This window comes from Pieris rapae, chromosome 5, assembly GCF_905147795.1.
Source record: "Pieris rapae chromosome 5, ilPieRapa1.1, whole genome shotgun sequence".
Lineage (NCBI taxonomy): Eukaryota > Metazoa > Arthropoda > Insecta > Lepidoptera > Pieridae > Pieris > Pieris rapae.
Window position 1 is genome coordinate 6,721,785 of NC_059513.1, and position 288,358 is coordinate 7,010,142.

A 288,358-nucleotide genomic window follows, 5' to 3' on the forward strand; every position below is an offset into this window, starting at 1 on the left:
TAAAACTGTGATTTAATACTGTAATAGCGTATTTATTTTAAAAAACAATTTGCTGCGCACCACCGCTTTGTCAAATGATCTGCCAGTAAAGGTCATTTCTGTACGTCTTAGGGTAAAATATTCATGGACGAGACTTAGTGTTAATTATGAATATGAAGACGCCACCTTCTTCCATCGCTTTGTTGAGAGTCGTGATGGTCCCGAACCCGTAGTGGCAGATTACAGCACCGCTGCTTCCATCTCTGATGATTTCCAAATTTTTTTACAGAATAATATAATAAAATCATGATATATTACATTAGAAAACCGTGGTATTTACCGTGGCTTGTATAAATGTAACCAAAGTTTTGTCTAAGAGTAGTTGTTCAACTTACTTTTCATATTGGTTAACGTAAGGCTATTTAATAACTAACTGGCTACATTTATCAGCCATGGTAGAAGCATACGTTGTTTTGTTTCGATGTACAAAGACGAACTTTCGTTACCTCTCGGGTCTGTAGCTCATGCTCAACTCGTTTTTTTATGTCATCTCGGAAAAGTTAGCTAGCCGAATGGTGTAAGACTTTAGTTTCTTGGTCTTGTGATACTTAGTCGGACAATCGTATAAAGGGTTAACATTATTGTATGTGTCATCAATGAATTCTTGTGCACTTTAAAAATGCTTAGCTTTATGTATTTTCGTAGTGATTGAGAATTTTAGTATATATACCTATTTATACAAAAATAACATACACTATCTGTTTTACTACTAATCCTTCCATTTTGATGTCAATTATATTAACATAATCTTCGCCGCAACGTGGTTTCGCATTTATTACGGTAGGTTTTTGTTAAATAATGAGCAGATTTATACAATTCATCTTGAAATTTTCTTTGTTAAATGTCGATCAATGATTTCTCAACCCAATTTTTGATATCCATTATGTAGATTTAGCGATTCCTTTCAAAGATTTTAGTAAAACAATGGAGCTTTGTCTAAATACAAAAGTTAAAATTTTTAACAAATGTAAATTTTATTGTAATATATGATCCATTATTTATTAATATTTATAGAAAATAATTATAGCGTAACTTGTATATAATAACTACATCAATACTATTAATAGACAAACATAGTCAGGGGATGACCCCTGTTTGTCTATGTCGTACGATGACGTACATCAAGTAAATCACATAATTCATAGATAATTAACGTCACATGACACTTTTTTGACAGCCGACAATTGACCTACATAATTAAATAATATTTCTACTATTTTTTTAATTTACCGAAAAGTCGAGTAAACGAGCTTGTATTAAAATATTTAAGTGTTATTAAAATTTAACTGGTATATAATCCAAGCGATTGTACTGGATGAGTTGTTAATCAATTAAAACCAATTCATTATTTGACGGAAACTGTTAATTAATTTTGAATGTGGCCTTCTCTAGTCAGGATGATATTCAGTTCGATTCTATGTCTTAAAAATTAAAACAGCACAGGTTACCTATGAAGAAAAACAAACAATAAAACCATGCAAAGGCCCGTTAAAATAACGAATTCATTTTACTCCTACTATAAATATATGTGTAAAGCATAAGACTAGGACAACATATAAAATGTGCGTGGTTCGTAAAGTCACGCGCTAAATTTGGGTTCAGAATTTATTCTAATGTAATATTTAACATTAGAATAAATTTTAAATATTACCTTCAAACGGATTTCGGCAAACTAAGGTAAGGAAAGGAAGAAGTCAAGGAAAAAAGATGATTGCCTCATTCTTTGGTCGGAAGGGTCATTTCGCGACAGTTGTGCCAGAAGATAGAAGGACAATTACTGCAGACTGGTATATCAATCGCTGTTTGCCTGTTGTCTTCGAAGCAGGATCCTAGTTCACCATGCTTCAGCGCACTCCGCAAAACGGGCTATTGAATATTTGACTAAGACAGGTGTCGAGATAATGAGTCATCCGCCATACAGTCCTGTCCTGGCACCCCGCGACTTTTATTTATTCTCAAGAACTCTAGATAAAATTTGAGGTATTGGCTTTACGAGCCCTGATGATGCCATGAAAGCGTACGAAAATGCCATAGAAGAACCCCTAAGGAAGAATGAACCCACTGCTTTTCTCAGTAGCTCCAGCGTATGTAGAGAAGAACGGGGATTACTTCGAAAAACAATTAAAGTATTGGCAACTTTCCGTTTACATTTTCTAGTCATTTTCAGTGTTACACTAGGTACACTAATATAATCACATAATTAATTAGGAATGACATCAGAAAACGAATTCCTCAAAATTGACACCTTTTAAAATTGTAATTTTATTATAAATCTAGAAAGGAAAAATTCAGTTTGAGTTTCTTACGATGATTGTTACATTTTTTATATATATAGAACAACATTGAAATTGGTAAAACTATAACTACAATATGTAAGTTGCTTCTATTCAGAGTTACGAGGCATGTAGATGATCACTCTTTCGTGCTTCACACACGTCGTCAACTTTTAAGGCATGCCGGTTTCCTTTCGATGTTTTTCTTCACCCTGTCAAATTAATAGATTTTATGACATTAGGAATGAGAGTCGCACTGGGCACTAAGCCACTGGGCCAACACTTCTACGAGTTATTTCGGAAATGCGAAAGCAAGGACCCACAATAATGTGCACACAAATGAATCGTTCGGCTCAATTCAACTCATTCGTGCGGTTGAGAACACAGCGTCCCGTAAAATTGCCTGTCCGAAGTTTATATGCCTTAGATTTCAACCATTTACGCCAATTTTCCTTTAAGTATTTTTTTTTTCATTCGGTATATAAAATAAGCTGCCATATTTACAATATTAGTTGTTTGTTTTAGAAAATTTGTCACTGGACCCAGTGTTCGAAAACAAGCAAATAAACCTCAAAATATAGGAATTTTCCTGGTCTGCAACGACTAGTGACGCTTCTCTAGAATGAAATTATTATCGTAAATTAAATAATGATTTACACTAAGTTAAATGTTTGACTTTATTTTTAATTATCAAATTAAGATGGGCATCTCAATGTGGTAATTATTTATGTTTTGATAATGACAAGAGGAAGGCACAGGCTACTGAAACAGTTCTCTATAAACAATTGTTATCTGAGTGTGAGAACGAGATGAGCGAAATTCTTAACAAAAAGGAATCGACATCATTAATCGTCGTCATTTAACAGATATAATTTTTTATATATATTTTAATTGATATACTTCCTTTTTTAATACCATAAAAATAAAAATTGTCATGTATATTAATTATTTGATTTTGTTTCACAAACAAAGTTCTTGTTGAAGCGCCACTTTATATTAAATCTACGATTTTCTCAGTTAATTCAGCTTATTAATATGAAAGACGAAAGTTTAATACGACATTGTTAAACATTTGTCAACAAACATTGTCAACAGTTGTCACGAAGAGTATACTAGACGTGACTTAATATCAAAAAGCATATTATAACTAAGCCCTTAGCTTATTACAGATCTAAAAATATACTCAAATAAAAGACTTTTCCTAAAACCTTTCTTTGCGAAAATATATTTCCCTTAGTTATTTTTATGAAAGTACTATTGAAAAGTTTTGATTTGAGGAAGTAATGTTGAGTTTTTAATGGGAAAAACTTCAATGTTAGTTTTGTTATAAACAAGGGTACGTCTTCAGAACTAGGTTAAATATAGTTAAGAAATATTTCCTGTAGATCTGGCTAACAAAATTCCGATGGGAAAACGAGGAAACAAAACATTGCTACAAACCTGGATATTCATTTATTAAACACGTGTAAATAGTCTCTCGTAAGCTACATTCATAACATCGAAAATCAAAGCAACTTCATGCACTAGAAGTCTATTCAGTTTCAAGCTAGAGATTCTCAAATACTTTACTGAAACGAAAATATTTGTATGGCATTTCCAAGTAACTATTGCAGTTGTCGAGTTTGAATTCAACTTTAAAGTCCCGAGAAAATATTTTAAGAGACTACTATAACATTTAACCCGTATTTGTCAAGGTATAAATTTATAGATATGAAACTTCTGTTAAAGTAATTAAGCAGGAATGAAGTTAAGTAAAAAGTACTTTTTCGACTCCAGCTGATTTACTTTAGGTGTACAATGCAATACAAACTCGATGGTGTGGAGTTCGGTTTTCAGACTGATCCAACCAACAATCAACCTTTTTACCTTAATAAGTAAATCTAATTGTGTATCGCGGCGTAATTGTGACAAATTGTTTTGACCATTGACAAACATTGATCATTGTTTTGTGGAAAATAATTTTGTTTAAACTTCAGATGTATTGTAATAAATTATTTGACTAAAATAAATCCTAAATTATGTATGTTCATTGTTCAACCAAGCAAAAAAATTTTCAACTTAATAATATAAGTATAGATAGTCGATTTTTGTCAAAATAAATCCGTTAGTATAGAGATAATACGCTTAACACTTCTCTAGTTAGGTAAGTTTGTATTATTTGACATTTCATGTATCTCATTATGGATACAATAGATTTAATCCCCGTTACTACTCATCTAATCTCCTTTATAATGAAATGTTATATGGAATAATGAAAACGTAACCAAAACGTATATATTGTTATACACATTATTAACGCAACCCCGTTCATATATTTCAATATATTGCACTTAATTAAAATGTTTGTTTATTAAAGCAAACGACCTATTCCACATAAAATGGTTTGGTTATGAAACACAGCTTCTAATATCTACAATTATCAAACTAAATATTATTATAAATTTTCTACAGCATTCGTACAAAGAAGCTGTATTTTACACAAGGTATAATTAGGTAATATGGTTTGAACGTTAAGTTCCTAACTTCCTTCGTAATTACGAAATTAGTGAATATTTTTGTTATGAAATATGATTATTAACGAATGCTACTTCAATACTTCAACAATTATTCATACTTCGTAGATGGATATATCATATAGGTGTCAAACGATAAATGATGGCGCGTTTCGTTTTATGATGATGTAGTAAAATCGTTCAATCATCTACTATTAAACGGTCTGTCTTCCCGTTTGACCAATCATAATTTCTAAAAAGTCTTTTGTTTTACATTCTTTTTTATAAATATGCTAGAAGACGACTTAATTGTTACACGATCACTTTAAAAAATCAAACAGATTATAAATAATACAAACTCTATAAACACTGCCTACAAATAATCCAAAGAAATGCAATTTACAATAAAAAAGACCTTCCATATTTAATCAGTCAGTTCACATCTCAGATACAATATTTTCGTTTAAATAGTTCAGCTGATATTAAAATTCTAACTCTGCCATCACGTGGCGCCCATAAAACTGTGTGATATTAATTTAACATATAAAATGCCATTGGAATAATTCATTTCAAAATATTTGGATTCATTGAAAAATTTAAATTAATCTAGTTACTGGCGTCAGCAAGTGTTAGCGTTTTTAGTATTTAGTAAAAGTAACAAATTACAAGTATCTAATTTTGGCACTTTCTTTAATCAAACAAAAAGTAAAGTAATCAAACAGCTGGAAAAAACAATATCGTTCTTAAACATTTAGGAAACACAAAGAAATCTGGAATGTTCCGAATCAGTGGATCGCCTGAATTCCTTTTTGGATGAATATAGTAGGCACTTGAATAAAGGTACATTTGTAAACATGCCTCTGGCTACGACGCACGCAACTACAAAATCTGTAGACCAGTGTAATTATAGGATACAGGATAGGATGTCGATACATTTCAAAATGTATATAGTACGAGTACACAGAGATATATTTACACTTATTAACTAATATTTTACATATCCAATGTTTTAACCAACCCGTAATATAACCCGTAACCCGTGCTATACATCGTTTCAGAAAAGAGCATTTATTAAATCTATAGGAAAATTAGTACCGATTACCGTGCCTTTTCAATGTTATTATACTTTAATTGATAGATGATTATATTACTTATTGTTAGTGTCTTTCATAACATTAGTGGAATCCATCTTTCTAATAGGGAATTCATAAAAAAATAAGTCAGTTCAAGTTAAGAGTCAGAGTTGGCAAGAGAGCAGTAGGCTGGAGTCCCCGAAGGCAGGTGGGCCAATTTCCGCCAAATCTGGCTATGTGCTCCGAATTTGCCTTAACGTTTTCTGGACCTGGAGTTGTTGAATGCTTTTTTAAGTTCGCCGATAGTCGTATCACAGATCGCCGCTTCTACATATAATATCGTATTAACCAAGCCTGAGAATGGACCAAAAACTTTTACAGGACTATCTCGGTGACTGGGTCAGCGACGGATTCAAGAGTACCCGACGGAAAACGTGTGAACGGCACAATGGTTCGAACGACGCAATGCTGCCATCCAAAGCCAATGGTGTGTAAACAGAGACTAGAGGATGCGAATTCAGCAGAAGATGAAATAAAGAGGGTTTATGACCATTCGCGTAATCGCAGGGTCCATTTACGTCGTCATGAAAGGATCTTCCCCCGTGATCGGTGGTTTTAGAGTCAAGATAATCGGCATGGTGGGCATTAAAAGTACCAAGTATCACGAGTACAGCGTTTGGACCGTCTTGGGCAGAGATTCTGTAGCCGTTGCTGTAGCTGGATGTGCCAGAAGAATCCTACAATTCCGTCATTTCTACTTTGGGACCTATACCTAGGCACACGTAGAAGGGTTTAATTGATAGGGGTGGTGAAAACCTCTGTCACAGGTTATTTCATTGGGCGATGGGTTCGTCATCACGTCCCGGCGCCGGAAGAAATGCATATATATTTTAAAAAATTAAATGATTGTGAGTATGTGTATCTCTGGTTGTAATATTCTGGAATAAAATAAAACTCTTCTGCACTTTTTACGCAAAAAAATGAAATTCTGAATTAACTTTAGATATGACTTATATTTTCTAAAAAGGCAATCGTTAAAAAAAGATTTCTTTAACAAATGGATCTTCGTTTCTATAGATTGACGTATGTTCCTTCAATCCAAATCCGCAGAGACAGAAGCACAGTTTTTCGTATAAAACGAATTTGGATTAGGGATTTTATTTCTGATGTGAGGGATTTATAATAATACCCAATTGTAACAATTGCTACTGAATTAGCATTCACGTCGGTATTGTCTGATACTTTAATTTTGGCGTGGTTTGGCATAGAAATATCTTTCATTATTGAGTTTGTATTAAAAAGTTTAAGAGAAGAGAGAAATGTTTGATTTTCTTCAAATTCTGATTTTTACAGAACACAGTTTAAACAGTTTTACAGATTGACTGGCCTGAATAATCTTCAGCCGTTTCGCTAGTGACTCGTACCGGACTGAAAGCGCAATACCAATACCAAGATCAAGACCAGGTGTATTGACCAATACTGTTCTAAGTCACTACTATACCAATACTGGTCTACGATACCAAGACTGGTCTTGGTCTTGCATTTGGGCAACACTACTCGTACGTAAACTTTACTAACCTTTGTATATTCGACTTATTTATTTAATTGTTATAATTACCCAGAAACACAGACTGGATAACCAGTAAAGCAATTAAGAAGTTCATGTTAATTTTCTTAACGTTAAGCGTTCATTGAAACAATTATAATTCATAACTTATTAAACTTGACCATTAACCTCTTAACTCGGGCCAAATTCTCTCCCGGAAGCGGAAACGCTCCTGTCAACTCATATTATTCAACCTTTTCGGATTAAATATTCAAATGTTTCTGTTAGACCACTAAGCTGTTACAGTAGGGTAAGTATTGGTAATAATAAAATATTTAAAAAATGTTTTTAAACTACTTTCAGGGTTTGATGCTTAAATTTAAAACCGAAATTTTAGACGGAGAATTAAAAAGTTGCAGTGGGATATGTTAAGGATTATAACTATGAAGACATTTATAATTTATTTATTTATAATAACAAAGAGATTACAACGGTATTTATTTACAAATAATATTAAGGTTTTAATGTACGCCAAAAACACAGGGTTGCAGGAGTGAGATGGTTTGCATTTCAAAGTAAAAGTATTATTGTAGTAACTATGTTTTTATTACATAATATTACAGTTACTGGCTATTGATATGAACGACGACTTATTATTTAGAACAATACAAGTACATTTATAAAAAATAGTATCTGAATTGCGTCATATTTTACATGTATATTTATATACAAATGGAAAACAATATTGAATTTAATAATGAGCACGGAAAGTTAAACATACAACAAATAACTTAACTACATTTTTACTTATAATGGGCAAATATTTTGAGTTTCTTTAGCTCAATCAAACATAATAAGTAAGGTGTTAATTACAGTAGTTTTTAATATAGAAACAGGAAATAAGTAAACGAATACCTGAATATGATTCGTTCATGTTAGTCTGGTTTTGGCGTCAATTTCGTGGGAATTTTGATAGGACGCCTCAGGGAATTCTTATGGGGAAAATGAAACAAGAACAGGCCTTTTTTATGGATAGATTTTATATTCTCAATGTTATTCTGGCGAATTTTTTCATTAACTCATGGTACGCTTAAAATAGATGTCACAAAACATTTTGATAGTCAATTGAGATTATTCTTTGAAAAATTTTGAAAATGATTTCATTTTTGAAGTTTCATAAAGAAATATTTTTGAAGAATGTCTTATCGTATATATGTTGGATTAGGTGAATAAGCCTAAAAAAACATAAACACTTAATAGTAAATAGCACATTGTCCTCTTGACATAATATTATATGTGAATAACTAAATGTTATTCTCCCTGTTTACTATTATTCTAATTATTCGAAAATAAGCAATATAAAACATTAAGTGAATGCGGTGAATCCCAAAAAAAAAGAAAATGTATTTAAATACTTTAATAAAATTTTTAAAATAATTAATATTATGTCGGCCCGATATTCGGTGCACGACAATTATCTATATTATACTTAATACTACTTGACCGGTCTGGTTAGTAACGATTTCATCACAATTATTTATGGACCACTCTTAATTAATTAAAGGGTTGACGTAGGCGCCATGACAGTTTAGACCCTTTCAAACAATTTGAAAGTTTCTCAGTTTCAAACACATAGGAATCGACCAGTATTTAAGGTATAAATATTGATCGAGTTTCTGTATATTTGTACAATACAACTTCGATCCAATCACGCAAGAGATTGTAAAAATATCAAGCGTAGTTTTTTGAAGTGAAACTTCTTTACACACGCTTGACTTGGAGAGTAGGCTGGCGAACGCGTGACGTAAGCGTTACGAAAAGTGTGATCGGGCAAGGCGAACGGAAGTTGAGTACGGGATATAATCAAGAGACGGCAGTACGCGCACACATTTTCTTTATCTCTTCCTCTCAAAACACACACATATATATATAAATAAATAAATGGAGCGAAAGAAGTTTCACTTCAGTCTTGTAGTCATAAGCACACTCGTTTTTTTTTATATTTGTCGTAGTATGATCCTTCCTGGAACTATCCTGTGATGAAGTCCTAACTTATTACGAAACTTGCATCTACTTACTGTTTGTTATTGTGATATCTGCAAACTGGTACGAAGTCCACTATAATGTTCATAGCATATGGGCGATTCCGCTATAGACGATTTTTGACATGAATTTCTAAATCACGCTATTTGTTACTTTTTTTTATATCGGTACAAAGAAAAAGGTATAAATTTATTAAAACATTTTTTATTTTTTATTTTACTTCATATTTAAATTTTTGGCGCGCTTGGAAACATTATCATTCGAAGAATTGGCTGAATCTGCAAAATCACAACGTGGCAACACTGGCACGAAAGAGCTGTTACCGACAGTTTCAGTTTATGTTCTACCGGCTAAATGTGTAGTGAAAATATTGTTTTATTCTTATGTGCAAAAAAATGTAAGTACTTGTTGTTATTTTTTAAGCATTATTGAATATAAAAAGTCACTGTTAGCTTGTTGCACCCGCGATACAAAAGATATAAAAGTTTGTGTTTTTCACAGAAATGAAATCCTATAGTTTTCAAACTTTGTAAAAGTAAAAAAAAATCAAAGGCAAACGTATTTAAATCGTTTTTAGGAGTATAATGTTAGTTGGATTGAAATTTACTTAAACTTAAATTGGTTGCACCCGCGATCGTGATGTTAGGATCGCGGGTGCAACTCTTTGACAAGTAACCGTATTGCCTGATTTATCACATATTTTATTTTTTTGTTATGCTTTAAATAATAATAATATGGTGTGCATGATTGGTGACAAATATGTAATGTGTGGTTATATTATATTCAGTATTTTTTTACAGATTTGGCACGCAGTCTGTCTAAAAACATTTTCTTTATATTCGTAGCAAAAGAAGAAGTTAAAGAAAAGATGGCCATGTTGGATGCTAAATGAGAAGCACTGAAAAATATTCCAGGCATTCAATAAAAACATTTCTTCCAACCTGAAGTTGGGAATGATAGTATTTCCGTGGCGCGAACTTCACTGTCTCATCTCATATGCAGACTAGTTTTGAAATCTCCGAAAACCACTACTGAAACAAAAAGTGATTGGGATGACGATGACTTGGAACCTCTTACAAATAAAATACAAGAAGGAAATCTCTGTCCTTCAGTATCAGATCAGAGTAAATCTTTTGTCCCACTTAAAACAAAATTGCGCATTTCAGATGTTTTCAGACGACGAATATCCTCTTCAACCCTCAAAAATACTCGCAGAAGCATGCCCTGAAACTGGTTCTGCCTGTGCTGGTGTCTTACCAAGAGATATTAGCGCTGGTTTTTACGTGCTCGTGTAATTGCTCTGTAAGTCTGGCAAAAAAAGTACTCAATACCGCTATGTAGGGGTGTGTCAGAGCGATATGGACGAAGATGGAGAGGTTAGAGTACAATTCCTGACGACGGTTTATGGCAAGCATTTCACTGAAATTGTTAATGACATAGCAGACGTACGATTTTAAGATATTATCGCGAAGTTGGAAGCGCCAAAGAAAAAGATTGACGGAAAAAATACGTTTGTAGAATATTCGGCGAATATAGACGTATTTGAAATGAAATAATTAATATAAGTGACAAAGAAGTGTTCTGATTAGTAATAAACATTGATTGATATCTTATTTTATTCCTGTAAAGGTTTTATTGATGTTTGTATTCAGTTAAATTAGACGGGTTGCACCCGCGATAATTTGATGTTGCACCCGCGATTGCTTTAAAAGTGAATAATTCTGTGTTTATTTTTGTTTCCTATAAAAAAATATATTTGTTTACTTGGTTAGTTTAACGCCTTACGAAATACGAAGGCATAACATAATAAAAGTTTCACAATTAACAGACTTTTGTGTTTTTGTTTAATGATCTAGAAAGACTCGGCCAACTTTGTTGCACCCGCGATAGGACTTTGAACCTCATTCCTGACTATATTAATTATTTCAATAAAATTCTTTTTTCGAAATATAAAGTGAACTTGTTGAAACGTAGCACTTACAAGAAGATGTTTATTTAAAATATTTTTGGTTTTATTATTATGAAACTTAACATGCGTCAAAATGTTGCACCCGCGATAATGGAATCACCCATATACTATTGTTTGTTATGTCTTTGTCAAAGCAAATAGTGCATTGTAACTCATATTATTTTGTAATGAAATTAATCATTTTTAAATTCAGTTTAACTTTAGTCAAAAAGATAGTACAATGGGAATTAATTGTCACAGGATTCTTAAATTCAGTTTTCAATACATCAGGACCCGGGAAGGTTATTCCGATATTTTGGTGGCAATAAAATAGTGTTTACTGTAATAAATTTGTTAAGTAATTTTTAACCAAAGTTTTCTTAAGACTTTTAGCTGAAACTTAAATAATATAACAATAGGTCCTTTAATGAGCTAACGAAAGGTATCTTTTCAAAAGGGTAACTTAGGCTTTAAATTAGATAGGTATATTTCAGACGGCTTAAATCTAAAATGGGTTTACCTCACTAAATTACACGAATACAATATTTCTTCCAGCACTTTCGCTCAATCAAATAAGAAATAATTATGGTGCGAGTTCAAAATGATTGTTAAATTATTACCTTTCACTCTAATTTTTACATATTTTTTTACAAGGAAAAATGGGCGGTGATCATGGAAATTTTGGTTAAGTCAAGAACTTGGAATTTACATGGACTGACTTTGTACGTGCGTGGTTGTGATTAGGGGATTTGCGTCATGTTTTATTCATGGTGGAAAAATACACACATTTAACACTGTAGCTGTTCGCAATTCAAAATGTTGTGACGAAATTACAGAAGGATATGGGTGGCTCCTTTAGGTTGGTGAGGTTAAGTAAGATGTATGTTACATACACCTTAACATATTTGGTGTATTATATACAGTACCTGGATGGCCGACCTTTGCTTGGTATTTTAATTTTTTTATAAATTGTATTTTTTGGAAATTATATTTAAGTACGAATTACATACTAATAAAATGATGAAATATGAAAAGTATAGAATATATTATATGCTGAATTGCTTTAGTGTTGTTGTGTCGTTAAAGCAATTTAAACAAAAAATAGTATTATTATTCGCCGATAGATGTCAAGAAGATTCATTTTTCAGTTTAAATTGGGACTACTCAAACACCACCTTTTTGTTATTTTCTATCATTTATTCCTAGCTAGATCGATTTATCGCCCCCGAAACCCCCCGTATACTAAATTTCATGAAAATCGTTGGAGCCGATCCCGAGATTCCAATTATATATACAAGAATTGCTCGTTTAAAGATATAAGATAAGATAAGATACATATTGCATTTAGTACTTAAAGCCATACTGGTTTACCATCTTCATTAAATCATGAAATTTCGTTTTCAAATCCCGGGTGTAACACAGTTAATACAAATCGACACCTTTTCAAATAATAAATATTTCAATGGTTGCTTTAAGAAGGGAGAGAATGGGTGTTTTAATCTTCCTGGGCCTCGTATCACATTAAGCTGTTCAAATATTTTTTATTAAAATCAAAGAGATGATTGATCTATGACTACTTTTTTGTTATTGTGTGTATACATGCCAGGTATAAAAGCGATAAAAGCTTTTTATCATATCTCAGCGGTATATAATTCGATGTACAGTCATGTTGTAAAGTGCTCTTTGGTATAAAAAGATATGTAAAACTTTTTCTATCTTTTCGAGATAAAAAATAATACAGAATTTTTTTTCGACACGTACGTTTTATTTCACATCCCGATGACGTCCTTTTCTAGTTTTTTTTAACTACAAAAGAGTTTCGGATTGATCTTTAATGGCTACTATAAAATATTAATAGAGTAACTAGAACGTGCTGTGCTACTAGAACACTTATTTGGCTATTGATAATAGCCATTTTTTGCCTCCGTGAACAAATATGTATATAAATTAACTGTTTATGCGAAAAAAATTGGGTTTACGGAAAATATTTAGTCATCAGAGATATCCCTAGTGCGTCTGTACGAATAACATCCATGTAATTAAACTTTTTGAAATATGAATATTTTGTTTTTATATGGTTAATGAGTTTTTATGGTAGCTCTTTAACACGAACTATGAAATAAGTTAGTGCTAATCCGGCAACCGAGGAGAAAATTTGACTTGCCGCAAGCTAATGGTGTTTGTTGACTTTCAACGCTTATTTAGCTATCGAATAACTATATCTGAGTATTAGATATAATTATAGTCACGAAGTTCATAAACTAGGAATAAGAATCATACTTTCAGATTGTATCTTATTGTAGGCTTAGAGTACACAGCCTAAAATGCTATGTTAGGGTAGTAAATAAAACAAATATAAGTTCCTAGTATGGGGCATGGAATGAGAGCGTTTCGTAGTTATATGAATCACATATTTTGTAAAGAGGACATCAAAACCTTTAGATAAAATGATTTTTATGATAATAAAAAGTGTATGCACATAATTTTAATATGAGTTTATAACATAACCCTTTTATATTTTCCGATATTAAATATTTATATACGTATATTACAATTGTCTATTTTCTGCAATAAAACCGAGCAATAGTGTCAACAATTTAATAAATTTAAATTTAACCCATTCAACCTCCTTTCTCAAGTCTATGGTACTCGTAATAGTTAACAATTAAACCATAGTACTGATTGGAATAATACTTATTTCAACAATAATTACAAACTCTGTAATGAACACTTGCGACAATATTTGGCTTTTGTACCGTGCGAAATCAAGGTCGACCTACGGATATTAAGACATCTACGATTATATAGAAATTTTATACAAAAGCTGACAAGTACTTAGTTTTGAACCGGTCACATTTAATTTTACACTTTTTTATTGAAAATTACAACTTTTTATTGCAAATACACATTTTGTCAAGTTTTTCTAATTTAAGTGAAGGTGGATCGAAGTTAAATTAAGTACTTATTGAATGAAGGAGTCGGACTCAATTTGAAAACGTATTTGCATATCAAAGAATTTTAGAGAGCTTTCATCGTATTTTGCAGTCAATTCAAATAGTCCTTAGGTTCATTAACAGAGCGTAAAATAGTCGAATACTGACTTGGTTACTAAATAGGTAGGACATCATAAGCAAGGAATATTTCATAAAACTTTTAATACATATTTTGAAAAGCCATGTTTTTCTACAGAAAAAATCCACAACACATTTATTTATTTACTAAGTCTACAACATCATATATATTACGAAATCAACTTATAATTTTAATAATAATAATAATAATAATAATAATTTATTCATTGCACGAATATGGTACAAAATGTCAAGGTGGTACAATTGTCAGTCGTTCGCATATTCTGCCACACACAGTGGCGCGCAAATTTATCTTAGTTTAGATTTTACATTATTAGTCAGATTCATATCAATTAAGTCAATTATCATACATAATTAAATTTATATAAATTACCATGTCTCACACAAATAATCGTTTATTGAGTAGTACGTTTTTTCTAAAAGTAATGCACTAAGTCGCTTTTTAAAGATTCTTGTCGGAAGATCTTTAAGTATTCATATTAGATTGAAGATTTTATATAAAATCTTCAATCTAATATGTAAACATACGTTTTGCAAAAAATACGAATCAACAAAAAAATACAATAGGAATTTTAAAAAAACACATTGTTATTTAGATGTATTCTAATAATAATAAAAGAAATCATTTCCACCCTTTGATTTAAGTTTCCATACGAAGACATTAATCGGTCCTCATTAGCGTACGAAATAATGAAACCAAATTGCATTTTGACTTAGGAGACTCTCGACGCAAGTCTGTTTGAATCTCAACCTTGTGAATATTGGTTATTAATTTAATAATCAATTTTTATAATTTAATAATAAGAATAATAAATATTTAATAAATTATTTTAATCTTATACTAGTCTTTCGTATAGAAATAAGTCTTTTATTAAAGTACTAAAAGAATTTTTATGTAAAACATTACTCATGCTTCCTCGGAATGTTATTTTAGTAAAATAAATGCAGATGCGTCGTTTGCGTCATTTATTATAAAGCAAAATGTTGCAAAAGAAAGATATAATTCAATCTTGCAGCTCAATGGGTTGCCAGGAAATCATACTGCGTCTTCGAAACTCGCCAGGAATGATTTCAAATTAAGAATCGTTGCCAGGCAATTTATTTCTAGGGATTCAGTACAATATACACTTTAAAATAGTACTTTGTCGGGAAAGAAGAATATTACATTATTACAAACTTTCCATATCTTATTTTTGAAGCAGTGTAAATGTAATCCTTTCAAAGAACAATATATTGATGCACTATATTTTATAGAAATGGTAAAAAGTAACCAATTCAGAAAATTGGTCGGCAAAAATGTTTAATATATCTTTACATTCTGATAAACTCCGAAGGTGAATTTCCAATACTATTTTCTCACATCACATTGTATGACATCTCTTTTTCCAAGCTACTGAGTTGTTATTGTCAAATATTGCGTATTTGATTTACATTTCGATTATAAGTTTATAGTTCTACATAATATGAAAATATTAATAGAACGACACTTGCTGGATTACTGACCATTTGCGCTGACAGCATACAAATAAACAAACAAAAATATCATTATTCATATAGGTTAATAAACATATCTTATGCACGTCAAAAAAATTAAATTAATTTTTATTAAATAAGTTAATTAATATTTACTGCCAGTTTTCAAATCAAAGGCGAAGAACGGAAGAGAAGAACAGGCAATAAACTTTCTGCCACTCTTTTTAATCGCCAAGTTATTTCTCTTACACAACTTTGAAAGTTGTATGTTGTATGTTTCTACACGTAAATACGTAGTAGAAACAACTAATATCACCCCGTACACAAATTCAAGTACGACCAGTCACCACAAGTAGCACCCGTTCACGAGTATGACGCATGGCCAGCCATTGGCCCCCACGCCATATTTTTGGGAGAAAGACAACCCGACGCATGGACGCCGGACCTATACCTTATGAATACGAATGCCAATTTGAATAATGAATATTTGGAAGATAAATTGGCTTAATTGACACAATATGGTTACGTTTTAATGAAGATAGGCTTCCGATACGAAGTAGAGAGAGGAAATTCCATAATATGCGAACATTAGCATTATTGTGGTTAAATTTAAACAGTATTACCATACGCGCCATCAAAACTATAAACTATACAAGGTAGATGGTACATAATACAGCTATATATCGCTCATTGAATGCAAAACAGTCACAAACCAGAAACCTCATTTTTTAAAGGAGAGGCGAAACAAAATTTTAAAAATGTTTATTTGAAAAAAAACAAGTTTTTATTTTTAATTGTTATGATGTTAATATATCATTGTTTTCCTTATTTGTTGCTCTATCTTTTTAAATAATTACCTCTGTGATAGCACTCTTCCAACTGGATAAAAACAACAAAAGCCCTTTTTGCATTCAAAATTTGCACCAATGTTAGGGTTATTATCTCAAAAAAATTAAACAAATATTAAAATCAAACATACTTTATTTCATGTTTTACTAGGAAATAACTATAAAAAATAAATTACTCGCTGTAAATCTAAAAAGCTACAAACTATTCAAACGATTATCACAAAATTAGTCCTTTTTAGGTTGCCAAAAGGAGATGTTACAGTCCTCCATAAAAATATATTTTATATGAAACATGTTATGCTTATTTTCTTCTTTGCACTTGATAACGTACAGGCGATGCAAAGCACGGCAATAATGGCTTTCAATTCTAGGGATTGAATTATTATGTGCTTGGACACCATCTTTCAAAGCGGTCTCTAACTTTAACTGGTTCTCCTCCCATGTTTCCCTCGATTTTCTTGCATTAATCCAACTCGTCCAGAATTCTTTTTGACAACAGTTCTTATCGTTTTATCAGAAATAGCAAGTGTATTCATAAAATATACTTTGCATACTCGAATGCGTTTATCGTCTTTAAGGAAATAATATGCGTGATTAAAGTTCTGACGAGTGCTGCCAACACGGACATAGCGATACTTAGGTTCAATTTTTGTCATGTTGTCGCTAATGAAATGCCTCTGATTTGTCAAGTCATCTTCCAATAGTTCTCAAACAAAGCCAACCTTTCTTCCTGTGAAAATTGGTCAGCACATTTTAATTTGCATTTATCGGAACATTCAAGTCAATGCTAGGGGGTTGGGTGTCAATGCTAGGGGGCTGGATGTCAATGCTAGAGGGCAGGGTGACAATGCTAGGAGGCTGGGAGTAAATGCTAGGAGGCTGAGTGTAATGCTAGGATGTTGGCTGTCAATACTAGGGGGATGGATGATAATACTGGGTGATTGTGGTTGTTCCGTCTGTATGGGTTCATTATCTGCCCTAGAAGGTCCCGGTTGCGGTAAGAAAAATTGTTACTTAGTCCGTTTTGTTTTCATGTGTTTCTCAGTTAGAAAATCAGGATCCTTTTCACTATCGTCCGAGGAAAAATCAGTTAAACTAACGTACAACAGTTCGTGTAACTGTCGTCAGAGTCGCTGTCTGATGACTCTGATGATGAGGTGGAACGATTTTAATAGGTTTTTTCCAAGTTCTTAAACTCTCTTCATCATCACTTAACCACGATATATCGTAATCAGGCTGGCTGTCAGGGTAGGAGTCCGTATCAAAACTAAAATTTGCCATTTCTCTTTGTTGTCCAACCTGTGCTGCTATTTCAGTTTCCTGCGTGTTGTCGTGGAACAAGGTTTGATTCTCTTTAGTTCTAGATGGTGCGTAATTTTGAGCATAGCCAATTGCCATTGTTCTAAAATTGTCAAATTTTTAAAACATGCAGTTTAGCTGTACATAAATTATTAATACCTCTGTAAAAATTCAATACAAAAAGTACACATTTGTAAATATGGCATCGCCTTATTTTATTTTGGAATACAAAGTGTACGTTTTCCAAAATATGGCTATGTTGCATTAAAAAATCAGAATGTACTTACTTGTAATTGAAATGCAAAACAGACGTATTTCAAAAAGTGGCTCTTTTGCACAGAACACTGTATTAAATATTGGCTATTTTTCCGAATTGTGGCCGTTTTGTATTGAACTGACATGCGTTCGCTCCGAGTTTTGGGTCGCAACTCACAAAATGGCGGTTTTGTTCTGAAGTTAGCGCGTAAGTCAACCCAATACAAAAAAGGCGGTTGATCAGTTTGGCATTAAAATGATTGAAAATGACGGGTGTCTTCAGCAAAACGTAAAATATTGTAGCTTTAGTCCCTAATTTTGAAATAAAATGATTTTCAATATATTTTGATTTATGGCCGTTTTGTATTCAATGAGCGATATCATCTTATGAGCAAATAACTGGCATCACTCAGACCCAAAAACCAAATAAATAATAGAATGATCAGTGAATACTACAAGTAAATAATGTACGTTATCCAATAACTATTCTTAACTTAATTATAATCAAAAGAAACCGTATAGCGGACAGAAAGACAATCGTTCAACTTAACTTTTGGGATCAAGCTTGTTCGAGCCGTTCTGTTAGGAATTTGTAAAGGTCTTATTAACAATAGCACCTAATTCAAAAGGCGGCCTTGAAATAAATAAATTTTTAACCTCACCTTTCATTTTTATGTAACTTTCATTTCTAAGTGGCATTTCTGAGCTTGAATAAATTGATTGAAAAAATACCGACCGACTCCAAACTTCACTAAAAAGTATTGAATAAGTTTTCGTATTCCAAGAAAACAAAATTTAACTATAATTACCCTTTTAGGAACATTTTGAGATGTCAAATATTTTGAATTATTTGACTTTAATAGACAATCCGAATTTTCATCAAGCCAAATTTTAGAATATCTTTGGCAATGGACGGAGGACGTATGCTTAAATTACATGTCGAATTCCTCACTAAGTTCATATGAAGTCGGTTTATTATAAAATAAAAATAAAATAAAATACGTTTACTATGGAACATAAGATAGACGATAGATAGAGATATCACTTATTCCACGTCATTAAATTTGAACCTGAAATACCAAGGAAAGACGTATATCAAACAAACAATGAAAGTGACAAAAAAAATTTAATCTTTTGAATTATCCTTTATTTATTTTCTTTCATTCCAATCTATCTTAATATATATAAATCTCGTCTTAATATAATATATAAATCTCATGTCACAATGTTTGTCCTCAATGGACTCCTAAACCACTTAACCGATTATAATAAAATTCGCACACCATGTGCAATTCGATCCACCTTGAGAGATAGGATAGTTTAAATCTCAAATTAAAGTCGCAATTTTAATTTATTGCTAATTATATGTTTATTATTTGATACAATTCTAACAGATGGCGCTGTGTTAAAAGTACCACCGTTTCCCTTGAATAGTTTACTAATATGTAATATAACAAAAACTTTGGCCACAGCAACGCTTGGCCGAGTCTGCTAGTATATAATAAATAGCAAACAAAATGACTGAATTCCTATTAAAATTGTTGATGTAGATATGTTTTTTTGAAAGAAAAGTAGCGTGTATGACCCCTTTACCGTTCATAGCATTATCTATGTTTGACCGATTCCAAAGGGTATTTTGTGAATCTTTTATCTTCGAGGTAGATATGCGGTATCGTAAATATTATATGCTTTTAATATAAGTAGTTTTCTATTTAAAGTTTGTACAAGGAAAATACATGCCGGTACAGTTGAAAAGGCGGAAATCTCCCGGATATTACTATATCATTTTCTATAGGACTGAATATTCTATTGGGCTGTTTTACATTTTATTTACATAATAATATTAGTTTTGTTATTCGAATATGAAGAAATGTACGCCGTATGCAAAAATAGGCTTAAGGAACGAATGAAGGCTTCATAATTTAGCAAGTAAAAGCTTTTTAAATTACTTTTAAGCTGGTGGATTTTTTTACTTGAATATATGCTTTTGCAGAATTGGCCGATGGATTTTTCTAGCTGACTCAAAATTATATAGGACTTATATCTTCAATGACATCCGTTGACCTTTTAACTATTACATTATTTCTACAACCCTTACGTTTCGAATGCTTTGCAGCAGTATTAAGTCATCACGACACTGAATGGGATTGATACAATAAAGATTTTAATACCACCTTTATGAGCAATACGTAAGTGTCACGAAATATGTTTGCCTATAGCCTGAATCCAATAGACTATAACACCATAATATTAATAGTGAATTTCGTGAAATTAGGATAAATTTTATAATAATTTTAACAAAATATTTTAATGTATATCTTTAAAACCCTTAGGCAATAATGCTTACCTGCTGTAATGTGTTGCGTCAAAAATAGGCATACATAAATTTATTTCTAATTATAATCTTATTTATTTCAATTAATTAAAATCTAAAATATGGAATAGAAATATTTAAAGCCTTCGGAATTCAGTTTAATTATAATAAATATTCACGATCTATATGTATACAAAATTTGAAAAACTATTACATCCACTTTACTATCAATTTATTGCAATACATTTCAAGAAAGACGTATTTTCTATTAAACTCTATTGAAATGGCTTCGCTACTGCAGTATTACGTATTATGTTAATTTTATAGGAATTGTATTGCAGGCTCTTGAACCGCAATAAAGCTTCTTTGAATTTAAATATTAAGTAACGAGTTCAAAAAAGTACAACAAATAGGATTTTCTTTTGAAGTCCTGTAGCAAACGAGGCTTGAGGTAGGATTGTTATATTTTATTATATTTATTGATATTTTAAAGTAGTTTTCGTACCAACCCGAAATAATGGTTTTCCGGGACAAACTCAGGGACTCCTTGAACTGTTTAACACAAAGAAAATAAATTGACGAATAAATTAAGACTATAGTATCAAACTAAGTATTTCATTGTATAAGAGCCTGTAACCCTCAATGAGCTATGGGGACACTTTACTGCACTAGTTTCGTACAAAGCTTGTTAATTACCTACTGATTCAGAAACAATTCTACTACTATTAGTGAAGTATATTCTGATGTATTCCAAAAGCATCCTACTACCTAAACTTTATAAGATATAACTTTAGAAGAAGTCCAACTGATTAAATTATTAATTAAAATATATACATCTATATTTATCAATTTTGTAGATAGTTACAATCTTCTTAGCCACGGGGAGTCTATATTAATAACAATATTCCTTAATACAATGGCCAGTAATTATGAAGATATACAAAGACTGGCTTACACGTGTATCTGAAACTATTCATATTGTAACGAATTAATAAAATACTTCTACTCATTAGTGGCTAGATTCAAACTTTGCATCAATTTTCGATTCAAAAGCATAGGATTTTGACACGGGCGTCATAGTTAGTGCTAAATAGGTATCTATCCGTCGTATTTTTATGTCCTTGTCTTGACCTTTAAGATACAAAATACTAAATTTGTATAAAGTTATAGTTTATATAAGAGTTATAACAAGTATAGTATTATTAAAGGCTTGAATCTATCATGTTCTAAAATTTTTTTGTGATTGAGCATATTACTAACGTTGTTTAAGTTTGCAAGCTAAAAGATCAATCAAGGCGAAAAAGCGCCTGCCAAGACAGTTTGGGATAAAATCTTTTGGCAGAAATGTACACACTCTGTATGGTAAATATATTTTTATACATGATTTGAATGACTATTACAGAACTAATACGATGCGCATGCTGCGTAAATTATTGCCTACCGTGGATGTTCGCAATGACCTGAAGATAATATCTGAGATCTTCGGATTGCGCATTTTTCTTGTTTTCTGCGCCTGGTGCACATAGCCAATTCTCTAATTAAATTTATTTCTTGTGATTTTCCCTTTACCAAAAGTCTATTTGATTACAAATATATCTATAGTCCGATCTCAAAATAAGAAATAATTACTTAATAAAAAATCACTAAATAAAATGACTTTCTTCAGGAGCTTGTTTCATACGAATAATTTTGTTTTTCAAGATATTATGTAGTTGGTGCAATATTGGCCTAGTGGCTCGGCTGTGCACCAATTCTTCAGACTTTCTTTCTATGTGCGCTTTTCACAATCGCTCGAACAGTGAAGCATCGTAAAGAAACTGGGTTACCTTATACCTAAAAAAGTCGACGGCGTGTGTCAGGCAGAGGAGTTTGATCACCTGCTTTAATATTAGAATGATAAATGACCATGAAGCAGATACAGAAATCTGAGATGCGTAAGAAGGGTGTAGCGTGACTGATTTATTCTTTATATTTTTATGTATTTAGTTAATGTTTTAGACCCCGAAACTCGACCTTTGATCTTCTTGATCTTGAACTCGTTCTTGATCCGAATATACCCAGTATAATCAGCTATAAAACAAAATTTGAAATATAGTTCCGTAATATTACAATCTATTAGTAACAAGTATATTTAGACTTGCAATCGTATGTTACACTAAGAATTTAAAGAAAATACGTTTTCAACGCATATTTTACATAATTTTAAATTTTTCCGAGGTCTTTTTACTACGTAAAATAATTATATATTTGTAATAATACATAGTTTCAGTCTGTCGAAAAAGTATTTTCTTTAAATGTGTAAATGTTATGTTAATAAAAGACAATACTATACACTAAGAATTACAGTTTATACCTGACGTTATCCAGATAAGTTATAGGACCTGGATGACCGAGCTTAGCTCGGTATTTTTTTTTATAAATCGCGTTTTTTGGAAATTTTATTTAAGTACGAATTACATACTAATAAAATTATGAAATATGAATATAATTATCGAATAAAGATAAATTATATTCATATTTAAGTTTTTATTTGACTGACATCTTTAAACGAGCAATTCTATGTTTAAGTTGATAAAACACAAATAAAATGACATTTTCTAGAAATGATTCCTAAAGCTAAATCGATTTATCGCCCCCGAAACCCTATGTATACTAAATTTCATGAAAATCGTTGGAGCCGATTCCGAGATTCCAATTATTTATATATATTTATATACAAGAATTGCTCGTTTAAAGATATAAGATACTAGCGGATCCGACAGACGTTGTCCTATCTACACGTCTTTAATTTCAAAATTTCAATTTAATAAGCCATTTTGATGAAAATTATTATTCAAATGTTATGACAATATCTAACGATCCAGCACATGGTCACACACGATATAACACAATGATAACAAAACTTTTTTTAAATTTCGGGACAGACTAAAATTAAAATTCGAATATTATTAAAATTTGACACTGCGATGGTAGCGCCGTCTGTCGGATCCAATGTAAAACATTCCAAAATCAACAACAACTAATAAATTAAAAATTAATTAAAAAAACATTGTCGAGCGGACAAAATTGTGAATCTAAACCATTCCCAGATCCCCTTGAACACACACAAAAAAATTCGTCTAAATCGGTCCAGTCGTTTAGGAGGAGTTCAGTCACATACACACGCACACAAGAAATATATATATTAAGATATTTATATACATATACCGATATATAGATATAAAGATATATAGATGTCCATTTTACCTTATAAAATTTAAAATTATAAATTTCTTTGAGTCTTCTAAGTGCCCCGTATTGTTTATTTAACAATTTTTTTTACACAATGAGAGGTATAAACTATGACTGAACTACAATATTCATCCACCAAAATATTAACGAGTTACTTGCAAGACAAAAAAGCGTTTCTATACAAAAACAACTTTTTTACAAAAAACTTGTTAAGGTCGCCTGGACTTGAAACGAGAAACAAATGCGGTTACATTATGTCAAGGGAAGCCCCTATTTGGAGATTTAAGTCACACGTGTGGAAGGCTAATGAGATCCTTGATAAGGTAATTAGGCACTTCCTATGACTAACCTATGAATGAGAACGTGTGATTTCGTAATTACCTAACTCAAGCTGTTTCTGCGAGTAGAGCGTATAAAATAAAATTGAATACTTACAGTATAAGAGCGACAAATAAAAATCAAACATTTCTTGTCTTTGTGTAACTTCTCCATCTGTGAACCGACTGTTGCTAGAATTGTCGAACTAATAAAAAATAGTCGTAATACTCAATTGTTGTATGGCAAACTATGGCAACTCTCCATGGTCGTCCATCGTTTGTAGAGAATTCGCATACGATAGGAAAAACGATGCGTGAGAATGTGATCATATTTTAAATTACGATATACTTGGCGAAACTTTCGTAAAGTGCATTCGAAGGCCGACTACACCATTAAGGTGTTTAATGATTAGTCTAGATTTTTAATGCGATAAGAATTTAGAAAATATTTTTATTGATTAATTATACGTTAGCTAGACCATTGACGTGGTGAAACGTGGTCGTTATAATATATTTTAAGCCTACTTGGCATTTAACATATTGAGTGCTCATTTCTCGGATCCGATTGGAGCGGAGCCATAGTACTCTCACACTCGGAACCGTGCAAGAGTCCCGTTCATTTTTTTTAAATGTGTTAGATGAAAACATTTTTTTTTTGTATAGCAAATTCATTTCATTAAGCTTATATATAGTAAATTGTTTCATTTTTTTTATTTAGTCAGCAGTCTATTTAAAATTTCATTCAACTGTCAACCAAAATAATTTATAGTTATAAAAAACAATATAATTCATAAAAAAGGTTTTATATTTATTTAGTACAAGAAGTAAATTTAAACAGAATACATACAAAAGTTTTATACCAGCGATAAGTGTAATTAAATTTTGTTGTGAGAAAATATCTACGCTATTGGCAAAATATGTAACTTATATGCTTGACTGATTTTTATTAAAATTTTCCCAAAAATATATCATGTAACACAGTTAGACTCCCTCGTAATTTCTACGTAGTTTCAACGAGTTGTACATTTTTATAGAACAACATTCGGTGTACTTTCAACTGGATTAGATTTTCTAAGGAAACCAGCATGCCTTTTAATCCATATATTGACGGCTCGTGTCAGGCACAGAAAGCTGAACAACTATATGCCCATAAAGACAAAAATTATTAAAAAGAGGTCACGACCAACGGTTGTAGCGCCACAGATTATTTTAAATACAAATTAACATTACACAAAATCCTTTGGCCACCGATCACCATTCGCCCTACGATACCCCGATAAAAACCGATAATTCCGTCTTTGGTAGCACTCAAAGCCTTTGAAATTGGTTTCGATAAATACATTCGTTAACCTACCTTTGAAATGGACAGCCCAGAAAACAACAAAACAGAAGAATACCTTGGGGAACTCCTATATGGAGGTAAATGAATCCGTAATGTACATTTGGTACTGTAAATCCTGTGTATAATATATACAAAAATATTTTGATTGCGAGTCTCTCAACAGAAGAAAACTAGTAATAAAACTTTACGCAAATCCCAAAGTGAAATAAATAAAAGTGCTTTAAGGTGAGTTTGGCTTAGTTTATGTGAAAGTATATTAAGCGGGCTATTCTGTTTTCGTGGGTGATATAATAGCAGTCATTACTTCAACAAGCATAGGATCAATATAACGCGAGATTATATCACAGGAACTGGGAACACTGATTGATGTGTCAACTGGCGAGTGTGAGAGACCAACATTATATTATAAATGATTTATTTTTACATATATATTTAATTCCTATTAATTTAAAACTCATCGCAAAAAATGTTCAAGTAAAATCATCATGTATTTTACAAAATCAACACCATAATTTTTACCTATGAAACACATGAAAATGCATTACTATTCCATTCATATCGGGATATTGACCTTTTCATTAATGCATAATTGCACTACTTAGGAAACATGAGGATCTTAGTCGTATAATGAGCGCTCAGCTTTCAAATTATCTCCTGAACGTGTACGTACGTTTTTGGCTTACATGCCAAGTTAACATTAGATAAATGATCCAACCGAAGGCTTAAACGAGTGATAAATTAAATTAATAGTCGATTAATTTATAGAGGAAGTAATAGCACGCGATATGCGTTAATAATGAAGCCTGTGGTGTTAATGTATACTGGGATGAAGCTGACTTTACTATTCAAGACACCATAGTGTTAATACTATTTGGTGCGTATAAAAGCAATCGTTTATGATAAAAATAAAAAAAATATATAATAAAATCGTATTTTCAGTTTTTATAAAATGTTTTATTATGCCTTTTTTTGTTTTATTTAACTATCTTTTACTTAAAGAGTGCGAGTTACGTCCACACTATACTAGTGTGGAACATATTTGGATTGTAGGTTGACGCTAGGTACTGCTAGAACGCTGAGTTTATCGTTCGCGTTCTAGCAGTACCTATAGGTTCTGTCCTGTAACTGAAACGTAGGTGTGGCACATACTAATATTTAATTAGCTTATACCTTTCCATTTCACATGTGAAATGTAAGCCTTTCGACCGTAGCGATTGGAACTCCAAATCAGGGTCATCAGAATTTGACCTGGCATTCTCCAATCACACCGTTCTTTGGTTGTCACTTTACAAAAACACAATAAACCAAAATCCCTTTCAAATCGATCGAATGTAGAGCGTAAAATAATTACCAACAAAATCCCAAACCGTCCTTATATTTAATAAAGCCTGTGGCTGTTTAAGAGTTTACTTGTCGGCAGTTGTACCGTTTAATGAGTGCAATCTAGGAACGCCCAATGGAGATCTCGCCGAAAACCTCTCTTTGAAGTTTTCTAAGAAATTTTCGTTGTGAAATTGTATTCACATTTTTAGTTTAATTTCGTAATATTTTACAGGGAATAATATGTAAGTATTAGCATAGGGGCTATTATGATACAAAAGGTGGTTTGTTTAAATCGTGGTTTTCCCTTATCGATGTATTTTTCTATAAAACTAACACAAGAAAACAAAACAGTTGAGAGTAGCTACGCTTAGTGTAAGATATCATGGAACATGTTTCAGTAATTATTCCAATAAATAAACATTAAGAAAACTGATAAATCGGAAGAAAGTTGTTGTGTTACAGGATTAATATACGACAAAGAATACATAAAAGCTACTTATATTATCAAATAGTATATAAACAATATAACAATGAAACCTTGAATGAGAGCCTCGCGGCTATTAACCTTTAATTACAATAAGAATAATCTATATCATAAAAATATATATCAAATACAATAAAAACGTGTATCTTAATTAAATATGATCACGAACTGGGTTCAGAAACTGCTGCGCTCTAAATATTGAATAAACCTATATAAACATACAATGGATAGAATATTATTGTATTGAATAACTCTGTTTCTAAATTAATTTGTATTGTTGCCTTTTCAATTGTGAATGGTCTTTTATTTGTTTTATATTAATTGTGCCATTTGGGAGTCTCTTGTTTTCCTTATAAACCGCTAACGTTGATGTTCATAATATATCTCTTTAACCAATATAATTAATTTATTTATTTAATTATAAGTAATCTAACAGCTTATACTTATACATATTATAATACAAAATAATTAGGCAATACAGAAAGCCAAAACAGATTACATAGATACACAATTTATGTATAAAAAACAGAAAACTAGCAAGAGCATTAAAAGACAAAGATACATTTAAAAAAAACAAAAGAATAAAATTAAAATACTGAAATTTGACATTTAAAAGCAACAAATAATACGAAGAATTTAAAACTACTACTTAAAAAAATCAGAGTCTTCCCGCTTCTAAAAGTACTTCTTGACATCTCTCTTTTTGAGGTGGAGGTGGTGGTTGTTTATCTTCTCATCTTTTACAGATGAGAAGATAAACAAATATAATATAGAAGTTAAAATTTAGGTTACCAAGGAAAATTGAGTATTTATTTCATAAACTATAAATTCATCCCACATTCTTTTATAATATCTTACTTATATCTTTTTTAACATGCAGACCTAGTCAGATTTGTAGACATTAGTACACAGCCGGAGATATGACCTCAGGTTTCAGAATCAGTCCTACAACAAGGCTATCCCTTGGCTGGATAGGAATTACTTTATACAATTTCCTTATTCTATGATAAAAAAATATTTGGCATTTCGAATGACTCTCTGAAGTACTTTAATTACAATTATGGAGTTCCGACTTAAGTTCAACTTTACCGTTAAACCATTTGGCGAATTAAGTTTATTATTGTAAATTCTATTATGTTACGCGACTCAAATTACCAAGTTATAAATAAGTTATTCAATATGGAGATGCTATAAGCACAGAGAAGCAATAGAAGTAGAATTTATAAATATATAGTAGAATTGAGCTTGAATAGGATACACCACTGAACAACAAATTTCAATTTAAGTCATCTTATAAACGTCTATTATCACCATTCCATTTAACCAATAAAAGAAACGCCTCAAACAAAGTTCACTGCATCAAAAGTCAAAGTCAAATCATTTACTTCAATTAAGGCTATTAAAAGGCACTTTTGAAAGCCATAAAAATAGCTAAAACCGAACTTTTATAATACTACTTAACTATTTATTTAGGAACAGGACGTGTATAACCAAAAACCTTGTATAACTAAGAAATTCCTTCCAGCGCTAAGTAAAGCGTCAAATATAAATCAGCGAATACGTACAAAATAGGATAAATTACGACAGCTGTAAACAACAAACTGGCTGATCTCAGGCCTCCAATAAATGTCCCCGAGAGATGGTAGAAGATAATATAATTCCAAATTATCATTTCCCGTTTTATGAATTTACAATCCCTGTATTTGAATGGATTATACTCAAGGTGACAATTAGGGCCCTAGAATGAGAAAAATATGTTTCGTTAGACTCCTACGGAGGGAAAAATATTTTTCAATTATCTGAATAATCGATACTAACTTGTCGTTTAATATATGTGGTATTGGCATTTATGAATGTGTAAAAACTTGTAGGAACAGAATATTAGTACTAGTACTAGATACTTACTTGTTATGTGGACTCCTGATGAAATATTTAATTTTGTGACGGACAGTCTAACTTTATTTATTTATTAATTTACCACTTCGTTGCAATAAAATAATAGAAATTTAACAAAATAAATGAAAAGAAGGGCTACTTTAAGCCTTATCGCTTTCAAGCGATCTCTTCAGGCACCCGCTGTGAAAAAAATATATCTTAAATTGGATAAGGTAAGCAAGAAGTGCAATAATACCTCATATATATAGTTTTTAAAACTAAACAAATAAACGATACATAAAGTATCAAGAAGTTCACATGAATCATGATAATTTTAGATCAGTCTCATGTCCGCTAGTATGAAAGTTAGAGATACGATGTGGACAGATAATGTTTGTACGGTAGAAATTAAAAGGAAGATAGAAAATGATCTAAATGAATAGGGACGCATAGAGTACGTCACAAGAGTATTTTAATGCCTAGTTAAATTTACATAAGTGTTTCATAATCTTTTAACTGAAAATTAATTATATTAAATAAAGGATTAATAAAATGTATCAGTTCCAATCAAGCAAGGCAGCCAGATATTTGAAAAATTGAATTATGCCAGAAAGCATAGACAATTGAAGTGGTCCGAAGCGTAAAGAATAAGTGTTACAATATTGTATTGATTAAATTTTGATATCTTTTTTACAACCTACGTCTATATAAACCGTTTTGACATTCGTAAAACAAAAACGTGGTCTATGTAATAGTTATATACAAGAATTAATGATTTTTTAATTCTAAATAACCTACCTTTAAACAGATTTTTTATTTAATTACTAATTCAGTTGAGTTGGCCTAGTGGCTCCAGCGTGCGACTCTCATACCTGAGGTCGTAGGTTCGATCCCCGGCTGTGCACCAATGGACGAATGAATGAATGTCGACGACGTGTGTCAGGCACTGGAGGCTGATTACCTACTTGCCTATTAGATTTAAAAATTGATCATGAAGCAGATTGAAAAATCTGAGGCCAAGACCTAAACAGGTCCACTGATTTATTCTTATTTTTACTAATTCATTGTATGTTATTTCAGTACAACCCAAGTTTTAAAAAAGACCGCCACTATAAGTCAAACCAATATATCTAGTTCATAACTTTATTTAACTTTTTTACACTATACATTTCTTAAAATACAACAAGTATAATATTCAATATACATTTTGTTCTGTTTACTTCAAAATATTGTTTCACAATGACATACGAAAATGTTTGCTCGCTAGTGTTGAAATAATTAGCATGAAATTATGTCAAACATAAATAGTTATTGCATTTTGTTTCAAAAGATTGAACATGCTATAAATATCATTAAGATACTATGTTGACATTTCACAATTATATTCAATAATTCTATTTACATATATATGTTGTGGCCAAATTAATTCATGATGTGGTCGACAGTAGGAAATGGTTGAATTATTCATTGTATTAAGAGCTACGACATTTACATAACTTTTGAAGATACAATATAGTTAAAAATTGAATTAAGACGTACCGAAACAAATATGCGTCACACGTAAAAATATGTTTGTATGACATACACATTGTTATGGTAATTTTCATTTTCATTTACTTCTTAATATTGCTACGGCATCAACGTTTTCCGTGCGACACTTTTAGTTATTACGTCAAAATTAAATAAAATACAACAACGGGGTAAAAATACAAGATTTAAAAACTATCAAATCTATTCATAGTGATTCGCTTTTATTCAAATTAAATAGGAACTTTTTAAATTAATTTGTTTAAAAAGTTCTGTATTCTTCTACATATTTATACGGTATGGTAGCCATACAATTAGCTACGTAGGTAGCTAGGTACTGATTGCACGATAGAAATCTTAATAATCCCATTATATTTATTTCGTAAAATAAGAAAATTTCATAACTATTTTATAATATATTGACTAGCTTAACGAGACGATAGAGCACTTTTCAACATTTATCAACTAGAGTTTTCATTCTCTTACTGACTCCACACGAATTCGATTTTCGTATAAAAGAAACATTTTATGATTCGTGCAAATAAGTTCTGTGTTTAACCTTTACGAAACAAATTACTTTGTTCTTCACAAATCGTAGTCCAATTTGGCTTTATATTTTGTTATAAAACACTCATATTGTTTTGTCCGTTGGTATATTTGGCTGATGATCTCAACGATCTGATCGTGGTCAGTCTGACAGATGAGGTGAGGTCACCTCGGCGGAATAAAGATGCGTGGTGTCCACCCGATTCCCTGAACAAAATAGATATTAAACACGAGCATTGGAAGGATTCCATGTTGCTTATATAAATTACTAGCGAAACTCATACTAGCATTTCTTACAAATAACTTAAAATGTATCAATGTCGCATAGTCATTAGTGTTTATTATTCTGTTTCTTTGAGAAAAACATAAAAGGGTATATTTTTAGAATGATTAAAAATAAATAAGGCTCGTATAGCATAACAAAGAATTCGCTTTTGGTAAAGTAAAATTGTAAAGAAATAGGTCGATAATAAAATTTTGACTTAAATAATTCACGTTAAAAGTTCTAGATAATAAAACTTACTTATCACTATATCGAGCGCGCTTTCTGGGCCATAAGTGAAAAGCTCCATAAATAACTGGATTCACTAAGCTATTGGACATTCCAAAGAAGAATATCCCTGAGAGAAGCTCCTCACTTAACTGTAAATAAAAATAATTTTTAAATTGAGTACCGCTGGGACTATCTTCTATCACTAAAGGTAAAAAAACATTGTGATATTAGCAGTTAAAAGTAAAGCCCGCTGCTAAAGATAAATAAAAAAAGTTATTTATTAAAAAAATATTATTATATAACTCTCACATTTAATGATATATTACATTATTATATACATTGCCTTAAAGCTCTCTGATACATTGAAGAAACAATGAATGTGTGTATTTTGTGATTAACATGGGTTAATTTGCATAATTGCGGCCTCTATCAGTTGTCAAGCCTCGTTTAATGTTATTATCGTGCACTTCACATTATTCCGGTAAAATTTGATCCCATTAAACGCATTAAGGGTGTAATTTGTGTCTTTGTTTTCGTTCGTTCGTTTCGTTTTACGAGATGTTCATGTTTAAAAATCCGCCCATCAGAGATATAATTTTGGTAAAATGATTTCACACATTAGCTTTGTATTCGTTGGGACAAAATTTTGATGAATGAATGTTTTCTTTCAGAGAAGGTACGAGAAGAATATTCATATATGATAACAATATCAAGTCATATATTGTAATCATATATGAATATTATTAATAACTGATTATGGATATAATATTTAATATGCCCTTTGGCATCGAGAGTGTCCATGGGCGGCGGTATCACTTAACATCAAGTGGCTCACCTGCTACTACTCCTGCCTGTTTGCCTCTTGTTCTATAAAGAAAAGGTTTTTCTAAAATATATATATGTATATAAACTGAAAAATTGTATAATATATATTAAAGAATTTACTATTATTTAATATATATGTGTATTATATATAATATATAGTTGTTTACTTTTATGCAAATTTAACAGATGCACAAATCAAAATGAAAGCCTGAGCCTAGTCATTTGAAAAATTTAAGAATTTAAGAGCAAAAACTCAATAAATCTTATTTAGCCAAGCTAATTCCTAAGAAAGTTTTTTGATGTTTATAATTACTTTTGTGATTGCACGTGCCATTTAATCGGTTCTACTTAATTTTTTATATATAAAAAACAAAAGTCGAATAAAAACTCTATCGTTTTTGCTCCATGTTTTAGTGATTCATACTCAATTACTTTTATGGATTAACTAGTCTCGAGGCTGATAAATCACAAAAAAATAAACAAAAACCTCCTACTTCGGATCTTTAAACTCTAAATTAAGCATAACGTCTTTAACTATTATAGGTTATTTTAGTCTTGCTTAAAAAATCGTATTTGAAAACAAACTATTATTATTATTATTATCTGGTTTTCATTTATAATTATTCGTACTTTTAATTCCATTTTCAAAATCAAGATTTCGTTTGATTCCTTGAAAAAAAATATTTATTTTGAGACTACAAGTGGTATTATTTAAAGATATTAAACCAAGGTTTGTTAAATTAACTGGACGAACTAAGTTATGGTTACGCTGTTATGTCCCTAGGACGATTGTTTAATAAGCGAGTCCCACATACCGCCCAATCACAAATCAGACGCGTGACTCATCACTACATAGTATAAAACAAAGTCGCTTTCTCTGTCCCTATGTCCCTTTGTATGCTGAAATCTTTGAAACTACGCAACGGATTTTGATGCGGTTTTTTTAATAGATTCAAGAGGAAGGTTTATATGTATAATAACATCCATTAAATAGTGGAGAAGTACTGTTATTTTTGAGGTTTCTAATGTGATGTCGTAAATAATTAAATTTTTTCCGCTTACATTGCAAACACAGGCTGAACCCTACGAGTTTTATCAAAATAATGTACACATTGAAAAGGTCTACAGAAAGGTCTGTGATGGTATATGTCTATCTCTTATGGGTAACCCACATTTTTATATACAACGTTCACAGATTTTCTGTAGTGTTGTATTTAGTATCAGCATTGCACCCGCGTGAAGCCGGGGCGGTTCGCTAGATTCCTCATAATTAAAAACCTATATAATATATACTTACACGTTTATTAGGATTGGAGAATGTAAAAATTATCATCATAATATAATATGGTGTCCACCATATCACAAATGCAGCTACTATAACGATAGACATTCGTAGCGACTTCATTTTCGCTCTATCGATAAGTCTTCGTCTATTCATGTCTGGAGTTATATATTTCTCTCGTCTTGTCTCCGGTTGGAATACTTTTTCGCTTTCTGAAAAAAATTTTTTTGTAATGTCACCTAATCCGTGATATATTTAAACAAGTCATACACAATTCCCATCTTAACAAAAACGAACAAAACAGAGAAGCCTCTAAGTGGAGTCACAAATCATTCAATTGATTGACTTAATATTTGTGACAGGCATTTTTATCGTTAATTGAGAACTATAAGAGCCACATATAACTGAAATATTATTTCAGTATTAAATTTTTTTTCGGTATATTGTAGTTATTGATTAAAAAGTGTCGGAGAAGTTCTTAGAACAACTGTAAGTAACATTGTTAACATTAAAAATGTAAGTAACATTTTTAATCCTAGAGACTTACTTGCAATAGTTCTTACAGTAGACACGTATGTGCTGAGTAATATTAACAGTGGTAGAAGAAACATAAAAATAAGTGACAGTGTAGTATACGCCTGCTCCTGCCACCTTTCCGTATAAAAACCATGGGTCACGCACTGGTAGAACTCTTCAAGAAATGGACCTTTTGCTACCCTGAACACCACGATCTGAAACAAATTCAGTTGTCAAGAATATGATTTGTATAATTGAACATGAGAAATACTTTTACCATTACAATCGCATTTAAAAATTTAAACCTTTTTTTTTTAATATTTGAAGGTGAAATATTTGTATCTTAAATAATCAGAAAGATAACGTTATTATTTATGTAAAGACACTTGGAATTTTTGGTTCGACTACCTGCAATTCTCTTACTTTGTTATAAAAAATCGTTACAATAGTTTACCATTTTTAGGTAACGTTTTATGATAAAGCTGTTAAAAAATTTGAATATTAACAAAATATGACATTAATTATATTTGTTTTTTATCTCTTTCGGATGAGGGTATCTATTCTTACTCGTTGAAAGGTTGACTAATGGTTCCCATTTACGACGCTACAATGGCAATTTGATTTCATATTTTCAACCGCACTTTATTTTGCTATTTCATGATTATTAACAAAGGATTAAAGCTATTAAAATATACTTTACAACCATAATACAAGAACCTTTGAGATAGGGTTCTTGTTGAGTCATTGAACTTTATAATAGCTTGTCCAAACACAATATAATGGTATGACAAATGGTTTATTTAAAAAAAAATATTAGCAATTTAGTAAAATAAATAACTTACTTGTGGTAAGCTAAATAAGAAGCTCAAAATCCAAGCAATCAGAACTAATTTGGTGCTTCGGGTAGCAGTAGCCATACTCTTCATAGGATACTTGACAGCTAACCATCTATCAACGCCGATAAGAACAAGAATAAAAGTGCTTAAATACAACGAGAACATTTGTAGGAATTTAAACAGTTTGCATCCTACATTCCCCGCATACCACTGCACTGAAAACGACCACCCCGCTTCCCCCGCTATACAAAATACTGTTACTAACATATCGGCTATGCTTAGTTGAAATATAAGGCTGTATATTGCAGTCCAAGAAGGCCTCGTTCGTCTTCGGCCCCGCTTTCCCCTTTGTACGCTTATCATCGTCGCGAAATTCCCAACGAAAGATAACAAAGCCATCACAGAGAGTATGCTGGCGCGTATTACGGTGCTCTTTGTCAGGATAGGAGCGTGTTCCAAGCACATTATCTGGGTTCCATTGTTGATAAATATTCTATTTGTTAGTTCTTCGTTCGACGTTTCATTAATTATTTTGCGCTCTAAGCATTTGTGTATGGACCATATATCTGTAATCAATGTGTCTCTTTGAAGTAAACTCGTAAGTTCGGTAGACAAAATTTCATATAATGTGGTATTGTTGCCTGCGCTCCCCATGTTTCGACATACGTTATCAAACTGACGAACGGTAATCTGAAACAAATGTTATTATTTAAATTCAGAATGTGAAAACGCGTTTGATGTGCTTGTATTCATTAAGCCCTTTATGAAGTTTGATTTCTTGTTGTGTTAATTCTAAAATAAGTAACGATCAAGTGTCGTACGTGTGGTACGTGTTTACATATAAAACACACATTACAACGCTCTAATAGCTCGCTATTTTTTTACGCGTATAAAAATACTAAACGATATTTCTCCGATTATAGTGCTACCTAAGGACTCAGAAATTCAATAAGCCTAGTCTTGCACGTGTTCAATATCGGAACCTAATTACGGGTAAATATAAAAGAAATTAAGGTAGTATGCTTTTATTACAGTAAGAAATTCTTAGTACTGTAACTGCAAAAGCAGCGACAAACTAGAAAATATTGTTAGTAAAAAGTTTTATTACCATCGCCTCGGATGTCGTCGCACTTAAAATGAAGGCGGAACAATTGGTAAGCGAGTTTAAAAGCACCGTATTTTATGAAATGTGTTTCTGACAAGCAATGACCGTAGATTTGTTCGTAAAAGTTATGATAAAAATTCCTTTGAATGACACGGAATGCGTTAATTAAAACATTCATCGGCTTTTTAAATTTTGATATCGCTTTTTTTGTTTATAGCTTAAACATTTGTAATGAATTAATGATTGCTTATTATTATTTTACAAATTTATTATTTAAATCACGTTTATTTTTAATAAATATTTCTATTCAATTTACAAGCTACTTTATTTGATGATTGTACTTGATTCACGATGTAACGAATTTATGGTGATATGTTATTATTTTACAATTTTATTATAATTATAATTGATATATTTTATAATTTACAGTATCGATTATTTGAAGATTGTATTTGTTTTATATGTTTTACTCGATGTAAGTATTTATTGATTGATTCGATACCGACAGTTACGAACAGAATGACGAGTCGTCTTAATACTTGAATTCGGACCGATCCGCTTGACCAAGACGGACGTTAAATTGTAAGCTGTGTGGTTAAGGATAAAAAGTGTTGGAAAATATATATAATTGTTGTAACAAAACAGGCGTTTTATATTATGCACCAAGAATCGAATTGTGAGAGTTCATCACACATTTGACTTAGCCAATTAAAATTGCAGCTATGACCTAAAAGGAACCATGGCTTGTCTAAAACTGTTTCTAGTGTGTTAAAGCAAATATATTATCAGCCTGATAGTAATGAAATCAACTGACTAATTACGGACATAGAAATAAAAAGCTTTGGCGAAAGTCGTTTTTTAAGATCTTCCAACGTTTGGTAGCCAATGCATATGAAAATAGGTATATTTGATGTTGAATAGTAAGTACCTTTTTAGGCTTGCAATGATTCAACAAAATATAATTTTACTAGCGGATCCGACAGACGTTGTCCTGTCTACACGTCTTTAATTTCAAAATTTCAATTTTTAATAAGCCATTTTGATGAAAATTATTATTCAAATGTTATGACAATATCTAACGATCCAGCACATGGTCACACACGATATAACACAATGATAACAAAACTTTTTTTAAATTTCGGGACAGACTAAAATTAAAATTCGAATATTATTTAAAATTTGACACTGCGATGGTAGCGCCGTCTGTCGGATCCAATGTAAAACATTCCAAAATCAACAACAACTAATAAATTGAAAATTAATTAAAAAAACATTGTCCAGCGGACAAAATTGTGAATCTAAACCATTCCCAGATCCCCTTGAACACACACAAAAAATTTCGTCTAAATCGGTCCAGTCGTTCAGGAGGAGTTCAGTCACATACACACGCACACAAGAAATATATATATTAAGATATTCATAACAAAAATCATTTCAATATCGTAAAAGCAATTAAATTTATGTTCAGCTTCACAATTTGAATTTGGAACCAAAACAGAAAATGAACTGAAAGTTATAATAATTTGAACAATAATCCAAATGTATAATAAAGTAACAATAATATTATTTTTCCATTGTGACAGGAGTTTATACTTTGACTAGACACTTCTTTGTAAATTTGGTAACAGCTGTTAATACAAAACTTGATCAATTGTCTTTGCTTTAACAAGAATAAAATTGTTTCGATAAAGCATTTTCTAATAAAAACAAATGTCATATAAACGATCAAGGTAGAAAATAATTGTGCTGATGACAATTAACCTACGAATCAATTTAGATTGTTGTTGATTTGTTTCTTAGGTGTATTATTATCTTCACCGATCAATCTCCGTCGTGCCTTCTCCATCTACACGATACTGGCGAAGTACCTTGTGCCCAGATGGCACAAATAAAAAAAAATATATCTTAATATATATATTTCTTGTGTGCGTGTGTATGTGACTGAACTCCTCCTAAACGACTGGACCAATTTTGATGAAATTTTTTGTGTGTGTTCGTGGAGATTCGAGAATGGTTTAGATTCACAATTTTGTCCGCTGGACAATGTTTTTTTTAATTAATTAGTAGTTGTTGATTTTGGAATGTTTTACATTGGATCCGACAGACGGCGCTACCATCGCACTGTCAAATTTTAAATAATATTCGAATTTTAATTTTAGTCTGTCCCGACAGTTAGCGCTGCGATCAAATTAAAAAAAAGTTTTGTTATCATTGTGTTATTGTAGACCATGTGCTGGATCGTTAGATATTGTCATAACATTTGAATAATAATTTTCATCAAAATGGTCCAGAATGTTTTAGCTTATTAAAAAAAGTTTGAAATTTTCAAATTAAAGACGTATAGACAGGACAACGTCTGTCGGATCCGCTAGTATATATATAAAATTGTAATTTATACACATTTCATCTCTAATACATAAGTAAAGCGAGGCTTGTGCATTTTATTTAAAATTCAAATAGCATAATATAGCAGGTTTGTAATTTTAATTAGTATTTAAAAAAATGTTATGTTAAAAATGCATTCAGCCCATATCTATTTATTTTCAAAGCCCATTTAAATTCTTTATAAATTGGTATTTAACGCATTATGTAGTCCAGTTACAAATCATATTCCTAAGATATCAACGAGATTAATCAAATTTCATTGAGTTTTATAAGTTTTTATGAATGTCCAATCCATTACTTAATCAAATAAAATAGAGAATTGGATCTCTACAAATTTAAAAAACCTACATAGCCTACATACTTGTACACAAATACATATGACATTAAAACGGAACATACAAAAACATAGAATAAAATAATGTGTTACTTAAATTGCAATCAGAAAACGCAATTCACATTTGACATTTGACATCCACTTAAGTGTCACGTCAAGCGCATAATGCATGTGCATTAAATTAATTGCATATGTCAATAATTCTATTTTTAATTATTAGATAAGATTTATTCATATTATCTTTAATTTATTTTTGAATTCATAATAAGTGATATAGTAATAGTAATGACCCTGACTGCAGATTACATCACACATGAACGGTTAGACCGATTTCGCTAATAAGGCAGGAGGTGAATGAAAAAATGAAAAAAATGAAAGTAAAATAAGAAAATTGCGCAGTACTTAGAAAATTTAAGAATAACACCATACAATTCTAACTTTTTGATTTAACCTTACGGCGTTTGACATAACATTGACAGTATGTAAGAAAATGATAAAATACATATAAAATAATCTTATATATAAAATTATCGTGTCGCGGTGTTTGTGGTTAAAATCCTCCGAAACGGCTTGACCGATTCTCATGAAATTTTGTGTGCATATTGGGTATGTCTGAGAATCGGACTACATCTTTTTTTCATCTTCTTAAATGTTAAGGGTAGTCCACCCCTAAATATATTTTTTTTAATTTTTAGATAAATTTTTATTCTTTTATAAATTGTATCAACAGCATTAAAAAATACATCAACCCTAAATTTTCAACCCTCTACGATCAACCCCTATTTTTTATTATAAATAACATACTTGGCAAAACAACGTTTGCCAGGTCAGTTAGTAATCAATAAATTTATTTGAAAAGCTAATATGCGCTAATATGTAAGTACAACGTAAAGCTGGAGTTTATAATGTAGCTTCCATAGTGACTTTATTAACAATTAGGTGATGCGTCGCAACGACTTCATATGACTACGAAACTAGTTATTTGTAAGTATTTCTATTCTATTTATACTATGTTACAGTATACAGTTCTATGTTATAAACATAGAACTGTTTATATTCTATTGAAATCGCGTTCGATACCTTAAAATATCATACAATTATAATCACTTTATTTATCGACATATTGTGTTTATAGCATATTTTTCCAATCAACTGAATTTTGTTATAATACTATGACGATGACAATTATAAAACAATTAAAAGATTATTATAGTATTCAAATGTTGTAGAAATGTCGAATATTACAAGTCGTAGTAAGAATTATTATTATAAAAACCGTGCGTATCCAATAGTTTAAAACAAAGTGATTAACTACGCGTCTCACAAAACAAAGTACTTGCCCGAATAATGCATACTGCATAAATGAGTTTTAAACTGTGGAAAGTTTACACAATATCGGATATTCCTATCTAGAACAAGATTTACACAACGCGGTACCGTTTATTTAGCCATAAACTGGAGCATCTGGTTTTATGTTTTGGCTAATCAACAGACATCAAAACAGTCTAATTTTAGTTAATGTTCATTGTATTTGTATCCTTCAATTGTTATTATAAAGACAATGCACATACTAAATTTGACACAGTATACTTCAACTTTTTGTTTATGTAGAAACTTGGATGCAAAAGATATCTGATAAAAATAACATAAAATACTAACGGACCTGCCTTTAATACAAAAATTTCACGTTTTTAAATAAACTCTTATCATATTTACCGTTTTGATGATTTTTTTTTATTTTACAGCTTATGTGTTGCCAAATTTTAACTAAAATGTATATAAATATAATATTAAGTTATTGTATACAATTAACAGAAAACCAAAATATACAGAAATTTTACCTGTTCATACCTGTGCATAATAAATTGATAAAGTGGCAACAAATCTAACCTTTACTGTCTGATTCATTTTTACTTACTATATAGAAGAATCTTTTGTCTCTGACATATGTCGTTGGTTACTGCATATTTTTGACCAAGGAAGAGGTTTCCTCACGATGTTTACCTTCGACGTAGAATTATGGATTAATTGCGCATAGAAATTTCTAGTACAAAGCTAGGATTTATACTAACGACCTCTAGAGACCTAATTTGTTCGAGATGCACTCCCAAGCCAAAACTCATAACGTTTGTTATATTTTATATATTTAAGAATTCTTTTTTAACAATGTAAAAGTATAGATGTTATCCGGAATTGAAACTTTCATTCCAAAATTCGGAATTCGGCTGCAAAGTCGTGAAACTTCATATAAAGGAATATGTGCAAAGTGCCGACATGAAATAAACTACATACAAACTACAGTAAAATGATAAAATTGCTTGCGCCAAATTCTTTCATATAGATGTACCAAATACACATCTTATCATAACCCCTTTCTTTATCAATAAAATTATATTAGCTTTAATAACTTCACTTACATAGTACCGTTAATTGAAGTTGCAATTAATTAACACCACATATTATGAAATGCCTATACTTTTCTCTTAAGGATTGGCCAAATCTGTTAGCAATTAAATATACGATAGGACTACAATAGCTCTGGTCAATTTGAAAAGGATTCATTAATTGTTACCCTAACGTTCCGTTCTACACGTGCATTGGTAAGGTCTTTGAAAACTTACTAATGTCCTTTCAGAATATTCGATTAGTAATTAAGGATGATGGATTCAGATGATACAGGTTTGAAATATGGACTAGAAGTTTATGAGTTCACATGAAATAAAACTTTTTAAATAGAAGTAGGTTTTTAATTTCAAAAATACAAAGTATGTTATTTAATAGCTCAATATTAACAGCTAATCACAGATTATCCACCGACTTACGCCAGAGACTAAAATATTTAAAGTTTTTTATTTTTTGCAAAAAAAAACAAAGTAAATAAATTTAACTATTTTTGTCTATACTAAGTTGCATCTATTTCCTAATTACTTTGCAAGAACTAGTTTTAGAAAGCAGTTATTATATCACCTGACATATGCCACATATTAAGAATATATTGTAGCCTGACTTGGTAGTTAGTGTACTTTAGAAAAATGTCAGACCGTTTCTCACAGATAAATAAAACACTTTTTTAGTAACACATCAAATCGTTTTTTATCGTTGTCAATTAATGTCACATTTAAATATCGAATTGTCCCATGAGAATGAAACCTTGATACATGTAAATAAATTAAAATTATCATATTAATCATTAGCAAAAATATTCTCACGGTTATAATAATTCTTATTTTGGCTATATTGTTCAAACTCGTACTCATAAATATTCATACAAGTTTTGTGTAACTATTAATCAAGTTTCGGTGGCAGTTAAGCTTTTCGTCAATTTTACTCAAGGTAAAGAAACAAAGAAGTTAATATTTTTGAAAGAATTTGGTATGGTATACGCTTTCGCTATTGAACTGTACTCACTGTCATAAATCGATTCTTGTAGCTGACGTTTTGCAAAACAGTAATTTTCTCACAAATACTTGATATAGCTTACTACACAAAGTATATTTAACAAATGAAAATGTAAATTGTAATAAAAACTGAAGTATTTCCGAACCAATTTAATTCAATTCTTCAAGAATAGGGTGTACCAATTATTAAAAGGCCGGCAGCGCTCTTGCGAGCCTTCTGGCAGTGGTGGCGATATCAATTAACATCAGATGAGTCTGTAGCCCGTTTGCCTCTTAGAACATTTAATAAAATTGGCAACATTAAACAAAGCATACATAAACATTTTTTTTTATAAAAAGTTGTAAAATAATATTGTAAATTAAAATTATTTCATTCCACAGATAAGAGAATCGAAATATTAAACATGCAATGAAACACATAAATTTAGCTTAGAAGATCTCAGAAAAGAATATCTACTTTTGAAGATAAGAAGTAATTTTAAATTAAAAAATTTAGCCGGCTATAGTATTTTCTAAATAGTATTCTGTACATTTTGTCCCATTAGGTTCGTCTATTAAACTCATACGCATATAAAAAAAACACGTAAAAAAATGCACACATTTCATTTCTTTTTATAAGAAACATATTGTAGTAATATAAACTATAGCCAGCGCGTAGGGATCGCGAATAAATCACTTTTTTTCGGGCTAACTATTACTGATTTGATATTGGATTCTATCGAAGGCATTTTATTACTTTGGTACATGCGAAAATAATACATTCATGTCTAGACTTAGCTTTAGCCCATGTTTAGGCAGTAACTGACATAATATTCACTTGTACTATATATGCATCTGGGCAAATTATTAAGGTATGTCTAGGGTGATATAAAAAAGAGGATGGTGGTTAGGAAAAAAATCTAGTGGCGCTTTAGGTCTCGGCCTCAAGTTTCTTTTGGATTCGTGATTATTTGTTTTTTTGAAAAGCCAAGTAGATGCTCAGTTTTCTATACCCTCCCACGCCAGCGACTTTTTAGGTCTATGGCTGGCTTACTCACGTAGTTTTATTTCTGCGTACGAGCGAGTGTGAAATGCGTACATATGCAGCCAGGGATTGCAACTACACCCTCAAGAGAGTGAGAGAATTAGATGTTGTTGCGACTAGACCAACAATACTCAGATGGTTGAAAAGACAGACCTTATTGTGAGGTGTGTTATCGCGTGTTGAACTCAATATACTGTTGACCACTCACAACCAAACTAAACGCACCATTCTCTCCTCTTTTGTTTGTCATTCGGAACTTCATTCTAAAATATACGACGCTGGCTCTACAATAACGACACTTATGTATTGGCACTTGTCTGAAGGACCAACCATACAAGTCATGGCAGTGACAAGCAAAGGAACTGATGTATTATCTTATACATTCTTTCGTTTGTCCACAAGAAATGAAAGAAATAATTACACCGCCATAGAGCAGAACCAATATATTAGATATTTCATACAATGAAGGCGAAACGGGAATGTAACAGAATACACGATAAGCACGGCGGGGGATTAATAGTGCCATTAATTTGTAACGTCTGAGATGCCAAAATTGAACCAGTAAAAGAGTTTATAACCAATATAGAATTATTTTAGAACGTTGGATTAACATACAGAGCCGTTTAGAAGGTTATTACTTTTTGTTAGTTAGACTTTTCCAGATTCATTAAGCTTTATACAAACATATCTAATGAACTGTGAATCTTAACTGATAAACATGAACAACATTTAAGTTATAAGATATGGTACCACTTACAAAATATTATATTGATAACAGTCGTGAATTAATTAAAATCAAAATGAATAGGAGTCATTTTACTGACCCAGTAATGCCATGAACAGTAATATAAATCATAAAATTGTTATAAATCTAAGTAAAATTGCACTCTCCTTAGTATACTGCTTGCATTTTAATTTACTTAAAAAGTAGCAGTTTTTTTATATTTTTTTTATATAGAATAGGGGGCAAACGGGCAGGAGGTGATACCGCCGCCAATTATTTCTAAGCCTACGTTTATTTTACCCAATTTTGCCTCAAGTCTAAATGACAAAGTAATCCTGTCAAAGTAAATTGCAGGATTTAGTGTCCAAAGTCCAATCTATAAAGTAACATATGAGATGCCTGTTTAGGTTTACTTAGGTCTTACATCAATATTATAATAAGTCCAGATTCCTTGTAATCTCATTATAAGATTAAAATAATAGACAAGTTTTGGACAATGGCAGAAAATAATTATACAAATTTTTAATTATAACAGTAATTTTTTCAAAGTTTTTGTATAACACCTATATAAGGAAAACAGAATGCCAAAATGATCGATCATCATTACAATTATTTAATGCCTGTGATGAGAAGCATGATGCAGGTTGCAAGTGCTTACAAATATTTTGTAAAAAACCAAAAACAAAACCGCTCCTTTCCGGAGAGATTATATAAACATTTTCTCGTCTGCTCACTCTTGATATGATAACTTAACAGTAAATGAAAATAAGAACCACTTCTTTTACTGAAGTACGTACCTGAATAAAAAATATAATTGATTTCATTCGGTTCGTCTTCACTTCGATAAGTCCCTACGCCAATAAACAAAACGCAAAGTTTATAGGAGTTGTGACAATTTTAAGATTACCTTGGATATTTGATTGATCCTTATCATGAGACCATGCAGAAAAAAATCTAACTTCAAAAATTAACTTACTTTTTGAGCATACTCTTATCTTGAAAAAAAATGGGTTTACGCATTAAAAATATGAATAATATGCGTTTAATATAGGTCTAATAATATTGAATAAATACGATTTTAACGAAGTCACTAAAACAAGATTATAGGAAGATTTTTACTACTACATCGTTGAGAGATAAAAATTAGTTGACACCGCATCCTCTTACTAAATAACGTACATCGCGTATAGTCCGGAGGTCGTAGCTTTGATAATCGATAAGCAATAGACGATAGCTTATGTAATACTACTTATTAAAGAATTAAGGACGAAGTAGATGCATTGTATCTATCTCTACAAAGAGAAAAAGGTTTTGTAATTTAAGAGTAAAAACAACAATTTAAATTATATTAAACAATACGTTCAAATCCGTGAAAATATTTGCATGTCAAATGTAATAAAATAAAACATGAAAAATATTACCAAATGCAAATATGTATTTTTTTTAAGGTCCGGAATATAGTGAATATGTTAATATTAATTAAATCACTGAAGGTAGACAAATCAGGATGCATTAAGACTATCCTGTTTTATAGTTTTAAGTGCTTCCTGCTAACGGATGTATTAATTAAAATGAATACATCAGCATAACAAATTCTTGTTTGATTGATTGAAATTCTGTATTCAAATGCCAATGCTTTCATGCAATCAGTGCGGAAATGCGCAAAAAATGATTAGGTATAGAAACCACGTAATAACGTATGAGGCTGTAAGTGTTTTATTAAACTTTTTCGCCTGTGGCCGTGACCAAGCCTTCAGAGGGCTATTACACACTCGTGCCTTTTCTTTGCCATTCCCGCACTCGTGCGTTCTCTTTGCCAACTGTCAAAACAATGACGTGTATTAAAAAGAAAAAAACAACCACGAAGGTTTTATTAAAAAGATTCATAGAAGTTTTTATGATATATGATTTCTAAATATTATAATAATTGGATTCAATAAGTTCGGTTAGGTTTCTTTTCATTTCACATCAATTAAAAAAATATTAAAAAGAATTTTATAATATATGCAAATACGTATTTTTAAAAAGTTTACTAATAATTGGATTCAATAAGTTAGGTTAGGTTTATTTTATTTCATATACCCAATACGCACACAAAATTTCATGAGAATCGGTCGAGCCGTTTCGGAGGAGTTCGGTTACTAACACCGTGATACAAGAATTTTATATATAAGATTATAATTCTACGATGCTGATGAATATATATTTTTATATTGTCATCTTATTTTGAAGGTTACTTACACCATCATGGCTATTGAAATGTTGAATTCTGCGCTTTTGAACAATAATTTGTACCCTTTTTAACTGATCATTGCGCAAAATTATTTAACCAAATAGTATGTTTGCAGCCAGGTCTCCTTCCTGGAGCCATGACATGAATGATACGTATAGGAGCATATGTTTGAATGTATGGTTGATGTGTTATTTGGATCCTCAAAAACGTAAACAACCTGATATTTCAAAAAACGTTATTTTTTTTATTAATGTTTCATTTGAAAAACCAATTTGTCAAAGTATACACAACGCAGAAATTTTATTTATCTTTTATTAACCACACCGACATTATCGATGATCAGATAAGAGATATTCAAAGGTTCATATGCATATATATGAAGCTAAAGGGTACATTTTGAATTTGTCTTCATTTCTTTATTTTAACTGGTGCTTTACTACGATGGCCATATTGCCAAGAGCGAATCGTATAATGTCGACAAACAGGTAGGAAGAAGGGATAGGCAGAAATAGTCGAGGTCGATTTTCAAGAATTTTCTAAGAAATATTTCGAAGAGTATTATACTGTTTACATGTCAAAAGGAAGCCAACAAAACAGTTACTTTATCTAAATACTAGCGACCCGCCCCGGCTTCGCACGGGTGCAATTCTTATACTAAATACACTTCAGAAAATCTGTGAACGTTGTATATAAAATGTGGGTTATCCATAAAAGATAGACATATGGTATATACCATCACGGACTTTTCTGTAGACCTTTTCAATGTGTACAATACTTAGTACATTATTTTTATAAAACTCGTAGGGTTCAGCCTGCGTTTGCAATGTAAGCGGAAAAAATGTAATTATTTACGACATCACATTAGAAACCTCAAAAATAACAGTACTTCTCCACTATTTAATGGATGTTATTATACACATAAACCTTCCTCTTGAATCACTCTATCTATTAAAAAAACCGCATCAAAATCCGTTGCGTAGTTTCAAAGATTTAATCATACAAAGGGACATAGGGACAGAGAAAGCGACTTTGATTTATAATATGTAGTGATTATATAATACTAATACTGTATATTGTGCATAATCTTTCTTTTCCCTCTTGCTTTATTTATTATAGGTTTCACCAACACGAATGTCTTGAGACAAGCCGGGCTTAGAGCACTGTGGAGGCAACAAGTGTAGGGCTTTGAGACAAGCATGAAAGTCATGATAATAAAGACTTAAAAGTAAAAGAATACTTCATTTCGCTATATATACTATTAATGTCTGTCAATCACTCAAATGTCAATATGATAGATGAAATAAGTTTTAATTCAAAGGTTTCAGCTGGGGAATACGTTAGCTAGGCGATATACTATTTTATTCCTTTAATTTTGATAGCCCCTTTCTTATGAACTTAAAACAAAAATTGTATAAGTTTTGATTTCTTTACAAATTAATAACGTAACGACAAAATATTACGATTAGTTGACACATCGTCTAAACTTATGTAAATCACTTACAATGATTAGTTCAATTTATTGTATTTTAATATTCACTTTGTTCGAAAATTCTCCTTTCTTTAATTCAAAACTATTCTTATATTTGCTGCATATAATTTACTTTTGTACAGTAAAGGAAATTTTAGTATGGAAGCAGTAAGGTAATTAAACAATTTGAGGTTGTCTATAATATATATATATATATATATATATATATATATATATATATATTTGAAAAGAATTCTAATTCCAAAAATTCAGCCGGGAGCTTAATCCCTTAGAATTCCCTCGAAGGTTGTAACTGATAAGCCGCAAATCCCTATTGAGTAATGTCCTTTTCTGTCACTAACAAATAAATAAATGTGACAATACATTTCTTCGTCTATTTAAGAGTAGTATTAATGTAAAACCTTTTAGGAATCAATTATCTTCAAGTAAGATCTTAGATTACTCAATGAGATAACACGAGAACCGATGGAATTTTATAATATTTCATTATTCAGGCACACTTTTATCGATATCATATAATATATATCTGTGAAAAAAAAAATACGCCTTTAAACCATTTCGCCGAGAACCTATGGATTTACGCACTGTTTCCAAGGGAATTTTCGCCACTGCTTGCTCCAAAGAATTTTTTTAGAGATTCAATGTCGCCGGGTCGTTTTGAGCGGCTCATGTCCTCTTAAATTGAATCTAAAATTTGAAGTCTAAAGGCTTGAGGTCTGGGCTAGATGAGGGTCAGTCTTCAGCTCTTATACAGTCCGGAACGTCCGTTTTAAGCCAGGCTTGGGTAGTTTGTGCCTTGTGACCAGGTGCAGAATCCTGCTGGATAGTCCAAGGTATACTTTTAACAAGTGTATTGCTGACAGGTTTCGCAATATGATCCAACACAGCATCTTGATTGAATCTTGACACTTTCGCTGATTTTTCACTCCTTTCTTATAAAAATGTACTTTTGTGTCTCCTAGATATGACACGCCCCACAAAACCATCACTGACGCTGGATGACCACGTTGTACCTTTCCGACCACTCGAGCGACTTCTTTAGAACTGTGAGCCTACACGCGGCCGCCTCGATATTTTCTGGTCTACGACCGACGAAGTGATGTTGTATCTGTTGATAGATAGCTGAGACCATACCTATATGAACATACGGCTGATAACAAGCTTTTGAAGTTTCTGGAATATGACCGACGGACCATTTTGGGTATTACGATCACTGCAATCCTATTTTCTTTAACAGCCCATTCCATATTGTAATTAGATAATGAACACGAAAAATAAGTTTTTTAAATAATATACGTGTTCCAAATTCAAAATAATTAAAAAGTGTAAAAAATAAGTTTCTTTTGCGTAACAGTATTTATGGCCAATCTAGTTAGATAAAAAAGAGAAAGAGAGAAAAGAGAAGTCGACGAGGTCACGCAGTCGATTATAGCTTTTTAAAACGATTTTCTTATTAGTAAAAACTCGACTATACAATCAGTTTAAATTAAAAACATTGGGTACTATTCAAGGCATACAAAATTAGATTGTGTAAATAAAGTGTATATGGTGTAATATTTGTAGTTTAAAACGAATACTTAATATTTACATAGAATGAAAACAAATGCCTGTGCTCCAAATTCAAACTGAAATCGATTTTTCAATTGTTTCATTAGAAATATTTTCTGAATTTATATGTTTATAATAACATTATACGTGCTAATTTATTAAAATAAGCACGAATAATTCGTAGTATCAAATCGTTTAAGTAAGAGTGTAATATAACTTTTATGAATAAATAATATTTTACATTAATTAAATACACAATCAATGTAAATGTAATGTGTTCGAGTTTGTACCCTTTACAAATGCTGCGGAGAACTGTCGTAGCGACAAAAAGGAATCCTTGAAGAGTTTGTACTAAAGGTTCATCTTGTTGGAAATAAAATACTGCAATCTTATGCAATACTATGCCAAGCAACCTGACTAACTACCGCTAAACTAAAGGATGTTAGTATAAATAATGCATCTAGAACAATTTACACGCGATACGTTAAAACGTCAAATGCATGTTTAATAATACACGTTCCGAGTGATAATATGCAAACTTTCAATGCCTGGGCTTCAGAATCCTGTATCTGTTTCGAGATCAAGTTTTTCCTCATATACAAGTAGAATGTTTAGGTGTTAGGCATGCCGATATCCTCACTATATTCTCTTTAACCGTATTTAACAGAAAAGTCTATTGGTGCAGGGCCATTGGTTCGAACCTACTACTCATTGAAGGCCGGGTAGCGTTGGCTGACTTACGCTCAAACCCAATAACCTATCTCAATCCATTTTTGAGATAGACATTTTCGTCGAACCAATTCGACTTAGGGCCCTTCAAGAAAAGAGCGTACCAATTCTTAAAAGGCCGGCAACGCAGTCGCGAGCCCTCTGGCATTGAGAGTGTCCATGGGCGGCTTAACATCAGGTGAGCCTCCTGCCCGTTTGCCCCCTGTTCTATAAAAAAAAATGATCATCAAGTCATCCTCTAGTTACAAAAAATAATGTAAACTTTCAACACCTATGCATTTAATAGCAGCGATGGTAACTGATCAAAATTGCTTTAAAAGCTCTTCTAACCGCATATCATCAGTCAATGTCGTAATCTGTGTAGTTTTACAAGTCACGTAACCCAGGGAACCTATTTATGTATACCATTTTTATTGTTAATCTATTTGACTCCTTTAAACGAAAACTCATATGGCACTAACACTATATCTATGCTTCGTTTTTAGGAGAATGAATTTGGCTTAAAAAGATGGTCTGGAGTACTATTATGATTTGCAGTCAAGAATGTAACAGAAACAGAAGATTTTAAATAAATTATGAAATAAAAGTTTAAAATTAAACACAATAAAACATATAGAGACATCATCAGACGGGAGAAATATTATGTCACCACTCCATCGATACGGACGGTGTCATTAGCGGGCTCAGTTGGAGTCAAGTGGGTGAAGTGCGTGTACAAAAGACACGAATACAGTAATTAATTTAGATTGATTCCTTTTACATAGAAAATAACAGTTAGATTGAATTATAATGAGTAGTGATCATAGCCTGCGTTTGCAATGTAAGCGGTAAAAATATAATTATTTAAGACATCACATTAGAAACCTCAAAAATAATAGTACTTCTCCACTATTTAATGGATGATATTAAACATATAAACCTTTCTCTTGAATCACTCTATCTTTTAAAAAAACCGCATCAAAATCCATTGCGTAGTTTGAAAGATTTAAGCATACAAAGGAACATAGGGACAGAGAAAGTGACTTTGTTTTATACTTATGTAGTGATGATGAACCTTGAGGTCCTGCAAGTAAACTCCAGCTCAACTTGCTCCTTCTGTGCACGATGTACTTGTATGGCGAGTGAAAACGTATTAAGAAAAAAATGCGTTTCTGAAGGCTGAAAGTAAAAAGAACCGCCTCGGAAATGTGTCAACCGCAGACAATTGACGCAATATTGAAGGGTAAAAATAATTGAATTGACTTGCATAACCGTGTTACAGGTAACGTAAATAAAATACCACGCTTTAAAAATCACAGAATTAAAATAAAATGCATTGTTATTTCGATCATGCGTCGAATAGATATTTTTAAAAAGCTGTCGAGTTTGTCAACAACATAATTTACTTTTTCTGTAATTTATTTTTAAAAATAAACTACGTTGGATATTAAAGTATTTTTAACCGCAGATAATTTACAAACCATAGTGATTTATAATTTACATTCAAGTTTTATTTAAATTAAAAATATAGTATATTATTTTAATTTTTGCACGGCTTGCACTGTAACATTTTATTTTGTATTACTGTACTAGTTTTTTTCATTCATTATTAAAATGGTTAAATAAATAAAGTTTTGTTAGTACATTGAACTTTCATTTGTTTTGTGAGCAGACATTGAATATTAATAATATGTAAATACAACAGAATTGTATATAATTAAAGCAATTAATATGAGAATTGTTGAGTAGCGTTCCCTATTCTCAAATGTTTGATTCTTTAAAAATATTTTTTTATTGTTAGCAAATCCATGTACAGACCCCCGCCTCAGAGAAACGGACTGCCTTCTTAAAGTGACGCGGGTAGTGTGGGGGTCGGTTCTTAAGGTGCAATGGACCCCGCTCGCTATGGCAAGCAGCAACTGAACCGGAGGCAAGGTAACAATTACCTTGTATGGTGCCCCCTTTAAGAGCGTGTGCTCCTCTACGGCGTGCTCAACTTCCGAAATCCCTAATCCGGTACGAAAGTCACAGTACGTGGCTAAGCCCGTCTCCGTGTCTTAGGCTTAAGTCTACCCTGTGCCTGTTTAGTTAGTTTAATCATAAATATTATAATCGTGCATTGTCGTGAAATTGACATGTTATAGAAACGAACTTTTCGACGTTGTCCGATTCACAGACCTAACCGATATGCAAACATAAATTCTCGAAAATCGGTCGAGCCATTTTGGAGGAGTTTAACAGGAGGAGATGTTTTTTACAAACATCGTGGCAAGATAATATTAAATACGTATTAAATAGATAAAAAAATAGGGAAAGATTCCGTTATTTTCTATTACATAATGGTAATAAAAATTGTGAGAAAAAATTTTACTTTAGGTGTTCAATATAAAACTTTGTAATTTATAAAATTAACAAAATAGTGTATATTTAACAATAACTGGTTTGTTTATGTGCTTATAGAGATTCTAGAATAAAATATGTCCTTGAAATCAAGGACAAAATTCTAGAAATACTAAAAGTATTCTCATATGAGAATACTTTTCGAAGAGAAATAGGTTTATTCAAAGAGCAATGTATCCCTAGTATTTTAGTTCGCGGCGTGAATGCAGATAATATTACCAAATTTCTTACAGTCATATAGTAATAACACTAAACGGAATAATTAATATTTTATATTTGATTGCTAAAAAATCGCGTATAAATCATGTTGGTCGAGACCAATGAAATCGTTATACGGAATATACACATTTCAACATGGACTCCATGGTCTGATAACACTACTTACAGTCTCTATTTAGGAAAGAAGACACTCTGTTCTTGTGTTCTATTTTGGATTAAGAAGAATGAAAAAAGAAATTTTGGATCTAAAGTTTTTTATTTAAAAGAAAATTAATTAAACTGCGAAGATTAGTGTCCATAAAACAGAAGGATGAAGATTCTGATACAAACTTAGGCAAATGTCGAAAATTAACATGTAAAGTAAATCGACAACGTGTCTTGTCTAAAATATCTATTTTAATCCAAAGGTAAAGGTATTTATAAAATCCATTCTCATAATTGCAGAAAATGGTTATAAGGAACATATAACAAAACATTAAAAAAATAATTAATAGATTCGTTTCCGTGTGTAATAGTGTCATGTTTTTGAACAAGTTTTTAAATGCATGAGATAAATGTTGTTTGATTAAAACTAGTTGCTCTCAATTGATTGAATTAATTTGAGAAACTTATAAAATTTTTAATATCATATATGATATATAAGTATATCTAATATATAATAATAGTAGTAATTAAAATTTAACTTAAAAATATGCATTATACCTCAATTTTTAATAATACTAACAATATTTTATACAAGCTATGAAAATATTTAAAATATTTTCCAAAATTACCTCGTTCTTATAATATCCAAAATATGATAAATACAAAATACGATTGAATTAATTTTGGACTTGTATAAAAATATTTAACTAGTCAAAATCAAAATCGAAAAAGACGCAATTTTAATAAGGACCAAAGATTTTTTTTTGTCAATAAAAAACACTTACCCATTAAAAAACTAATTTTAAAATTTCACAAACACACAACACAAACATTTACGTGCAAACCTTACTGATACTTCGTTCACGAAATTATCAAGCACTCACGAAAATCAACACGATTTTGCCGACATCCCGAAGAAGACTGCCGCGTTTGCAAACGAGTTACGATTTGCACTTCGCTACCGATACTAGCTACTATACCATTTTCATTGTTTATCATGCTTTCACAGATGTAAGATGTAAGTAAATAGTAGTAAAATAGAAAACGGTCAATTGAGCTTTATCTAATGTGCGATATTATTTAAACACTGATCTTGGATTATTATCGATATGTCAAATTTCCCATAAACTTTGTAATAATATTTAAGTTATGAGGATTTCATCATAAATTACTTATTACATTTTTTTGGAGCATTTTTAATACATCCGTTTAATTAAATCAAAATGGTTTTTTTAAATGTCTTATTATGTGTCTGGTTAAACATAAATGGATATTTTATATGTATGAAACAAAAGTTTTTATGTTTTTGTTTTTTCAGTGATTCCGAAGATGTTTGTAGCAATAATTTCAATAATCAGAAAAAATATGAGGTAGGTTATAAAATTATAAGTATACTAATCAATTTTCGCAATAATGTCATTTTTCACATAAAGAAACTTACACATATAACTGTACAACTTGTAGTATTTGAAAAAGGTTAAGAACTTGAAGTATTTTGAATAATCATTACATGCATCATACATCATTCATGATTTAACTTTATTTGTATCACGAAATAAAACAAATGAACCTCCTAAGTTCTCGCGTAGTAATTTAATACTGTGTGTTATTTTATTTAGTAAAATTAACAAATTTAAAACAATTAATTAATATTTGAATAACCAATATAAACAACATAAGATTGAGTACTTAATCATGTTAACATTATTTCGTATCAAATGGAAATTTTAATGAAGTGGGTGTGTCATAATACATTTTCAAAAAAAACTTAATTTGTATGACATTTAATTTTAGATAATGACTTTAAGACGAATTTAAAACTTAAAATTGTATACTCTTCATGAGTTTTATACGATTTATATAGCAAATATGCGATGTATTTGGTATATTATACTTTGGAAAAATGAAACTTATAATATTACACAAGAGACAAGATTTTTCATACACAGAATAAAATTAAAACAAACTTAAGTCTGATTCTGACAAAGTCCAGACCAGTCTATCCAGTCTGCCCTTTCCCGCCCTAATCTTGACCAAACCTTTGCCTGTAACTGATCTATTCCATCTTTCTATCTGTTTTACTGTCTGAAGTTTTTTCCTTCATGCAATTTTTTATTATTATTATTATTATATTACGTTAGTTAGCTCTTCAGACTGCATTGCCAACAGCCCTTATTCACGCAAAAAATAATATGATAGTGTGTGGGTACAGACACAGGTAACTAAGATACCTATAATCTTATAATTATCACATTTCGATGGTATGGACGTGTTCAACTCAGGCGCAGGACCTAACATTTCCATACTCACCTAAAGCACTGACACTGTCAACTCTCGAACTTAAAAGTATCTTTGATGATATGTTTTATTTAAAATTCGGCCCTACTCGACATTTGACACTAAGGGCCTGTTTCACAATGTATGGATAAAGTGTCAAATAGCTATGCAACACATAAATTATTCGAAAGATAAAAGTTCCAAATGAGATACTTCGAATTTCATGACGTATAGCGCTATCTGACAGTCGTGAAACGCAAAAATACTATTTATCCTACCAATAAGTAATAAATAGCTTATTTTGAACTTATCCGGACATTGTGAAACAGGCCCTAAGACAAACAATTAGATTGTTTGACTAGCTTTTACTAACTTCTAAAACAGCTTTTTTAGAAAAAATAATTTTACAAATAAAATTTGTCACTTCTACATAAATTTCATCGAAACATTTTCTTCAATTAGGGCAAGAAATAATAGACAAAGTAATTTACTTAGTTTCTGGTTACTCTTGTTCAATTTGTATTAAATATCAAAATCAACATAAAATTCTCTCAGCGGTTAGACCATAATGGAATGGATAAATAACATAATGGAGACCCTGGTCAGCTTAATGTACAATTTTACCAAACCATTTTTCTCCATTTTGCCGGTGGCTGTCACGCGATGCAATTTACACTCGATTATAACAAATCTTTGCACCTTTTTGAAAAATGTTTAGATCTAAGCGAAAAGATGGCAATAAGAGACATAGATACACTAAGCAGGGATTATATTTACTACAAATAGGACAGTAATTCGGCAGTATTTCAGTACCTTAGCTTTAATGTGCCTGATGGGTACGTCAGAAAGCGATATCGTCCGCCGTTACTTCAGTGCTGAATTAGAACTTACCCTCTGAAAACTACACATGATTCGGTGCATTAATTTACTTAACGAAATACATAGCTTTAGGGACCTTTTTCATTGTTGAGTAAGCTGGCAAAAGTTGCAGTTTTTAGTATGTAATTTCATGTTTGTTTTTTTTTTATTATTTATTTTGTTATTTAGGGTCACCTGTTAAGGCAGGAGTATTTTTATAAATAAAAAAATAAAAATAAAATTATAAAGAGATAAAGTTTGCGGTTGCGAGTTGAGATGAAGGCTTAAAACGCTTATAAACACTGCCTTAGCTGAGAGATATGATTGAGTCCTAGAGCTACTGTATAAAACCTGTTCGCGTCTATCTATCTGACTAATTACGGTAAATTCGAAAACTATTTCACAGAAATAGAAGGAAGGTTTATGTAATATAATAAAATTTGATTGAAGGTTGATGCATAATTAAATATTCATATTTCATACATTTTGTGTCATAAAACATTGGTTCAAATAAAAACTTTACGCAAGGCGTTGAATCTTTGCTTATTTATCATATATGTGATATATGTTTAGGTTATTATTGTGAATTCTTTCATATTTGAAATGGAAAATGAAAAAAAATATTATATCTTGGTATCATTGGAATTCATAAACTGTTTTATTATCATTCTAAGTTCTAGTTAATAAACCCAACTGCCATATTTATAACACACTCTATTGCATTAAATATTCTGTTTACCTTTAGTCCCTTATCTTGGTAAGAATTAACACGCCAGAAAGATCCCATTTCTCAGCTTTTTGTTAATATTTTATTATGACAAAGTGTTCTAGCGAAATTATATTATTCTGTTTATTATACTAGCGGTTTCATAAACACTCACAGCTCGGATTCTAGTATAGTGATTCCAAATTGAAGTTATGTCATGGAAATATTCGATTGACTTCGTTTCACGTTTCACATACGTGGACTTGATAAAAATTACATTGCATTAAAACTATAACAAGTGACTAAATTATTAACAATACAAACGATTAATTATAAATTAATTGTATATACTGGTTGGTTCTGTCTGAATGGATATATACCATACACTCAGAACCATACCAACAAAGTAACCTGGTATGATTGTGAGTGTATGGTATAGATATGTTTAAGTGCAATGTTGCTGGTATAGGTTAGGTGAGGTTTAGATTTTTTAGTTCCTCAAGGTTCAAGTTAATGGGTCCTTTTCTACATAAAACTTTTTCAGCACAAAAGCTGGCGTGGCAGAAATAGTAAACGGTTAAAATATATGTCTTTCCTGCAACTTTTGTTGATGTCACTCTTTGCAGAAGAGAATCTTAGGCCGTGGGGTTCAGGCACAGATGCCAAATAATGATTTACGTCGACGTCTAGTAGATAGTACCGGTGACCCAAGAACTGGTGTTTTCATCGCTCAACTAATGAGTACCGAAATACAGCGAGGAAATACTGTCAGAATTAAGGTACACTGCTACGGGACCAACCTTTTAAAAATAGTTTTAGTTTTGTATCTATATGTTTTCAATTGTTATTATTGATACTATTAATGGGAAGAATGTTGTAAATAAAATCTTTGGAACTCAAATTCATGAAAAATAAAAGGCAGATTAGAAAAAACTACTGCTCATATATTCGAAGTTACACTTTCATTAACAATGATCACAAAAATGTTTTGTCTGCACCGCGTGTTACCATTCGCATACAAATATTAAACGAAGTTGTATGAAAACGATTAACTTGATTATCTATATTATTTACATTAAAATTCGCAATTATAACTTTTACATTAATTTTATACATCGTATTAATTTACATAATTTACAAGTTACTTAACAACATTTTGGTCAATGCATTTATTTACTATATTACTTTGGTATTAACAATACTAGCAAAACATTGAAAATAACCTTCCTATAAACTAAACGTTTTAACGATAACAATGACTAGATGATTAATTTATTAATAGACATTTGCGGTTTCATTATGATGGTTATACACACTCTTTGAAAGCGAGAATCTTCCTCATGCCCTTGTGACAGGACAATAGTACACTCATATTACTAATTAAGAACATCAAAATCCTTTTAATCCGCCTTATAATGAAATTTATCGTCGAGGGTGTATAACCGCCATATGTGTGGTTGTTTTACATTAAACTTTACAAAAATTCATATCTCCACGTAACAGAGGCCTAATTTCCATTCTAATAATTACGTTTTAACATCAATTATTTAAAAGAAGCGTTTAACGTAATAAAATAATTAAAAAAACATTGCAGAAAGAAAATCATCTGCATTAACAATATTATATTATGTTTTTCTAACCTACTTGGTGTTTTGAAAATCTAATAGGAATTTAATTAATGTCTATAGTTCAATATAGGAACCTAAGTACTTCTAATTTTTGGGATAGATTTAATTTTACTAATAACAACAGTTTCGTTAAATTAAACAGTTATTTTTGTATGAAATACCACAAAATCCCGTGTTTATAAAATGAAATGCTCGTGAAAAATATTTAAGGATCACAAGATTTGATTCATCTATTTCTTGCACGCTTGTGATATCGCTTGTATAGATAAAAAAAACTTTGTATTTTCCTACAAAAAAACCCATTTTGAACCCAATTCTAAAAATCTCTTGATTATTACCCATTAGATGAATTTAACATAACATAATTTGCTCCGGTGTAGAATTTTAATGCTTTTTAATATAAAAACATGCTTAAAATATTTACCAATTAATTAAACCGGTTTTAAATTAGCAGATTGTGTTGCGCATAAATTACAACAATAAGTATATTTTTCAAACGAAAATATTGTGTGTTATTAGCGTATCTCTGATTGCAGACAAAAAACACATCAAACTTCTAAATGGCGGAAGCAATTTAAAATGATCGTGTTTTTCACAAAAGGAACGTTTAAACTACGATGTAAACAATTTTAATCACAAGATGGTGACCAAATTGGTAAAACCTCCATTTTTCACAGTAACTTTTACTCAGAAGTTATTGCAAGTTTTTAAGTATTTTGGTTTAATACACATGAGTGCCATTTATATTAATATTACAGAGTAATGATGTTTTTAATTCAAACTGAATTAGCTCAAAAACACATCCCTAATTACAAAGCCCGTATTTAGAGTCTCGATAGATTCGTCTATTCGTCGTATAAAGCTTATGAACATTTGATTCATTTAGCAGCCTTTTGGCTAGATATGCGCCGCCCTATTGGCAGTTAGAGTATCAGTTCATATCAATGATAGTTTTATTATGATCTTATAAAAAGCCTTACCAAGGTAAGTGTAAAGTATACAGAGCAACGTCATTCTAACTTAGAATTCTGTGTCTAGTCTTCCGTTATATATAAACACTTCATATACCTATTGCGGTTCTACAAGCAATGCGAATTATAACAATTTTGTTCAAATAATGAAATATTCTCTTTCACCGAATTAGAGGCAATCTGAATCTTGCCCTTTTACTTTTCTTCTTCTTCTTCTTTTTGATCTGGAGTTGAATTATTTAATAAATTGTAATAATACACATTCGTTTTAATTCGGTAAAAGGTTCTGATTTTCGCGCAAACAATGTATATATTATAGCATTCTAAATATTTACTAAGGCCGCATACTTAACTTTATATTAATTATTATGACTAGATATACTAAAAATATATTATATACATTGACCCTTTGGCAAATAAGAGTAAATAACATACTTAAAATAATATTCCGTTATTATTTCCATGACAGACAATAAATGGAAACAATTTTTAAAATATCTACAATATTAGCATCATAAGGTGTGGCTTTATTATTTGCATTAATCGATTGTCTATAGATAATTATCTGTTAAAAACCTCTTTAAGATAACTTTTTCCAACATAATATGATGCTTTAAAATGAGCCTTGGGCGCTCGATTGCTCGCCCGCGGCAGCATGCGCGTTTGTCTCGGCTGAGGCACGTCCACACTAACCGAGCTGCATCGCGCTCGCACTGTGTGGACGCGCCTAATGACTTTAAAGCGATATTCTGTTAATATTAATGAATTGAAAATGATTTAATTTAAATAATCAGTGACACGTAACAATTAAGACTGTGAATTTTGATATTTCCGGTCGCTAGGCGACAACGTTAATTTAGATATATAAACCTGATTAACTTAATAATATACAATAAGTTCTTGTAGATATTAAAGTTCCCACCAATCGATATATACCGACTGCATACATTATTTTAAGAATTTATCCGGTTATAATAAAAGAGGCCTTCTGAGTAGCTTGTGTGCATTTTTACTAATGAACTTATTGTCATTGTATTACAAGACTTGAATAACAAAAATTTTAAATACTTATTCCATATATATATTATACTAATTTATACTAAACGAAAATATATAAATAAATTGTTCCCATGACTCTCCTATTTTATATCCTCAATATATTATATACATTCATAACTTCTAATTAATAAAACTGAATAATCGAAATTTTTGTAGTGTTTTAGGCACTATTTAGACAGCCATCAATATTAATATCTTAAAATCAAGCTTTACTTACGCTATTTTTTATAAAAATTACAAACTATATCGTTTAGTAGGTAACAATTTTGTCTAATCTAAAGGAGTGTATAATTTAAAAGGTTTGTGATAAACAATTTTCAGAATTAGCAGAAATTTATCAAGTGGGTATATTATATTATATAGAAATGATTGTTTTACATACACCTAATTAAATTTAGGTTATAATCGATGGTTTTGTTAAAATCTCGTTATCTATCGTAAAAGTTAAATAAAGTTTCTTCATACGACATACGTTAAATTTTATAATTAATGTAAACAAATGTTACTTGTCATCAATATGTCAATTTGACATGTCCGTCCTTATGGAACATAGACTAAAGCTACATTTTTCTTTCTAGATGGAACATTAAACATGGCAGCAAATACAGGTAATCTTTAATCTACGTTTTATAAGGAAGCACAGGAAGTTTGAAATAACTCAGCCTTTGACACATACGGTATAACATCAATGATACATTGCTTCTAGTCATTATGAACTCATTATAATCACGTCAGAAAACAATTGTAATTAATTTGCATAATTGCGTGTCGTTTTAAGGTCGTACAAGGATCTTTTGGTTTTTATTACAGTCTTATTGCGCAGAATGATCAATCTTCGGTCTTGGAGAATAGGGTTTAATTTAACCACCGTTTTATTTCGAGATCTACATCTTCAAAAGAAACAATCAATCTGATCAAACGGCACAAGCAAGAGTCCTAATGTTGTAAATCTTTATTTTAGCCTTTACAGCTGACAAAATCCCTAAGTAGAAGGCTGGTATGAATTCGTCAAATTTTGAGTTTACACATTCCTCTATCTATGCATTGTAATGAGAAATCCGCTCAGCAAAAAAAATACATAGTAAGAATTTTGTAATATGTGGTAATTTTTTTGCCATTTTGGAATCGGTCACAGATTTTACAGGTATATAAACCATCAGGTTCATAATTTAATATCAAATGTCACCAAGACAAATATTTATTAAGTCTTTCAGTTGTAAATCATAACTTAAAAGTAGCTATGATCATGACGATAGAACACATGCAAGTTACACTAGTAACTATGTCCTACGAGTCTATTATCAGGTCTATTATCTGTGACGTTCACAAAACTGTATTTCAAACATTTATTTTAGCTACATAGATCAGCTAACAGTGCATTAATTAAATAAAATACTGCTTTTCTCAAAGTATGGCTATCATTTTATGTCTAGTTTTGAGTTGTCATTACAGGAGAGTATACGATCTTCAGCATACTTAACCCGTGTGGATTGAGAATAAAATATAAAATTATGCGTTAATAGCAGTGTTTTATTTAATAAATATATATTTAATCGACGTAAATATTACAACTAAAATAGAACCACTAACTAAGTCATACGATATTCATAAGTGATATATTTTTAATTTAATTGGTTCCTTGTAAACATGAACGTTTGTTTAACATATAAACAAATCTAATGTTGGCTAAGCGTCTATAAAGCATCCAGGTCCTTTATTCACTAACACTTCCGAAACTTGGGAACAGCGAACTAAACTGCGGCCTCTCCGCTCATCCGGGGTAAACATTTCACATTTCAGCACTTAACACCAATATAAATTAGTAAAAAACAGTCGGTAAAGTCATCGAAATGTTTTCAGTTTTTGAATCTGTAATACATTTTAATTTGCCATTGTTTTATTGTACAATACATTTTTTATTATAGCGAATGTTTGCGTCCTTGTGAAAAACAAAGAAACAACTATTAGATGTTATATATACTTCTGAAGGCATGATTGCATTTTTATGCTTTCTTGTTACTATTTATTTATATGTGTGTTTAAAATTGTGTATTTAAAACAATTCAAAGCTCAGCAGACGATTCTCAACATGTATTGTTAGCCTTTTGTTGTTATGAATCCGATTATTACACAAATGATTTAAAAAATTAACGAACTAAAATCGCACGAAAGTCTAAAATAACTACTTTCGTCTAAATGAAGAACTAAATCATACTAATGCTGTAATAAGTATGTTGTAATAGTTTTTTTTTATTAGAATTACGTTTGAACAGTATTTTAAAGTGTTAAACGACTTTAAAGATAGTGCTTTGTTGATGCTATCTACCGGTGAAAGAGTTTACCCGTGGTCGGGGTGAGGGGTTGAGGGAGCAGAGTAGCGTCGAGTTCAGCACAGCAGTTCGGAGTTGGGCGGTACTCAGCTGGGCAGGGGCGGGCGGGGTGCGGGGCCCGCGCTCTCAGGGGCGGAGTGCGCTCGCACCGTTGACGGACTCGCTGGCCAACCATGTGTAGGTGGCATAGTTCTGAAATTGTAACGAAACAATATAATATCATTTCATTTGTTTTATTTGCTGTTTGATTTTGTATTTATTATTAAATGCTACTTTAATTTGAATAGTTAATTGAGCTTGCAAAGTTTACCTGGCATATGGGGAAATATTAACTGCAGGGGGCGTTGGCACAGCTGCTGCATCTGGATGGAGAAAGTTCCGCCTTTGCTCAGCTCGCTCCCAGCACTGTTGTATACATCGAGCCATCATATCTGGTAGGCTGTTTACTTGCTCCTGAAATTATTGTAATCATAATTATACGTATACCTAAACCAGGAACCACAATATGTATTGGTGAAAACTGAACACAAATTCGTGGTTTATATCGCATTCCGTTCTACGCCCTTGATTTGAGAACTGGCAGTAAATGTAAAATTAGATTCATTTAATGTATATTTATTTTTTTTGACGTTCATAAGTGTACATTATGTTACCTATATGAATAAATAATTTTTGACTTTTTGGTTCTAAAGCAAGCAGGTATCCTCAGGATGTTTTCCTTTACCATTCAAGCGAATGTTAAATTTGGACATAGGAAGAAAGAAAGCCATTGGTACATGCGGGGCTCGAACCTACGACCTCAGGGATAAGAGACGTACGCTGACGCCACTAGACCAACAGTGCTTATTGTTACCATGGTAACAATATTCTTTCCACGATGACAACAAACAATTTAAATCCACGTTTTATAATGGGGTCATTTATGTAGTATTTAAAGGGAAAGTATGATATTAAAACATATTCGTATTTATTGTTGAAAATGTTATATGGGAGAAAACTAAATAAATTATTATTTATACTGATGAGTTATTTATTAATACTGATTCTTTAATTAAAGTTCTACGTGCATAAATATGGAAGAAATAAAAATGTTTAAGATTTTCAGTTCGCATTTTTGTTCTCAAATCAAACAAAGAACATACCTGCAGTGTAGATAATTTTTCTTCTAAACTAGTCAACCTCTCTTCTATACTATCTTGTCTTGAGCTCATGTCTGATACAATCTCGTAGACGGTATTCTGGGTCTGTAACAGAAAGGGGTCCTACTATCAATCGCATTGCAGCTCCATACCCATCGATATTATAAGTCGTGGTTACTTGTTCAGTGTTACATTTGTGTGCGTGTTTGATAGCCGTCCGACGTCAAAATAAAAGACTCATGAAATAACTATAATATTGAGAGACGGCTCGGAATGATTAAAAGGCAATACTCTGCCCAAAATGTCTTAATGTACTGTTCATTGGTAAACCTAGAATTCTGTTAAATTGGTCAGCGTTTCAAAGACGTGTGTATTTATCGTATGATTATGTCAACATTGTTTTGGTTGTCAGTTTATCTTATAATAATAATAATCTTTAAAATTAAAAAAAAAATATTTAATTTGATAAATTTTTTCACTGAATCAGGTAAGTATTTAAAACGGTTTTTTAACTTATACACCCGGATTTTATATTAATTATTTAGTATTTAAGATAAATATTTGAGATTATAAGTATTTAATAAGTTTGTGAGGCACGAGTCGGCGATAAAATCTACTCTTTATTATATTTGAAATATCAATTTAATATACTCATTTGACCTCTCAACAAAATTATTAAATACTTTTGAGTAAACTGATTCAGATATTGTTACAGTTAATCTATACACGTGATTCATTTCAAGTTAAATAAATCATGTGGAATTATTTTAATAATATAAAACCATGCAGGCTACTTTATCTAATTTCGTCTACTGCAGGGGGCATGCTTTGCGCTATAAATGAGCCTCACTACGATGGCGTGGAATTTAGCGTTATATAGATAGGTGCGAGGTCTTTTTCGTAGATATATTACGGCGTTATGTGCGTTAAAGATATACTTATTGTGTGCTGCCATCTGTATTCGATATGTGTCTAAATAGACATGGCTTAGTATAAGATACGGTTTACAAATCCTAATTTTTCTCTTCTTTGTAGTTTGCGGAACAAAGTGCTTCTAACTGTCTAAATGAAGGTGTATGGAGTAGCATAGCTTTCTAACTGTAGTCAAAAGGTTTTGAATTACCTTAGCCATGTCTGTTATTGTATTTGCGTTGTCCATCAGTTTTCTCTGGTCCATCTTCACTTTCCTTAACCTGAAATACCAGATTCTTTATATTATCATTTATAAGATACTACAGTAGGATTTTTTTGCTCCAATTTTACATACATATTCATACAAACATATTTGATTTGGATACTCAGTGCTAATTCTAAAGACTGATCTACCCTTAGATCTTCTAACCGACGCAATTTTGATTCTAAAAAAGCAGCGAGGGCAACCTAGTAAGCAATCGCAGTATGCGAAAGACGACATCAAATTGATACAACATTGATTAACGTCATCTCTTGCCAGGAATCAGCAAAATTCCTCTGAATCTTCAAACGCCCCCATATCCTTTTAATGAAATGACGAGTACCTATTTGCGTAAACCAAATATAATATGCCAATACACTTACGCGTAAATAGCTAATAAAAATTTTCTTTGATGAGTCCTTACTCGACCTGGGTCCACCCTTTTCACACGCCGAGTATGTTTGTATATTAACCACGTTTCCCGCAGAACATTTGCTGCGGCATTTTTCAGCTGAAATTTCATAATCAGAATGTCGCTATAGTTAGGAAATTGTTGAGTTTTGGACTACCATTATATATTTATGGGTTCACACAGTGCGGTTAGTACCTAAAGCTCACAAAATCCTATGGAATAATCATATACTAATTTCGTGCTACCATTGACTCATAAATTGTTACTCTGTATTTTTTCAATTGGTTTTTTTCATTTTGCAAGTATAATTTAGGTATAAATCCTAGCAAGACTCTAGTGCTAAGCTAAATGTATTTTCTATAATAGCCTAGAAATGTCAAAATTTAGATTTATGTATCTGTGTAACGCTTGGCTTGGCTACTCGTGTATGAAAGACCTAGCCCTTTTTGAATAACTAACGACTTGAGCCTTGAAAATAAGCGGGGTCTACATATTAGTTCTTACCTCACAGGGTACATTGTATTAAATTTACCTTTTTTGTAAGTTGCGTTTCCATCATGAAGTTATGCACATGTTTCTCCGCTCTAGTTAACTCTAACTTTCTTGATGCAACGGTCACTAATAATGCTGTGCATCCTGCCCCCTGTTAATTAGATTACAATGATTGTGATGAGCCGACATCAATAATACTTACTCTTTTAGTAAGTTGTGTATCCATCATGAAGTTATGAACGTGCTTCTCAGCTCTAGTTAATTCTAATTTTCTTGAAACAACCGCGACTAATAACGCAGTGCATCCAGCTCCCTGTTAAGTGAATATCTTAATGTAATGCAAGCGAATGTGTAAGAAGCATTCAAGAGCATCTCTAACACATTCATTGCCGCTATCTTTGATGGAAACGGTCATTGTTATACTCACTCAATCACAAGCTTTATCTTAAAGAAGTTTCACAACTCAACATATATTAGAATTCGTTAGTGTTAAAGCATTGAATGTGTTAAAAGAAAATGCGTTATCGAGGCTAGAAAAAACAAAATTATTTATTCAATAATTTATTTAGTCGCGAGGATAATAGACACAATTTTGTCAGAAGACTAAATAAAACATGCATTAATATGAAGCGTAAAGTAAAATTATTTTTTTATTTTAATTTGCATCGATCACCCTCATCTATAACAATGTCATCAATTAGTTTATGTTAACACTTTTATAATTAGTATTTAAATTAGTGCTATATTAAAATTTTCCTAATGAAGTATGAAAGTCGTTTTCTATGCCAATTTGTCCACGAAAAACGATGTTTCACACTTTTAACATTACACAAGAAGAAAAGTTAGAATTTGTGATTAAAATCCAATCTGTGCAATTATGTCTAATAGTGCGAATTCACTCCAATATTATTCGAACTACCATACCGTCCGACAACCCCATTATTACTATAAGAGGTGCTACACCACACACTTTATAAAGATTTTAGGAAAAGTGAGCCATTTTAAAAATAAATTTATTGTGCATTAGTGAAAGTCATGTGAACAGAGCAAGAGACAGAAGAGAAATGAAGCATTCCATACTACTGAAGACTAAAATTAGCTGGCTTTAACAGGGAAATGGACGTTTGATTACTTTAAAAACGATATTTACGTGTTATTGTGTTTTGCTCAACTCTAAAACAATTTTCACATGTAAGTGTACATCAAATGTGTCACGGTATAAACTTAAACATGATAATGTTTTATATATAGTATTACATAATATAGTTTCGGCATTGTTCTGTGAACATATAGTGAACATTTATTACATCGATATTGGTTAGCGTTTCTTATACAGAGTATTGACTGAAATGAAACAAACATCAAATCAATTCTGTACATACATATAAAATATCTTTTGTCAGTCAACACAACGACTATTTTATTAAACTTACCATAATACCGGTGCTTACGGCTATACCTCGCCCACAATATGTGTTTGGCACAATGTCACCAAAACCAACGGAGAGAAAAGTAATTGCGATAAGCCACATCGCATTGAGCAGATTAGCATGTTCTTCGTCGTGAAACCTTTTGAAAATAAATGTAATTTCTTTACTTTGCGAACAATATATTTTGCAAAATACCAATCCTGAATGTGTCCCTACCTCGTGTACGCAAGCAAGTCAACAGAATCGAAATAAGGAGAAATCGTAGGAAGAAGGAGTAACAACGATCTAGAAGAGTTTGACTTTGATTATAACACTGATTTCAGTATGCATTGGTATATAAAATGGCTCACCTTTGCCGATGTTAGAGACATAGCAAGATCCGATAGCATCTTGCCTTGCCTTAAGTATTTTAAGCTGTCCTTAATATTGCCTACCACATTTCATACATACCACCATACCGCAGGTGAGAGTAATTCCGCGACCGCAGTATGTGTTGGGTACTATATCGCCGTAGCCGACACAAAGGAAGGTAATAGCCGTCAGCCACATAGAGTTTAGCAAATTGGCATGGTCTTCATCGTGGAACCTGAGAGCCAAAACGCCCGACAAGAACCACATGGTAACCGAATGAACAACCAATTTATGTGAAGTATTCAATTATTTTTTTAGTTAATATATCATTTTAATATTGTGAATTAAATTTGGGACATCACAATTTTGGCATGCCTTTCAACAATGAACAGAAATTTATCTACATACTAACACGATTTTGGTTGATACAACGTGCAGTCTAAACACTTTGACATAAACCAATTATATATAGCCATGCTTTGATACCAATTAGAACGGGGCTGCAACAGACAACACGGAAGAAGGAGCCGTAGCAGGAAGAAGGAACGCAAAGAGAATATAAGCCTGCCGAGTCTGATATCCATATAGTGATGACATTAGTGCTATTTAACACTGTAGATTAAGCAAATAATAGAAACTATAATATAGTCAAGTATACTGTGCCGAGCGTTGATAAAGTATCAATCATCACTCGTGAAGCGTAATGTTGATCAAGCATTATTTACAAACGAATGTATCTTGTGTGCGGTAGCTTTAATCAGACGTTTCACAACACCGATTTTTTTATTATACAGTGAATTCTAAATCTAACACATAATATTCTAGAATATACATAAATGTTCTAACACGTTAGCTACATTTGCAAAAATAGTCAAAGTCAAACTCTTGTCTCTCATTGCGTTGAATAACAACTACGTTTCTTGAAAATTCAAATAAAGGTAAAGAAAACACAGACAGGGATAAAAAGCAAAACAAATGTCTCCACACCACAATACATAAGCATCATTCCCGTATAGGCGATACATCATTCGTACACCGGTCGTGAAAATGAAAATGAAAGTAAATGAAAGCCAAAATACTGATGATACATAAGTGCTTTTGTTACATGTATGACTAAATGAAACCATTAATGATATTTTATATCAATTTATTAGCTTATACACTTTATTTCACATTGAGAATTGTCGTATTACTGACCTTTCGCATTGTCGAAGCGTCCAACTCGCTATTATCCATAGCGATACCATGAATACGAGTAACACGGTGCCAGGGCATATGGTCATTAGAGTCTTCAATACAAATCTGGAAATCATTTTCAAAAATCTGTTAATAAATGTCAGTTCAATCAATTGCCACAGATAAATCAATGAGTTGGGCAAATCTCTCAACGGTATAGAAATGAAGTTACTTAATGAGTGAAGCGCAAATTTAGATGTTCGCTGGGAATATCTCAAATTTTCTAATTGACGTATAATAAACGTATGAACTTGAACCGAAGTAATATTGAGGATACTTATACTGAAGTTTTCGTTGAAACATTGCTGCGCCAGCAAATTCTACTTAACGCAAAGTACGTACGACGTATACGTAAATCGCCCTTCTGTCTTTGCTGTGATTCATTTGTTTTGCGATAAATATTAAATATAATAGCGATATTGTACTGGATATATAATAATTACATACTTATTATTACATATAATTACAGACTAATTTCCAGACAAATTAAGCGTACAAAAACACCAAATTATCGGTAAATTATATTTTCACATTTGCAGCTGCAAGTAGGAAGGTAATTATTTATTCAAATTTATAATTTCATAAAATGCCTAGTCAAAACTCGTTTAAAACAGTTTTCTGTTGATGGCAAAGGTGTTTTGGAGAGATTATTAAATTACCTTGTGTTAAAATTAATTCTATTGAGGGCTCCTATACTCCTCGAAGAAGCGTCTGTGAACAGCTTGCTATGAAGTAGCATGACTCTGCATATTAAATAAAGCCGTAGAAACATTGGAAGAGACAGAGTGACGTCATAAGGTACCTGTAACGAGAAAAATTCTTCTTGTAAAAATATTACGTACGTGAACTTAAATAAAGTTCAAAAGTCGAGGTCAAGCAAGATTTGAATAATTATAATAAAATGTTGTAACATATAAAACACAAAAAAATATTCTTAAGAGCGATCAATATTAATATCAATCATTTGCGGTTAGTAATCAGTTTAAAAAGCTACATATAATCAATTTTAGAAGTTGGTTAAACATAACACTTACGAAATTTTTTTCATAAATTTTAAGTAATTTTTCGCTTGTTATTTTAAACAATAAAGAGAAATATTTTATTAAATTGCAGGTCAAATACCGCGCAACTCATGCTTTATTCAGGTGTATAAAAAACAAATGGAACTTTAATTATTTATAAATATTACACCACTCGTAAAATATTTAATAATATTTTACTGAAATTATGAGTCATTATAAACAAAGAAATTCGATATTCAAATGATCGATGAAGAGTGCGATCGTCAACTCTCTCATTCCAACTGTGCTCTAACGACTTATCTTTCTAAGTTGCTCTACAACAAGCACTTTCTCAATGGTGAATATAAAGTAATTTATGAACTAACATACAAATAAACAACGCGTCTCAAGCGCAAAAATTCAGCGATACAGACATCCCAATACAGGGTTTTCATAAAAGTTTTCATCAATGTCATAATAGCTTTAATTTTATAATTACCACAAATATATCATAGCAAAGAATATTTTAAGATACAACAGTACATTGTAGTCATTGATTATTTGGCCTTTTGGACTTTCACATATAATTACGTATTGCAAATTGGGTTATTTACAAAGGATTACAAAATTAAACATTTACCATGCTTGGACACAAACACTCAATCAGTTTGCACACAAATACAGACCTCAATTTGTTTGTATATTGTGCCCTGGGAGAAATAAAATTAATGTTAGGAAATCATAATAAACAAAAAATATATAAATTAAAACTTTGTATGATAAGTTTTATGATATGTATGAAATATTACAATAACCGTTTTTGTTTTATATATATTAAAATATCAAAATTTTACGAGTTTCGCAAAAAATATAATGCGAAATAAAAACGCCATAATATATGAATGCATTATTTATTTTTAATTAGAATATATGAATTATTTTCATTTAATATAACTTTAAAGATAATAAGGAAAATCAATTTTTATTCTATTTTCAGAGACTCGATAATGCATTTAGAAGACTTTAAATAAAATCATTTTACTCGATTGTCCTTTGAATTTATTCGACGGCGGTAGTTGAAATTGAATTGTGTTCTTTTTTTAAATTATTGAATCCATCTTTTGCACTTACAACTTCAACCCCAATGACGCCTCCTTTATTGGCCAGCTTGGTTGTCCACGTGAAGGTATACTGTCCTGGTATGGGGTGAACGGCACAGATGCTTAACTCGAGACCGATTTGTGCTATTCTTTGCCACGTCATGGCTATCCGCCAATCGTCAGCACAGTTGTCTATCATAAATAACTGAAATGTTTTAATTCATAATTTAATATTTATTGTCTTAGTCTTAGGGTATTTTGTAAAGAAAATTATAATTCTTCTCGTATACTATCGTAACTTTCGCTGTAAGCATATTTACGTAGGGTAGTTGAAGAGTTGCGCTGACTATGAGTTTTATATGTCCTTAACGTATTGGATTTAATATACGGGACTACTTACTCTCCACTCTATGCACATGTTTTACGTTAAGATTTTCAAAGCAGTTGGTTTTATATATTCAATTTGATAATCTTAATAATATATTATATAAATCTCCTGTCACGATGTTTGTCTGCGATGGACTCCTAAACTACCGAACCGATACCAAATTAGCACACCGTGTGCAGTCTGGTCCAACTTAAGAGACAGGATAGCTTAGATCTTTAATAATTATAGTCGCAATTTTATTTTATAGCAAATTATTTGTTTATTATTTGATACAATTCTAACAGATGGCGCTGTGTTAAAAGTACCAACGTTTCACATAAGTTCTACCGATTCCCTTGAATAGTTTACTACTATGTAATATAATAAAAACCTTAGCCACAGCAACGCTTGGCCGAGTCTGCTAGTTTTATATGTATAAATCAACCTCTTGAATTATTCTTGTCAAATGTCGATTACGGAAAATGTATCTTTTTTTATAGTATTGTCTTTTATTTACATAACTTTTACACATTTAAAGAAAAACACTTTTTTAACGGATTATAGATATGTATTATTATATTTAAACTTATAATTATTTGTACATAATTTTAAATTTAAACCGACGTTTCGCGTGCTTTACAGCGTGCGTGGTCACGGTGACTGAAGACAAAGGTGTTAAATGTCAAAAAGTATTACAGCTGCAGAAAATGTTGTGTTATCTGTATTTATTTCCCCGGAGTTGGTATCGACTAAAAGATGTATGATGCAAAAACCCTACATCTTTTAGTCGATACCAACTCCGGGGAAATAAATACAGATAACACAACATTTTCTGCAGCTGTAATACTTTTTGACATTTAACACCTTTGTCTTCAGTCACCGTGACCACGCACGCTGTAAAGCACGCGAAACATCGGTTTAAATTTAAAATTATGTACAAATAATTATAAGTTTAAATATAATAATACATATCTATAATCCGTTAAAAAAGTGTTTTTCTTTAAATATCTTTTTTTAATTACCACTGGCCATTGATTAAAAGGGGACTGGCTCTAGTCACATAATGCTTACTTTCTTTTATTAGTGTCATTGTGTTGTAGCTTTAATTTGTTTGCATTACTCGATAACAGATGGCGTTATAAGCAACGAGTGTCGTGCAATGATCGTAAACCATTTAACTCGTGTGTATTTTAAGTAATTTTGTTGAATGCTCACCTTAATAAAACCCAATATAATTACCTGTATTTCTAAAGCATGGTACGCGACGATTAGGCCAAGTAAGATCACAGTTGACATTGATATAAGAGTTTTGAGTGCCTGAGAATATATTGAAGCCTGAAATCATAACAGTTGTTATATTAGTAACAAGTTTGGCTTAAAATGTGACTGAATATATATATTACATATGAATCATTAGAAATTTATTACTTTTTATTTAATTTTGAAACGTTTATCTATATGAGGAGCCATTGATTTTTATTCTTGGAGAATATAAAACATACAAGTGTTTTGAAAAAGTTTTTTTTAATTCAAATTAAATTCCATTGATAAATGATTAATAATTGGTACTGTAGCTAATGGTGAACAAAATTGATTAATAAAACTATTAAATTATTCATTTGTTTAAATTGATTATTTAACGAGACGAATTCGTGTTTATAAACTAGTATTTTAATTAAAAAATTATATATCCTATATATCCTTACCTTACTATACACACCGGCACTAGATAACTCATTTTCTATAACCATAATAATTATACCAAACATTCCCATCACTAACGCGTAATCACTTATTCTTTTTCGCTTTTCAAATAATGCCTTTCTCCTACCTAACCTGAAATTAAAACAATATTAAATCAAAAAATCCTTTCATAATCTGAAATCTGACAATGATAAGTTAAGTAAGCACGTTGTAATAAATATACCAATTTACAACTGACGGTAGATTCTTCAAAAAGTCATTTATTTATATTTTATTAAATATATTATTATTGCAGAAATCTTCTAACATTAAATGAATCTGTTCTATCCTCCTAAAATACATTCGCATGCTGTTTTGCCTATTTTTTAATTTTATTTGTTCATATTACATTTAAGTTTTATGGTAAAAAAACATAACAAAAACGTAATAAATTTGAAACTTATAATTCCAGAAACAAAACTTAATTTCAAAATGAGAATTTTGACGTACATAAACTAAAATTAATGTCGACAGTAACAATTACCGTAAAGGATGCAAACGGTTATCCATCTATAATCTGTCAGAACGCGCGTAAAAATAATGAAATATTTTATTCGAGGTTTGACGAACGTTGATACTAACATCAGATTATCATTTCTATTAAACGTATCTTGCAATAATAGCCTCTCTGTTAGGTTACCTTTTTTGTAAAGTCGAATAATTCGATCAATCTACAGATGGACCAACAATGTACAGTGTGCTATCAATAAAGCTTATCTGTGGATAGTAAGCGATGGCACGAACTCTATTTCGGACTGAATTAATATCTCTGCCACTGGGTATTTACAGTTAGACCCATATTAAATATCCTACAGAAGTAAATCCGATGTTATGGGAGATTAGGTAGTTGCATTTTTACGGCTATTTCGATGAAATTTTGATTAGACTTAGATAAAGTCTTCTTTCAATCATAATCATTTCCCACGTTATTTCAATAATCATAAGACAGTAGTTATGTACTCGTAATGCTAGTAGCTATACTTAATATAGTAATGTATATGCTTATGTATATCAATATGTAAGAAGAAGAAGGCAATTTTGATTTAAATCCGCTGTTGACTGCCACTTTTATACATAACAAACGTTCCTTTGACATAGGAGGAGTACATACTATGAGTAAATATATGCTATAGTCACTAATCTTTAAAACCCAAATGAAGAAAGAAACTTCGAATTAAAGGGAACTATTTGAGTTGATGGGAAATTCTATTTCTTTAACGCTCCAAGCGTTGTCTATTGAAGGATTACCAAACTAATTCAAGTGTCCTTCAAGAATAAATTAGGTCTTATAAGGTCACCGATTTCCGAGGCTTCTGGAAATGTGAGTGTTCATAGGCAGCGAGCACTTATCACCATCTCCTTTGTAGGACGTAATATGTGATTACGTCCTACAAAGGCTGCTAAGCCAAAATTAATAGTTTGATTGCCAATACAATTATATCGATCTTTGGTTTACAAGGTACCATTACATTAATTTTTAATATAAAATTATAGTATGGATAGAGTTGCAACATGTCATCAAGAATGAATTGGCTGAATTATTTAGAGCAGCTAATGCTTGTCTAAAGATGGATAAATCAATACCACACCATTCGCGATAAAATCAGGATAATTATAGTTTGGTATAAAATTCATCTTTAGTTAAACCATACATAGCTATAATATATAAGACACTAATGTTAATGTACTAAATTTTTCTAGAAAATTCTGTGCTTGGGTTTATATTAAATAAATAGTCTTCGTGTGTTTTCCAATTGGAATCAAGGATGGTTTATTTAAGATGTGTGTAGGGGTCAACGCTGGGTCTGCCAGATTAGTTATAATTTTATTTAATAATTATTTATTTACGTTTGAATTTTATAACTGTTTAAAAAAAACATTAACGTGTGCGGTAAGTAATTAAACACGTCAACCTGTCAGTCGTCGAGCGTATGATTTTTAATTTTAATAAATAAAATAGAGTTTATATCCAGTTAACCTTAAAAATGAAATTCTAACTAGTGAACATATTCAAAATGCAAATTTATATATTAACAACTTTTACAGATAATAAGCTTTTTTCCACCTAGTAATGTACATACGTTTTTAAGAAGTTAAAAACACTGGGTCACCATATAAACTAACTACAATATCTAATATGTATTTGTGAACGTGACCTGAGAGAAATGAATCAATTCTCTTATAAAAATATAAATTTCTTTAACCACATCATAGGAATATTGAAGACCATCATTTCAGAATTGATAGGAAGAACGCGGAATTCTAAATCAATAATATATCATTCAACCTTTGTGAATCTCATAAAAGAGCCTGGCTTGTTTCCAATACTTATAAGAAAGAGAATATTAATGTTCTTGTAGAGTTAACATTACCGCCGAAGCGGAATAAAGAAAAGAAGCTAAATTAAGACTCTAACATACGCCGATGACTTTGAGGATTTGACCTCTACTACAAACAATAATTTACTAACGCCATCTAGTCTAACAAAATAGTGCATAGTCTAACAAAACTACGTGAATACGAAACCAATTATTAGCTAAATATAAAAATTTATAAATAAATATTGGTCTAGAAAAAATGGTGGCTGCCAATTATTTAACTAGTACATACATGATTTTTTTACATGTTTAATTCGTTCTGAGGTTAAAACTTTTTAATGTCAGTATTGCTAAAATACCGAAACCGAGTCATCATCATCAGCTGACGATGGACTCTGATGGTTGGTACTGGATCTCGAGGATGGTAAGCAGTAGACATACCGTCATTGAGCTCGTTGTAATCAGCTCAGCGAAACGATACTAGAAATGTGACTATATGAACCTGATGATGGACTCCGAAGGTGAGTAGTGGATCTCGAGGATGGTAAGCAGCAGACATACCGTCATTGAGCTCGTTGTAATCAGCTCAGCGAAACGATACTAGAAATGTGACTATATGAACCTGATGATGGACTCCGAAGGTGAGTAGTGGATCTCGAGGATGGTAAGCAGCAGACATACCGTCATTGAGCTCGTTGTAATCAGCTCAGCGAAACGATACTAGAAATGTGACTATATGAACCTGATGATGGACTCCGAAGGTGAGTAGTGGATCTCGAGGATGGTAAGCAGCAGACATACCGTCATTGAGCTCGTTGTAATCAGCTCAGCGAAACGATACAAGAAATGTGACTATATGAACCTGATGATGGACTCCGAAGGTGAGTAGTGGATCTCGAGGATGGTAAGCAGCAGACATACCGTCATTGAGCTCGTTGTAATCAGCTCAGCGAAACGATACTAGAAATGTGACTATATGAACCTGATGATGGACTCCGAAGGTGAGTAGTGGATCTCGAGGATGGTAAGCAGCAGACATACCGTCATTGAGCTCGTTGTAATCAGCTCAGCGAGACGATACAAGAAATGTGACTATATGAACCTGATGATGGACTCCGAAGGTGAGTAGTGGATCTCGAGGATGGTAAGCAGCAGACATACCGTCATTGAGCTCGTTGTAATCAGCTCAGCGAGACGATACAAGAAATGTGACTATATGAACCTGATGATGGACTCCGAAGGTGGGTACTAGGTCTCGAGGATGGTAAGCAGTAGACATACCGTCATTGAGCTCGTTGTAATCAGCTCAGCGAGACGATACTAGAAATGTGACTATATGAAGCTGATGATAGACTCCGAAGGTGGGTACTGAGTCTCGAGGATGGTAAGCAGCAGACATACCGTCATTGAGCTCGTTGTAATCAGCTTAGCGAGACGATACTAGAAATGTGTTATATGAACCTGATAATGGACTCCGAAGGTGGGTACTGGATCTCGAGGATGGTAAACAGTATACATACCATCATTGAGCTCGTTGTAATCAGCTCAGCGAGACGATACTAGAAATGTGACTATATGAACTTATTAATATTTCATATTAAATAAATATTAGGTAATATTTACTATAATACCACTATATTTCTTTGAGTTTATTGAAAAAATAATCATTTTCAACGATTCGTCTTCCAGTTGAAATTTTAAATATTTTTCTTGGTTCTGAAACCTACGAGTGCAGCATGTTATATCTAAGCCCGAAAATGAAACCAAAGTCAATCAGACCCAGTACCCACCTTCGGAGTCCACCATCAGGTTCATATAACACATTTCTAGTATCGTCTCGCTGAGCTGATTACAACGAGCTCAATGACGGTATGTCTACTGCTTACCATCCTCGAGACTCAGTATCCACCTTCGGAGTCCATCATCGGCTTCATAAAGTCACATTTCTAGTATCGTCTTGCTGAGCTGATTACAACGAGCTCAATGACGGCATGTCTACTGCTTACCATCCTCGAGATCCGGTCCCCACCTTCGGAGACCATTATCAGGTTCATATAGTCACATTTCTTGTATCGTCTCGCTGAGCTGATTACAACGAGCTCAATGACGGTATGTCTACTGTTTACCATCCTCGAGACTCAGTATCCACCTTCGGAGTCCATCATCAGGTTCATATAGTCACATTTCTAGTATCGTTTCGCTAAGCTGATTACAACGAGCTCAATGACGGTATGTCTACTGCTTACCATCCTCGAGATCCAGTACCCCCCTTCGGAGTTCATCATCAGGTTCATATAGTCACATTTCTAGTATCGTCTTGCTGAGCTGATTACAACGAGCTCAATGACGGCATGTCTACTGCTTACCATCCTCGAGATCCGGTCCCCACCTTCGGAGACCATTATCAGGTTCATATAGTCACATTTCTTGTATCGTCTCGCTGAGCTGATTACAACGAGCTCAATGACGGTATGTCTACTGTTTACCATCCTCGAGATCCAGTATCCACCTTCGGAGTCCATCATCAGGTTCATATAGTCACATTTCTAGTATCGTCTCGCTGAGCTGATTACAACGAGCTCAATGACGGTATGTTTACTGCTTGCCATCCTCGAGACCCAGTACCCACCTTCGCAGTCCATCATCAGGTTCATATAGTCACATTTCTAGTATCGTCTCGCTGAGCTGATTACAACGAGCTCAATGACGGTATGTTTACTGCTTGCCATCCTCGAGACCCAGTACCCACCTTCGCAGTCCATCATCAGGTTCATTTAGTCACATTTCTAGTATCGTCTCGCTGAGCTGATTACAACGAGCTCAATGACGGTATGTCTACTGCTTACCATCCTCGAGATCCAGTACCCACTTTCAGATTCCATCAGGTATCAGGTTCAGCAACTTATTTTACTTGGTTGTACAAGTTGCACTTGAAACTTGACAACTCTAAATTTGAGTTTTGTTTGGGTAGGTACTTATATACATATACTTATAACATACAATAATTTCCGAAGTTCATGTCCTCGCCTCACTTGATATTTCTTTTTATATTTTGGCATTTCTAAAAAAATCCGCGGGTAAAAACTAAAATACGCAAATATTTAATTATTATTGGCTTCGACACACAAGCGTAGTCCTCCCGTCGCAAAGCGTTGAGGTGGACTGAAGACAAGTCGCATGCAGGGCTCGCGGGTGTGAAATTGCGGAGGGAAGCCCATTGCGCTTGAGTTTATTTACCTTTTATTACTTTCCATGCCCAGGAAACGAATTAATACAAATTTTTTTTTATCAAAATAATAATATGTGCTATATTTAATAATACGTGTAAGATTAAAATAAATCGCATAAACCGTTTTGGAGCGAATTTGTAATTTATGTCTAATCTACGGATCGATGGTAAATTTTTTTTTGGGAAATTGGTATTGCTTTTATCTTTTTGGATTTTATCAATCGATACAGTAGGCTTCAACCCACAATATATATTTTTTTCAAATGCATATGAGCGACAGTTCTTCCAACAATTTAATTTAAACTAGGGCTAGTTGACCGATTTGAGCACTGTTCAAGCCTTAAGTCTAAAAGCAAGCAATCTGCCACTTGCAATCGGTTATAAAGGACGACGTACCGTTGACGAATTTATAGCCCAAAAAATATATTTAGCGCAAATTAAGCTTTTTAGTAAAGAAGACTGAATCCCTGATCTTTCATAACAGCAATTAATTCATAGAAAAGAGGACCGTTATTTAAAAAAACATTTAAATAAAAATTATTTTTATAAGTATTGTTTGGGTCTTGTGATTAATGTACAAGCTCTCAAGCGGCGTGCCAAGTTTATTATCTATTGGTAACCACTCTGGAGACTGAAAGTAACAACATTATTAAGAGTAATAAACGAATTATTGAGAGCATTTTCCTTTGCGATTTAGGGCAAAATTAGGTTTCATTTGTTTAGGTAAAACAATTATCAATAGGTACACTGTAATATATATATATATATGTACTTGAGAGTCTGATCTTATTCGTAAACACAGCGAAAACAACGAGTTATAATTTTACACATACGTATAATGGGGATAATGGACATATTTTTTATGTATAAAAAAGCTGTCTTGACATGGAAAGAAGTTAGGATTTTGCGGACGAACGATTGCTAAGAAAACTGGTATTATTGTAACATAAAGAATTTATTACATCACTTATAAAGCTTTTAGCAATCTTGGTTCCAGCGAAAAGTCCGAAAGCGACCTCCAGAAACATTTATAAAAATAAAGAAAACAAAACAATGAAACAAGATTCGCTGAAACATTAAGGTGGGTTCTAATGCCATGTTCAATTTTTTGTAAATATATATTTACAAAAAAATAGGTAAAATAATTTCTCCGCTAGGTAATTATTTCTAAAGTGGCTATGCAAAAAGTGATTATCGATGTACCTATTTTATGTCGAAATTATTTAAATTACTGAGAATCTATTAAAAATGTATGTAAACGTAGTTGGGTCATAGAAGTGATTTCCCCAGCCCCAATATTTGATTTGTCCCGACTGTCAATATTTGCAATACTCGAGTCGTGTTCATAATAGTAATATTACTTAATATACCTAGATTGCTTTTAAATTACTTTTAACCTTAGTATCATACGAATAATGATCAAAGAAAACTGAAACCCATTATTACTTTATTAAAATATAAGAATATTTTTTTCTAAAGCTTGTAAAAGTCTATTGAATAACTGCAAGTTACGCAATTCTATAGATTTTCTTAAAATTCGAACCCAGAATTTACAATAAAGCAAAGACAAACAAACCGTATTATTTGAACTCCTAATTGATAGGCGAAACAGGTGTCAAATGTCACCTACAAAAAATTATAGAACAGCCTACACTAACTGAAACTACTAAGACATTATCTTGAACTTACCTATATCCTATATTAGGTTTGTGTTTTGCAGCCCCCCCGCCCTTATAAGTGCCACCGCCGAGAGCCCTCTCTTCGCCGAAGCGAGGGTACTCGCTGTGGACTCCCACCAGGGCGACTCCGGCCTCCTCCGTCGCTTCCCTTCCGGAGTACGCCTTCATCGTGCCAGGGATCGAGAGAGTCGATACCGGCTTTCGCAGCTGGAAATTTACAAGTAAAAAATAAGTGTACAATGTTTTCGTATTTATTTAGTATTAGGAGATAATTTAGTGTGAGCTGTACTTTATCCTTTGACAGATGGATGTATTAATTCGACCATGAAACTGCCTCTGAAGAATTGATGAACTGTTGAAAAGATCACTCATAAAGTAATCTGATGAAAGTGTATGTTTTTGTAACTCACGTCATTTTGCTACATGTATTCGTATATGTAAACGAAATGCAACGTTTCAGATGCAAATTAGGAAAGCTATCTTCAATTGCTTAGAAAAGTGTGTGAAAAATGATTAAAGTGTTCATATTATATATTATAAAAGAGCTGGTTTCAAAAAATATAACCGTGTTTTTAATAAATATAAAAATATTCGTATGTTATGAATAAGTAAAAGGATTTCAAGGAAACCGTAATGGTATTAGGATCTGAGTACAGCACTTCGGTAGCCCAATATAACAGAAATGAGTTTTGGAATCACGTCGGCAATTCAGCTAAGTTTGCCAATCCCATTCGCTTTGAGTATCAGATTAGGCTGAGTAAACCATAATATGTAATAATACAGTATACTGGTAATACAACCTGATTCCTGACCTTAGTACTATTAACTATATTTGTAAATTATTGAAGTATACTTATTATAAATCATATATACACAATACACATATAAATTACCTTTAAACATATTTCGTAAAATTTTAAGTACCAATTTACCATTTGTTTGAAGACAAGATTCACATTCTTGATGAGCTAGATGCCTTAACAAGAATGACTTATGACTTATGACAGCACAAAAATAACAGTTCGTTTCGAGAAATTATCATACAAAAATTAAATTTCGAGTTTCTGTTTGTGTATTTGTTTGCACTAAATTTCTGGCAGTCGAAAGGGTGACTCCTGTAGTTTTGACTTTGACAAACATTCAATATTGTACTAAGTACTAACTGTTAACTTGAACCTTGGTTTGTCAGTACTGAGCAATATCGGGGCAGTGTCAGTGTTAGTCATAAAACATATCGGACTTCGTAATTTCATCTTACATGTATTTTATTACCGCTTTGTAGAATATTGTAAAATGTACCAGAAAACATAACATTCGTCTGTATCCGTGGTAACATAAAAACATACTAAGCTTATATATCACTCAATTAGTATTCGTCGATTGCATTTTTCCGAAAAAATAAAAATATTAGATAACAAAAAACGGTGAATCGTCTATATCGCTACTAGATTGCCCGGCCAAAATATTATTTTTAAAATACAGTTAAAATTTATAAATTAATATAATTTTACTGCATAAAGTTTTCAAGTTAATATTTTTACACTTATTGACCATGGCCATGATGAAATATTTAAAACGGGAATATGAATAATATAAACAAATATATCTGTACTTATACTGTAAAACGCAACAGTCATATTGTTTAAATATCCTATACATATTATCGTACTCATACGATAGCAAAACAAAACACACTTTTAAAACATAAACTTATTTATAAATACGTCGATCTTCGTTATATAGCCCTTTATCACATTTTGAAACTTCACCCGATCCTGAATGATGGACTACTTAGATGACAAATTACTGTAAAGCATTCAAAGTAAATGTTAAGCCTCATAATTTTTTACATTTTTATATATTTACGGTGTTTTTCTTCAGCCATGAACACACTTCCAGAAGGTACGTAAGTGCATTGTCGGACTTATAACAATTATGTCTAAAAAATAATTGTTCTTTCAGATTACAACCGCATGAAGTCTGTGGATTTATTATAATAATTCTGTCTAATGACCACGCAAGGCGCCTTCAAAATGTATCACTGGTCTAGATATCTGAAATCTCAATAAACAACTTTTCTAGCTTTGTATTATTCCTTAATAAACAGCTGTATGCAATATCATACACTTCAGCTTTGCCAAAAAAACGTAATGTTAATAACCTCAGGTCATAAACCATGTGGAACGTTTGTATTTTTAATAATATTAAATTATTCCTAATAACGCAGTACAGTCTGTGAATAAAGAATTTTGAGTTAAAAATAACTGTTCCATTTTTTAATCTCGATATTTTAATCTGTGGATTTCTTAGCGGGGTCATTTTTCGTGCCTTTGTTCGTTGTATTCCTACAGTAGACAGTTGACACAAAAAGCTTATTATTAACTTAATGAGATTTAATTTGGTTGTTATGTTCGCGTGCGAGTTAACGCCCAAGTATTTATGGGCTGGGTTAGACATAAAAAGGCAATCCTATTTAGAAGAATTTAGATTGTAGAATGTAATAAATTAAAGTTCATTACTTTCAAGCATATATTATATTGGAGTTGCTAATTGGTAAGCGTTGATCTATATATTAACATATAATTTAAAAAAATATATATATATATTTTCACATTAAATATTACTACTTACTTAATTATTAGTCTTATAAAAACTTATAACTATGTACATATTACATTATCATTTCTGTTTAAATTATGACAGTCTCTTATTACATTATACAAATTGTTCGTTTTGAAATTTAATAATTAATATGTTTTACATTGTTTTAATTAAACTATATCTTAGGTTTCAGTCAAAAGGTTTACACTTAAATGAAAAGAAAAAACTAACCATTTTAGAATATTATAAAAGAATTTCAACCGACTTTATGGATATTAAAAACGTCAGTCATACCAACGAAAAGAGAGTTTTTAAAAAGTCAATGATCTAATTCTAATTTATTGCACCTTGTGAAAAATGAATAAAACAGTCGGCAATAAAGTCTCGAGAATCGTCCAAGCTTTAAATCTAAAAACGATATTTTTTCGACCGCGGACAAAGAGATTTAGGATATTCGAAATTGTTCGCAAAATTCGAAGTGATATTGGAAATTCACATCTATAAATTTTGACCAACGCACACGATGAAATTAAAACCAGAAACTTAGTGAGTATGGTGTTACTTTAGACGTCCTGCCTTTTTTTAATATATTGCTCAAAAGTTAGCTTGCTAGTTAGCTTAGTTAGTTAGTTTATATAACTACGGCACCAAATAGGTAGGATACCAAAGAGTATATACACATGTTCATGGTAAGCCATAAGTCGCTCATTATCAACTATTCCAAGATGCTTTAACAAAGCGTATATGTATTGATTAACCCAGATTCTTCTCAAATATTAATTAGTTTTCTCCCTGAGCTAAAAGTTATGGGCGTATAAGTGATGCTTAAGAACCGCTGCCGTAGAAACTTCGTTATAAGTTGGATCGCAACTTCATTAAATAGCAGATAATATCTTGGCTAATTTTATTTTGCACTGTTGACAATTTTAAATTGAGCATTAGCTCAATCAAGTTATGCAACGGAAACTTGTCTCCGTTTGAGTACACCTCGTTTAAGAAAGATAGCGAAAAATATTTTCTAGTTTATTTTAAGTTTCATTAATTTTTGCCTCTGCTATACAATTGAAATAACAACACAGCACATACACCAGTTTCTTCACCATTAGGAGTTACTTTAGCGCTCTTAGACAGAAAACTCCTTTGGTGCATAGCTCACGTTCGAACATTCGTCCTTACGGTTGAAATACGCTCACAAGCTAAGCCATAGCTAGCAAGCTATGATAGTGACAATTACGGGCCATTGTCTCCTTAATAAACATCTATTTGTCCTAGGCGCGACAGACAGCCCACAGTAAACAACGTACGAAAATCCTTGGAACAGTGAGGTCGCTCCGTGAATCCTGTGAAGTGCCCAGGAGACTTCTGTGCTTCTGGAAGGAGCTGGGCTGACTTAAGTAGCCAGGGGTTTACGCAAAACGGACCAAATTCGAGTCTAGTTGCGGAAATTGAACCCACCTACCTAAAACCTAAAGCTAAGCCATCATTGGTCTCTAACAGAAGGCATTATATTATAATAAAGAGTCTTTTGTCGGACTTTGTAATGATATTTAATAGTTAATTAATTTAACATAAAATTGTTTGCTTAAGCAGGTGGCATACTCATTTAGCAAATGTATACAGCACGCTTTAATAACCATTATTATATAAGGAGACATTATGTAAGGGATATTTGCATTACGTGGAGTTATCAGCAAATATTAGTTAAGGAAGATGTCGGATACATTATTATAAAACATTGTTTTTGCGATACCTAATTTTTTTATAAAAGTATATTTATGCCGTATATGAATAAAAAATTGAAACATGCATTGTCTTATTACTAATAATTAAATTAAGACCTATCATTATATTGATAATATTTTTTGAAATCGTCTTGATCTAGAAAACTGTGTTTAATATTCCGTAAGGGACTAACACATTTCTTTGTCCAGCTCAGTTCAACGTGTGGAATATGGCCAAGATTTTAAGATGAAGATTTTTTGAAATGAAAGGAAATAAGATTTTCTCGTTTACTTTTCGTATTCAAATGGGATATTAACCTAATTGCCCAGATATTTTAAATGGCTTGAAATGCTATTTTAAAATAAAATTTACAAGTACATTATCTTTCATATCAAACGATTTTGCCAATTTTGTGAATTATTAATATATTTCTTTAATAGGTACGATATATTATATCTGTCTTTTATTTCAAAATATTTCAATTTATTATAAAGTACTGGTTATAGGGCAAATTTATTTCTGCGTATCTGAAATTTTTGCATACTAAACCGAAACAATTAATAATACACCGGAATCGACGTCAGTACCTGGCTTATGCATTTAATTCACTAGCCATTGAAATTTATTTTTATATAATCATTTTAGCCTTTAATTAAAAAGGTGGTTATCGTATACACAAAAGAAAATTTTTATCATAGGTAATTATGAAAAAAACGTTCGCCTAACAATATAAATTATAAGTAATGTGTAAAACTTTAAACGGGTATTAAAATTAACCGTTGAATATCAACATTATTTTTTCTGATCGTTCGTTCTAAGTGATATTATTAAAAAAATAGTATTTAATAAATATCTTAATTTTTGTATTGTTTTGAATGCAATGCATTGCTCTTAAAATAAATACCTGTGTATAATTTGTTTAATACCTATTATATTTTTAATAACAGCAGTATATAGATAAAATTGGCTGTGCCAAAAATAAATTTAGAATTATTTCGGAAAAACGCCTTCTGTATGGCAATTAAAATTTACAATAGATTACCGAAAGAACTTAAAGATCTTCCGACAAGAATCTTTAAAAAGCGACTTAGTGCATTACTTTTAGAAAAAACGTACTACTCAATAAACGATTATTTGTGTGAGACATGGTAATTTATATAAATTTAATTATGTATGATAATTGACTTAATTGATATGAATCTGACTAATAATGTAAAATCTAAACTAAGATAAATTTGCGCGCCACTGTGTGTGGCAGAATATGCGAACGACTGACAATTGTACCACCTTGACATTTTGTACCATATTCGTGCAATGAATAAATTATTATTATTATTATTATTAAAACATAAACGTGTTATAAATAATTTAACACGAAGGATTAATAAGAAAATTTTTAATAGACCAATCTATCACATGCATTCAGCCTGTTTATCAAGTGAATTTATATTGCTGTTGTAAAATATTTTTATTATAAATTGCACAAACCAAGTAAACTCTTTAAGCTTTTGTAAAATATTTCGGTAGCTTTTCAACTTTCATCATTGAAACTATCTACATGAACATGAAACAGTACTTTGAAAGCCGTGTTCGCATTTTTAAAGTAGATTATTGTGCATTTACGTATTAACAAGCACATCAAATATACAATTAAATGCTCAAAATTAATTTAAGTGTCGGTTATATCTTAACGCTAAGAACTGGTTAGGTACTATAACAGGCTGTTCCTAGCGGGGTAGTAAAGAGTTCTAAGTATTAAAATTAAAATTTTCTCGTTACGGAGACATTTAATGAATACTAGAATCAAGCTTATTTTGTTTAGGAATTGAATCAGCTTATTATCTCATAAATAAAACTAGCCTACTAATAATACTAGCCAGTAACAGATACAGAGGTTCAGTTAAGGTTTAAGAAAAAGACTATCGTTCTTAGGTATAATGAGGTAGATGTAGAAATTTTTGAAATGGGTCCAATCAATTGAATTTACTCCAAAAATACAAATCTTTCCTCTATGTACTATAAGTTCTTCCCAATGAGACGGTTTTATTTCATCCGAAGAGTAATAAAAATTAAAAACAGTCTCAGTCGCCATTTCCCCGAAAACCTGAAAATGAAATCACTCAGCAACAACCAAAACAAAATGGTCACGAGAAAACTCCAAATCGCCGTTTCCACATTTCAATATTGAAAATTTCATTTTAGAATTCAGGTGTGATATTGGAGTAGTATTGGAAAAATATTTTGACCATTCAATATAAACATTGTGCTTTGGTTGTATTTATTTAAGACTAGCTGTTACCCGCGGTTTCACCTTCACACCCGTATTACGTAATCGCACGTAACGATTTTTATTTCAAAATTAAACAATTATAAGTACTTTAAAGGTTATGGTCACCGATTGATTCATATTAAACCTATATTGCGTTATTTTTACCGCACGCGTAAGAATGTGTCAAAATAAATATACCAGTATTTTCCTCTTCTTATTGGTATTTGTTAATATACATATTAATTATAGAAGTAAACGAATTTAATCCGATAACTGTATTATAGTTATACTTAGTGGCTTGAAAAGAGATTCAGTCACTGTTGACTGTTCTTCTCGAGACGCGTTAGTTCACTCGTAATTTAGGTACCTACTACTGACGTATAAGATCGATAATCGAATTATATATGAATGAAAGAGTTATGATATTGTCTTACGTATTTTAGCCAAACAACATTATTTTATTAGAATAGTTCGTCCGCAAAATAACATAAATCTACCATCACAAACGCATACAGGATTAATAATACCATGATGTATGATTTTACTACAATATATTTCATAATACTATTATTTTAACAAAAACATTGAATGTATATATAACATAATTATCACAATACTCTCCCTATTTCTTTAAAAGACGTTAATGCAAAGAATAATTTGCCTTCAAAATATAGCAACCGTCAGCGGTTTGAGTTTGTCTTCTTAGAAGTATCTAAAAGAAGCGGTGAGTCTTAGAACTTTTTTGGACCTTGATGGAGAGGACGTGGCCACAATAATCAAAATGATTGCTGAAGCGCATGACCAAATGGCTCCATCAACACGTGAAGGTCGAGGCTATTCAACTTCTTAACACCACGGACCTAGTAAGAAGATTAAAAAGGACAAAACCATTCGTATTATTGAGTTAATGTTCACGTAACAAAAAAAAATTTTTATTTCAATATTTTTATAAATAAAATTTTCTTATTGAACAGGGAGCAAACGGGCAGGAGGCTCAGCTGAGTTCAGTTAAGTGATAAGAAGGGCGGCAACCATAGACCCTCTCCATACTAGAGGGCTCGCGAGTGCGTTGCCGGCCTTTTAAGAATTTGGAAAAATATCACTGTTGTAAAATATTGTAAAATATTGTATAACATTTTTAAGTCTTTATTTTAATCAATCGAAAATCAACGTTGAACGCACGCCCAAAAATATAAATGAGTCCGTCACAGTTACAAACGAGACCAAATTAACTAAATTCTTTCATCGCTCAGTGAATTAATACTCGAATTAACAATGTCCGACCACACGTCCGGAACCGAATGTTAAGTGAACTGCGAAAGGTTTTCAAATGCCAATTTGGTTGAGTATTTCTGGACCGATGATTAGCGAATTCATTTTACAATTTACCAGTTATATGAACAGTAAAGGCTTTTTAAAATATACTTAAATTTTGTTTTTTGTTTTCATACACGGATATTTATATACACCCAAATTTATTGCATCATCATTTTTTTTACATAAACAGTATTTTTATATAGTCTTAAATAAAATAATTATTAAATTTCCATAAAATATTGTAACCAGTGGCGCTACAACCTTTGTAAGTTTGGGCCTCAGATTTCTGAATTTATTCCATGATCATATTTCAATCCAATAGTCCAAGTAGGTGATCGGCCTCCTGTGTCTTTTAGGGTCTAAGACATGTCGGTTTCCTCACGATATTTTCCTTCACCGTTCAAGCGAATGTTAAACGAGCAGAAATAAAGTGGGAATGTGAGTCTAAGTTTAAATCTAATAATTATTATTAGATTTTGACTTTGAGATATACTTTTTTTTATTTAATAAAATTAGGACGTTTTAATTAGATTTATAGTTATAATAATTTATTGTTTTCTATTGTTCTAACTATATGAATCACGGAAGAGTATCTGGTCCCACAACTCAGGGATGTTTTAGTGATGACTAGCGTTTGTATGATTAGGTACAGTAAAAATATTTTCTGTTAAAAATAAAATAAATAAATATCAGGGATGCTTAGAAAAATCTCATTTACGAAAGAATTTTATGAATTCCGCTTTCGAAATTTGTGTACAAACTGAATAGTTAATTCTAAAACAAAAGGTTCTAAGACTAACCACTGCTTTCCTTTACTTCTAAGAAGGCTAACTCAAACCGCTGGCGGATGCTATATTTTGAAGTCAAATTATTCTTTGAATTAGATTTGATTAGTTCTTTTAAGTCTTTTAAAGAACTAGGAAGATTATTATGTTATATTATTTTTTAAATTTATCTCGATATTGAGTCTATTTATGAGAATATATATCACTTAAAAATCCTCGCAATGGCGTATGCCACTGTTATAAGACTTAATATTTTTTTTTCGTTGGACTAACTTCTTTATAGTATCAATGCAATTTCGTGACTTCACCAAATTACAATTAAAGTAAGAATATATTAGGGATAAGCTGCAAGAAGCTTAAAGATGACATAGTTAGATAAGCAGGTCAGACAATTTGTAAAATGGCGTGATTTGTAAAATTTTTCGAATCGAATCAATTTCAAGTCTGAAGTCGGCAATAATTTAGGTCTAAACTCAGCCATCCAAGCCCGTAGTATACGCGGTTCATCTTCTAATTTCTCCCGCGGGATTCCGGCGGATTCTACAAGTTTTATTGCTTACCTGACTTGAAATATTATTGCCTTATATCGACATTTTCCTCGTGCAAGGAATAACGTGTATATTTTGATACGCTACAGAAGCGGAAAATGTGATTTACTGTGTTATTTTATCTATTTCAAAAATAGGAATAAGTTTACTAATAAACCAATACAATTGGGATTGATTTCTTTAGTACAAGGCGGTGGACATTCTAGAAGGCTGTTTAAATGGCTATGGGACCATTTCACTGCCAGTGGAATCGACGCTAAATCAAATCGTTAACCGCGTTCGGGGTTGAGATGGATAAAAATCGATCAAGAAAAGGTCCACCTAACCGAGCTTCAAACCATGCCCAGTGACGTCATGGTATGGTATCAGTGAACGTTCCAAGGACATATCATACGACGACCATAGCAATTATCCAAGTTTAGCATTATCTACACCAATATTACCTAAGCCTCTTTAAAATGCTTTCTCTACTTTAAAAGATATGAATCAAAGCTGCCAGCATTAAATTGCTTCGAGTGTGAATTGCTTGCAACTGACATGCATTCAACAAAGTCAATAAAAGCTTATCAAATGTTTGAAACAAAAGACACGCGAACTTGAAATTCACGAGTGCTCTACAATACTCAATATAGAGTAGTTTAGATAAAAAAATCACAAAGAAAAAGTATGTTAACATATAAAAATAAGTTAAAATAGTATTTCACAAGTTAAATTGACTTCAATAGCCCACCTCTATGGCTGAGGTTATCATAGATAACTGATAATACTTTAAACAAATTGTGGAATAAAATTATTCATGTATTTTACATAGCGACTTTACATACATCTAAATAACTAATATACAGATAACTCGAAGACTGTACCAGTTTATACGTTTATTTGTAGACCGTATAAGACCGTTTTCAGTTATCTATTGATAAATAAACTACTTGGGTAGTAGTAATAAAATAGAGAAGTTAGCTTTACAATGACAAACTACATTAAGCATCCCACAGCAATCTGCCAGCCAGATTATTCATAATAATTACAATTCAGACCATTAAATTTTCTGCTTGAATCCCGAAATGTTTTATCTCGCTTTCATTTAGCTTGCATGCATTTTCTATTAAAAACGGGAGCCGGGTTGCAGTTCGGTGAATAGCTTTGTATTCAGTAAAATATTCGCTAGATTTTCTTTGAAATATTAAACATGCCAATTGCGTTACATTTATTTTTATTCATCAAGAAATGTACAAACAATGCATTCGCCTAAAGAAACTCATCAAAGCACAAAGTTTTCAACCTCTACAAAGGTAAGCAGTTGCTATGCCTTAATTGGTTACTTCACAAAGTTTATTACGAGTCCTTCACGGTGAACGTAAAACTCCACCAAAAGCCTTAACGTTTTTCCTCTAATATTATTTCTTTCGCCGGTAAAATTGTGTTATCCCTGACATTTATTATGGCGAGCAGGTGTTGATTTTACGAGGAAAGGTACAACGTATGGTTCTAAATTCGAATGTCACCCATAATCTAATAGACATACGAGCTCCTGGTAGATATGTAAATATATAAAACAAAGTCGTGTTAGTTACACCTCTTATAACTCAAGATCGGCTGGTGCGACGTTAGTTTTCTCTTTTTGGTGGATTCTTCGCCACTCCGAATTGCGGAATAAGTCTGAAATATCAGATAAGTAATTGAATAACAAAAAATTTATTAATTTATTTTGAGAATGAACAGCATGTGATGCACTATGTTGACAAAACTACGCATTATTTTACATAGAATTCGTGTTAGTTCAAAAAAATCCCATATTCAGGTAAATAAGGACATGCATAACCATGATTTCTTGGTTTGACGTGAGATACCTCATAAAAAAGTTCAATATGCTTAACATGCAGTAGAGAGAAGAGGCCTAATGTGTAAAATTGCCATTCTTCTTTCGCAATGGCGAACAATAAAACATTTCTGTCCTGCAAAAAAAGTTGTATCTGTAAAAAATTTTTAACTAGAAAATAAAAACTTACTTTTATACAGGAATTAACTTCAAATGCTCTTCAAAATAACTACTTAATATATCTCACTCATAAAGTAACTTTTATTTAGTATGGTACGTAAAATGTCACCGAGTTTCATAAATGCGTTGGCTGTTCTGTAGTTTATGTCTACAATAACTTACTTTGTACTACGCTTGAATAAAATTCGATTCTGTGTTACCACTGTAGTTTATTGAGGTTTGAAATTTTTGTATACTGGATTCTTGATTTAAATCAAAGATTATTTAGCGTAGTTTAGTAGTGTTGTTCTTCCCTCTTTCGCAAACGCAAACGCAAAAGAGGGAGACAACTGAGAAGGTGGATTGACCACATTAAAGAAACGGCAGGTGGTACATGGCAGAGAGTAGCACAGTGCAGAGAGGAATGGTGGGATTTGGAGGAGGCCTTTGCCAAAAAAGGGCACACAGATGCACCAGAATTGGATAAAAATGGTTTTTTTTTAAATGTATATAAAATATATAATGTAAAATGTATCTGAATAAAGGCTTTTATTATTATTATTAGTAGTATTGTGCTTAGGGTTTTCAATTAAATCAACTGAAAATGTTAATTGATGTACTTCTTTACATATTATAAAGTGTAGTACCCTTGCGTCGTCTGTATTATGTCTATCAACGCGATAAATTACTACTTAATATTATAAAGTTTAATCCCTAAGGAAGGGTTAGGTATATATTTATTATGTGTAGATTTGTGAAGTTGAGTTCGCAAGAATGTTGCTAAATAAATGAAATTTACGATATCAATCAATCAATGAATCAAAAATCATTGATTCATATAGATAACATAATGTACACTTATTAACGTCAAAAAAAAAATATTCATTAAATGATCCTAATTTTACATTTACTGCCAGTTCTGAAATCAAGGGCGTAGAACGGAAGAGAAGAACTGGCAATAAACTCTCCGCCACTTTTTTTAATCGCCAAGTTTTTTATACAATGTTTGTAAGGGGCTGCAACTATTACACCATGTGCCATATGACATCATATGATGATAGTACAAAGATAATAAAATGTATCATAGCCAAAAATAATTCAATCAATAATTCTAAGCCCAAAAATAACGCTATTTCAACGTTTCCGAGAAGGCCGGTTCTCATGTGAATAATTTAGACAATTTGCAGTGTTCACTGGGTGGGAAATTGAAAATAAGAAAATAATTGAACAAAAACACGCTCTTTCGCTCGGACTTGAGAATTCGCTGCTTGAATATTGAATGTAATTTGAAAGCATGAAAGAATAACAATTTAGTACTCCCAAATTGTTTTCAAAAAGATTTTCTTCAATTGCTCTAAATTTCTTAAGTCGTAAACTAATGAACTCTTTTAACTAGAAAATAATAAAAACTTACTATTATACAGGAATTAACTTCACATGCTCTTCAAAGCAAGTACTTAATAAATATAGGTACATACATTTCCTAAATTCTGCTAACAGAAAACCTATATTTTGAATATTTTTTTAAATCAATTATCAAGTGGAGTAATATAATAAACTTTATTTTGGGTTATTTCTTGTTGTGAACACTTTCGTCTGATTTAACTATTTATACACGTAAATGAATTAAAATATGATTTAGTTGCAAATTCAAACCTTAACGTAGTTTCCTATTTAATATTTTATAGTTCGTTAATATCGGTAATGTTACGATCACTTTTCAGTAACAGTGTCGCAGAAATTTCTAGTTAAAACTTCATTACCAGATAAAATTTAAATAAATTCGTCTAGACGCTGTAGATACGCAAAATTTGTAACTTTAAGCGTAGGTGGTTTTAGTTCTTCAAAGGGATTCAAGTCACATTCCCAGAAATCTAAGTTTAAATTGAAGGAAAACAGAAGTGAGCAAAATAAATGTTATTATCAAAGTTTTTGTGCGCAATTAAGGCTTAAACTGAAAAAGTGATGAAATATCTCGCTCGGAAATTAGACAACTTTTTTACGTTACGTTTTGTTCAGGGAGAATTTATTTACGTAACAGGTTTGGGTTTATCTTAATTAATTATATTTAATTTAGCTTTGATAATGAAAGGGAATATCGTTTATACCTGTAAGCGGCTTGTTACAAAATTGATACCTAATGCTGTAATGAGCAGTATTAACATACTGTTAACCTGAGGTTGTGTTCTTGAATCTCGGTTGTGATTTTTTTATATGCGCTTAATATTTGTTCGTACGATGAAAAGTCAAGACGTCGCGCTAAGTATAATTGTTTATATCAAATCTTATCCTCTCTTATCAAACGGTATGTATACTTGTTAATCCCATTAAGATGATGATTGATTAATCATTAAGACTTTTTGCAGAGAACACAAGTCTTATACGATATGTCTATATATAGATCCAGTGGCGCCACATCTCTATAAAGGATCTACTTCATGGATACTTTTTTATAGACAAGTAGGTAACGATAGTTTTGTTATTGACAAATTTTTGTTTTTATTTTGAGTGTTGTTGAATTTGTTTTTATCATGTGTACCGTTTTAACTGTACTTAAATAATAAATTTTATAACAACGCATTTTCGCTAAAATTGTGAAACCAAATTTATTACGAATATTCCGCATAAAAATAAAATAAAAAATAAGAAACGACGTCGAAGTCAACGCTTATATTTTATTCATACGACATCGTTACGTACTAACCTCCTGACAAGCACCAGTAAATTTTCTTAAAAACGCTAGCTCTGTGGAATATGAAAACTATGAGGTTGAATAATAAATCACTAAGATTTTGCAATCAGCACCTTTTTTATATTTATCACAGCCCTATTTTCAATTTTAAAACGTTTATAATAAGTTTAATGAATAAAAATTTAAATCCAGTATGTTCCTCCCCTAAAAATGTATAAAGCTCAGATTGCATCCATTTTTTGATCTCTTTTTTATATTGTATTTTGGTAAGTCAGCCGACCAATTTTCAAGTCGTTCTTAACTTATTATAGTATATTAATTAATAGTAATATTGAGTCCTTAATTAGGATAAAAACTTTATAGTTCTTTCGTTAATTAATTTGTTATCCAAAAACAGATCTCAAGATTAGCAAGTTGAGTTACGACGTAACGCGACAGAACGAAAACAGCGTCGTAATTCTTATGTGAAGTGCCTTAAGACCTTGGGTCAAAAACAAGATTGGGGCGACGAATACGGGAAAACTTAAGAAAAGCCTCTTACAATTTGTTAAAGGTCAGGTTATTTTCAATTCGTTATAAATAGAAAATAATACTTAGCAACTTAATTTACTTATTTACAAAATAACTTGTTATTTATACTTACTTTTCAAATATGGATAATGGAATAAAAATTTATTGATGAGTATGGTTATTATTAAAATTTATTATTTTCCATTTGTGTACAAAACTGTTATTTATTATTAAACATATACATTTTTTATTTCTAATAATCTATTTATTAAATTCTGTAATACTTGTCATCTATTTATCAAACAAAACATAGTTATGACTTCGTAATTATTTCACTATATTTCTTAATGTTTACCAAGCTTCATTAATTCTTGTTCATTTTGTAAATAACAAAGCATTGTGAAGAAACTGGCACGACCCCAGAATCCTAATTCAAACCGAAGATATTACTATTAAAAAGGTCATATAATAATCCTCAACTAAACAATATCTCAATCAAAATATTTTAAGTTTCGATCAACAACCTTATCAGAGACACGCAATGCTATCCCTTACTCATTTGTTTTAAGACTTTAATCGAGATTTCACGTGTCAAAGTGAGATTTTGGTGTAATTTACGACGTTCCTATCTGTTGTTTAGAGATAAGCGTTGTGGCTTGTGCGTTGTTGTAGTCGTGATTTAAATCTTTTGATTTTTAAAAGATTCGCCACTATGTGTTTTCTTTTTTTTATTTGACACTTCAATTTATTACATTAAACAATGCCGCTTTTTTCAATCAATGTTACGTAACTTCAATCGTGAGTTTAAGGATTAAGTCAAAAGTTGCTGGTTCTACTCTGTAACAAAGAACTCGAAAGACTGCAATGAAATCTGAATTGAGGTAACTATCTCGAGAACAAAAGGGCTTTAGACTAGTTCTAGACAGGCTACTTCCAATTAATTTGCTATATTTGATTTAAAATAAGCTGTTTGATGATTTGCTTTTTTTAAAAGAGTACCGAGAGATTTTACGCCGGCTTTTTCTGTCCCACCCTCTGTCTTCTTTGCCGATGAGTAGGGATGCCTACAGGTTCAAATTTAGTGACGTGGAATAAGCGATACCTGTCTCTTATGTTCCATAATAAACATATTTTTGAACTCTTTCAATAGCCGTAACACTGTAAATAGACATTATCTTGTACGAAAGCACAATCGATATCTAGGAACTAGACACCGATTAAATTGGTTTAAGACCTTGGTTGACTTAAAGAAGGTCTTAGAAATAATTAAAACCCAATGTTTTTGTTTCATTATTTTACAGAAGCTGGACACTTTAAGAGTTCTATATTGTGGGTGACCGGACTCTTCCGAGGTTCAATAAAATAATAAAACCTTAATACTTAAAAATATGCATTAAAGAAACTCAAATGAACAGTGAATCAAAATTTTTGATAAATTTGTGAATGTGTGCAATATATGTGAAAATCGCACGCGTCTCCATAGATTATCTCACCTCAAACCACCACAAATAATAATTTAATTATATATTTATTGTTTATTTGGGTAATATTAGTTATGAAATTATTAACTCGTATTTAATTTTAAATATGTACATGACGTAGATTACCTGTATTCAGCTCTACCATTCAGATCTATTCAATTATGTAAATACAGTTTGAATATATCTGTTCTTCTATTTTATTGTATTCTCAATAAATATGAATCGCGGGTAATTTACGGTTCATTGAATGTATAATGAATTCTCATATATTTACAAAACTTCTCAGAATTCTATAACAAAATTCAATTCAGTTTTCAAATTTTTCGTTACTCAGGCCTTTTTTTAAGTCGGTCCGGTGTATGTGTCTAGTTTAATTTATTAAAATTGATTACACTTCTAAGTACCCTCAACTTTTAGTATAATATGTATTTATAATGGTCTATATAGACATTGTAAAAATATCGTGACTTTCTTTTAAAGAACTGACTATTATGACTACAGTGTATAAAGCTATAGTTAAATAGGTTTTCATATGTTTTATTGATAGCGATATTGTACCCTCAGCTTATCATTATTAAGCTATCACATATATTTTATCGTGGGCTTTGAGAATCAAGAAATTCCGTAACGAAAATAAAAACCTAACTCGATGACGTAATATATGTGCGGCCAATACGCGTTAGACACGGACAGAACGCATACTGCGTATTCAAATCTCTCTGACGCGATCGGTGACGTAGCATAAGCGTGTTACCGCGGTAGTTTCCGAGTGACACATTGTTTTTTTTAAATATACGACATATACGGGGAATGTTGAAAATATATTGTTAAGTAAAGCTGCCCTTACATCTGATAAAATATTATATTCGTACATTCACCTGTTTAGCCATTAAACGTGACCTCTGGTAACTTCGCAACCTTAACAATTTTGAGTCTTAGCAACTAGATTATGTCTGAACCATTTACACAATGTTTGTTTCTGGTTATAATATGGGTACTATAATATAAGGTTGACCACAATGAATGTTGTAATATGTGTAATGTGGTATTTGTTTTGGGTCAAATAAAGAAACTTTTATTTATTTATTTATAGTTTTTAGTAAGGAATATTATTAATTTTAAAACGATTTTAAGAAGTGGTGAATTTCACAAAAGCAAGCATCAAAGAAACTTTAGTTCCACCAGACCAAGATAACAATAAGGACAAAGGCTAATATCAAAATGACAGTCTTTTGTTTTACATTTAAATATAATTAAATTATATTATTAACGCTACGATAGTAGATATGAAAGTCTAATATATTTAAGGGTTTAGGCGCTGTATGCTGAAATACAGGTTCACACCTAGTTCAGCGTCAGATAAACCTGACTAATTTTGTTTATATAACTAGCGCAATTAGATATAAGTTTTCCCTGTGAAACAAACTTGAAATAAAATGATTATTATTATTGAAACATAAAACTCGTATCAAAACTGATTATTACTTAATAACGTTTTAGAAAATAGGCGTTACTAGCTACTCCCAAGGAGTAAACCACAGGAAATTCGCGAAAAAATATGTCATAAACCAATGAGATACTTAGTTTATCGAGAAGGATATATTCACATCGTCGCTCAAGACCAGCATCAATAAAATCGTTCACGTACACTTTTAATCATCATAATAATGAAACAGTCCACAAAATGCGTTTGCTGTTAAATGACATAAACGATTATGGTTATTGTCAAAACGTGATCGTACTTTTAATTTGATCCTTTATGCAGTACAGGTAACTCTATAAAAGTTAAAAATGTTAAAACTCTCGGTTTTATTTGCAGTGAAATTTTAAATTTCAGTTGTATGCGGTTTGCTCTGTGCTCTGCTTGGTGTAATGTACTTTTTCGTAAGGTGTTTTAAGAAAGCCAAACATGTAATGTAATTAGAGTTCCTATTAAATTTTAGCTAATTATAATATTTTAACTAAATCACTAGTAAGATAAAATCATTTTTGCCAGAAATCTAGAAATTTCAAAATTTTTCTCAACCGATGATTTTAATTACGAACGAATTCACCACTTTAACACCCATAATTTCATTTTTGTCGAATCAATATTTTGAAATCACAAAAACCTATTAAGCTCACAAAGGCTTAGTAAAGTCAAATTCAAAGGCTAACCAAAGTTATTATTAACTAATGTACTAATAATAATGTACAGTCTAACACTATTATACTAACTGAAAGCTTTAGAACACTTTGTATGGTAAAATCCTCGAAAATTTATCCAAACAACTCTCAGATTATCCTCTTCTATGTTGCACCTAAAATTCTCAACAGAGTTTAAGTTTAACAAGATACATTTAAAAATTGTGTGAAACTTTCGCTGTGAGGGTAATAAAAGTCTCAAGAAGTTTTAATTCTCAACGTTTGTAAACTTGGCTTAGTGTTCGGTAGTTATTTAGCCACACAGGGGGCCCACTACGTTTTATTGAAAACAATTATAGAGACAAATAAAATGTATTAAACCAATCTAGGTACCATAGATAAAAAATTTATTGACACTACGTAAATATTAATCTACAAATAGTATACGTATATGAATGAAAAAGAAAAACTTGGACCGAAATGGGATCTCGTCAGCTAAAATAAAAGTTCCAAGTGACGTTTGTGTAAGATTTCACTAACATTGTTTGTCTCATCAATATCTTGACATATAAATCATTAAAAACATTAAACACCAATAAAACGTTTTTTCTATTAAGTATTTTAATGTCCTTCATCAAGCATTTATTACTTTGGTTTACATTCATTCACAAACTCATTAACAGTTCAAAAGGCATAAAGCGAACTTCATCAAAATAGTTTATAGCTTTCTAAGTGAGCTGGCTTCCCTTACAAAACGTTTTGGTCAATAACAAACATAATTTCGTTCAGGGTAAAACGGTCCATTTCGTTATTATTGATTATTCTAAGAAAATAAACATTCTATACATATATCAAGTAGACGTTTAGATCACCAAGGACTCTCCCAGTAGAAAATAGGTATTTTTTATAATCGTATTTGTGTTTTGTAATGTAAATTATAATTGTAACTGTAGATGTGTATAACAATAAAGTGTATAAATTTGATTTTATTTATTATTGCTTGTTTGCTAAATTTAACTTCTATTGACATATGTCAAGAATATATTTTTATGTTTAAAAGAAACGGATCTCCAAAAGATATAAACAGTGAAAATTTGTGATTCTTAGTGATATGGATAACTAATGCTGCGGCTAAAATAAGATTATTACAAAATGTTAATATTCAAAAATATATTTTATCATCTTTTATTATTATTTTATTATACTAACTACTAAATAAAAAGACAATTAAATTGTTTAGATGGAAGGAAAGATGTTTTTGAAAAATATTTAGAATAATAGGCAGAGTTTGCATATTCCTAGTGATATTCTGATTTTCGATATAAATCAGTCGCAGAAACGTGTTTCTTTTATTTTAGCAGGCTGTATACATTAGAGGGCGAGTCATTATTACAACTGATAAACAGTCCTTTAGCTTACGTCGTTATGTACAAGGTTTTTTCGATAGAACTATACATTATCATATCACATTAGCTTAACCTGCTAACATTAAACGCAGACTAAGTTCCAAATAGAGCAAAGTACTTGAAAAGGCTAAATGCGTTGGAGCGCGCTTGCTTTAATGAAGCAACTAACACTCTGAGGAACTGCAAACAAGTCGAGTGTTGCACTTAAGTGACGTGTTGAAAAACTGTCTGGTAGGCTTCGTGTGAAATAGAATATCTATAAATAGTACTTAGACCCGATGTCTGAAGTCCACTTAATAATTTAATAGTTGAGCAAAAGACTGCCATACGATCAATGCACAAAAATACTTTAAATTGTTTTAGTAATTTGATCTTTAGTATTCCTAGAGCTCGTTAAAATAAAAATATATATAGCATTATATAATTAATGATAAGTCTGAATAAAACATAATTTTATATAAATATATATGTAATATTCTTTAATATATTTAACGACGACTCTTCAAATACGTCGCTTTAGCGTTTTTAAGATTCATATTTTTTTATTTAACTTAAGATGTAAGTAATCGAATGGCTGACGTCCGGACGGTACCGACTTTTAGTCAAAATTCAAAATAAATAATTAAACTCTTGCACCATTAGTTGATTATGTTTTAAGTCGCGTTATATTAATGTTGCAGTTAATTCTAATATACCTAATAACTAACCTTAAAATTTAATACTTAAAATATATTATTAAAAGGAGTCCCTTTAGGTGAGGTTCAAGATACTGGCAGCGTTCCCCCTTTGAATAGCTAGACTAATTCTTTATCCGAGGTAGCTGCCAACTCTTCGTTCTTCTGTGATGTCGACTAACCTTTTTGATATTTCCCTAAAAAGCCTTATAGCGCTAGGACTATAAATAATATTAATGTTACTATATATGTCGAGTCATCATGGAAATAATTTAAAGATTAATTTAATTATAAATTAAATCGTTGATCTTACGTGATGTATCCAGAATGTTAAATCTTTCACCGCAGAATGTCTTAATCTGAAATTCGCGAACAAATTGCCTAATAATTTATCATTATGAGATTAATGACATATTTTTTGAGGGTAAAGGTGATTGATTACTCTAAACTGGTACCCCAATTTGTTCGTCATAGTTTTAGGGTTAATTAAGTTCATCAGTTAAGTTTATTAGGTCTTAAGACATATTCATTTTCATCTTTACCCATAATTTAAAAAGGCCGGCAACTCTCTCTCACTCGCGAGCCCTCTGGCATTGAGAGTGTCCATGGGCGGCGGTAACACTTAACATCAGGTGAGTCACCTGCCCGTTTGTCCCCTGTTCTATATAAAACAATACATCAACATTTCAAAACAACTTCTCTATAGAAAAAAATAGTTTTTTCTTGGCATAAATGTTCGATTTTAGACAGCATTCATGACTGGTCATTTGTCGGGCGGATTTTTTTAATATTTTTTTTAAATATCCTAAAGGTAATATTTAATTAAGATTCAGCGTATTTTTTTTTCTTTCTAAATGCATAGATAGAATATATGCAAAACCCATAATTTACAACGCCCGGAATTTCGTCTCACGATAGCTTTATTTAGTGAATGCTCGTTCCATATTTAAACACAAGGGAGTAGCGAAGTTTTGATGACCTCACTACCGGTTTAATTAAGCGAAGGCTACTGAAGAACTCGAGGATTTTTTAAGCTTACGCTCTATAAATGGTAATGTGTATTAAAAGTTTTATAGTTACTTAAAATGGTCATTTATATTTAAATGAAGCGTATTTCTTACTTAGGGAAGGACTTCTCTGCATTTATTTAACAAGTTATTTTGAAAAAGATCTTTATTTTCTATTGTCTTTTACGTAAGCTATTATTATACAGATTTTCAACTGCAATATATATAAAGAAAAAGAAAGTATTATTTGTATAAAATGTGCCATTGTATTTTAATGCATGTAATTAGCAGACATTTGAATTCGATCGAAATTTTAAATTGTTTCGTCACTTCTTGTGCAACAAAATGATGGTTGACTGATGCAAAAGGATGATTAAAATTTAAAGCTATCTCAAGCTTAAAATAAAAATAAACAAATCAGTGGCGCTACAACCTCTTTAGGTCTTGGCCTCAGATTTCAGAGTCATTACATGATCATTTTTTTAAAATCTAATAGGCAAGTAGGTGATCAACTTCCAGTGCCTGAAACACGTCGTCGACTTTTTGAATCTAAGACATGTCGATGTCCTCACGATGTTTTTCCTTCACCGTTCGAGCAAATGTTAAATGCGCACATAGAAAGAAAATCCATTGGTGCACAGCAGAGGATCGAACCTACGACCTCAGGTAAGACAGTCGCACGCTGAAGTCACTAGGCCACCACTGTTCTAACGCAAGCTTAAAATACTAAATCTAAAAATTAATATTGTAAATGGAATTCATTTTCAATGAATGAGGCGTCTGGTGAGGTAAAAGGATTTTTGTCAAGGATAAAACAGGAATATAATAAAGATAGATGCTCCGAGAACATTTAAAGCTATCTTGACGTTGAAGGGCGCCGGAAATCCTTGTTGATGTCCCCAGAGGACGATAGATGAACCACGACTGAGAAAATTTACCTTACACATAAAATCTTTGGAATATTTTAAATTTCCTAAAGTTTTAGTCTTGGTTTTACTGCTTAAAGTAATAATTAAGGCATTTATTGCACAATCGTAGATATTCATAAATATACTAGCTGAACCACTGTTTCAAATGTACTTTCTCAATATCCAAATTAAAAAAAAATTATATGACCCGAGGATACCTCAGTACTTTATATTGTTACAATTTTTTTTTAAAGTAATCAAGCAACGTTCAGCTATAAAGCAAATTTCAAAATCTAAAAATAAAGTGTTTCTATTAAATAATTGACTATGTGTGTTTTTAGGCAGACCGAAGGTTCATTGAATGTGAAGTGATATCGCCGCCCATATACATACAAACATTGCCAAGCTCGGGTGTGCATTGTTGACATTTTAGAAGTCTAATCTCTTTATCTACATGTATCGAGAAACGATTCATAAGCATATATATTCAGGTGTACAAAACGTAGAAAATAATAACTGAAAAAGTTGAAAAACCACAATTTACTAAATTAGTAAAGCATGAGGACAAACCATTTGTTTTGGGTTGACACGCAATGAGAAACGACCGTAACGAAATTCAGACATTAGTTTGAATAATTACTTTTTTAAATATTACTTTGAAGAGGGTAAGTTTAGTGTTCTACATTTGAAATTTGGTAGAACAAAAAATGTATTATACAGAAATAGCTTTAGTAAAATACTGTTACATAAAATACGTATAATAAAATATTATATAAAAAATATTAACCCATAAATAACACAAAAATTTGTTTAATATAATAATTTAATACAAAAATAATAATAATAAAATAATTTAATACAAAAATAAGACCAAATTTTCGATTGCAAAGTATTTTATTCCGAAACATTAAGGTTCCTTTCTTCACATATAAGCTAATCATTGTCATAAGCTAAAATAAAGAAATAATACACACGCAATATAATGAACATTAAATTTTGTTATTTTTCATTATATTGCCTTAAACCGAACATTTTACAGTTTCCTGATTTTTGCAGATCAAAACAGCACCCATTGCTTCCATTATGAAAAAATATTCTTAGTATTCGGAGGTAGATCGTGATTCGTGGTATGAGAAATACGTCAGATACCGAGTTTATTGTATCCATTCTGGGTGATTAACTTTTATCTGCTTTCCTTTTCAGTCTTTCCAATGTTTCGGATTGTTTTCATTTATGCAGCAAATAAATAACTAAAACCCAATATATAGCTTTCATTTAGAGGTATCTTAAAAAAAGTGAACGTTTTGGGAAAAAATATGTTATTTATTTAACCTAATAAGTGCTTTTCGTGCATATTAAACGTGAATTATATACATATATATATACAGCGTGCTGTCTAAGACACTTATTATCGCTTACCAGCATTTTATGGAACCAGCTGCCATTGCAGGTATTTCCAAACCGTTACGACTTAGACTCTTCTCTTGAAGAATATACCACTTAAAGGCCGGCAACGCAGTCGCTAACCCCGTAATGTTTGGGTGTCCATAGTCGGCGATAAACACTTAGCTTTACCCATTGATCGTGACCTACCTGCTCGTTTGTTACCTCTCTCATAAAAACGCGTACAAGGTTCTCTCACGTCATATATTATTCTTAAGAAACCCTTGTAGTATTTATCTATGATATAGTAATTTTTAAACATATGCGATACTAAGCATAAAATAAACCAACGTTGTGTTATCATTCATAAGGGTCCTCATATTTCATTCATTTTACGCGTCATTGAATATCGCCAAGGTTACGTTAGTTATTACCATGAGGGACTTTGGAAATTCCGATGGCGGCGATAAAAAAGCTTTGAATCGTACCGTAAAAGCGCTTAGTAGCGGCTTCCGTAAGGCGTAAGGTGAACCATTATTTAGATGACGTGCCAAATTTTACCTTAAGCATTTCCATTCGTTATGGCCGTGTTATGAAATTTTGACATTGGCCTTGTCTAATGACATTAGCTTAATGAGGTTAGAATTTAAGATGGTCGTTTGTGAATACTACTCACTGTTTAAGGTATATAATTCTTTAGCGTTTGTGCTTGTAATTACACTTCTCATAAACGGCTGATCAAATTTTAATATGTGTGTTTAAGTGGATAAGTGGGCGATAATGGTTTCGAATTTACAAATAGGCGATGTTTTTTTGTTTTTCTCTATTCGAGATTGGTTTAGATTTACAATTAGATTTTTCTGATGGCCCAGATTGTGTAAAAAAAGTCTCCATTACAAAAATAATAATAGACACTGAAATATCTAAAACGTTTCGTTCACTTATTTTAATGATAATCTACAAATAACGCCAGTATCTTCGGAACCTTGCCTAAAGAGAGTCCTTTTAATAATATTTTTTAATTATTAAATTTTAAGGTTAATTATTAGGTATATTTTTATGTATTATGTTATTTGTTTTGAATAAAGAATTTATTGCATTTTAATAATGTTTAAAAGCTCGATAATTTACCAGTACTGATGTTACGTTGACAATATTAATTAAAACTCACATACATCGATACAGCTTAAAGCTTTGCATACCTGAAATGCAGTCAACTCCGCGACGAGGCACACTATCATGGACGATGCTGTTTCATTCCACACGTGAAATTACATCAACGACTAATGCTAGTCTCACAAAATCTTTAAATCCATTATTCACTTCACAAAACACTTGTCACTACTTCTCTGCAAAAAAATCCGAATGTTTTTCACAAAAATCCACAAAACTTAAAAGCATTTATGCAATGCGAGCTATTTTTAGAGGTTTCAAAGTTCGCTATTAGTAAAAACTGGCTGTAAGCGCTTTGATCCGGTATCGACAGTTTGAGTATTGCGAGCATCAATCAAGGAAGCTTTGAAACAAAGCCAGTGCAAATTCCCTCAAATATGTTTGTTTCCGGTTGTAACATGGTGTTAATATTTGATTGTTTAGTAGATTATTTAATGAAAATACAGTGAAACACCCAAGCCGTGTAGGGCGTTTGAATAACAAGTATTTATTTAATGGCAAACCAATCTAGTTATATACATTAGCGTGCCGATGACGCTTACGTTCCCGCGAACATTGTTATTATATAATGTTTAAAATTGACCTTATTTTAATGAGCTAGCATCGGAGGAACATCGTGAACGTATAGAACACGAAATCTGATGTTTCGCCACAATCTTCGCTTACTGTGGTGCTGCTTGTCGTATAGTTGAGTCGCCCTACTTCGTGTAATAATTGTTCTTCGTAAAGAAAATTTATAGTAAATGCCAATCATTAGGTACTGGAACCATTTAAAATGGCTCTAATAATTACTTTAAAACTCATTTATATTTGCAATAACCAGCTTCCAAGATTGAGCGCGGTTAATTTTTAAATTCATTGTACTATTTTTTTTAAACTCAGAAATGAACATTGAACTTGAATTTACGTTGATGATAATTTACCAATTCCAAAAATTGGAATCTATAGTATTGGAATACTAAATCTTGAACTGAACATAGGGTGTAGCAATAAAGAAATGTTATAATATTTTTACTATAATCTCCTGATCTTTTATCAACTCAGACGGATAATCATTACATTTCACTCGTATACTCATTCAAACATAAAAAATTGTATGTACCTAACAGAGCACTTATAGAAGCAGCCATTTATTATATAAGATCTTTCTTTATCTTATAATATAAGAAACACCTGCTATTGTCTATTATTTTCACATCACTTTAATCATATTGAGCTCAGAATACCCCTTATTTTATTATATACTAGCGACCCGCCCCGGCTTCGCACGGGTGCAATGCTGATACTAAATACACTACAGAAAATCTGTGAACGTTGTATATAAAAATGTGGGTTATCCATAAGAACATATACCATCACATTTTCAATGTGTACAAAACTTAGTACATTATTTTGATAAAACTCGTAGGGTTCAGCCTGCGTTTGCAATGTAAGCGGAAAAAATGTAATTATTTACGACATCACATTAGAAACCTCAAAAATAACAGTACTTCTCCACTATTTAATGGATGTTATTATACATTTAAACCTTCCTCTTGAATCACTCTATCTATTAAAAAAAACCGGATCAAATTCCGTTGCGTAGTTTGAAAGATTTAAGCATACAAAGGGACATAGGGACAGAGAAAGCGACTTTGTTTTATACTATGTAGTGATATCTTTTTTTAATTTATTGTTTTTCTTAATGTCCAAGAGACTCCAATCTATTACTGTAAAAAAAACATAAATTAGTAAAAAAGTAGTTTTAATAATGCTTTTTAATCTCAGGATGGGCTCACGACCCTAGCGCACCATTGCTCTTGGGTCTAGAGCTAAGCCAAGTCAGTATAGGAACTTTAAATTACTTTTCTTTTTAATTTATAATCACTTCTTATATGGATTTTTATAGTGATAGTGAGAAAGTTTATGGGTATTTTGACATTAAGTATAAAATATGTATATTATTAATCAATTTGTTCTATATTTCAGAGAATTTAAATGCTGATCGATACCTATGGCCAAGTAAATAATTAAGCTTTTCTCCTAATAGGTGTGTGGTAAATGAAATGTTGTATCCAAGATATGCTCTAATTAAATGCACGCCCAATTGATGCTATGCAATTATCGGCAACCTATTGTTCGATAGTGTTTCTGACCGTTTGACGGTAGAATCGTGTGGTCCGCCACACAATCTGCAGTGAAGATAGTTTTACGAATAACGAATGTTAGGAATAGTTGGTATATGTACTTCAAAAATCACATTGGTTTTAGTTGGTTATTTAAAATACACTTTTTCATAACAAAATAATATCATAATCATCATTCATCTTTCGCTATATTTGTGTTTAATCGGTTTTGCCTTCTGGCTATATTTTCAGTGTATTTGTTTGTAATTATATATAATTTATGTTATCTGTAGGATTACGAAATAAATAAATAATTGTCATTGATACTTCGATATTCTCGAAAAATCTATAAAGGTATTAATAATTTTTAAAAACAGAATTTTCTCCGTATGAGCAAGACATAGCAGTACCGTTGAAAGGTATAACCTAAAAAAACCAACAATTTAAATAGGCATTTGAAAACAAACATCACAAAAACTTGCCTAAAACATTTACTTTATTTTACGCATTCCACGTAAGAGGCATTAATGGCCGACAATTTAGTCCATCCGACTAATGTCCAACAATTTTGTTTTATGAGCTTTAGTTCACAATATTGCAACCGCAATACAGATGCATTGCCTGTCTAGACGTGGGGACAAACGCAATTAATATACACAGAGTAGGTATTTTTAATGCATTTTCAGAAATGAAATAATAGCGCTGTAGCGTGTTGTGCAATATTAGCATTAAATATTGCTGTTCTCAGGTCGTTAACCTTTTTGCCTTCTGTGATATATACTCTTAATATGCTGGAAAATTCGTTTATACTATTTTCAGCTATAGCTATATCAGCTATATATAGTATCCGCGACGTGTTCGTCTTGTGCGTTTCGTTCAGTTACTTTTAATCTCCACATTTAATTTATACACAGAAACTCATGGGGAGGTAATTGGAAATTTTAAACACCGCCTCATATTATTAAGTATCTAAATTTTTTATTGAAAAAATTATTAAAAATATGCATTTTTTTTAAGTACCCGGAAAATTATATGATTATACGTGGGATCTAATTATACCCCATAATATAAAGCATATTAACTAATTGAAATTCACAGAGCGCTAGTGCCGAGTGTAATAACGGGTTCCAAATAGGTTTATTAGTATAATAGGTGTCATTGATATTAGAAATTGCCATTGAATGTTTAATAATCAATTCACGTTCCTAATCATTTAATTGTTATGTATAAATGTACTTGAATATTTGTATTACGTGTATATATTAACATTAAGGTATATTTATATTATATAAATATTTTTAGACATATTATTCAAACTCTAGATTTCTCAGGGAACAAAGCTGCAGGCGGCAGCTTGTAGCGTATATAAATGCATATATGTATAGACTAGTAGCGGACTTTTCCTTCATGTAAATATATTAAATGATAAATTCATCTAGTTTTTTATATTTGAATAAATAATTGCGTAACCACGGCTGCTTTCATATGACGGTACTAAGGTACTCGTGAAACACACAATTAATTTCAAATATGTACTTTACAATTTAGTTAGTTAGTAATTACACATTGTAACTATTCAAAAACTGATTCTGCGTCTAGTAACTAATTTTTTTTCGCCTTATAACTAAAAGCCTTAGCCTTTAAAAGCTTTGCTATACAATTAATTATAATTTTCAGAATATTTAATACTTTATATTTGTGTGTGACGAAAAGATTTGTATTTTAATGGCTATTTTAAACGTACCTTTAAGATTTGTTTCTGAATATTTTAAATATTGGTTCTCCAATAACAATTAAATTGGTTAACCAATGACCGCTAGTATGATTGATGCAATTTTTTCATTATTAATTTCATATCGAATATGCTATAAATCTCATTAATCGTCATTTTATAATTTAATTAATATTCTAGTATTTCTCCCACATACATTTGAAATAAAATTTTCCTTAGTGATTAACCAAAATAATTTATCTCAATATTACAGATACTGAAATTTTAGTCTGAAATACTAAAAGAGATATAAAGCCAAGTTTTTACTATGCCTTTAATGTAAAATATAGTGCTAAATAAAAGTAATGAACATCAATAAAAGCCAAACGAAATGGGAGTTTACGTTTGTAGATATGATAAAATATACGATAAATGAAATTGTGTTTAATATTGTTTTTTTATTTCAATATGATTTACTACATGTAAGCTTTTTTTTATTTTTAAGAATCTATATTAAGAAATACACAATTGTATATACATTTATACTAGTATTTACTAGGTATAATTTTTGAAGTTGAATATAAAAAAAATAATATAATTTTTGTTTAGTATAGAAATGTTATTAATGTTTGAAAATATTGAATAATTATTTCAACTTACCATGATAGCTCTAATATTCTACAGAAATTGTAAGTATAGATCGTATAGAGTTGTAAATCGTGTTTCCTCAACCCATTAGTTAAAACAATTTCAAATCCTAATATTACTAAAATCCTATTAATACTAATGCGTTAAAATTTATCTAAGAAAAGACATCTGAAAACTCAGACCATCGACCCCTCTATGGCGCCACGAAGTCTACCCATAGAACTCTGCAGTGCGTTTCCGCGTACAACATATACTTATTACATTTAATAATATCAGTCTAAACACACACACAAAAGTCCGTTATTCATGGCATCGTAAATACATTTTGTCAGAAAGAGGCGATTCATACAAAAAATTATTAGTTTTAATCTTATCAGAGTAACTTTTCATGAATACATTTTTAAGAGTACATTGCGTTGCGAACTTTATTATTAATTGTCAAACTGCCCATTTAAATCATTTTTATCACCCAAAGTATCACCATGTCCTTCCAACACAGTTCAAGCCAATAAAAATAATCCTGGAGGTAAAAAGTAATCCTCAGTTCCAATTAATCAAAGCGTTACACGTTTGGCACATCTCGAGAAGTTTTTATGACGGAGACTAAGCCACATTTTATATTAAGAGTATTTTACGAGATTGTATTGTTTGTGGGTGGATATTACCAGTTTATTACTTACGCTTTTATATTGCCTAATGTATTTTATGCTATACCTACACTAACATAAAACTTAATAGCGTCTTAAGTACTGGCTCAACGATTTTTTGGTTTTTAATAACTTATACATACTATAGCTAACTAGGAGTTGGTAGATGGTTTATCTCACTTCGTCGTATCTCACAGCATAAGTTTTTTTAAACAAATACTTATTTAATACTTTGTCAAACTAATACTTGTGTTAAATATACTGGTATTTTAAATATCAAATTGATATTTCATATCAAACAAAATCAAAATATACACTTATTGTATATATGTATTTATTACTCGATTACTTTAATTTTTTTATTACTAGTAATACTGATGTCCCTGACCACCTAAAGACTGTATGCTGACCTCCTTGGAAACGTATTTTGGGTCAAACGCACCCTAAATCGAACGTCATGCAATCAAACCATAAACAAATCTAAACGTGAAAACCATATTGAGAGATAGATCGTAATAAACATAACGCCTTGCTCAATGACTTCGATAAATAAAAATAATTGAAATTCATTAATATTATAATCAAGAAAATTGTAACATAAATATTGTAAGTAACTCTAATAAGTTTTCTTAAGCTAATAATGTACAGTAAGTAATTCTTTATTCGTTTGTTTTTTTTTTAAGTTTTGCTAACTAGAATAACCCTTGACTAATATGACGTTATTACACGCGCCTAATTTAAATATAATTTACATATTTTATAAATAGCTACAAAATTAAAACCATTACATTTTTGGTATCATTACTATGTCACGATAAAGTACCATCAATAATTCTCCTATTTAGCTTCGATTGGCCACAAATGTAGGTCAAAAGAAGTAATGATTAAATAAAAAATCGATTTAGTAATATTTATAAGCAATTGAACCGTAATGATAGGGTAGGCCATATATATTTATTTAGCGTTAAGTATCAGTTTTACGTTCTTCTTTCGCTTTAGCTGTAATAGCGAACGGTGCATGATTTTCAATGGCTTAGTCATAATGCACATTCGTAGTGCCCACTTGATTTTGTTGACTTGTGTATCAACAACATAATATCATCATTAGTAAAAAAAAATGGTACTGCGTCCTTTTGGACAAGAAATAGTGTAGTGTATAACAAATAAGGTGGTTAAAATTATGTACAAATAATTATAAGTTTAAATACAATAATACATAACTATAATCCGTAAAAAAGTATTTTTCTTCAAATAAGGTGAGTTGACTGACTAAGTTTGTACAGGATAATTAAGGGCCTGTTTCACAATGTATGGATAAAGTGTCAAATAGCTATGCAACACAAATTATCGCGCTATCTGACAGTCGTGAAACGCAAAAATACTATTTATCCTACCGATAAGTAATAAATAGCTTATTTGGAACTTATCCGGACATTGTGAAACAGGCAAATTATCTGTTATACTACTTAAGTTGAAACAATTTTCCCTATCTGTGTGTTTCTCAAGCCTTTAATACCAAATCAGTATTCTGTGCCTTCGCGTAGTTCAGAAAGGTGTCTAATTAGCTGGTTAGTATAGAATAGGTAAAAGTCAACTATAGAATAATGCATCTGGCTGCGTGTATAAGTATGTTATGTACAAAGTTGACGTGTTAAAAGCTACATCACGCTCAGCTTTTTTACTTAAATACTTGCTAATTGACCTATTTTCTTGAGAATATATTGAGTGCACCGTATTAAATGAATTGCGAAAAGGAAAAATGTTCCTATCTGTATTGCGTGAATAAAGAAAATCATAAAATATAGTGTTAGGCGAGTCGTCGAAAGAAAAGGGTAAAAAAGTTCGTGACAAGAGGAAAACTGTACTCTCGGGATTGAGACCTTTGTGTCGATTTGACGGAAGATGAGCAAATGCCTTCGTTCTCTTGGCAATCTTTGTTTTGTCATTTGTTACGCAAGGTAATATTCTCAATTCGTAAATTGCAATCCAAGTTTACCTTACACAAGCCCAGGATTATGAATGATTCTTTTACGTACTTTATCTACTTGAAATTGTTAGGTGTAGATTCTCTGATACTTATTATACTGTCATACTCATGATGATACAAAACGATTACTATCGACCCATTGAATAAATTTAGAATGCGTGGGACACAAATTATCATGAACTGCGCTAACGATTACTTTTCAATTTTGATTGATTGTTTTAAAAGTAAGTGTTAAATATAGTATTGTCTTTTATTTACATAACTTTTACACATTTAAAGAAAAACACTTTTTTAACGGATTATAGATATGTATTATTATATTTAAACTTATAATTATTTGTACATAATTTTAAATTTAAACCGACGTTTCGCGTGTTTTACAGCGTGCGTGGTCACGGTGACTGAAGACAAAGGTGTTAAATGTCAAAAAGTATTACAGCTGCAGAAAATGTTGTGTTATCTGTATTTATTTCCCCGGAGTTGGTATCCACTAATAGTCGATACCAACTCCGTGTTTTTCTTAAGTGTTTTTCTTTAAGTGTTTTTCTTTAAAAGTGTTAAATATTATATAAAATTCTTGTGCCACAGTGTTTTGTTTTTAAACTCTTCCGAAATGTTTATTTTTTCCTAAAATTTTGTATAAATCGTACAAAATCTTTTTTTCATCCCCCTAAGTGTTAAGGGTGTTGCAACCCTATATTTAATTATTATTTTTAGGCAATATTTTTTGTTTTTATTTTTTTACGATACAGCTTTACAAAATACATTCAAACCTTAATTTTTCCCCTCAAACATAGGGATATATGTTTTATTTTTTAATCAAAAACTTATGACTCTAACTCTGAGGTTTATATAGAGAAAATTTCACAGAAAAACCTAAAAAGTTTTCATTCCGGGAAACCAAACAGTCTCTGGGGTAGCATAGCAGAATGTTCCATGGACCATGTACTAAAAAGGTGGACTAAGTAAAATTACACTAAGCAGAAACGAAGTTGCGGTTTAGTATTTTATTAAAGCGTATAGTTATATTATTACTTAAATTTGGAAAATCAAAAATACATAAAAATATTCATTAAAATTTAGCTACACGTGTTACGATTTGTAGAATTTTTTTTTCTAAACAACATTTCGAGTAAATAATAAAAATACTTATTCAAAAAGATTTTACGAAATTCATTTCAAGAAAAAGATTTCACTTTACATTTATTTAATATGACATTTTATTCTCACAAAAGCTATGCAAAAAAATCGCCTCATCTGTAATACAAATTACAAATAAACGAAAAAAAATGGAACAAACGATATACTGTAAGTTTACCATTGATTAAAAAGCGAATTCAAAAACAATAACAACCTGTATATGTGCTCATATTAAGTGATAAAAGATCATAAATAAAACATCCTTACTTATGTACTATCATCAAAGCGTGAGGAAGGATTTTATCTAAAATATATACCCAGCGACGTAGATTTATATTACAGCCATTGCAGATGCAGCTCGGCATTAGGTATCCATAGAAGTATTTAAAACGGACCACTAAATTCTAATACACTAATCTAACCACTAAAGGATGCACTAATCTGTAGCTAATTATTAAAAATTGTCACGTTACTATTATCTCTGGTTATGACAGCCCGCGGTGTCAACATAGCAGTTTCCGGTCCATTTGCATTAGGCTTCGGAATTTAAAATGATCGAATTGGATGGAATATTTAGTGACATTTCGAATTTTTGCTCAATGACTATTTACAATTTGGGGTGCACGATAGTAGCCCCGGGCGCGGCGCGGTTTCAACTGAATAACCCTCAATTCGATGCCTCCGCCCAACATACAGCGCTTGCTCGCCCGTTACGCAAAGGAAAATTAAGTCTTATTATCCTAGAAATACACTATACATTTCCTTAACAGATTATAGTGAAGAAGATTCGTGCTACGTCCCCATAAGCGAGCAATACGCATGTCCACGACATCGTATAATGTACAGAATTTCGTACAGTGAACATTGTTTCCTTGTACATTCCGATTTTTAGGGTTCAAGGGCTTTTTATTACTATTTCAGATAACAAAATATAATACTTTAAAATTACAACGCTATTTAACTTAATACATTTTACATATATTGTCTATATAAGTTAAAGATAATGCCAATGGGACAAGATATTATTATTTGAGTGCAAATAATGAATACTTTTCTTAACATTTAAAAAATACGATTTCATCATTATAGTTGGGAAAGGTGATTACAGTGTATCTACGTCTTTGCATGTCAGTAATTTGATAGTAAGAAATGAAATGTTATCCCTAATGTATAGTATAATGTGTAAAAAAAGGCATACCATTTGTCTTTTATCAACATATAACTTTTGCACATTTATAGAAAACACAGTTAAAAAAACTGCTTTTAGCTGTAATGCACGCGAAACGTCGGATAAATTTAAAATTATGTTTAAATAATTATAAGTTTACAATAATACATAAATTCAATCCGTTAAAAAAGTGTTTTCTTTAAAAACTGTAAAGTATTAATCTCTGCAGTGTGTGTTTATGCTGAGAGTAAAGAGCCTAAAAAATTCGAAATTCAATGCTTTTGAAAAAGGAAATACGACGTGAATTATGTCATCTTTACCCATTACTTTTTCAATCAACCCTTTTTAGCCACATCATAATGCTATTTGCCGCTTCAAATCACTCTTTGTCTGGATTGTCCCACTTTAAAGTCCACTTGATAGCATTCAGCAGAGCCATTATCGGATTGCTTTGTAAAGGCATTCGGGTTCTTGTAGCAATTCACTTTATGATAAAACCAAGTGCCGACGTTATAAAATTGTGGTTTAAGTAAAAATTTATTATCAAAATTATTTTTTATTAATAGGCCAATACATTTAAAGCAAAACTGAGTAATATTTTAAATTTATATGGAAACGTCGTTGATCCAGCGAGTAGGAGAATAGCGATTTAAGTATTGTAGAGTTCGTGCAGTGACAACAACATTTGTCATAATACTACAAATCGCGCAATTTTAGTGTTTTCATAGCAATAAATAGTTACAGGTAAATAATATAGAAAATAAATAAAAATAAGATGGTATTAATTTTAATTAGATAAGTAAGCGCTTGGAGATGGGCCAATGTAAAAAGTTATATTTGTAGGAAATAAAAAGGCATTTTTATTTTATTTTATTTATTTTATTTATAGCAATAAAAACCACCTAAACTAAGCATTAAGTTTTACCTTCTCTTTATTCATACATTTTGATCTATTTAGATCTATATATTAACATCGGCCTCACATATTAAGGGTTAACTTAAAATTCAACTAAATGAAGCTGATGCTTTTTAGTATAAACAACAAACACAAAAACAAATCTATTTCCCAAAATAGAAGAATTCTAGTAGATTAAATATTAAATTATTATGAGTAATCTTTACTAAGAAGTCCCAGTATTAGCCCTAGATGTTAGGCTCTATTGGTAATAATATCGCTCGAGTCATATTAAAATTAGGAAAACGCAAGATGAACATGTAAAAATCATTTTGGATCGCGCAGCTATCATAATGACAGCCATTATAATAATCTTAGCAAAGCCACATATAACATAAAAGTCCACATCAAATATTATATTTATTAAATAAAATATTCTCGCTTGCGCTAGTTAATATATTTTATTACTTCCTCCATCAAAATGTCCATATTCAACGTAATATTACGTATCTGGTTTATCATTGCTTTGATGTGAATTGCGAAAATTAAATTTATGGCTAAAGTGACATTAATTAAATATATTATTGCTTAAACAAACATTAAATAATCTTATGCAATAAATAATTTAAACGTATAGGCTGCCCGACTTCATACCATTGGCTACCTCCCTATCAACTTTTAAAACTCTACTGTATAAACATTTCTTAACTTTATTCTATCTTATACTTAGATCTAGACTTATACAATCCTTGTATAAGTTTTTTAAGTTAAAAATAAATTAAATTATTTTACATTTGTAAATTAGATAGATGATTAATTTATTGTGAATACAATTTTGGCATTTGTTTTAGACAATGTCAATATGTAAAAAACTGCAACCTACAACTTAACTATCGTTACCAATTTACGTCAATAAAATACCGATAAAAATCATTTATCTTTCAGTACTCTAGTCTGGCATTAATTTCTTACATCTTAATATATATATTTCTTGTGTGCGTGTGTATGTGACTGAACTCCTCCTAAACGACTGGACCGATTTAGACGAAATTTTTTGTGTGTGTTCAAGGGGATCTGGGAATGGTTTAGATTCACAATTTTGTCCGCTGGACAATGTTTTTTTAATTCATTTTCAGTTTATTAGTTGTTGTTGATTTTGGAATGTTTTACATTGGATCCGACAGACGGCGCTACCATCGCAGTGTCAAATTTTAAATAATATTCGAATTTTAATTTTAGTCTGTCCCGAAATTTAAAAAAAGTTGTGTTATATCGTGTGTGACCATGTGCTGGATCGTTAGATATTGTCATAACATTTGAATAATAATTTTCATCAAAATGGCTTATTAAAAATTGAAATTTTGAAATTAAAGACGTGTAGACAGGACAACGTCTGTCGGATCCGCTAGTTAAAAAAATTTGTGATAATTATAAACGTTCTAGCGTATTCATATATAACATCAGAACACAAAGTAGAGTAGTTTCAAGCATTAACTGGTGTAATTACTGCATAATTGATACTTCAACGAATGCAAGCAAAAAGTCCGTGAATTTGTAACACTTAGCAAAGTGCCATTTACATTGATATAAATATGGAGCAAAAGCTTCACTGTTTCCGGGTAGCTCATTCTAAGCTCTCTATAGTAGGATAAACAGAATATATTTGTGAGTTGCTTGTTATATATTATGTAAGGAGATTACTAAATGTCCTTTGTCTATATTTATGATAAATCACAAGTTTAATTTTAATATGATTTTTGTGTGATTCTGATTTTGAAAAAATCCAACATGTCTTTGCGGAAATCATAGTTCAAGCGACTACCATAACTTAAATGTGTAAGTGCTACCTAACATATACTTAATACTAGTTCATGCTTACTATATAGGATTAAAGAAAATTAACGAACTCATGAGATATGTGATATATACTGTGATATGTATGCATTTAATACAATTTTTATGACGTAGCCATGACATATGTATAAGACTTATATTTTTTTCTATTCTCATTTATCACAATCATCACACAACAAATTTAAAACATATAACTTTCATAACATACTATATCATTAAATCACAATACATTTAACTATACATTTAAACTGTATTACACCTCTAAAGGGGTATAGTATACTTAGCTTATATGAAAGCGTATTATTTAGAAACCCACACAAATTTTAAATCTACCATAAATTTGTTGTCAACATTTCGTAACAATATTAAAAAAAAATTACAAAAGTTTCTTTCTTCTTGTACACTTATAGAAAACATGTAATGTGATAGCTGTTGTATACATTTGATAAGTTCCTGTTTAAGCTATCAGAATTTTATATTCATTATATGAATCTATCAGAAGATTCAATTTTAGTACTAAATGTTGCTACATTCATCTTTAGGAAGCGCAGAATTACACAACGTATTGACTTGTGAGTTTTTGGCACCAGAAACATAACTTAATGGAAGATTGTGTACATTTCCATTTAAAAACATTCTGTCATGGTTGTTCCAATTTTCGTTTAAAATATTGTCACATTTCCTTAAGAATTAACGGTTTTTTTACATTGACATATTTCCAATTTACGTTCGTTTTACTAGTTTTTCCGCACACGACAGCGATTTTCATGTTGTCGTTTAGATATTCTTTATTAGAAATTTCAAACAAGCGTTAATATTTTATGACGTTGGCGACTTCCGTCCGGTTTTATGTGTCGCTCTATAGTGTCATAAGCTTATAAGCTTTTGTGGCCACAATTTTAAATTTAAAATATCTGATTTAAGCACACTATTTATGTATTTTTTTAAAATTTCTTCATGCATAGTTTGGGCGCAAACGCACGATCTCAAGGTCGATAATCACTCACTGAACCTTTGAACATTGCTCTAGTAGACGTCTTATTCACATTTAATTTGGTAAATATTTAATTTCCTACGTCGGCGTCCAAAAGTTACTAAATAGATAAAACACGAAAGAACATGTCGAACTTGTAAACATTTTGATTAAACACACCTCACGTTTCATATTTTTAATAAGATTTTCAAATTTCCTGCGCTTTAATAAGTTTACCGCTCCGTTCCTTTAAATTGAAAATCAAAATTTTGTACTTATCCAATATTTCTACGTTGAGCAATATTTACTATGGAACGAGATTTTAATAAAAGTCTTTTTTTTTATTTTATTTCGTCCTTTTATATAGATAATTATCATTATCCGGTTTTCAAATGTATGCTTATAGACCCGCATAGTGCTCTGGAACTTTCCATACCAACTTCTGATCGTATTCACTATAATGCAGTATAAACACGGGTATTTTGCTCAAATGAGCTCTTTATTTAATAAGTTACCAAACCCATAGTCTTCTTCAGGCGTACTATATGGCCCCTTACATTTCATACTTCTTAACTATACACATCCTTTGTCTCAAATGACTTCAAAAAAAGTTCTTATATTAAGCGATCCTTAGACTTTCAGTAGACCGTCAGTTAAAAGCCCTCGAAAATCAATATCTACGCCTCGTGGATCCAGTTGTATAAATAATTCGTTTCCTCTACGTCAATGGTACCCGCGTTTTAGGTGACAATATGAAATTCCGTGTCATTTTTCATAAGGCAATTTTAGGTAATCCATCAATATCGATTCCACAGTCAATTTATATTAGCTCAGCGTTAACCACTCCATCTGCTATGATACGTGCCTGCTACATTCCGAAGTGACAAATTTACTTGCTAACACGCAACCACCTCAAACGTTGCGTCACGAACAAATATATATTTATGATCCTGTTAATCGAACACATAACTTATAGTAGCTTATTTCAGCGTGCTAACTAACTTTAACTAACGTAACTTTGAAATACTAAAATGTGTTCGTATTTTGAATACTGTTTTTAAAACGAGACTTATAAAATTCGAAAATTCAAATGTAACATTTTAAAATATTTTTATGTGTGTATGTAGATAACATATTGTACACTTATGAACGTCAAAAAAAAATTTAATGTATTTAAATTTTACAGTTACTGCCAGTTCTGTCACTTTCAAAAACTCTGCGCCACTGTTTTTTTTCTGTTCTTGTATAAGTAAGAAATAATACTTATATATACTAGCAGACACGGCTAAGCGTTACTATGGCTAAGGTTTTTCTAATATTACATAGTAAACTATTCAAGGGAAACGGTAAGAGAATTTATGTGAAACGTTGGTACTTTTAACACAGTGCCATATGTAAGAATTGTATCAAATTTATATATAAACAAATATTTGCCATAAAATAATATTGCGAGTATAAATTGATGTAAGCTATCCTATCTTTTAAGTTAGATCAAACTGCACACGGTGTGCAAATTTGATTGATATCGGTTCGGTAGTTTAGGAGTCCATGGCGGACAAACAGGCGACAACGTAATTTACAAAGATTTGTTAGAACCCATTAAAGTATTTTATGTTATTTTTATTAATTTCAATTACAATATTAACAGGTATATTATGTATACAATGCTATATGGGGAAAGCTCTAATTTTACTTAATTAAATAATAAATTCAATATGCAATAAAAATTATCCTTACAAGTTCTTAAGCACATACCGCTATGTATATTCCATAACTCTCTTGTGACACCTAAGAAATAAACATGTCAAACATATATATTACGTCTGTATAAACAGTAAGATGACATGCATGTTTAAAAAATTGCTTGATAAAAGGTATTTTTTTTTTCAACGAGTCTAACAACACAAAAACCGCAACCAACAGCCAAATTACAGTGTGCCAATAAAATATACCAAACAAATACTATATTTCAGAGGAGGATAAAGCTCCGCCAACGAAACATTTGACTAGTAGCCAACTGTCTGAAAAAGAAACTAAAAAGCTTAATACTGCTGCCAAATGCGATGGCAGGTTAAGTTGGACGTACTGACTTAGGCCGTTGGAAATTTTTAACCTCAATCGAGTTTATGTAATATCAAAAAGTTTCCGAAGCTTTTGAAGTTATCAAATAAGTTGTCGCAGCTGCTTTGAAGAATTTTCGTTCTATCAAATCGTTGGGCTAAAAGCAAGAGTTTCCTTGTCTTTGTAGTGAAGCATGTGACTCTTATTTCTGTATTTTTTGTACCCAAATAACACTTGATCAAATGGTGAATGAAACGAAGGTTTAAAAAAAACCAATGAGACACATACGAAAATATAATACAGTTTTATACTATAATAGTATCAATGCAGAAATGTAATAAACGGGAACAAATTACATAAAAAAACTTTTGTAAAGAAATATATGCAACAAAAGAAACTTGAATTATAAAAAATTAATGTAAATTTAAAAATCCTTCGTGTATAATCCAAATGTATACTTAGATCTGATAGTACTTAGATCTGCTGTAAAATGACGTTTTGTATATCGAACTTTTTACTTCCAAACAGCATAAGACAAAGACGTTCGGTGGATAATAGCTTTCAAAAGTTTCATCACCCAAGCTCTGTTTACGATACAGCATGCATTGTGATCAGCCTTTGTTAGTTTCACTATCGCATTTCGTACAAGTTTAGTATTATTAACGTGCTTTGTTCTAAGCATCATTTAATAGATGCTGCAAAATAATGAACTCGTTCTTACACGTCACAATTTTTAAAACTATGTTGTATGGTTGTAAGGTCATTGGATTGTTATTATTATTTATATAAAAATTTATGGAATTTTAAATAGGTTTTTAAAAATAAAATAGTCTTTTTTCAGAAAAATATCCTATCTTATATTTAAGGTACTTTCCCTTGATGTCCCATAGTCTTGGCACACCCTGTCTAGCTGAATATGATAGAAAAGTCAACGAACTAAACGTAAAGGCCGGCAACGCACTCCCGAGCCCTCTGGCATTGAGAGTGTCCATGGGAGGTGGTATCACTTAACATCAGGTGAGCCCCCTGCCCGTTTGCCCCGTGTTTTATAAAAAAATAAAATTATACAATTTACGTTAGTTAATAACCTTGTTTTTAAACTGATTGACTTATGAAGCTATTCTTACAAATTACAATACACAAATAACTATTAATAATATGGCCATTTTTTATAATATCATTTCTATTTATTCAAAAACAAAAACTATGCGGTCGTTTCATTTTTACAGTTTTCAAAATAATTGCTCTTTTTGTCTTTTTCAAACCACAAAAGAAAAACATAAATTTTACTTAACAGTCGGTTTATTCGAGATGAAAGTCCAATATTTAAACACAAACAATGCATTTCTTTGCTTTTTACCTCCGCATTGGGCTTCTAACGATCATTCGTTTGCTCTGTGCCAGAACATAGACTACAAAGAGGTAGCTTTAATCGAATATTCGTAAAAAGCTATTGTCAAAGACTCTATTGCGATGTGAAAAATAGCTCCGGAAAAGCTGACGGAAATGTTTGACATACCTTTTGTTCTTTTTTTTCAAATAAGCCACAAAGCCTTAAAAAATTAGCTTTGACAGTTTATATGAAGTTTCTATAGCGTTATACTAGATTTTATTAAAACGTGCTAGTACGTTAGGGCTTGGACCGAAAAAATATACCTTAAAACAAATATATTATGAAACATACATAAAATATATTTGCCTCATACCTTATTTATGTGACAATTACCTTAATTGTAAAGTATTAAATAAACAAATGTCTTATTGATTTAATATATAAAGTCACGATGTTTGTCCGCGATGGACTCCTAAACTACTCAACCGATTTAAATTAAATTGGCACGCCGTGAGCAGTCTGGTCCAACTTAAGAGATAGGATAGCTTAGATCTTTAGTTATAGTCGCAATTATATTTTATTGCAAATTATTTGTCTATAATTAATTGACAGTCACAATTATCTGTTAACTACAAAAGATTCTAACAGATGTCGACTGGATTGAGTAAGTAATCAATAGATGGTACTGCTATACCGACAAACGTGTCATATAAGCTACAATTCAATATCATGATTACCACGTGTTATTGAGGTTAAAGTATAAATTTAATTTATTTTGTGAAACGAAGGAAAAACGAAGTTTGCGGGGGCAGGTAGTTGTTTTATAAATACTGTCCGCAGCTATATTCGGTTACTTGCGTGGGAGTAAAGCCGTCATAACGAGTCTTGTGCGGCACCTTTTCCGACTTAAAGCCTAGTAGGATTTCCCGATACGGCCTGCGCCGAAAAGTCTGTTCAGATTAAGGTAAAAAACCGCCTTCTGGGAACGCGGAATACCTCACCTGCACAATCCGCAAACACCAGTAAGCTTCCGTCCTGCCCTTCAACTAAGTGTCCACGACGGCCCAAAGCGAGGTCCGTATCTCTCAGAGAGCGCCCTTGTGTTAATCGTACTAAAAATATATATATTCTCAGGCAGAGCTACGCTCGCCAAAACAGCCTGATTTGAGCTATCAATACCCTACATACCAACAGCAACATTCTATTAAAAAATAACATTGGCGTTGGCATTGCCTCACAACGGCTTAATAATTTATATTGGGGAACTATATTCCGCAACGTCAAGTGTATCCTTGATTGTCTAACATATGAAATAAATTATTACAAAGACACTGTAGAGTTTTCTTACATCTCGGTAAGTATTTTACTATTTTATTTATAAATAATTATTTACTTATAAACACGTACAATGTTCTTTTGCTTGTCATTGATTATTAAATTAAGAGATTTAGGGCCTGTTTCACAATCTCCGGATAAGTTCCAAATAAGCTATTTATTACTTACCTATTGGTAGGATAAACAGTATTTTTACGTTTCACGACTGGAACTTTTATATTTCGAATAATTTATGTGTTGCATAGCTATTTGGCACTTTATCCATACATTGTGAAACAGGCCGTTATTGTCATGCTATATACCTTGCCAGGTGTCTTATGTGTATGCCTGATGAATATGTCTAACGTGTGTTTTTATTGACTACAATGTTTCGAATACTTCATTAAAACTTGTATATAAATATGAGACTGCTCTGTTTCGAGTTTCAGATGCAAACATTATATGAGGTATGCTGTAGAGGATTCGAGAAGAGGAAAGTGCGATCTAGTCGAAATAGGCAGCATAGTCGGGAATCCAACTAATCGGGTCGCAGGAATACAACTAAGTCGTTTCTTTATTAAGAAAACGATAGATATTTGTTATTAATTGTTTATGTTGCCTTGGGGGAATCAAGCTTATTGGAAGTGCGTGAATCGGTCAGAATCACGAGATATTGAGAAAATATATTAAGATTTTGGATTTTGTAAAAATAGATGGGTTCACTGGACCTAGATGATGGTTGGGTTTATGGTCAATCAGACGGTTTTTTTTATATATCGATATACATTATAAGTATATTTGAAATTAATCGTATTGATGTGTATAACGAGTAATACAATAATAATTTTAATATTATTTACTTAATGCTTAGATATGATTATGGTATAGGAAAGATAATCGTATTATATAACATCAGATAATAATTAATAAGTTACTTTGATTTCATTTAATAGGAGAATACGGTGATGAAGGATGAAATGTCTTGCTGATAATGAAAATAAATTTCGTTTCACCACGAAATGTTAGTTAAAGTGTCATGTTAATTTGTATTGATTTATTACATTTTTTTCTCCTTCATATAGACGTGTAATTTCCGAATGTTAGGTTTGCTAGAACGTAGCTGAGGAAATACACAATGTTAGATTGTAATGTTAGGCTGATCAATAGCTTTCTTTTATATAAAAGGAACTTTATTATTTTTTTTTATTTTTTTTTATTTATTCAATACATGTGATAAATAAATACATGAGGGTACATGCAAATAACCATGCGCTGAAACCAACAGATTTAAGTGCGGCATGGTGTGGTCGCTGCTACTCGACTGATTGATTACATAATTAATTTAACACTTACATAGTATCTTATTTTATAGCATAAAGTACAGTCATACGCCAACATTTCTAGATACAAAGTGCCGGAAATATGTCTATACAACTTTAATGATAATATTATTATGTTCATTTTGTTACACAATATCAATTCAGTCTTAATGATTTTTAATGGATCCTTGCAATGATATAGCTTGTACAACAGAATAACACTTAGGCTACAATTTTTTATCGAGTATTTTTACACAGTTATGATCTATTTATATCTGTATATTTTTAAGCATAACGGGACAAATAGTGGGATTTGAGTATAAATTTACTTTTGTTTATATTATTTAGTAAATAATTATACTATATGTATATGTTATTTTAGTTGGATCGCTGTACATTACACCACAACTTGCATTGGAGAGTACGGGAACCCTGTATGAAGTCTATTTGTGGTATTTCTGGTTTCGATGTGGCTTCCACGCCAGATGTGCTTTAGCATGTACACCGTATTTAACAAAGCCGTATTAATTACAATAAATCTTTTGAAAAAGTAGGTTAAGCTGTTCTACAGACGTTGTTGACGCGAAATTAAGGAGATTTTTTTACTTCATGTTTGTAAAAATAACTTCTTTAAAATAATGACTTAAGTTTTTCCAAATTTTTCGAATATTGCTTTTTCCTATATACCAATATTGCATAGAATATAACTTTTGAGTCGGAACTAGAAAGTTTTTAAAGTTGCCATGTATCAGTACTAAATTCAGTTCTGCCTTTAGACTACAGAGTATAAGTTTGACAAAGTAATGCTAACGTTAAATATCTCTTTGAAATATTTGTATGTAAAGTCTTACTAGCTTTTGTGGGTTTACGAGATTTTTTAGAATATTACCATTTAAAACAGTACTGTGACGAAGTAGTTAACGCTCACTTTTTAAGTTTAGTTTAACACTTAACACTTATACAGTGTACAACAAATTTATAAAACTTAGTAGATTATGGTCAATACGTTTCAAATATAATTTGAATCATATAATTTGATATTATAGCATCACACTTTTCAAGGTACCAATTCACGTGATTACGTCAATAAAGGTATGTGGAACTCTATCCAACGACATAATATCTTTCTTTTAATGTCTGCTTAAACGCCTTAGAAATGCAGGAAAGAGAATTCTTAATTTGAAAAACACCGTCCTATTATTTTGTTTAGCAAAAAATTTAAGTCTGCAAAACATTTTCATACACAGGTCTTTTGTAAAAAGCTCTCCGGCAAAACAGTTACAATAAAGCGAGCAGTGGTGCGAATAAAAATATACTTTAAACCAAACGAATAGAATCGAATTTACTGTAACTCAAGTAAATAATCGTTTAAGTAAATGCAAATAAAATTGCATACAATAATTGCTAGGTTTTTACAGTTCATTCTCCAATCAGTTTATCGTTTCACATGTCAGATATTGCTTTAATGGAAAATTGGGTGACTTTAATTGAATGAAAATTTAAGTGACCAATTTTAAGTGAACTCAAAAAATATATAGTCTCTTAGTGACGATGTATTTCGGTTGGTGACTTTGTATATCTTAATCTAGTAACAGTAATTGAAAATATGGCCAAAAAAGAATACTTAAAGTATCAATAATATTGTGTGTCAGGCACTGGAGGCTGATCACCTACTTGCCTATTAGATTTAAAAATTGATCATGAAACAGATTCAGAGATCTGAGGCCAAGACCTGAAGAGGTTGTTAGTGCCACTGATTTATTTTTTTATTTAAGTTCAAAGAAAACGATCTTGAAGTTTATAACAGAATGCAATTTTTACATTTCAAGCTTCGGGTTGTTTCCTTGGTTCGTACACAAATAGGAATATAACTTAAAAAAGGAAACAAATTTATTATAAGATCATGAATGAAGAAATATTTTCATTTGAGATCTGTGGGAAAAACTATTTCATGCCTTTGACGTTCATTTCAGTTCAATAATAAATATTTTGACTTATTTAGGAATACCATGGATTACTAAATAATCACTAAAATCAAGCTTATCTCGCGTAAAAAAATTTAATGAAGTTAGCAAGAGACAAAGATTTATACATTCCCGTTGATAACGAAGTTTTTGTATTCTAAATTTAAAATATTTAATACGTCTTCAACTTCTATTGCTTTCAATATCTTTAATCCAAGACAACTAAAATAATAAAGTCAAGTAGCAGTGAAATGTATTTTTTGTTTGTTGAAAAAAAAATGTGAGATATATAAAGTCCCAGGACACGATGGCAGGAGTAGAGTAAAATATTAAAAATAAATAAATAAAGAGATTTTTGGTATTCCATTTTTAAAAATATGTTTTCAAATTCAATTGTTTATATTAAAAGAAATTCATTTCAAAATGTTATCATCGTTTCCGTATTTAATTTAAAACATAAAGGTGTATATTGCTTTAACTCGTAACATTCCAATGTAATAAATTGATGTAGGTTAAAATTACCGTATAAATCTCGCCTTTGTGTGCAACAATTAATTAGTAAATGTTTAAGGTAACCCTTCATTCAGATTTTGTAACGGTAAGCTAGATCCTTTAAGTTATTAGGGTGGAAACTTATTAATATTAAATCATAGGGTTGTTTGGGGTATAGATTTAAATTTGCATAGTTTAGGATATTCTATGGACTTTGTTGTGTGTTGAAATTGACAAGATTGGCCCTCTATCTATGCTTATTATACAAAAATCTTCTGTGTATGTGTTTGTAATAAATTCCTCCTGAATCACTGGACTGGAATTTGATACAAAATATGGTATAATTAGATTTCTCTATTGTATTTTATAATAATAACTTATTTTCCTTATCATGTTAGTAGATAGTAGTAGGGTAGTAAACTAAACAAAAACTCAATTTAGTGGGCTATGGACAGATAGTAGAGATGTTTGATAAATAAAAAAAATGTATATATAATTTAAAGAAAACACTTTTTTAACGGATTGAAGCTATGTATTATTGTAAACTTATAATTATTTAAACATAAATTTAAATGTGTAAAAGTAATGTTAATAAAAGACAATACTATTTGTATATAGAAATTTATCGTTAATGATTGATTAGGTTACTAAAAATAAATAATTCGCCTCTTAATTACCCTCTTTAATTTCTTAAGTAATACTTCACTTCCGATATGACGGGTCATTTGAATGTAATAATTCTTGTTCTTTAAAACTGAAATTCAGCGGAACTTGACAAGCTGATACGTGAGCAGGTCTCTTGTAATTACAATTGTTATTCCAGTTTTTGAATTGTCCTTTTAGCCTTTTCTAAAAATGTTTGAAATTTGAATATACAATATCAGAACTCTATAATCAGTTTAGTAAGTATAAAGGCCGATGTGAGTAAAGCTGTTGTTTATTAAAACATAGGAAATGTTAAATAGACGTTGTGATGCTGTGAAAATCGGAGAGTACTGGCGCTAGTAACAAATTTCTGCTTGTACCGCGATCTTGAAGCCTGCACCTAGGTGGAATGTACGAATATAGGTTTTCGCTACGAGTGTAGGTACTACGAGTGAAAATGCTACAATGCCTGCAACTTACTTATCTATACACACGTTACAATCTTTTATATAATTATAAGAACAGTTTAGTTATGTTAAGGAACTATTGACTGTCTGTCAGACGTTATTGACTAGTAAACCGTTAATAAATACTATTAACACTGCAGTGATCTATATTTTTTTAAATATTACCTAGAAATTAATTCTTTGCAAAAGTAAACTTTAACTCAATAAAACTTATAAGAAGGCTTGCAGATAAAGTATTCATATAATATCTGAAGCAACAAATGTTAATATATCATTTATTTCTACAAAGTTCATATAAAAGTAAATGAAATGTTGATAGTTAAATTGTAATTGAAAGCGATATGTGATTGTTATTTTCATCGTACCATTAAAATCCGAATATTTTCCGCTATTTACGCCTGAATTTAACAGCAACAAAATATTTGTATTACCGCGTTGCTAAAGCGTTTGATAGCTTAATAGGTGTAATTTTGCGAATGTATATCACACATTTATTTTGATATAAACGTGTTATTTTGGCTTGATATTCGTATATTATAAATTAATACAACATTATAAATTAACCATCTACAATTATTCAGACATTATTTAAATTATAAAAAACAAACCTTAAAATAAGGAATACTTTACATGACAATACAATCCTTTGACGTTTTGTTTTAAAACCAATTCTTACTTTCTGATCTTATTGGAGGCTACTAACTATATATCTGTGTTCAGCTAGCTATTGAACTTAAATATTCGTCTTGATATTAACCTGACCAAGTTCATACAGATAGAATAAAAGTTAATACAATTTACGATCAACTTACACATATAAAGAAATATATTCCCCAAAAAGTTTACGTATTTTAGACTATAATAACATAGAAAAATTAACATTATAACATAAATGACAGAAAGTGATTGGGTAAATAAAATATAATTAAAGCCATTAACGATCGAAATATTTTTGGTCCATTTAAATCCCAACCAATAAACACAGGAATAATGTATCAAGGCGAAAAAGTATTTAATAAATAGACTTCTAGTTTATAAGAAATAGAAATTACAAGTGTAAACAATCCATACATATATTTTATAAAAATCTTAAAAGTTCAATATAAATTAATAGTATAAATGTGTATTTACAAAACATCACTTCTAGCATTTATTTATCTCTGTGAACGAGCGTATAAGAAATTGTTATTATTCATTAGTCAGTGCGTGTTCTAAATTCGATGCAACCTACTCGCACAATATGAATTCGACACCCAAAAATTGCTAAAGGAGATCTTGGAACTTCATATATAGTAGATTTCATGGTTTCAAAATTCCAGGAGTCACAAAGCATGGTCTCTAAATACTCGGCTGCTATGGAAAATCTTATCAAGATCTCCACACATGCGGCACAATGCTTTGAGTTTGAAATCTGAAGCCAGTCTATACAGGTGCCTGTACAGGTGTTACCAGTATGTAGGGTAAATAATAATATTTAAAGCCAAAATTAAATCTAATGTATGGTGACCAAATAGGCAATCAAAGGAGCCAATTTAAAAACATATTGTACATTATGTTAGCAACTAATATTTTTTATAGATTACATTACTAACTTGGCTGTGGCTAGCTGGGAAGGCGAAATAAAAAAAACAGCTAGTCCCAACTGGATCCAAGTAGCCGTAGGACTGGCTATCTTTGTAGGAGGGGTTTACCTATAGAGGAGTTTTTACAGAAGAATAATAATTTGAAAGTAGGAAAAACTAAAACACTAAATTTAGGATACAAATTTAATTACTAACAAAACTAACACTAGTATGTAAGTAAAATTAATTGATTCAACTTCTTGTTCTGCTGTAATAAAAGGCTATTTATTTCATTATTTACATTATTAACTTACTCTAAAATTTCTTACTTAGTGAAAATTTTCCCACAAAGTATCTTCGAACCGAACGTGTCTTTATACTAGTCAAACTGAGCAACTATAGGCGGAAAATACTGACCGAATAACTCGTGACTTGATATAGTAACTATATAAATATAGTATTTAGGATGTAGTAAGCGAAAGAATGGTGACCACAAGTTACATAATCGACAATCGAAATCAATACTGTGGCGTGCCGTCTCGACGATAGACGTAGATTCACTAGAGCAAACGAATAATTAATCGGTCAACCGCTGTTCTACTTTCAAGGAAATTGAACTTTTCCTAAGTTTTCTGTTTACCAACCCCTTTTTAAATTGCTTTATTATTGGATGATCTGAAACGATATAAAACAATATGATTATTTAAAAATAGAACTGAGGTCCTATGAAATTGCGTTGAATGAGACTTTAAAAGAATTGAATTTTTATGGTATTTTTGATTGTCAATCCCATGTGTATCATAGAACCCAACCAGTTTCATATGCGCTCTATTTTTTTTAATGGCTTTGTTAATCTTTGCGTCGTGTATTACATATCGTTTTCATAATGAATGGTTCTAGATTACCACTATAGCTGTATCGGTACCGCTTTAAGTTTTGCAACCTATCCTGGCGTCGCGCAGCTAGACATTTTTTTTAAATAGTCTGAAAATAAATATAGATAATTTTACTCAAGATTTAAACCTTCAAATGGGGAATATTTTTTAAAATCGGTATTATAATGGTAAGAAAACTTATAAGTTTTCTATATATTCATAACAAAATATCCACAAAAATCTTAGAATTTTCAGAGTTTATATAAGAGATCCCGATGTCATTCAGACATGGCAAGCTACTTAAAACCTTCTTGATTAAACTATGATTTAAATAGTATTTGTTATACGCAGAACCTAAAACTCATAAGTCTGATACTGTATTATTATAAATAGTCAAATTGTCAAACATAAAAAAGACTTCACTTGTTTTTTTATCAGTATTACATAATAGCCTCGCAAACATTTTTAAAATAAGAACAATTAATAGGTAGTACTTGTATAGTCCATATTGTTACGCAAGTAAATCTTTAACACTCACCAAGAGAATCTCGAGAGTTAGTAAAAGTGTGGTAATCCATTTAGTCTATTAGGGGCACAGCAACACGCTTCAGAATCCTTATAAGTGTAAGAAGGGATAATATTAATATCATTTCGCACGACAGATACAGAAAACGGGCACTGAAGTAATTTCACGAATGATTCATTTCGGTCAAAGAATTCTTCCAATTATTAGCCAAATATATACGATAAATTTGAACTTTGTTTTGATAAATATATTTCATAGGAATCAAGTTTCTTGGCTTATTTGACTTCGTTTAAACTTTAAACCCTAGTGCATTTGTAAAAGAAAGAATCTTTGGACATTTGAATATTTCATATCTTTGAAGGGGTAGAAATGTTTATTCAATGTAGAACTCATATTGTTAATTTTAAAACTTTATAATTTCTTTGGAACTAGAAAATTATATTCTCTTTTCAGGTTCTTTTATTTTTGGTTTTGTTTTCTTATTTATAATGTAAACTTATAATTATAAGTAAATATTTTGCTGTAGAAAGACTTCATCATTCAGACAGACTTTGATACTTTTTTGACATTCCACACCTTTTATCTCAGTCATCCTGACCACGCACGCTGTAAAGCACGCGAAACGTCGGTTAAATTTAAAATTATATTTAAATAATTATAAGTTTACAATAATACATAACTTCAATCCGTTAAAAACGTTTTTTCATTTAAATGTATAAAAGTCATGTAAATTAAAGACAATACTATGAATAATGTTTGTATTGCATTTGAGTTATGTCAGTAAAACAGTTTAATACTCCAAATAATAAGCAACATGATAATATGATTACTTCTGTTCTTGTTAGACCCGATTATGTGATAACCACATGTTGTTTCAGCCACTTGCCTGTGTACATACTTCTTAATTTTTTTAAGCTAAAATAAAATAAAATCATAGTGGTCTAAGAATGTTGAATTAATGTTGGTACATTAATGATAAATCATTCAAAGTCATATAAACTGAAATAAATTGTATGAGTTTTATTTGTAATCTTTTTCTGTTGCTGTCTTTAGTTATTTTTAACCACAGGCTTTGTTTTTATCGCCAGATGTATCTTCCACATGGTAATAATGATATTTATGTTATTGCGGTTTTTGGTCGTCGTGCTAGATGTATGTATGTATGTATGTCTTGTAAAAGGCTTCCTATCAGCCTCTGCATATTGTTATTATAGGTAAGGTAAAGCAAAGTTTTTTGTATTTATCAAATGATTCTGTGGGTAGCAATTATAAATAATCCATAGCTATTTTATATTATAATTATATTAAATATAATAAATTCAATATCAGAGGTAATCAAGTCTACTCGTACTTAATTTTCTTATTTTAAAATATTACTAAACCTTTTGGCTGGCTTTATCTTAATAAGTAAAAAACTACAACTTACTTATGACTTACTTGAAATAACTGCAGCCAGTTTGACTTATAAATATTCCAAACCGCATTTAAAATGTAAACTTTATAACAGACCTTTGTTATAAGAATAACTTAAATTCCCAGCCAAGATGTAAATGAAAACTTTAGAAGTGTTCATTAAATGCAAATTCAGGACTTTAGTGAATATCGAAATTTGATTCGAATTTCAAACTCCATCATCTTAGCAGCGATTACGATAAAATTGGAGGGCATTGATTCAATATTAGATTGTCTTAAACTGTCTCCGAAATGCTATAAAAGCTCTCTCACTAAATTCAATTTAAACCGTACGTACAATGTATACAAACGTGAATAATTCAATAACGTTCCGAACATTTACGGAATTTATTTAACACTTGATTTTACAAATAAAATCAGCAAATACATATTCGAATAAAATGGTTTAAGTCTTATTTTGTGATATTGTCAATACGTTAAAATAGGACTATAAAGAAGGCTAATAATTACTAACGAAGTCTTAAATATATTGAATTGTAAAACTATACTCGGCATCTCGGTAGTTTTGCTCTTTCGCAAATTTTGTAAACATTTTTGACATTCATAAGCATGCCCTAAGACGCATATAAACTGAATAAACTAATTTTGATTTGATTGAATGTAAATTTTGACTCAGAAGGCATAGAACGCTGAATGCTAAATTTAAAATTCAAAATCATTCATTCATTAAGGTAGCACAATATCAAGAAATAAATACAAACTACTAAATGCTTCTAATTTTACATTTACTGTCAGATCTGAAATCAAGGGTGTAGAACGGACGAGAAGAACTGACAATAAACTCTCTGCCACTCATTTTAATTGCTATGTTTTTTGTTTACAAAATGTTTTTGTAACCATATTTAAAATTACATCTTAAGTAATTATTAATAAAACATTTAAAAAGCAAAGACTTGTCCTCTATTAGCAGTCGGCATGGTGAAGTAGGAGCACGCACTTTCTTTCTCGAAGGAACAACACAAAGTACATAGCTAATTAATAAAGAAGTTACCTAAAATCAATAAAATAGACACTTTGATAGCTTTTAATATTTTCTTCATTAAATTCTAAACATTTTTTATGAAACAATTTCTTAAGAATCTTACTACAAGTAAGTATGCGCAATAGTTATTCGTTTGACTCGTTCAGTCGTTTACGAATTGTTACGAATTGACTCGAACAACAAGCCCAAAGTGGTATGGGTCGGAGTATGGAATAGATTATAAAAGAGGTTGTAAGACATGCGCACGGGCAATTCCTTAATTCAGGTTTTAAATAATAGAGTTTACATAAAATCAGTGAAGTGAATTATAGTAAATCCAGTCATCATTGTAGGGTTTAATTTCCTACCCTAAGAACTAGATCAACCAGCTTTTACACATATTTAACTTGATTATTGTACGCAGTAAAATAGTAGTTAAGTGACTGAAGCCGCAGACCGACGCTAGCAATTTTATAATCGAATTTCAAATCGCCTCAGGGATCGCAATTTTCATCAAAACAGATAAAGTTCAGTCCCAAGCTAAGTGTCGATGTATTAGGATATGCTTGGAGCGTTGCCAACACGACCGGCACAGATTTCAACATTCACATGCATAATACATGCATGCAATCTCCTGCTTGTGTCTAAAAGGCATTATAGTCTATATTACCTTGTAAACGATCTTCAATTTTTATGATGAAAAAGAATTTGAAATTGTTCATTATATTTTATTCCTTGGTAACGAGCTTAGAGTAATAGTATATAGTATATAGTAGTGCAAGATAGACGACATTCCACCCGGCTGTGTCTTTAGCTATATTTCTGTGATATTGTACGCTGAAGGGACTTTATATAATACAGGGACTATAGCTGTCTCTTTCTTTTAAGAGATGGATATTAATTTATTATATGATATATATAAAAAAAATTTTATAAAACAAGATGGTAAACTAGGCTTGAATTCCAAATATTTTTAGTGTAAAAGAAAAAAGAAAAAATTGAATTGAATTGGTTAACATAAAAGGTTATCAATGCAATTCATTCATCTTGGTTGAAATAATTTTGGGTCAAAACTTTCCTTGCTGTCACCACACTGTAAGCGAACACATCAATGTCAATCGTTAAGCCATAAAATTTGTTCGACGCCCTAACCATAAAGTTGCTCCTATATAATTTTTGAATTTATGCCATGTCAACAATATTTGTAGCATGGCGTAAATGCAAAAATTGACACTAAATATCAGGCTCATCACTAACTAGATGCAATTTAAGGTATATTCTAATTCATATTTTAAGTCGCAAACTCGTGTTAAGTCAAATATGTCAAATTAAATGCAGTAAAAAATTATCAGCTCGTGAAGCTAGATATCAGTTTGAATATAGGCATAAAAGACTAAGGGTAAGGGTAATGGTAAGGGTAGGGTAGGGTAGAGTAGCGTGGACTCCCATATGTCAAATCCAATACATGTTTCAGATTCTCAAACTTAATCTAAGCACAGATCATAAGTTCCCTAAAGTTTTTTCATTTCAAAAATTCTGAAACTGCAAGAAACTGAATATGGTAGTAAATGTCAAAATTATCTAAATGTTTTATAGCCTTTTAATAGTTCTTGAAAAGTTTGCGACGTCTGCCTTTTTTCTGATGGCATACATTAAAATGATTTCCCCTGACACCGTCGCGAGAATATAAGTTTAGATATTACTCGACATTTAAATATTAAACAAATTCTGAACAATTTTCATTAGCAACTGTTATTAAATATCATATTAGGAACGTTTTAATATTACAATAAATGTATTAGGTACATATACATGTCGATTAATTTCGGAATTTAAAAATCCATCAATTAATTACTATTAATAGAGTACTGTAGTACATTTTTCTGAGATTGGCCGCATATAATTTAACGTACTTTGCTTGTTTTTCAGTATATTGTTTGAAGTCATTTGACTCTTTTGATTTGATTTCTTGTACTTCTGACTCCTTCTTGTTTCGAGGGAAATTATTTTTTTTTTTAAATCATCTTTTTGCAAATTTAATGTTATCAGTTATCAGTTGTACAATACGAGTTATATTGCTGTAATTATAGAAAACCGAAATAAATTTAAGATATTTCCTTATAGCTTATAGTAATAATTTAAAGATCCTTTGATATTATCTTTATTCAGTAGAATTGATGTTAAAAACAGTCCCAAAACATTGACAAGGGACGCTTAGCCCTCGGCGTTTTGTAATAAGAACAGTATGAAATTAGTTACCCAATTCTATCCTCAATTTCTCAGTATATTTGAATTGATAAAGCATATTTTAATATATTATAAAAATAAATTAAAATTAGTTAAAATATTATCTTTACAAGCTAAAGCCTTTCAAGGAATTTTACTATAGTTTCGTATATTTTAATAAACCATTGTAATCATTTGCCTTTATCTTATCAGATGAAAAAGAATATAAGGGCTCTTGAACATTAATGTTTAGGCCTTGTCATGAGAAACTTGTCTTAGTAATCAGGTGAGCCTCCTGCCCGTATGCCCACTGTTATATAAAAACAAACTTTCGCTTACTCAAATATACACTAAATTAATGTTTAATGCGCAGAGCGCAGGGCTTTAAAAGTACGTAATAAATAAAATATTATATGAATTACGTATACAAATGTCTTAAAAATCTGTCTCTTGCCAGTCCCATACGAGAGTCAAAGACGTGGTCTTCTGTGAATTTTTTTTTAAAGAGCATTGTCATTGAGCTGTTTTTAAGCTTGCAAACGCATGCAATTACCATTTAAAGTGATACACAACATTGCATCATATGACAACTCAAAGGAAATTGTTGGAAAGTTAAAGCTCTGAAAAAACAGCACAAACTTTAATTAAAGCGTCAAGCACGTGCCACTTCAATATCTCATAGTTTGCAAATTGTGAGTAAATTTGTTTTTCTCGACTAAGTATTAGGTTCCAATGATGGAAATGCCTCGGAGCTGGGAAACTTTTTATGAGCTACAATTTGCGGGCTCGTCTTCAGTTCCGACTTCGAATTACCTTTAACGTGGACTTAATAAGGTATCTTTGCTTATTAGTTTCATTTCATTTTCATTGGATTCGCGGCAAGTTGCGGGAATAGATAGTCTTACAAAACACTATTTTTAATAATAAGTGCTTTTAATTACCTAAACGAAAAACTTGGTTTTTAAGGCTAAGTCTCTACTTTTGTTGTTCATAGATTTCACTTTACACAAATCCAAAATTACAATGAAACTGTTATCTTATCTTCAAAGCATTGGTATTTAATGGTGTAAATGTCGATGTATATTAACTATAATAATCATAAAAAATCAACCCCAGTTTTTGTTAAAATCTTGCAGAAACTCTTTATATTAAGTAATTATTAAGTATAGAACAGCTACTAGCTTGCTAAAGATGTCGTAATAAACCAAGAAAATCTGCATTATACCCTGTTGGTTACAATGCTTTACATTATTTCTTCACGTGATACTATTTTAATATCCATACAACGGCAAATGAATTGCAGATATAAATGTATGGGTGGACATTGATTGATCGGTCTTCGGAAACCAAACAAATGGATGGGTCCTGTCCAATTGAAAGCCTCAGATTCTTGTGAATATGGAATATACAATTTATCAATTCTCTTACTAGTCTGATTTATAACTCAGTATATTAAATTTGAAGAAAAAATGTTAAATTTGGTTTTGATAGGTTTTCTTTGAAAGAACCTCTAAATATATTTGGAGCCCTTATGTAGCACAGACACGGTTTAGTTTATGTATAGTGCGTAAAATAGCGTAATATAGTTCAAATAGATTTTTATCTTAGCTTTAGACCAAATTCTGTAACGTGAAGACTTCAAAAATCTTCTCGTTTATTTATTTAAATGTAATACCTGCGTAAATAAAAGATTTATTTCATACTCATATTAATCAATTTGTAACAAAAAAACTTTGAAACCTTAACCAACCGCTATTGCTGTTTAGATCAACTGGATTAAATACGAAGCTGAGATATTATGTACTGGTTAATTTTCAGATAGTCCATTTTAACTTATTCAAATCATTCCCATATTTAATCGGTTTATATTCAGATTAAAGGAGGGAGTAAAACAGTTTTAACATAATAAATCATCACCCTAATTACCGATTTCATGACTGCGTTTTACAACGTCATAAATTGTAACATCTTAATGCTAATAATATTCAAAGTGAGGCACTTATGCTAACGAAGTGATGTCACAAATCTCGGTCCCTGAATACTGACTTATTTATATACTTATAATCAATTATTGTACTTTAATGCCAGTATATACACATTTTGATTAAGTTATATAATAATAATGTATTACAAGTATAATATATTATATAAGATTTTGGCTAGTGTTAATATTTTGGTTCCATTTTTTAGGTTTTATTCCGAGAAACAAGACGTAGAACAAACAAGAATTTTAAAATAAAAAAACCTACTACTTGCTTTAGTGTGCTATAGTGAACTTACCAAAAAGCTATACTAAAACCGATATGGATTTATAAAACTTTATTATATTTACTATCAGATAAAACTTTTATAAACACGTTAGTCCTCAAAGTTAATTGAAGTTGTTCAAATAAAAGTGTACTGCCGTTTTAATATTTGTTCTCGACGCACGTACTACGACTTTGCGCTACTAAACATTTTATACACTACTGTATTTTTCCACTTTTATTACTTTATTGCTATAAAACGTAGTTTAATAAAAGGAAATTTAAAGTGTAGGACTTTGAACCCCATTGTTACAGTATTCATAGCATTGTCAACCTCCAGCACCTCGAATTGATACTTTATCCCGACTTTATTATTTATACTATATTTTATAATAAATAATTAAAAATAATATTATTGTCATGTTATTATGTATCACATTATTTTTCGTAGTATCTCAAATAATCATCATTAAAATTATATCTAAATTAATATTCGCATCAGAAAACATTGTATGCTCGTCCAGATTTGGGTAAATCTTATAAACCTTATATGGGGCAAAGGGCGCAGCGGAACTTTCATCCTTCAAGTTCTATAATCCTTTCTATTGCTTTATGAATGTCAATACATCCTTTCCTATAATTTATTTCCTATAACGGTTGTAATATGTATTTATTATCCTATCGACAGCCAAAAGTTGGTATTTTATTTGAACTTGTTTATTTTATAACATCTTTTTTCGTACCGCTGAGATTTATTGAGAATCATATTAATTATTTAAAGGTAATTGAATAGATATGTAGAATGTATTACATTGTAATTATAAACAGGTTCTTATTAAAAGCTTTTTAGATATTAATAAGAAGTTAGAAGTTACTAGAAATATACACGTAATTGAAGTTTCACGTTACAGGAATTTACTTTTTACGTTTTACGTTACTCACAGTTTGGACAGTTTGGAGCAGTGTTGGCCCAGTGGCTTCAGCCTGCGACTCTCATACCTGAGGTCGTAGGTTTGATCCCCGGCTGTGCACCGATAGACTTTCTTTCTATGTGCACATTTAACATTTGCTCCATCGGCGAAGGAAAACATCGTGAGGAAACCGACATGTCTTAGACCCAAAAAGTCGACGACGTGTGTCAGGCATTCGACGCTGATTACATTGAAGTTAGAGAAGAAGCTAGAGTTATATACGTAATTGAAGATTCACATCACAGTTTGGACGCAAAATGTCGCGTCGTAACTTTCCAATAATTGGAAATGAAAATAAGTATCGGTTTAATAACAAACATTTCATATACCTATATAAATAGAAAATATGTTTATATACTACGATATGAAGTGCAATAATGAACCTATTGTTTCAGCAAAAGCTCGACAAAGCTTAAATTTGTGGCATGAAATGGGTTCTGAAGGCCGGGCTAAGTTGTCGTTAGAACTGTAAATGTTTTGTTAACAATTATATCACTTCTTGCAAATCTTAGAGAATAATTTAATTCCGAATATCTTATGAAGTTTAGAATCATGAAGTTAATTTAATACTTATATAACTTATCCTGTTAAATATTAGAAGGATAAAAATGCTAAACACATTATTTATATTTTTATAACTTATACTTTTGCAATTTTTGAATTAATGTCGGAACTAACTATCATTATCAAATTGTATCTTAATTATTTTTGCACTCAAAACTTTTTATCATCATTTTCGAACTACTGCTATAAAAATCCAATAGCAAGTCGATTGTATTTTTTCAATAATATTTTGTTTTATATACTATATTTTATAAGTTGATGTGAAATTACACAATATTACAATAGTGATTGTAATTTTAAATAATTAAGGAATCCTCTTTTGCCATGACAATGCATTTTTTGTTAAGAAAATTTTGTGTCTTGCAGATTTTAATTTGAGCTGATGATTTTGTTAGTGTGCGACGCTGCGCTAAGGGTTTTTAACGATCACAGATGAATATGTATCATAAATTGCATAATATTAATCGCCTAAGACGGTAAGTTCTATGTACAACATCTATTTTAATTATCTGCCATCATAATAAAATTATTTATGAGCGCTTCTAACAATGTTGCTATGTGATCAATGTTTAGACCGTATCATGAAATGACCATGCGTTAAGCCGCGGCACCTCTGACCTTGTCATGATGCGACCAGCGTACATTTTATCGGCCGCCTTGTTTTTCGTAAAAATCTTATTTCGTGGGTCCTTAAATTAGTGAAAATTAACTAGCATATGAAAGTCCGATTAGCAAACTAACATACATACTAAGGTCGGTTTCATCTAGTGAGCTTTTAGTAATCGAACTTTATTCAGTTATAATAAAACGCTGGCTTCACATCCCATTCGTAATCACGTAGGTTTGACGTTTCTTTGTAGGCACACGTAATATTAAATCATCATTTTCTACCACATATATGGTTTTGAGATTTTAAGTATTCACTCACATCTAAATGCATATATTCCACCAATACCCGTTATTTAATTTTATAATCAGGCAGTCCCTTTTTAATATTTCACCACACTGAGAATCTGTGTCAAAACGTGACACAGATTGACACATGATCGTTAAATAAAAATTAATTATATTTCCTAGGAACTGTCAATGTCTTTCATGCCTTTAATCTTTGAAACCAAAATTAACACCGGAAGTAGACCACAGTTGATTACCCTAATATTCTATAACTCACGCGAGGTACTAAACATAAAAGCTACACGCCTTTAATTTATGACATAATGAACATACCAAAAACCTTAGCGAGAGATACGAATAAATTATATGCTTAGTCAACAATAATACTTTTGGGAGGTCACGTATGGTATTCCCCTAAGCTCAATTTACGGCAACGGTATACGATAACAATACGAGTGGGTCAAGGCTACAGTGTTACTTAAACTTTGCGTTTACGATCACGAGTCGACGTTCGAATTTCAAAAGGGGCAATTAATAATATTGATATTAGAAATATTTATGTATAGAACTGTAAGAATGTATAGACTTTGGATTTTAGATATGTTTTTAAGAATTATTTTGACCGATTCTTTATTGTTTAATTGTTGTTTAGTATTATAAGAGAAATTACCATTATTTGCACTACACAAAGCAATATTTTATCTGTTACCAAAATAATCGTCTAGTGTAAAAGCGCTGTTATGTGTTAGACGTTTTAGTCAGTATGGCGTCGTCGTATAATATACCAAATATGGCTTATTTATAGGACTATAAAGGAACTAAAATATTTAGCACCGATCTGCCAAATGCCGAATCTGCCAAAATTAATAACTCAACACATACACTGATAGTACCTATTTACTTACATCATACTATCTTATAATAAAATAACGTAAAAGTAACATATACATTTTTTATAAAAGTACCTACCTATGAAGTAAAAAATGTATATATGTTTTTAAAATTGTGTAAGTTGTAGGATGTTGGTATTCGCTTTGTGGTGGCAATACATTTTGTAAAAACTTACAACTTGTAAAAACAAAAAAAATAATTTAATTAATAAATGTATAAATTAACATGTGATATTACTTTAAGTTTTTAACACTAAACTTCACTACAGTTAGCAATTTACAGGAAAACAATATCAGGTAGGAAGGGGTCTACCCAACACGGAAAAACAAGGGGTCTACGACACAAAAAGTTTGGGGTTTAGATTGTTAAACTGTACCGTATATGACAAATGTAATAAAATATAGGTACTAATCATACTCTCGCAATTAAATTCAATTATCCGCCCACCATGTTGCGTTATACACGATTATTATTAATTAAATATATTTTATTATATAGTTAATAGCGCAATTAAATCTAAAAAGGAGCTTAGAATTCATTCGTCAATTAATTTAATCTGAAAGACCGATTAAGTTTAATCCTCTTAAGTAAAGATTACGGCGAGAGAAACGCAAACAGAATTTGGCCAATAACCACTTATAAAATAACCACTTATAACATTTTAATTTATGTAAGAGGATTTTAATTCTTACATTCCTGTTCTATTGGCTTGTATTGGTTAATACTTGATGCTCAATTGTTCGTGGACTTTCGTGTCAACAAGTCTAGATACACAAAATCAATGACGTCAGGAATCGAAGGCGTACATAATTTGGATTGAATTAGCTGAAGACTGAGCTCAAGACCCATAAAATAGTGGTGGAGAGTTTATTGCCAGTTCTTCTCTTCCGTTCTACGCCCTTGATTTGGGAACTGGCAGTAAATGTAAAATTAGAATCATTTAATGTATATTTCTTTTTTTTTGACGTTCAAACGTGTACATTATGTTACCTATATGAATAAATGATTTTTTGATTTGATTTTGATTTGACAAGTGTATCACCAGTTGTAGCTCGTCTATTAACATCTATTTAATAGGAATAATTTAAGCTGACAGTTTATTTTTGCCATTATAGCACACGCAGCGGTGAATATTGCATATTGCATTACAGCTTGATTAGCTGCTACCTGTGTAATAGCTTATCATAATTAAATCTGCTTGATTGGGTGCAATAATGCCGATAATTAATGGAATAATAGGGCAACATAATTTAGAAAAAATATATTGAACTGACATTTTGTAGTATCAGTTATGTGTAGTAATATATATATATGTTGTTTAATTTAAAAATTATCAAAAGTTTGAAAGGCTTTCTAAAATAAACTACTAGCAATCGGATTGGTTTTGAATATAATCATATAGGGACATATGTATGGTTATTTTCGGTAAATTTCTAAGCGTACAAGCATCTTCCCAATTTACATTACTGTGTGATTGAGTAAGATTTACCAAATACTGGGTTCAAACGTACCTATGGTATCGCAAGTTTAATCACCAAAGCCACATGAAAAAGGAACTATTAAAATACGACTTAAAAAGGTCAAAGTAAATTTAGTATTGACAGTATCGATTCGTTCCATTATAGATTATAAATTGACCTGAACTGCAGTGAAATAAAATATTTAAATGCTTTGTATATACGTATTTACATCTTTATACTTTAAATCGAATTAATTTTCATTATATATATATATGTTGTGTGGTTGTTTAGGTTACGTAAAGCACAAAAATATAAGATTATCGGAGAGGTCTTACGTCTGGTTTTTTGGCATTTTGTTACTACTTCAAATTGTTTATATGTTTTTAGATTAATAAGACACTTATCCTTAACTTTACTTTTTTATAATTTGACTTTTATTTTAATAGGACGTGGGGCGAACACGACGCCGCATGCAACGCCATGGGCTTTACAAATTGTCAGCCTCTGTTGTTACATTATTATCTTAGAGATCGTTAAAGTATATAAAACATAGTATAAGGTGTAAATGAGTGTTTTTCTACACAAAACAAATTAAAATATATTGTTAGAAAAAACACTGATTACTGATCACTGTATGGGTTGACACACAAATGGTGAGATTTTTATTTTTCAAGCGATTTACTTATGAAAAATATATAGCTTGATGGAAAAAAGAAAATAAATCTTTTTTATACTTCGAAAATTCATGCTTGCTTTTTTGAAATCTTTACGTAGTCCTTTTATTGTTTTAAGCTTTAGTGAAGTTAATAAAGCTATCAAAGGATTACCCGGAAGCTAGATATATAGTTGTTTGTGTAACGAGCTGTATAGGAACTTAGCACAAAGGCAGATTAGACGTGAAACTTCGTCTGATAGTAACAAGCATCGAAGCATCAGCGGTTCCCTATCAAATAATAATTTCGGCATTTTACATCTATATGGAGCCACATTTCTACATATAGTTTATTGATATGTTTATTTTAATAAATGTGTCAGCCTTATGTACCTTATATGCGTAGTCGAAAATTCTTCAGTATTTTATTTTCACCGTATCAAGAACAACTGTTAACTCGGTCCACGAAGGTTCATTAAATGTTTGAATTCAATCCACGAATCACACAAGTTTGACTACTACATTGTTCTAATGACTCGAATAATCATGAATGTTCTTGAGTAATTTACAGCCATAATAGTTCACTCTCTTTCGGTATAAAAAAATGTCGATGCTATCGTGGAGTTTCTTTGCCGTTATTTAAATGTTTTTTAAATCCCATAATACCCAGTAGAACGATCCAGACGCCATTATTACTGTCTCTCTTTTTATTGGTAGGATAACAGGTGTTTGTTTTCTTTATATTATACAATAGTTCAAAACACTGTTACATTTATAATAATGGAGTTTAAACGTTTTAATTTTTACTATACTACATTTAGTATTATTACTCTTCCTTGTGGGGTAATGGGCGTCAACTAATCAAAAATAACTATTTTATATAAGTAATAATTTTCAATCCGTTTTTTTGTATTGTATCGTATTTAAATTGAGGTAAGCAGTATAAATACATAAAAAAACACGATATGAGCGTGATACCCTACATATATGTACATAAAAAATGACTGTGTTTCACTAAAACTCGGGAATGGCTGGACAGATTTAGCTAATTTTCGATAAGTTTGTAGAAGTTCACGGAAGGTTTTAAGGCTGGGAAACAAAAATAATAAGTTAAAATAGCAAAAACAACATTTGATTATTCCAATAAAACTGTTAATTATATTAATAGCTGAGAAATAAATATTTCTTGTCTTATGTCTTTCGTCTTTACAGCAATATAAAATCACTTGGTTGTCTTTTATTATTATAGATTTTGCATTTGGAAAAATTGTTATTAGGCTTGACAAAAGTATATGTAGGGGATACAGACTTTAGCGGTTCACCTAATAAATAAATGCCTTTGAGCTGAATCTTAAAGGAAGCAATAGAAATTATAATATATCAAGTTCGATTTAAATAAAAAGTGAACCTGTGCAATTTATTGTAGCAATTACTTTTAAGCATCGTTGTAATCCCAAGTGAGTCAGTTAATTTCAATATTATACGCTAGAGACTGCTAGAGAGACCTCGATGCATTAAACTGAGACAAATTAAGTGTTTTACTAGACTACCGCTCCCAAGTTTAGTCTAAGCAATTTAATAAAATTATTCCCCATCCCAATAGACGTTATATACTTACAGGATAAGTGATGCTATTATTTCTGTGATATAGTAAGAAAGATAATCATTCAAATATCTCGTCAAAGTATATGAAGAATTCACTTAAATTACAATATAAATAAGAAGCAATATTAAATTTTGTATTTAGATACAATTTCAATTTAAACAATTAGAAAACATTTTATATTTTTAAAATTCCAAATTGTTTGAATAGTCTGCCGCAGGGTGGAACTGTATAGTATATAGGCATTGGATGTGGTTATCATTATAATATTTATATCTTGAACGGACTTGCTTGGGATTCATACCAGATACCCAGATCAGACATTTCTTTCGATAATTATCAGCTATAAAGAGCTGAGATCCATAAAAATTTAATTATTTTTAATTGTCAATTGAAGATAACAAATTAAATCACTACTGTGTTGAGTAAATTACTATTGTTTATTTTCTTTTCTATTATTTACTTTTAACGATTTAATTAATATACTTAGCATTAAACTACAGTATAATAATAGAATATATAAGAAACATATAACTTATAACCACAAGGAACACATGTTTTTTTTATTGAATTTTATTCCCGATAATAAAACTCCTGTCTCTATAGGAACATTAAGATATCCAATTATAATATTTATGAACTACTTATAAATATTTATTTACAAATCACATAAAATATTTGTAGAATCATCTTCATCCTATTATGAATTTTATTTTTTCATATATGTATTATTTGTTTGTATAGTTATTTGCTTATGAATGTGATTAGAGATACGAGTCACAGTCGGAGAGACACTATATTTATATGATTACCGTGAGTTATCAATACTAACTAGAATATTAATATGCTCTTAAAACTCAATAAGCCTCCGACCAAATAAAATTCATTTCAGTATCATATAATGTTAGTCCGTATGCAAGTTTCCAAGCCATTTATAGCGTACCCTTTCAGCGAATATAGCTCATATTGATACATAAGATACAATGGCTTAATAAAATCCGCTTGAATGCTGCTTGCAATATTGCTTTTGGTCCGATCCGATGTCTCGTTTCGAGGAAGCTTGTTATGGACGAAGTATAAATCTTTAATCGCCAGGTGTAAAATAAAACTATTTATCACTTTTATCTTGGTATTGTACTATTTTATCTTCACTATATCGTTGTGAATTTGAAAATACTTGTAAACTTATTGGTGAACGCGATATTATTTTATTTTATACAATTAATTGTAGATTTTGTCTATCATTCAAATTTACGTTATTTTATTGTCAATTGTCAATAATTTGACGTTTTTCTTTTTTTATTTCTTTTAAATTCTATCATTAAATGCATAAAATTTCTCGATTTAAATAACTAAACCTAAGTAAAATAATAGAAACACCTGTTTATAATATTTTTGTACTTACTGAATATGTCTTTAGTCCTGGCTGCTATGTAACAAGATTTTCCTTACAATTAATTATTTACTAAATATTGCAATTGTGTTTTGGTGCATCTTATGTATTGAAACATTAAGCTTTTTGTCGTATATCTTGTGATATTTGTATCTATTCGTCAGTTAATATGTAATAATGTTTTATGAATTAAATACAGCATATTTATGATATTAGAATGCTGCAACCTTTGTTTTAGTACCAACTTTTCTATTTTCTAAGTTTATTTTGCAGAAATATGACGTCAAAAAACATATACATAATTGATAAACTATATAAAATGCCAATACAAAAAGGCATACAAATAAATATGATTTTGAATATTATATGGTTAAAGGACCCGATTTAAACTAAATCCCTTTGAGAGAATTCGTTTAACGATAAATCTGGGGTCGCCCGCAGAATTTCGCATTACAAATTTAAATGCTGTTTACATAAAGAAATTTCTGTAGAAATAAAGTTAAGACCGTATAGAGTTATCTCTTTGTAATTCAAAAGTTTTATAACTTAAGTATTGAAACTTCGAAAACATAAATCTTTAAGCTTAGTGCAATCTAACAAACCTGCAACAGTGCGATAACGCAGTGATAGTGTAACGTGCTGTGAATGCGACTTGATATTCCCGAAGCTTCACCCATGAACGAATATGGTAGCAAAACAAATTTGCTAATTTAAGGAAAAAAAACCCATTTCACATACAAAGCCAGTTTGTCTCGTGCCGGTGCGTTGATGTAGCCATCTCCTAAACTGATGAAAAAGCTAATGGTGCTGGGACCGACTACGGGGACGTCACATTCGCCTAATAACAAATTACTTCTGTGATAAATCACCACAAATCACGACTGTACAATCTGCAAGTCACTGCTCGATTAAAAAAACATAAGTCTGACTTGTAATTTTCTGATAGTACCCACTAATAGAAAAGTACAAATCATATTGTACAGTCGTTTCAAAAATGGGCCCACCGTTCGGACGTAGTTAACTGTATCTCCCGTGGCCTCAGTAAATGCACGCCTGAGACGAGCACGACGGGTCTGCGACAGGGTTTGTGGGCAGAGGAGCAGTCCCTGCTGGAAACATGAACGAGGTCAAACTACTGAGAGAATCTCAAGACCCTTACACAGCACTTACACAGCAGCTTTCAAGCTCAGGCATCTCAGATGAAGTTCAAGACTAGCTTAGACTTAAATTTTGAATATTATTTATATACATTGGATAAATCATTCACAATTATATTTTAACGTTCGTAAAGTATATAATTACAGTTTAATGTATAACCACCTGAAAATTCTATACTCTATTCTATCATATAAATATTACCAGAATAATTTATGTATATGTATTAGCATGTCTTACATGTTATCATCTGCGACGCCCTTTATTTCATGTCAGGATACTATTTGAATAAATGACGTGTTTATACAAAATAGTGTTCGGGCAAAAGCCGGAGATTGTTTTAATGACGCTGAAATGTGTCGACTTGGCTCCAAGTGACGTAAAACGGGTATAATGTATGGAGTTGCTGCAGAGCATTAGGGTACTTTGCACTCTGTATTGTACTATATTAAACATGCTATACAAATTTATCTTCTCAGTAAGTCATGAGATCATTTACAAAGAGAATTTATATTCCAAATTTCACGAACAATGATGAATATACTCGGAGTTTTAGAGTCCATATTTTATAAGCGATTTTTGTAGATAAGCACTTAAAGAAAATTATATTGGTTTAATTAACAGCCATCACTTAACAAAGTAAAGATACTTGATCCAGTTGTTTCCTTAAAGAAATTCCCTTTGCGATCTAATTAGATTAAGTTTTTGCCGCAACGCTTCTTAGACGTCTTATTATATACAACCAATCAATGATTGATTGAGAGCGTTTAGAATAGTTATCGATTTTAAATGATTTTTACGTAAAACATATTTACATTCTTAATAGGGAAACTCTGTAAATATATGCATAACAAACAATCAGCGCATACAATACATTATGTATTACTAACATTATTTGTAATAGTTTACAGTGCTACGTAAGCGCTACGTGGTGTAGCAGTCCCGTCGTAGAATGTAAATTGATCCTAGCGCCATCTATGCTCCAAAGCCTTACCTGTTTAAAAGGCCGCATTCCGCCGTTGATTCTAAGCGAGTCTGCCGCGATTCCTGCGATTCCATCTCCTGGTTCCCGTAGCTGCCGCAGAGAGGCGCTAGGGTGGTGACTATGGTGAGCACAATGTGCCGCGCATGCGCTAGATTCCGGCTGAGAACTTTGTCGAATGATTCTGTTGCTTGTAGTTGGTAGTAATAGCGCCGGAGGTTGTATTACGGGACACGCGCTTACGGCTTGTAGAGAACTACATCCACATGGATAGTGTAGACCGGATCTAACACTTTCTCGTGATACAGATCGCGCTAGGTGAAATGCTGACATTGGTGCTGTTGACTGACGCCGTTCACAAGCACGACATCTATTGCAAATGTGGGGAACTAGCTGACATGTGACGGACCCGCGGTGGGAACACATCGCAACAGGCGATACCAAAGTTTGAGGACGTTCGCATTGGTCTCTACATTGTAATTCTATATCGGGAACACTTCTAGCTGTCCCATCTTCGACTCTAACCGAAGCAGCGCTTTCTTCGCTGCCTGGTCCGCCGGAGAGTTGAGGGCGTAAATGTGTAGTGCAGTCCTGACGTTGAAGGACTGGTTTCACACTCCTGTTCTCATTCGGAATAATAACGGTTACCGCTGGCCCTGATACAAGTAAACTAGCCGTCTCATCGCTGCTTCCGTAACCGGAATTTGTAATTGCTTCTGTACTATCTGTTGTCGGCACTGACATTTTATAATCTGAAACAAAAGAGAAAATTTTAACAAAAACTTATACAAAAATAAAACAGTTTAACAGAGCTTTGTAGACTGTAAGTAACCCTTGTCACCAGCAGACCACGCGAAACTTAAAACTAAAGTACCACTTATTTTATGCTGATTTTTTTGAGTGCCTCTTGCGAGCGCTGTAAAATATATTTTAATGCAACATTATGCAATACAATCCTTATATTTTAATTTAAATGTTTACCATATAAACAGAAGTATTGTACACCTTTTTAAGGTAAGAAAAAGTCCAGGGGTAAGGCAGATCATTAAATAAATCTTCCCAGGCGTGGATTCATGCTTGAAATAATATTGTAAACGGTTTGCAAACTAATTGAATGTTTATTATATGCAATTCCAAATTTACACGCCTAAGATGACTGAGATGTTACGAAATTTACTCGTAAAATAATTTTATCAATTCAATAATATCATTATTACATTATTTAAAGAGATTTAATATATGATGATACATAAAAATACATTATATAATTTATAACACAAAATTTTTCCTTTCCTCTTACGAGCTTTTTAATGGAATGTAAGTTCTTAGTTCAAATATACATTTTTATTCTTTTTTTCTTTCACGACACCATGAACAATCCAAACATTAATACTAATGACATCTATTCTGGCAAGTAAAAATCAGACACTGTGGTTAATACATTTTAATAAAATAAATTTAGATCAGAGATTTGTTTTGTGAATGTGTCAGCAATTTCGCTATGACAGTTACAAATAGCACCAATAAATCATATTACATACTTTTTAAAGAAAACATAATTTATTTTCACTTAATCTTATTGTGAGCTTTCACAGTGACTTTAGTCATATAAGTTATGACATACACAGAGACTCGGGCCATTTGTATGAGTGCATAGTCGTGCACTTCGTCAGTTAGTTTCCAAGGAGTACCTACTTACAATGACTTAGTACTTTTACATTTCTTCCTTTATTTAGTTTTCTTTTAAAATGTAGTGGTGTCATTTAAAACACTTTTCTTGTTAAAAAATCAAACAATTTAAAGAAAGCATTTTATAACCACTCTTGCATTATAGATAAAAATTATGTTGTATCGCAAAGAGGCGAATACAGTTACATTTTCATCAATGTTCTTCAAATAATACAAATATTACTACATAATTTTAAAAAAATAATCAAATAAATCAAACTCCCAAATGAACCTTAAAAAAAATAAAAATAAATAATTAAGGTTACGTTAAATAAAATGGTGTCAGATAAATTGCTCTAAAGAGCCGAAGATGTAACACAATGACCAATTTACAATGGTTATTATAACAAAACATCACAGGTTTCTTTTACTAATAAAATCATACAGTTCATCTAAAGTAAAATAATATTTCATAGAAACTTTCATCTTTTAGAATGCGTCCTAAAAACGAATCGTACAGAACATAAAAAAGCAAACCTTATTAATAACGAAAAATATTACAATATTCATCTTCCAAGTTTGAGTTTCAAAGTGATAAAATATTCACTATTTACATTCTCCATATTGCTCACTGGGTTAGTTATTTGTGCAAGGCGAAGCAATCATTTGTATGGTAATGTATGCCTTCGGGATAATATTGATGCTCAGGTTACCGATAATGTGTACGTTTAAGCCATGTATGTACCATCACTTAGTTTATTTTTATTCGTAACAGATTTTTTGAAGTGAGTGTGTGGGAGTAAGTTGGCGTGTGTTTTCTTTCTCTCTTCCTCTCATAGACCAATACGTTCCGTATATCTAACACACTTCTGTTTTATATATATATATATATATATATATATATATATATATATACTGATGAGGTTTATATATATATATATATATGACCGGTCGTGAGGTCATAAGCACAGTCGTTTTTTTTTTCAGAAAGTAGTTTTCTTCAGGCTGAGTATAGTAGAGTAGTAGAGTTTTATGTGCTTTTTGTCCGTTGGTATGGACAAAAATACACAAAATACCGCTACATAGGATATGTACGGCCAACCCGTAACTGATTTTACTAAAACGTCGACTGCACTTTAAGTCGCGCTGGTCCATTGTGCGTTACAAAAATAATTCATTATAATAAAAAAAAATGTTATGGAATATAAATTTGTATCAGTAGATATCACTACTCATTGGTGAACAAGACAAAGGTAGGCCGCGAGAAAAAGCCGCCGTAAAAAACTCTCGGTACTGTTACTAGGTTAAATGACTTAGATTTGTTTTCTGTTATGTATTTGTAACTTGCTATAAATTTAAATTTACTTAGGTATGAATTTCTTCGCATCTAAATGTGAAATCTATTTATTTATTTCTATTGTTTAGAAGTAATGTACCCCGTATTAATATAAGATTAAGTATCGCGTTGATATAACAAAGCAGTTTAATTTAGTTTCCTTAGTATTAAAAACTTTCTTCTTGTGTTTCCTCCCCAACAGCAACAGTTTTCTAAATACTCCTCACATTTATAAACACGGATTAAAACGATAACTATGAATAACCTTACACTTTAGTAGATTTCGTGCCTAGTAGCTTTTTCTATAAAACAGAAGACAGAGTGTGATAGCGAAGCCCTATGCCTGCCCTCTGCACCATCTGGAGGTTATAGAACACTAAGTAGAGTTACTTAAAATATCTAAACTTGATCAAACTTAGTCTTAAGGAAGTTACTAATTATCTTCTTAATATATATATTTCTTGTGTGCGTGTGTATGTGACTGAACTCCTCCTAAACGACTGGACCGATTTAGACGAAATTTTTTGTGTGTGTTCAAGGGGATCTGGGAATGGTTTAGATTCACAATTTTGTCCGCTGGACAATGTTTTTTTAATTAATTTTCAATTTATTAGTTGTTGTTGATTTTGGAATGTTTTACATTGGATCCGACAGACGGCGCTACCATCGCAGTGTCAAATTTTAAATAATATTCGAATTTTAATTTTAGTCTGTCCCGAAATTTAAAAAAAGTTTTGTTATCATTGTGTTATATCGTGTGTGACCATGTGCTGGATCGTTAGATATTGTCATAACATTTGAATAATAATTTTCATCAAAATGGCTTATTAAAAATTGAAATTTTGAAATTAAAGACGTGTAGACAGGACAACGTCTGTCGGATCCGCTAGTAATTTTATAAATATATAAACATATCGTTCGAATTTTCAAGGTAACAAACGCATTACTTTTCATTGCACACGTGGCTATGAAAGCCACGTGTAAGATTAATAAGTCTTATGTAGGTGACCGAGCTCTGCTCTCTGTAATGTAAGGACGCTATGCAAAATTTTGGATGTGTCATTTTGGACATGTGTTCACCACTTCTTAAAGGAAAAGCATTTATTGACATAAAATGTTACTCGACAGTAAAAAAATTGCTTAACTTATTAAGTCCACGTATTGGTAGCAATTTGATTCTGTGTTGTACGCAGGCACATCTGATGTTCAGTGATACCACCGCCCAAAGGCATATCAGAAAGCTCACAAGGGCCATGCTGGTTTTTAAGGATTTGATTAGATCTTGTCTTGACGCTGAGTCAGTGACAATGTAGCTGGCACTACATAGTGTGCGGCAAAAAGTGCCTTAAAAGCGACGTTGAGTACGAGTGTAATTATCCTTTATACAAATGCCGAAACAGTACTAGAAAATATAAATAATATATCTATGCATAAACTATACAGTAACAAATGTTATATTAATTATTTTGCATCAATTTAGCCTACATTCTAAGCGTGCAATTATCATACATGAATGCAATAAACACTTGTTTACATTGTAAAAGAAAATATCATAAAAAATGCAGCATATTTTGGACATAAATATCTTCCTACTTATAAACGATTAGTAAATTCATAAATCTAAAGTCAAGTGAAGAGCTGTAAAAGATATATGATGAAAAACATTGAAATTATTAATCGTTACATTACTATTAATGACAGAACATGACAAGATAATAAACATCGTTCATATATTACAAAGTTTGTTTCTGTCCACTTTGCCCTTCTTTGTACACATAGCCTTATAAATTTACACTTTAACACTAAACCATGCAAGTCTTTTCCAATTGCAAAAAAAATGTAGTAAACATTTTCAGAATATTCATTTAGACCGAGAAAGCCATTTCACTGCAGCTCACTTCAGCACAATGGAAACTTGACGTGAAAATTAAGGCTTATTTTCATACTAAAGTGTTTCTTCGTCTGGAAATGATATCTTAAGCATCACATAACGGATGTTTCAGCTGCTATTTATAGTGTGCAAAAGCTTTCGATTCAGAACAAACATGAATCAATGTATGTGTATGATGTTGTATCCTATTACTCTGTAAGTAATAAAGTTTTAACCGAGATAAATAACATTTACTAGAATTAGTAACTTTTGATTAGAATTATTTTAATTCTTTATTTACGTTTCTCCCTTACGTTTCTCCTTAATGCCTGGAACAGTTTGCTACGCTACTCTAGTGACTAACCTCAAAGTCCTTTTATATGTTGTATCATAAAAATTAAAACAAACAAATTCGTCAAAAGTGTAAAAAAAATAGTAGGCGATTCTCAGACCTTCTGAATATGCATATAAAATTTGATAAAAATCGGTTAAGCCGTTTCGGAGGAGTATGGTATCTAACACTGTGTGTGACACAAGAATTTTATATATAAGATGAAGATTTTCTCTCAACTGTCCAATTTTTTTTTTAATTAATAAACTTACATACCAGGTACCATATTATAGAACTAATTAATATAAATTAAAAACTGTACATAAAATGTATTGTAAAAACCAAAAAACTAAAATTACGATATTCAATTGTTACTATTACTAGTTTTGATATAAAACTTTGTGGTATAATTCGTAAAATTCTACTGCATTTTATCATTATCCAAAACTTACTACGAACACAAAATAAATATGTCAAAAGCGAACTCATAATTAATCTTTATATCATGAGTCTATAAAAGATAGCTGAGGGCACAGTGGGATAACAACTTACTAAACAACTTATGACATTTATTTGGACAGGAGTATATTGTTGGAACAGATTGTATTGTGTTCCGTGTGAATAATAGGGAGACGACAAAAGTGTTGGTAATTGAATTATAACTTGCCCTTACATTCCTTCTTTTACGGCTCGTATGTAAACTGACTATTTAAATAATATAAACAAATGTACGAGTTATTAATAATGCAATGATAATAATAAATCCGAACATTCCAATTGCAGTAAAGATTTTTACATGAGAATGCTTATAAACTGACTAAAACATGACAGTCTTAACGCTCCTGAAGCAGATTTATTGACAAATTACCGTCAATTACCGTCTTCTTTGACCATTAACAGATTAATTGTTTCGGATTTGAAAATTAATATATTCAAATATTATATTCTATATCAAGAATTATTAGATGCTTTGTATAAATATCAATTTGATAGATAAAGTTGACCGACGTCAAACGAAGAACTATTTCTGCCAAAAAACAAGACCGTTATTCTGAATAAATATGAACATTTTGCTAATCTAGAAGTTAAAAGTTTTATGTAAATACTTATCATAGGCTGCTTCGATAGCGAATATAAAATAATCAAAATTTAATAATGAGGTAAATAATCACTTAAGTATGCTCGCACATATCACTGTTCTATTTAATCTAAGTCAAAGTCTAAGTTATCTAAGCCTAATATCTTAAAAACAATTTGATTAAAAAATACTCGGGATAATAAAAATATTTCTATTTAATCAAAGAAATATCTTCAGTAATAGAAATATGAAACATCTATATATATAAAAGAAAGTCGTGTTAGTTACACCACTTATAACTCAAGAACGGAAGAACAGATTTGGGTGAAAATTGGAATGGAGGTAGCTTAGAGCCAGGAGACGGACATAGGATACTTTTTATCCCGTTCGACAGCGTTCCCGAAGGACTTGACATGAAACGTCAGTCACTATAAAACGTGGTATAACAAAAAAGAATAATATAACGCAAATGATAGCTATGTAATTGACGTATAATGACAGCTATGTAATGACGTATATATGACAATTTGATATTTGTAAGAAATCAATATTCAAAATATTTCTATTAAATAAATAATTAAATGTAATGATAGTGCCATTGCCCATTCGTATAAACAGTGAAGAGAACTATAAAACTCGATATGGTCGTACATGTATACAGTTCGTCCAAAGAATGATGAATGTTTCTATTTGTTGTTGTTGTCGAAAGACGCATTTAATCGAGTATTGGAACGGGAACGTGAATATGATCACCAGGAATTAGATTTAGTAGTTCAAACGAATGTAACCCTGTTGAATTACCAACAAAAGGAAGTTTATGATATTTTAATGAAGGCAAACGATGATGAAAATGGTGGTTTATATTTCCTAGATGCCCTTGGTGGAACTGGCAAGACATTCCTCATGTCATTAGTTTTAGCAACTGTTCGGGCGAGATCCAACATAGCGGTTGCAGTTGCTTCTTCTGAAATAGCAGCCACATTGTTAGAAGGATGCCGTACGGCTCATTCAGAATTAAAATTACCGTTAAATCTTCAAACTATTGAAGAACCAACGTGTAATATTGCAAAACACTCAGCAATGGCCAAAGTTTTAGCGGCATCGAAAATCATCATCTGGGATGAATGCACAATGGCGCATAAACGTGCATTAGAAGCACTTAACAAAACATTAACAGATTTACGCAATGACTCGAGATGTTTTGGAGGAGCAATGATTTTACTGTCTGGCGATTTCTGCTAAATACTGCCAGTAATTCCAAGATCTACGACTGCCGACGAAATAAACGCTTGCCTCAAATCGACAATTCTATGGCGCTATGTGAAGAAACTGCAGCTGACAAGAAACATGAGAGTTACATTGCTTAATGATACATCTGCTGAAGATTTCTCGGAGCAATTGCTGACTATCGGTAATGGTGAGGAAGTTCTTATTCCGAGGATCCCGATGATCCCAACCGATATGCCGTTTGAATTTAAAAGACTTCAATTTCCGATACATCTTGCATTTGCCATGACCATCAACAAATCACAAGGCCAATCCTTAAAAGTTTGTGGTTTAAATCTAGAACATTCATGTTTTTCCCATGGTCAATTATACGTGGCATGTTCACGGGTCGGAAGACCATCTGCGTTGTTTGTTAAGTGAAGAGTAACCTATGTACTAAAATACAGAAATAATAATGAATGATTAATGTAGGTATTTAATTTTCTTGTATTTTGTTCCAATAAAAAAAAACTGCTTATTTATTGCCATTAGGGCGGAACAAAGTTCGCCGGGTCAGCTTGTTTTAATATAAATAAGATGCCATAAATCATAAATGACGCCGAAGCAATTTGATAAAATTAATGGCATCTTTATCTGTCCGAGCAATGCATTAGTGAATTACATTAAATATTTTAAAGTTTTATTATGATATCGAAAGTTATAAATTTTTATAGGTCCTAATTAAATTTTTTTTTCTTAGATGTGTTTAAATTTATTTATTTTATTATTCAGGATTATGAACACTAGTCGTAGTATTCCAATCATTTGTACATAAAACAAATATTACACAATTTAAAATCTTTGAATAAACTTCATATAGTAAATTACAAACTACTACGTAGATATGGTTTCGCGGGATATCAAACAAAATTAATTCATTTTTAACTATCCTAAATAAATGTGTTACTTGATTACAAACACGTAATTTGAAATTAAAATATAATATTATATATTATACTATTACCTGACTATGTTATCTTGAGCATTATTATACCTGTTGTTGTCTCGTCCTCGATGATGAACTGTTTACTAATGTAGTATATTTCTCAGTTACCTGAGGGCGTCACATAAGTTTAAATCTTAATCTAAAAATTTTTTTTTTTTTTTTTTTTTAATACGAACGCTCCCAATCATAGCTTAGTGATCTGTGGTCTATGATCTTCATTCGTTTTTTATGTCACTATCGCTCCTGGAAAATTAACGAATTTAGTGATTTTTACTTACAGTTTAGTGTTTTAATCATGGGAAAACGTAAAAGAAAAGATGATTTGGAAAGACAGTTACGAAAGCTAAGAAGGAAAATTGATAAATTAGAGGACAAAACTTCGAAAGGTTAGTCAGGGGCGTGGCCCTAGATATATTCTTTTAGGCCTATTTCTACTCCTGTAGATAAACAAATACGTAAAATAATGAGTGTAATAGTTGTTGCTATACTTATTGAGTATCGGGCAAGTTATTATTTCATTGTTTTAAAACGTACTTACGAAACCAAAGCAACATGGCGGCAGCCATATTTTCGCTTACCTAATTTATAGCATTAAATGCATTCTTGTGTATCGGTTGCTGCTATACTAGTCTTGACTGAGTATCGAACAACCAAAGATGTACAAAAAATTGGTTGGTACGTTGTTGCTATACTGCTAGAGTATCGAACAACTTAAAGCTAATACCAATGTACAAGCTATGTACAATTATTGTTGCTATACTATTATGAGTATCGAACAATACTTACTGGAAAACATTGAATTTTTCAACAATAAATCTATATTGTTTGATTTACACAGGATCCTCAAGAAAACAGTCACGGTCAAGAAGTCGGTCTACAAGTGTAGGCCCCCCAAGTACATGTATATCTCCAACAAGTGTACGAAGCCGGTCTCAAAGTTTTGTTTGTCACTTCAAATAAGAAGACATTCACCAGATTATCGTACAGTATGTAAATTAATACAAAAAGATGACTTCATATCATCAATTGAATTAAAAAACGCATATTATATGGTTAACATACATAACTGCTCAAGAAAATACCTTCGTTTTTTCTTTGAGGGTAAATTATACCAATTTAAAGTTCTACCTTTTGGTCTTTGTACAGCGCCTTATCTGTTCACCAAAATTTTCAAACCAATACTTAGTTTTTCTCAGAAAAAGAGGTATAAGACTAGTACAGTATCTCGATGATACCTGTATCATTGCTAACTCATATTTAGAATGTCAGGACCAAGCTAATTATGTACTCAACTTAATTGAGAGACTAGGTTTTCTAATAAATTACAAAAAATGCAGTATTATACCTAAACAGGAGTGCAAATTTTTGGGTTTTATCTTTAATACTAAGAGTGTGAACATATCTATAGATCAAGAGAAAAGACACTTATGCTTAGACTTGCTATCAAAGCTTGAAGGCAAGTTCTCAGTCAGATATCTAGCTCAAGTACTAGGCACTTTAGTCTCGGTATGTCCTGCTATTAAATATGGCATGCTGTACACAAAACAGTTGAAGACTAGACAGCAGTAGAAAGACTAAAATATTTATCATTGTTATCAAATAACAATAATTTTGAATCTATCATATCCTTATCAAATAGTTGTCAGGAGGACAGAAACTGTTGGCTTACAAATCTAAAATTTGCTACAAGTCCCATAAGGAGAAATAATTTTATCTTTGAAATAGAAACCGATGCTTCCCTAAAAGGGTGGGGTGCAAGGTGTGGTACTGAAACGGCTAGTGGGCCATGGACGGTAGAAGAAGCCAAACTTCACATCAACACATTAGAACTTCATGCTGCCTTTTTGGGATTAAAAAAGCTTTGCAAAAACCTATTATGATTGTGAGATATTGTTAAGAATCGATAACACCACTGCCATTTCTTATATAAATCGTTTAGGTGGCATTCAACACCCTCATTTACATTCTGTTGCAAAATCAATATGGCAGTGGTGTGAGACACATAATATTTGGATTTTTGCTTTTTACATCAATACTAAGGATAATGTGGTTGCAGATTTTCAGTCACGAAAAGATATAGGTCTTATGGAGTGGGAGCTTGGCAGTAGTTATTTTATGACAATTGTTAATAATTTTGGTAGTCCGGACATAGACCTGTTTGCCTCACGAACAAACGCAAAATGTGAGAAGTATGTTTCATGGCACCCTGATCCTGATGCTTTCAAAGTCGATGCCTTTACTTTCAGTTGGTCAAATATGTTCTTCTATGCTTTCCCCCCTTTTTCTATGATTTCAAAATGTATCGAAAAAGTGATAGTTGATAGAGGCATAGGTATTATGGTTGTACCTGACTGGCCTACCCAGCCATGGTACCCTCAATTTCAAAAGCTCTTGGTAAAGAAACCATTGTTAATCAAACCTCACCAAAGACTACTTACTCTGTAATTCCAGGACAATCCACCCACTACATGGGAGCCTAACATTGATGGCAGGACTGCTCTCCGGTGCAGTTTTTTTAAGCATTAGGATTAAGTAAGGAATCAGTTATTGTTATGATTTGCTCAATATCAGAAAACACACTCAAACAATACTCGCCTTATATCAAAGATTGGGTTACATACTGTCATACAAACCAGATAAGTACAATAAAGGCTAATATTCCTGAGATTATAACTTATTTGACAAAATGACCTGGTTCAAGATGACCATCCAACTGTCATGGATGCTGAAGATGCACCAACAATTTCTCCAGACAAATCTATGCCTGCAGATGAATGTGGTGAATCGAATGAGATTGATGTGGAGATTTTGGGGGCTATGGGGACCGTGGAAGAGGAATTAGCTGTTGGGCCTACCATCCATACTGAGATAGCTCAGAGGTGGACACCTGTCCTCACTAAAGGACTAAAGAAAGAAGACAAAGCATCGCTTCTTAAGAATTATGTCGCTTTTAGCAATGTGCCAGCTATGGTACCACCAAAACTTAACCCAGAGTTGCTACATGCCCTAACAGACCCAGTGAAGAAAAGGGATGTTATTATTGAATTGCGCCAAAAGAATATTTCTGCAGCATTAGCAGCTATTGGGTTAGGATTACACTGTTTTTTAACAAAAGGAGACAAGGTGGAAGGTATTAAGAATATAAATGATGCTGCAAGGATATTATGTGATGTCATTTATACTGAAACAATAGGCAGAAGAGGGTTGATCCAGGGTGTGGTGAACAAACAAATGAAAGACTCACTACAGGCGAGCCCAGATGAATTGCTTTTTGGCAATGGTCTGACAGAAAGAATAAAGACTACAAAGGCTGTACAGAAATCTGCTCAGGACTTGACAAGAACGAACCAATCACCTCGACCATGCATGAAAAACCAGAAGGCTTTAAACTCGCGGGCCCCTCCTCAACACAAACCCAGAAACAAGGAGAACCAATTTCATGTAAGAGGGGGGAAGAAGATGACCCAGACTCCACAAGTAAAGAAGCCAGGACCACTTCAGAGGCGCTACCCCACTTACAACAATCACCCAGGACGCAAATAAATTACCAGGTGGGCTGATTACCCTTTTTTCAAGATATATGACAATCTATCACAGATGATCCAATTATCTTAACTTGGGTATCGGGATACTCACTTGATTTTTTCAGAAATCCAGTCCAAAATATAATCCCTCTTAACAATAGTTTTACTCAGGCTGAAATGATTCTAATCAGAAAGGAAGTTAAGGACTTACTTAGCATTCAGGCTATTGAAGTCTGCAATCAAACAGAAATTCAATTTTGTTCACCAATTTTCTTAGTAAAGAAACCAAATGGACAATATCGCTTCATTCTTAACCTTAAAAGATTATTTAAAGGATTCTTTAGATTAAGACCATGTGCTCCTAAATATGATTATACATGGAATGTATCAGAAGTGTTAAATTATATAGAAAATGTATATGCATCATGTCATAACTTAGAAATGTGTTCAAAAAAGACTGTTACTCTTTTAGTTTTTAGCAACGGGTCATAGGGCCCAGACCATTTGTACCATTGATAGAGACTTAATTAAGATAGAGTCTAATGCTGTTTATATTCAAGTAACCAAATTAGTTAAGACCTCAGCACCAAATAGGTTACAACCTTTCATAAGATTACCTTTCTTTTGTGACAGGCCATTTGTTTGCCCTGCTTGTGCTGTAATTGATTATTTGAATATGACTAAAAATATTAGAAAAGATAGTAAGAATCTTTTTGTGTCTTATAGAAAACCTTATAATCCTGTGACTGTCAGTACAATCAGCCGTTGGACTAAGACCGTGCTAAAAGAAAGTGGTATAGATATGAATACCTTCTCTGCTCACAGCACGCGACACGCGTCAACATCGACAGCTCTAAAGAGAGGCGTTTCCATTGACGAGATCAGGAGAACGGCTGGTTGGACAGATAGTTCTACTTGTTTTGCTAGGTTCTATAACCGTCCTATAAGGAATGTAAGTTTTGCAGAAGCTGTATTTTCTTAATTTATAATTTTTACGTTTAAGTAATTGTTATTAGTTAGTATTGATTAACCTAACTAATAAATCATCTGATTTTACAACAGTCTTTGAACATCTACATTAGTAAACAGTTCATCATCGAGGACGAGACAACAACAGGTATAATTGAACAATCAAACTAGCTTACCTGTAAGCGCCGTTCGATTGAGATTATTCCTGTTGGTGTCTCGTCCGAAGATGATGAGTCCCACCCACCCGTAGTTCGTTGCTGATGGATAGCAACACCCAGGTGGTTGTAACAATCAGATAATAGTTGGGCTGATAACTAAATGAAGATCATAGACCACAGATCACTAAGCTATGATTGGGAGCGTTCGTATTAAAAAAAAAAAAAAAAAATTTTTAGATTAAGATTTAAACTTATGTGACGCCCTCAGGTAACTGAGAAATATACTACATTAGTAAACAGTTCATCATCTTCGGACGAGACACCAACAGGAATAATCTCAATCGAACGGCGCTTACAGGTAAGCTAGTTTGATTGTTCAATTATTTCATATTCACTCGTTGCATACTTTTATAGAAATATGTTTTATTATAAACATACTAAAGAAATATCCAAAGTTAATATCGTTGATAGGTGATGTAGGTTTCAAACCACTAAATTGTCATTTGTGAGTCAAAGAAGTGCTCCAGGGAGTTTAAGTCCAAGTAAAATATATAGCGGTACCCTGTGAGACTGCGATGTACTTTATAGAATATAAAATAGGATGTTAAAGTAATAAAATGCTTATTTAAAAATAAGCGGCAAAAAGGTTCCTGCTAAACAAACAAAAATCATAAATACAACCAAACCGCCATCAAACCTAATTACCCTAATTAAAAAGTATTATAGTTCATAATTTGCTTATACGTTAATAATATGGCATTGTATAAAGTTCTCACTCATCAAAAAACAAAGAAGCTATCGATTAACGTAATCAATATCATAAAAGGGTAGACTTGGCGCTTATTTGTCATATGTAGCTGGTATTGATCACGCGATATGACAATTAAAACGTTTCCTAAATGTTAATAACTTTTAGCCTTCAAAAAGTACATTTGTTAATAACCACTCTTTAAAATTAATTTTGCATGCGATTGTCATGTATAGCCGTTGTTTTATTATAAAACAATTGAACACATCGTTGTTGCTAATGCTACATCCTCCCTCGCGAGAGGGATGTTTTGGCCCGTTCGGGGCATATGCCCCCTTCGGGTGCTGTTAGGGTTAAAAGGTTAAGGTTAAGGTAGGTGGACTCAGTTTCCGCAACTAGACTCGAAATTGGTCCGTTTTGCGTAAAGCCCTGGCTACTTAAGCTAGCCCAGCTCCTTCCAGAAGCACAGAAGTCTCCTGGGCACTTCACAGGCTTCTCGGAGCGACCTCACTGTTCCGAGGATTTCTTTACGTTGTTTAGCCACAGCCTCGCATTCCAGGACTACGTGGGTGACTGATTCCTCTGCACTGAAACAGCCTCTGCACATGGGGCTGTCTGTCGCGCCTAGGACAAATAGATGTTTATTAAGGAGACAATGGCCCGTTATTGTCCCTATCATTGTTTTGAGATCGGTTCTGTTTAGGTTTAGAAGTCGCTTAGTCAGTTGTGGGTTCACCGCTGGCAGAGCCATTTTGGACTGCCTGCAGTCTGAACTATGCGACCATCGTTGATTCTGGATTTCGACGGATTTCCGGATAATCCACGTTCGAACTAGCGAGAAGGGCAAGGGAAGGAGCGGATACGGGCCATCCGGCGTCATTCCGGAGCCTCTTCTCGCAAGTTCGTCGGCAGCATCATTGCCGAGAGAGCCACTGTGTCCTTTTATCCACTGCAAGGTAACCCTATTGGTTAGTGTTAAAGCCTCCAGTGCTTCATGCTTCATGCTGTTAGGGTTTGCGCCCTGCTGATAAAGGGCGGTATGTAGCCCTTGATGTGGGCTGAAGCGCGCGTGGAGGCATAGGCTCGACTCGTTGCGCGCAGCCGAATTGAACACACAATAAAATAATTTCGTGTATTAGTCATAGTCCCCTTTAAAAATGGCTAAGCTTGACACGATTGATACATCCTTCTAAGTCCAACATAGTAAGCCATTATCCTGTTTATGTCCTAATATATCCTCTATTACAAAGCATAATAAAAGTAAGTGTACACTCATAAAAATGTACTTGCTTTACGATACGATATAGCAGAAACGTAAAACGTGTGAGAAAATTTTAAAGTTTATGTTGCCTTTTTAAAACATAATGGCAACGTTAAAATGCAAAATGATTACAAACTATATCTATTTGTTTTTCAAATTGATTGCTACATGATTGATAGTTAAAAGTGCGAATTTAGAGAATTTTTTTAATGAAACGAAGTTTTATAAAGATTTAAACATAAGAAGGAACAATATTTATTTTAAGATCCTTGGCAGTGGCATCAGACTGGTGTCTGTTTTACTAAGATTTAAAAATGAAGTTATCGTATTTTAATTCTACTAGCCTTAACAATAATTATTATTTTAGTTTGATTGTTCTCCAAATGTTTCAGTTGCGATACAATGGCTCAATATCTCACACATTCAAACTCGAAGAAATTTTATTCATTTAGGTAACTTAATGTACACTTATGAAAGTTCAAAAAATGAAATATACATTAAATGCTTCTAATTTTACATTTACTGCCAGTTCTCAAATCAAAGGCGTAGAACGGAAGAAGAGAACTGGCAATAAACTCTCCGCCACTCTTGTTAATCGACAAGTTTTTTCTTTTACACAACGTTTGTAACCAACCATTAGACCATGTTACATATGACACCTTGAGTAATAAGGAATAATAAAATAAAATATACCTACAAACTAAAACTTTTTATTTTTTAATTATTCATCGGTACATCTTTTCATTTTCCCCGTAGACATTTTTTCTAAATGCTTAGACCATATGAAAAAACACGAAGGGTTTATAAAGGCTCTTGTCGGATTACAACAAATTGGATTTGAAATATTGACTTTACCTTTCTACTTATCCCTTTATTCCAAATTTCTCGTAAAGGCCATACGAGGGTTAGCAAAGTGAAGTTGATGGCATGTTGTAAAACTTAAGAGCCTTATAAGATATATGACAGATCCATGAAAGTTTATATTTTTAAAATTCGAACAATTTTGTTATCTCTTTGTTTAAATCAATTAAGCGTAATTAAGTATACTGTAAGGACAGGACTAAATAAGAATTATGTTTACAGTTCGAAGATACATTAAATACTTCACGCTCTAATACAATGCATGTAAATTTATACTAATATAATCATTAATATATATATAAGGCATAGGTACGCCACAATACGGAAATCAGGATCTCCGTATATACACTAACGCTAGCACGCATCAAGCTTCGAATTGTTTAGGTTTCTTTGGGCTTAAAACAACGATTATCAACATAAATAACAACTTAATAACTATAATAAACATCCGGTGAGTTAGACAAGAATTATATCGAGATTAAAATAAATTAAATTATCATTAATTTAAGTCACACTTAAATAAATTATAATTTTATTATGTACAGTTACACTGAAAACTATACTATAATGGGTCCACTTGTTTTCATGCATTTTGATTACTTCGACTTTTAAGTCTTAAGTTTTTCTTCACTTTTTTTTTATTAAATTATGCTGATTATAATAAAAGTATTAATAAACTTGGAATTAATCAAACTCCGAGTTGAAAATCACACGCTTAATCACGAAGTCACTAATAACTTTTCTCATTATAGAGTGTCTCGTGTTTTAAACTCGTAAGACACTGACTAAATACAGTATTATGTATGTCTTCAATATTTAACGTAGCTATGTATATGCTAGCTAAAAATATGTACCATGTATGTATGAGTACAAATACAAATACGCTAGAAATGTCTAGTCTACGTTTTATTATGGCCGCGATAGCTTAAATTAGCAAATTAAGAAACTAGCATTAAACTATTTTAAGTAATTCAATATTAATTACTTAAAATGTCATGTGAAACATGGTGTAATGGTTACAGCTCCTTACAAATATTGTATACAACAAAAAACTTGGCGATTAAAAAGAGTGGCGGAGAGTTCTTTTCTTCCGTTCTACGCCCTTCATTTGAAAACTGGCGGTAAATGTAAAATTAGAAGCATGCATTTATTTTTGACATTCATAAGTGTACATTGTGTTAGCTAAATGATAAATGATTTTTATTTGATGATATTCTACCCGTACCTGAGCAAGACTTGTTGGCAGAAATACAATATTCATTGATGTATATAAATTATAATTACATTTAAGTTTATAAAATTTTCCTTGGATACCTGTAAACAGATAAAATTTACTTGAAAAAAAGATGGTGTTGTGGAACCAGTATCTAATGATTAAATCAACCCTGAGGCCCCATATTCATACTTATATGTTAGGAGGTAGGTGCTACAATAAAAGCTGTCCTTGCAAACACAATGGTGACGTGTTATCCAATGCTCTGTGGGTGTAAAGTAGATCGTTGGCTTGCGTGATATATCCGCATTCAGCGAAGATTGTATTCCATCAGGAAAACGTGAGGTTTGTTCGATATATCAATGCTGTGTTTTTTATGTTAGTCGCGTGTAAAAATTTACCCAGAAGTTAAATATCAAATATATAATTTTTGATACATTGAAAAACTATTAAATACCTGTTATTTAAGTATAAATATAAGTATATAATAAATAAATATTAAATAGGGTTATATAAACCTAGGAACATAAATGTAGTATCTAATATAATATGTTCCTAGGTTTATAAAAACTTATGTAAAAATATTATTCAGGCAACTAGAGCATACAGCAACGGAACACTTATATCTTCTTATTAAAAGTACATTCAGTTGGATGACTTGAGCATAATAAGTCGGAAAATCTTAGCGCAGTTACCTCGCGCTTTGCATGTGTTGACGCCAAATTTAGTTTTCTCTTTAAATTGAATTTACTTAAGTTCGCAAATCTAGCGCTTTCGTGGAGCATCTTTTCATAGAAAAATCATTAAACGTATTTTCGGTCCTATTTGGTATAGATAATATGCTATTTCATGGTCATATATTTCGATAATACAACTAGGCTAATGAGACAGCAATCAAGTGTGCAGGGTTTACAAATTATGTAGTATCTGAGGCATTTGATTGAAACTTCAATTGGTACAATATAATGTGCGAGGTTTTATGTGCCCCATCATCCTTGGATTTGTTCGAATAAGGCCTTTTTTCGAAGAAATTTAAGATTAGTAATGTCGCTATATGAATTATGTAATGCTCTTTATTACTTGCTGTGTCGTTTACTGGTAAATATTTTCCTTTAGTAAATCAGTCCACGTTTGTATATAAAAAACAAAAGCTCTGTAAACGTTGTAATTAAAACAATTATTATCACAACAAAACATCGATAATTGTGGCGCCGTGCACAGCTCGGATTGCTAATGGGAGATTCAATTTGCATTTCAAAACAGACCGACGCCCACAAGTACTCTAACTCTAGATTTTGCAACAATTTAGTATGCACGTGACCTATGTGCTAATCGTATATTAGTACGGCTGTTGAGTTATTCACTTTAATAAAAGGTAATGAGGGTCTGGATATATACAGTTCAGTATACGCATTGTTTATTTACGTTTTTATCTATTGATATAGTAGGACGATTAATTAACCCGTTTCATATAGGAGAAATTTTACTTAGGTTCAGGTATTAAGGAGAGTATTATACTCTCCTAAAATTAAACCAACCAACAATTAATTCAATATTCGTTGCAACTGTATGACTGGATCGCTTTGTTCACTTAGTAAAAGTAGCAACTATTTAATTAAAATTAAAAAAATATTCTAATTCGTTTAAATTTAGAAATAAATAATTTGTATGCAAAGCTATACGTTCTTTAAATGTTGTTACAATTTTCCGACACCTATGCTTTCAAATAAGTATTGTCATAATATAAGTGAATTATAAAAAATAGATTTTACTTTGATACTAATACTTTATTTATTCAGTATAAACAAAAAGGTAGAACAAAGCATGTAAATGTTTAGAAAACAATTTAAAAAGTTTACACCGCTTATGAAGATTCTTAAATAATATCTATTTATATTGAAGTTCATTATTGTTATTTAAAAACCACTTGTAAACTAGGATTATGTCTCACCTTTTGTTTTAGCTTGAAATTATTAAATCATTTTTATTCCCTTAATATATAATTTCATCAAGCTGAGTTGACATTGAGTGACTTTAACAGTCTGAAAATGTGTTTCTAAGATAAGTGAAAATTCGTGTTCCAAAAATACAATACACGTGTTGGGACTTTGAAGCTGTGATCGTACATGCGTAACCTTCAAGTAATTATTCTGAATAATATTCGGGAGTATATTTGTACAAAGTAAGTTAATTAATAAAAAAAATGTTTTATGATTTCCTTTTTGTGTAACTATCGAATGGAATCTGTCTGTTCGCTAACAGGCTCTTTTGTTTTTTTTCATATTAAGGTGATTAAAATTTTAAAGGGTGGTCTGCAAAAATTACCAATTTCTTTAAGCTATTAGTTAAGGGGTTTAAAGTCCGCATTAAGTAATAAGACCATGATTTATCTTTACTGAATAAGTATTAAAATGAGATATTGAATTAAGTATTTGTTTATATTTATTATTTATGAAGTTATTAATTAATACTAAATAAAAAATAGTTACGATAAACTTTTTTTGCTTAAGCATACACTGAAAAAACGCGTGTCGAATTGAAAACTATATGTGATATACTCAATTTTTTTATGAAATAAAAACGAACGAACGTCACTCAGTGACAATTGAAAATAACTGCAGATGTCAAGTATTACACTTGACACAATCAATCCCCAACAAAGACAATCATTAGTGTGCGATTTTATTCATAGCTTATACTTAAACTAAAGCGCTCGAATTTAATGATACTTCAACCAATTTAAAATGAGAATGTTTTGGATTCATAATTATTAATTCTAAGGAATACATAGTACGTAGCAAATTGAATGTACGATGTATGTAATACTAAAATATTATACAATTATTACTCATGAAATGAAAGGTTATAGCTACTAATCAGTTCATCAATAAAATAATAATAATTCCGAAAGCTATGTACTTTTAACTGTTGAATCGACATCACAACAAATTAAACAAATAGTAGGAAGTAGGAAATTACAAGTTAAACTTTAAAACTTATTTTAACAGAATATTGTATTAAATTTAATTTAAGAATTGTAATAAAGGATTAAGCTTCCTCTGTTAAAATTATATAAAAAACAGATGATATAAAAAAAAGTAAAATTTTTCCAAAAGTTATTTAAGATGATAAGGTACTATTTTATTTGTAGATAAAAAGAAATTTAGTATTTTTTACTTACCAATTCTATAACAAATCGACCCCATTAATACTTTATACCCTCTACATAGGCATCGTCACGGGCATATTAAAAAGTCTATTTTAATTTAATAATTCCACATTTGACAGACGAAAATTAATAATTTCAGGCTTAACATTCATTAGGGATCGTTATCTCTGAAATTAATATTATTAACTATGGCCGTACCTTGATAAGGTCATGGATTTAATTTGATAATATCCTGCCTTCAGTATTTCGTTATCAAATATTCTTGTGTTTATAAATTTATTTTATAATTTATTTAATTGATCTATATTCTGCTTTTAAAACATTAGTTTTGTATTTATGAGATGTTTTAAACTGTTTTTAACATTCTTTTTATTTGGATTATAAGTTTTCTAACGATTTCTACTACGATGAGGTTAAGATCTTAGAAAATAGGCAAATTGATGGGTAATAAACAGCCTTATTTTTAAATGCAGTGCAAACTTCCGTTCCAATTATCTAACTTCATAATTATGACTATCTTATACGTCACTGTTTTATGTTATACATGTATATTTGTTTCTTTTAATTAAGGCATGTTTTCCCAAAAGTACTTAATGTACTGTCTGTATTTGTAAACAAAAATTACCAAAAATAATACATTTTGGCTACTAAATACCAATTTACAATTTACAGCTAAATTATCCACTATGATATACGAGACATCCAGGGAATAGAAGTTTGTGAATAAGCACATACAATGTTAGTATATTGAGGTCAACCGAAACCGCATTCCCGATTCTATTCCAGTGGTCAAGTGTATAAATACAATATGACTTTACTGTCCCATGGGTTGGGAATGTTTGTCTAAATTCCGACACGATTATCTTTTTTTTTATTTTTTATTTTTTATAGAACAGGGGGCAAACGGGCAGGAGGCTCACCTGATGTTAAGTGATACCGCCGCCCATGGACACCCTCAATGCCAGATTATATATATATAATATCGTGTATATTACGCGATATGGAGACCCCAGTTTTAGCGAATTACCCGGTGAAGGTAACCGTAATTTCGATCACTTATAGTGGTCTTGATATTCATATCTTTTGTAAGCATTAAGCAATATTATAATACTCACAAGGCCTACTCAGACAGAGTACCCTGATAAAATTTAAAAAGGGCAGTAAAGATGCATGTTAGAATGAATATAGTTGACTAAAATTGTGACGGCTAATGGCGACGTGTATCTCGCTCGTATATATAAATATTAAAATTAAGTTTCTCATGTAAATAAAATATTTCTGTTTTTGTAATAAGAAATAAAGTTCTTTAAACATTATAATAAAAATAAACTCAAATGTAAATTCACAGCAGGCCAATACGTAACCTGTATATGACATTAAAACGAAAGATCAAAAGAATAATGATCTAATCGATCGTCTACTACGTAATTTATACGTTTATTTAAAGCGTATGACAGTACGGAACTAAATCTAAATACAAGTGCGATGCACTTTGCGTACAGCTGAGTCATACGGCTAAAAATACGTGAACACGGAAGCTTAAGAATAAAACGTTAAATTTGGATGCGCTCATATTCCATTAGAGGGTTATTCGAATGTTCAGGTTATGTCCCTCGCGTATTTGAAATTATAAACTATGACTTGACTAGTAAGAAAATATATTATTCTCTACAACCAGCTACGACGCTTAATTTTTCAGTCTTACTGACTTCAGTCAGTCCATCGCTGTTTTGTAGTATAATTAAATGCCGGCAACGCACCCGCTAAAATTAAAAGTCTATGGGCTGTGATGACTGCCTTTTCCCGCAAGCTCGTTTGCCCCCCCTATTATATAATAAAACATTTATAACCAATTGCAGCTATTATGCCTTACAGAAGTCGTTGAATTTCTGTTATTGAGTTTGACGTTCAAATCCAAACTACTTGACATGTGGTCACCATACATAGCCACTAAACTTCTGACTGCTGACCTAAGAATCCCTTCTTTCATACAATGTTCTTTTACACCAGTCGCGAGTCAGTGTTAGTTGCACACAGAAAGAAATAAAACCATTCGTCTCAGGTGGAGCAATGAAGTTTGCTCTTTAGAATAAAAAGGTAGGATTAGTCCAATTCATTGAGGTAACTTTTTTTAAATATTCTATTAGTTTTAAACTGATGCTTCGAAGTGTTAAAACCATACATAAATATAGTAACATCTCGTGGTACAGATTTATATTTCAGAATTTTTCATTGCGTTCTATCGTGGTGTTCGAAGTGGCTTTTGAAGATAAAAGCATTGACTAAACATCCATGACCAAACACAAAGGGACATGAAAAGGAAATTTTAACCTAAATTTCAGGGCTTCTTTTGAAACAATAGCTCTTTTATAATTCCAAATTCCATTGGCTGGTTCATTTGGATATAGTGTTTAAGAGAACACCTAAATATTTTATATAGTTCTTGGCAAAACGTTAACTTTTCTGAGATATTATATTAATTTATTATATTTGACATACGATTATAATATGTCAAAGAAATCGTATGCAAATTATAAATAAAAATAAATCAGTGGCTATACAATCTCATTTAGGTCTTGGCCTCAGATTTCTGAATCTGTTCCATGATCATTTTTAAATCTAATAGGCAAGTAGGTGATTAGCCTCCAGTGCCTGACACACGCCGTCGGCTATTTCTAAGACATGTCAGTTTCCTTCACCGTTCGCGCAAATGTCAAATGCGCACATAGAAATAAACTCCATTGGTGCACAGCCGGGAATCTAACCTACGACCTCAGGTATGATAGTCGCAAGCTGAAGCCACTAGGCCAACACTGCTTCAAATTATAAATATTCATAAACATACTAGAAGCTCAAATAGCAACGGTATGTAAACTAAGTGCTAAGTATGGGTAATTTTGAAAATTTTATAAAATTTTAAGATATTACTGCAGTTATTAAATGTAACGGTAAAATTAACAATACGTGTCACCTTGTATTTTAGCACATAATAACATAATTTTACAGAAATTTCAGATAATTTAAGACCAGTTTATAGTATGGCAAATTGTTTTATTATATTTAATTTGGTAACAAATGTTATATAGCACGCATATAATAATTGTAGAACGCGTTTTGGTCAAAGCTCTCCGATATCCAGATTAAGCATTCTGTTAAACAAGCTAGGTCTGGATGTCCATAGTTACTCCCCTCACACTTTAAAATCGATTTTTGTTTAGTCTTTTGTAATTGTTTCTTTTTTGTAATGTTTGTTTTGTTTAAAAATTGTTTCGTTTGATATTTGTATGCTTGCTATAAATGAATGTCATGTTTGCCTCTAATTGCTTGTCACATTAAAAATTGTATTTTGTGTTTGTTTTTACAATGTATCAGTTTGCCGAGCGTTGGCAAACTTTATCAATAAAAAAAATCTTTATTACATTAAATCGATTTTGATGATAATTTATATCAAACTATTTGACCTTATCACGTTATTATAATAGTATTATCGTGTTTCCCAGTTTATATCACGCTCGATTGCTTTGAATAACAAATATTTTCGATACGTGATGTAAAATTAATTTATTCATGCATTCTAAACTCTGATCAACAATATACACTAACACAATGTAATACAAATTTCAGAAGCTTTCCATTATATACGAGTAACCGCTTAAATATATATTTTAGAAAATACTACAACAATCTCATTATTGTTGTGTTGATAATACATAAATATGTATAGTGATTACATTTAACTATTTATCCCTTTTTGACAGTTTACGCAATTGATATACTCAGTATATTATATGTATATGATATACTGATCTGAACGTTATAAAATGTCACTAGTAATTTAGTAGTAGTAGTAATTTGTAAAATGTTAAACATTTGTTAATACATCTTTTTTTTTATATTTAATATTTGAATAATTAGAATCTCTATTTGGTTATAAATAGTTTGGATATATTTGTTTCATGTGAGCGATTACCTATTTAAATCATTATAGGTCCCTGCCATGTTCAAAATTAAAATATTCCTTTATATACATGAACGGCCCTCGATCATCATTAAGCTCATGCGTTAGTTAGGGAATTGAAAAATTTCGAGAAATGTAATAAAAAGGCACACCGAGCTCCAATTACTGAAGCAAACTGGGATACCAGTCGTCAAAACGTGCTAACATAATTATGCTCGGAAAAATCTCTACTCTTAATTACCTCGCTCGAGTTTTATTTAAAGCCGTATATTTCGTATGTAGACAAGATATTAGGTAATTTTTAGTTGATTTATGATAACTTTAAATTGTTTTTTTTAATATAACGATTTTTCAAATGTTGGGATTTAGCGTTAAATCAGACGTGCTTGTGTCAACTCATTGCACATAGTTATATATCAACAAGTACTTGTGTATTAATAGGACAGTGGCTATGTGTGCGAGTCTAGAGCATGCGATTGAATCCTAGCTGTGTATTAATGGGATCTGTATCGTTATCAATTTCAGCTCATGTGCTAAATAAAAAGAGCAAAATTCAGAATTCTTCCCGTCTACTTTTTGGGTCTAAGGCATGCGGATTTCCTCAGGATTTTCTCCTTCACCTTTCGAGCAATTGTGAAATGCCCACAAAGACAAAAAGACCATTGGTCCACAACCAGGGATCGAACCTACGACCTCTAGGCCAACAGCGCTAACTTTATTTATTTATAAAAAAAACATAATTCTGTCCTTATTAATTTTAGGGTCAGCAACCTAAATAAAGCACAACAAATTAAAAACAAATTTCTCAAGAAACAAAACATACGAGTAAGTACTCTTTTCAGATGGTTAATCCTAGATGTGGGCTCGTAAAGTAACAGCGGAAGATGTCGCCATCGGACGTACCCATCAGACATATTGAAGCTAACGCTAAAAGTCCTCGTGAGAAATAATATGCGAATGTGCAAATAAATTAAGATGGTAAATCCCAATTTAAATTCGAAATAATTGAATCCCTTTTTTCGTCTGATTAGCTTTGAATCCGTTCGGAAATAGGCTATCGCTCAAAGATATCGGCTCATTTAAAGAAAACCTTCCCATTTTAAATCATTTTATCAGGTGAATGGGACTCAATTGGAAATCAAATGGAAATGCACATTTAAATAGATTTTATTGGAGTTTTTGAATCTTTCCTACAGTGAATTTCCATTTTATATGCAAACAGAATTTTCCACTGCAGCTAGCAACATATTAACATTTAATTCATTAATCTGCAAATCCGTTTATTCATGTAGGATTTAATGTTAATTCCACTTATTTTAGTTTAATTAAATAATTCCATTATTTTTCTGTTTTATTTGTTAAGGTTTTATAATTAATTAATACTATAAGCATCTAGTAACCCATGTGATTTTATATTTAATATATAAACTACTACTAAAGGATAATGTTCTGTGCCTGACACAAGCCATCGTTTCCAGGTAAGATGTCAGGTTCCTCACGATGTTTGCCTACACCACATTATGTGCATGTCAAAACCGCTAATAGAAATAAAAATGGCTGGAGATATCAGCTCACGACATGAGGTTTGAGACTTATACTAACACTACTCACGTACACAAGGTGATGTAATATGCAATATCCTTTTAGGTAATATCAAAAGGAACTCATATCCGCTATCCGCGAACTAGAAAATGAACATAAGAAATTTGCATAGTTCCACATTATTTTTAAATGCGTTGATAAAAACTGTTTTCATTACTTATACTTTTTCTATATTTATTGAACGATTTAAAAGAAGTTCTTTTATTATTTTCAATAACCTTCTTTAGTCCACCAAAACCTTTTACTCCGAGGTCCGTGTTTCGATTCCCCTAACAATATTTTCCGGCTCTATTAAACGATTACGGTTTATCAAAATTCTCTATAATAAAATACAGAAGTGGTATAGTTGTTTAATTTAAGCTGGAATCATAACAATTATATTATTGTGAATTGAAATAAAATAATCGAAATTCTGAAACTGTTTGAAACTGTAAACCATGCTTCATTAAAAGTTTCAAACTGCAACGCGAGGAAATAGCGAAAAATTAAACCACCTGCTAGGGAAGTAACAAAAGTACCAAAAGTCTTACAATTATAGTCTAACAATTTATGTTATACGCGACATTGTTCAGACTAACTATTTATTTATTTTCACAACTAAAAAGGGAGTATACATGTGCAATACCTTAGATTGGTCTTAAAAGATCTTTATATTTATCTTACAGAATAATTATTTTTTAATTTGTGTAACATTTTGAATACCATAACTTATTCAAAAAACTTCTGTAGCGACACTTACAAACTATCCGTCTTATGACGCTTTCATATCTAACCGCGCTATCAAAGTGCTTTTGATTATCTGAACATATACAGCATCAACAACAATTTTTGGGACCATGAAGTTATTTTTTATTAACGTACCTTAATGGCTTGTTAATTATTCAAAAAGTTATAAATTAAGTACGGGAGTTGATTCATTAACTATCTTAAAAGTAGTTACATCAACAACACTAATTGAGTTGAAAACGCGGACTCTCCTTTCAAAACTTTGCCTTCAAAGCATGTTTCTATTATAAAATTCTGCAATCTATGGTAAGTTTAAAATTGGAATTTATTTTTAAAGATTAGGATTGTTAGTTGTTATAAGCGTAATCCCCTCTTGATTGATTATATTGTCCAAGCGGATGATCCCTTGGCGTTGCCTAGAGGGAGGTCTCTCTACATCTTCTACCGCATTTGACAGAGAGTGTTCAGAGGTATGGTTAATCCTACTGCTAAATGTCATAATTGGATTTCGATAGAATATAAAATCTCCATAACACCTCGACATCGGCCCTTCTGAACGTTTTAAAGCAGTTTTTGTAGCGCACCATGTAGAACCAGCTGCCCACCGATGTACTTCCGAACCTTGAAGGACCTTATGTTGAATTTAAGGTCATTCAAGAATTTCCTAAATTCTTAAAAGACCGGCATCGCATTTGTGAGCCCTATGACTATGGGCGGCGGTATCACTTAACATCAGATGAGCGTCCTGCCCATAATAAAAAAAACGCGATATCGACTAATTTAAAAAAAAAATGTCCGTTTATATTTCTTTAAATTTAAAATTTGAAATAGCACTTTAAATTATTTTTATTTAACTTAGAAATTATTTGCTGGCATCATTCCCTCTATAAGTACATTAGTTATATCTAGCATAAACAATTAATTTTTATTACAAAACTATGCCCTAGTTTGAATTTAAAACTCAATTTTTAACTCAAAAAGTTCAACGTTAAAATGACCTTTTAACAATTTCTACGTCACAAACAAAAACTCGCAACATATTCATCATAACCTTTCATAACAGTAGTTAAACTACTTTTAGATGGAAATAAAATTTTATTTTCTGTGATTGTTGCTTTTTACTTAATTATTTCTAACATTAAAAAATACTTAAGCCCACTATAACAACTTGTACGACCTTAAAACCCTAAACACCTAAATACCTTAAATAAACGAATATAAATATATATTTCGACTTACAAATGACCCCATGCACCATTTCACCGTGCCTCCTGCTGATAGAGACCAAATTTTTGTTTTTAAATTATAATATTATTATTAATAGTTAAGCTGTCATCCGGAACATGGTGTAATGGTTGGAGATCCTAGTAAGATAATATTTATTTCTATTTAGACGATCATAAGTGTACATTGTGTTACCTACATGAATAAATGATTTGATTTTTGATTTTGACTAATGCTTAGGTCCACCGGGCTATTGCACTCATTAAACCAAACGACAAAAACGATATATCGATTATTCGACGTTTGAATTTCGAATAATTTTGTTCCAAATACAAAATGACGGCTCAGAAAGCAATTTGTTTAAATGTATCAACGTTTTTACTGTATTGTGCTATAAAGAGGATCTCATACTTGAAACAACCTATCTTTTGAAAGACTTTTTTAAGAACTCTCGATGTTCAACTCGAGTGCCATTCTTTCGAATTGTCTTTTGAATATCTCTTTCAATCTTGTTGCTTTAATATTATTTAACTCATATTTATTTTTTACAATCTCTTTTCTAGTGGACGATACTTTAGTCATACTAAATTTGAGCATTGAATAAATGAAATATATTTTTTTTAGTATAATGAGGTAACATTTGTATTTTTATGTTTGTTATGAATAAACCTATGAATAAATTTCTGTCACTCATTAAAAAAAATTTACAGTGAGTAAATTATCTGTAAGCAACACTGGGTATGTTTTCAAAATATTTTAAAAATAAATGTGGTAAAATGCACGACTGGTCGTGCGAAACAAGCCGCTAGTAGTTAACATAATCGGTAATTAATTGATAACTAAATGACACAAATGTTGAGAGGTATTTCCTACAAATCTGTTCGAGTTATCTATATTCTTTGTAATGACAATACAAAGTTGTTAACAAAAAGAACAAGAAAAAATCTATTTCAATATTTAACCACATTATATATTTTTTTTTAATATTATAACTATATAAAAAAAATATTTAACACATAATAAATAATATGAAGAAATTAATGAAATAGAGAATTGATCTTATTATATATTATCTTTGAGTGCTTAAACTTATAATAAAAGTTTATAGTGATCATTATAAAATTTAACTTTTTTTAATAAGCGAAATAAATATTTATTTATGTTAAATTCTAAATCAGCTGGTAACAATAACTTTTTCCGAGCTTCTTCGTAACACTTTTCTTGAATTACGAATTTGAAAAATTTCTAAAATACTTTTACTCTTGTCTGTTATATTCCGTAGCCCTTACTCTTACTTCCCTTAATAACTACTATACCTTGAAAAAGTTTTACATTGAATAAAGTAAATAATTAAATAATTCCAAAGATTCATAGTCTTGGTTATATTGATATTAAATTACATTGCAAAGACTTAAAATATAGCTTTATCGTAAAATGTATATTGAGTTTAAACTAATTCCGGTATTTAATAGTCCCATTAATTCCACTCGACTTAACATTTATTTAACACGTTCAGCAAATTACACCATTAAAGTTTATTGCCATCCAGTAATTGTATTGAACTAACCTTAATCGACTTGATTGTAAGGGTCGAATACAAGTAAAGACGTCTATTATATGCATAGCCTCCAGATAGTGTACTATTATATATCACAGAAACTATCTACTTGTCTATTATAAAAAAAAACAAATGGTCACGAAACTGCAACAAAAATCTGCAACAAAAATCTGCGGTTCAAATCTAAAATGCTTGTATCACCATGTTTTATATTCAATTATAACATTCAATTAAAATCGTCTATTTAACGACTATAAAATATTATATTGATAAATTCGCTAGTGGGCTGAAAATTTAAAAAAAGTGTTGTTAAGCACCCATTTGTTACCTAAAGTATCAGGCGAATACGTATTTTATAATAAATAATACATAGTTAATACTAAAATTATAAATGATGTAAATTGGACATATTTATAATTATTTGTGACATTTATGATGACCGTAATTGTCATGTATTTTAAAATAAATATGTTTTACATAAACTATAAATAAATATCCCTAAATATAATACTTAAATTTCTTTGATATAACTCGTACAAACTCACAATTACCCTTATTTGCAACATAGAACACAGGCTTATGTATTAATTATTCGATGCTTAGAGAGTATTTTCTCATGCGAATTTTGGCTATTGAACGTAAAGTTAGTTAAGAGATATTAGGAGACAAAGACGAATTATATGCTCAAGTCAAGCATAACTTTACCAAAATTTTCGCCGTCTACAATCACGGTTAATAACAATACAATGTACATTATAGTTCATTTGTGTAATGTTCAAGTTTAAACATTAAAGATTTAATAACAATAATAAAAAATCTATTTATTTCTACACTGTATATAAAACTGAATATCACAAAATTTAATGTATGTCAAATTTATATTTCTTCATCTTTAAGTCACCCTATTAATGGTGGTTGGCCGTCAGTGTCGTGAAACCTATCTTGTCCTATATGTACATATTTCTGTTTATTACACGATATGAAATTTTTGATAAATATTCATAGTAGTTTATATTAAATTTCTATTAAAATCTCAAATTCATAGCATACACAAAACTCTCATGAAATTACAAAATATTGAGGGCGTAATTAAAAATTAATTCAAAAATCATTAAAAGGATACAACAAAACAAAAGGAACGGGCCGTGTCACAAATTATGAAATACTCTCAATAAAATATTAAGAGAAAGTAGTGTTAATTTATTCTAGTTTAATGTTTTTTAAAATAAACCATTACCAATTTATAACTAAAACAATTTATCGTTTTTATAGTTATTTAATGATTTTTTTTATTAGAGGTTATCTTTAAAATGGATCTTTAAAAAGAATCAGTCTTCGTATAGTCATTGTAAGCAAGCATACCTCCCTTGCGCCGTCTTTATCACAAAATATCACGAGACAACGCTGTGAACTCAACGCTTCATTAAACAAACAATTTCTACGAAATGATACAGTCACATATATATACAAAAATATATTCAACAAAGAAGCTTGTTTGTTGGGAATGCATGCAAATCTCTAAATAAATACTAATAATAGACGAATTTGCAATGGGTATGTGTAATAAACATTTCTTGACTAAAATGCTTTTAAACAAGTTGTTGAGTGTAGCAATCAAAGATAACGAAACAATCATTAAATGATTAATTTCAGCTACATTAATATTTAGTATTGCCAACCCACGGTCGCTTAGCTTCATTTATTAGAGTGGTCTTTATTAAATAAACGTCGACAGGTTAAATAACTATATTACGGTTTGCTGACTTTGTTATACGTTTTGTAAACCATAATCGAAGTCGGATAAGACGTATTTTCGACAATCACCCAAACCCTAAATACTAAATATATTCACTACATGACATCAGTTTTATGAATTAATGTTATAGTAATTTAAATTATTTAAATTACTATAACATTTAATAAAATACGAAAACTTGTATAAATAATAATATTTAATCTAAATCTAACTCATATTACTTTATATTTTAGTATGGTCTAAAAATAACAACCAACGACCTGGATTGTATTTTCGTTGCATAAATTTTAATAATTAGCATACACTATAAAATGCTGATGAAATTAACGAACAATTTCCATTTTAAATTAGCTTTTGAAGTAATCAAATAAAGAAGAAAGAAATTAGTACAGACACACAGATAATTGAGTCTTATAATATTTAGTAATACGCTTAGTAGCTTTAAATGCAGAGAATTGTAGGATTGATCTTCATAATGCGAGTTGAGTACACCCAGGCTCTCCAAGGAACCGGTAGATCGGGTACCAAATACCCATAACGGTTCAAATCAAATATAAAAGCCACTATGTAACGGAAGTAGTATGTATCCCTTAAATAACAAAAACATAGTCAAATTTATAATAAAACATTAAAATACTTTTACAATGAAATATTTATTTTCTATATTAGAAATAAATATATTAAAACTTTTGATTGAAACTATGTTGTATATTCTAATCTTAAAAATGCAATTGCTAAATTTCAAGTAATAAATAATATGTGTGTGTACACAGGTAAGATGTGAAACTTATATATAATCACTCTCACTTTTCTTGTAAATTCACTTAAATTTGAACAAGTCCTTTTATTTTATCACTTTCAAATGAATATATTGTTATTCTTATTTCAAACCAAACTTCAAAACTAATATATTGTTGTTATTAATTATTATAATATATTACATTATATTCTTTACGTCACTATACTAAACTTCGATAAAAAAGCAACATGGCGCGTAACCGAAAAACGTGACGATTTTCTTACAAAATTTCTCCCATACGTCGAGAAGTTTCACTTCAAATTCAGCCAAAATAGAAATCACTAAAGAGAGCTATAAAATTCATGAATCGCAAAAATATATCATGAACTATGTACTGAAATAAAACATAAGTTTGTTATTTTATTAGAATTAATATTACATATACAAGAACAGCACGTGCAAGCGCTTGACTAAAGTTATACTAAAGAAAGTGTAATGTAGGCGTAATATACGACGTAATAACTAAAATTAGTCTTTCGATATTGCGAGGTTACAGCTGTTATTTAGAGCTAGTAGACATAATTTTGTTTATATCTTTATGGAACCTGTATCTACGTTGAATTTTTTGTATATGAAATTGATGTTTGTGAATGATGAATGTTTAAATCTTAAGTGTCTTTATGCCTACAACTGTTTTTTTTATTTATTAAGAACTACGATTTAACATAATATGATCTTGACATGTTCTTCTATAGCTGTGCTCTTCATTCCTGAAGCTCGTGTTAGCGCTGTACGATTCCCTTTAAAATCCGAAGACAGGGGAACATGTCTCAGGTCATGTTTGGTGATGGTATGGTATCTGTATTAGCCTTTACTTAATCGGACGAGTAAGGCCTTGACCATGATCTCTGGGGTTCTCCACTAAAAATATGTTTTTCTTATTTTCCCTCTAAGTGAAATAGCGGTAGTAATAGTTATGTAAACAAAAAAAACTAATACAAAAAAATCTGGATATTTTTTTTATTTTGATAAAACAATCAAATATCTACTTTCTCGTATAAATATAGAGTAGAAAGTATTCTAAATAATTTCAATATAAATACAAAGAGTACAATAGCTGGTACTTTAGAGTTTAGCTCGTTTAAATAAAAAGCGTGACAATATTTAAGAATAAATAGTATATATTATGTGTCTTCTTAACCCATGTCAAACTATAATTTCACTTTGGTATGGTTATGACGCTCGCGAGATATCTGGTTTAAAATACATATAAATGAATCGCAAAATATGTTGCTAAGGGTAAAACTCGAATAGGGCTGGACCAATTCAAGTATTATTATTTACCTTTTATTTATTCCTGGAATCCTAAAGAAGGTTTTTATGAACAGAAAAATTGGAAAACTTGTACAGAAAATCTTTGAAATAAGTTTTTTTTTCTGGAATAATGATATATATAGTATGTTGCCATTTAGCTGCATATAATAGTATGAGCTTTTTAAAGCGAAACGAAGTTCAAAGGCCAGCTAGCATGGAACAAAAGTACTTTAATAAAATGTGCAGTAATATAAATGAAATATGTAACCTATTAATACTATTATTAGTAGCTAATACATAAATAAAAACCTAAAATATTGTGTCAAAACATGCCAAGTGTAAACACGTGGTGTTGGAAAAATGCCAAAAAATGATTTATTATCACAAAAAGTGTTTAGAATAAAATACTATTCATTGATTCGTAAAAGAATGCTATTTGAATTTTCACGCAGCTTGACATAAAAAAATAGCCTAGTATAAACATATTTTGTAATGTTTATATATTTTCAGATTTAAGCAAGGGTTGGACAAAACATTAAAAAGGTATTTGAAGCTTATATTAAGTTTATGAAAATGGCGGTTAATGTGTCTGTGCGTGTTTATAATGTTATTTATTTGCCTTAAATTAAATTTTCCGTATATTATCAGCTAATTAGCTTCATTTTCCCTTATACATACAAAATTCTGCCGCAGACCTTTCGCAACGTCTTTTTCAATGGAAAAGTGTTATTCAATGGTACATTATGTATGGATGGAAAAGTTTATATCGTATGTATATATTTAATTCTTTATTTATAAATTATTCTTTCCTAACCCACAACAGTTATTACCTTGTCAAAAATATAATCTAGGGTTCTTATCTTGACTATACAGGTGGTGTTCTTACTATAGAGATGACATTTTTTATTTAAAAATACTTAGAAATTTCGTTACAAATCATCTAAAATTACGAAGATGACATGAAAATATAAATGTTGCTGCATTCCTTAAGATTATTAAGTTAATATTGAAACTCGATGCTTAGCGTAAGGAACCGTAATAATTCAACTCACAGCGAAAATATAATGTTATTTTCCTTTATATTCTGCAGTGATATTCTAATATATTTTTTTAAAGAAATGTGGAGACATCGATTTATGTTATTGCCACAATTACTTGATTGAGTAATTAAGTAAATAAAAAAGTAATTAATTCTCCTATTAGAGTCCTTTGATTTAAAAATACAATGCTCATTGATCATAATCGGCACATCCGTACACTACTGTGCAGTTTCAGGCACACTCAGATTAATCCAGACCTCGTTGCAAAGCAAGCTTAATTCTTTCGCCTCTAAATTTTACTAAGCGTAAATAATTGTACATAATGCAGTATCGGTAGCAACAATGATGAATCATGTCCTACTATCGGAGAAAATAAAAAATGCAGCCTGGTGCACACTTAATTCCCACTGTAGTTATACTGTGTCGGGAATTATAACAGTAGATAATAAAACTGTCCTTTTATGAACAAATTAAAATCTGGCTAACGTAACAAAATGAGGAACCTAATCCTGCTTGTGTTTTGTATATCGTATGAAGTCCATCATGTAGAGACAATAAATACGATGGATAGAAGACTCATTCAAACATACTAAGTTTCGACTGTTGACTGGCTGGAAATTTGGTAGGTATTTACAAAGATGCTGGAAAGGAATGCGTTACACCTCATGTAGAAAAGGTAATCAAGAAGAATAGGTACCCATGCCTATGCTTGTTAAATATTTATGAGCTCACACCGAATCTTTTTATTCTTCTGCAGCATCATAAAAATCGTTCTGTATTTATTCTTTATGCATTCGTTATTCATGTCCTCTCTTTGTGATTTATCGCATTTATTGAACAAAATAAATAAATCTGAAGTAAGGAACAATATGTTGCATTTTGAAAAGAATATAAAAATGTAACTTGTCTCTTCTATCACCAAAAGATCTAAATTAGTAAGTAGATTTAGATTTGTTATACCCGGTCAATAATACTTAGTTTGTTACCCTTTGAATAACAATCAGACTGAATTATAAACAAACTGTGAAACTTTTTATTGAAACGAACTAAAATAAAGATAATTCTTTTTTGATTGATTAACCGACGGAAAATCACTGACTTGCCAGTGGCAGATATATACGCATAATAAATAATATTTAAGAATACATTAACAGTAAAATTATGTTTGATAAAACCACTATTATGTTTTATGAAAAAAAAAGTAATGTTATGATCACCTATCCCAGCGTAAATCTTCTGTTACAATTTGAAATATACAAATATATCAAAATAAAAATTATATAGATTCCTAACAATAAAATACAAGCTAACAAAGCAATTATATTTTTTATCCGGTAAATTCAACCGCATGTTTTATTCATAACTTTATGAACTAAGGGCATTGAGGAGTTCTTAGGAAAGGTAAAACTTTTCCATTGCTTCCTAACAGCCTAAAACTTACGCCCAACTCGTGTAAAAGGTTACTTAAATGCCATTGTCAAAGGTCGCTTCACGGCTTTCAATAATGATTGTATGTTTTTATACAATTGTGTATGATTATTTTTACACTATTTCTTGAAGAAACATATTTGGACTGATCTTGAGGAAACCACAATACGCAATGAATACTCGGTTGTATGGTTATTGAAGACGTCGTGAGGAAACCGACATGGGTTATAAAGTGATATACATATATATATATACTAGCGGACCCAACAGACTAGACTATTAGTATATTAACCATCCAGGGCGCCTTCCAAACGCATACAAAAAAAACATCAAATGGATGCAGTCGTTTAAGAGGAGTTCTGTGGCATACACACGTTCAGCAGAATTTTTTATATATAATATACCTACATACAGTTCTCATACAGTTTCTTGTCTCCCTTTCTAAAAGATTTTTGATTGTCTATTACATATTTTACCTTCATTAAATAAATTTATTGATTATTATTTTATAAGTATTTTATCAACATAATTTTATAACAACCTCTGACGATATTTGCAGCACGCATTCTGTCAATGTTTAAGTCATAACCATAAGGTTACATCAAAAAAGTTTGAATTGTATGGTAGTAAAGTATTCTTAAAATTTCTGATTCCGTGAAATTTTTTTGTTGTTTCCGTTGACGCGTGATGCCGTGACTAAGGGAAACAGGGATTCATTTATATATATATATATAGATATGTACAAATTCAACAAAATTGAGACGAGCCTATCAATAATATTATTTTATTCAGAGTAACACGAAAATTAAATTAAATTTATATATATTATCATTATTTACCTACAAACCAGAAATGATTTAATGTCTCATAATCTAGTAAACCAATTTGATGATATTGGTTTCGAGTGAAATGATTACATAAATATTTACAATGCTAAGAAATCAATTTTAATAATCTTTCTTACTATAAATATGCACATTTTTAGATTTAGCAATATTGACAAAACAAATAAACAGCTAGTAGCAACGATTTGAAACTGATTTGATGTTGACTGTATTTTATAGCCTCTGTAACATAATGACAATGTCGCTGACATTAGTGCCACTGCTCCCACATACCTGTAACTGTATATTTTGAATTTAGAATATTTTAATTAGATTGGTCTCAGTTTTGTAGGATACTCGTTAATAAGCAGCAACATTCTACATGTCTTAAAAATGTAAAGTAAAAGTTCATAATAAAATGATCTTGGAGGGAAATAATCAAACCCTGACTTCTAAATTTTCATTAAAATAAAAATCCGAAAGTGATTTTCGATGCCATAATACTTTAATTAGAGGCTTCAGAATTGCTTAGTCCCCAGAAACTGAATTAAGATAAGCGCTATCCGACACCTAATTTGATTACTTTAAATTGATAAGAAGAAGGGTCGGGAAAAACAATTCAACTTTCGCACGATTGTTCCAAGTTGACAAAGACGAAGCGAGATTTAGAATTAGTACTGCCCAAAATAATATACCGAATATTACAAATTAAATGGACGTTTAGTCGTCTAGCCACTGTCACCACAAATGTCTTCTCAATGGTTCGGAATTCCAGATTATTGTTTTTAAAGCTAATAACTCGTGCATTTGTTTTTTCGAAAACCGTAAATCATTTAATTTTTAAGTATATATTTTTTTTTATTTGCGTCACTCCTTTTATAAAATGGAAAACCACCGTGGCACCAGTGCAGCAGAAAGGCCACAAAGGATTAATAATAGAACAACGTATTTATTCTGGACATTTCGACCTGCGGAACAAACTCTGGACGACCAGAGACCGAATTTCATAACGAAGAATTTAAAGCTATGGTGTAAGTGAATCCTAGTCTGAAACTATGTCTGAGGTAGCTGCCATGTTAAGATTTAGTATAAATGGAGTTTTAATAAAACTGTATTAAACCACTTGAAGAAAATTGGGAAAGTGACAAAGCTCACGTCGTTTCCTCTAATGAAAAGTGGATCCTGATAATCGGAAGCGCTCATCCCAATTGCCGAACCCAGCCTAACCAGCCAAATCATGCTCCAAGCAAAAATATACTCCGAAACAGTTACTTCTGAGCGTTTGGTAGACTACTACCAAAAAAAGATTAGAGAACAAAAACATCCACCGTACTCCCTGGACGTTTCTCTCCAACAGATAACCATTTTTTTTTTTTTCGAAATTTCAAGAGATGTAATTGTACTTTAAAAACAATCCACATACTTTATAGTATTGATACATCATCTATCAGATAAAATTGTGTGTGAAACTGTATCTATTATTTCATATAGAATAAGGCCAAACAGGCAGGCGGCTCACCGACCTATCTTCATACCGCCGCCCATAAACACTTACATTGAGATTTTGTGTTAGCCTCACATCAAAAAATTATTGTTTCGAGAGGAAAGACGAACCTAACAAACATTAAACAATCGTAATATATTATAATGATATACTTGAATGTATTTAGTACTACTATCATTTTTCATGAAATGCGTAGCTTATTTAGACAAGCTTAAGTTGATTAAATTAGATTAGTAAACGTTCGCTATAAAGAGAATCCCCAAGTACATTTTTAATTAAAACTGGGATAACAACAAAACTACAAAGCTTTAACAAGGCCAAGGCTAATCTCATAGGTGTTAAGAAAGCTTTCCCGCCCTTGCTACATATTTCTCATTAAAGTATAAGTAACCTATTTTAATGTTTTATTTAGATTTGTAATCTTAATATATATATTTCTTGTGTGCGTGTGTATGTGACTGAACTCCTCCTAAACGACTGGACCGATTTAAACGAAATTTTTTGTGTGTGTTCAAGGGGATCTGGGAATGGTTTAGATTCAGAATTCTGTCCGCTGGACAATGTTTTTTTAATTAATTTTCAATTTATTAGTTGTTGATTGATTGATTTTGGAATGTTTTACATTGGATCCGACAGACGGCGCTACCATCGCAGTGTCAAATTTTAAATAATATTCGAATTTTAATTTTAGTCTGTCCCGAAATTTAAAAAAAGTTTTGTTATCATTGTGTTATATCGTATGTGACCATGTGCTGGATCGTTAGATATTGTCATAACATTTATATAATAATTTTCATCAAAATGGCTTATTAAAAATTGAAATTTTGAAATTAAAGACGTGTAGACAGGACAACGTCTGTCGGATCCGCTAGTAGTTATATAAATTTCGTAACAAATATAATTTCAAATGGAATGAATATTGTGTTTATCGTGTGTGTGTTTATCAAACCAAAAAGCTTATTACAATTAACTAAAACTTGGTTAAGTTGTTATACCAGAGACAAGCAACTAATCAAACAGAAAGTCCAGCAAAAATGTGTCCGCCCACACAGAATGCATGACTTCAAATGATGACGTCAAGTTTCCTTTTGGCGTTGCTATATCCTTAGTTGGAACATTTGTTGAATAAATTTTAGATATTCGAAAAACAAATATTTCCAATTAAATACATAAAATAGGTAGTATAATGTGGTTTATTGCTAAGCACTGGAGCGGAAAATTAAAGGCGACGCAACCGCGGAGTTTCTAAGACGTTTATGACGTTGTCATGGCAACTTTTAATTTCCTTTAATTTGTAGTTTGTTATGACACAAAGAAATTTTAATACCGATATTGAATGGCGTAGTAACTCAAATTATTATTAATTACGTTAAAAGCAGTTTACATTTATTTAGTTCCCGATAAATTATATTCTAATTGGAGTCGAAAAACTTACGTATAATAAACTAAGTATACATAAAGTACGTGTCACATTGTTTACCCGCTATGGACTCCTAAACTGCCGAACCGATATCAATCAAATTTGGACGCCGTGTGCAGTTTGATCTAACTTAATAGATAAGATAGCTTACATCTCAATTTATATCCGCAATATTATTTTAAGGCAAATATTTGTTTATTATTTGTTACAATTCTAACAGACGGCGCTGTGTTAATAGTACCAACGTTTCACATAAGCTATCTACCTTTCACATAAGTTCTCCTACCGTTTCCCTTGAATAGTTTACTACTAAGTACTATGTAATATAACTAAAACCTTAGCTACAGCAACGCTTGGCCGAGTCCTAGTAAAATATAAATCACAGTAATTATCTAAACTCATCGAAAATAGGAACAAAGAATCATCGAATAGTTTTCACAAAATATCTGAAAAAATCGTAGTAGTAGGTAATTAAATAGCTATTATTATATTATGTTTTTGCTTTAACGTAGGTACAATTTTTTAATGTTATATCACTTTGGGATTCTGAAAAACTGTGCCATTGTTTTCTGTCACTTGCCAAAGTTGTATGACAAATAAAGGTCATCATAGGGTGCATAAAATAATTTAAAATGACAATAACTTCAAGAATACGCGAGGTAAGCGCGGTTCGGTTGTTTGACGGATGTTCAAATAATCGAAACTGAAGTTTGAAGCTGGATGTTTGAGCGTTGAGCCGTTTAAAATATGACATAAAATTAAGGGTTTCGATGCTGCATAAATAAAAAACTAACTTGTATTTGGTTCTTAAATCTAAGTGGCATTTATGTGACCTATAAAGAACATAAGTGTAGTCGACGTATTGGACATTATTGGAAACGAGAATGTTACATTACAATTTATGAATGTGGGAAAAACTAAAGGGCTCATTTTGGCTTCACGTGTGTGATAATTGCTGAATTTTGGTTTGCGCTTCTATATTAACTAATATATATATATATATGTAACATGGATAACTAATATTAGGTTACATAACTCGTGATCTAATTTTTTTATTAATTTTCACGACTTATCCACTTCCTGTAATCCGAATTTCAGTTTGAAGTTTATTAATAGTATTATTTATTATGATTTATAATTATTATTTATATGGAAAACGGTAAATCCTTGACACGCTCGGTACACTGATTTTAAAGTGACAAGTACACACACACACGAAAAAATATTTTTTAATAGGAAGTAAAAATCCAAGACAGATCTGAGAAACATTTTAATTCAGTTTTACATTATTTGTCTAACATAAAAGGTCCTAGCTGAAGGTCGATCTACAAAACTGTACTCTAGATATAACCGGGCGTAAAACAATTTTCTTACCCGTAGCTATGGCTCAAGGGTCCGGGTCTAGATGTACAGATAGTCTTATCACGCCATTTACATACTGTTACAAAGGCTCGAGTTGTATTGAGACGTGACCCGAGAGCGTGGTTGGATTTCTAATTTTTCATGTTTTATGAAGTGAAAATTCTTTAAGCGCATAAGAATAATTTTTTAACTGAACGTTACAAAGATGTGCAGCGTTTTTGTTGAAGAAAAGGGAGAGGCCGATTGAGAGTGAGTGAGAGAGAGTGAGAAAGGGAGATCAAGAAAAAAATACACGCTATTGGTTGATGTATTCGTTTAGTGGTTACATATAATAGAACATTCTCTCGTATAACGTCTTGTGGAGTAAACGCAGATTTTTTATTTATTATATCATCATTAGCACGTATACAGTTTGAGTAAAGATGGTACTGGTACAGGATTATATATTGGAGCTTTTACCTGAGTTATAATTAATTTACAAAGAAGTTTCACTTCTGAAATGTGTACTTTGTACGCAGGCACTTATTTATATTAAATTTAGAATCTTTAAAAAAATATTCCCAAATATCCTATTTATGTTAAATTGCTATAAATAATGATAAAATGGTTGCTGGTTCTTACGTCTACGCCCTTGATTAGAGAACTCGCAAATGTAAATTTGGATATTGAATTTGATTTTATTATCATATAGAGAATGCAGACAAGAATCACATAGTTACTACAAATTTCTCTGATTAGAAACTAGCCCGCTCTTTGAACGATTATTTATAAGAATTACAAAGCAATACAAAACGATATATATAGCATATATAATATATCAATGAAAATATAATTTAAAGAAACAAATTTAATACAAATCGTATACATAAAAATAATGCATAGAGTAACTTTGCAGATATGTCTGGAATTCACACATGATATAAAATAAGAAACGAAGTTTTTTTTTGCTCTTTTAAAACCACGCTTCCAACAGTTAGGATTTAATATTATTCATAATTTTGAATAAATTATAAATAATGATACAGTGGCGCTACCTTATGCAGGCCTTGTACACAGACTGCATCTGTTTATTTAAACATTTCGTAGACAACAGATCAGCTTTCTGTGCCCAACATTCATCGTCATTGGGTTCAAGACATACACGTATCCTTACGATGTTTTCCATCACCCAAAGTCCATTGGTACAAGTCCGGAATTGAACCTACGACTAATGAGAGTACCGCGCTGAACTAGGGCAACACTTATCTGTAAATATTAAGTAAACACTTAATTTCAACTTACAGATAAGTCTGTAATTACCTTTGCAGTATTTTCCATTATCTTGTTAAGTTTTATGCGATAAATATATCGATCACATGATAATAGGTACTCCGTATAGTGGATTTTATCGGAGAAGCGCACTAATGGAAAATCAATTAGGCTAGGGTAAAGTACTAACGAATTGTGTATAGCTTTATATTTATGTCTCTTACAAAGGAAGTAGCAATATTAACAATCATTTACACTTGCTTTAATTACTTTAAATTCGAGGATATAAATTACCGTGGTGTGAAATGATTTATTCAGTTCAAATTTTAACACATACGACTTCTACGACACGCCGCCATTTACTGAAACAATTGACAGTTAATATGTTACTTGACATTGACGAAGATTATAGAGTTTAGAAATAATGCCATAATTATCCTACATGCGTGTGATAAAATGTAGCGTAGTTCGAACGATCGAATCCCAGCGACCAATTATATTTTGTATATATACGAAGTCAATAATTGAAGAAAAATATATAGAAATTAAGATGTCTTAGACAAATGACCATAGTTTTATAATTTTTTTGGGTTAACATCGTTATAGTTCGCCACTTTTTTTCACAAACCATATAATTATAATAACGTCTTTTTAGCCACAAAACTCTGATCAGCTAGGTCTTCAAACTAACCACTGAATTTATCTTTAATTTATATATAAAAATTTAAAGTTTTATAATTATTTCGATATATATATATTATTCTTTTCACCCAATTATAAAAATACTAGCCGACGAATTTGTAATATAGCATAAGAAAACAATTTTTATTAAATTCAATGACATATTAAGTGAACAAACAGTTTACAAAGAAACGAAATATTTTAAATCTGTTAAATTCAAGTCGCTTTAAATTAATGTTAATTTTTAAATAGCTTTGAATTTTTTCTTAATACTCAAAGTCACGAACATCTAGCAAGTACTCATAATTAAAAATTCAAAAATCATTTGTTCATATAGGTGACATAATGTACACTTATGAACGTCTAAATGCTTCTAATTTTACATTTACTGCCAGTTCTTAAATCAAGGGCGTAGAACGGAAAAGAAGAACTGGCAATAAACTACTAACTTGTAGGGTATACAATTATTATCGGACCTACTTACAAGTAAATTTACCAACGTCTTGTTTTCGGCTATCATTAATCTTCATCGTTCGTAGTCGCTTGTAAGTGACTGGACTAATACTCTTGTCTTAAATTATATTTTTGGCTTATTTTTTGCCATATGTGGCGCGAAAATAAGAATCTGATAATCAAAAAGTCACAATCCGAAAAATCAAGGCTGAAGCAGTGTTATTTATTTACAGAACGAATAAGAATTCGAGTTTTTAACGCTAAAAAACAACCGGTAAATAATGAACAAAAGAGGCCGCTTCTTAAAACAAATGAATGATATTTTAGTGTTTCAATAAATAATTTTGACCTTTGAAAATGTATTTGGTAACAGGCGATTGTAAAATATAAGTGTGGTAATAACCTACAAAACTACAATAAAATATTCAATTTATTTCAACAAAAGCCTTTCAATACGCTACAGTTTTTTATGACGTAGACTACCGCTTAAGCTGCGATCGTTAAATTTTTATTCTATCGAACGTTTATGATTTACAAATATCTTCTTCATAATAACTTAATGGTGATTAGAAACCTTCAATTTAAAGATACCCCTGACATTGGGCTAACGCCGTTTTAGTCTTTTTTTTTTACGTTCAACGTTTTTATATTATTTTTCACGCTGTTTTCTTTCACCATACAAGCAAGTTTTGTTTGTATGTCCCCAAAATTTCCTTTGTTTTGCCTGGCTTTGTAGATGTTTTAAATGTAAAAAATCAATTGGTTCAGAACGATAATCGAAACGATTAATGAAAGGCGACATTTATAAAAGTACCTACTTATGTATAAATAATAAAACCCACAGTTTTTTTTAAATATTAAGGGCTTGTTTCACAATGACCGGAAAAGTTCCAAATAAGCTATTTATTACTTATTGGTATGATGAAGTTTCTTATTCGGAACTTTTATCTTCCAAATAATTTATATGTTGCATAGCTATTTGGTAATTTAGCCATACATTGTAAGACAGGCCCTAATTGTCACGTTCTACGGGGCAACTGTCACTATTGTTACATAAGATCCAGATTGAGATGTATTTTAGGAATATATACCTAGAGGAAATAACCTATGAAGAAGATGCTGAAAGTCTGCTCTATGGCGTGATAAAACAACAAAACAATGTAAAATTGATAAGTTACCTATAAAGAAATCATGAATTGTATTTTGACTTATTCATCGTCTGAAGAAATGTTGGTATACATTTCAGGTGTAATAAAAAGAAAGTTACTGCACAGCCGTCTAATAAAAATCTTCTCCGATATGTATGTGAAACAACTTCAATATTTTTCCATTTCCCGAACACTCGTCCAAATATTGAATGGAACAATAACAAAAACATAGCATATATAAAACGAATAATGCAGTAGCAATAAATTGAAAAGATACAATCGATTTTAATACATCGTTTCACATAGGATATAATATAATATTTAAAGTTTATTTCTCATCACAAAAATGTTTTTTTATTAACATGAGAAACTTATAATTAATATGTATATACGAGTGAAATACACGTCGCCATTAGCCGTCCCAATTTTAGCCTACCATGTTCACTGTAACATGTATCTTTAATGCGTTTTTGAATTCGTTAAATGCGCTAATATTGCAAATTGTAGACGATTAAATAATTGCACACCCTCATACCTAACATGCATAGACTTCTTTAAATAATTTTTACGCGGCTTCGGCAAGATAAGCAAAATTAAAATATAAATATATCCGTAGTTTAGAATAACCCTCCTTTAACACTATTTTTAGTATTTTACAGTTTTAAAAAGTCAAGCTAAAATGTGTGACACAAACAAACTACATAATCCATACTAGTTATTTTTATTTTCATAAATCTATCGAAAAAAAATATTATAAGAGTAGAAAAATGTACGTAAGAATTAGTTGGTACGCCAGTTTCACTGTCTCTGTATAAGTTTTATTTGTGTTTTCCTCTTTCCACAGAAAACAGATAGTTATTTAAATTCCTTAAAAAAGGAAGCTTGTATAATAAATACATAACAAAGATTCTAAAGACTGAAAATTAGAGCACAAATGAATTAAGCTAATTAGGGCATCCATAGTTAAGCCGAAGAACGCGTTGAAAAGCACGAAACATGGATCAGCTTTTAATAACTTAATGAATGAGCTTTCTAGCTACTTTATAGTTGGAGGCTGTAGAGTAGCTGTGTTAAATAGATTTGTGATCTTTTTAAATTTAAGCTTTTTACCAACTATTAAATAAAGATCAGACCTATATTTTATGGGAATCGTAATTGTATTATATACTGCTTCTTACCAATTGGAAATCACGATCACAACTTTTCCATTAAAAAAAAATTCAATGTATAAACTGAAAAACAAAAATTTTGGAGAGAAGCCTCCAATCCAATTTCGTTTGACTCGGCCACAGTGATTCAAGCCTCACGTACATAATATGCAATTTTTACATGCATGCCATCCAGAGGGACTTAAAATTGAAGTTAGATTTGTTTCTAATATTGAGAAGAGGTTAAAAGAAATGACTTACGTATTTATGTATCTTTAGTTCTGTAGTTATCATATCACTAAATTTCGTGGTAATTACACACTTAGTAACTAAATCTCCTTACTCTTTCTCTTCGATATCATATCCAACAAATATTTTAAGTATTTACTGAGAAGTTTACACGAGTACCACTTATTTAAAAATTATTTATGAACCAATTATACGTTAGTAATAAAACGAATTTATTTTATATTGTTATAATTTTGACCATATTTTTTTACTTGCCACTTGCCTTGGCAACTTAAACAATTTCGGCAAGGCCTCTTAAAAATACAAGTGTTGTGACATGTTTAGTAGACACATCACCCTGTATTGATTACATGATATCGACCGTCTGACCTATACACGTTACAAAAGGTGTCTCATCCCACTAACAAATTCCAATAATATACATATAGAATATTCTTAAAAGCCACGTCATAATAGCCTTCCAGTCATCAATAAACATTAGTGTAGTAAATTAAAACAGTACAGCTGTTTCTTACTCTTAAAATATAGGTGTGGAACAGAAAAAACAACACTTCGGCTAAGATTCATAGTCGAGACTAAGCGCGAATGTGCAAAAGAATTTTACATAGACATAAAGATAACATGTAAAATAATAAAAAAAATAACAAATAGAGATAACAATTTTTGAAAGAACAAGATATTATTAAGTATGTAATGCGTTATGGGCTCAGCTTTTGACATACGGGTGTCGTACATCGCGCTTTTTATAGGTCTCGGAATACCCGTTGTTGAGTTTCCGGAATAATTCAAATGAACATATGGTTCCATATAATACAATTTCGCTATTTATAATCAAGTCCATCTGTTCTGCACCCTATATTATGTGGTCGACGGCAAGGTAATGACTAATAGGATTAGGAACGCTTTGAGTTGAGTGGACTTCGTTGTAACGTTTTATTCTAACATATTGCTATGACTCGAGGCTATTAATCTAGGAAAACGTTATGACTAATAATAATAGTATATAATTTTACATTCACTTCTTGACTGAAACCATCTTAAACGCCGGTTTATTTTATAATTAGGTATACTAACATAAATGTGAAAATATTCGCAGAAAAACTTAAATTATTGATGCTAAGCAATATGCCTTAAAACTTTAATGGAGACGAGCAGGCCACGTACAGATGAGAGATGGTCTAAAGCAGTAACCGAATGGACTGGTTCAAAAGGAATAAGGAATATAGGCAGACCAAAAGAGTGATGGCACGGTAGCTGTAAGAAATTGGATGACGATAGCACAAAATAAATTAGGGCGCAAAAGTTGGAGGAGGCCTTCTCGCATCTTAGTTAAACTTTTATGTAAATCTATTGTTATTAAATGTATTTATATAGGATGTGGAAGAATAAAGGCTTACTAATATTATTATTATTATTATACTAACATTATTAATTCTAATCGCACTCTTTAAACTCATGCTTTTTCGTCTCTGTTTTACAAAATATGTTACGCCTTCTTGACAGGTGCTTTAGTTAAAACAGTGCAGTCAATGGGTTCCTGTATTTAATATTCAGTTTCTAAAACTTCGTAAAAATAATTGGATTGAATACAATGATTTCCTTTAAGCTCAGACTAAATTTGGACATAAATTATATCCCTTGAAAAATATTTCCCAGCAAGACGCGGGAAACATCTGTTAACATAATTTGTCAACAAGCCGACATTGCTAACTTAAAATTACTTCTGTTGAAAGAAATTACACTTTACAGTACAGTAATAAATCTGACATTATATATTTTTATTAAAATTGTAATTTCCTTAACTGCATCAGTTATTTAAGTATATAGAAAAGAGTAAAAATCACTTCCTTTTTATAAACATCGTTGTGTTTGTTTAATGCTGTGTATCGATTACTTTAGTTTACTAAAGACATATCAGAGTAAATAGAATAAAAATGTCATCTATTCATACAGCTAGCGTCAACAAATTTTAGCTACACTCTCAAATACGTTCGCATACACACCCATTAACCCATTCACACTCACTTGTTCACTCATTCTAAATTTTTAAAACTAAAACTATTATTATTTTTATTTTGCTTTTTTTAACTGTCTTAAACATGTACCATTTATCACGGAATAATTGTCCTCTAGTTACCCACAACACAGGGCTTCCCTAGCGATATATGAATCTTGTCACAACCCTTTTGTCATAAATAAAGTTTATTGCTATTATTATTATTATTATCATGTCTATAAATCTGTTTAAAAATCATTTGCGCCACAATAGTTCTGATCTGGGCCTCAGATTTCTGGTTATGATCTTTTGTTTTTCTTAGTATGTATGGTAAGCCTTCTGTGCCGATTTATTTAACGTTTCCTTCAACTTAGAAGAAACTTTGATAATGCATTGGTAAATGAGCCGTGATTCAAACGCACGAATTCCATCTTAAAAATCTAAAACTATAGTATTATTATGTAGAAATTATTACATTTCTGAAATTTATGGTTAAATAAATGTAGCTTAAGGAATAGTACACCACAACGTAAGATTAGTTATTTGGACGTTCAATTTAATTAATGAGTAAAATTTAAGTTTTCAATTGTAACGCTAAACTAAAGATTGGAACCTATGTGGTATATTGTACATTCTATACTAAAGTTAAACGTAAAAATATTCATATCTTATGGTTAGATGAAAAATATTCATATCTTATGGTTAGTTATTAGATGACATAATTAATAGCAATGTTGTAACTGACATCTATTCAAATCTAATTAATAAAATAACTTGACAGAAACTGATAAAGAAATATTATCCCAATACATGATGTAGCCTGTGGTTTTTTTAAAGGACTAAGTCCCATATAGTCCTCCTTTTTTTCTCCTAATAACTACAACAATTGTAATGTATTTTAATAAACTTGGTATTGGATTTGTTTGTATTAATTTGTAACCTTGAAATATTACTAAGCCATACAATTTAAACAGTCTACATAAAACTAATGTCATTATGACTTCTAGTCAGCCTTTCTATTTACTTGGAGTTTTATTGATTCTTAGGTCATTTAAGTTCAGACTGGGGACAAACATTTTGTGAGACAACGAAAGTTTTAAGAAATAAAAATTTCGTCTTATGTAGACATACTGAACATATAGAATTTTAAATCGCGTTTTATATGTTATGTTTTAAAAAAATAGGGCAATAAATATTATAAGCCGGTTAATTATTTTAATTTCAGTTTGGCTTAAATTGTATTAATGATAATTTTAAATTTGTAAATATTTGTAATATATAATTAAAATTTCAGAAATTCTCTTAAAACTGGAAGAGTTAGCATATTATTAGTGATGACATGATTACCTACCTAGTTACTTCTTTACCCTATTAAATGTTACATAGTAATAATTATATATTAATTAGTATAGTATTTAAAGATAATTTAAACGCCCTTTAATCATTTATGTATTTATTCCGTAACAAAACAAGTATTATAAGAACAATTAAAGCAAGACAACGTGTGGAAATGGAATTTTAAAGAAAAACATTTGCTGGGTCGTATTCGATTTTTCATATTCAATTTCCTTTGAAATTACATGATGCATTTTGCATGGCTTTTACCTGCAAGTCAACCCATTAATATTGAATAGGTTGTCGGCTATTTCAGGTCACGTTGGAATTTTTAACATCAATTATTATGGTCTGCCAAACATCGTTAGAATTGCGTGCTAGTTTATGTCAATGGTTTAAAGATACCTAAAACAAGCTATGCATCGCGTTTGTATTGTTTTTATATCCAAACATAATTGTATAGATAATTGACTGTTGAGGGTATTTTTAGCTCAATTTTTTTTTAGCTCAAGGGGCCTGATAGCCTAGCGGTCTTTGGTCATTTTCTGCTATGGTGAGGGGTACTGGGTTCGATTCCCGGTTCGAGAGTAAGTTTTAAATTTATTTTCGGCCTTTGGTAGGGTTGTACGGTACCGGGCGAGTGCTTAAACCGTACATGGAGGGCACGGTTGAATTTCTATAGTATGCAGAGGGCATCGAACTGTAGAAAGGAGACTGTGTAGGTTTAGAACGTAGCAATACGTTCTAGGCCGAGGATGGTAATTACAGTGGTCAGTAATTCAACATTCCTATTTTTAGCTCATTTATTAATTTAAGGTATTTAAGGTAATTCTAATCGAGCAACTAGATTGTGGATTTAAACATACTTTTTATAATTATCTTAATATCTCCTAATTTTGTTTTATTTATTAATTAATTTTATAGGTTTTTTTAAATTATTATACGCGTCGGTGGCATCACAATGTAACCAAAACCATGTCTTGTATTATTTTTCACGAAGGATTTTGGAACCATTTCGCAGTTGAATGATTGGTTAACTGATTAATCCATTTTGGTAAAAAATTATACATTAAGTTCCAAGGGAACAATTTCACACAACTATATAATAATCGTTATTCTAAACCTAATCATAACAAGTTAATACATTTATTTGATCAATAATGTCAAAGGCTTTGATTATCAAAAAGCAGCCCAGTGACCTATAATCTGATTAATAGCTTTTTCAACTCAAGGTAATTTATACGCTACGTATTAATTTGTCATGTGTACCAAGTTAAATAAAAACTCGAATGACGAAATGATTAACTGAAATGACACCCTGAAAATTAATACTTAAGTGCATATGGAGAAGTGGTCTAATTTAACAGTAATTTGAAAAAAAATGACAATCAAATATTTAAATACAGTAGTAAACATTCTACAATACTCATTTATTTATATATTTCAAACCTCTTCAGTATCGCTGCCAGAGTCGAACACTTAATATCAGAATTTTTGTTCACTTAATTTGACGCATCTACCCACATATATAATTCTACTATAACCATTAAAGTTTGCAAATGTGGTGCCACACAGCTAGCATATATCATTGGTGGCCTATCATTTACTGAAATTAGAACCTAAATTCTCGATTTGCGAAATAGGAATGTTTATGAAACTGTATTTTGAATTCCCATTGGTTAATGTGAGTACATTATGTATGATGTATAGGTAACGCAGCTATTGGTCCTATTTGGTCAATAATGAGAATTTCAAACTGCGAGCGAATTATATAAATCAGTATTATATAATTTTATATTATAGTATACGTTATAGAATTCATAAATTAAATTGAGAGATTAAAATATGGCCAAGTATGAATAAATTTGACACCACATTATATATTTTTTCGTAGTACTGCAAATTGCCTTCCATTTCTCAAACAATGTTTGTTCTATAAAGAGAGAGAGAGAGAGAGAGAGAACTGAACGTCAACGTCGCATAAAACTAATACTGACGGATGTCAGATGTCATCTTTTTTCACGTAGGTGTACTATAAACAATAATTTACCTATTTTTTCGATTAACAAAACTACTTGGTACCATTAAAAAGCAATCCACTAAAACTGTAACATTCATAATTTAAACTTATAGTATCATAGTATTATTATATGTATATGGCATTTTTTTTCATTTCCATTAAAAAACCAATACAAAACCGTCCAATGAATAAATATTAACTCTGTCGGAACTATTCTGCAGTTCGTTTGACCCAAGTTAGATCACTTATTCATAAAATAGCGCTCACATTTCAGCTTTATATCCTCAAAGAGGAGCGACAAAGGAATTTTATATACATTGTTACGCATTTTATCAAATTCGTTAGGGATACATTGCGACTGATAATTTAGCTATTTATTTGCCTAGAAATATTCATATCTACTGCTTCCTAGTTTGTCAAAAACGAATAAGGCGAAATTCAACACAGTAACGATTAAAATAAAAACGCACTCTTAATCTAGAAATATTAAATATTTTTATACAACAAGCTGCAAACAACCGGAGGCTCACCTGATGTAAAGTGATACCGCCGCCCGTTAACACACTCAATGCCAGTAAGACTATGCTGGCCTTATAAGAATTGGTACACTCTATTCTTGAGGATTCGTGTGGTTTCAGAAATATGTAGACGGGCAAGTTGTTTTCTCATAGCGGTGGAGGGCAAAAAAGGCCTTAAACTTGCTTTTTGTGAATCGTTGGACATGGAGGTAATACAGGTGGAAGTTTATATTCAGCCTTAACTCGCCTGGAGGTATTAATCTGAACCACTGAAGCCTCTCCATTGTAACCACCCAACATCTCTACGAGATGATGTCGATTCCCGGGATCGAGCCCCGGGGAAAGTAATTGTAGTCATCAAGCAAAAATATAATTAATTTATGTTTTCGCTACTATAGTAAAAAACATTCCGTTTCATCTATAACCGTTTATATTTTGTAGGAAATTTTACAGGCTTTTGTATCTGAGAAACCAGCCTAGTTAATACCAGTTTCCTGGCCATACTTTTTTTCACCATTTGACGCACACATAGAGAAATCCAAAACTTAAACTGAAACTAAGAGTCGAGAATCAAGTTAAGTTTCAGTAACATTGTTATTACACACAAAGAAACACAGAAAAAAGATGTTGCAGCAAGTTTACAATAAGACAAAGTCTTAGAAGCAAAAATATACATAGATGCAACAACGCTAATACTAAGCTTGTTTTATTTATATTCTTAACTTCATTTTACATCGCTGATGTAAAATAGGTCAACGTCGGGGTTGGAGATATTGATATAATGACGCAAATTGAAGGCAACTGACCCGACAAATACACTTTATAGATACCATAATAGTTTTCGGCCATTAAACACTTTTATAGCATGCTTGATTAATAGATAACCTCATGAAACTATCTTTTATCAGACTTATTTATAAGCAATATAATTAATTACCAACTTTAACTCAGTGCTTAGCTGTGAACGTTGAAGTCGTGCATTCGTAAAGTACGAATTAGATTTTTCTACGTGCGCAAATATTCGTACGGTGAAGTAAAACATCGCAAGAAAACTATGTATCAAGACTGAAAAATCATCAACGCTGATATTTACTTGTAGCACGATAAACGAAATCATTTAGTCTTTAACAAATTTTACGTTACTTTTAATACGCTCTAGAATGATTATTTAATTAAAACTACTACTACTACTAAATATGATATAAAGGCATTTTATTATTGATCTGTAAATATGCCGCATTGAGTGACATGAACAAGAAAACATTATCACTTTAAAAGTAGAACTACTGAACTACTACTATTAGTTACAGCAATTCGTGTATTTCAATTCTACTAGAACGTATTTTTTTATAATGTAAATTGTTTTATGTAAATTTTATAATATAAAAATCACTGTTTTTTTGGGTAATTCTGTTGTTTGTGTATTGTCAATTATTATGTGTTCTCTTTTAGTTGAACTAATTGAATCCCTCTATGAATGAAAATAACAATGTATTCAAAAGAATAATTATAACAATGAACACAAATGGGTACACGAAACTGAGATGGTTTTGAAATAATAACGAAAACATTTATTGAGTTTCACGATTCTGAGGAATTGGGGTGAACTTGAAAATATGAAAATATTTTGTTCTACGCACACGTGAACGAATCTGTATCAATTTTCATAATATATTGGTTCACCGAAATACCATGTTTTTTTTTAAATATCCAACATCTTTCAAGGGTTCTGAACTAATGTATTAACGCCCCAATGAGTCGTGAAAGACTTGTATAATAGATTTCTATATTTTTAATTTCAGTGAAAAATTTATTTTTCTTCAGGTTAACTGTATCTGTCTTGGCCTGATTTCCTTCACCGTTAGTTGCTTATATACATAAAAAAATCCCTTACAACTGGTGTTCGAACTAGGTGGTCATGTTTCTACTTAAGATATTTAAATCACAACCAAAGGTTTCTATATTAGTACTGTTATAAAGTATATTTACAATTCATTGATTTTTTAATTTTTTCACACTCTAATGTAAACTAATTCGTATATTCTGTCACGCAACGTCCAGTGTTGTTCCTTGGCAATTAAATAAACAAGTATGCAATCAGGAGATAATTGTTTGTTCACCTCAGACAAACGACTGCAGAGTGAGCAAATTGCCTTTTCTTTGTATCTATGGCGTCAGTGATTAATTATCAACCGCGTCTATATAATATAAAGTTATTATTAATGTTACTATCCGAAACGTGAATGTACAAGGTGCAAATATATTTTTCGTCTATAGAAAATCTCATCTAAGTTAAATTTATTATATTATCGGGATTTGAAATCGCTGTTAAAAATAAATAAGCATTTAATGTTAAAAATTATTTATTTGTTTTCTGATATTGTATTCTAGATATCTGATAGTATATAGCTACACTATTATGTATATTTCACTGACGTGTTGTATTTTTTTCAACCAAACCGATATAAATACGCGACTTTTGGCAATTGAAAAAAAACTGTAGATTAGAATGATCACAATAAAATGTGTCGTAAACATAAAATGCATCTGCAATCACTCGTTCAATCAGATTAGTGAAGCCGTTTGTCGTCTAGACGAAATTGTCTTTTTATCAGAGAAATTGACCCGCGAATTCAGACATTACGATAAGATTTTTCTTTTTCTAAAACGCTGATTATATTTTAATCTCGAACACCGATTGTCTTAATACAAAACATTTGTTTTAGTTTCATGACACAGTCGATTCATTTTGCTCTTTAACACACAATTCAACAAAAACCCTTGGGGGTTTAATTTAACTAACGACTTAACTTAAATTGGCACTACATTGATGTCTGATTGGACCTTCATACTCAAAAAAGTGATTACTTTTAACTTAAAGGCTGGCGACGCTCCTAATAATTACTTACATCCGCTTTTATGGCTGTTTCATAGGCTCGTTTGCCGTAACATAAAAAACCTTCAGTTAATAGCGATATTATAAAATGAGATTTTTATTAATTTTTTTTTTTGATCCATCTGCAATCAGCCTCTTGGCTTTTTTCAGATTCTATTCTAATGTTTTATTTAAACGGAAACAAAACTAACTATAACTAATGTAACTATCAAAAGCAAAATGTAAAGCAAATAGCTACTTTTAAAAAAAAATTGCAGCAACATAATTAAAAATAATAAAACACGCTATACAACATTTGCATGGTTATCTCCCCACATATAATTGCGATAACAGTCTTTATGGGATATTTAATCTTATATCTAACAAAAGTTTGGCAGATTCTGTTTAAACACAATAACTGTAATATACAAACTAAATGCGATTTCACTCGCACGTTAGTTTGTGGTTTCGTCTTTGAAAATGACGGTTCTCTTCAACATTCCCTCCTTCATATTATTTAATTTGAAAAGAGAACCAACAGCCTAGCTAGTGTCTAAACTTACTTAATACGTTGGCGTATCATGTCGAGTTTCTAAATTCAAATCTTTCTAAATATTAGGTATTCGGTATTCGGCCGAATATAAGAAAAGCAGCCGAATAGTAGCCGAATATTCGTTGCAAGTCTATTAAAAACCTTTCGTCAGTGCGATCGAAAGATTCCCGATAGTACAATCCGTTTCTAACTTATTTATAGATAAGTTCTTAAGTTAAATTGCTTTAGGACAATCTGAGTTAGTAACTCTATAGCAACTGTATGGTAGTAAAAAGTTACCAACAGTGGCAATACTGATATCAATTGGATTTGCAGTGCATAAGTTTAAATGACTGGTTTTAATTCCTTCCTAAGAAGCCTAAAATTAACTTTCCTTTCCTTAGTACTGCTACGTTTAATAAAATCTGTATTATATCACAAGGTTCTATGAGACCGAGCTCTCAAGAAAAATAATAATTTGCGGCTTATTTGATGTACATGGTAGTCCTTTTTCACAGAATACTATACATACGCATACATTTATAAAAAATATACTATATCACAAAAAATATATTTCAATCGAAGCTACTAGTTCCTGAGATTAACGCATATCTAAACCCCCTAGGTATCATACTATACATTACGAATTGTAAGCAAAACAAAATTCATGGAAATAAGTTTAATCATCCGAATAGCATACAAAGTGTGTTTATTACACTTGTTTACACACATCACTCAGTTTTCGCAATAAAAAAGGTGTAAAAGTACTGCGTGCATCTTAAATTTCTTTATCAAGTAAATATATCGGTATGCTCGGCCCAAACAGAAATAAATTGCACTCGTGTGGGTGTTTTATTTGGGCAATATGGCGGTCTTCAACGAACAGCTCAAACAGGCTAGTTATAAATCTTAGTCCATCGTCGGTTACACGAATAAACGTCCGAGTTTAATAGATGAAGTGCGATGGAATTAGCTTATTTACGAGATATTTGTCAACAATAAGTTAATTATGTAATTGTACTGGTGTTTAATCTTCGTAACTTGTGAATATATTTTACATTATTATCCTCAAACGTAAGCTCCCACATTAGCTAAAGAAAAAGGTGGTGGATTACTGCTTGCTGCCTTGCTTTACATATGGAGCACAAACTTGGATTTTCAAAAACAAAACAAAAACCAAAATACGTACGTGCCAGCGTGCAATAGAAAGAATGAAAAATTCAATTAAGTGACCAACGTAAAAGTGAATATATTCGCAGAAAAACCAAAATTATTGACGCTGAGCAATGAAGCCCTAAAAATAGGAGATAGCCAGGCCACGTAGCGCAGATAACAGATGGTCTAAAGCAGTAACCGAATGGACTGGTCCAAAAGGAACAAGAAACAAAGGAAGACCAATAGAGCGATGGGCTGACGGGATCAAGAGGGTAGGTAGAAGAAATTGGATGACGATGGCACAAAATAAATTAGGGTGGGAAAAGTTGGAGGAGGCCTTCTCCCGTATAGGGGCCGCATCTTAGTTAAAATTGTATTCATATCTATTTTATTTTATTCATATAAATAGGACGTTTCTTCCACGTCCACTAAAGGCCCATCTATGGTTACCCAAGTAAATCTCAATTAACACTATACAAAAATGTGCGGATCGGCCGAGTAAAACTATTTGGAATATTGGGAATCAATATTATAAAACAAAAATTATCTGTTTCGAACAACGGTGTTGCAATACATCGAACAGCACTGCAATATCCTGAAATTTTATTGCTTTTCCAAAAATAAAAATATATTTCTATGCAGTCATTGCCAGACAACGCTATATATAGAACCAACTTCGGTATCTTTTGAAGTCGGTTAAAAAGTGTTCCACTCAAGACCTCAACACACCGATCATATTTGCCTACTATTTCCGTGTACAAGTATATGCTTGATTGTCGAAAATTATTTCTTAAGAAGAGACTAAAAACTAAATAATTGAAAATAAAGAATCTAAAATATAAATTAATAATGTGATTTTATTACTTAATGCAAAGAAAAATTTATTAAAATTTAACTGGTCTTAGCCTTTTTATTTTAGACTTATATTTCCAATGTTTGTAACGAGCCAGCCTTTCAAATTATACAAAATGAACGAATTGATAATATCTTGTTAAATTAAAAGGTTTCCAATTTGCGAGGATTATACCTTTCAACTGGATTCCAATAATAAATTCTCTATCTATTTTAACAACTACAATTCAGAGGTTAACTACAACAATATTGCAAGTTTAATAGATTTGTTTTCCTATATTAAGAAGTGTCATTTGAGTGGATTTATTATGTTTGGATAAACACTTAAGGCCCTGTTAAAAACCTTTTGTTTTTTCACAGCACAAAAAACTAATATTTCTTACTGTAATAAAACTATTTCATATATTTGTTTAAATAAGGGACTATAAATACACGATCGTTATGTCACAGACTACTTAAATACTTATACATAGTTCGTCAGACTTACATAATTGTATTCATATCAGAGATTATATTTAAAAAGTTTATTTAGAATATTTTTTAGAAGGCTAACATGAAATCGTTCATTTAATTTCCAAAATACGCTAGATACATCAAAGGCTTTTAAGACACAACCTTTGAAGGCTCTCATTGCTCGCTGAAAAGTTCAGAAATCTCAAAGCAACTTTATGGGAATCATTTTTTGAAGTACGATATTGCTTTATTGCGTTTGACCCTTTTTACGAGGAATAAAAGCAGTCAGGCTTCAAAAACAATATGAATTCCCGTTTACAATATGAAAATAATCCTTTGACAGTCATGGCTTACGAGATCACAGGGGCAATTTCTTATTATTTTCAATAATTTAAGTAACGACCCAGTGTTGGTAAACCACTTTATGGGTCTTTGAATCAGATTTAATTTGTTTCGTTGCCTTTAATTCAAATTAAACCTTATTAATAAAACCAAATTAAATCAATTCCTTTCATACGAGTGTTAAGGTTTCTAGAATTTAATAACGAACACATTACTTTTGGTAATAATTATGGTACATTATATATGTAATTGTAATTGTAAGCCTAAAAATTGTCCTAAATATTTGCTACGATGACTAACTAATAACAAAATCCGCTTACTATGTGAGACTTTCTGACTTTATACCTCAATATCCGGTTATTTACACGACTCAGGAATCAGGTAATTAAATTAATTCGTTCTCCCGGACGTCAATAAGCTAAGCGCAGAACAACTAAGACAGAAGCTAGGTTGTCAAGAGGACTACAGCCTCCTAGGTTGGGGTCGGTCTCTGATTTTGGGGAACAATTAATTATTCTATATTATGATTCTCACATAAACTATGAGGTCTAAATTGTGTGTGTGTACAAATATAGATTATTTACCAAATCTACTGTTCTCTACTTTATGGCCGTTTGTCCACTAACGCCGTCGCCGAGAACGAAATGATGGCGTCGATATAGCGATGCAATTATTAAATAAACGATTTAAACGATTAAACACGTTTGTTCTTGCGTGCATACTGCCGCAACTTGTCATGAAATTCATGAAATGCTCCTGTGATAGAGGAATTGTCGCCGGTTAAAGTTGAAGTTGTTGAACTAGCCACCCTCCTAGTTTGTTTTAATTATACTAAAAAGGAAAACGCGACTACCACGACAAATCTCTAGAACTGAGTCAGTAATATATCGGCGCGGTGCACGCACGATCGCCGTCACGTCATCTTAAACTCGGCCCGAAATAATCTTGTTCTCGGTGACGTACCCATGACGGCGATGGTGGACAAACGGCCTATGACGACATCCTACCAGTATGGAAGAGGCCTACCCAAAAAAGTCTTAATTACGCATATAGAAATTAATATCTATCGGTGCACAGTTTAAATATACATATAATATATTTGCTAGATGATTCCTCGACCATGATTGTTTTAAATCACTTCCGTAAGAGGTATTCGTATCACGGATGATTCAACACTACAACCTATTTCTTTTAGTAGCTTTTTGTATGACATTTACAGTAAATTCCAGAAGGATGCCTCTTAACCTATTTATTTATTTTTTATTTCATTGTGTCTTTTATGTTTATCTATGTTACTATTATTCTAATAGTTCAGTGTATACCTGTCGAATCTATACATAGGACAGTCGGTCAGAACATGCAACTTGTAGGCACAGTTTTTTGTATTGCAAACAATAAACGTCACTTGCAAAACTTCGTTAAACCCAATGGTTAGTTATTTTGAAATATTTCTTAAAATATTTGGTTGAAAAGGTAGCAAGTAATAACAGGGAAATTATATTAAGGCGGAAAAGTATAGTTTCATTTCATTATGGTTTGATGTTTTCTCATAAGATATTTCTCTTAACAAAAGTACACTTAAAGATATTAAAAGCATTTGTTTGTTCGATAATACAATAGTATTGTCGATACTACAACTACTACAATATCTGATATTTTCTTTCTTTCTTTCTATGATAAATAGATACGATTATATATTAAATATGTATTTGATTTATTTTGACATGTCATTGACCTTGCATATAACAATTTCTCACGAATATAACCATACCGGAAATATGCCTCTATTCGAAATTCAAAATGTTCGGGCTCACTTTGATGGTTTTATTTTTTGAAAAGTTTGCCAACTGTACTTCCATACGGAAAATATTTATAAAACATGCTAAAAAAAGAGTTGTATCTCAACCGAGCTGCACGGAGTTCGATAGTTGCGGAGCTTTTCCGATTTTTTATTTTAGCGCAATTTATATTAAGAGATCCAAAATCGTCGTGCATCGGTGCAGTGCCCCTACATAATTATCGAATATGACAATTGAAACAGATACAGGCATTTGAGGCCAAGTTTTTTTTATGGAACAGGGGGAAATACCTGCTGGAGACCAACCACTGTCAATGCTTCGCGAGTGCGTTGCCGACCTTACTGATTATCGCTGGTCAGATGGTAGACTTCTAGATATACGTACGTTATATATACTGTACATATACTGTATATATACTGTACGTTAATAATCGTTTCTATTATTTTTAAGAATAACAAGGTTAGAAAGGTATATACAAAGTATACGACAAAAATACAATGTGAAATCAAGGTTTTATTTTAACGGGGTACCATAAAATATTAAGGACACGTAAAGGCTCCGTTAATTACACCTCTAACGACATATTACATTGTTGAGACCTTATTAAAAGTGTGAAAACTTCTGTCGTCTAATGAGACTTGGTTGAAAGGTGGAATTAATAGTGTAGTTTCCAACCTCGTTTTATAGGTCAGATACGCGGTTCCTAGTTCCAACTATGTTTAGCAATAATTGTACTAATACTTATATGATATAGATTTTTATGTACCAGTGTCCAGTGTACTATCAAACTCAAACTCAAAAATATCTTTATTCATATAGGTAAACATACACACGGTACACTTATGAACAAAAACTTATGTCAAAAAAAACAAATTAAATTAATTGTAAATTTACATTTACAACCAGTTCGCTTGTCAAGTCATCTTATGTACAAAATGCCATACCGGCAATATTTGGGTATTAAATGGTAGTTTTCTGTGTTTATTTCTGTGTAGTATTTCATTCGCCGTAACTTTGAGCATATCGAAGTATATAGCACATACAAAAACATGATTGGTTTAAATATTCTTGACTACGACTGTATAAATATATACTATGAGGGTTAATCAATTTTAATATATCATTTGAATATATTATGAATGTTAATAAATTTTATATCTACAGCAAAATATCTTCAATGTTATCAATTAATAAATATATTGGTATATTACACAACGGATACTAAAATAGAACAATCCACCAAACTCATTACTCGACGAATTAATTTAATATTACCTAAATCTAAATAAACTATGGAATAAAACTAATCACCCATAGAGCAGAACAGCTTATGTAACGAGTATTATTTTTACCTTTATATGGAAATATAAGGTATTTGTCGAGTAGAGAAGATGAGAAATAATCGTTTATCTGTCTTTATATTAGTTACAATTCCCGAAGGCCAGCTCTTTAAGTTTACGAGATATAGCAGCAAATAATTAATACGAAATATACTAGCCATACTAATTCTTACTACAGTATATTATTAACATCGTTGACCCTACAGAAATGTCATTAAAACTAATATAATATTGAAAACGCGAGTTTATAGTCAGGAAAATTTAAAAATAATGATGCAAATCTAGAATGAAGAATTAAAACATTTTATTCAATAGTAGTAGATGGAAAGTTTAATTATCTTAGATGATTGTTAAAAAAAATTATATAATATTAATTATTAAATAAAAAAGAAATTTAGTAGTGAGAATATTTTTCGCCCAGATATAAAGTTACCTGCAAACTTTAACTTATCTACTAGCCTCTACAATAAACTAATATTGAAATTACAATTTTAAGCTTCAACGTGAAAATCTTATAGTTAACTTATAACCTTTAATAAGTTGTATTTAAATTATTTACCTACCTGATATGATGTCGGATATCGATTGTCGTTTGTATAACTTGGTTAATGTCTTGACCTAAATAAGTCACTACAATTACACTACACTACTTTATACACTTTTCTAAAATATATACAGTTCTAAAGTTTGGTCCACTCCGAGTACTTCAATTTGGTAGAGGATATGAATAGATGAAAAATAAGTCACGGTTTTGGTCCAATTTGTTGTGAAAAGGGTAAGGGTTCGGTGATTTGGACTAAAGCGCTTGGAACAAAAGTTTATAGGTACATCGAATCCATCACAAACACCACTTACTATTGCTCGTAAAACAAATTAGCATTTAGGGAAAGCAATATAATTTTTTAAACATCAAACATGCTTACAAGCTTATGCCGATCGTTCGACTTTTAAATTTACGCGGAAAAACTGAGGACATGTGAACATCCGGCCGCACCGACGCGGTCTGACTGTAAACTGAAGTACGAAGCTTCTATTCTGAAAGTGTTGTGGAAAACCCACATCTAAACTTTCGTGAGAATGAAAAAGACAGCGATATATATTAATCCGACAGGTACAGTAAAGATATCACGGAAGGAAATGAACATGATTTCTTTTAGGCACGTTATTATTGTAAATAGCACAATACAGTTTGTGAAATCCATTATTTATCCATTACAGTAATGGAATGGGATGTTAAATGTAAATAGTAGTGTAATCTTTATAATGCGTAGTGGTCATCATTTAGTTATGTGTTATATGTTTTATCTTCTACACATAGTAATCTTTTTGCAACCTGGTAATCAAATTCAGGACATTAAAATAGCATCACATCAACTGACGAGATTTTTTTGAATATCAATGAATATTATTAAAAAAAAGTTTAACACAATAGTTTGACTTCAAAAATTTAAATCGATAAACGGTAGATTAGATTGAACTTCATGTATTTAATATCCAAATAGTTTAGCAACACTAAAAAAGTATCTAGAAGTAAGTTTCCTGTTCACCCTTGAAACAAATTGTTCGCATCTTAACAAGTCTGAAATAAGTTATTTTTCCGTACAAGGGCAGTGTTAGCCTAGTGTATGAATATTAAATTATCAATGAAGAGGTGGGGCAAACCCTAGGATTTATTTTCCTTTTTTGTAATGACTTGCAACATGGTGAAAATTAAACCGCTACTGTTATTTCTCAAATAAAGTACAACACACAAAACATCTTATAAACATACTTTGTAGTGTTTGTATCGCCACCGGATCAATAGCCTTTTAAATCAACCAATTTTTATACTATAACTAATAGACTCGGCCAAGAGTTGCTGTGGCTAAGGTTTTTGTTATATTACATAGTAGTAAGTTAATCAAGGGAAACCGTAGGAGAACTTATGTGAAACGTTGTTACCACGACACGGACCTAAACTAAACTACCATTAACTCAGCGCTACTACTACTAATTTTTTTCTAATTATAATCGGTTAAGTAGTGGTTTAGGAGTCCATTGAGGATAAACATTGTGACACGAGATTTATATAAATTAAGATATTAATCGGGGATATATAATGTAAATATTATAAGTATCGAACTATATTAAAGATTGGAGCTACGTGGAAACATTTTAGTTTTACTTTTTATGTGTACCATATTTACTGTCACAATCATAAATAATGATAACATTCATTTGTTTGGATTTGCAATCAAAATCTGCATGGCTGGCGCAAAATTCAATCTGTTGAATAATTCGATCGGAAAAAGTTCCATAAACAATGTAAATTTTGTTCGGCAAATTGGTTTCCGTTAAATCAAAGAATAAATCGATTTGCGGATTACGAAAAAGTTTTAAGTACATAATCCAACCTTTTTTTAATGTTCTACTAAATTTTATTTCGAAATAATTGGCTATTTAAAGAATTATATTAAAGGTATATGCATTCAATGTAAATAAATTAAACATTCTCTCTCTCTTTATGTACACTATTGAAATCATCTGTACCTACTGATTTATGAAATTGTTTTTTTTTAATATTATGTTACATATTTCGCAAGTCTCATGATTCTCGGGTTGTTTTTGGAGAAATCTAACGAATTCTTACTCACGATGAAGACTATAGCTGAAATTGGTGACATGGTTATGTTTTTATATACCATATATTCGACAACGCCAACACTTGAGAAATACTTACTTCTGCCAATATTCATTTTAGTAAGCCTATTCAGACTGCTGTTTTTGACTCCACTTTCCACTTTCCTGAATAATATTTATTTATTTCTACTCTTACAGTAACGTTTTCGTATTCAAACAAAATAAGAATAAATAAAACCAAAAGCTTTTTATAACAAACTATGAATGATACAATCCCTGTGAATTCAGACAGTTTGCAATTAAATAGATCAGTGTTATGCAATTGTTTTGAGGGTGTGTAATACACGCGTGAATACGCTATACAAAGTAAATACTATAAATTTTAAATGTAGACTTAGCTTTAGCCTTAGATTTTTATTGAATGTATATATTATATATCTGTTTTAATATACCTGTTTTGGAAACAAAATAAAGTCTTTAAAATTATATATATATATATATTTTTTTATATTTCCAACCATTCTCTCAGATGGACTTTCAGTTCGATATTAATTACACTTATTCTTCGATAACTTAACTTTTCTTATTATTTTACATAGCAGTTAAATCGAGTCAATTTATAGCTTTCGTAATTTAGAACGGCAAAATATTTCTGGAACAAATAAAGACGTAAATAACTTTAAAATTGAGTGAGTAAATTTGCGCTCAAGTTTTCCGATTCTATAACAATATCGTTTTCAAATTAGTACTTTGTTGTTGAATTCAGTCTTGTGCGTTTCATTAAGTTACTTAAAAACTTGAAAACGTGAAAATAAAGATTACGATTTCTTTGGCATTGTGTATGTGAGACAGTCGTCCCCTGGGATCTGACGAAAATTTACCAAAATTATTACAGAATGAAAACGTGATGGAAAATTCGGAGACAATGAAAACGTGTTGGAAAATATAAAAGAAAATGATAGAGTAAGACATGGGCCGACAATATAAAATAGGAGTCCAACTTTGACAAGAGCTAAAATTAGAAGAGAACTCTCTTTAGCACCTGGAACACAGCACAGCACAGCGATCACCAAAACCGGTACTTCTGATAAGATTAAGTAAGGCTTTGTTACTAAAACAAATTTTTATTTACATATGTCAACAAAAAAGTCTTAAAGAAAAACAGTTTTTTTACTGATTATAATTATGTATTATTGTATTTAAACTTATAATTATTTAAACATAATTTTCAATTTAACAAAAAAGTCTTATTTTTAAAAATAATTACACATTGTCTCCTGGGAGTAAAACTGCAATTACATGGAAACAATATCTAAAATAGGTACTGAGAGGAGTAGTCAGGAAATACCTACTAACTTGTATGTCTAATAAATAGAATTTGAATACAATGGCTATTAATATAAATTAATTCGTCTTTAGACCTGTGTGAGCATTAGTACTACCATATAATTAATTGTAACAAAGTATGATTGAATAGTATTGTTACCCAACAATTGCCTTAATCACATTACATCGGCTCAACCACAATTCACATCAGTATATTATAATATGAATAATACATTACTTGGAACAATGTATCCAATAATTAAGTTCTATATTAATTTTATGGTATAAACTTAAATCAATTCAGGTATGAAAATCATTTTACTACCTGAGTACATAACTCATTAGAATGTCTTCTTACCAGGAAGGTAGGCACACAATATTGCCAGCCGTAAGGATTTGGAGAAATTCCGTTATTTCCAACAAAGAGAGGTTAAACTGCTACTGTTACCTTGCCTTAGTTCTCAAAAACGCACTAAGTAGTCACTATAAAATTCTAAATAGTGGAAGTAATAAATATAATTTACAAAAAGTACTTATAATATAGAGCAAAGATTCACTTCATAATTTTCTGATAATCTGAATAAAAAGTTTTTTATTTCAATTAGTAATACATGATTATCTCCATATTAAGATTCTGAATTACAGAATCTAGAAAGGAGAGACGCCATTGCCAGGCCTATATAGGCTAAGTGCAGTAGGGTTTTATAAATAATGATATCTTATTATGATTTTTTTGGAAATTCAAGTTTTCCGATCGGCCTATCTATCTACATTCTATGTCCAAAATGCCAGTCGTAATTACTACGACTCATAGATAGCGGTCGATATTTCGATACAAAAAAATACGTGAAACAATGAAACATTTATGTTTCGAACCAAAGAAATTGGATATCTATATGGTTTTATGAATGTTCCGTGCACGACATAAACCGAGTAAAGGATTCATGAACAGTAAAGACCTTATGGCTACTGAATTATAGCTTCATAACCATTACCAAAATGAGACAGGTCTTAAATTGCCGCCCCGGAAGACAAGTGGATGTTCGTAACTACGGTATATATTTTAGAATAAGTTTTCTTCCATAATGTAAATTTCAGACTTTTTAATTTTTATATACAAGTAATCTTTTTTGAGTAAAAAACTCAAAAATTATCTTTTGTCCTTTTCTTTGTTGTGTCTTTTTCATATTCTTTATGTCAAAGTTATTTTATACATGGTGTAGTTCTGAATTTCTTTTGTTAAATATATTTAATTTTGTTCTACCTTGCGTATTCTCCTGGAATCGCTTAAAAAGGCCGCCTTATTTTCTAATGTTTTAACCATTTATTTGTACCGAAATAGAATTTTAATTATCGCATTGGTGACGTGGCTAACGCACTCATTAACGCACGCATTAACCTCATTCGTATTCGAGTCTTGGCGTTACAGCGATGTATATCGACAACCTAATTTTAAATGTATCCGTTAGGGGATGTAATTAATTATTTTCCATATCAGTTTTTTGATAATAAATCGTTGCATATTGAACTAGTATTTCCTTGAACAACATTTAATGCTACAGTGCAAATGTTGTGTGCATTAATGTTGTGTAACTAGACATATTTTATTGGTAAAAATTAATAATGCCAATGCAATAATGGACAAGTGGTTTCAGTGAGCAACTTTCCCCTGAGATAGTAAGTTCTATCCTAGGCTAACGTTGTATGCGTCTTGCCTTTGACCCAAAAAGTCGACGGCGTATGTCTGCGTAGAAGGCTGATCATCTACCTGTCTGTTAACAAAAATAAATTAACACCAAATGCAGATGAGAAAAGAGAGATGCAGAAATGTAAAGTACAGACTTAAAAGGTAGCGCCACTGATTTTTCTTTATTATGAGCAAAATAATAGAAAATTAATTCAATATGATAATTTTGTATCCTAATTAAATTACTGTGCCCATGTGCAATTAAGTATATATCATCTATCTAGCCGTTAAGTTTTATACTGTGATATATTAAAATCAGCCTTATACAGCCTTCTTTTTCAAGATTTGACATCCTAAACCTGAAGATCGTTCGTTCCATGTTGAAGTGAACAAGCGTGAACATATAATGTTTTTTTTAAATACCGCTTGTGTATTAGTTGAGTCTTAGACTGCATCAGTATTGTTAATACACTATTGAAAACTACACTAATAATACATTTGAAACTGACTCAAAAGATTGTTTTGCTAATTCTTTAGTTAAGGAACTTTCATATTCAAGATCTGCGAAGTTAGTAAATACTCAAGTATCCTGAGAATTAGCCTTTGGTAGCGATTACAAACTTTCTTAGATTGACTTGCATGAATGTTACATTAGATGATGGCTGTATTTGCATAAAGTTAAAGTTGTGAGCGTAATTTTATTGTGGTATGAGCGGCGCCGAGAAACGATATTACCCCATCGTTTAGTCAAACTTATGTGTGTCATAGTAATGTAATTTGGGACCTTGTGAGGTTGGCAATGGATCGAATGAAAGGGGAAAGTTAAAGGATTGTCTACAGCTAAGAAGCACGACTTGGCGAATACCTTTCTTTTTTTTTCTTTTATCTTTTCTTTCCTCAACCTCAGCTTAACCAGTTCAGTGTGGACAATCCCGGAGTATATCTCCTTCGGGATGCTTCTGATAACTAACCCGAGACTACATTAGACCCAAAAAATTCCCGAGGAGCAGCTCGGATAGAGAAGAAAAGAAAGAGAGAAAAATTGATACCAAAGGCCAGAACTAGTCTGTTGCACAGATCCTCGTTAACAAAGACGTTGCGCCCACTAAATGCGGTCTCCGACACTATCAAAATTTTTATATGTTCGCAAAATGACTACATAGTAGTAAAATTGTGTATTTTATGTAGGATACGTCTTAATCTTTTAATGTTAATTTTGACATTACGTATTGGATTAGTACTGTAAGTTGTATGAAGTTTTGTAAATTAATAAATTCTTAACTAATTCATATAATGAACTGATATATCATATAAAAATACTGACATAAGCTATTCAAATAACATTTTCAAAAAATGGGGATTCCTAATAAAAATGCAATAATATAACCCGATTTATGAAAAAATATTCAATGACAGTTGTCATCACGTACGTGGAATCTATTTGATGATAAAAGAAAAAAATGAGGTACAATGTATAAAGTATCAATATTTAGAAAAATAATGTTTTACCCATAGGTGATTGTATGTAGGCCTATTCTGATTCGGAACTCCGAAACATGAAATTATTTTGCTGCCACGAAACAACGTCAATTGTTGTGTACTTAAGTTCTACAAATAAATCTCGTTAGTGTCGTAGAGTTTTGTTTTACTAATGTTAGACATTCTACGTTACGTTTAATGTTACGTTACGTTATGTTACGAATTTAAAAGTGTAGATATATATTCGTAGTACAGTAAAATCTATATACTGATAAAATTATCTATGTCAGAGTGTAATCAATAAAATTGAACAAATTTTTTTTTACAAAATGTATAAACTGTCTCTATATATGTAAAAACATATTACGTCTAGCTTTAACCTTTACTCGGTTCATTTTTAATCTGAAAAAGCGACTATTAAAAATAATTCATATTGCTATATACGTCGTGGGCACCATCCGTATCCAAAATAATGACTAAACATTACCTATTAAAAATTAGGTAGATTTACATAGTAAAGACCGTTTATATTTACGTAATATTAGAACGGTAAACAAGTATTAAATATGCAGCTTTTAATGATACAGCGTCTACAGTGTATTCACCCTTTAAACTCTATAAATCTGTACTATAACGGTACTAAGGTAGGATACAGACTATATCTCTGTCATAGAACTTTTTTAAAAGGTTCTTATAAAAAACATGGGAACGTAGGTGAAGAATCACGAACATGTAAAATTTAAGGAGTATTATCTGTTTTAACCAAAGGTTGTAAAGTTCAGTTAACTAATGAATTCTTAGATCTGGAGCACTTCGAATAGAACCTTTTCTATCGTAGTACAAATTACATTTTTCATTTCAGATACAGAAAACTAATTGCATTAATAAGAATATCAAGGGGTAACCTGAAACCAGCAATATAAGATAATAAAGTATATTTTCAAACAAATACAGTCCACTTGCTTTTCCGAGCTGCTATGCTTTTTCAACCGACGTATTTCTCTCTGTACCTTTTGCTTCTTCAATAAATAACCTAGATTCGAGTAACAATTTTTACCAGTTATTTTTCACAATATAAAAACGAATAGTCTTCATCTGACGTGATTAAAAAATCAGTTTCAATGTACAAAGGAATATTGAACAAAATGCTAAGTCAGTTTCATAGATGTACTGATAAGAAATGTTTAATAATAATTTGGGCTTTTTAAAAGCATTTAGACATGTTGTTCCTATTGCTATTTACGTATTTCGTATGTGATGATTGAGCTTCTTTCTAAATATTTTTGAAGTTATACTTCTTTAGGCGCGTTATGAAAAATTGATGAAAGTGAAATTTTACGATGCGCGCGCACCGTGACACAAAATTAACAGAATGAAGTTAGGTCTAGGCGGCATGAAAATCGATAACTATGTTCAAGTTGTATATTTCAGTAATTTTATATCTAGAACTCGTGTTTCGTAACAGTACAATTAAACAGTGTGAATAAATAAATATTATTTTGGTGTTTTTTAATCAATTTCATATACGACGGTGAAATTATTTAGTAATACACTATATATCACTACTGCATTTTAGATATTTTTCTTTATTTGTAAAGCACATACCAAAAACCCTTAATAAATCGTTAACTTAATCGTCAAAATAACACTACTAAGGGTTGTTAAGCTTGTTAAAGTCCCCATTGTCTGTAATTATACTGTATTTATTATGGCCACAACCCACAAACTAATTGAACAAAACGGTCACGTTTTTGACCCCAGGGAAACAATATTTGTTGTTCCTTTGCAAATAGTTTATGGTACGTGTGCCTTTATTGATACATTGCATATCTACTCATACTAATACTCATACAGAGTATATTTTTCTTATGTAATATTATAAAACTGAATAGAATTATTGATTACAATAAAAACTGATTATTAATTCACATTTTATTGCAAATGGCTTTACCATCGCTAAAGGATAAAGCAGCGCTTCTAAAGTTGAAATCATTGGTTCTGAAATTTGTTTTTAGCTTTACATCGTACAGAAAAGCAATTTCAAATTCAAATTTAATTTATGAACTATGAAAGATTTTAAATTTAGTTATAATTCCATTTTTGATTCATATAGAAAAGCCATTCGAATTTCAAATTTTATTCATTAACTATGAAAGATTTTTAATTTAGTTATAACTCCATCTTTGATTCATACTTTGGCAATCCGTAGACGGAAACGATTTTATTGCGTTATACATTATGTCATAAAACCAGGTTTTGATGTAATTAATTGTCACAATTTAGGGTTGCTGATTTTGATGGTGGAGAAATTTACAAATACTTCTTAAAATAGTCATCAAATGATAATAATCTGTACCACTGAATAAAAATAAAATGAGTCCAAGGCCTTACACTAACAGCAAAGGGAGGGTGCCATTATCTTAAATAATTGCGTTAGGTGACGACCAGCGAGAATCCTGTGGGAAATTACAATTATTACTGTAACTAAACTAGTACCCGACACACAAATTAATACTTCTAAATGGCAATGAATTCTTTATTGACACAAATGTTTCAAATAAATACATAAACCTCTACTGTCGTGTTGTGGTTTTTGAACGTCCTACGATAAGGATAAATACGATAGAGTTACTACTTTTAAGACCATTGTTGGTCTAGTGACTCGACACGAGGGAGCTTATTTTTTTAGTAAGACATGTCCGGGAGAATATACAAGACGGTATAATATACAGTATATCTCTGATTGTGTCAGCTTTTTAAATTCACTTAATGTAGCCTCGACTAAGAAGGTATTCTTGAAGGATGCTAGTTTTTTAGTTCAAACTACTTTTTAAGCAGTGTTGGTCAGTCACTAGAGACACGAGACTCTAATAGATTATTGTTTTGAAATACACGTTGAACAATCGCTCTTATGTTGAAGGAACACAAAAACCAAACGTCGTGAAAAAATCGTAGAACTCATTATTACCGTAAACCCGTATTCTTCGTCACTGTAAGGTGTAATTTCTCAGCTTGGTTGATCTCTAAGGTCGAGTTTACCTTAGCTCAGCTATTATGAGGATACATATATATAGTATCGGTATGGGTATTTTATGATCATTTATTTGTCAATCTATCAGGCAATATCAGCTTCCTGTGCCTGACACACGCCGATCGTAGGTAAGCCGGTTTCCTCGCGATGTTTTCCTTCACATAATAAAGTCCATTGGTGCACAGCTGGGGATCGAACTTACCACCTCAGAGATGAAATTCGCACGCTAAAGCCCTAGTGGCTTTAGCGTGCCAACACTTCTCTCTGTTGTTATTTAAAACTTTTGTTAAATATGTTTCATTTAATAAGGTGAAACTTCAGTAAAACACGCACTTACATTGCTTATATGCTGAAAGTAAAGGATGTGCGTGCTAGTGTTGATAAAGACTACACAATTGTTATCTTATTTTAGCTAATTAATTAATTATTTAAATCAATTTCTTCAAGAAGTCACTAGGAATATGTCGTAATGGTTGCAGATACAACTATTTTGTTAAAAAAACAACTTGATTTGAAGAAGTGGTGGTGCGATTTTCGCTAGGTCTTTCCGTTCGATCAATGTCAATTTGAGATTCTGATTGGCAGTAAATGCAAATTTAACGGTTACTCTTTTATCGATTTCTATAAGTGTACATTACATGACATATATGTATATAAGTTATTCAGATTGTTTTACCTTACAAAAGTATTTGATTGAAATCCATAAATATAAAAGATCTGATGCTCCATATTAATCTGAAATACAGTATAACGGTATAAGACTATAAAAAATTGTTTTATTTCTCTCAATGTCCAAATAACACCCTAAGTTATAAATCTTCGTAAGCAGGTGCGGAAACAGTGGATTTGGGAACCCGAACCTCATAAAAGTGAACTATATAAAAACTGATACCATAAATATATTCTGATACAATGATATACAGTTTAGACAACGATTTTACAAATTATTTTGTATAGATTTCGGTGTTTTTTTTTTTTTTTTTTTTTTTAAATAATTTTCACTCTACTCCCCTGCCATAGTGTCCAGGGACTTTATATTTCACTGATATTATTTAACGCGTCGGGAATTACGCCCCGACTACATCGGTAATATTCTTATTAACAATATTCATGGGCGAGCCGGGGCGCAATTCCCCGCGAGACCCGCTCTTTCTGTTTTATTTGCCGCCTTTATATATACATCTATTTTTTCACAGAACCGTTCCAGGCACGGTCTGTGCTTTATTAATATGTCCTGTAGGCCGTTACGGTCTACAGTCATCTGTATTTGTTGCTCCAGGTCGTGCCTGGACGATGCGAATATAGGGCAGTGTAGAAGCACATGTTCCACTGTTTGCTCTTCATCACTGCAGGCACATGTTGGGCTTGTCCTAATTTTAAATCTGTGCAGGTAATATGCAAAGGCTCCGTGCCCTGTTAGAATTATAATGATATCAGATGAGAATGATATAATCATCATTATAAGCAGTCATTATCAGCATTTACAGAATTAATTATCTATGGATTGGCGCGCAATTCTAAATTCAAATAAATTTAATTCAAAAGCAAAGTTAATTTAAATCCGAATTCAATCATTTGGTCAGATTAATTTTTGGTTTTGTGAAATTGGAGTATTAATAATTTGCAATTTTTGGTGCTGGTTGTTTCGGGTGCAAATAATTATGGAATGATGGATATGGATTTTAGTTTCCCATTAAAAAAATTCCAACGACAGGCAGAACAAAACGATTTTGCTGATTTTATCGCCTCCCGTGCAGAGGTTCTTACAGTAAAGTGATAAACAAACTTCTATCAAAATGGCAAAACTGTGTAGTAAATTTGGGCCATGAACTGAAATTAAATAAAACGAAATTTTTTATCTTATTAAATTTTCATGCAAATGTCTAATTTCATATTATGTAATTTCATATCATATATAATACTTATCAAAATATACAATGATACCGAACAATACTTTTCCATAAGTTAAAATTTTGAAAATTGTTTCTTGTTATGGATTGTTTTATATATTTTTCTCTTACAAGTGCGTGACACTCAATTGTCCATATGTCACGCTGTGATAAATCGTTATTTTATTAATCAATCAATCACGACAGAATACCACATCGTTGTATGGATGGATCTTTATTTATTGAAAAGAAATTACTTATTATTACATACATCTGGTACTTTAGGACAATTCAGAAAAAGTAAATTTATTTTATACCTACACTATCTTTGAATCATTAATCCATTACTACCTACTTACAGCTAATTACATGTCCGAAGATAACAACCTACATTAATCAGGCCACTAGTACAAGTACTATTAAAGAAAACAAAAGAAGGCGCCACGAGGTTTCGAGATGTGGTGTTACTGTCATATGCTTCGCTTCAGCTGGAACAGAAACACCTTCGTATGGAATGGTGTCGCCAAATGTTAGATAAGTTTAACGGCGGTGACTCAAATCCTGTATTTGACATCGTCACAGGTGATGAAAGTTGGATATATTGCTACAAACCCGAAATCATAACGATCAGCTCAGTGGGTGTTTCCTTTCGAGGATCGGCCAACTAAGGTATAGAAAGGAAGAAGTCAAGGAAGAAAGATGATTGCCTCATTTTTTGGTCGGAAAGGTTATGCTAAAAGATGGAAGGAAAGTTACTGCGCACTGGTATGTCAATCGCTGTTTATTTTATTTTTTATTTTATTTTTCACATTTAGGTACAAAAACAGAAAACAGATTAATTACATACATAAAATTATTACACACTAAACAACATTTAAAAATCTGACTTCCAGTTATATCTGTACACAGCATTTACACTAAATATCAACTAAACAACATACACATATCAAACCGAATGACAAAAAAATTAAATAAAAGAAAAAAATATATCTATACATACACACACACACATGCTTATATACATATACATTAATCAATTAAATTAGTAATTAAGGTTGCAAGTATTTACTATGAACTATCTTTTTAAATTTACAAATATTATTGTGAAAAATATCAACCTCAGCACACACAGCATTATAATATTTGCACATTCTTACGAGCGGAGCATTCTGGGAAACATTGTTATCAGTCATAGGTATAACAAATAATTCCTGGATGCGCACAGAACGCGTCGGCACCTTGATCTCCAGCCTCTCCAAAAGGCAGCTGTCAAATGAGCCATTTGCTATTTTATGCAAAGTGCACAGGTCGCTCACCCACCTCCTCCTTTCAAGACTCACCATTTGAAAGTGGGCAAGACGCTGGTCATATTGGTTTATTTTTCTCCTAAGACCATACTTATAGCACAATGCTCTGATAAACCGCCTTTGTATAGCCTCCAATCTATCTATATGAGTTTGGTATATCGGGGTCCATACCGCCGAACAATACTCAACTATGGTTCTCACGAGAGAGCTGTATAAGATAATCAAGGAGTCGGCTCGCCTGAATGGTTTAGCAGTTCTAAGAATGAAGGACAGCATCCGGCCAGCTCTGCTACATATATCATTATAATGAGGTCTAAAAGACATAGCAGAGTCAAATAGCACTCCCAAGTCGCGAATCACCTCAACTCTATCAACTGGAATACCCTTAACATTATATTTATACTGGATAGGGTTCCTACTTTTTGTAAATGTTATAACTCGGCACTTCTCAATATTCAGAACCATAAAGTTTTCATCGCACCAAGCAGAGATAGTATTAATATCCAATTGTAAGGTCTCACAATCTCTTTCATCAGATATACGTCTGAAGACTTTAATGTCGTCTGCATATGCCAAACATTCACTGCTTATTTTGCCAAGCAAGTCATTCACAAATAACAAAAAGAGTAAAGGACCCAGCTTCGATCCCTGGGGCACGCCCGATGTTGCTAAAAAAGGCACAGATTCGTACCCACTCAGAGCAACCAGTTGGGTACGGTTCAAAAGGTAAGAACTTAACCATCTATATAAGTTCCCATGAATCCCCACATGCTGAGCCTTCACAAGCAATGCAAAATGGTCCACTCTATCAAAAGCTTTTGAAAAATCGGTATATATAGCGTCCACCTGCTTTTTATCATTAAATGATGAACATAAATAAGTAGAATAGCATAAAAGATTAGAGTTGGTTGACCTTCCAGTAACAAATCCATGCTGTCGTGGGCTCAATATATGTTTGAGATGGTTATACATATGGGTATAGATGAAACCCTCAAATATCTTAGCGAATAAGTTTAGAATACAGATAGGTCTATAATTCAAAACATCACCTTTGTCTCCAGATTTATACACTGGTGTAACTTTGGCTATCTTCCATAGGCTAGGAAATACTCCCTCGTGCAAAGATTTCTCAAATATAATCAATAACGGTGTAACAAGAGCAGTAGCGCAAAAACGAACAAAAATAGGTGGAATCCCGTCAAAGCCAGCACCCTTAGAGAGATCGACACTTTGTAACTTTCCTAACAATTCCTCTCTAGTTATCTGTAAATTACCAATAGAGAAGTTTGATGACGGAAAGCTAGGAAAGTAGTTATTTGTGGTATTAGAAGAGTAAATTGATGAGAAATGACTAGCAAACAGGTTTACAATATCTTCACCTGTAGTACCAACTTTGTCTTGATAACACATCCGACCAGGAATATTATTGGTGATACGTTTAGATTTTGTGTAGCGCCAAAAAGCTTTTATGTCGAGTTTAACATCCTCTTCAATTCGTTCTATATATGTTCTGAAGCACCTCTTAATAACTTCCTTAGTTCTAGTTCTGAGCATAGAGAACTCGTCATAGTCCCTTGGGTTACCAAATCGCTTATATCTAATATGAGCTTTGTTTTTAGATGTAAGCAATTTAATTAAATTTTTGGAATACCATTGCGGATATTTATTGTTTGGACCATTAGACTTAGGAGTATATTTTTCTATGATTGAATGTATATTGTTGTAAAATAACAGAACAAATTCGTCACATCCCATATTGAATGAATATTCAGCCCAATCAATTTTCAATATATCCTTTCTGCAGCTTTCATAGTCAGTTTTACGAAAACATAGTTTTTTAAGCAATGTGTGCTGAATCAATGTAGAAGGAGTGGTTTGAAGTATTAGTTCAAATGTCGGATGGTTCTCATCTAGACGACTCATGTGTAAAGTCGGTAAAATTGTAAATAAGTACTGGACAGTCAGTTATAACTAGATCTAGTATTCGACCCTTATAGTTTTTATTGAAATTTAGCTGTCGCAACATAGTAACATCGAATAGTTCACACAAAGCTTTTGACTTTTCACAGCAATTGTTCAGAGGACAGCCAGTTTCAGTTGACCAGAGAACATTACCAAGATTAAAATCACCCAATATACAAGTCCTGTGATCAGACATGTCACCAACTATGCGACCACATTTCTGAATAAAATCGCAAGCTGCATTTGACGATAGATATCCAGGCAGATATGCAATACATAGATTCATAGTAAAATCGCCATTCAATGTGACTTGTACCCACAAGTCCTCAACACAGTCAGACTGCCAGTCATCTCTCAACAAAATTTTGAGTTTCTTAGAATAAGCAATTAGTACACCACCTCCATGATCCTTACCATACCGTCGACAAAATACAGGATCACGATCTCTACGTACCACACAATATCTGTCATCGAACAGTTCAGATGAAAATACATCAGCATCTAGCCAAGTCTCGCATAAACATATTATATCAAAGTTATTACACAATACACTATTATAAATATCAACAGTCTTGCTCTTCATACCTCTTATGTTCTGATAGTAGATTGAGAGATACATTTTAGCTATTAATTAGTATTTATTTTTACCCGTTATGGGTACTTGAATATGCACTGATAGTATTAACTTATTAGAGCAAGGCTTTTGTTATTCTTAATCAATATATACTTAGAATCAATAGTTTTTCGAACGTATATACGTCCACTTTTTACCCATGTAAATTTATATCCAAGTTCTTTCGCCCTTTTACGAGCCGCGGCATGTAAAGATTTGTTGGAAGGCGATAAATGTTCACTCACATACACTGGTTTCTTATCACCCGCGATTCCTAGTAAAGATGTATTTAATTTGTCACTAGAGTTGGATTTATTATATCTATATACAGCAGAGTAAAAGCTATCACGATCTTCCACGCATCTAAACTTGACAATTATACTACGAGGTAGCTTGCTTTCTTTATTCAACTTAGCGACTCTAGTGCACTTTACTATTGCATCTTCCTTCAAATCATGACCTATTACACGAGAACATTGTTTAAGAAGATTAGGTAAATTTTCATTATGGTGCTCAGGTACACCTTGCATTTCCAAGTTGTTCTCGCGCATATGTTGCTCCAAATTATTTAGGCGATCAGATAGTTCTGACACAGTGGACTTGAGTTCTAAATTTTCCCTAGAAATTAATGCATTAGCTTTGGCTAAAGTGTCTATCGCAGACTTCATTTCATCATGCATTGTGCTCAGGAAATCAACAGACTGGCGAAAATCCAACAAGTCATCTTTAATGGATGATAATTCTGTTTTCAATATTCTGGATATCATCTGCGGCAGTTCAGTTTTAATAGCTTCAAGTACTTGATTACTTATAGCTGATACCAAGGCGTCCCTATCCTGTAATGAACCAGTATTACCAGGTATCTGTTGACGATCCGATTACTTCCCTCCCCTTCCCAAGACCTCCGTGTCCACGTTCAAGGGCGAAGCCGAAGTAGGTGTAGGTGAAGTCGTCGAAGTAGTAGCTTTCTTTTTTATCTTACATGCCGAACACTTCCACTTCATTCTATTCATAGGTAGAATTTTCTTGAAGTCTAATTCCGTCATTTCTGCACAATAAAAATGCAACCATCCTAGGCAGGAGACACATTTAATGCTGTCCCCATCACATGCAATTTTTAAACATTTACGGCAATTCATTATTATTGTTTCCACTCAAAACCGTATGTAGGAATAATCAAAGAGTATGTCACAATAACTAGGTCCAAAATGCTTGTATCCAGCCGCTTGTATGGCAATAGTGCCGCTGGCAGATGTCAAATGCCAAAAATCAAATTAACCAATGAACATAGATATTTCTAACCTCATTAATCCAGCCGGCGACTTTTAACACTAAATGCAGTGTGATGTCCAGGATAACGTGAAATCAACACTTCTATCGCATTCACAACACTTTCTTTATAGTTCGTGATGTTGTAATAACAACAAGTGAGCGTAAGTATTTTTCAAAGCACAATATTATCGGGAGCTGCACAAGTATGATGTTTACTTTGTTTGCCTGTGGTCTTGGAAAAAATTCTACAGCAGCGCCCTCGATCAGCAGGATCCTCCTTCAGTGTGTCGAGATAGTGCGGCATCCACCACATACAGTCCTGAACTGGCGGCCTGTGACATACACTTATTCCCGAGAACTAAAGGTAAAATTCAAGGTATTCACTTTAAGAGCCTTGAAGATGAAGTGAAAGCGCACGAAAATGCCATAGAATAGACCCCTAAGGAAGAATGGGCCAATCAGTTTCTCAGTGGTTCTATCGAATGCGACGATGTGTAGAGAGGAATGGAAATTACTTCGAAAAATAATAAAAATATTGGCAGCTTCATATATTTAGTCGTTTTTGTGGTGTTACCTAGGTATTACTTCAACTTTCAAAAACTCACAAGAGGATCCTATCAATTTGACGTGTCTCCTTTATAATAAAAGTATGAAAATATATTCGACCTGCGTTAACGAAGTCCCAACGGAACTACAAACGAAGAAAAATGTTACAGTCCGTTCCGGACCACAAAACAATTTATTAAGTTGCATTGTAGCAAAAGTAACGAGTTGAACACGTGCAATCGTGTTAGACTCGCACTCCTAGCAATACGTGTGTCTTTGTACAACGAACAATGCATGACAATCCAATTTCTTCAAACGAGAAAATATTTGAGTTGTAATTAATATTAAATATAATATGATCTTCATCATAGACCAATCTTTAAAATAAGAAATCACCACATTTTAAGCCTTCTTAAAATAAGTATAAATATCACATAGCTCTTGGGAACCTGCATCATGAGCACACCGGCACTTTCATAGGATATGTTCCTTATTAAATTTAATATTTTTATAGATTTTTTTCCTTTCGTAAATGTAATGGACCTCTTTGTATAAAACGTGTTTAATACATTATGACAAATTTTTTTTAATGTGAAGGATTTCGGTGCCATATGCTACTCATGACATAATAGAATTAATAGGATACGACTGAAAACACTTTATAGATTTCAGAAGTTGAAAAGTGTCGTGTAAATATTTATATTAACCTCAACTATACCTTATGTGTGCCGCCGATGATAAATGAATCTTTGTGATAAATTCAACAGGTTCACCTTTGATTATACTTAATAAAAAAAACCATACGTAGCATCATATTATGTTGTGATCGTACGTACGATTCGTTGGTGTAAAGTGCAAAACACAGCACACCCGACAAGATAAGAACTTCCGCGACATCAAAGAATTTTGTGCCTTGTTCAAAATTTTTTATAATAGTATAACAGACTCGGCCAAGCGTTGCTTGCTGTGGCTAAGGTTTTTGTTAACATATTACATAGTAATATAGGTAGGAGAACTTATGTGAAAAGTTGGTACTTTTAACACAGCGCTATCTGTTAGAATTGTATCAAATAATAAACAAATAATAAAATAAAATTGCGACTATAATTAAAGATCTAAGCTATCCTATCTCTTAAGTTGGACCAGACTGCTCACGGTTTGAGAAGAAATTGGCAAATTTAATTTAAAATCGGTTAAGTAGTTTAGCGTTCCTTGGCGGACAAACATCGTGACAGGAGATTTATATATATTAAAATAACCTATTATAACAAATCAGTCGATTTACTTTATGTTGCATATACGACGATTATTTTGTTTATGGAAATTATAATTTTATGACGTACGAGTTAAGAACTATTTAAATTTTTATTGTACTACATAAAACGTAATCGTCTTTAGAAAAAATACAATATTACTACTACAATTTGTACCTATAGTTAATAAGCGTTTCTACCCCTAAATTCTAAAGCTACTATCACTATTAACACATTACTTATAAATTCATATTTACAAACCCCAACTTCTTTGTTCGTAAGACTTAAGATTTATACGCGCACATAAGGACGCGCATTGTCATTGACAAATTACATTACCAATTTCGGTCACAGTGACAAATCGACTGAGAGGTCAAAAGGACAGGGCATAGGATGGCACGCAGGGTCTTTACCTACTACTATATAGATATTTCCCTTTTTTCGCACAACAGACCGGCAACGTTTCTTCCGGCAATGGGAACTATGCATTGTATTTTCATTAGGTACATACAATGGCTTAACAGATTTGATTTAAATTTTGAAAAGCGTTTAAGATTGTATCATGGCAACGGAACCTAAGCGAAACCGAACGAGATTGTATACTACGTAGTCTATAGTATAATCTTATAATAAATGATAGCTGTAGGATTACGAAAAAAAAATTTAGTGATTTTTAAGACGATTATTTTTTTTCAGTAATTGTATATCTATGCATTATTTAAATTGGATTTAAATAACAGACAGTAACCACAGAAGCTCTATGGGGTTAAGTACCTGGCTTATTATTTGTTTAGCAGAATCAGCCTTTAACCTTCAATATCCCGGTGGAAATGAACCTTAGTTTGAAAGGTATTTAAAAAAATAAAACTTAGCGATAACTTACTCCCGGGAGCAAAGAAAACGGAAAGGAAACACCTGCCGCTAAGTGATACTATTGACACATACTGCCAGAAGGCTTTGCACTTCACTTTTCTAGCAATAAGAATATCAATTCCCTGGGTAATCAATGTGTTATAAATATATAAAAATGAGTTTAATTCTGTTCATTCAACAAACGAATGAACAGAATTAAACATTTTTTTTTTTTTGTTATGTGTGTTTTTGTATAAGGCAATAAAGGATAAATAAATAAATAAATAAACGAAGCAAAACCTGCACCTCGGGGAGGTCTCTGATACGTGGAACTAGTTTAATTCAATTTACGTCAGTGCAATTCAATGTTATGCAACTTAAATATGACTCTCTCGAGCTTTCAATTGGAAGCTCAAACACAATTTACGAAACTGGTCATAATTAAGCCATATTTACTCATGTTTTGCTTTTAAAAGTTCAATTTATCACGTTAGTGGGATATGCAGTATGAAAGAGAAAAAATATAAATACTGTATACGTATATGATACTATCTCAAAAAGTAACTAAGTTAACTAATGTAGACGGCTATCAATTGTAGTGCTACTTTATAAATTGTTGTATTGTGAGTTTTTGTTCATACTTCTTTTATAGAGAAGAAAACATAAATTTAAGGTTACTCCCTTATATATTTAAATATTGTTAAAAATAAAATTGGCGCGTTATATAGTCTGCGGTTCGTTTATCCTCTATACTTACTTACATTCTTTTGATGACTTAGATAAAACTGGTTTTGTCGTAATCTCTGTTTTATTAAAACAATAATACTTTCAACAAGTAAATGATTCTTCAATTACTCTCTGCTAACAGATATTATAATTTAAAACAGTAGTACGTTGATTTGCATCTGTTTTTACTCATGTGTCGTAAGTCGAATGTAAATTAAAAAAAACGTAAATTTTGTGTAAAGTTGAGTTAATCTTCCAGTTTTTATATAGTCGTCAAGGCTGAAATTTTATGACTTCCCTTAAAAACACAGAGCAGGATATTTGAGCAATAAAAAATCAATTAAAATTGTTTGGATAAATATTGCATACTACCTATGATCTATACATATATATATATATATACTAGCGGATCCGACAGACGTTGTCCTGTCTACACGTTTTTAATTTCAAAATTTTAATTTTTAATAAGCCATTTTGATGAAAATTATTATTCAAATGTTATGACAATATCTAACGATCCAGCACATGGTCACACACGATATAACACAATGATAACAAAACTTTTTTTAAATTTCGGGACAGACTAAAATTAAAATTCGAATATTATTTAAAATTTGACACTGCGATGGTAGCGCCGTCTGTCGGATCCAATGTAAAACATTCCAAAATCAACAACAACTAATAAATTGAAAATTAATTAAAAAAACATTGTCCAGCGGACAAAATTGTGAATCTAAACCATTCCCAGATCCCCTTGAACACACTCAAAAAATTTCGTCTAAATCGGTCCAGTCGTTTAGGAGGACTTCAGTCACATACACACGCACACAAGAAATATATATATTAAGATATATATACCTTTAATACAATTTCTATAAAACAAATATACTATGAAATACACACTAAAGTTGGTTAAAAAACCTCCACAATAATGAATCAGACAAAATTCAGAAATTCAATAGTAGGTAATAAAAAGCACGAGATTTTTATATTAATTTTATTTCTTTTGTTAACTTCAATTATTTTTATTGTATGTGGTTAGACAATTGCATATTAAATGCAGTAATATTGCACAGTGGAATATAAATTTTACTAAATAATTGAATTAATATAATTTTAAATATACTCATTTTCTTAATAAAGTATTAATGCTACTGTTGTAATCGTTAAAGTGTCTTTGTATTTTGTAATGGGAGAGACCGGAACACTGGAAGCCACGTGTATTAATATTCATGGCACAAATATATAATTGTTATTTCATTGTTTTATAATATGTACTAATCTAAAAGGTCGTCACAATACTTATAATTAAAAAAAAACTCAAACATTAGTAAAACATTCTTAATAATTATTGCTGTTACGCTTATCAACCTCTGAGGCTTATAAGAGACGTATCAACCGAAGGTACTAGGTAATATTCGATTTCCGGCCAAATATGAAAGCTAAATATGAACTTGTATGAAAAATTAAAGGACTTCAGGAACAAAATTTACGTTCAGTCTACACTGGATCGGCTTCCTCTCGCGATACAAACGATGAATGATGCTCTTAAAAATATAGCCAACTGGAGTAAAGACTTTGGTCTTAAAATTAATCCCTCCAAGAGTCAGGTAATTGTCATAGGAAGCCCTTTCTTTATTTCAAGAGTGAAATGGGCTCAGATCCCTGGCGTTTACCTTGACGGTGTGGCTTTGGCTCTCAATAAAAATGTAAAAAACCTTGGGGTCTTCTTCGACCAAACGCTATCCTGGGGTCATCACGTAAAGGTAATCAGCCGTAAACTATACGCCGCGTCTAATTCTCTGAGACGTCTTTCTAATTTCCTTCCTATCCGCACTAAAACTATGTTAGCGCAATCTCTTCTGCTTCCTATTCTCGACTCTGCGGACTCCTGCACCTCCGATATGAATGAAGAGCTACTCAACAAGCTCGAGCGCCTGCAGAACTTCTGCATACGTTTCATATTTGGTCTTAGGAAATATGACCATGTGTCTAAGTTCCGCAGGCAGCTGGGGTGGCTACCTATTCGACTCAGACGTGACGCTCATATTCTTCAGCTTCTATATTGAATTCTTTTCAATCCCAAAACCCCTTCTTATCTCAAAAATAATTTCAAATTCTTAGGTCCTTCTAACTATACGCTACGCTCTTCCAATAGATGTCTATTGGAAATTCCATCCCACAGCTCTTCCTTCATAGGCAATTCATTTAGGATGTCCGCCATTAGGTTGTGGAATAAGCTGCCTGAGCCTATACGATTGGCTTCCTCCCTATCGTCTTTTAAAACTCTTCTATATAAATATTTCCTAACCTTATCATATCCTGATCAGTTTTAGTTAGTTATTATAATATATATAGTTATTAATAGATTAAGGTTCTATATATTAATATAAATTTATTTTGTTTTTTATATAACTTCTGCACTTCTTGCACCCATCATTTTTTTTTCTTTTCTTACTAGGGTTGCCTGGAAGAGATCGCTTGTTAGCGATAAGCCCGCCCCCGTTGCATCCCTTGTAATTTATATATTTTGTGTTATTTGTATTTCTTTAGCAACGAAGTGTAAAAAAAAAAATAACATTGATACATATGTGAGAAAATTTCTGCAGACAACGAATCTGCAGGTTGATTCCATAACAAAAAAGGTTCTACTAGATGGTATCAACATCTTTAAAATTAAATTTCTTTATGCTTTTAAATGTTCAACACAATTCTCATATTGAACTAAGAAAGCTTATTATTAAAATTCAATAGCTGTACTCAATTCATAACTTTTATTCAAGGCAAACATTTATCATCTTAAAAATGCCTTGGGGTGCGTAAAAATTCCTTCGAAAGCCTTGAATTTTCCAACCTGTGTCAAATATTCGTAGTTAATAAATCATTTTATACGAACCTTCATGATAAGCGACACTCGAAAGACTATTTATGAATAATTTATGATGCATTTAGTCAAGTCGGTGTCCTAAATCATGCCCGTACGAGCTTGTAAGACTTATAGAATTTTCATGAACATGCTTTGAGTTACGAAATTTTGAGAATATAAATGAAGGTTTGAATTATTCCCAGATACGTGCAATATTAGCTAAACGCTGACATCATATGCTTCGAACATCGGTTTTTATGTGTGTACATAGTGAAGAAAAATGTCGTACATAATCTTAGGCCCTATATACGACGACTTATGTCTAACGTGACCACACGTGTCGTTTTGAAAGGACTGTCCCTTTTACCAATTACGAGTCCCGATGTCCCCAAAATGAACTATGGGACGCAAAATTGACCCGTTTTGAGAAACAGAGCAACAGAATATAAAAGAAAACGTGCCAAGAGTATTATTTTTATTTGACATCGTCACCAGCTACAAATTCGTTCTTCTGATAAGTATAAATGTAACTAGTCACTTTGGTTTCCTATATTTTATGATGTGTAACGTAAATTTCATTATTTTTTTTTTCATTGACTACTTATATTTGACCTAAATTAAATCAATGTCCCGTTTGGAGTCAAAGAATAAATTTCAAGTCACTTTACTTATGTCAGATGCAGAAAGAAATTCTACTTACAATTTATTTTTGTACAATAAAATTGAATGAAATAAATACAGATGTGTTATTCGGATTTGCAAAATATATATTGTGTATCTACATAATGTATTTATTTATTTATTACAAAAATACAGACATTCATCCTCACAGACTATGCCAATACGATAATGTCGAGAATCATTTAATAAAATATAATAAACTGCATATACAATATTAAACATAATATTCACAAAATCTGTGTGTGTCTACTGTGAATTCACTCTGCGAACATATAAATATGTTGATAGTGTCGGAGACAGCATTCAGCAAGCGTAACGTTCTGGATAACGGGGATCTGTGCAACATACTGGTTCTTGCCTTTGGTATCGCAAATAACCTAGGCCTTCGCCATCGCACATATCACACATAGTACACTGGGGTTGCACACACCCCTCAAGACTTTCAGTACGTAGTATGCCAACTGTAAGTCCCGATGTAGATATATTTTAAACCCTGCAAAAATAATCTTTATAATATCAACCAAGACGCTTGCTATAAAATAGTGATATGGTTGGTCTGCGTTGACATGTGTTAACACTTAGAAGGCTCTATTCGCGTTTTAAATCTACACGAAACTAACAACCAAAATATTTTAAAAGGCCATATAAATATTTCCACAACGTAAAATACTCCATTATCTCGTTAGGTAGATAAGGGCCAATATTAATGGTTGTTTCAACTGAGCGTCATTATCACTAATTATCTGTTGCCCATCGAACCATTGCTAATTGCAATGGAACTTGATACGGACGTCATCGCAATGACGACTAAAACTCCATCGATTCAAAACTTTGTTGTAATAACTATTATATGATACGTTAACTATATAATTTATTATGAACTATTAGACTACAAAATTACATGGCTTTCCTACATGTGTACCAAGTTTAGTTTTTTTCCGCTTTAGACAAACGTCGTTAACTTAAAACATAGAAAATAAACTGTGTAGCAAGAATGGTGACTAGCTTCCACATCCAAAAGAGAGGATCTTTCAGTAGTCTCACCGCTGACTGCTCCAGTGGCTAAAGTTGAAAAGTATCAAAGTTCATAGTGTTGAAAAGTGTAACAGAGTATGACTTCATATCAGAGTTAGTAGACGTAGATGTTAGGTGTCGCTACTAACGTATAACACAACAATGTTCGTATTGGTTTACGAAATTTTTAAACCAGAGTTAAGTCGATTTTGGATTATTTATAATCCAAAATGACGCTTGAAGTCTTTTAGTAATACATATTTAAATTGAAAACACATTTTGTATTATTTGACAATTTTTAAGCGATAATACTGATGTTACGAGAGGTTCCCAGTTCATTATATATGTAAAGAAAGAATTAATTTAAAAAAAAACTATAAGATACTATTGTTAGGTTAGGTGATACAAATCACAACTAATTAGATACAATCTACAACTATGACCATTAATTGTAGTCACCATTCGGGATTTTTTTTAAATGAATTGACTGTTAATTCGTCGTATGGCGTCATTGTTTTGCAAACAATAGATGTGGGAGTACACAGTACTGACAGCACCCTTTGTTGTGGACTTGAAAAGAACGAATGAGAAAATGTATTTTTATTTCACAAATTAATATAGATTACAGTATAAGTAGACACAAATGACCCTTAGTGGCTGTTTCTCTGTGTAGCTTTTGTAAATAATTAAAAATAAAGTAATTACATACTTGCTGCTCCTTATTAAAAATTGGCTTGGAAAGTCCTTAAGAATTTCATTAAAAGTTTTGAATAACGAATTACATCTTATCTCTGTGGAGACTTGCCATTTGTGTAGTAACTGTACAATAACATCTCATGCATAGGATATATTATAGTTTACAAGTGTATGAGACATATGTCGACTAACGATTGCAAAACTTCTACCATGTTAAGTGACAAGTGCATACTCTCGACTTTATATTGAGTACCAAGCTACAGTCAGTAAAATAAATTGTAAGATAGTTATCGCTTTTATATGCCGCAGATTATGTGTGTTCATCCTGATGGAACTATATGAATATAATATGAGACTTTGGAAGTATCCAAGGGCTATCAAAATCTTGTAATAATCATGTCGCATAATTTTTACGATCCTACCTACGAACTTTAACTCCTGAATTTACGGTCTAGGATTAATGGACAACAAAAAATAATTTACAAACATTTTAGGGCTGAATGTTAGATGTGTGTGTGATATGTTGATCTATACTAATATTATAAAGAGGAAAGGTTTGATTTTTTGTTTGTTTGTTTGTTTGTATGAATTGAATAGGCTCCGAAACTACTTGGCAGATTTGAAAAATTCTTTCACTGTTGGAAAGCTACATCATTCCTGAGTGACATAGGCTATATTTCATTTTCAAAAAAAATAGGCATCCTTACTAAAATTACGATAACATTAACATTTGTTTATTATTTGATACAATTCTAACAGATGGCGCTGAGTTAAAGGTAGTTTAGTTTAGGTCCGTGTCGTGGTACCAACGTTTCACATAAGTTCTCCTACGGTTTCCCTTGATTAATTTACTACTATGTAATATAACAAAAAGCTTAGCCACAGCAACGCTTGGCCGAGTCTGCTAGTATGATATATATGATCATTTGCCAATCTAATGCCTGACACATGCTGTGGACTTTTCGGATCTAAGCAAGCCAGATTCCTCAGGATGTTTCCTTCATCGTGTGAGCGATTGTTCAATGCGCACATAGAAAAAAACACATTCCACATCCATTAGTGCAGCTGGGGATGAAAGTCGTATGCTGAAGCCACAATGTGAACACTGCTTTGACAACAAGATATAATAATGAGGTCATACTCTCCAAACGAGAGTTTACATTCACACTTAGATAAAATCATTATAATAACTAACAAAGTCATGATGTCGTCATTAAAACGTTCTGTTTTAATAATCTCGTCTCTGTAGACCGATGTCGCTCTGAATATTAATTTCAAAGCCTTTGAAAGCGCCATGTTATTCTACGCCTAACGTACTAAAATTAAACAAAGTAAGTTTTTAAATATTTACATAATTTTTCCTCTTATTTACGTCACAATAAATTGATAAATGTATTTCGTCATAGTTTATAACTTATCGCTATTCATATTTTGCACATGGCTCCCGTAAGGCACGCAGAAACAGAACACGAAAAAACAATCGTATGAGCTGTTTTGGCTAAGCATATATATCCAACAATATATCAGGACATATACAAAGTGTGTAGTGAGAGATGGACAACTAATTTTGCTATAATCTATGTTCTACACATTATCAAATAATTTTATTGAACATAGTTAAATTGATCTTTATCAGAATTTTAATACTCAGAGATTTTATAAATTTAATGACACAATAAAGATTAAGCTTACAAAATAACACAGTTAGTAGTTTAGACGCACTAGCGTCTTACAAGTCGATAAGAAGGTTGATATTAAGCATGTAGGTTTTGTTTAAGTAATAAAACATACCTATATTAAATATTACCTAAATTAAACGCAGTAACAGGCGATACTTAGGATTGGGGTTATGCATTTGCACCTCGGCCTTGTGCGTAATTATTTTCACTCGCCTTGAATGGCTGAGACATCCTTAGGAAACTCGCAGCCTTTGTAAAAACAGATATGTCACAAGGGGTCAACCAAACATCTGAGGTAGCTGTCACTGTGAGCGTTCTAGCGCCAGCGGGCGATAGTTGAGTTTCAAATGTTTGCTAACTTATATGAATACTCCAGTAGTATGATACTTCAATACGCGTCTTCAGTATTTAAATTAATTGTACGTATATTCGATGGGATTTCTACGAGTCGATTTTGTTTGTGTAAGTGCATTTAAAAGTAGTACTCTAAAAACAAATATAAATAAAAGTATTTTATCGTCTTTAACTGTAACTGCAAATATTTTTTTAAATTATGATAAAAATATAGTGTTTTAAACGCTTTTAAAATATGATTTATAGTGGTATTCGACTGAAAGTAATGACTGTTATTGTTATAAAAACTTCTCTACTGCAATATACCAAATTTAATAGTATTTAGCAAAGGTATTATATTATTTCATTATTTATAATCAGTTTTATAATGGTTTAGGTTTTTAGTTTTTACTTGTTATTTTTGTATTATGTTTTTAGCTTAGTTTTCTATTGTTACTGAAAAAATAAGAAATAAGGAAATAAATAAATATTAACTATGAAGAAAAAGCTTAATTAAGTTACTTATAAAAATATTATGATGAATATAGTTTGAAAGTTTTAATTTCATACTTCCTTAAAAAATATGTCTCGTTGTTATAACACAAGCTGTTTTTAAAGTAATATGGGATTAAAGTAAACAATCCATCATGAAAGCAAGGACACTAATGCTGAGATCTATAGAGCGCACTTTGACTTAGCTCAAACTTTACTTACGTAAAAACATAGTGTACACTTAGCATAAACTAAGATTCAGAAAATTTTAGTAATCTAGAATGTGAATATTTCCAATCAAGCGTTCGCCAATTAACCTAATTATTATTTCCCTTTTAATTACACATGAAATCAAAATACAAAGTAAAATATATCCATCGGTTGAATATGACCCAGATAGTAACGGCTTAAATAAGACCTCTGAACTTCTTCATTATAAGTTTACTAATATAATTAAAGTTGTATTGTTGTATATTTAGGGGAAAAACCTCAATACGTAATGGCTCGAATAAGTCCAGTCTTTTTAAAGAAGTTTTAAAATGTTTTTTCCTTCGTTGACAAGTAGGTTATTGGTGCGAGTTAGCTGGTGCGAGTCTTAATTGCTCGTACTAAAAGAATAGGCCTTTGGAGCATAGTGGTTCAAAGGGGTGAGCGAGAATAGAGAAACAGAGACAGAGACGTGCTTTCTCACACAATCAAATTATTTTTTAACTTCTGCTATAGCTTTCTCGCAACAGCTTAGTGTGGAAAAGTTACAAGGCGCTCACTATTATCTACCCACTAACAACCAAACCCACTAAAACCCCAAGCCACCAACAATCTCCCTAGGCGGGATGCGGTAACAGCAGAGCCTTATCCACTTCCCGACATGCAATACGGCGGTTGCGTCCGCCTCTCCACGCCCATTGTTAGTTAGTGAAGATACTTGACACGGCAAGTATCCTTTGCCGACCGGGTCATTCGCTTTTGTAATAGCTAGGGGGTCTAGTATTTACAGCTATAGAGCACCATTCCTTCTTTTGAATGCATGACACATATTTTCTGGCTAGTTCTATTTTAGGTGGCGAGGATATGGTTCGGGATAAAGCTCCCTGACCCTTTCCGCCTCTTCTTTGTTGTTCTTGATCACCTTGCTTTGTAGAAAATTTTCCATGGGCCGTCATTTTTCGCGGTTAATATGCGTTTTTATAATGTTTGGTAGATGGAGTCCTCGCGATGGAGTACATCTAGTAGAGGTCTCCTTTCCGGTTCTTATACTGGGCAGACCCTCAGCGTAAACGGTCAAGACACTAGGCTAACACTGTTTCTGATTATTTTTACACTTATTTTTTTTGGTACCAAATATTATGGTTCATTGAACTCCCTACACATTTTGGTCGAGCTGATATCTAATAAACACAGATTCGGCGAAACAGTTTCGTGCTTGAAGACAAAAAAATGTATCGGCGCTTTTGGATAATATTTTGTTTATTAAAAACAATCTTATCATTGCGAGTAGGTACTACAAGATTAATGATATATAATATATGATACCTAATCATCATTATTCAACTTTCATAGTACAAATTGAGATTACAACATTAATTCGAGCAAATAAAAACTATATCAGAAAATTCTTCTATTTCTATAATACCAATACTCCGCTAGACAGTTTATTAATGTACACAATTTAGCATAGTGCTGTACGTAGATATGTGTAGCGAGTCGGACATTCACCGTCTCCTACTATAATTACTGAAATCGATTGGCTTACTACGGCTTGCCAGTTCAGGAGAATGCCTTAACATAGTGCATATAGGTCAGAAATTCTAATCGCTAATGACTATCGGAATGTTGTAAGTGTATTGAGACCGAACAGTATTAATAGAGTTTCACGAGTATTCAAGTGTTGCCATGTGTTGGATTTCTGGTCATCATGTTTTTTATTTATTTACAGAAACACAATCTCGTTTTTCGTGTAACTAAATAAATAACAATTAACGATTAATAAGAGTAAGAAAATAATTTAAAAAAGCTAAAGAATATTCCAAAATAAAAAATCTTATTATTATAAGCACTAACTATTTATTAAACTAAACTTTAAAACCCTTTTTAAAGGGTTTTACCTATATTACAATAAAAGTCGAAATTTGATTTTTTACGAATACGCTAGTTATGAAACCTAACTTTAGTTAAGTTATTTATTCAAGATATATATTTATTATATTTAGATATATATTTTATTTATTCAAGATTTCAAATGCAACCACGTAGTGAATCTTTTTTAGTAATAAAAAACAGCTGCAATATGAGTGAACTAATTTTATAGTGATACTATAAAATTATCAGTATAGTAAACAACAAATCATTATAATAAACAAACAAAATTTTTCCTTCATAAATTTAATGTATTAACAATGAATTTCCATTTGACTACAATGGAAGCCATTTTCTTTCAATAAACAGCAATGTAAATTGTCAGTATTTGCGGTGCGGTTGTTTCCGCTGTGTAAATAGCAATCATTCATTATTCAAAGTTTGATGCTATTACATATCTATGCTACAAATTCTAAATCTGTATAGATAAATAGTATATTTTTCTGGCATGGTGGAAGGGTCGGGTATGGTCTAATAAATAAGGAATGGGCAAGCGGCACAGGAATATTGCTCACTTTTCATTTTTTTAATGTCTGAATATTTATTATAGAAATACTGACAGACTATGGAAATACGATAATGTCAAGAAAAAGAAAAGAAAATATAGTAAACCATATAATATTAAACACAATATCGCTACTGTGAATTTACTCTGCGTAACATATAAATCTGTCGATAGTGTCGGAGACAGCTATAGTAGGCGCAACGTCTGGATATCGAGACTATAGGTTAAGGAATTCAGTTTTTGGAATACACTGACGTTAGGTTTAAATACATTTATTCTCATAATAGACTATAGTCACTTACATGAAACACTTAGATACAGTTTATCACGTGGTGGGGGTGGACTTTCATTTCCGTAGATTGTGATCACTGAATAGATGGTTTTTCAATCTTAATTTAAATATTCCACACTAGACCATTCTAAACTTTTAGTACGTAGTAGAGTATTTTGCGTGAGTGTTTGTACAGATAAGATTGTCAAGATTAGTATTAAGATGTCAAAAACCAAAAACAATTCTTTTTTACACACAGAAATCATACACAGCAGTAAGTGTCGAATCTAAATCTTAGGGTATCAGTGTGGTGGCAGCCCTAGCATAATAATTGGCTATAAAATAACATCTGAAAATTTAATAAAAGAAGCGAGGAAGGCATGATTTTTACATAATTATGTTATATGGTAATGAGCAGTATTGGCCCAGTGGTTTCAGCGTGCTACTCTCATCCCTGAGGTCGTAGGTTCGATCTCCGGTAGACAAACTTTCCTTAGACCCAAAAAGTCGAGGGCATGCGACAGGCACGGAAGGCTGATCACCTTGCCTTTTAGATTGACAAATGATCATAAACATACAGAAATCTGAGTACCAGACCTAAAAAGGTTGTAGCGCTATTGATTTATTTCATTCTTATCTTATTTTCAAATCAAATTTTATTAATTTCGTAAATTGCTTTCAGAATAGCAATGTAATCCAAGTGTCTCTTGTATTCAAAAGAAAACACACAGTAATTTTATTTTCTTCTGTATTCCATGTAGTTGCATATTTTAGTGGTTTAATAGTCACAAATGTCATTCATCATCATGTAGTAGTTGATTAACTAAAAAAGATAAATACAAATCTTTGAAATTCATCACTTTAATGTTACCAACTACTTCACCCAACATTTTATGCTAATTTAATCAAAATAAGTGGTTACGCGTATTCGTATGTCAGCCAAGCCTTAATTTCAGATATTAAATTGGTCAACATAGCCATTGCTTCCTTTAAATAATTGAAGTCATTCGTTTAGTCAGCTATTGATTAAAAATATATTCGTACATATAATAAACTTATTTCCAAATTTGATATCCTATGTAAACTTATATTGAGTATAGATTTTTTTATAGAAACGGGCAGGAGGCTCACCTGATGTTAAATGATACCGCCGCCCATGGACACTCTTAATGCCAGAGAGCTCGCGAATAGTTGCCGGCCGTTTAAGAAAATTTGAAAATCGAATTCAAATGCAGTTAGTGTCAAATATTATAAAATTGAAAATTAAATATGTACCGTCCCTATCTTATTCTTCTCTCGAAAACTAAAACATACTAACCACTAGAGCAATGAGGTAGTTAAATATTACGAAATAGAACAATCGTCTCTCTTCAAGAGATTGCGTAAGAGTCTTATAAGCCTGACTAGTAGAATTTATGTGAAACCAGTGAAATTTCAGTCAAGACTAACAAATGGAAAGGATTAGATTGTAACATTAAGTGCTCGAGAGAGCTATTAAAGTGATTCAGATTACTTAGTGATGTATTTCTGACTGATGTTGATAAATCACACAATAATGGTTAAATAAATTTAGTGTAGTATAAAACTTTGTTTTGTTTAAGAAAGTGCGTAAATTGGATCCAGCGTTTAGTTTTATAACCATATAAGAATTACTACTTGACATACCCATAAAAAATTTAGTTTTAAACAATTAAACCGACTTTATATAATGACAAATCTAATTCTATGGAAATCTTGCGATCTGTGCATATTTGGAACTACGAATGCACGACATTGTATCGTTTGAACATAATTCATCGTAAGAAATTGCATGGAAAATTGATGAATCCAGGATTTCAATAACTGACATTATGGTAATGACGTACACAAATATTTGAACTATGATAGTTTGTTTTTAATTTATTTTATTATTCTTTATTACTCAAGATATCACATGAAACATGGTGTAATGGTTGCAGCTCCTTACAAACATTGTGTAAAAAAACTTGGCGATTATAAAGAGTGGCGGAGAGTTTATTGCCAGTTCTTCTCTTCCGTTCTACGCCCTTGATTTGATAACTGGCAGTAAATGTAAAATAAGAATCACTTATTTTACATGTATGTATGTATGTATATTTCTTTTTCTTGACGTTCATAAGTGTACATTATGTTACCTATATGATTGTACCTAGGCCTCTGAGAGGGTTTGCGTTAAATTTTGCCAGTTGCCATAGTAATCCGTAAGAAATTGTCTGAGTCCTACGACAGCCGTCAAAGATTAAGTACTTAAAGGCCCTAAAAGCTTTGCAGGCGTTAATGTCACTTATAAGAGTCTATATAACTTTCGTTTTATGAAAAATCTAATTATAAACCAAAGGTATTTTTTTAATTTTTTTATCTCTAATAATTTACAAAGCATTAATTCCAAAATATTTAATACCAAAATTCCTGTGATGTAGGATTAAGAAACAAAAACTTTTTTTTTTTATAATTATTGCATAAATGTTATAAAAAACAAAAGTCAGAGAACACCAAAAAATCAGGAAGGCGTTGCTTGGGTAGCCTTTGAAAGTTTTTAAAAGCAGTTAACCGCTACTTCATCTGCATATTATAATATGTAAACCTAGACCCCATTAAAATAGCAAAACATCGTTATATAAAACTCTTGAATGATGGAGCAGTGTTAGCCTAGTGGCTTTGCCGTGTGACTCTCGATTCGATCACCGGCTGTGCACCAATGGACTTTCTTGCTAAGTGCGCATTTAACATTCGCTCCAACGATGAAGGAAAACATCGTGAGGAAACCGGCTTGTCTTAGATCCAAAAGTCGACGGCGTTTGTCAGGCACAGGAGGCTGATCAGGCGTTACATTAGCAAATGATCATCAAACAGATTCAGAAATCTAACGCGCAGATAAAAATGGCTGGTATGGCTTTTACACGTACGTAATTACAGAAAATGCGGTGTCTAATTTATGCTTATTAAATCACTTGAAAATCAGATTCTTGTAAGGAAATTTGTGTTATATTTTCAGCTGAAACAACGAAGACCTATATGAATAAAGATGAAGATCGAGTAAAGCTGAATTTATGATTTTGACGTGTTTATTCCTTTTGAATACCATTATTTCTGGTTTAAATTATTTCCTGCGTAGTAATGAGGTTCAGCCATTAGCTATATATCTCAAAAACAGATCATTGTTCATTTAAATTAATTTTGTCTTTGTACAAAAGTTTTTTGATTCCAAATTTTGTTACCACCGAAAAGCTGTTTCTAAGAAATAATTCATAATGAAGATCAAATATAGCTATGTTATAAATTCATAGGTAATAAATATATAGTTTAAGTAAGTAGGAAACCAAAACAAATTGTTTCAGATCGCAAATTTCTTCAAATGGAAGACGAAATAAGTATATTTCTCAGAGCCATTAATAAAACGATGTAGATTTTAAATCCCGATATATCTGGCCCAAATTCGAAACATGTCCAGCCAAACCACAGATAACGATTAGGTCAGTTATAAACTACTGAGATCTACTTCATTCGTGGTTTTGATAATATGCCAGAAACACTAAAGATTTATCATCCAAAAAGATAAGCGGCTGTATATTATTTCTAGTTTCAATTCCTCTCATATAATATTAACGCTATTTATTCTGTATCATTCCCTTTTTATTGTATGTTAAACGAACGACATCTATTATAGATTTTTGTAGTAAACTTTATCATAATCAATGTATAATGTAATAAAATTAATAAGAACGTAAAAGAGAAAAATGTAATTGATCAGCTTGTCACGTGCAAATAATTTAAAGGAAAAAAACGCGGGAAAGTTTCAAATTTGGCGGGCGCGATTTTTGTTTCATTTTGCTTAATTTTTTTAAAATCCCATACTTGCCGCTAGCTAATGCACGAACCGTGCGAGAGCCAAAAGGAAAAAAAGGACGTAATATTATCTCTCTTATGACTTTCACACTAACTATTGTGTATAATGGGTGTTGAATGCGAAGTCTGCATGTTTGTTTGAAAGTAGACAGTACTAAGCTAACACGTATTACCAGGAGCGCCATGTTAGTGATCGGGTGCGTTGCGGACCTTATAAGGAACCCTAACTTGAATTGGTTCGGAAATAATTCAGATAATAGTATAAGTCTTCTATCGTAAATTCTAGGTCTCTGAGCCTTATATGTGTGTGCAAAAAATATATATGGCAAGCTAACCATTGAAATATGGCAACACAGTGATGGAATATGGCATTAACATAACGAAAAGCAAGTGTTGCATGCGATGTGGATTTCAAAGCATTTTGCACTAATAGTGCCGGCGATGCACTAGAGTTTGTTTGGACCAGGTCAAAGGTGAAGGAACCTATGCATGCAACTTCACCAAGAATCTACGAAAAGCTTTTAATAAACTGATTAAATATAATGGCCAAATCTAACTTACGAGGTGTTTATGAAATGAAGTTTTTATGAATGTTTTTGAAACTTTAATATGGTATTTTTAATAAACTTAATTTTGGTTATTTTTATTTTTTTTTAACATACGTAGACTTAAGTTGCATTCCCCAAAAACACAGAGGTTTAATCTAGTTCATTAAAGTTATAATAAATAATTTAAATGAATGGTACAGACTTAATAAAAAATATGTCTGATCAAGACGGCGTATGGCACAGAAGGCTTTAGTGGCAAAGTAGCGATAACCGAGATCTGTGAGCCAGACCGCAAAGGTTCTAACGCCACAGGTTATGTTATATATTGTAATGCTGAGACCATACATGACCAATTCGCCGTATTAACACTTGTTAATACGGCGAAGAAACAAGAATCACCAAGGCTTCGCTCGGGTGGACATTTATTTTTTAAATATTGATAAATTCTGTAATACTGTGGAACATATTATTTTCTATCTTTAATAGTTTTCGCAGCACATGCGATGAAATATATTTTATATGCTTATTTTTTATCTTTGGTTAACATTATTGTAGTTTTATTAGGGATCCTTTTTGTTCTTGCGAACCTATGTTAATCAGTAATAATTTAGCATATGGTGATATAATTTTTGAAATCGATCCAGTACTTTTTATGCCATTTCGTTACCAACATACTTTGTTACACACAAATAATTCATATAATATTAGTATAGATTGTATTTCGGTTCCTTTACCACTTCGTATTTCATGTGCAAGATTTTACCGAGGCCCACTTTAAATTTATTGATGGAGGATATCCGGTAGATAACGCTGTCTAGCCGCAACTAATTTAAGGCTTTCGGAGTACACTACACACATCGTTATGTATTTAAATGAGAGAGCATTGACCTATAGCGTAAAAGCGTTACCTGCAAATGTTTTGTATATATTTTCCAACATTTCTAAATTGTTCTGATTCTTTTTGATATTTATAATGAGTATTAAATGTAATATGTAATTTTGTAATATTTGTGTTTAATAAATCAAAAATCAAAAGACTAGAAATGTCTACTGACGTCCAATACTATCAATTACAAAAATCTATATTAGTATTAATTATATATTGGCAACGACCTTTAAATAGAAAGCTTGAGTGAATTAATTCCAAATATAACATGATATGAGCTCATCCATTAAACGAAATCATGGTCAGTCAAATAAAAAGCAATTAGGTGTAAAATTCTTGGAACATCGAAAACTAATTAACATGGCTAGACGGCAATGGTAACAGCATTCGCAAACAATCAAGTTGCTAGTATACAATGGATTCTAATTGCGAATTGCCTACCTGCGACGTGGATTGCGAGCTAAATACCGAGCTTCGTACTGTAGATTTACGTGTCTATGCAACGTTTTCAAAAGTTCAGCTTTATTCCTTTTTTAAAGTTTTATGTTTGCTTTCGTTTCCGGTGAGCGGAAACTGATGATTAAATACGGTAACAACCACTTTAAAATATTGGAAAAAGTGTACATCTTGCAAAAGTTTACTTGTATATATTATATATCAAATAAATGATTATTTAAAAATATACATAATATATAAATTGCTATTGCATCTATTCTCTGTGGCTTAGTAAGTGACGGTCACGACGTTCAAGGTTCGGATGAAAACATTATTTTCCGGTTCTTATTCGCTTATCACCGACATGCTTTATAAATAACAAAATAACTGACTTAGAATTGTGTCTACCGATGCACAATCGTGGATAATAAGACTCATTTAAAGGGGTTAGACATTTTTCTTTTTTTGAAGTCGTTTATAAATCCATTTATCGTTTATAAATCGTTTGTCACGACTCTTTCAATATTTATAAACCTCTATAAAAGATTTTAAAGCTATGCTATGCACATATAACTGCATAATTCACTGTTCATTTATGAATCAAAACCCCATTCAATGGTCAAAAGATACAGAGAATAGATTACGTCCCAAATGAATAAAACAAGGTTTTATACCTAGATGTAAGTTTACTTTAAAAATTATATAAAATTTGCTACTTCAATTCTTAAAACATTTATTATTAACATCCTCAATAATACCTCCATACGGGCTGCAAGGAACCTACTATTAAATTTGCGTTTAACTCATTTAAATTGTGACTAAACGTGTGTACCTGCATAAAACAGAAAAAAATAGTATAAAAAACGTTTGCCTACATGCTCCACAGGAAATAACTTTACTATCCCGAGTACCTACACTAAGACAATGGCTGGCATTTCACATTCTATTGTCTGTTACAGGTCGCAACAAGCCGCGAGGCAGTCGTTATACCTTACCCTTGAACCTTAGAAAATCTGGAGTGGATCTTGAGACTTCAACTTTTAAAAAATATCTGTAACCTTAAATGTGTGTATATTTTTTAAATTATATTTTCTGTTTATCAAGAAAACGTTTTGAAATAGTACCTGAATAGTGAATAACTTAACTACGTTTTCAAAAATAGTTTGTTTTTGTAAAACATCACTTTTTACATTTTGAATAACTTTAACCCAAAATGTACACGTGATACATAACGTTGCTGTTTAAAAAATTATTTTCTAAACTTATTATTAAATAATTATTTGTCAGCGTATTTAACCTATTTGTAAGATACACTTTAGGTTTAATCCTTACTTAATTGTTGTAATTAAAGAGAGATCGAAATCCCTTTGTGGTTTTAATTGTATCCTTAGTTTGGGTAAGATCTGGACCTACTAATAACACAGATGTAAATACCAATGGTGAGCAATATTTTATACTTACAATACTTGATATACCGATAAAAACAAGTTTTTAATTTTTAATATACTTCACATAACTTATGAATAATTTATGTAAATAAAGATTTACTGCCTAACATATGAAAAGATATATAGAAGTTTCGATAATATTTATGTACTTCGTAGATTTCCTAACAATATTATATAAATTGTATTTGTTTAATTTGGATACTTTCCGTATTCTTCGAAATAATGGTTATTCCATAATCTTTAAGCAAAACCAAAAATACCTTCAATTCAATACGTATATTATTAAAATTTTGAAATATGTATTCATTTTTCCTTAAGGAATCTTCTAGTAATACAATATTTTTAGAGTTCATTAACATGGACAACGTCTTTAGGGCATTTCCTTTATCTGTGGATTAAAAGGCTTAAACGTTATGTTCAGAGGAAAGAGAATTATAAGAAATTCATTTTGAATGAAGCTTGTTATTTTTTTTATCTCATTAGCATAGAAAAAAATACGAATAATGTCCAATTTGCAAAAAAAAATATGCATTTGTATAATTTAAGAATTTACAACCAAAGTATTATTTACGTACCTTAACATTAGTTAAGTCACATAACTCGCTACAATATATTTTTATAAATAATTAATAAAGAAGTTTAAACGAAAAGTTTGAAATCACACTGAAGCCAAAATGAGCACTGCAGTTTTTCCCACACCCATTAATTGTCATTATCATTGCGTCACTAAAATTTAAAATCCCATTAATAGGACAAGTTAGTTATTTGTTAATTCAGCGTCGCAACATATATTATACTAGCAGACTCGGCCAAGCGTTGCTGTGTCTAAGGTTTTAGTTATATTACATAGGAGAAAACTATTCAAGGGAATCTGTAGGAGAACTTATGTGAAACGTTGGTACTTTTAAACCAGCGCCATCTGTTAGAATTGTATCAAATAATTTGCAATATAATAAAATTGCGACTAAAATTAAAGATCTCAGCTATCCTATCTCCTAAGTTAGACCAGACTGCTCACGTTGTGCCAATTTAATTTAAAATCGGTTAAGTAGTTTAGGAGTCCATCGCGGACAAACATCGTGACAGGAGATTTATATATACATATTAAGATTTAGATTACAACCAGTTGACACCCAGCTTGAACTGAACTTCACTGGCGTAAAATTTAAAGTATGTACTCAAAACCAATAAATCTTTTTCTTGCAGACTTTGAGTTGAGTCAGAAGTAAGTTTATAGTCTAAGCTTAATTAATTATGTATTACTTTGATGATTATTTATCATCTCATCATAATTTATCAAGAGTTAACTTTTTAAATGTTGTTCTAATTTTTAAAATATGTATTTTGGCAATTACATATAAAGGATTATATTTATATTTTTTCTATATACGTATAAAATTATACTTATTATATTTAAACTATCGTTATATTTAAAGGATAGATTAAAAATAATAAGTATTTTGGTTAAAGTTTAAGTTATACAACTACGCTATATCTTCAACAAATAACGGTTTTTACGATTTTGGTAAATCGATTGGCCCACGCTGATTTCATGTTAAGGTCAGAACATAAGTTCAGTGGAGCTGTTGTGAATAATTTATTATTAGATATCACCATGGGAATTGGTTGGAGTCTTTAACCATGTAAAAAATAAATAATGTTGCATTTGAATCATAACATTCAAATAAATGTGCGTTTTAAACTGTGATGAAAAAAACTGTCGGAAGAAACTCCTGGACTGCATTGCACACAATATTTGAGATCGATTAATTATCAACAAAATTTTTGAAATTACGTTTATTCATAGACTCTAGAATACTACAGAGAAAAAGTTTCCGATACGGCCACAGTGTCAAATTTCAGTGCACAACACATTTACCTACAAATGTTGACGAAGTTCGACATATTTTTTTATAAATTTTAATATTGAGCATTATTTAATCAAACACATCATTACCAAACTATTAGCGTTAAGTGAATGACTTGAAATATCGACCCAATATGTAAAGAAGTAGGTCACAGGTTAACTTGCTATTTCCGTAGGCATTTTTCGGAAATCGCCCTACCGGCACGAACCTTATGAATTTCCATAAAGCTTTTTAAACATTTACGACTACAAGAACCTTTCAATGAAAAGTATTTACGGTCGTGTTTATATTTTTAGGAAATTCCAGATACAGATATGATTTGATTTGATTCTAAAACTTCTATTCTGGCCGCTCTGTTGAATTTTCTACCAGCCTTTGAGTGCAGATCAGTCCATTTTCATCTATATCAAATATATTAAGCTCGTACTCGTAAATAACGAGATATTTCAGGTTTTTCATTTTATAAATAAAGTTACCGAAATAAAGCTGGAAAATGAATTAATCGTGGTTTTCGAAAAACAAATGCACGAGTAAATAGCTTTAAAAAAATATTTTTGAATTCCTGACTAATTAGGAGTTATTTGAGGCCAGGCCACTACGACAAACCGTCAATTTCATAATATGTAAGGACCTAATATGTATTTACCTTCAGTATTTTATTTATATACAATATTTATATGAGGCTGTTCTCTAACCAATAATATAATATAGGCAGTAATTAATTTACCAGTCAAAGTTTGATGACATTTTGTTTATGTTTCACTACAGATATTTGACTATTTAGTAACAAATTTTCAAATTCAACCGAGTGGCATATTCCTTCATCCTCAGTTGGACATAGAACAAACAGCTTTTTAAAACTAAAGCAGTTCTAGTTTACCAAGCATTGCAGCGGAAACAATTGTGTCCATTTCTTCGAAGAAGGTTCAAAATATGCTTATAGCTAAATTCCGTAATATCTATGAGGGCAAGGGACCATCTTAAGTAAGTAGTTGTTTCACTATGTTCTTTTAAGTTTAACTAAATAATTTACATTATAAATTTTTATAAAGAACTCAAATAAAAGTCGTAGCTGCTGTGGAGCGTCTTCGCTTTCGCAGCACTCGTTGTTGTGTGGGCTGGGGAGCCCCCCCAAGACGGCATAGGGCGCGCACCGGACTCGCAGTCATACCACACCGGGTGAGATCCCTGATTGACCCGAGGGAAGCCCAGCGAGGAACCTACGGGCGAAATCCATTGTGCGCGCCAATTTGCCGTAGGGAAGGCCCATTTGTTTAGAATTAGCTGTGTGTGAAACTTTATGAGGCATCAGAGAGAGGTGTGGAGCGGGGCGAGATTCTGGAGGTGCTGGATGCCGGAGGCACAAACATGCATCTCGCCAACCTTTAACTAATGAAACTGTAACTTAAGTTTCATCAAGAACCGATAGAAAGCGTTTTAATTGAAAAAGTCCTTAAACTGTAAAACACTAGGAAGTTACGATAAGATCTCCTAGATGGCGCAGAAGACAATAACTTAAAAATGCACATTTTGCATGTAGTGTTTATGTATAATAATAGGTGGCGCTAAAAATACAAAATTATGTGTTAAGTATTGTTATCCAACTGTGCTGTCTTCCGAGCTGCACCCTGGGTGGAGCCGGGAGGCCCGTTAGACCATGGGCTTGCGGGGGTGTCAGTTTCGCGCCTCTCTGCAAGCACCTACAAGGCTCTGAGCCTTGTAGGTGCTGTGGTGTGTCTTCGCTCTCGCAGCATTCGTTTTTGTGTGTCGGTGGGGCTGGAGAGCCCCCACGACGGCACACCGGACTCGCAGTCATACCACCCGGTTGACCCGAGGGAAGCCCAGCGAGGGACCTGCCGAAGTCCTGTGTGCGCGCCGTGTTGCCGGCGGGAGAGTCCCAGCCCATTTGTTAAGAATTAGCTGTGTGTGCTATTCAAATGGTATCTAAATAATAAATATGACTTCTATTCTCGTAGATGGCGCTATTAAGGCAAAATCAACCTGTAATTCTTTTCACTGACAATTATTTTTGGGTACCAACGCTATGCTAAATTAATATTTTAATTGAAATATATTTATAATAGGAGCGGTGTTGGCCTAGTGGCTTCAGCGTGCGACTCTCATACCTGAGGTCGTAGGTTCGAGCCCGGCTGTGCACCAATGGAGTTTTTTTTCTATGTGCGCATTTAACATTTGCTCAATCGGTGAAGGAAAACATCGTAGACCCATAAAGTCGACGTCGTGTGTCAGGCACTGAAGGCTGATATCCTACTATTAGATTTAAAACAAAAAATAATCATGAAACCGATTCAAAAATCTGAAGCCAAGACCTAAGGAGGTTATAGCGCCACTGATTTATTTTATTTACATTTATAATATAAAAAAAAGAATTACAATCTGTTATAGGTTGTTGATAATTGGAGACCAAAAACTAGATAGCTAAAGGAAAATAAATAACACCAAGATATTTTTTAAGACTTTTATTACGTCATTCATTTCAAACTACACCTTCAAAATTGTATTGATTATAACTACTATAAGCTATAACATTACCTAACATTTGACCGAAACCTAATGTTTTATGAAAAAATTTTGACACGTTTTAAGACTTCCAAGAGATTTCCCATACTAAGTATTCATTCCATTATATACTTACTACGTTAAATATTAAATACATGAGGAATGTACAATAAAAAATTACATTTATGCATTAATCATTTCACAACAACCACCCCTATATGACAATTGAATTAAATGAATTCATTTAATGGTGCAAAAATTATAAGCATCTTAAGAGCGATTCTCTTAATCATTGATGCAGTATAAGCAGGAGGTAAAGATTACTTCAATCCTCTTTTGCTTTAAGATTCTACTATCGGAGTCCTATAATCATTAATTTCTTTTTAAATGCATGAATCGTCCAAACAATAATATTTTTACTGTAATTTCCTCACGCTTCTTAGTTAAAACGGTTTAATTTAAGCGTTGAGGAACTTGAGAATTAACTTGTATGTTACGTTCTATGATTGGAATACAGAACATTTGTTATATAATTAATCTATGTAGGTATTACTGTGAGATCGATCATTTGTATGTAAATAAATTATTCCCAAATAAATTCTCAAATTTATCAAACACCAAACGTTAAAATTAGTTTCGCTTGCAGAAGCTGCACTGCCGTGTTTTAGTACACATTAAAATGTCTCACATACATAAAATTCGCTCGTTCCCATATACAACTATTACTAACGATATACACGTAACAAAAAATATGTTAAAATGTATTTTTAAGTCTCAAACGAAGTGTTAGTCAAAATCAGGTACAAAAATATAACTAAGGTAACTGGATCGCTGAGGAAGAATTCGAGATCACTTTGCTTATGAAATCCTTAAAACACAGATTTTTTAAAACATATTTCAATCCAGCGTTAAATTAAATCACAGTAAAAATTTTTTAACCTTAAATGCGATTAATGTATTGGACCATTTTACCCAAAAGAAAACCTCATAAACAAGGCCCATAAATATTTCTACTTACGTCTAATGTAACAAAAAATATAAATAAGTCGAGGTGTTTGTTACGTAACATGTGCACTCTATTTGATCGCACGCGCATGTGCCGAAACTACTTGATTAATATAGTCCGTTGGACACGCGTCACTACTTCCTCGTCTTCCTTAACCTAAGCTCGTGGGTGAAAAATCTAGATAAACTACGGTGCAAAATAGTCCTGCCTCAGTACTCTGTAACTCCTATTCAATGTTGAGTTGTACCGCTCGATATTATCACGAGGGCTACGTAACACAAAAGTCAATACCGCTGGAAGTGACAGAGTACCAACGCTGTTTTCAGTACAAAATATAAGGTACCGGCTCGTACCGTGAATCGATATCGTGACAGCTTAAGCGATGACTTTTAATAGGCAAGTCAACGAACGGTCTATTTCTCGTTTCCGTAATTTGTGCTTCAGTACATAAACAGAACCTTAGGCCTTTCGTTATTTACAAAAACCGCTAAATTATCGCTTAATGAATAAGTATCGTTTAAATATCTTAGTGATAAGCTACAACAAACCATGTTATACATATATGAAATAAATTACGATCACTAATAAATAATACAGGCTGCGGTCGGGACTAGCATAAAAAAATGAGCGCAATACAAAAGCCCTTTAAGCTAATCTAACTCTTTGGTATTAACTGGGCACTAAACTACACCTAGACAGGTTCTAATGTATCAAAAAACCTTATTATTTACACTCGCCTTGACGCGAAGCGAACGTAAAGAAATCGACACCTCCTGGGTTTTCAAGGCCAGGAAAAACGGATGGTTCCAGTGGATGGTTCCACGCGCTTGGAGGCCTCAAAGCATGACGGCTAGCAGTGGGGTTGACAGCGCCATGTGCTCTGCGCCCCTGACGGGCAGCCTTTGAGCTGTGACGTAATGCCTCATCAGAGCCGGGACCGTGGGGAAGGCGGTCGAAGCCCCACCCAGGGTGTACCCGTCGCCACCACGACATATACGCATGTGCATGAAGCCACGTGTCGATCTGAAAATCCAAAATACTTATAAGCATCTAAAATAAACAAAATAAATGTTAAGTATTAGTGTAAGTACGATCCAATAAAAAAAAACTTCTCTAAGTTTTTCATAGATTCAACATAGTTTTTTTTTCAATAAATAAAACTATAACTTAAAAAAAACATTAGTTATGTATAAAAATATGTACTCACTTTAAACTAAGAGAATAATCATGTTTGGCCGATTCACTGTTTCGAACCAAGAATGCGCCCTCTTCTGCGTCTCTCAACAGACTCTCAGCTTCGACGCGTGATAACGTTCCATGATACCACCTGAAATACAAAACATCATCATTACTTAATATTATATATTAAGACTTAAATAATTATTTGTCTAATATATGTTAATTATATACCTTATATAAAATCAGAGAGTCCCTATAATTAATAATTTAACTGCATTTAAAATTAGAGTAAAATATTTACATGCTAGTTTGATACGACTGATTGTGTGGTAGATATAATTCATCAAACATGATATATACCACTTTCAAGGCAAATATTGTTTTTAAAGTATTGTTTATACATACAGTTGGTTAAAATATAAGCAACTGTATGTATAAACTAAAATAAGCCTACCCTTGTCGGTCAAGTGGAAGTGATGCATCAACCAAATCTCGGGGCGGAGCGATGGGTCCCAAATTTAAATGTAATCCTTTAGATCCGTTCGAGCCACTGCTTCCGCTATTGAAATTCAATGTCAGCTTTTCTCGGTGTTTATCTAAAATATAAAAGATACATCTTATCGCACGTCATAAAGCTTTAAAAAAGGTTGCATTATGGAAGCAATATAAGTCACTTCCCATTATCTGTCAAACGGGAGTCTATCGAAAACTCCTAACTTGACTGAACGTTTACAAATTGCCTGCAACGTGAAGGAAAAAGTTCCCTAGCAAGGCACTCAAGTGAATTAAATATAAGGGCGTCCGACTAGAACATTTCGTGTGGTTCAATCTGGACTCATATATCTTAATCGGTTTATTATTCTGAGTAAGTCACGTCAAATTACGAGAGCCTTTAATACAATGTGACAGACCCTTTTACCGACAATTTGTAAATAAGCTATAAGGAAAATAAATTACCTTGATTCAAGTCTTGAACACTTTGGCTGGATGAAGCGTTCGATATTGCGTCACCGAAATCACTGTTTAGTTGTAGAGACTGGCCGCGCAACTTTCGACGCAGTTTTGGCATATCAAATGGCAAGGTACGTAGATCAACTTCGGCCTCGGCCCGCCGTCTACGTAGTTTTGGCATATCGAATGGAAGATCGGTTAGGTCCACAGCTTCATCCTTACGAACTTCCTCTGTGTTGCTATTTTTGAAATTGATGAAAGCGTTCCTCGAATCGACCCCCTCACGGGAGTGAATAGAAATACCACTGTCGGAGCCTTGAATCTCAGTGTCCCCAGGTGTCGAATGTCTGAATGTGAGGTTCAATAAATTCCGATTTTGCAAAGCCCGCCGTTTTGGCTTAGCCACAATTTCGACGGTAGTTTGTACAGTGTTATTTCCTATTTCCCCGTCTTCGGGTGAAACTTTTTGTGAGTTGTTATTTTTATTGTTATCAGACGTTTCTGACGCTGGCTCTTGTGAAGACTTATCAGATATAGGGCTTAAAATATGCAGTTTAGCCGGATGATGCCCAAACCCCGTCAAATGCATGTGGTGTGATTTAGCAAATGGAACGTTCCCAGAATCCGAGCTGTGCGAACTGAGAGAAGAAGAATGTCGGCCTTCAGAACTACTACTGCTTCGATCACCTTCGCTATTGCTGCTTCTTAGTGATTCCATACTTCCTCCACTACTGCTAGTAGCCATACTCTCAGTGCTCGAATATTTCCGACGAGGGCGCACTATACCGGGCCTGCCTTTAAACTCCATTATAGGGCCGACCCCCTTTGGCCCTGAGTACCGATTCAATTCTGGGGTGTCTGAATCGGAAGTGGGTCGACCCTTAATCTCTAAAAAAATACCGTCTTTTGACTGTCCTCTTTCATCGTCACCATCACGGGACTCTCGAGATGAATCCCTGAGTCTCTGACCGAGGTCTAGGTCAGTTGAGACAGATGCCTTGGCGTCTGTCATGCTAGCGTCGCTGCTGGTTGGCGTGTCTCGAGCCCGTAATGATTTTACAGGTAATCTTAAGTCCTTCAAACGTGGATGAGCCGGCTGGGATTGCGGTAAATTAGGAGCACTTTTAATGCTATTCATCGCAGAGCCATCTTTTTGCTGAAATTTTGTCGGCAGTGGCGCTGTAGACGGAGGTGACGGTGTATAACCTCTTAAAGGTAATTGTGACGTCGATGCTGTCCTATCGTCATCGTCTATAATGTGAACTTTTTCTAAGTCTTCGCATAATACAGTAGTGTTTGTTTCATTTTCTCTCTTTTGACGAATCGTGGGTATCTTGGAACGTCGAACACTATCCGTTTTCATGGTCACCTTGCGACGACCTTTGTAGTCAGGTTCACTGCGTTCAACAGCTTCGAATGCTGATTGCGCCGAGGCAATAAGTTTACGTTCCTCGGCCTGTAATAGGGCCGGGTGGTTGCTGACGCGATCAAAATCGTCCAAGTCGTCATCAGAGCGGGCAATTTTGCAGTCAAAGGCGGTCTCGTATATCTGTCGAGTGGTCATCTCTTGAGGCCAGCGGGGCAGAGGAGCCGGCACATAAAAAACACTACGAGACGCGTGATGCTCGTCTACATCTTCGGGCGCGGCGCACGCGCAGCCGGCCGCGTCGCGCCCACGACGCCTCGGCGGCATCCACGCGCTCTCGCCAGACGAAGATGACGATCGTTCTAGCTCACGAAAGCCATCTTCAGCCACTGAGAATCGTTTTGGCAGATTTGGTCTTTGAGCAACGTGGGGAGCGTCAAGGCTGGCTGACTTTCTGTACCTCGGACCTCGCGACGATGACGTTGAAGATGCTGCAGCTGCCGGAGCTGGAGTTGGTGCTGAGGTTTTGAACAGATCGCCGTAATAGTATGGACTAGGATTTCTGCGAGGAGCGTTAGCGTAGCGTGGATCAGAGCGTCCACTGTCGGGCGAATGTAAGGACGGTGCAGTTGCAAATGGATCGAATTCACCAAATTCGTCGTCTTCTTCTTCCTCTTCACTAGATGAAGATCGATCGTCTGTAGATGATTCTGAAACAAATAAATAAAGATTATAATTTAATGTGAAAAATAAGAATGGCTTTAATACAATCTTGGCGGTGTACGTTAATATGTAATATAAAGTAAACCGCGAAGAGGGACGCTTCAAAATTTAAGAACGTTTTGTGAATAAAATGTGAGTAATGATGTCGAAACCTACTTGTCTGCGTCTACGAATCGTCTCAAGTGGAACATTATAAACGACAGTAGACAAAACTTATGATACATTATATGCGTTTATCCCATATTTGAAACGTAACAACTAAATACCTAAAATATCTTAAATGTGTATTTAAAACGAAATTACTACGACGTTACCTCCACGATATACGTAGCCGTTTATGCCTACAATTCTAAGAAATGCGCTAGTTTTTCCTCCTTTGGCATTTATCAAACCGTTTTTATCTAGTATTCATCCGTTCACAATATCAATTTAATTTTATATTCATATTCGTAAACCAATAACGTTGTTATTAGTAGAGCTTAAAGCCGCTATAGCTATTTAAATCTACTTGGGTAGACAAAGATTGCGCTACTAAAGATAATCGCAATTTCTGATTGGTTACCCAAAATCGACTATTAGAGGGGTGTGTAATATGACGTCATTACGTGACGTAATTACTTTTCCGCGTGACTGGACGTATAGCCTATGAGCACGAATTTATTTAATTGACACGATTTACATGTTTAATGTCTTTTCAAACTGTTTCCCCGTCTACGTTTAGATTACATGAGACTATAAATCGGCTAAAGAAATTATTAATATTTAAGCTTCTACATATAAATCAAGAGTCAACTAATTATGTATTAATATAAATGTATTAATATACACTGTCACTACATATTATAAAACAAATTTATCTATCGTGTCTGTATGTATGGTCGCGATAAACTCAAAGAAAACTAAACGAAGGCTTTTGATATATCACTTGTAAGGGTTTTATGTAAATTGGCTGGAATATAAAGATAATTGTTGGAAATGTTAAAAAAATTCCAGTTAATTGCGACCTTGCTAACCTGGGCGTGACAGCAATCGTGACATTTGTGTTTTTTATACCCCGGAAACCAAACTAAGTACATTACAAAGGAGCTGGAAAGGAGGAGATCATTCGAGATAAATCAAAGGCTTGAGCGGAAATGTAAACTTAGTTGAGCATACTTGTAACATGACATCATAAATTCAATAAGCCGGAAATCCGATCAACGATTAATGGCCATAACACAATCCAGTAGCAAAAGGAACCATGTTATGTGAACATTTTTAATTTCTTTAATCAAGACGTCCTGATAATACATGTGGATTTAAGACACGTTAATACGTTATTTTTTTTTATAATACAACAATATTTTTCAAATATTATTAATATACACATATATATATATATATATATATATATATATGAATCTATATAAATTATGATTTCTTATACATCAAACCAGTTATGAATATAGCCAAAGCTTACTATATCATGACGATATTTATTAATTTCATACTAAGAACTCGTTAATTGTACAAAGCTTATGTCAAATGTCACATTTTTTGGCTTTATTGGATTTTTAAATTTGATTAAGTTACATTTAACTGTTCGTACAATAGTATAATTTACAAAAAGCATACTACAACAAATAGATAATTAAAAATAGGTGGTAAAGCACGTGTTAGATTATAATTAATATTTGGTGTTATTCGCTAAGATAACATGAAATAAGATAACTTTTATCCCCATAACCCCGAATAACATTTTAAGGATATAATCAACAAAATTGCAGTTATTATTTACCGCTATGGAATACAATGGAAATTCTCATTTATTACGTCCGAGGATTTTTTCAGTCTAGACGAACAGAGCCTGATTAAAAGTTGCCATTGTTCATCACTAGCGCAGGTTTTATCTAGCCTAATTGTAAATTTCCAATCGACTACCTACTTTGTAGGACACAAGTCTACGGCATTCACAGAACATTAAATTGTCGCTGGTGTGAATTATCTCTGAGACCGTTACAAATTATTGGTTGGGCTTATTTACAAATGAAGTTCTCGGATGAATACCATAATCCATGAACAATTTTTGTACGGTTTTTGACCAAGTTTTGACAAATTGAAGTTTAAGTTGACTGAAACATTACGACTATTATTAAACGCCGCAATTAATCCTGCCACATAACACGAAATCTAGGTACACTGGCGGAGCTGCGAGAATATAGATTTAGACTAAGAGTCTGATAACATATAATGTGTGATACATTATGAACTTATTTAATTATTTACAAAATAAAAGTTTTAAGTACAGTTCGTGAATTGAATCATTATTATTTATTAGGAACAAGCGATCAGATACAAAACAAAGGGAAAGACGGATTTTAACGTCGTATATACTAACAAAATATGTTCAATTCGGCGAATAATAAAAAACCTTTACCAATACGGTCAGTTCATATTTGTTATCATTTTTTTAATCTTCGAACAATTTCATTTTAAATCTCGTAATTAATAAAAAGATCCCGTTTAAGCTTAGCGAGCTCCAGCCTACTTATAAAATAATTCATAGCTTTTGATGTTGTCTTGATAAAAATGAGAAACATTTAAGTTTTTTCTTTGGGTCTAGTCTGGAGCAGAGAACAATGGTTGAAACAAGTCCGCCGCGATTGTGAATAAAAGAATAGACGGTTTGCTCCCATTCCTTAGACATGAGATGACGTTATACTATACTCAAATTAAGATGCCTAACTATATCACAAAATGTACACGCTATTAAAAAGCGTAATTATAAATTACCATGACAGATTTATTAAGTTTATTATATGAAAATTTGAAAGTTCCTATTTCTTGTGTCATTACTCTAATAAAATGTTCAACGTAACAAATTCACAAAGAACAGTTTTACCATCGATATTATTTTGTGCATCTCATGAATGAGGCATGATTAGTAAAGACTATGCGATATATCATACATCTATATAATATATTCCATTCCACAAAGTAACTACGCACCAGGCGTGACCCGTTGAATCCAATCCGACTTATATAAAAATGGTTACGTGATCAAGTACGTACGACATCTATTTCAAAGTAATTCCAAAGTGATCCCTGTGTATTTATAAGTGATATACAAATAAACTCACCAGACTCGTAATACGGCTGTGAGCGATGTCTTAACGGCCTTTCCTGTCGTAAAGGCGCAGATGGTGCTGGTTCGGGCGGTGACTCAGCGGACCCTTCTGGAGCGCTCTCGGGACTCCGCCTGGACTCCGGTGCTGATAAATCAAAATCCGTGCGTCTAGCTGATTCGTAGTCAGCGCGTCGCCTCGCCGACTCTGCGTCGAAAGCTCGCCGTCCTGAATCCCTATCGTATTCTCTTCCAAAGTATTTTCTGGATTCGTATTCGTAGGAACGCCTATCCAAGTCGTAGTTTTGACGTCGGGAATCGTATCGCCATTTGGTATCAGGGGAGCGGCGCGGCTCTCTAGAGCGGCGCTTGTGTTGTGGTGATCTAGGGGCTGTGTCCCGAGGTGTGCAGTATGCTTCTAAAAACTCGACCTGAAACAATAACGGCATAATTATATAATGTAATACGAACAAAATCAAATAAACAAAAACTCTCGTTCTTGTGTATATATGTCCCCTAATTAATTTGATATATTTGTTTTAAATATTGTTTGATGATTTGCTTTTTTAAAAGAGTACCGAGAGTTTTTTACGCCGGCTTTTTCTCTCGGCCTACACCCTCTGTCTTCTTTGCCGATGAGGGATGCCTACAAGTTCGAATTGATTGACGTGGAATAAGTGATACCTAGATGATCTTATGTTCCAAAATAAACGTATTTTATTTTTTATTTTATTTTTATGTACAAAATATAATTATTTGTCATGGAGGTTTTTATGTGTGTTTGTAGTAATATTTTCACATTAATTCATCAAAACTTGGTAATATAAAAAAAACGTGTTTATTTGTAACTATTTTTTTAAACAAATGTGAATTCGTTTGTTTGTGTTGCGTGTTCTAGGCAACTGACAACCAAAAACTCTAAAATGTTGCCAGGGTTCTCTGAACGCTTGAATATTTCGAAGCTAAATATTCAAATAAGGAAAGAAGCCCTTCATCACGAAGGTCGATTATGTGGCGGAGTAAAGTGGTAATAAAATGCAGCGGTGACATATCCGTGGACCGTAACGGTCGCTTAGATGTCCTCTCCCCTCGTACGATCATTATTAGGGACCATTCCTGTTTATGAGAATGAGCATAAAGAATATTATGAGATATTGTACTCGATTAGGTGATAACGTTTGAAAAGACCGAAGTCGACCGTTCCACAACCGAGCGTTTTTCTAGACAGTTTTTGCCGCGCACCACCACTTTGGGGAACCAGCTGCTGACTGAAGTATTTCCGAACTAATTCGACTTAGGGTCCTTCAAGAAAATAGCGTACCAATTCTTAAAAGGCCGACAACGCACTCGCCAGCCCTCTGGCATTGAGTGTCCATGGGCGGCGGTATATTTTTTTTGGTTACTTTAGTACCCACGTACAAATGAGTGGATAACTTAACATCAGGTGAGCCCCCTGCCCGTTTGACCCCTGTTCTATAAAAAAAAGAGGTCTCAAATTTAGAGATTTCACACAGGATTCAAAAACTAATATTTACCTCACAATCAAGATTGTTTTGACATATTCTGGTATACCAACACATTTTTGATTTGTTTACACAATAGTTCGTAAATAGTTTTCATTCTTACAAATTAAGTCAGCAGCGTGTACGTAAGTACGTACAAAACTTAACATTTAAAATGTATATTTAACCAACAGCGAGTAATTTAAAGCACCAAGTATATCTTGCTAAGCACCCGACCTCGAAACGTTTACGTAAACATGAGTTGAATGTACTGCATTATGCAATCCTCGCAAAAAATATCGACACCTAACAAATACATTCAAGGAACCTTTAACCATAATTATTTTAACGTCATTAAACATGAGGGAGTCTTCAAAAAGGAAAAAGAATTGGCAACCGGTTTCATTGCCGGCAGGCTTTTCTTTATTCAAACTTCATCGAGAGACTTTGATGCATTGTAGCGCGGTGCCTAAATACCTACATGTATATTTACATAATTAATAGACCGCGCCACCCTCGTGATTTGCGTTGTCTAGAGATTTTATTTGCATATTTTGTTTTGACGCTTTATTAGTCTACTGACTGCTTTTATTGTATTACAATAGCTCATTAAAATTTCAGAATTGGAGAACTACTTCATACAGTGGGTGAGTAGTAAAGTTTAAATTAATGACATAATGAGATAGAAGTCAAAAAGAAAACGCATTAAAAAATTGAGTATAAAGCAAAGTATTGGTTTATTGATCGTACAAGAGTTTGATTTAAGATAGTTATCTAAACAATTGACAACTATACTTAATTTATCTAAAAACTAAATTTACTGTTGGAATGTGTAGCGTTAGATTGGGCCAGCTGCGCGAAAATAGCCAATTTCATCATCAATATATCCCTATCGTTGTATTTACCAATTCAAATCAATGTTAACCCTGAATCGGAAGGGTTCTCTGAAAGCATCTGATTGAATACTGCTCAAACACAATTCGTGAAATTGTAAAGGGTTAATGGTACACTACTGCTCGCTTTCCGGTGAAACTAGGTACTATTAAATGATGTAGTCCATTGTGTAATGATCTGGAAGAACATGAACATAGTGCGATAATTGACAAACTTTGTTTAATTTGTTATTGTAAGCCACAACATTTATATATTCATTTATTACTATACATAAATAAATGTAAATCACAAAATATTTTGCTAAGCACAATTATTAGAAGAAGGCTGGAACAATTCTAGTAGTTTTCTGTAATGTATTCCTTAAACTCTGAATGTTTTACGCAGTTCTCGGCGTAAATGGCACGGTTAAACTAAAAAAACTGTTTTTATTCAGGAAACACACGAGTCTTCATGGGGTAGCATAGCAGAATCTTCCGTAATTAGCTAATAAAATAATTATGGCAACGAAAATTAAAAGGACTGAAAAGATGGAATACAGAAAAAGGTAGTATAACATATATAAAATAGAAGTAAGACAACTCGAAGTAATAATATAGAAAGACCCAAGTTTACATAACAATACTAAAGCCGATTAAAATGAGTCACACGTACAGTGTATCTTATCAAGGATAATATTGATAAGAAATGATCTGCCTGCCACTTGAAATAGTTCACATCATTGTGATTATAACTTAAAAGTACCATCAGGCCTACAATATTGTTGCCAACATTTACTATTAAGGAAAATGTCTTTGTGGTTGGTATATAGAATTTATCAAAATTTATACAGTGTAAATATAGCCATTCAATACAAAATACACGTGTTGAACAAAAAAATCAAACGCAAAAGATTATGTGTGATTCACGGTGAATAAACGTTTTTGTCATACGCAATCGCACAGACACCTGGCGCCACAATTGCTGATAGTAAACATATCGTAAACTATATTACTTCGTGGTGTGTCTAAGCCTTAGACCAAATCAACGTGAACACACAAGGTAATCTGAAGACCTATTAAAGAAAAATAATCAAAGTTACAATTCATTACCAAACAGCTAACAACTCCAAAGCTACCTATAGTCAATATAGTTATATAAAACCGAGTAGCGGTTAAAGCTTTGTAAACTATTTGATTGTTAGTAGTTAGCCCTCATAGAGTCTTCAATTATTAAAAACAAATGAAGACCAAAACAAACACTGAATACCATAACCTTACCGTATACATGACATGGAAAATAACGAGATATAAATTTAAATTATATATAGAAAGCTTTTATTCCGGGTTCGCTATGAGTAATCCAGTATTAAGGATGTGGGACAACTTTCAGACGGCCACATGACTCAGCCCAGCGATGTATAAATACCGGAGACACGCCTCCTGGCTCGCCGAACTAAAATAGTTCACTGCAGTGTCGTATAACATAAATAAATGCCTCGCAATACGTCTGTCAAATACTCAGTTTCTAAAAAATTATCAAATCTTATGAATTTCAAATGGAAGTTATAACCTTGGGTTACAAAAATAATTTGGTATGCATAACAGAATCTTACATCTTGTATATGTGCTTACACGAAATACTATGTTAATTTTATTTGATAAATGTGCGATAATTAAAACGATAACAGATTTGTTGGCAAAGAAAACGGCAATATTTGAAACCGACTTAAAAAAGTAAAGAAACGGAAAATGATATTGGAATCAGAATACAATCGTTGCGGTCAATCCTACGTCGCCAAACCTTGTCTGATCACGTTCTGCAAACCAGAAGCCGCAAACAGGTCTAACTGAATTAAATGCTCTGTACACCGTTTTATTCTTTTCACTTTCACAAAACCCACGGACGTGCTCTTCTAAAGTTTCATACCCTGCAGCTAATTGTCTGACTAGTCGAATAACAGGCATGTAAATATTTTAATGAGTCTTCTAGTCAAGTCCAATATCACGTTTCTGCGTACCTAAACTCATCTAACTTCACTAAATTAGACACACAATTGTTGTAAACGACAAAACAAGCGGAGGAAATAAGCTTAATTACTAAGTTGCCAGTCCGAATCGTCCAGGCCTGGGGTCTTAAGTAGACCCTTACAAATGGAGGAAACAATTAAGGAAATTTTCAACGCTCCTTAGCAAAGTCCTTGATGAAAATTACGTTTATATCTATATAACTTTAACCTCAACCTATCTGAGAATGAAGGATGCGTCACTGAGATTAGATTCTTCTCATTCCCATTGTCCTTTATTTAAAGAAACTTTGAAAAGCCCATTCAGCTGTTTGAATGTTCATGACATGAGGAAAGACCGGATGGTGAGATAAATCATTATGAATGACGAAAGGACTATCCTTATTCGTAAGCAGCTGAGTGAGCAAATTGTTTCGGAATGAAACATCTGTTTTCCTGTTAGAAAAAAACGGGTATTGTTAAGGTCGAACGTTAGAAACTTTTTTTTAAAACATATCTAAAAGATACGCCGCGTCCGCTAAAACAAACTTTGCTCTTTGAACTCGTAACAGAGTTAAGTCAAGCCAGGGGTTTGTTGGGGTCCTAATCAATATCCACTAGCGCTTCGTTAACAATGTTATGTATTTGTTAAAGTAGTAGCGATATCACTTAAAGATTGTCGCATTATATAGCATTGTTTGTAATATTATCTTTCACAATCATGTATAAAAGACTTTGCGAATTTCTTTTTCTATGAGGCGACGAATGAGATAGCAACTCCGTGGTCAGTAACACGGACTTATAACTTGTCCGGCGTTTAATTTCAGACCGGTTTTGAAGGACGACGATTTGGAAGACAAACAAAACGAACAAGAGCTAGCTCTCGCCCACTGCTTTGTATATACAACTAACAAAAAATATTCTACAAGACGTACCTATATATACAAATGTTAGTATTGATCGAACTAGCCCAAATACCTATGAAATGGTTATGTGGAAGATTCTGTAATAAAATTTGTACTGATAATTTGTCATATACAAAACTGTGAAATCATGATAATACTTTATGTATATAGTTTGTTACATAATGTTATGTGTACAATACATTAATTTGAAGTTTATGCATTATTGCTATTTTGTTAATAGAAACAATTTAGATGGCTGGCCTCTATTAATATTCTCATACCGATTAACATTGAGGTTTATGTTACAATCAAAATTCCATTCAAAGTTTTAATTGCAGTCTTGGTTTTTTACTCTTGTCATTGTTTATTGTCATTACAATGTAATGATAAATGGTAGCTTTTAATAATAATGTATGCCCTACCTTATGTTAGAGTTTTTACTATGAACTGCAACAATCCTAAATTTATAGGCTAAATAATTGTTATAATCACTGAACTCACCATATGCACAACTAAAATACAATGTGCTAATTGCTTCATCTTTGACATTAGCTTCTTATTAGAAGGCATTTTAATGTCTTCACGGAATCCAGTTCTGCTTCCAACGTATCGACCGTTTCACTAAATACGCACACACTTATAACTATTATCTAGAACTCACACTTTCACAAAACTTCCTTAGCTATAGTTTTATTGTCTTTACCAATTTAAAATATGCGCGTTAGGCAGTAAGTCTGCGATATAAACGCCTGAAACTATTTGGTTGACTACTTGAAGAGTCCAACCGTGGAGTGTAGACTGACAACACTTCTCAAACACTATACGCGAATGTGTAAAACGGTGACTCATCGGCCCCGCATACTGTTTACCAAGCTTGAGTCATCGTGCGGCAGCATACCACTAAGCATACAAGCGCTTTAACAGCGCCACGCTATAAGGCAAACATTAAACAATGCATATTTCGTAAGCTTTGTAGCGCTTTATTGTACGATATCGACTCCATTAATACCTCGATTCCGCACGTGTCCCCTAAATAGCTATGCTATATTGAACTATACGAGATTGTATTAAAATTTATTTTCGTTTGCAATGAAAGTAGCCAGGGAAACGAAACGTAAACTTTCGCGTTTAAAACCCGACTTGTTATGTTAGATTACAAACGACTAGGTCGAATGCCGTTTTGAGGTCGTTTTCGCGATACATACTTAAAATAACTCTAATCTAAATTTGTTCTTTCAGTACTGAATGACTAATCGTACCGAATTCGGGCTCAATTTTGACAATTTAAATAATTACTAATTTATTCAAGTACATTAGTGTAATATTTTATAATCAAGCGCTATCTTATACACATGTTTGATTAAATGGAAATTTATTTTCGATAATTAATTAAATAATAAATTTTTGTATTATAGATAATGTTTTGAACATGTATGTGTAATTTACTAGATGTGTTTGTTTTGACTACTTGCTTATTGAATTATTACCGATAGGTTTTCATTTCAAATTGTATGGAATTTTACATATATGTAGTCGTACAATGGAGATCATATTTGATATCAATCATTACAATATGCAATAAATGTCACAGTAATTTTTTATTATGATTTATATATTACATAACAGTAATAAATAACATTTAATTTTTGATTACTATGAAAAAAATACAAAAGTACATTATATTCATTTAAGGAAACATACCAGAAAACATTTTGAAAAGCTTTTTATCCTTTTCTCTCTCGTGGCGTTTCAGAATAAAAGAGTGGGACAATAGTTTTTCACTTAATTTGATTATGCGAACTGAAACAGATACAATTGGTATTTTTAATATATATAATAAAATATTTCTCAAGTTCAATAAAAATTAGTTTCTTTTAAAAAATAGATGATATAAATTGCTTAAATAAACACGTAAATAAACAACACGAAATAAATATATTTTCGCCTACAAACAAGGCGCGATTTCGTGAGATGAGTCGTGGGCGAACTTAAAAATGATGATCTAAGTTTGAGGGTGAATGCACTCATATGTATCGATGACGTTAGACGTACCGACTCAGGATGTAGGTGTTATAATTAAAATGTAATATAGATTTATATAATACACACACATATATAATACATACATATTTAAAATAAATTTAATCCAATTACAAAATATAATTTATTCATAAAGTGTAGGTACAGGTTAGAGTAAAAAAAAATAATGCTTCCAAATACACACTTACAGCCAGTCCTCAAACCAAGTCGCACAAGCAGGCATATGAAAAAAGGCAAGCAAAAGTCATAATAATAAGACCAGTTAAGATCTCAGCTCGGATTCACACGCTTAAACCACTGGGTCAACTAAATTTAGGACAATAAATATCGTATACACGTAAAAAAATACAAGACGAATAAACGTTCAAGGCCTCGTTCAGCTTCTTCGTGACATGAGATAGGTCACGTCTGAAGCCTCTTTAGATGAGAGCCTTCTTAAACGATACTTATTATTTTTATTTTAATCATTACTAAAATCTCTGCTCAGAAAATAAATCAAGTGCTATCTCATGCGACAAAGGGCAATTCCTACAAATAGGTGTTTGTTTCCTCATTTTGACTCCGATAGAAATTGAAAACAGGATCTCCGGGTTTAACTTATAAATTAAGTACGCCACGGAGTCGAGTAATTTTAAAGCGTAATTCATTTAAATGTATGAGCATAGTAGACTAAATATATTCCTAAAAAAATTAAGAGTTGTAAATTATAATAAAATTTAATATAAAAACAAAGTTAACACGGTAGTGTTATCACACAGATTTAAGATTACTTTAAAACACACTTTGCGAATTAAAACGCGTTTACTTACCAAATATTTTATTTAATTTTAAATTAAATTTTTCGAACAAATGAAGAAACAGCTGCTAACTATTTCGTTAACCAGGAACCATTCGTTTAAAACTAATCAGTATCTGTCCTTTTCAAATTTAATATATGTGTAAATGAAATAAAATTTTAACCGCAGTTTGTGGCGTTATACCTAAAACACTAAATGCGACGCATGTCACAAGTCACATATGGGCTGGAGTCGTTCAAGCGGATAATGACTCATTTTTGGTACAGGTGTTCTAGATGTTTTTATCGTTACTTGTCAGAGGGGGCCCTAATTGTAATTTTATAGACACTTTATTTAAAAGGCTAATGATTATTTTGTATTATGACTAATAACTATTTATTTTAACTGTGTAAAGTAATTGGATTATAAGTATTATATATTTGTTATATAATTAGGGAAAACGAAAAGGATAAGTGATAATTAAGAGAATTTATGCTTTTATGTAAGCCTTATGTTTTAATGCTAAATTAGACATACATATCTGTTATATTCCATAAAAGATTCGACATATCAGGACCGTTTTTTAAAATTAAATAGAAAGAATTGTAAAATAGGTATGTGATATATAACATACATATATCTATCTATAACATAACAAAGTTAAAATTTATATAATTTTTTTCTTTTCTATACTTATTATATAGAGGTCAGGTTTGTGAGGTTAGTCTCTGGAACTATAGAACAAATTTTAAACATTATTTACTATTAGAATACGCTTTTGGGAGTGTGATGCTATATTTCCCGCGAAAAATGAAAACACTTGGTGTTAGTCGAATTTGCAGAGACAGAGAAAAAACGGTCGAAAGAGAACGAACGCTGCCTTAACGGTGAGAGATATATAATTGAATCCAAGAGAGAAGTAGAATTTTATAATACCTACAGAAAAGGTATATGCCAGTAGCAACATTTATTTGTATGTCCTTTGCCGCGTCTATGACTGTTAAAAAAGTCAAAAGGAATGAATTGCGATTTAATAACTGGAGTGGTTCATAAAAAGATTAACTATGAAAAAAATTAAGGTTTACGGGTCACGGTTGCCCGTACAAATTACTTGATAATATTTCACTGACGCAGTTATACTTACGCAAAAGATTGTGCGATATCCAATTTATATTTACATAAACAATAAAAATAAACTCAAAGTAATTGAATTAACTTAAGCAGTATTTGTTAAAGCTTTGACGTCAATAAAATGACATTACGTGTATGTGACGCATCGGCATAACAATAACATGACTTTGAAGGGGTTTCCTTGAAGCACAGATGATCTACGCGTAACCTCTACTGACCAACCGCAATTTTATTATGTTAAAAACGTTTTAACTATTGTATTATTTTTTTATAGAAGGGAAAACGACCAAACAAGGAAGACATTGTAGTAATATATAGTATTTATAACTAACCTCCCCCGCTAACATAGTTTCGCCTTAATATGATTTTTTTAATTAGCCTACCTTATTATGTTAATACAATACAGCTACATACCAATATGGACATGATATGCTACCATAGCTGTTCGCTTTTCCGGAATAAAAGGTTTTAAGGCTTTTCCGTACAACCTTTATTTTTTTCTCTCCTTAACAAGGAGAGGGTCCTCCTTTCAAGGATTTATAAAATATAATACTCAAATCTGTACAGCCGTCTTCGAATTTTGCGATTATTGTGCCGGGGACATTTAAGTTATCTCTTGACTATATAGGAAGTGATATGACGCACAAGTAAAGACACAAATACTCTTTACTACTTCAAGACAATAACGGATGTCCCATACAATCCGAGTAACACAAGAAATTACTAATTGATGACAAGACTATCAACGTAGAGCTACCTAAATCTCAAAAATATATTTCGTCCCCAACTATGTTTTTAATCTGACGGCTTGTAATATTCCGCGTTTGATCTATTCCGTCAGTCTACATCTATACTGCGCAAACTACGTGTACATTTCAATTAAGGATGCACCACTTGCAATTATATGCAATTTGAAATCATAATCAAAGCGTGACACACCCCTATTGTTTACAAAATGACGAAACACCTTCCATGGGGATGAATCTGACTCAGACGTGACTCATTTACAATCAATCATTATCATTATTAATTGAATGACTTATGCTATTGTATAGCTTTATAAAAATTCTAAGCGCGTAGGGGCTGACTCAAATTAAATTATGTAATTGTTATCATTATATAATTATACTAACGGACCTGACGGACGTTGTTTCTCTCGCAAAAAAACTTTAATTGCTATTGTTATTTATATAAATCTAAACCATACACGAATTAAAATCCAAACGTTTAGGAGTTTAATTTCAAATAGCAGTTATTTATTGTTATTTATTATTGTAGTTATTGTTAAGTACTCAAATGTAGTTACTCAATAACTGAATACTGCAAGATAATAAATTGCATTTTCCTAGTCTTGTTTTATTGACTAGAGTCTTTAGACAGCTTATAGCTACAAAGCCTTTATAATAATTATAGCTGATATTTTCATACAACAAACATTAAACAACAAACTGTTAATAGTATCTCTGTAAATATTCTTTTGTTTGTTATAGAAATGGAAAATTAGACGGTCTTTCATCGAATGCTTGCCATTTAAATTGTATGATGTTATTACGTATGTTGCAATGCACATCTAATTGTGGGTGGTACTAACATCTGCATCTTGCAAAGAATAATAGTACTGGGAGTAAAATTAGTAATAAATATAATAAATAGATGTTTAATATTACCAGCTTAGTAGATGTTAAAATAAGTTATATATGCTATCTGAAACACGATATTGCTTTCCTGTACTATATCTTAAGGACAATTGGTGCGATACACACTTCCAAGAATATTTTGCAATTATCAAATTCAATTGTCTGATTTCTATAGCGTTCTAAAGAGTTGCGTTTTATACGACGATGTCCAATAAAAAGATTCGGAAAAGATTCTTATCGTTATAACTGGCGTATCAAATCTAATACAATTTTGACATTCGGGATTGATACGCAGGGCTAGTAAGATGTAACATTACTATCTCTTATCACCTCTATAATATTAGTGCTTGAAAAAGTATCAAAATTGATATAATTTGCACACGACTAAAATTCGTCGATGAGTTTGAGACATGGCGTCTGAAGAGCTGAACAAAAGATTTACAAATGAAATTTTCAGGCAACCAAATAATTATCAAAATAATTACAAAACAAATTAAACATTATTCGTGTTTGACTTATAATACTCATTTTGTCTGGCAATTTATAGTAAACTCGAACATGCATGTTAGAGTGAACATAGTAGACTAAAATTGGAACGGCTAATGACGACGTTGCATCGCTCGTATACATATTAAGTTTCTCAGGTAATTTTATTACGTAATTTTATGTAATGAGAAATAAAGTTTAAAAAAACATTAAATTCCAGAGTCATCTTCACCTTGGTTGTTCTAATTATTACTAAAATAAGTTTAATATTTTATTATCCAATTCAATAGGTGATGATACTAGAAAGCAAATTAATGTTTACCGATAAAATAGATTATTAGGGTAATTATTAGTTATATTATCAATTTTTGATGTGATATGTCTTCGATAATGATAATTACCAGCTTAATCAAGTACATACCAAGGTGTAAATCTATATTATTTTCAGCACTTTGTGGTCTTATTTTATGAATTCCTATAGGCAGATGCATTCTTAATGTCCTATAATATGTTGGTTGTTATATATTTCTTCTATTATTTGACTGAAGCTCTAAGTTTCAACGATTAAACTGTGTACGTTGTTTTTACTGGCTAGAATATTTTCATAGAGTATTTAAAAATGAGCCCAGTAGGTCGAAGTTGATTCTAGCGTTCTTTTACCACTCCAATACATAATTAGCGTTTTAAATAATAGTCCAGTTTTTAAAATACTGTGAAAAAAATGTTCTAAAGAAATTGAATGGGTCGAATGAATGAAAATTTATTAAGGGCCATTGCATCATCTGTTTATGACATTAAGCACATGACTCAGGCAACTTAAAAAGGATGCATTCAACATGTGTACGAGTGACCGAGTTCGTTGGACAGAAACAATCATTCGAGAGTTGAACGACTCTGAGTCACTCTAAGCAACTATCTATGTACTTGAAAGGTCAGATTAGCGCTTTATAAGTGCCATTCAAAGATTATTCTATACATTAATGATTCATAGCAGTACTTATAATGAAATAGTAAACCAATTCTTCATATTGAAAACTGTAAAAAGGTCTAAGATTTAAATTTCAAATCACTTCTGTTTAAGACGATTTACGATCCATATATTATATATGCCTATATCAGGTCCAGTACATAGATACTATAGTTAGTACTATAAATATATACAGTAAAAAAAGTACCAGTAACTATTGTACGAGGGATGAGGAGACGAGGGAAAACAATTGTTTGCTTTTATTTGGACTATGGTCTTAAATGGATAAAATTGAAGTTCGCACGGAAAATATCTAGTTTGAGAATGTCACTAGTCAATCAAGACTTGAGCACCACATTCGGAATTCATGCTCCTCCATTATTGTGCGGTTTCCCGTTGTTCGAGAAAGAGCTTCCACTAACGACGATCCCTTAATAACTATACCGCATAATTTATAATTATTCCTATGTTTTCTTTGCAATGTAAACGTTTTCATTATCTGTGCCTTATCAGAATATTGGCTAAGAACGAGGCTTATCTGTAATTTTAATACGAAAATTGACAGTATTTCAAGGTATGTTGTACATGCATTTGCAGGTATAATACCTTGGGGGCGGATATCTCGTGGAAGGAACTCGGTCTGGGCGCGGGTCCTGCAGTAACGCAGTCAACCGGCACGCTGTAATCTGCGCACAACGCCGCCTGAAAAAAACATATCCAAAATTAATAAAGCCAAAATAAATACAGTGGAAATTATTTTCCTATAATAACCGTTTTGTTTTTTAGTATCTTTAACATGATGGTCTTATTTCAAAATTCAATACACAATATTTTTTTATAAATAACTAAACTATTGTATAATAATAATAATAGCCTTTTTATTCCGAAACTCAGTCTGTTTATTATTTTTTTTTCTGTCCAGTATATCTCGGAGTTCGGTGTGCCTCTTGACAAAGGCCTTCTCTAACCCTTTTCACTGTTCTCTATCTTTTGCGACTCTTCTCCAGTTGTAGCCTGCTGTTAGTTTCAGTTCGTCCTTCCATCTTTTGCGTGGTCGACCTCTACTTCGTTTTCCGTCTCTTGGGTACCATTCCGTCACTATTTTGCTCCATTTTTGGGAGCTACGTAGCATATGACCCGTCCATTAATAATTAAACTGTAATTTCTGTTTAAATAACATAAAATAATGACTTCTGGATGTTAAACAACAAGAGCGTTTTTTTTAAAGTTCACTATCATAGCCTCATCAATGGTGCTTGGGATACTAGAGCTAGATATTCTTTTAGAAATAATACTAGGGGCACTCTTTTTCAGGGACGTTTAAATCATTAGGATCAACATAAATTGATAATGATAATATGTATCTACTTGATACAACTACTGTTACTACCGAAACCACTCCCGTCACAATCAGTGATAACAAAAATCGAAATATTCACTGGAAGGATTTGTATCGTAATCGATGTGAGGTTTGGTTAACGCGTGCCTTTACCCCTACTTCGACTCAATGTAGGTACTATTTAAAAAAATCTTTTACTGATTATACACGTGATACTTAGTATTAATTTGATAACGTAGTAATATATATTAATAATGTGACATTTTATCTCTACAAATAATATAAAAATTTACTATAATGATAAGACTTATAATGTAACTTCTATGTGAAATTCCTTTCAAGACAAATTTGGACGTCAGTATTTGTGGCAGAATATGCTAACTTTAAATTGTACCCACTTTTGTACTTGCAAATAAATGATTATTATTATTACATGCTATAGAAATTTTACGATAGCCACCAGACCTTGACCGTTCGGTAAAGTCACAACCCACCAGACAAACAAATTACTTTTAATAAAACACTTTTTTACGGATTATAGTTATGTATTATTGTATTTAAACTTATAATTATTTGGACATAATTTTAAATTTAAACCGACGTTTCGCGTGCTTTACAGCGTGCTTGGTCACGGTGACTGAAGACAAAGGTGTTAAATGTCAAAAAGTATTACAGCTGCAGAAAATGTTGTGTTATCTGTATTTATTTCCCCGGAGTTGGTATCGACGTATATGGTTGGTATTGGTATCGGTTGGTAACGGTATATTGGTTGGAGTCGTTATTAAATGTGTAAAAGTTATGTTAATAAAAGACAATACTATGTGAAACAAATTACTTTATTAACTGCCAAAAGCTTTAAATAGAAATACCTACATTCATTCAAATCATTTACGATCTTTCCATTTAAAGTACAAGGTTAAAAATAGCGCACATCAATCCAAAAGCTAAAACAAATTAGATCCGACGGAATCAATAAAGACCCAATATAAAAGGAATTCGATACACATTCGAAGTCCAATTAATTGGTAGTAATAATCGTTTTGTTTTTATTATCATTAATAACTCTACGTTTTATTTAAAACATACATTTTTCAAGTACTTATTATTTCCCAAAGTACGAAACAGCAAGCAAAATAACGTTGTGTGGTCTTTGTATTTAATAGATATTTTAGTCATTAAGAATTAACGTTCTTAAGTTATTTAGATTTAAACTTTTATACGCTTAATAAATCAAAACAAATATTGCCGAGTCTACTTTATCCCAGGGTTAGTCGGCCTGATGACTAAACTAGCGGAAGACAGTACACTATTAGAAATAAATATAGTTCAATTTCACTTCTATTTTTTTTAAATACAACGTAATAAAATTGAGTCTCTACCCAGTCAACACCCTATACCAATAATAGTACATGACCAAAGCATTTACCTATAGGTAACTATCGTTTGACTACATGTATGATATTAAAACCCGCATAGCTCAAATATCGAGTTATGCAGACAGGCTGCAGATGATGGCTTTTCCAATATCGTCTGGCTATTTCTTAGTGCTTAGATATTCTATTTAGGCTAATATCGTCAAAAGAGATATGTCAACGTCAGCGAACTCTTTGTTAAGGCTTATCAAAGCTGCCCTTTGTGGACAAACACCTACGCTCATTCTTTGAAGTTTAATAATGATCTCGTAGGAATTTCATCATAATTTTCATTAGTATTTTGGTAAACATAATGTGTTAATATTATAAATATTGATTGGATAAAACTTGCTGAGTTTCTTGCCTGTTCTTCTCAGAACAAGACCTCCTGGTAGTCTTGCGAACGGATGGCGTAGTTTTGCTCTTTCGCGAATTTTGTAAACGTTTTTGACATTCATAAGCATGCCTTAGGTCGCATCTGGACTGAATAAATGAATTTTGATTTTTTTTTTTGATTTTGATTACTGGCTCCAATGCCTAGCTCTAAATTTTGTGCAAATGTTCAAACTCTTAAAACCACATATCAAGAAATCCGGTACGTCATAGGTTATGAGTAAGAATTTATACGAACGCGTACTATGACATACGTATAACAAGAACGTTTTAAATTTTGACAAAGAAGAGTTTGTTAAACGGTCATAAATCAAAATTGTCACAATAGCCAGAAACTTTAAAAAAGGTGCATTTTAAATTCGTAATAAGAAGTAAATAAATTTTTGTTTTTACTTCCGCCGAAACAACGAAAATTAAGCACTTAAAATGATAACCTTTGACAAAAAAACAAACGTTCTAATTTTAAATACATTATTGTCCTTAATTTAATCCAGTAACTTTATAATTTCTTTTACTTCCTGTTCCTTCTATTAATCGCCCTAAGTTTGAGATTATCTTAAGTCACAGATCAGCGGAGCGTTTAGATAAAATTATTATCATGACAAAGGGCACGTTAATTGTTTTATCAACTGGCCACAGTTCACTGCGCTACAAAAACTGATAATAGTCAAAGAAAATTGTCAGTACTATGAGGGGATGATAAGATTTATATTATTGATGAAGTGGGGTGTAGGTACATATAGATTTATTGTGTTTTTCAGAAAAAAATAACACATTGTACGATTTTTTTTTTCAGCTTTTTTAAATATTGCATATCATAATCCCCATACCCGTAATAGTAGAGGGTTAACAGATTAAAATCATACTTTCAGTCTCTGCGGTGCGCGTGCGAGTATTCTTTATATGACGGAGACATCACCAATCAATAGATGTATTACATTTAAGAGATATGCGCATGTATAAGGTAATTCTAAAAAAATCATTTCCTGCACAAAGCGAGCCGTGAGCATAAATATCCACTAAACTACGTTTTGTTTCGGCAGCTATCCAAATCTGGCACGCTCGATTGAGTGAACATAACCTCTGAACTGCGGTCGGGAGTTGAAAGCTGACGCAGACAGTTTGATATATCATCCTATTTTCTAATCGAGCGGAAGGTATGATAAATACTTTCATGAATATTTATGTTTAGTATTTTCTTCCAATGAAAAAGCGATCAACAGAAACTTTCAATAAAACTACATCAAACTGACTTCCATTAGCTGACTATTTAATTGGAAAATACTTAGAACATATACATAATCTCACGGCACCAATTTTAGAGAAACTTGACTGTACCTCTGTAAAATCAAATATAACGAGGTAAAAAAAATAGTAAAAATAATATAATTTTATACATACATATTTTATACACAACACTGTTATTCATACATTATATATAATAGTTTATTTCGTATATAAACTAGTACTTGTATTTTTAGTTAAGATGATGACAGATGACAATTATCAAGATTTCATACATAAATTATGACATTAGAGCTAACGTCATACTGGATGTCTCCAAAGTGATTCATATTCATGTACCACCTGCGTTAAGTTTTCTATGTAAAATCAACCTTATATCTTTAAGTTAGTATAAATAGATTCAATATTTAAAAAAACGTATTTAGGGACCGATCTTTGATCTTTCCTTATGTTGACCTTACTGTTATAACATTAAAGTATGTGTTTTAGTTTTCCAGGCCTGTGTATAGCTTTTACAAGTTTTAAATATTAAGCTCATAACATGAACACAAGTAAAGCTAGAGAAGAGAAAAAAATTGCTTCTTGAAGACCAATAAAGCCCATGACTGGATTTGTTTCTCTGTATCTTGCACCACAGATTGCACATAATGCATTAGATGTAATTGGAATGCACATCTAACACGCATGGTTGAAATTCTAGACAGGCCGAAATTTAATTAACTGCACCAATAGAGCTAACCCTTTGTTTTGGTGAAATATTGATAGATGTATGTTGTTTACAGAAGATAACACTATGTAATCTATTTGATGTGCTGTTATTGTATGAAATCTTTGTTTCGTGAATATTTTTATTTATTTATATTGTAATCAGTGCTCGCTAGTCGAATGTTAAGGTTTCAAATCTTAAAGGTTATTCTACACCTGCATTGCGTTTATTAACACTTTTCTGTTCTGTGTAATTACAGTTATAGACAAGGGAGCGGCGTTATAGTTATAGTTCCAAAGTATCAGTTTATTTGATTTAAAAATAACGTCATTTGGGTTAGCCAAGAACTATATAATTTATTTTTCTAAGTAAAGTTATTCTCGAAAGTAAGTAAACTTTTTTAATAAATTCCTTGGAAAGTTTTTTGTCGGACAGCGTAGTGAACGTCTGGCGTCAACTAGGTATTTAGTAGTTCGGTAGTTCGAACAGAAAACCACAGGTAGGGTGAGCTGACCATTCATCCTGTTTTGTTCCTGATCATGATTTAATAATGCTTTAATCGGATTACGGTGTTAAACTGAGCTAGACCACAAAGGGTATTACAAATGTAATTGTGACCTACCTAGGTTTCTGTATTAGAGATTTTTAATGTTGTGGTAGGTATAGATCTATAGCGTCCACATACATAATATATCCAGCGTCAATGTTAAAGACGAAAGCCAGCGGTGTTTATTATTTTTCGACAAGCTTATGAATATTTTGTCGACTCCCATGCCTTTACCAAAATGACAAAACATGCTTTAATTGTATTGAGACTATATTGGTTTTTCCGTAACAGCGTACAATTTCTTAAAAAGAGAGAAACACTTGCAAGAGTCTTGGGCCGTGGGGTTCAAGTTCACAGGCGCTTATTAAAGATTTAAGTAAACACCTAGAGTAGATAGTACCGGTGACGCCAGAGCTGGCACTTTCCTGGCTCAACGAATAAGTATCGCGCAAGTAATAAGTATAATAAGAGTAATAAGTATCAACGAATAAGTATATACAGCGAAATGCTGCCAGCAGTCAAAGGTACACTGCCACAGGGACCGAACTTTTAAAATTTGTTTTGATTTTCATTTTAATTATTTTTAATTATTTCTATTTCAACTTTGCAGGTTAAGAAAATTGTATGTATCACTACATAGTATAAAACAAAGTCGCTTTCTCTGTCCGTATGTCCCTTTGTATGCTTAAATCTTTGAAACTACGCAACGGATTTTGATGCGGTTTTTTTTAATAGATAGAGTGATTCAAGAGGAAGGTTTATAATAAATAAAACAGGACTTATTATAAGCACGATGTAGATAAAGATTAACGGAAAGCCTGCATATTATAATAATTATAATAATATATTCGACATTTTATTAAAAATCGCTATTACATAGTAGTCTTACAGACCCGTAGCGAGTGGGTTGTTAGTAAATACATGAGTACGTTGAACTTTATAAGCGGATCGGAGAATATATTAAAAACTTTCCCCGCAGGTATTACAGGCCTCGTAGGAAGAAAAGGGTAACTGGTGACTGCAAACTTTAATTTCCGTAGGACATTTTAACACAGAACGCGGAAGTGCTCCAAATACGCTTTCCTGAAGTATTCACGATCGCTAATGTTGAGTTTATATACTGGACATTCACAGAATTCGTATTTAAAAAATAGAAGTTAAAAAAATTAAAAGAAAATTTTATGTTTAAAATCAGTCTAATATAAATTATAGTATTGGTATATTAATAGGTTTAGGTGTTTTTTACCCTAAAACCCACAAATCAGTGAACAATGTGACGCTCTATTCTTCAACCTTAGTTAATAAACCGCATCTGGAATTCTAAACTTCGATTCCGCCACAAGCCACATTCAATCGGCCCTACGCCCTAACCTCAGAGAACCCCATTACTACGGGTTGGTTTTAATTCCGACTTGAACAATAAGTATACAGCTTCAGAGTGCAGCCGATAAGAGTTTGGTATTGATTGAGGGATTAGAATAGGTCAATAGCCCGCACTATCATCTGAATATTCTATAAGTGTTTGGAATTTGAAAAAGGAATTCAATACTGTTGCGAACTTCGTTTCGATAAATTGAATTGGCTTCGTTAGTTGAATAAAGTTGAATGAAATAGTGAGTTTTAAGAGAATGGTGAATCGAAAAAAAATTTTGAAAAGGTGTTCGTGCCTGGTCTCAATTACTTTAATATTCTTCAGTGATAAGGCCACTGAATTGCTTGAAAAAATTTATCCGAATTTGGCTTACGATAACTTAATTTAATAAAATTAACTTTTTTGAAGCAAATAAGAAAATTAAAAAGAACACAAGTAAAAAAGTATAAAGTCTTCAGAGTCCGGAAATGACGTGAAACGTAAAAAAAACTAACTACGCTGAAGTGCTTTGTTCCATAAAAATATTTATAAAACGCATATCTCAAACGCATTAACCCCTCAAGCGCACATCAAAAGAAATTACGAGATAAACTATGAAAAATTATACGCATCACGAAGCTTAAAAGTGCCGTGTATATATATTACGATATGGGGCTGTAAGGGGCTCGCTTACATGCATTTATCAACTTGATGGCCCAGTAGTCGATAGCTGAAGCGCTGATTTATAAGCGTCAGTAATGCCCATTGCAAAGTGTAATATCGTAAATATTTTACTTGTTGGCAAAGTAGGTATGCTTTTGCGTCGTATATCTGATTATTATTAATAAATATAGATAGTTTATACATCATTTAGTTATTCTTATTTGATATTTCTATAAGCTTTTCTATGAATTGAAAAAAACCACAACCTACAAAAAGTTGTAGTAAGAGGTTGTGGTTTTTTTGCCAAACGGCAATAAGTTATTTATTTTTATTTTTTAGTTTTATTCATATAGGTAAACAAGTACACTTATGAACGTCAAAATACCAAGTTGAAGCAATTCTAAATTTACATTTACTACCAGTTCGTTCAGCAAGAAGAACTGGTAAGAAACTTTCCGCCACTCTTTTTAATCGCTAAGTTTTGAGTCAAACAAATTGTTTGAACTTTGAGAAAATGAATCGCAAGGATTCGGATCATTTAAGTATTCGTCAAATTTATAAAAAGGTTTATTGATTAATTTACTTTAAACGAGGGGTTTGAATTTATGTAGTGATAATTCTCTAATTTGATTTGGGAGTTTCATGTAAAAACGAATACAAATTTCATATAAGGAGTGGTTTATCTTCTGGGGCCTGGTTGTTCATACACTCAAATTAGTTCTATTTCGCGTATGTTGTTGGTGAAAGTCGCCATTTGTTTTAAAGTCGTTTTAATTTTTTTTGTTTGTTTTTACTTATTACTCGTAGTTTATTTATGTTATACTGATTTAAAACTCAGTACTGGATAATATGCAGAATATGTCAACACTTTTTCATATATTTGGTTACATTCCAGTCAATTCAGTATTATTTTGAACATTTACTGTTTATTTATCTAGACGATTACCAGATAAAAGCCACCAAATAAAGTGGTTATCACTTGGATGGTAAGTGGCGCGTGGGTTGCCTAATAGCATGTCCTATTTGGTATTTTCATAGGCGACGATAATCCAAGGTAGACGTGCCTTTCATACCGTGAAATAGTCAAATAAAATCCCATGACGCAGAACTTGAATATTAAAGGGCTTTCAAAGTGACCTATTTTTATTTTTGGTCCGGTATAAAGGCTCGGATTACGTCTGTTAATAGACACACCCACCACTTTTCATTTCTAAGGCCTAAGGAATTTTTATATCATTATGTGTTATTGTTATTGCAATAGAGCAAAGACTATAATATAACCACTGGTGGTTATATTCTCTATGCAATAGAGGTACCATATGTTGTGCGGTGATGATATTTTTAAGTAGAATCTTTTTGATAGATATCCTCAGTAATTTAGTGCCAAACTATTTTTGACTTAAAAATAAATGGCCATTATCACTTTCAGGATCAAATTAACGTTTTGTTGCCGTTTTAATTATCCAATTATTTTTGTAAAAAAAGGTGATGAAAGCCCATAAGTATAGCTGAAATCGTTGAATGTGAATTGGTATCTATGGCTCCGCATGATCCGTCTCTTTCAATCACAGCGTAAATAAAATTTGAGAGAAGGATATGAATGATACTACATTTAATTTAAAACTGGATAGATTAGTTGTGATACATTGTTTGCTTTTGTTATATATAGTCTATAATAATTATACATATTTAAGAATAAGGGGCACGTCATAATTACTTCAGCTCCCGTGTTCAAGGAACAAATTAAGTTAGTTTTTGTCCGGAAAAATAAAAGTTAATAAATAAAGTGACATTTGTTAACTACGTTGATTAAAACGAATATGTCCTTTGTTCTATAATTTTTAACTAGGTAGCTTATAATTCCCTGTTGATTTAAAAATTCGTGCTGATTTTATCGATTTTCGTGCTCTGAACGGTGCATGCCATACATGTTAAATTCTTGAGCTTTATAAACATGAAAAATAAAACAAAGGTTATAAAATTGTATTAAGATTTTTATGCATATAATTCAAACTGATATTTCACCGATTTATTTATGTGTTAGCAAGTTTTTTATTCAAACAAACAAACAAAAAATCATTTATTCATTTAGGTAACATTATGTACACTTATGAACGTCAAAAAAATAAATATACATTAAATGCTTGTAATTTTACATTAACTGCCATTTCTCAATTCAAGGGCGTAGACGGTAGAACGGAAGAGAAGAACTGGCAATAAACTCTCCGCCACTCTTTTATCTCCAAGTTTTTTTTACACAACGTTTGTAAGGAGCTGCAACCATTACACGGTGTTCCATATGGCATCTTGAGTAATAAAGAATAGTAAAAAAAATAATAAAAATTTGTCCTCTATCAGCAGGAGGCGCGGTGAAATAGGACGCACTTACATACTCGTGGGAACAACACGCAAATATATTCAATTTTTACTTGGACCAATTAATATGTTTTCGTATAAATTTAATTAGTTAAATTAAATTTCGTATCATGTATGTTGTTAATCATTTTTTAATACAGCTGCCTGATAGTGAGCAGCCTGACATACGCAATAAGAGAGATCGATTCACGACGCGAACATTTTTTACATTTTACTTTAAGGATTTTAGTTTGTAAAGGAATTTTTCACCGTAGTTTTAGAGACATTTCAATAAAGCAATTCGTAGAATGGCCAATATTCGATGTTCATACTTAAGTCAAATCCACTGTTGCACATTCCCAAACAAACAAATGCACGGCCAAATGGAATTTCCTTTGTAATCGATGACAGAGGAAATCCGTCAACTTGTATCAAAGCATTAAAAGGAACGAAACAATTTGCGTCAAATTCACTTGTTTTTTAACGTTTTTCGCTTTTTTATTTAAACCCCACGTGGGGTCTTTTTGAGTACAACAAACGCAGCAGACTGTTAACCCTTCAATGTTTGCAAGCAGTATGTGTAGTTTATGCGTTTAAAATTGCCATTCATTTTTGTAGGTATCTTTCAATATTAAATTTATGCTTTAGAGTTATTACAACGGGGTTATAATACATTAGGGGCGCTTTGTTAATTATTTAATTTTAGATATTAATGTCTGTGTTACTGAGGTATTAAAAATTATAAGCCATTTGTGCTCACAAGAAAACAATTACATATTTCTATAGTTACATAATCCTTTATATTGTAAAACGATTCTGCTATTTATATCAATTATGTATTAAGGTAAATGAAAAAAGGGGAATATATATTTTTAAGAATGCTTCACGCAATTTTAGGAGATTTTGACCCCCTCCATGTAACGCCCATGTAATGTAACGTTTTCTGTACTATAATAAAACGATAAAACGTTTTCTTACCACCCAGTGACTCATTAAACCTAAAAGTTGCCATTTATGTGGTGTAAAGTATGGGAAAGTCGAAAATAATATTAACAATAACGCATAATACCCCCCCGCCCCAAATTCGTTACGTAATACTTGAACGCTCCCTAAGAGAGAAGTCAAAAATAGCTCTTACGTGGACAAGTTCAGAAATTAAACTTTCATTTTCAAATTGAATTACAAAATGTTTTGCGTGCAATAGATTTAATAGTCCAATCATAGCAAATAGAATTCCTTGAAATAGAAATGGCCGCAATATCCACTCTTCGCGAGGTAAACCGGTTTTCAGATTAGCCCATTTAAATCTTAATAAATGCAAGCAAACAAGTAAAATATTAATCGCTATTTAATTTAGAAATACACGTGTATTTAGTTGTATTTTTAGTTGTTTTACATTGATTTTATACAATTTAAGGCTTATTGTCACATCATTTAAGAAGTGTATTTTTTTAATTATTTTATTTAAAGTAATAATGTATATGTTATCATTTGTTAAACAATAACATACAGAAGAGTTATTGTTTAGTGGTAACTTGTCAGACTAATTTTTATTAAATAAACTTTGAACCTAACAATGAATGCCAAACGCAAATACATAGAAGGGAACTGTTGAAAGATCTGACAAAAGCTTAGTTCGAGTGTACTTGTAGACACTCGCTATGTCAGCGAAATGTCATCTATAAAAATACTTTGACAGTTTTAAGGACTTTTCTAATGTTTTAGATGTTTTGCGACATGGAAGAATACGTGACGTAAATGATATCCTGTAGCCCGCGTTTAAATTGGGGGAAAGTCGGAACCCATTACACCTATTACTTATTTAATACATATATCCAATGTAATACCTAATTCTACATTTCAAAAATCGAACACTGAGACTTTAAAGAATACAATAAACTTATGTGTATTTTCATTATCTAGAACTGATATTTTATAGTGCAACACGGTAAACTCTACTTCCAATTTAAAATCGTAGATGTGTTCGATTTTTAAACCTCACAAAGATTAGAAATAAATGAACTTTTCAACCAATATCATAGGAACATAAACTAGGTACGCAGCGGTGCTTGAGCAAAAATACCGATTTCAATTAACTCCCTTGTTCAACGACAGCGCCAATTGCCTAGGACACGCCACCTAAATTGCTAGGAACCGAAATATATTTTATTTTCCCGTAAGCACGGTAACTAGCGCTGACATTGCAGCTTTTAGCCAGACCCCTTAATTGTAGTTTTTTTTGCGAGCGTCGTCTATGTATTGCTTTAATTAATGCTATTATACTGTGTCAAGTGGGAATTGTCTGATGATTATACTATAGCTATGTGAGAAAAATAAAGGTTCTTTATTTTGTACTTTCTTTAAAACACGATCCATCCAGTACAATCGAGGATAAGGACAAAATTTCCATATGTCACAATTTAATACGTTTATGACATACGTAAGAGAGACTAAGCATTAAGACTTGACTGAAGTCTACCCTTAACCCATTATAAATCTTGGCCTTGGATTTCTGCATATGTTTTATTAGTAAAATTTATTTTGTTATTATTCTGTCACTGACTTTTTATCTCTTGATAATACGATTTTATTTTATGGATTACAGTTAGTATCGCACCGTGTTGGTTTATTTCGTATGGTTACCATGGTACCAAATACCATCATTTAATATTGTCGTTAAAGTTTTAAAATTCTAAAAATCCTAAAAAAGTTTTAATTCGTATCTTATCCTACCAAATTGTAAGTTAAAAAATGTTCTATATTGCGTCTCATTTTAACTTTTGTGGTTGTGGTCTGAGTCAAAGTTTGTCTATTAAAAAAGTTATGTACATAAGGGGGGAAACTATGACACTATAGGACGAAATCGTTACAAATGTATGCAATTGGGCTTAAGAATTTCCCACTTAAGTCGTAGTAATCGCTTCCTGAGCTTGTGTTAAAAATATGACGGTAGACGCAAAAAGTTCGTAATTGCTATAATGGTACTGCTTTAGCGTGCTATTATATTTTCACCCTTTGCAATCGTGGAAATTGTTCCCTTTAAGGCTTGCTAAGGCTGTCTCCGTGGCTCAGTAGTCAATCTCACGGGTTACTGGACGTTGTAAAACCAGTTGACACCACGCTCATATAGTTTTTTTAGACAAGATAAAATAAATGATTAGATAGTTTCATACCGTAAAATCTGATAGTAGTATTAATCGAATGTAATGGAGAAGCAATGATATATTTTTGTATGGAAAACTTGTGCACGTGGGTGTATTTGTAACTACACGGAAACAACATGGTTCGAATAGAATACGTCTACAATCATAAAAAATATCGATCTGTTAAAAACTAACATTATTGTATGCTTAGGAAAGAGCGTTTACAACAAAACATACGTCTTCCAACTCGAAACATCATATCACCGTGGAGGTAACAAATTGTGTTCTCTACGTGGCGTCGGGTTGCCCAGAAACGGAAGCCGTTGAAGATTAATATAAACATTTTTATGAACAGCTAAGTGACCTTAAATATGGTAAAAATAAGTCCACTCGCGTAATAAATATACATACTTCCTGTTTCCTACTTCCCGATATAAACGTAGACGGTTATATAAAGTATGTTATGAACATCTGAATTACTAACAGTAGTAACTAAACTTTTTCAAGTGGAAATCGTGGGTTCGTTTTCTAGCGATACAATAATTGTTTCGGATTGGTATGAACAGGCTATCGGACCACTTTACCTCACAACTTACACTTACAAATATATTTGATTACCAAATGAATTACACTTTATTTTTTATTTATAAGCTATGCCGCAATTGGTACATATAGGTATTTGTCCCAAACCTTACTGGGTTATATTTACTATATTATGACAAAGTCCGTATAAATATTTATTATACAGATAATATGCAAACGAGGATTGTTTACGTCATTTAGTAAGATTGCGTCGTATTATCAACACAAACAACGTAATAATATCAATGATTTTATATGGAAATATTTAGTTTTCGTTTAACGTATTACGAACTCTTGAACTAGTGTAGTAAATAATTATTTGTAATAATATATTACTGCTTAGAAATACACATATTCCTTACATAATACTTTGGTAAATATAATGCATATAGGTAAGTACGGAGGACTTGTTTTTACATGAAACAAAATAGTTTCGTTAAGGAGGACAGCCTTCATTATTACGTGTGTATAAACGCGACTCAGAAATATGTCTACTCTATTCTTCAGCTCTCTTTTGTTTCTTTTTAATTTTATTCGTTGTTAATAAATATTCTTAATAAAGGGACGTTAAAAATAAATTTTACGAAGTATATCTCGATAATTCTTAACTTTCTAGCCACTTAAATCTCAAATGTCTTGTAGACCATATCAACAACAGACGAGAGTCCTACGATCCAGACGCACTCACTAGAAAATTGATATAAACCTGTTGTGGGGAGGCTCCGTTTACTCAGGTGACGATCTGACATATGTACGAGACAACAATACAACCAACAGTAAACTTTATAACAACGGCAAAAAGTACAAAATACGATGACAACCGCGAAGCCAGGAAAATGCATTACAACACTTGAGTATAATGTTGTTCGCAAGTGGAAAACAAGTAGTGCAAAATAACCCGAGCCAGAACGTATCTCACTTCTTAAATATTTAAAGACACCGTTCAGAACATCTATCAAGTGTCTGAAATTTATCAATGTTTAAGTAAATCGAAACCGTTTTTAATATTGAAGTTCTTATTTATGATAATAGATATAAGTATTTATTTGTTTATCACATTTTAATCTAAAAATCCTTTCGAGAGTTTGCGTGTTTTAATTGGTTGATTGTTTTACTTTTAAATAAAATATATTTTTGAAAAATATTTTACTATAAACCTGAGTAGATATTTCTTATATTATATACGAAATTATTATACCATAGAGCTATATAGTTTAACTACTATTACTATTTACTAACTATACGTTTATTATTCTATCAAATGAATGTAAAATAGGAAATAGTATTAGAACTTTCGGTTGTTTTACATAATTTGTTAGACAATATTACTAGTTCTCATACAGTCTTTATTTAAGCAACTTTATAGCTTTATATAAGTATATTTCAGGAACTCCAAACACATAAAATGCGATGCTAAAGATATTAATATATAGGTCTAGATACAACTAAACACTGCGAAATACCGATAATTTATCAAATAATCACATAGTCAATTTGTCAAAGTAATTGAATGTATAAATTCAAAATTCGAACGCACGAGAAATGTCATTGTAACGAAGACAAATCAAAGTGTCGCTGGCCTGACGGACCGTGGTCACAAGACAGAAAGCTATTAAGTTGAGATGGCGGTATTTGTCTTGCCCCCTGTATCCCCTAAAGGTGGTACATTAATTCTTTCCCTAAATAAAATTCGTTGAACGGTTGGTGTAGAGATGACTTGACTTCAGGGATACAAATATAATAAAAAGGTGGTAGAAAAAAAATTGAACGTTTTATGTATGTGATTCTTCCTGTGTATGAGATTCTAGTTTCAACTCCAAGATTTATTCTGAAAACACTTAATTAAGGTCTATATGCGAGGATATAAATTCCGAACAATACTTTATACTTGAGTGCTAGTAAGAAATTAACCCCAGTATTTTTATGGGTAGTACCA

The 288,358-nt window shown here is 31.7% G+C and overlaps 4 protein-coding genes across 7 annotated transcripts; 1 reads left to right on the forward strand and 3 right to left on the reverse strand.

Moving 5' to 3' along the window:
- Window positions 1–30,406: 30,406 nt before the first annotated feature.
- On the reverse strand, window positions 30,407–53,955 carry LOC111000568 (gonadotropin-releasing hormone receptor). The gene is made up of 6 exons (XM_022270054.2): window positions 53,789–53,955; window positions 35,299–35,982; window positions 34,488–34,671; window positions 33,956–34,152; window positions 31,864–31,982; window positions 30,407–31,547 (listed from the first exon to the last, which is right to left on the reverse strand). The coding sequence occupies exons 2-6, from the start codon at window positions 35,944–35,946 to the stop codon at window positions 31,415–31,417; spliced, it is 1,281 nt and encodes a 426-aa protein (XP_022125746.2). The 5' UTR covers window positions 35,947–35,982; window positions 53,789–53,955; the 3' UTR covers window positions 30,407–31,414.
- Window positions 53,956–57,767: 3,812 nt separating this feature from the next.
- Window positions 57,768–210,230, reverse strand: LOC111000566 (small conductance calcium-activated potassium channel protein). 4 transcript variants are annotated; one of them, XR_006750226.1, is made up of 17 exons: window positions 209,799–210,230; window positions 148,251–148,990; window positions 80,514–80,710; window positions 73,241–73,370; window positions 72,774–72,869; window positions 71,199–71,372; window positions 70,754–70,777; window positions 69,726–69,868; window positions 69,028–69,132; window positions 67,483–67,618; window positions 66,090–66,200; window positions 65,529–65,656; window positions 65,095–65,164; window positions 63,975–64,094; window positions 63,143–63,285; window positions 62,845–63,024; window positions 57,768–62,371 (listed from the first exon to the last, which is right to left on the reverse strand). XR_006750226.1 is itself a non-coding variant. In XM_045628305.1 (16 exons), the coding sequence occupies exons 2-16, from the start codon at window positions 148,980–148,982 to the stop codon at window positions 62,919–62,921; spliced, it is 2,397 nt and encodes a 798-aa protein (XP_045484261.1). In that variant the 5' UTR covers window positions 148,983–148,990; window positions 209,799–210,230; the 3' UTR covers window positions 57,768–62,918. The 4 variants fall into 4 exon arrangements, 3 of the variants coding, with proteins under 3 accessions (XP_045484261.1, XP_045484260.1, XP_045484262.1); XM_045628305.1 differs by having other exon boundaries at window positions 57,768–63,024; window positions 63,975–64,076; XM_045628304.1 differs by having other exon boundaries at window positions 57,768–63,024.
- On the forward strand, window positions 156,970–161,313 carry LOC110999363. The gene is made up of 4 exons (XM_022268377.2): window positions 156,970–157,119; window positions 157,572–157,691; window positions 158,790–158,922; window positions 159,418–161,313. The coding sequence occupies exons 1-4, from the start codon at window positions 157,029–157,031 to the stop codon at window positions 160,274–160,276; spliced, it is 1,203 nt and encodes a 400-aa protein (XP_022124069.2). The 5' UTR covers window positions 156,970–157,028; the 3' UTR covers window positions 160,277–161,313.
- A 41,754-nt stretch (window positions 210,231–251,984) lies between the features above and the next one.
- LOC110996665 lies at window positions 251,985–266,485 on the reverse strand. The gene is made up of 6 exons (XM_022264469.2): window positions 266,151–266,485; window positions 260,384–260,798; window positions 255,182–257,251; window positions 254,679–254,820; window positions 254,253–254,372; window positions 251,985–254,068 (listed from the first exon to the last, which is right to left on the reverse strand). The coding sequence occupies exons 1-6, from the start codon at window positions 266,217–266,219 to the stop codon at window positions 253,882–253,884; spliced, it is 3,003 nt and encodes a 1,000-aa protein (XP_022120161.1). The 5' UTR covers window positions 266,220–266,485; the 3' UTR covers window positions 251,985–253,881.
- Between the last annotated feature and the right edge of the window lie 21,873 nt (window positions 266,486–288,358).

Excerpts from the sequence above, each read along its gene's own strand:
- LOC111000568 (XM_022270054.2), bottom strand. The coding sequence starts at position 35,946 with ATGGGGAGCGCAGGCAACAATACCACATTATATGAAATTTTGTCTACC. Across the intron at positions 34,672-35,298 it reads TCTTATTTAGCTTACCACAA|ATCGTGGTGTTCAGGGTAGC; the intron begins GTAAGTTATTTA and ends AATTTGTTTCAG. Across the intron at positions 31,548-31,863 it reads CGCGCTCGATATAGTGATAA|GGAATCGGGTGGACACCACG; the intron begins GTAAGTTTTATT and ends TATTTTGTTCAG.
- LOC111000566 (XM_045628304.1), bottom strand. The coding sequence starts at position 148,982 with ATGTCAGTGCCGACAACAGATAGTACAGAAGCAATTACAAATTCCGGT. Across the intron at positions 73,371-80,513 it reads AAACCTAATATAGGATATAG|GTTAGGTAGGAGAAAGGCAT; the intron begins GTAAGTTCAAGA and ends TTTTAATTTCAG. Across the intron at positions 72,870-73,240 it reads GTGCCGGTGTGTATAGTAAG|GCTTCAATATATTCTCAGGC; the intron begins GTAAGGATATAT and ends TTATGATTTCAG.
- LOC110999363 (XM_022268377.2), top strand. The coding sequence starts at position 157,029 with ATGGGAAAACGTAAAAGAAAAGATGATTTGGAAAGACAGTTACGAAAG. Across the intron at positions 157,692-158,789 it reads TTTTGTTTGTCACTTCAAAT|ATTTTCAGTCACGAAAAGAT; the intron begins AAGAAGACATTC and ends ATGTGGTTGCAG. Across the intron at positions 158,923-159,417 it reads ACAAACGCAAAATGTGAGAA|AAATGACCTGGTTCAAGATG; the intron begins GTATGTTTCATG and ends ACTTATTTGACA.
- LOC110996665 (XM_022264469.2), bottom strand. The coding sequence starts at position 266,219 with ATGCCTTCTAATAAGAAGCTAATGTCAAAGATGAAGCAATTAGCACAT. Across the intron at positions 260,799-266,150 it reads GTATTTTAGTTGTGCATATG|GTCGAGTTTTTAGAAGCATA; the intron begins GTGAGTTCAGTG and ends TTATTGTTTCAG. Across the intron at positions 254,373-254,678 it reads CTTCCACTTGACCGACAAGG|GTGGTATCATGGAACGTTAT; the intron begins GTAGGCTTATTT and ends TTTGTATTTCAG.